Below are 288,358 nucleotides of genomic sequence, written 5' to 3' on the forward strand. Positions count from 1 at the left end.
TTATCACAACATACACAAAAATAAACTCAAAGTAGATTAAAGACTAAAGTTAAGACTAGAAACCATAAAACAATTAAAGAAAACATAGGCAGTACACTCTTTAACATAAGTCTTAACAATACTTTTTAAGATCTATCTCCTCAGGCAAGGGAAAAAAAAGCAAAAATAAAAAATGAGACCTAATCAAACCTAAAAGCTTTTGCACAGTTAAGGAAACCATCAATAAAATGAAAAGGTAACCTACTAAATTGTAGAAGATATTTGCAAATGTCATTTCTGATAAGGGATTGATATCCAAAATATATAAAGAACTCATACTTCAATAGCAATAAAACAACCTGATTAAAAAATGGGCTGAAGACCTGAATAGGCATTTTTCCAAAGAAGACATGCAGATGATTAACAGGCACATTAAAAATGTTCAATATCAATAATCATCAGGGAAATGCAAATGAAAAGCACAATAAAATGTCACCTCACACCTGTCAGAATGGCTTTCATCAAAAAGAACACAAATAACTAATGTTGGCAAGCATGTGAAGAAAAGGGAACCTCATACACTGTTGGTGGGAATGTAAACTGGTGCAGCCAGTTTGAAGGTTCAGAATCTACAGGATTCAACCAACCTCATATTGTGTAATACTATATTATGTATTTATTGAAAATAATCCGTGTATAAAGTGGACCCACAATAGTTCAAACTCAGTGTTGTTCAGTAGTCAACTGTATATGTTATTGGTTCTGTATACCAGTTCACATAGAGATATTACATAATTATGAAGCCTGAAAAGTCCAAGATCTACAGTTAACAAGCTGGAGATCCAGGAGAGCCAATGGTGTGTGTAAGTTCTAGTCAGAGTCCAAGTCCAAAAGTAGGGGAAGACTGATGTGCCAGCTCAAAGACCGGCAGAAAGAATTATTTTTCTTTAGTCAGTTTCTAATTCTATTCAGGAGATTGGATGAGGCCAACCCACACTGGGGAGGGAAATCTACTTTACTCAGTTTACCAGTTCAAATGTTAATCTCTTCCCAAGACACCCTTGCAGACATGCTCAGAAATAACGTTTAAACAAATATCTGAACACTCTATGGCCTAGTCAAGTTGACACACACACAACTAACCACCACAGGGAATTAGAAAATAAACCAAAAAGGAAATGAGTGAATACATTAGTTTCAAATACTAACAATTCTATTTTAAAAAGTAGACAGATAATGTGATAGTGACTAGTTGTGTGAGGGGCAGGAAAGATGTCACTGAGAATGCAGTATTTGAATGAGAAATCCCAATATATTAAACAGTGGTTAAAGAGAGTTTTCACAAGATAGAAGAACACATTTAAGGGCTAGAGACAAAAAAAATTCTTGAAGTATCTAAGGAAAAAGAAAAAAGCTTAAATTTGTGCAGTCTGGTGACCAAAGTAAGAGTCCTATTTGAAGAGGACTGAGAGACAAACAGGGGCCTGATCATCCAGAGCTTTGGAAACTACAATGAGAAGCACGAATTTCATTTTAAGTGCAACGGGAAGCCATTTATGGGGTTTTACGCATTGCAAAGGCAAAGCATGATTGAACAGTAGATCAGCCAGTTTAGGATCTACAGGAAACATCTCTGAAATTTAAGGTAATGGACAAATAGTTGATTACATAGATAAATGATAGAGGATATATATAATTTGCATATAGTAGCATATATATGGAGACATACGTATGCAGTATATAGCGTGTATATATTTGCATGTAGATAAAAGGGCTATTTTGATTTGCTGCTTAGGTGAGAGGTAAAGCACCCATGGGGATATATGAGAAACAATAGATATTAGCTAAACTACATTCTAGTGAGAATGAATCAGTGAACTAAAGACCTTTAGTTTTGTGAGTAGAGTCTGCAAGCGGAGTGAATACACATTCCTCAACCTCCCTGCAAGCTGTGTTCAGCCTCTCCTCTAGGTACCTAAAGAATACCAGTCTTAACAGTGGCAAATTATTGGCTTCTGATATACTTTCAAATCTAGGACCAGTTCCGATGTTGTTGTAACCTTTTCCTTACAAATGTATGATAATAAATTACTAAAATTCAATAATATGTCATTGGTCTTACTACTTTATTCATATCTGAATCCCAGCTTCTCTGATGCCTGGAACACCCACACACTTTTAAAGATAAAGGAAGAGTTTTTCAAGTATTCATTCAGGGCCATTCAACGTACTGCTTGTTTAGAAATAGGAATGCATATATTTATTTTATTCTCTAAGATTTAGGTGGACTTATGTATATGGTTGATAAAAGGGCAATACTAAAATAATGCAGCCTTTGTAACCCTATATTAAGTCAATAACGAAGCAACCCACTTGAAGCAAGACATAGAAAAGCAAGTATAATTATATTATAATACATGAATTGTCAAAATTTTTGTGGGCTCTTCTGAATAGTTCTAGCAATTATGAGATTCTTTTTCACACTGAAAAGAGTAAAACATTACACAAAAACGATGACCTTAGTATTAAAGGAAACACTAAAAGTTTTGAAATAAATATGTTAAATTCTCATCAAAATTAACACACACACACACACATACACACACACACACACACACACAAACGTGTATATCCCCTCAGAGAGGCAATATCGATAGTATCTGGTTCCAACTCCTTCAACTCCTCAAGAGGTCATTTGCTTGTTTTGTGACCTTGGATAAGACATTTAAACTTCTCGGCCCTCCACTGTATTTCTGTAAGATGGGAGTACTAATAGTCCCTACATTGTAGAACTAAAAACAAAAAAAGATAGTAGATGTAAATCACCTAGAACAGTGCCTGTCACATAATAAATACTCCGTGTATGTTCACTATCTTAATGACTTTTTTCCAAATGGGAACTATCAGTAGATCACCCCTTAATTGATTCCTTAGTAAATAAATAATTTACACTAAAACTAAACCTAAATAATATATGTAAAGCAATGGCATTTGTATAATGTTATTTAAATGTCAAAGGACATATAAATATATGGTTTTTTGAAGTATGGAATATTATTAGGTATATTTACCAAGTATAGGTTCCTAAAGAGATTTTTTTTTTTTAATGTAGCTAATTACTGTAGAGCAAATGTGAGGTAAGGAGATAGAAATCTTCTTAGACTTTGTTAGAATTACTCCCACATCTATGTAGGAAGGGATGAATTAAAATAAATTATAATCATTTATAATTTCAAATGAAGTTCATGATGTAGAAAGAAAAAGTGGACAATAATTTACTTATAAGAAAGGGTCAGAAGTATAGATAACTTGTCTACTTTTAAGTATGTTTCTTCAATTTAGAGAAAAGTGAAATTCATTATCTTCTCCTGACAACTTCACAAACTAACCTATCGGGATCAGCGTAACATTCTCCCCTCTAAGTCCACACAGAGATCCACAATCTATCTCCCAAAACCTCTTTCTTTCACCCTCTAGAATTAACAGGATAAGGAATTATGGGAGCCCTAAAGGTGCAAACAGAGGCTGAAACCATCAAAAGAGGATGGAGCTGAATTTTTTAAATGCAGTAGTTAGACAAGTGAGAGAAAGAAACATGAAGCATACTGCAGATGCAAGAGCACAGAGAGAGAGATAAAACTGAAGTGGTGGTTACATGTGTGAGAGAGTCAGGAAATAAAGCTGGGGACTAAATAGTGCCCAGCTCCTAAAACCCCATGCATCCTAAGTTAAGGCACTGATATAGAATGTAAACACTAAGAAGTAGAAAGTCTTAGCTATTTTGTTTAGGAATGTCTTCTAAGGGCTTAGAACAATGCCTAGAACTGAGTAGGTGCTTAAGAGATGTATATATATATATTTTTTTGAATTCTATTTTATTATTTTTTATACAGCAGGTTCTTATTAGTTATCTATTTTATAAATATTAGTGCACATATGTCAATCCCAATCTCCCAATTCATCCCACCACCACCACCCACCCTCCCCACCTCACTTTCCCCCCTTGGTGTCCATACGTTTGTTCTCTACACATGTGTCTCTGTATATTGAGTGAATGAGTACTTTGTAAATCTTTCTGTGACCACTTAGTTGTCATTCGTTCTTCAGTTTCAATCCCAACAGGGTCTAAACAGGGTCTAAAAGTACAGCTAGCCATGGAAAATAAAGGGAGTAGAAAGACAAGTTCCCCAAGTCCCAAGTAAGCAGCTCATCTCTCCTTTCCTCTCACTCAGGATCCAGCACTTTTCTGTTGGTCCAGAAATTCAAAGTTTTGAAAGCATCCAGAGACAACACTCCTCCTGATGCGCAATAGCAGCAATGGGGCATGTGAACAAGTAAAGAGCAGAGAAGGAAGAAAAACAAAGATGGCATGATGACCTTGGCACACAGACTGCTTTGGGGGTCACAAGGAGGTTTTCTTTAGAGACATCTGTGAATAATTGGGGCACACTGGTGGGAAGCTGAAATCCCCCCCCAAATACATGGGGTAGCATGGCTGGGAGCCTCACAAGATAGTAGAATATAAACATGGAAAGAAAAACATCACAAATTCAACTTACATAATGTATGTACATTCCATCTTTTCATATGAAAAGAGAGGAAAAGGCAGCGCTCACTTCAAATGGTGCTTGTGAGAATTAAGTAAGAGTCTTAATAGTGTCTGGCACTTAGAGAATATTCAACATGATTTTTAAACAACCCCGTGTGCTCTTATTAGACCTAAGGATTCTGCTTAGAGAGAGAGAAATTGAGAGGGAAAGAAAGATGGTTTTAGTCTTTATAGTGCATGAAGTCTGGTGAAATAGGCAGACTTGTGAAGCTGAGGATACCGTTGGATTTCATTCAGCTCCTGAAGAGAGAGCTTAAAGCACACCATTGGCAGAAGAAAGAAGCCACACACTTTTTCTCTGCCTTTGAGCTTTAGGGTCTCTACATATTTTCTAGTGTAACTCATAGTTCCAGACCTTTGGCCCCAGTAATCCCTCCTGACTTGTCCTGACTTGTCCTTCCTTACTGATTCTGACAGCCTAGAGTTTCTCTTATCTGGACTATACAGGGAAGCTTGGAGCCACTTTTCCTGTAATGGGGAGATTGCAGTTTCCCAGGGGATGAACAAGTAGCTGGCTGCTGACTTTTATATGATGTTTCTTCATTCTTTGTATCTGTGACCCTGTGACAAGTTTCACCAAATTTCTTATGACCTGCCTTCGGAAGTAACATAATTTTTAGTAATGCTTAGTGGCCTGAAATAATTCACTTATCTGTTCAGTAGTCTATACAACCACCTATGCTAGACACAATTCTGGACACTGTACATGTGAAGTTCTCCTTCCTCTGGAGAAACTCAGAGTCGATGTTAGCTCATCAACAAAGAATCACAATGCAGTGATGTCATATATAATACAGTGTGGCATTCAAGGTTCTTTTGAGCACTCAAGTCAGAGAGACAAGGTCATGGGAGGTCTCATAGAGGAATTTACATAATAACTGACCCTTTAAGGCTAATTCAGAAAAAAAAAGTAAACAGAATAGGTTATTCTATAAGAGCGAATGGCAGTTGCATAGACAATGTCATGGGATTAAAAAAGTATTGAGCAGAATTCCTTTTTCTGTATGGGCTAAAAAATTCAATTAGTACTTTATAAGAGCAAAAGGATAGGACTATGTCTGTATTTTAGACAGGTAATTCTGGGATTTGAATGGAGGATAGAGACAATTAAAAATATTGGAGGCCATTATTTTCAGCTTCCTGAATACAAAAGTTCTGAAGTCTTCAATAATCAGCACAATTCTAGACTTTCTGAAAATATTAATTTATTGCTAATGCTTTTGACAGTTTGAAACAAGTGTTTTGCAAACTTGTACTTGAAGGTAAGAAAAAGTATTACTCACATGAATTTTGGACTTCAAAAATTCAAAGTCTTTCTTTAAGGAAATATTTAGTTTATTTTCAGAAATATTACATGTCTAACATATATATATATATATATATATATATATATATATATATATATATATATATATATATATAAAACTGAAAGCAAGGGTCCATGGAGGTAGTGGAAGAGGTCTAGAATTTATTCCAGGGGTAGAGATATACATCATACCCTTTTAAAGATTAATAACATATTTTAGCAGGATCTACAGCATTTAACAAAATATAATTGACAGACTGAAACACAGTGTTCTTTTATCTCACAAGGTTAAAATCTATAGGAAATATGAATAAAAATATTATGTTCTCTAAGCAAATGAGTGAAGCAAAAGTTTATCAAGTTCATTAAATTTTAAGCCTGCCATTGTCAAGTTGCTTTAAGTAGGAAACTATTAGAGATGTGATGCATTTAGTGAGAGTTTCTAATTTTTTGGCATTAATTATTTTGTTCTATCATTTTTTAATGCAACTAGCTATGAGACATATTATGCATGATATAATGCATGACAAGAGTTTTAAATATCTGAACACGGATTTGAGTAAATATGCTTAATCTAGAGAGTTTAATCAGTTTTATCAACACTATGCATGTCAGAGTTGGTGGGCAGCATGGTAATGTGACCTCATTAAATTAATACTTGTGATGAGGATGAAAATGACCATTGAATATCAGAATAAATAATGCATCATCTTGTGTTCTTTTGCCACTGCTGCTTTAGGCATCTGGGGAAATTAATAAGGGTTATTGTGTCAATCAGGCAAATCAGAAGTAAAAAGAAATCTTCAATTAATCATGGTATTTTACAACAATCCCTTTGGGGAAAAAAAGAGAACCCTATTAATAAAAAAGCATTATGCCTTCTGTTGCAGTTGACAAACAGTGATAAGCTTCTCTGGGGACATCCTGTATGAGAGATTCATAATAAAGTTTCCCTTGTAAATTTCTCTAAAATCATTCCATCTACACAATCTTAGCTGTTCTGAGGCATGAAACCCTTCGGGGCTTCATCTAAAGAGGTTTTCCTTTTGGCCTTCACAGAGTGAGCTGCTGATTACTGCATAGGGCCTTTGTAGCATGCTGCCAAGGACTGACACAGTTAAAAAGCTGAAGCATGCCCCTTGCACCAGCAAGTTTGGTTAATCAGGAAACTTCCTAGGGACCATCCAGGGATTAACCAGTAATTCCCCCACGTATTAGTAGCCTTGAGACCCTCAGTGCGAATAGGTTTCTACAGACTTTGTACAGCTTGTTAGGTGCAACTTCTCAGTCACTACTTTGGGGTTTATTCCTAGAAATTTCAGACGAATTGGTAATCAAGACTGAATTGGAATGAGGGATGGAGTTTCTAGGTGTGAACCTATTCTGACATAGCACATAGAGTGCCATTCCTTTTGGGATGTTAGCCTTAAGTCTTCTCATCATAAAAAGAATAATATTCATTTCTTGTTAGGATGAATTTTCCATGTCTTAGCCATCCCAGGAATTCTATGTTTCCCTATGATTTTTCTTTCATCATTAAGGGAGGAAACAAACTGTTGTTATACACTTTTTGTCCTAAAATTAAACATCAAATAATAGCAGACATTGGACACTGAAATGATCAACTTTAAGACAAAAGACATAAACTAGGAGTGAGCAATACTTACAAACCATTTTGAATATTCTTGGAAAGAATTATTCAGTGTTCATGTATATTTCAATTTAAGTAAATACCGAGACCCGGACATAGTTCCTTTGCCCCATTTTTTATCAGGTTGTGGAAGATAATACTTTTAAATCTCTAGTTTTGAACAGAATGGAGCCTTGACATTGAGAGTAGGACCATGTTTTAAAATATCAAGACATACTAAGAAAACAATCATCAATTATCCCATTTAGTAACCTCCAGAATTGATGCCTGTCATACAAAGAAGGTACATATATTTATTTATGATCTCAAGTGAACAAATTAAATTTAGGTTTCTTATTATAGTATTTTTGTACTTTTCACAATAGCAGCTCTCAGGTAGTCTGTGGGTAATCTTGTATGTGCTATGTATGTGTATATTAGAAAGATGGAAATTTGTATACGGGTAAATAATAGATTTTTATAAAATTTCTTTCTATTAGTGGTGTTTTCAAACTTCTTGAAACAGAAAGATACGTATGTTCAAAAGTTTAATCATTTATCAAGATGCTTGAGCAAAACATCCAGTTGTGAAAAAAGTAATATATATTATTGATGCAAGCATGCTTCTCAACATACATATATGATAATCATAACAGACTTTTGAAAATATGAGACATAAGTTAATATTTTATTGTCACAAAAAGGAATATATTATTACAAAAATAAAATAAGAAGACTGTGCATTATGTATATGTTTTTCATCACCATAAGGTTATGACCTTGGAAACTCATTTAAAGCTTCCTTCTCATAAGTTACAAGATATAATCTTCAACGTAGTGACAAATCATATGACATAGTGTTATTATTTCTTTTATTTATCTATGGTGCTACCTATCTCTTTACTTATCTAAAGCAATTTGGGGCTTATAGTGAGATATAAAGGCAGACTGATTCATTATTAATAGAATTCTTTTGTATAAAACAGCTTTTAAAGATGCCAAGGAGAAAATACAACTGAGATCTGAATATAAGGACAGGAATTAAATGTGGATCTTGACCAAATTGCAAGTTTCCTACAGTGTCAAACAGCAATAATGTTTATAAATCTCTCTACTATGATTTTCCAGTAGTCAATGCACAAGGATATACATAGTAATAGCATTAGTCCTTGTCCTTTGTTAAATGTAATTGTTTCTCTTGAAGAAGTAGGTCTTTTAGAAGAATGGCTCCCCAGAGAGAAAGAGAAAAGTGGATTAAGATAGAGAGTTCAGGTAGGAGCTTCTATAGAAAGTCATGAATAGACCATCACACAGAAAATATTATTTTTCCTCATCAAAAAATGTGGGGTTTTAAAAAAAATCATCTGTATAAAAAAGCAATCTAAATTAACAGGATTGCATATTTAAAACTACTTTTAGTAGTTATGTGACTCCAGGAGTCACAATTTAAATTCAGAATTGAAAGAGAATATAAAAGCCATTTGTTTGTTTTTGCCTATGAAACAATGAATTCATTCATTCATTCATTCTTGTTATGTATTCATGCCATAGATCAGTCAAAAGACATTTATTGAACGCTTTAGTGCACGGCACTACACTGTATTTTGATTTTCATATTGAGTTATATTTAGGTAGATATTTCTGGCTACCAGAAGATCTCAGACTGTTTTAGATTTAGGTTGTGAGGTGAGACATGAATCACTTCTGTCGATTACTTACTATGTGCCCCGCGATATCCCATATAAAACTAAATATTTATTATGTTCCAAAAAATTGCCCCCAGTCCTGCCTTGGCAGCCATCTCCCTGGTTTCTTCATCATTTAACAAAACTAACTGTATCAGACACTGTGCTAGGTCTGAGACTAAAAAGAGGACAGAGGGGAATTGAAGAAGATAAGCCTGCTTATGCATGCTTAAATTCTACTGGGAATAAACATACAAATAATTGTAATATAATAAAACTGTAGATTCACAGGGATGTGCATGGTGTGGAGTGAATGGCGGCCGGGAGGATGGGAGATTTAGTTACCCTGGTGAAGTCAGGGGAGGTTTCTGCAAGGAGACAGGCTTTGAGATGATATACCAGGATTATGCTGAAATATTTCAGAGAGAGAAATGAAAGATAATGAGACTTTAGATGTTAAGGAATTTTCTGGGAACCAGAAACAATTTAAAACTTTGGGATACAAAATATGATCAAGAAAGCTGGAGGGACAGGAAAGATGACAGATGATAAAAGATTTTGAAAGACATTCCTGAAATACTGTATAGCAGTTTCCTGAAAATTGTTTGTTAAGCTAATAAAGTTTTGGTTTCACTCGTAAGAAGATACAGAAGTCCTTTGTCAAAAGAGCCTGGATCCAATTTGTACCTAAGCAATGTCATAAGTCTGTCCTGAGTCTTTTAGCAGTCACCACCATGGGACTGTGATGTTATTTCTTTTACTCAGTTTCTTTTAAGCAATTGATACAGTCACCTAGCTAAATGGAAACAGAATTAGAAGTAGAAGCAAGTTCTATCTGGCTTCTGAGTCCATGAATGTTTTAATGGCTATGCTGCGCTGTTTGACTTGGTTCTTCTGGGGAGAATTCTTTGTCTCCACATTATTACCAGTTTGAGAATTTTGGACTACCATGGACCAGGTGAGATAAATTGATACCACAAAGGAAAGAAAGAAATGAAGATAGACTGAAGTTTAAGGGCTTACATTTTAAGGGGAAAATGACCTTTCCCTTTTACTGTCAGATAATGACATTGAAACATGGAGTAGAGATCAAAAGATCAAACAGAAGACCAAACTGGGAGACCTTTAGTCTGGATTCTGTCCTTTGGACAGCATCACAGGCTTCTTTGTCCAAACTCTGCTGACCTCCGAAAGACCGGTTCCTATCACTTTTTTCTATTTATGACGATTCTTGCATCAATTCTTCAACTAATTCTAGGTCAAAAGAAATCAAACTCTGGAACATTGTGATTTCTGAAGTAAAGGCTTTATGATAAATTGTTGTTTGGGGGGAAATCATTACAAGTTATTTTATTCTGTTAATAAGTGTAATTTAACAAAATTCTAAAATTCTGAAGGTAACATTGAACTAAAGATTTGTCTCGCAATCAACTGTCAACAGTTTTGTTAATTAATTGTATTATTTCTGTTGTGAGTTATGGCTTATCTGACTAAAAAAAGAAGGATTGTTAAAAAATAAAATTAAAATAAGCATACTTAGCTTCTTATCCATAAAACCTGGCTCCAGCCTGGTCAAAAACTATAAACATTTAAGATCTCCACTGCTTATCCTTCTAATGCTATTTTATCTCACTCATTTACAAGGGAATTTTAGTCAGACTCACTGTTTTAAATGTCATCTGGACATTGATGGCTCAAATGTGTATGTCCAGTCTGGACCTTTCTACTGAGCTTCACACACAAATACCAAACTTCCTATTCAATATTTTAAATATAACATCTCCAAAGCTAAACTTTGATTTTACATCCAACCCTATTTCTCTGATAATTTTCTCCACCCAGCAAGTAAGTAAAAACTTTCATTTTCAATATCTCAGGTCAAAAACTTTGGAATTATCATTAATTGATCCCTTTCTTTTATACTCCACTTCTAATTTATGAATAGATATTAATAGATTCTGTGAATTCTAATGTCAAATTACATCTTGAATCTGCCAATTCTTACCACCTGTGCCCTGCCACAGACTGCCTTTAGTTCACATCTAGATTATTGAAATCACTTCCTAATTGATCTTTTTCCTTCTTCTCTTTCCCCAGAGTTTATTTTAAAACCAACAGTTAGAGCTCTTCTCTCAAATCATAAATTAGATCATTTAGTGCCTTGCTCTTGGCCTGTTAATAGTTTTCCAATTTCCTTAGAGGACAAACCAAACTCTTTACAACAGTCTACATGGCTCTACATGTGCTTCTTATACTCTTCACCCTGTGTGATTTTATCGCTTACAGTGCTCACTCTTTGCTTTCTGACCTTGCTGTTCCCTAAAAATCCAAGTAACTTTGACCCAAGGCTCATGTTATTCATTTTGCTTGGACATCCTTCCGCCCAAGGAAAACTCATGACTCAAAACTTTACCTTACCCTGGTTTCTGCTTAAATTTCACATTATCATAGTGTTTCTCCTTTTGATGTTTTTATATAAAATAAGTTGGAAAAAAATGCTCCCACCACCAACACTTCTAGAACATTCCCATCCTTACCAAACTTTATTTTCCCATGAAAATAATCCTTACCTGAAATTACATATATACGTTTTTAATTTATTTTTTGTATCCCATTACCAAATGTAAGTTCCATGTGTCCAAGTATTGAATTACAATCCCATTACACCATATCTAGAGTGTAATATGCATGCATATGTGTATAATTAATTAATTAATGGTATATTGAAAATGACAGTTTAATGCAACTATTCTAAGAGCAACTACACTCAGCTATACAAGACCTTAAAATGGCAAATGGAGAAGAAATGAACAGAGACCTGCTAAACCTTCTACTTAATTTTAGAAAGAGATATTGGAAAGCTATTACCAGATTACTAATTTTCAAAGATGCAAAATATGAAAATTCTATGCCTAGAAAATGGTCATTCTTCTGACATCTGCTATTCATATATCAGTTTGTCTATGTTTCATGAATAGGCATTTCCTTCACCATGATATTTGATATAGTTATTCAAGGGAAAAAATAATGTCTTTATTATTCCTGAACTGTTGCTTTTGCTAAATAAATAAATAGATAATAAATCTATTGATGATAACTGATTTGAAATGGTTCAGAAAGCACTGAGAAACTACATCTGGCTCTAGGCCTCAAAAAACAAGGGCTAATAAAAGTCTTGGTAAGTATGGCATAATGTCTAATTTTAAAAGTGTATTATTTCCATAATGGAGAGTTCCAAACTGTTACTTATTTCAAGTTATAAAAACTTAGCTTATTTAAAAAGTAAGTATATCTCTAGAGACTTTTTAAAAAGGTATCCAAGAGGAATTTTCAAAATGGGCTTAGATTAGTACTTTCTTTTTAATATTGCTCCAAATTATAATACATTTATCTTACCTTTTTCACAACATATATAATACATCATACATTTTTATTTAGCTTATACTTTGCAATTATGTTTGTTATTCAGAACTAGAACACAGTTTTCCATAAATCACATTGTGACATTTCTGAAAATAAATCCTGATTTTTGCTATAAAAAAATACTATTACTGAAAAAAATATTATGTATTACTTTTGTTTTTAATTCCATTTTACTGATTAAAAATTAAGATATCTACTAACATTTAAGTTAAACATTATACTAATATCTACAATCTCTTTCAAAGACTAAAATGGAGAAAATAGTTCCTAGCTCATTCTATGAGGCCAGCATTACCTAACACCAAAACCAGAAAAGACATTATAAGAAGAAAAAGCTATAGACCTATATCTCTCATGAACATAGATGGACAAAATCCTCAACAAAATCTTAGTGTATTGAATCTAGCAATGTATAAGAAGAATCATGCACCACAACCAAGTGGGATTTATCCCAGGTATGCAAGGTTGGTTTAACGTCTAAAACTCAAATAATGTAAGCCATCAAATCAACATTCTTAAGAAGACAATTAATATGATCCTATCAATAGATGAGAAGATTTGACAAAATTTATGGTACAAAATCTCGAAAATAAAATTAGAGTGAAACTTCATTAACTTGAGAAATATCCACCAAAAAACTTCAGCTAACATCATATTAATGGACAGAAACTGAAAGCTTTACCACTGGGATCAGGAATAAGATAAGGATGTCCCCTCTCACTATTCCTTTTCAATATCAAACTGAAAGTCCAAGCTAATGCATTAAGTCAAGAAAAGGTGTATAGATTCGGAAGAAAAAATTAAACTATTTTTTGTTCACAGATAACATGATCATCTACATAGAAAATTCAAAAGATTTAATAAAAGTAAACTCCTGGAACTAATAAACAACTATAACAAAGTTGAAGGATAAAAGGTTCATATACAAAAGTCGATCACTTTCTTATATACCAGCAATGAACAAATGAACACATAGAATTTGAAATTAAAAACACATTTACATTAGCACATTCCCCCAAGAGAAGTACTTGGTATAAATCTAACAAAATATGTCCAAGATACACATGAGGAAAACTACAAAACTTTGGTAAATGAAATCACAAGAGAACTAAATAAAGGGACAGATATTCCATGTTCATGGGTAGGAAGACTCAATATTGTCAAGATGTCAATTCTTCCCAACTTCATTTATAGATTTATACAATCTCAGCTAAAATCCCAGCAAGTTATGTTCTGGATATTGACTAACTGATTCTAAAGTTTATTTGGAGAGTCAGAAGATCCCGAATAGCCAACACAATATTGGATAAGAAGAACAAAGTTGGAAAACTGACACTACGTGAGACTTATAATGGAGCAAAGATACCATTATCAAAAAATAGTGCTAGGACAACTGGACATCTGCATGCAAAACAAAAAAGAAAGAAACAAAAAAAAATCTAGACACAGACCTTACATACTTCACAAAATTAATTCAAAATGTACCATAGACCTAAAAATTACAGAGAAAACTACAAAACTCCTAGAAATAACATAGGAGAAAACCAAGATGACCTTGGGTCTGGTGATGACTTTTTAGACAGAACACCATAGCCATGATCCATGAAAGCAATAATTGATAAGTTGGACTTTATTAAAATGAAAAACTTCTGCTCTGAAAAAACAGTGTGAAGAGAATGAGAAGACAAGCCACAGAAAGACAGTGAATATTTGAGAAATACACATGTGATAAATAACTATTATCCATAATATATAAGGTACTCTTAAAGCTCAACAATAGAAAACAAATAACTTTATTTAAAAATAGGCAAAAGACCTAAACAGACACCTCACCAAAGAAGATATAAAGATGGCAAATAAACATGTGAAAACATGCCAGCATCATCTGTCCTTAGAGAATTGTAAATTAAAACAAAATGAGATCCCACTACGTATCTATTAAAAATCCCAAAATACAAAACACTGATGATACCAAATGCTGACAAGGATGCAGAGCAATAGGGACTCTCATTCACTGCTGGTCGGAATACAAAATGATACAGCCTCTTTGGAAGGTAGATTTGCAGTTTCTTACAATACTAAATGTACTTTTACCATACAATCCAGCAATTTTGTCTCCTTGGTATTTACACAAATGAGGTTAAAAACTTATGTCTACACAAAAACATGCACACAGATGTTTATAGCAGCTTTATTCATAATTACCAAAACTTGGAAGCAATCAAGATGAATGGATAAATAAGCTGCGGTATCCAGACAATGGAATATCATTCAGTGCTAAAATGAAATGAGCTATCGAGCCATGAAGAGACACAGAGAAAACTTACATATGTACTTCTAAATGAAAGAAGCCAATCGGAAAGGCTACATACTGTATGATTCCAATTATATGACATGCTGGAAAAGGTAAAACTATGGAGACAGTAAAAATAAAAAAGCAGTGGTCATCAGGGGTTGGGAGAAGGGGGAGGGATGACTAGGTAGAGCACAGAGAATTTTTAGGGAGTGAAACTATGCTGTCTAATACTTTAATGCTGGATGCATGTCATTATACGTTTGTCTAAACCAATAGAATGTACAACACCAAGAGTAAACCCTAATGTAAACTATGAACTTTGGATGATGATATGTCAATGTAGACTAATGTATTATAAGAAATCTACCTCTCTGATGCAGATACCAATAGATGGGTAGGCTGTGTACATGTGTGGAAGGGCATATATATGGAAACTCTCTGTATCTTCTGCTCAATTTCCTTGTGAACATAAAACTGCTCTTAAAATGTCTACTTTTAAAACTAGGGTAATCAGAAGTTAGGTGCCCCAGAGAAGGTTCCCTGAAGTCTAGTTTGCTTTCTATTCTTCTATGCTAGACAATTTATTATGAGGTTGGAGTTATTATTTCTTTGTTAATTTTGTTTTCATTTATGGATTTGGTCTGTTGTTTCCTGTGACACGATGATGAAAAATGACTGTTTATAATTTGCACATGGAAAGCTGTGTGTGATACCTGAATGCTAGTATTATGAAAATTAGTGTATTAGTTTTCTAGGGCTGCCACGAAAAATTGCCACCAACTTGATAACTTAAAACAACAGAAATTTATTTTCTAACAGTTCTGGAAGCGAAAAATGTGGAAGCAAAGGGTCGACAGGGTTGGTTTCTTCTGGAGATGCTGAAAGAGGGCTTGTTCTTTCCCTCTCTCCCATCTTCTGGTGGCTGTCAGCAATCTTTGTTGTCAGTTGGCATGTGGATTCATTGCTCCAACCTCTGCTTTCAGCTTTTCATGGCCTTCTCTTCTATGTCATTAAGTCTCTCCTCTTACATTTGCCACTGAATTTGGGAGGCACTTGGTTGGTCCAGGATGTTCTCATTTTGAGATGCTTCATTTGATTATATCTGCAAAGATCCTTTTTTCAAATAAGGCTACATTTACAGATATGAGGTTTTAGGACTTGAACATATCTTTTTTAAGAGGTCACCATTCAACCCACTACAATTACTAGTATTAATACATTGTCCCACAGTATGACGTCAATATATTTGTGTCTCTGATCAGCTGGCTTATGGGAGAGGAAAAAGAACGGTCAATTTAAAAAATATTTCCAAGAATTTTTCTTCCTGGATTTAAATTGAAAGAGTGTATACTTTACAATCAGAAATAACTAAAAACATATTAATGTACATGAGATTTTTAAAAAATAGACAAAAATACCTGATCATTCATGTAGAATCTTACATATTTTATTACGTGCTCTTTCCCAATTCTACAATTTAGCAAAGATTGTAGAGCTTTTCAGAACTCTAAATAAACTCAGTATTTTAGGGTTACATAAATAATAAACTTTCAGACTAATCATTCAGGCTAGATAATCTACTTTTATTTGCTTCTCTTTGGTTTATGTTTTCAAAGTTTATACATTTTTTAACAGCAGTGTATTGGGGGTACCCTAATGTCAGTGCTTATATCATACCCTATTATATTACACTAGGCTCCTAGGAGACCCCAAAAGGGATTCCTGTAAAAAAATTATTAACAGGAAAATAAAAGGAACGACTATCAAATATTCTTTGGTTCTAACTGTGCTTTTAAAGGTTACATTGGTAGGAAAATATCCCAGCACAGGCATACAGAAAAGGGTTACAATTTGTTTTTGAGTTTAAAAAATTCATTCCTATTTTTTTCTTTTTCATTTTTTTCCTGCTTCTCCTTTTCAGCACTGTCACCATAATACAGAGCAGGAAAAGTATTAAATTCACTGTAGGAAATGAGCCTTCATTTTGTTCTTTTAAATAATGGGCTTATAACTATGCAGGATAAACCCTCCCTGACATTGACAACTTTGAAGCATCTCTCTCTCCATCTTCAGCTGAAGGAAGTAAAAGCCATTGTTATTGATGTGTGAAATTCTGGGAAAGAAGCAGAGCTGGGGAAAACATCTATTCTCCTTAATCTCAGTTAGGGGACCAATTTGCAGTTTACCAATTTCCATACAGATGGTTGTATTCATTCCTTTGCTTTGATTATTTGCCCAGTTGCAAACCACCTCCCCTCCCCAAACACACACATTGCTTGGATTTAGCTGATGATGAGGTCTGAAGATTGTTGGGATGAAGAATAGAAGGGTGTTTGAATGCCACTATATTTGTCAGTGAGCTATTCAGGAGAACTAAGTTAGCTATGATTCCTCCTCCTTATCATGAATATCTACTCTGAATATGTCACCATGTAGTGGAATTGGGATACAAAATTAGAGCAGAGAATGATATTAGTGACTGAAGAATGATCTACTCCAAAAGAAACAGCAACATGTTTTCATCTGTTTTAAAATACATTCTGATAACACTGCAGTTATTCTTTGTATTTAAGGATTCTGAAAAATTTAGAGGATCCAATGTGGTGCAAGTTAGACTGAGGAAAGCGTCAAATAGCAAATAAGGGTGCAAAGAATGTCTAAATCACAAATTGAATTATCTTAGACTGTCTAAGTTTGAGATGAATCTCTCATAGTCAATGCAGGATTCTACAATTACATTTAATGAGCTTTTCAAAACACATAAGATTCTTGCTCAAATTAAAAATGAATTCCCTGGGACTTTTGTGGAGTGGACCTATGTCTATTTTACTTGACTCAAAATCTAGTCATTATAGAAATGTGAGTATAGGCAACAAGAGGCCCTTGCTTGATAGTGATTGTCTAATATATAAAGCTTATGGGCCAAAAACTACATTTGTTTTGGAATATCAAAACTTTAATGCATAGTCTTCTATATACTAAAAGTTTTGCTTCAGTCCTTATATTATTCAGTCCTCAAGAAAAAAAAAAAAGAAAACATACTTTTTTTTTCCTCTTAAGGAAAAGTTCCCCTGACTTTCTTTTCCACTTCCATTAAATCAAGTCTCTCTTTTTAATTAAATCATCCAGAAGACTATTGCTGACAATTATAATTAAACAACATCGTTCTTTACTTATTATTTCCATTAATGACTATAAGTTGCTTTAGCTTGAAGATAATGACTTAATGCATCAGTCTGAATTCAGCACTGTGCACACTGAACATAATATGCATGTTAAAACTAGATGATAGATAGATAAATAGATAGATAGGTAGATAGATAGATATGGTAGATAGAAGGAGAGAGAGGGAGAGAAAGAAGATTTGAATGCCATTTTTAAAAGAGTAATTGACAAGCTAGAGAACATGCAGAAGAAAAGGATGGAGAGGAGTCTTGAAACTATATTTTATGGTAAAAACTGTGAAAGGATCCTATAGAGTAAAATAATAAATTCACAATTATTTGATGTTTTCAAACAGAAGCTTAATAATTCTTTATCCAAAAAACTAGAGTCTATAATTATCTTGTTTGAGAGGTGAATGGAAGGCGTTCAAGACCCTTCTAACTTTCTGATCTATGGACTCTATTTTCGTGTGTCCATTATTCATTAAAATGTTTGTTCACTAATTCTCACTCCAAAATCTGTCATCCAAAACAATTCACTTTATTTGCGGATTTTAAGTTCTATGTAGTAAAAATTACAAGCCCTCAAAATTTTCAATAGTTATATGTGTCCAAAATATTAAAGGAGGGGATGATAAATTTTGTTTTTATCATCTGTCATTTGAATTATAAAAATTAGGATATCAGAGATGACTTAAATGTGGTGGGGAAATAAAACAAGAGTAGAATTTTAGTGTGAGGCATTGGCATGGAAAAATTGGGATTTAACCTTTAACTATATAAACTGAATAGGAAGAAAATGTTCCTAAGAGTTTTTTGGAGGAAGAAGTGACAAGCAATTCTTTTATGTCGAAACTTTACTCAAGGCTTCTTAAATTCAAATTCTTCCAGAACATAAGTAAGTGGATGTGTCTTTAAGACTCACACATAAGATTTTTTTTCTAATTTCATATGATTTTTTTTTTAATTTCATCATAGGTGATCCAGAATCCAAGGATCCAAGTGACTCAGAATTGTGTGGATTAAAAATATAGTTGCTTTATTTTATTTTCTAGTATTAAAATATTACATGAGATTAATATAAGCCATTTGTGTTCAGTTTTAATGAGAAGCAAACAAGAAGAACGGTACTCTAGAAAACACTTTCCTAAATCCATGAGAGCCTCTGGTTAATTGGTCAACCTCATCTAATTCAGGAAGATAACTAATTTAATGGATCAGTTTTGCAAATTAGCAAATTCATCAACATTTTAGACAAAACTTAAGTTACATGGAATGTCTCTATAAGCTACTTCAAATATTTGGGGGAAAATGACATCAGTCTGATACCCCAAAAAATAAAAATGTGATTTTTTTTTTAAAGGTTTAAATCAGTCTCAATTGTCTGTCCATTTTCCCAAAAGTAACAGGTCTTATGTTTGATAACTTTTTTGGTGGTCAAGACTCATGAATGGCAGCATCCCATAATAAACTTAGTCCTCCAAAGTCTTATGGCCTTCTAGAGTCAGTCTTACGTAGAGAAGGGCATGGAATTGAACAAAAGTTAATATATCATCTCCTGTGCCTTTGAATCTGCATTCTCTCCTAACTAGAGACAGGCCCCAAACAGGGACCCACATCCTTCCCACGTTAGAAGCAAATTGGAACAGTTAGATTCACAAAGTCTTTGCCAAATGGAGTTACTTCTTCAGTGCAGTTAAAAAAAATATTTTCCATGCTTTTAAGTTGAACAACTAATCATCTCTGAAAAGAGTGCATGTACAGATTAATTGATTTAAAAAGTTGATATTCATCTACCTGTGCTACCTCACCAAGGAGGTAAAATCAAATGAATCAGGCAAATGTATAAAGTTTAGACGATAAAAACAATGCTAAGAAATTATTAGGACAAACTTAGTTTTGTCAGAGCTACATTTAATGAGGTAGCATTCATGGTATTATGTTTTTAAGCAAGGGCTAACATGCGATTTTTTGTTTTAAAGTTACCTAGAGACATATTGTTTCTGGACTATTAACTTTTTTTTCTGTATTTAGATCACAACTCCTAAAGGCTTAGCTATATTTTGACAGGTACTGACAAAGAGTGCCATGGAATTGTGATTCGATTGTCACCTTCAGAGTGTTCAAGCTGAAAAAGGATGAGTGCTAGGTACTAATTAGAACTGTTATATTAGGAAAGCAAATACAATGGTGTCTAACATTAAACAAAGCATAGTTCTCATCAAAAATGGTTTCTTTTGTGTGGGGGTTAGTCTATAAAACCATTTTGCATGTTAATGAAGCACAAACAATTATTACCAGAGTAACTAGTTTCATGCAATTACAAAAATCACATAAAAGCCCTATTGTTTGCTGTCTTATGATTTTTTAATGCTAATTTTTCAACTGATAATTTCAGATTTCATTTGTCCCACAGTGCACAATTAGGTTTTTATATCTGTGAAAGTGAAGGCTAGTATTGGGAAAAATAACTCCTCATGAAAAAAGTAAAAGAAATAGTCATTTCCAGAATGAGACTATTAGCCTGAAAAGATGGCGAAAAGTGATGAGGCGAATTTCCATCAAGTGAGAAGGCAACATTTATGTAGCTGAAAGAAGAGTATTTCCTATAGAAATTGGAGAGAGAGAGAGAGAGAGAGAGATTGAGGAGAAAAGTAAAAATAAAAAAAATCCTAGAAACAATGCAACAGTATGAGAAAGAAACTAGAATAAAGATGCAGGTGGGATCATCAGAGAGCTGCCACCTATTACATAGAAAATCATAGTTACAGCTGGTAGACTAGTGTGATAACAGTGGGATGGATTCATAAGTAAAAAAGTAAAAGTGCATGGAGATAATTAGGTGCCAAAACTATTTAAACAAAGAAATGCTACTGTCAAAACAGTCAGTGTGAGCACTAGATGAAATTTTAGGGAAAACTTTGAGTGGTTACTTCATTGATGAAGAACTCTCTGCATTAAGATCAGGTGGAAGTGGGAGATTTGTGTTTTGCTAAACTAGGATGTCATTTTTGTTCACAAAAGTGCAAGGGAACTTACTTCTCACGTTTCACCATTAGATAACAATCTAATCCTTTACTTCAAGAATGCAGATAGTAAAGGATTAAACAGTTTTTTCTCCTGGAAAAAATATGAGAAATATCTGGTACGATATATTAAATTTGTTTACTTTTTAAAATATTTTTTGTAACTACAAACCATCTCGAATGATTTTCATCAGTGTTGACCTCCTGCGAAGTTTGTGAGAACTCTGGATTTTCTGGTTGCTGTTACTTCTTAGACAATGTGACATATATCTGGTACAAGCTTAGATTTACTGCTACCTTAGAAGTTGTTGAATAGAGCACAATGCTTGAAAGGTCAGAATTCATTTTCCTGTTAGGATTCTGTTTCTTGTTTTTATTTACTGCAATCTAAGGCATGTAAAATTTTTGTAGGTCTTTCACAGGATTTAAAATACTGAAAATATACTTAAAATGAATGTGTTTGAACTATTAAAAGAAAAGCTTCAAAACCCCAAACTTTTCCACAAAACTAGCTCAGCTTAGCCCCTTGTTTTTGCACCCTCGTACTCTCACTTTATTTATTTATTTATTTTTTTGTTCTACTATTAAAAGCGTTCCTCAGAGCACTAGAGTTTTCCAGTGGTAAATTTTCCTATCACTAATTTTACAGCTAACTTACATCCTTGTTACTCATTCACTATGATTATTGCCTATGTATAGAAAAGCACATCTTATCGCATGAAAATAGCATTAACATATCCTTGAAGCTATGTAACATTTTAGAAATACTGCAGAGTTTTAGGTAAATAATTGTTTCATGGTTTTCACAATTTGAAGGTGGCAATGTACCCTCCTATCTCTCTAGCCTTTCTTCTCTACTGCTGTGTACTTAACTGAAGGAAGGAAGGAAGGAAGGAAGGAAGGAAGGAAGGAAGGAAGGAAGGAAGGAAGGAAGGATGACGGGAGGGAGGGAGGGAGGGAGGGAGAGGGGAAAAGGAATTCTGGGGCTGTGTCTGAGTTGTTTCTACTACCTAAAGCAAAGAAACACCCCCAGGGTTTTTCTTTTAGATATTGTTAGCACTGTTTCTATGCAAACCTGATAGCACACATTCCTTAATAATGTGGAAATCTGTAACAAATATTTGCTGAATTAATCATGTACATTTTCAGTGTAAAGACTTTTTAAACTCTCTAGACAAATAATTAAATCTGTTTCATGCAAACATGTTTGAGGCAAAAGTAAGAACACATTTTATGTATTTAAATATGTAACAAAAACGCATCCACTTAATGTGAAAAATCATTTTTATATCACCTAAAAATTATTGGTGGATAACTATAGTATAATGGTCTCAGTCTCCGTCCATGGCTTATTTCTTTGGGTGTTTTTGAACCCTCAAATATAGATTTTACTTTTCTTAAATTTTTAAAATTTTTTTAGTTTCTTTTTTTAATTTTCTTTAAATTTTTTTCGGTTTTTTAAATTTTTTTTTTCATGGAAAGTCATTTTATTTTAAATATAGCAGTGTGTTCATGTCAACCCCAAACTCCCAATCTATCCCTCCCTCCTACCCTTCCCCCCATCTATTCATCCTCAAGTGCAAGTCTATATCCCAGGTCTTAGTTCCTAGATGTTAAGAAAACTTAAATAGTATGAAATAATCATTCAGCAATTCAACAGTGTTACTAATGAGTCTAAAATATAACTGAGCATTAAGGGTTAGTGATTTGGAAAACCAATAAACATTTTGGAAAATGTACACCTTAATGGGCGTTACATAAAATAACTGTTCTTAAAAAGGATTAGACATATTGGATATATTAAACATTTCAAAATCATCTTTCTTGTCAATTTAAAGTAGGCAATAACATTTTTCCATAACATTTTCTAACCTTCAGACAAAAAAGAGATGGTTAAACTGAAAGAATTCCTGTTTATTATTCATAAACCATAAAATGATTTCTCTGTCTCAAACTTAACAATTGAAAATATCTCTGAAAGTAGAAATGCCACTTAAGAAAAAGAATGTCAAAGAATCTAAGAAAGAGTGGATATATGTATATGTATAACAGATTCGCTTTGCTGTACACCTGAAACTAACACAACATTGTAAATCAACTATACACCAATAAAAATTAAAAAAGAAAAAGAAAAAGAAAAAGAATGCCCCCTGTTTTCCCTCCAAATTTAGTCTTCTGCTCTAAGCATGGTTGCTTAAGGTAGCCTAAGAAAGCCACTACCAGCCTAGCTAGGGAAATGGGAAGAAGTATGTTTCAGCATCCCGCCGTCTCTGTGGTGAATCCTTCCCTTCCACTACTTCTTAGACTTTCTGAATAGGGAGGGGTTCAGAAAACTTCTTTCAAACAATACTTCAGTTACTAAATTCCAGGGAAGGAAATGACATGTATAAGCTATCACCTCGACTTCCTTCTCTGTTTCTACCCCCCTTCTTCCACTTCCTCCTTTCCAATCTGCAGGCACACACACACCTTAGGGCATCCCCAATCTTTACCAGCCCAGATCCTGGGAAGACAATGCCCTACCCTCACCCATGCCTTTTGACTGCTATCTGATGCATCCATTCCACAGCTGGGATGACTAGCCCTACTGTTTTATTTATGATGCAATCAGCTGCTGTAAGAAGGTGAACAGTAACTGCTATTCCATTGCATAAAAAAGCCTTTTTAGCCTTATGTTATAAACATTTAAAAGTCTCTCTTTTACCCTTTTAGAAAAAGCACAGCAGGAGGTAGATAGAGGTCACTGGGAGTATCTAATTCATCTACATTTATAGTAGGTGTTGCAAGCTCTATTAGCAGAAAATGTATGACAGTCAGACCTAAGTTTAATGTTTTACTTAAAATTATCTGCACCTCCAGCTAATGCCAGAAGCTGTGCCCATGATTGGTGGCATGTAGACACTTACTAACGAAACCTTCCCCTTTGGCAGAAAATATCAGTTGGAAAACTACTGTTACAATAATATATTTGAGTATCAACCCAGAAAATCCTGCTTGAGAGATTTTCTTTTTGGCCCACACAAGCCAGCACTAAAAGTACACAAGCCTCTCTGCCAATATAGACATTGATACACACTAAAATATTGAATGTAACCAGACATGTATGTATATTCTCTTGCAGCTCACCAGTGGAAATTATTTTGAACTGGGAAAGTAACCCTCATCTCCTCGTACCAGCAAAAGTGTCCTAAAAGTAGCTTCAGCAACAATACACCGACTTCGCAGTCTGAAAAAGCTTGTAAAGCGCTGCAAGCTGACTGACTTCATCCTGGAGTCATAATGGCTTCCTTCCTAGGCCCATTTCTTCTCCGGACACAGCCATCTTGTGAGTACTAAATACATCATCAGTGAGTCTCATTCTCATGTATTACACTAATACATCATTGGAATGACAACTGCTTCTGATGATCTATTAATGCAATACATCAGAGTGAGGTGTTTGAATGGGGTATTACTCAGAAACCAGTGCTGTCTACATAAAGCCAGGTCCCAAATCCAATTCCATTTATTTACACAGAATTCTTAGCATGCTTGCAGCAGACTAACACTACCAAAATTCTAGCATCATCAAAGAAATTATTTGCATTCTCATTAAATTATCGACAAAATCTTTCCCTTTCCTGGAAATGGATCTGTCTGGTAAGTCAGTGATTCAGAATCCATGATCTCACCATCCCCTACGACACACAAGAATTATTTTGCAATGGCCCATGAATAAAACAAATACTCTTTTCCCTATCCTTACTACTTCACATTCTATAGTCATTAAAAAGGACATCAGATTTTCTTATCTAAAATACAATTTCTTTGGTAAACATACATACTGCATTGAATGTTCTTTGTTTGTAGTCACTAGACACCTTCTAAACATTTGTACTTCTGTACATATTATACACAGAAAAAAAAAAGAGACCAGAAAAAAGCAGCTGAATTTGCTTCAGAGTAAGTTAGAGTGTACTCTGTGCATGTATCATTTGTCACAAAGCTATCATAAAGCACACCCAATCCCTCTGTTCTTCATTTCTGTATAAGACATCTATGTGTGTTTGTATAGCTTACTGTGAAATTTAAATTGTGTAATCTATTGCTCTTTGGTTGGTGTTACAAATAAGATTTTGAATTGCCTTTAACAATCAAATTTTAAAAATTGTATCCTGGCTTCATTACCATGAAATTTTTCAGAAATTCACTCTTTCACCTGCATTTTGTTGTTGTTGTTCAAGTTGGAATCCCTTGAGTGTTTTCCATGGTGTTTCATAACAATAATCCAATATAATTTAAATGAAACAGGTATCAAAATTTTATAGCATTAACCTCTGAATTTTAGGTTATTTTGCTTCCAATTAAAGTTAAGACCACAATAAAGTAATATGCCAGATTGGTGTACCGGTTTATGAAACAATTGCAATTCAATTGTATAACACCCTCCTACCTTTGTAAGAGATTTTTCAAATAAACTATTTTGTTTAAAAAAACATTTATCTATTGTTAATGTCTTTGGAGAATTCATCTTGGGGTTTAGACTGAAGATAAATGCAAGCATGTGAAGGTTTATGAAAAATGCCTCTGCAAGTGACATGCAGCCTGATATGAGTTACCACAGTCCGTTTCACATGTGGGGCAATCCACTACTTGCCTTGCATTCATTATATTTTCTGGCCATGTATTTTTTCTTCCTGTTATTGAGACCATTTGATATTATATACTCAAATATAAAATGCTGACAGTAAATCTGAAAAGAATGATATATATATATATATATACACACACATATATATCATTACATTTTATATTCTATATATATAATGATATATACATAATGTAAAAAGAGTCACCTCAGTATCAATTGCATACCTCAATACTGATTGCATGCTTCAAATATGCATTTCATTTAAACTCAGGACAAGAATAACAGCAAATAGTCATTAGAAACTATTTCAAATAGAATAGATACTTTACAAGGATTCTACCTACTTTTGGGGTAGGAAGCTGTGTGTGTGTTTGTGTGTGTGTCTGTGTGTGTGTGTGTGTGTGTGTGTGTGTGTGTGAGACAAAAGGAACAAGAACAACATAAATAATGCATATCTTCTAGAAATATGGATTAATCAGTCTAGTTTGAATCTGTGATAAAGCTCCCTGTCACTTAAAAAATGAATATAGTTGTTTTAAACATGTGACTCTTATATTGAGTTTATAATTCCTCAGAACTTACAGTTCTGTTTGCCATTTCTTTGTCTCTCCTTTACTTTTAACTAAAGGTTACCTTAGTCTCAAGATTTCCTTTATGTATATTTCTTATAACAGTACTCAATTAAAGGAGTTTTCAGCTCTTGCTAATTAAAGAATTACCTTGAGATTTGGATACACATTGTATGTGAATAATATGTGGTTATGGAAAAGAAGCATGCTCATGATGTGTTCAGTTATAGTTCTCTTTCTTTTTCTTGAAATGGTCTCCTACATCACATAATAATATTTTGCTGCCCTTGTACTCCTAGGTTGTCTATCTTACACCACTGTTCTGGACCAAGTTAAGCACACATGAAAAGCAATACCCCAGCCTGTTGGCTGCACTGGGTTAATACAGGGAAAGTGCCTTCTGTGCTCTGAAGCAAGGTTGGAAGTGAGTTCATGGTGACAGAGATCCCCCCACCCCCTGAAGTTTCAGGATGTCAGGATGAAGGGGAGAGATGGCTGGACTCCATCACTCTGGATGCACTCAGGGGCTGAATGAATTTGAAATATGACCAAGTCTGAATGGAAGAGTGGTCAGAAAGCCAAAAGCAATTACTTCAGCTTGCAAAATGTTTAAACGATTTACTTCACAGGATAAATGCAGAGTCTTCATGTGCTGGGAAACTCTTAAAACTATATTTGGACATAATTTGGTGAGGCTTTTTTCACAAGCTATTGGAAGAGGGGAAGGGAAATGATTTGAGATGCCAGCAGCATTTAGTCAGGGATTTGTGAAACCCAAACCCCTGTTCTGTCATCTTTGTTTCAGAAAGTCTGATGTGTTCACGTTTTCCATCACCTTGGGAAGAAAGCTGAGGTAAGTAGCTTAATTTATAGATTGATGGGACAAACTTATTTAAAAATTCTCAGTATGGTATCATGAATCATGTAGGCCTATTAAACTAATTGCTAAGTAAATTTAAGCAGTATTACAGTAAAATTCAGTAGAATTTATCATCAATCTGAAGAGATCTTTGGTGGTCTCATGCTGCCCCCCACAGATATGTCTCAGAACATTCATTATGCCATAATTACAAAGTCTCTTTGAAGAGGCTAAAAATCCCTAGACTCCTCTCATCAATTATTTTCACCTGTTAATTCATTTTGTGTGAGGTAATAACCTCAGCATAATAATAAATGTGCAAGTACTCCGATTTTGCAATTAAAAGCAGCAGGGCTTCTATTTTGATCATACAGACTGTGACATCCATCATAGAAAACAATTTGGACCTAGCAGGATGACAGATGCCGTACTGATGGCTCTACTAACTAACTGCCTGTCCTAGGGAAAAAAAAAATGGTCAGGCTTCAACCCGCAGCTGCAAGCTATCTGATAGCTTCTGACCAGTCAGCAGGAGAAAGCCTGCAGTGACTAAATTACGGAAAGGTAATTTTACTTCACAAAATGAGAATTTCTGAGCCATAAATGTATGCATTCCAGTGGCTGCTGTAATTTGGAAACAAATAGCCCTTTTCATTTGAAAATGACTGGAATCACTGCCAGTGTTCAGGACGTTTTGTTTCTTGGGCTTTTACATGAAAAATACAATGTAATACTCATTATTTCTGCCTCCTTTCACATCTTATTAGACACAGAAAGCAAGGTGGTTATCTCTGCTCTCTTAGGCTAAATCTACACAGGGAAAAATTTTCCCCCAACCTCTGGACAGGTGCCTAAATAATAGAAGAGGGCCATTTTTGTCTTTCACTTTGTATGGAGCCCAAGTGAGCTCTGTCTGAACCCCAGCTCATCTGAAAGACACCTAAACCCAACCTGATCCCACTACGAGGACAAAGTTGATTACCTGCACATCCTAAGCTGCAAGAAGTGAATTAGATGCTAATAAATAAAGATGAAGTGTTTCTGCCCTTATTTTTTAAGTTGCAATATTTCAAAAGAGTTCATAAAACACAATGTGCCTTCTCTTTTCACTTCAATAGTAAAGTATTTGGGATCTTACTCTAGTCTTCATGAGAATAACTATTTTCTTTTTTGAAATGTGTGCTATTACACTACTGCCAGTCTTGAAATGAAAATCATACAACTGTGCAAATAAGTTCTTGCTAATTGAAAACATAAATATTTTTCATGATTACCTTCAATAGGAAAAGACCTCAATAGAAATTGAGGAGATTTGTGTATCGTTTCTCTAGCAAAACTAAATTCAGAGAATTGATTGTGGAATATAGGCCACTGAGTACAGTAAAAGCAGATATGAAATGCAAACAAAAACCATATTATTGGAAGTTGTTATGTTTCCAGGATGATGTGTTCAGATTTCTTCCATGTGAATCAGGACAACAAAGGATGAGGGAAAGACAAAAGCTTAAGCACGGTATGAACTTTCTCAGCGGCCATGCACCTTAAGACAAGAAGACCGTCTTATTTATGATATTAACAGACAATATGATATTAACATTTTACACTTCGCTCCCACATTCCTTGCAGACAAACAAAGAAGAGTACTCTGTTTCTTGGGGGAAATCTACTGTCTCTTAGTCTATTGTACCAGACTCATAAACCCTGTCAGCAAGAAGGATGAATAGATGATAGAAGCCGGGATGTGCTGCTGGAGAAACACAGAGCAGGGAGGGAAGTGCTTCTTTTTTCAACGCTCCGATATCGTTCCTAAACGTTTGAAGCAATCCAGGGTTGGACATGGGTCTCCTTTGACTTTTAGTAGGGTGATCCTTCCACGTTCACTGTTAATAAATCCTTTAAACTTGTGCAAAATGCCTCTGCATAAAGGCAAAAGTCTCTGTGAACAGCCTGGGAAGTTGTAATACACAAGTTCTTTTCATCAGGTAGCACAATGAAATATCAAATGAAAGGGACACATTAGAACAACAAAATTGCAATTACCCATCCGAGATCCCCTTTAATGGGATGCCAGGGGGACATGACCTTTATGCACACACTCTGACTGTAACTAATGCTCAGTAGCCATCAACAAATTATGACTCGTGACACTTTTGCTGCCGCAGTATTCAGCCCAAAGTCCAATGGAGAAAATATATGGTTTTTATTACAAAATTGTTCTTGTTTACAATTCTAATATCCTCTTCATTATCTACTTTTCTAGACATTTTAGGCAGTTCTGAAGACCTGGGGCAGCACTAGTCCTGTCACAAAGAGAAATTAATGTTGTTAAAGTTGGCCTAGCTGCCCTCTGGGACAGCTGAAGATGTGGAAATATAAGGCTCTGTTTTTAAAATGAAAATGATTAAAGGCACAGACACCTTGCTCTTGGAGCGACCACTAAAACTTTTAATAAAATACGTGGGCACGTACACACAAAAGCTTCTTTTCTTTTCCTTTCAATAAGTCATCATCTTCTCTCTCTCTCTCTCTCTCTCAAATCCAACTTTGTTCTATAAAGAAACAGCTTGCTTTAAAGACTAATAAGCGTAAAAATGACCTCATTGTTATAAAGAACACATTTATTTCATTCAGCAGCAGCTCATTCAATAACAACCAGGCACAGAGAAACCAGAAGAGCTTTCTCTGGATAGTCAGTAAGCTAATTAGGAGCACTCCCTAATAGATAGCCTTTACAACAACTGACCAGCTTAATTCAGCCTCTGGAAAACACTTAAGAATGGCCTAGCAGTTGCCACTGTTGGAGGTATGTACCCCAGTTTGCATCTTCCAGGATGTTAGAGAGGGGTTTCATCAGGGGGAAGCAAGGAAGAAAGAGCAAGCTAGTGGAGGTTACTAGGAATCCTTTTAGAGAGAGCCTACCAGCAGTATCTTGAACAAAATGGCTCGTATATCCCAAGAAAAGTGACAGGAAATAACTCAAAGGAAAAGAGAATAACCTTTGCCATCCAAGGGCCAAAGAACAGCAGTCAAGATATCACCTCTCTGATCCTCCCAACCTTAGTCATTTCATCAGGTTAAGTGAATGCTCTCCATACAGAGCTTGAGAGTGAAGTAACATCCCCACTCTCCTAATGCTTTAATTTTATTATTTTATTTCAAGAAGCCTTGTGTTTCCACCATTTTTCTTTTCTTTTCTTCCTCTGTATATTTCCTTTCTCCTTTCTTTCTTTCTTTCTTTCTTTCTTTCTTTCTTTCTTTTTCTTTCTTTCTTTCTTTCTTTCTCTTTTTTCTTTCTTTCTCTTTTAGTTTCTTTTTAATTTGTACTTCTTGCCAGCATTCAGCTCAGATACAAATGTGTAATTACAGATATATGGGAGGAATAAAAGTTCTACCATAGCCTTAAATTGTTTTCATTGTCTTGCTGTTTGCTTGGTTGGTTATTCACATGAATTAATGTAGCTTCCTTACAAATCTAAAGCTACTAGAGGATAGTCAAAGGTCACTGAGGTCCATCATCTATCTGCACACTTCTCTCATCCAGATAATTTCATCAAACATCTGCTCTGTAAACAGACTTAGCAGACTTGAGTCCCTCATTCTTATAAGTTTTAGTGAAGCCACATGAAACCACAAATCAAGGTCATTTCAACAGCATTTGAAGAATGTCACAACTTATTCCATTAAGCAGCTTGAGTATCCAAAAGTCAGCCATACTGTCATGTAACTCTCCCCCTCTGTTTTTTCTTCAGTCTGCACCCATTTCCTGCCAGGAGTTTAGGTTTTATTTTCTCTCATAATTCTTAGTTCTGGGCCTCCATTATAGACAGATGAAGAAAACAGTTGCCCACACACAGTAATTCAAGTGGTGCCAGTCTCTGCAAACTGCTAAAATGGTCACCCTTTTTCTCCTGGGCCTGATACAAAGTGTGTGAAATACCACAATTAGATGTCCTATCCTTTGGACTTTGAAGGTTTCCTAACATTCAGGAATCACCTAATTAGATTTTAATACCCTTATGTACAAACACCTTAACTGAAACAGCTAATACCTTGTTGGAGATTAGTTTTCCTAACATTCAGGAGTCACCTAATTAGATTTTAATACCCTTATGTACAAACACCTTAACTGAAACAGCTAATACCTTGTTGGAGATTAGTTGGCAAATGGCTTTAAAGAAATCTAGCTTTGAGATAATCGTAGCAATAACATTATTGAGACCCTGCTCTGTACCAGTCACTGTTCTAACTTCTTTATGTGGTTGAACTCATTTAAGCACCACAGCAGCCCTTTGTAAATGAGAACATCATGGCACAGAGAAGGTAAGTCACACAGCTGCTCAAGACTGAACCACAAATCACACCCACACATTCTGGCCCCAATTATGACATTCTTAGTGAGGCAATTAAACTCCACAATTAAACTAAAATCCACAATTAAAAAGGGAAGACGGATGCCATTTGAAGGAAAGAGCACTTAAAGGCGATGCTCCAAAATCATGCTGCTTTCTTCAATCCCTGCTAAAGGCCTATAGCATGACCTCAACACCTCTTAAACACTGATTGCAGAATAACAAACAATCACTATCTATTTCTGTCACCAGACATTTCTCCAGCAACTCATATAGCATTTTGCTTATTTGACCCTACTTTGTTGTAGCCCTTCCTGAGAAGCTATGCATCTATTCTCGTTAAGATGCCAACACATGTTTGGAAGGGGACTGACCAGGATGAAAAAGGCATCTGCAGCTGAGTCTGTGGTTTCCTCATATGCAATTTTTGTCTCATTCACCCCAACTTATAGTTCAGGTCTAAACTTTCATATACATGTGCTTAATTATGAGGTAAATTACATAAACCAAAAGGTGGAAAGCAGTGCATATCCTTAGTAAATGCAGTGTTCTCATTTTTCACATTGAAAACCAGCATGTGTATATATATATATATATATATATATATATATATATATATATATGTATATAATCATATATATTCACAATATATCTATATTCAGTTGAATATATATTCTTAGTTACAATAAAGAAAGCAATTACTTCTTACTTAATTCAATTGATATAAGTTCATGATTATATGTAATAAAAATCAGTGCCAGATATTGTCAATAAAACCTGTCAGCTTGCTGAATGATTCACTATATATATATATATGTGTATATATACACATATATGTGTAATTTTATTTTTTATCAAGTGAATACATTGCTATGCATCTGAACACTTAACAAATGTTAAGGAAGAACTATAAGTGGAGTGCTGTATTTGGTAAAGCAAGAGCAATGGAGAAAGACATCCTTGGATTAAAAACCTGGCACAGCTTCATGCTAGCTTCCTGACCATGGTAAATGTTCTTTTATCAACCTGCACTTCTATTTTCCTTTTTTCCCCTTTTCAGTATAGTCATCTTGCTGTTTATTGGATTCCCAGAATTTATTAATCTTATAACTGGAAGTTAGTAATTTTCGACCAACATCTCTCCATTTCCCTCACCCCGCCCCCCAGCCCCTGGAAACCACCATTCTACTGTCTGTTTGTATAAGCTGGCTTTTTTAGATTCCACATATATTCATTGATATATTTAGGTGCTCTTTTCATTGAATCTGCCTGGTACAGGTAATCACCTTAAATTTGCAACTTCGTTTATTCTTTATTTCAGATGTTTGTTTTCTATATTTAAGATCAGTGCTTTTTATGTTATTTTATTTTTGGAAAAGCAAATAATTAGGTATACATTTTATACATTTTCCTTTGCTTCCATATCACTAATCTCAACCAGCTTATGAGTTTCTTTTGCTTTCCTCTGTATTAAAAGAGAGCTTTTAAACTTCATCCTTGTCCCACTAGTCAAATTTCTACAAGACTGATAAAGATAAAAAGAAAGAAGATACAAATTAGACAAATGAGGAATGAAAGTGGAGACTGACTTTACAGAAATGAACAGATTATAAGGGAATACTATGATAAATTGTATGCCAACATATTAGATAATTATTCCTTCCAAAAAATAAAGAGGAGGAAACACTTCTCAACTCATTCTATGAAGTCCATATTACCCTGGTAATATTGACAAAGCCATCACAAGAAAAGAAAACTAGAGACTAATATTGCTTAAGGAAAAAATAAAAAACACCAAAATCCTCAACAAAATACTACCAAACTGAATCTAGCAGTATATAAAAAGAATTATGCACCATGACCAAGTGGGATTTATTCTAAGAATGCCAGGTTTATTTAATGTATGAAAATCAATTCATATTCATGTTAATAGACAAAAGAGCAAAACCCAAATAATCGATTCACCTCAATAGATGGAGAAAAAATTTAAACAGAATCTAACACCCTTTCATGAAAAAAAAAAAAAAATCAACAAACTAGACATAGATATGATGTCTTCAACCTGAAAAAAGGCATCTATGAAAACCCCATACTTAACACTGTACTTAATGGTGAAAAGCTGAAAACACTTCCTTTAAGATTAGGAATAAGACATTGATGTCCACTTTCATCGTTTCTATTCAACATTGTACTGGAGGTTCTACCCAGGGCAATTAGGTAAGATAAAGAAGTAAAAAGCACTCAGATTGAAAATGAAGAAGTAAAGCTATCTCTATTTGCAAATAGCATGACCTTGTAATACAGAAAGTCTTAAGTAATCCAAAAAATACTAGTAGAATTAATCAACAAGTTCAGCAAGTTTGTAGGATACCAGATTGATTTAGAATAGAATATATAGTACTATTTCTATATACTAGAAATGAACAATCTATAAATGAAATCAAGGAAACAATTCTATTTAAGAATAGCAACAAAAAATAAAATTCTTACAAATAACTATCAAAATAAATATGACATGCACACTGAGAAGAAGAAAACGTCATGGAAGTAAATTAAAAAGACCTAAGGACATGCAAAAACATTAATAGATTGGAAGACAATCTTGTTAAGATGGCAATACTCCCCACATTGATATACAGATTCAACATAATCCCTATCAAAATTCCAATTGCCTTTTTTTGCAGAAGTTGACAAGTTGGTCCTAAAATTCTTAATGGAAATTTAAGAGCTTCAGAATAGTCAAAACAGCCTTGCAAAAGAGGAAGAAATTTGGAGTACTCTTACTTTCTTATTTTGAATCTTATTAAAAAGCTACAATAAACAATATAGTGTGATACAGGCAACAGTATAGAAATACAGATCAATGGAATAGATTTGAGAGTCCAGATATAAACTCAAATGTCTAAGGGCAATTGATCTTATACAAGGATGCCAAGAAAACATAATGGGGACAGAACAGTATTTTCAACAAATAGTGCTGTGATAACTGAATATCCACATGCAAAAGAATAAGAAAGTAAAGAGTAAGGGCACTTCTTTTCTCTTGCAATGTAGTTTGTATAAGTGGCAAATTCTAAACCTGGTTTTGCTTCCATAAGAAATTATTATCAATCTTCATCTCATAAAGAGAAAATTCACATGCAGAAGTAAAAACCTTTTCATTCTCTCTCCATTCTTCTGCACAATGGTCCCATGGGAGAAGGAGACCTGTAGCGTACATTGTGAAATATATGCTCTGTCATACGGCAGATTTTCAGGGTGGCATTGGTAATGTGACCATCAAACACACACAGTCATCCTAAATATGTTTTTCTTTCTTAGACAGACATGACTACTTTGGTAAAATTATGACTTCACCACCTTTCTTTGTAATTAGCGTAATAACTTTGATTTCCTCAGGCATCCAACAAAAACATATATTGTTCACCTGCTTTGGAGGAAGGCATAGTCATAAGATTCAGTTCTGGCCAGTACGATATAAGTGGAAACCACCTGAGACTTTTGCAACAAATGTGACTCTTTTACCCTTGTTTCTGACTGGAATGCAGAAATGAAGACCAGAGCCTCAACATCCTTCTTGTGACCACAAAGCCACCATAAGGAAAAGGCTAAGGGAATCCTAAATCTTGTCCCTAAGATCCATGAGCCCCTGAACCAAAGTCAATAAGCAAAGTTTTCTGTTATGAGGAAAAAATTAAACCCCAATTTCATTATGCTCTTATATTGGGGTCTCCATTCCATGCAGCTGTACTCCTTAAAATTATACAGTGCTGTATGTCAATTATATCTCAATAAAAGTGGAAGAAAAAATAAAGTATACAAGAAAAAAAAAATCTAACTGGTAAATGTAATTATTTCTGCTTTTCCATTACACGTTATTTTTCCTAGTATTAATTTTCCCACACACAGCATTTTTTAAAATCCTGATATTAAATTTGTTTTCACATTATTACAACTGTAGCAACTTTATTTCTGAAATAAGAGGTAATGGAAAGATGTCATACTGTTTCATAAAAGAGATATAAGTTAATAAAGGGGAATTTCATAGCAATGCTACTGAAATAAATTGTACTTATTGGTTTAGCACACAATCAAATGAAAAGTGAAATAAGCATAGTGACCCAAACTTCTTTGTGGTGGAAGTAATATATACACATAAAAATGCTCAAAGAAAATCAGAATACATAACACCAACATCATAGGACCTTACTGATTTGACAAAAGTGCTATTTTTGTAGGAAGATAATACTGTGGTATAAGCATCAGACTCAGTCCTTATTACCCTAATGTCTAGTTTTCTAAGGGGCTAAAATATTTAAATGGGTGTTGCCTCTACATGTATTACTTTGAAGCACCAACCTATGCATCTATTCATTCAACAAGTATTCATCAGGAACCTACCATACGCTATAGACTCCCTGGCTTGGAGCCAGGTAACAGAGGTAATTAAAACATACTTGCCTCTGCTCTCATCAGGATTACACTGTGGGGTGATATGATTAAAGGAAACAGAAATAAACAATAAAAATTACAAAAAGTGCCATGAAGTAAAAACAAAAAGTGTTTTTGTCGTAGAAAAATATTGGGCGAGGGCCACTTCCTTGTCTATAATGATCAGATAAAGCATCTCTGAGAAGGGCCATTTAAACTGAGACCTGACTGGTTAGAAGGATAAGAAGACAATGGTACAATGAACTTGACAAGAACTGTTTTCCAAGAAGAAGAGAGAGAAAAAAGGCAGTATATCTCAGTATAATGAGGAATGATGGGAAATGCAGTAGTCAGGGTCCTTTCATGGAAGATCTTACATGCCATGTTAATGGTTGTTAGAATTAGGTAGGGAGCTATTTATATCAGTTGAGGATGATTTTGATTAAAAGTAACAGAAAACCAATGGTTTAAGTCATTTTTACCTATGTCAGTAGAAATCTGGAGGTCAGTTGTTCCAGGATTAATTCAGTGACTCAAAGACATCATCAAAGGTCTAGCACTGTCCAACCTTCCATTTGGTATCTTTGGAAAGTTGGTATTTTATCTACACCCTTTTTGTCTCATGGGCACAATAGATAATTTGTTGTCCTCTAACTTGGATCCTATCAGGAAGGAAAGGGTCAGTTCAAAAGGCCTTCTCTCTTATCTTTGTCTTCCGTAAATAACACATTCTTAGTGCCTATGCAAATGTTCCAGTCGTGAAATTTAGATTTAGGTTAGGTTACGGCCAGTGTTGATACAAGAGCCAAGTATATCTGTAGAGATGGTCAAAGTTTTTCACCAAGATTCTTTCTGTGTGAAACACAGAAGATTTTTAAGGATTAGGATAATTTTAGGAAAAAATTACAAGTGAAGCTGCTAAAATCCAGGAGAAAAGATCAAAGATGTGATCACAATAATTCCTCATTCTTTACAAAGATGACTGGAATTTCAGTGATGTCTCCTGGTCTTTTGCTAATGGAAATATAATAGGAATCTGACTGAATTTTTTCTTTGATATTCCTCTCCCATTCTTAATCTCAGTTCTATCCAGCTATCTCACGTGCTATAATGAATCTTTTTACCAGTATTATGCACAGCCCTAGTTATGAATTATATAATTCAGAATACTGTCTGGAGTTTATTAAAATTCTTTATGATTACTGAGGCCAAAATACTGCTCTGAAATCTTTGGCACCTCTAATAATATTTTTGACACTGCATTTTTAACAAAGAGCACGATATTTTTGAAAACCAACAACACATCTTAAGGTGTCAAGATCCTCAAACTCTAATTTCTAAAAAGTTTTGATTAATTTTTAATCTGTGAAAATCTGTGTGCATTAAAGAAACAGGATTTACTTGACTTGATTTTCTTTTCCCATCTAACAAGCATCCTTATTAAAGTAACTTTAAATTATCTACTTTGTCTTCTTTGCTGAATGGAATAGCCCTAGATTTCAAAAATTCAACTGCAGGTACCATCACTTAATGTCAAAATCACTGCTTCAGAATATTCAGTGTTCTCCATGAAGTCTCATAGGTGGATTATAGTTCCCAGGTATATTGAAGTATATCAAAAGAAGGCTTTCTTCTGCATCATTTTTTTCCTTTGGTTTTAGAATATGGAATAATAGTTTGCACCTTATATTCCAGGATTTCCACTGTAAGTTAGAATTGCATCTAGACTGATACTTGGAGTACATGATTCAGGGGCAGGACTTCCCCTCATTATTTAAATCATTGGAAATGGCTCATATGATGTCATCAGCTGTCAAGAGAACTTAGTATAAATAGATCTTCTATCTGCAGACATCTACCTGGTGTCTTCATTTTAATTACAGTGTCAACTCATTTGTAACATATTGCCGAGGGGCAATAGACATTTAAACTTCGATTCTACCATTCTAAAGGGTATGCTCCTGGCCAAGACGCATTGGAAAAGGAAGATGACAAACTTAAAGAATAGATAAATATGAGCTTGAACCATACCTATCGTCCAAAGAGAAACAAGAGTTTGCCATCAGGAATAAAATGTTTCTGCTAAGACATTATAAAGGGTAAGGGCAAAGGAGAGGAAAGTTTTGATCTTCCTGTGGCTTTCGAGAAATGTAATTTCAAGTTAGCCAACCTGGCTAAGGGACTCAGAAGGGTGAATTGTCTCATGACTTTGAAATGCCAATAACTCTTTATAAATAGTGGGGTTTTGCCTATGGCTTAACATCTGTCCAATTCCTCGGCCTGAGAGCTGTTACCACTTCTGAAAGAAAATATAAAACAATGTCCCATCACCCTGAAAAATTAAGGGATACAGAATAAAAATGTTCATTTACCCTTATGCTGACTGGATTTGGAGTTGATTTCCATCAGCCTGGCTCTGATAGAATCCATGTGGATGTGGGGTCTTAATAGATTTTGTTTGGTGATGCTGGTGGTGGAGGTGGTTATTTCTGCAGTTGGTTTCGCCCTGAAGCCGAGTATAAAATCCTTTTAACTAGACTCCCAGCCCCCATTTGTGATAAACATAGTAGCCGGACTCACTAACACTAGCAACACGTAAAGTTCAGTTTCCTTCTGCAGAGAGATAAGAGGATCTTAACGGGTGGCTCTGAGCGGTGCATTTCCTATTTCACGCTCAGTGCATACGACTTAACGTTAACTCTCTTCATATGTCATGGATTCTTTAACAAGCCCACACTGCCCTTCCCAAGACACAACATTTCCCATTTCCCCCAAATGTGCAAAGCTAATTGCCTTAAACCATATTGAATGTTTAAATTCACTAATCAAACTTGTGAATATTTAACTGGTTTTACCTAAATGATTAATGCCTGGTGTCTCTATGTAGATCGTACTATACTCCAGCAGTTTCAGGCAAAGGAATATCTATATTTGCCATTTAATTCTGAAAATCAAGTTACTGTTGTCAGTGTATTACTTAACATGTATTGACGGTCCAGATAGAAACTAGGGTCCTATAATATAAGATGAAATTCCAGGCCCCAGTTTAAATTATGCAAGATAGTCTTCCTGCTAAGGATGCATTTGCCATGCATACCAAAGGCTCCCTGTCTCTTTAAGTCTAACAAGCAAAGGGTATGCCTTTTATTGATCAAAATTATGGAGGAAATATATTCACCCTATGTCACTAGATGTAATAATTGCAAAGTGACATATCTTGCTCCTGAAGTTATCAACTCTGCACTTAATTGTTTATGGACAAGAGCATTTACTTTTTATAAACAGTTGCATTTAATAAGTATGATTAACATATACAATTTTGATTTAAAAATCAAACCATGCAGTTGGATGTACAATATGAAATATAAAATTCTAACTCCTCTTCTTTGACTCTGAGAATCACACTTGGAGATAATACCGTGAACATTTCCTTGTGTATCTCCCAGATATCTTCATGCATTTGTGCACATCCTACACACACATATGTAAAAATAGGATTTTGCACACACAAGCACATGCATGCACACATTCTGCCTTTAATATACAAAAATTTCTGCCATGGGAATTTGTGACTTGTATCTTTGTGCTCACAGATAAATATATCTGTAGCCTAAATTTCTAAAAATTTATTCTAAAAGTTGAAATGATTGATTGGGAATAGAATTATATATGGATGGTTTTAATTTCCTACAGATTATTTCCTTTATATTCTAAATTCATAATATACTGATTGTCTGTCTAAACTTTGGAATTCATTGAGTCAGTTTGAATAAAAGAACAAAAAGAAATAATATTAACTTGAGTAAAAAGACGCAGGAGTACTTTTTATTTTTTTCAATTCCCATATCATCACGATTTAACTTTTCCCACAGGCCACAAGGTTAAAATAAAGCATCATTCATAAATACTTTATACTCTAACATGTTATTTCTCAAATAGCAAGCTTTATTCTTATTTTTAAATTTGGGCTTTTTACTTTCTTGGATATAATGCGGTAATATTTTTTCAAGCCAGAGTTCTTCATATTTCTCTTCCCTGAGTTCTCAACTAATTGAAAACTAAAGCTATATAGTTACAAAGTGTGTTCATTCCCCAACAATATCCACAGAGTAATTTTGTGACTAAATTGCAGCCTTTTCCTTTGTGATTTTCCAGGAAGTGAAAATGAGAACAGGTTAACTATTCCTAGCATATATCAAGCCCTGCATCATTCATACCAGGCCAAAAAGTCTGGTTATGAGCGTAAAAGAAAAAGCTGCACTGGACCAGTTTAACAGTGCAGTAACAGTAACAATAAAAGAAGACTTTATTTAGTCAAGACTATTTTAATAGAGGAGAGAGTTTACTGCAATTGGAGAGAGAGATTGAACTCAACTTTGCTGAAACAGAAGGTGGGAGGACTGTATTTAAACACTGGAGTGAGCTAATAGGAATATGCTGGAGGAATGGAGTGAGCAGGTCTCTCAATATTTGCTAATTGCTGCCCACGGAAATTAGGTTCCTACCTGCCGACAGAGACTAGGAGACAGGGCCCTCCTTCTTGACGATTATATTTCAACAGACTGGTTCCCTGGTCCTTGAGAAAGACAATCTTGCATTGCAGACTTACACCTCCATCAGTGGTAGAAAATACCTACAAGGAACCAGACCTCAACAAATTATATTCTGAATTTTTGCAAACTTCTGTAACTGGAAAAAATAGAGTCCCAGAAGGAAAGCTCTTTGAAGCAACTTAGGTATATCTGTTAACTTATGTCAGTGCAGAAAATATGTTGTGCTTTTCACCAAGATTGCATATTGATAAAATTATTTTCCTATGATTTAACATGAACCCCATAAACAATTCTGTATAGAAAAAATTTTCGGTTTCTTGTAAAACTATACTATTAAAAGATACAATTGTGCCAGATTTCTCCTATGTTTTATATAATTATAACTTTGAAAAATAATAGTGTGGGGTTTGTGAAACCTTGAAATAATTTTTTAAAATCTTGAACAATCTAGTCCATTTCCAGCAAAAATTAAATTTCTAAGGAAAATAAGGGAATATTTAAAGCTTTCATTATGGGAAAAAAATGCACTATGGAAATGTCTGTCTTGCCACAAATAAATGATCTAATGCATCACTCTTTAGGAATGGATGATTGCACTCCTTTGAAACCTTAAAACTCTTCCTGAATCCAGCTGTCCAAACAAGCTTACAAAAATTCATTTTATTAATTAGCTTCTCCTGCCCCTGAAAGCATTGTTTTTTTTGTTTTTTTTTTATGACTTTGGAACTTTTTTTTTTAAATTTTATTTATTTATTTATTTATTTGTTTGTTTGTTTATTTATTTATTTATTTATTTATGGCTGTGTTGGGTCTTCGTTTCTGTGCGAGGGCTTTCTCTAGTTGCGGCAAGCAAGGGCCACTCTTCATCGTGCTGCGCGGGCCTCTCACTATCGCGGCCTCTCTTGTTGCGGAGCACAGGCTCCAGACGCACAGGCTCAGTAGTTGTGGCTCACGGGCCTAGTTGCTCCGCGGCATGTGGGATCTTCCCAGACCAGGGCTCGAACCCGTGTCCCCTGCATTTGCAGGCAGATTCTCAACCACTGCGCCACCAGGGAAGCCCCCTGAAAGCATTGTTATCAGGAAGGTTGGATCATGTAATGTCATAGAAAATAAAAGAATGGATTTACCATGAGTATAAGAAGTATATATACACCTTCTGCCATAGCTCTTAATGCCTATATCACTATTTCTCTTTTGTTTTACCAGGTAATTTTATATTTTATCAAGTAATTCACCCAATTGTGAATCTTGCTACTTGGTTTTGAAATGTCCAGTCTTTCACTGGACTCTGACAATATGAGTTGTAATAGCTGCTTGAAGTGTTTGGGGAAAAGTAAACACAGTACCAGTTGTCTATCAGGATTGTATTGACATTCTGTATAAAGATCCTTGATCATATTCACACTTTTTTTCGCAAGATGAATACATCTATTTGGGAAAACTTATCAGCACAGTTGAACCATTTTGTGTTTTGTTTTTATGTGAAAATATTGTATGCCTTATATGAAGAGGTTATAAATTGTGCATGAAGAGTAAGTCACTTTGTCGAAACATAGGTTAAGTCCACTCAACAATGTCAAAACTTAAAGCAAAAGCCTCTTTTGTAAAGGCTTGGCACATAAATATTTTTTCAATTTGTTTATTCAATATTAGCCTTACTAAAATATTATATCAAGTCATCAAGAACAAATACTAGTCGTGTGAATTGTAAATGGCCACATTAAATAACACATTTTTTCATTGAATAATATATTTACAATGAGACTTCATGGCTTCAACAACTCTTAGTCATATTAATGATAACCCCCTCATTTCCCACATGGGTTTTAGGAAAGGGTGTGTTTTAGCATACACTAAAACTCTGTACTTGTTAATGTTAATTGATCAAAAAACTAACATACACATCATTCTCAAAGGTGACTTGTATGAGATTACTTCATATTTGAATAGCATGAAAAATTCTTTTCACTCTTATTACTGTAATAATTTTCATATTGAGTTTTCTCATCCTAACTACAAGGCACCCAGTTTCCTTTGTGAAAATGCAAGTTCTGATTTTTCAAAACACTGTATTCATACGTGTCTGTAAGCCTCATTGGAAAGCCAGCTAGGTCTTTGAAGGTTTTAAACTACATGGTTTCAAACTCAGGGATGTAATGTTTCGTATCCATTTTCTTTTAAATCTTTACAGGTTTTTGTGGTTTTCTTTTCAATTTCATTTTATCCATAATTTCCATAGTTAATTTTTAGCTCTAAGTCTGAATAAACCCCTAAACTATGAAAAATCTAATTACATTTTCATTACATCTGTTGATAGTATTTATTTGCAATAATAACAATAATAATAATTTTTCTGTGGTCTACATCATGCTGCCTCTTATTTCCATGTGACATTTTTTTTTTTTCCATTTTGGGATTAACAGCATGATTTTCTATCTCTGGTACTTCATAATCACTATATCTAATTAAAATGACCCTTTTAAAATTCAGATTCACACCTAATACTTGTAAAATGACAAATTAGTCATAAAATATGGGATGTTTTGCCCTTCATAATATGACAAATGTTATAGAACTCCCAAATGCTTAGTGTTATAATTTTTAGTTAAATATCAGGCTCCATATATGATTTTTTAAAATTAAAGCTATAGAAAAGGGAATGGAATTGATATTCATTAAAGATCTTTTGAATTCCATTCATTTATTCATGCCACAAATAATTATTAAGTACTTATTATGTGCCACTCACTTAACTAGGAGCTGGACATGGAAATGAATAAGAAATAAATAAATGAACCACTTTAACAATGAGATAAATTATATAGTAGAGGTATGGGCAAAGTCCTGTAAAATCACAGCGTGGAGATCATTGTAAATACTGTACAAATGTCAACTGCCTGCTTTACCATCAGGACTTTTTCTGGTAAAGGACGTTAATTGATCTTATCAGTCCTCAACTAACAAATCTCTGCCTGTGATTTGAGTTCATTACAAGAGACAAATGTATTATTAGATGATACTACTATAAAGGCAAAATTCCATCTTTATTACTGAAAAATGCTAAATTTGAGGACATATCTTAAATGTGTAGAAACAAGTTGTGGTTTTTTGAATCCTGAAACTTAAAATTGGACCAATGTGTTCACTTAGTCCCAGGAAGAGGAAAACGCCCATGTTATGTGATGGTCTCACCTATAAAAACATACAGCGTGAATGAGCTCCCCAGCAAAAGGGGGGACAAAGAACTGAGCTACACATGCTAATTCCTCCCCCCAACTCATCAATCAGATAATTTATTCCACCTCCTTGGAAGGAATAGAAATGCAACCAATGACCAAGAAATATTAGAGAACAGCCTTCTTCATGGAAAATATAGGGGTGGGGAAAACAATGTATCCTATTAAAAATAAGACAACAGGCCCCAAATGGAGTCACTTATGCTAAGTCCCATGTCACCAAACCTAGACTTAATTTTATTAGATTTCAGCTCTCCCAGAAATGTAACTTTATTACATTTCAGCTCTCCCAGAAATGTAGTCTTAAACCAGTCAATCTGGAATCACCTAATCAGCACAAGTTAGGCCATCTGCCTGATCGACCCCTGATATCCCCTGAAGGAAAGTGACTTTGCCATGACCAATCTGCTTTTTTGTCTAGGATAACTTCCTTGTTCCTGCCCACATCTGCCTTTAAAAGTCTTCCATTTTGTACAGCTCCTTGGGACTCCTTTCTATCTGCTGTTTTGGAGGCCACCCAATTCGTGAATTGTTGAATAAAGCCAATACAATCTTTAAAATTTACTCAGTTGAATTTTGTTTTTCAACAACCCCAAATGTGTGTGTTGAAAATCCTAAGGTGTTAGTGTAATTATTTTATATAGAAACCCCAGTATATCCCTACAAGCCTTTAAACATGGCTAGATAGAAACACAGTTCCATTATACTTTTAGTGTCCTTCTGTAGTTCAGCACAGAAGTGTTCTCTTCACTGTGTTACCACTAAATCTGCACTATTAAATGCTTACAAAGCCCTGGGCAACCTTCTGCTGCCATCATTTATAAGTAAAAATTGGAGAAAACATGTTTTCTGCTCAAGTAAATAAAAATTAACCAGTCTTTTCTCAAAAGAGGAGAATTTGAAACTTTTCCTGACAGCTAAAATTTTTTATTCTTGCTGAGCACTGTTTAAAACTCTTCTCCAACAAAAATAACTATCCATGATTTCGTTATCTGTGCTACTGTTTATAAAATAATAAAGTGGGGACTTAAATAAACAAAGATAAATAAAAAGCAGATGTTCGAATAAAGTCTTACATAACTCTGGAGAGCATAGAGATTTTCAGGGGCAAAGGCTGTGGCAACTCAGAAATAAAGATTTTCATTTTGTTCTTTATTAAAAGATAAAGATAGGTTAAAAAAGTAAAGTTAAAAAACAACAACAGGGACTTCCCTGGTGGTGCAGTGGTTAAGAATACGCCTGCCAATGCAGGGGACGTGGGTTCAATTCCTTGTCTGGGAAGATCCCACATGCCGTGGAGCAACTAAGCCCGTGTGCCACAACTACTGAAGCCCGCGTGCCTAGAGCCCGTGCTCTGCAACAAGAGAAGCCACCGCAATGGGAAGCCCGCTCACCACAATGATGAGTAGCCTCTGCTCACCGCAACTAGAGAAAACCCATCCACAGCAACAAAGACCCAACGCAGCCAAAAATAAATAAAATAAATAAATTAAAAAAACAATAAAAACCACCAAGGAAGTGCTATTAAAAAAAAAAACAGCAACAACAACAACAAAAAACCCAGTACACATTTACACCGTAATTGGTGAGCATGACTCTTTGGTAAATTGGATCCTCCTTTAAGTAACATAGGGAGGCATTTAAGCCCTCAAGCTACCCCAAAATCATCACCCCCAATCTTAGATCCAGTTGACTGTCCCTTCCATTCTCCACCACAGCAACTGCAAGAGTTACCCCAAGCTTTCTTCTCATCCTTATGCCCTTTACACTTAGCAGATGACCCATTTCCTGCCACATCAAAAATAAACACAGCTATCAGCATGAGTTTTCTCAAGTCTCCTCCCAATCACTTTCATCTCTTCACCTGGTCTTACATCTTTCTGGTCTCCCTACTTTTTTCCAAAATTAAAAATGTATATCTGGGCTCTCCTCCCACCTCCACACCTTTTCCTGTTTCAATGTTCGATTCATGTATTTTTTCTTATTTCTCTTCCAGTGCCACTTTCTTTTTCTCCAGTAATTGCTGCCATTATGCCCAGGTCTTCTTGAACCTCCAAATATTTGTCATGTAGAAAGTATTTAGAACTTCTGACCATGTCTCCTTTGGGAATCTCCCTCAGCTTCTAAGATGCTATGCTCTTTTGGTTTTCTTAAATGTTCTTTTCCTCTTTCTTTCACTAACTCCTTTTACTCTGAAGCTCCCTTACTTGCAATTTTTCTATTATTAACTCTTTGTAGTTGACCTATAAATGCTATTGAATAACCCTAGATCATCTACAATATGGTCATTACTTAATTACCAAATTGTGGTAAACTTACAAATTAATTCCTAATAAGTTGTTTCAAGTCCTATCACTTTTGAGGTTCAGGTGAGCATTTCTAAGTGACTACTAAACATCGTCACTTCTTCTATAGATACCCAACTGAACAAGCTTTGAGAGGAATAAATATTTAAATAAATAAATAAATATTTACCCACTGTTCCTATTTCCAAATAGAGAAACATCAATTAGAAAAACACATTCCATGGAGAGGATAAACATCTTAATTAATTGGTGATTTTGATATAAATTCTCTGCCTTCGGCTTTTGCTTCTTTGGGAGCTGACTGCCAATAGGGAGCATGTGTTCAGATCTGCTGCTCAATACTGTTAAGTTTTACAAGGGCAGACAATATGCTATGAGAGTTTGGCATAAAGTGTTCTGGGAACACGTATCTAAAATAAATAATCACACCTAGTAGAAAGGGGAGATCAGGGAACACTAAAGGAGGTTTGGGAAGGATGCCTAGAGATTTGAGGATGTAAATGAGGTCAGTCAGAAGACTGAAGGCAGATTATGAAAGTGTTCCTACACCTGGTTAAGGAAATTATATCTTAACTTGTAAGAGCTATGGTGACATAGGAGACATTTAATCCGTTATGTAACAAAACTTATTTTTGAATTTTAAAACAATAACTATTATATCAGTATGGAAGATTGACTGGAAGAATCACTGCTATATATCCAATGTCTGAAGCAGCATTTGGTTCACTGCAGGGCTTGCCAAACACAATTGTTGAGTGAATAAATTGTGTAAATATTTTGACTTTAAATCACACACTTCACTCCAGCGTGACTCCAGCACTGTCAACATAGCTTTGTCCCTTAAAGAAAATACCTACAGTCTCTGAAGGTTGCTAAAATATTCTTAAGAAAGATAGCTCAATGGATTAGCAGTTTGCAGAATGTGTGTTTTCTTACCTGTTTCTTACCATCCAGAAAGTCCTCACCCAAAAAGTCAACACACCCCAGGTAAAAATCGCAATCTCTCCTCACCACCCTTCTCCTTAATACGTTCTGTATTTTCTATCTCATTAATTACAGTGCCACCGCCCTGCCGAAGTCCTACTCCTAAAAGTAATGTTGGTTTCTCTAATTACTCACACTCTCTACATTCAATTAATCACCAAGTTACATCAACTTTTTCCTAAAATTTTTCAATCCACCTTCTCTTTTCCAGCCTTCCATCTACAGCCATGGTTTAGACTTACCACCTGTCACATGTATTACTGTCAGTCCTTACACTCTTGTCTCCAGCCTTGCTTTGCTCCAATACATTTTCTATTCTACTACATATGTATAGAATGTATGGATCTAATTTATTTAAACATTATTTAAATGTTTTTGGAAACATAAACATAATGGAAAATTATGTTGAATTTTTATTGTACAAGTTATTTTCACAGAAAGAAAGTTCCTGCCGATTTCCTTTAGATGCAAGTAAATAGATATAAACAAATGCTAATTAGAATACTTTATTTAAATCTACCAAAGTCCACATACCATTGCATATTGTGTCTTATCATGGTTGAATATCAATTTCTGTTACAATTTTTTTTTATTGTTTTTAGTGTCTCTTATTAACACATTTCTAAAAGTAAAAAATAAAAATCTCCACTCTCCATCAGAATCTGCAACATTTGACCACCATCTCCACTGGAACTGTGCTCAAAACTTTGCCAGTTTTCTTGGATGCTTAAGCAATGCTCTATATCAGATAGAGGAATTTAGGAGGAGGAAGTTAGGGGAAAAGAGAGAGAAAAATGTAATCAGTCTAAATACTCTCTTAAAAATAGCATTTCTGGTCAAATTATTTTGGTCCCAATTCTGCTTTGTCATAAGTTATAATTTTTTCATGAGGACTCAATTCTTGAAGTGGCAGTTATTTATATACCTTATAAATTTAATACGTAAGATTTAAGGTAAATGAAACATTATTTTATTAAAGGCAAGATTTTTAAATGAAAAATTCAAGATACACAATCATTTAAAATTTTAATTTAGTTTTATCAAACCCTAGTATTTTTATCTTATTAAAGTATAACCACATTTTTTTTCTTATAGCATTCAAAATGTAGTTACCAGAAATTTTGACCTCTGTAGTAACTCATTCACAAAATAATCATGGAAATAATTATTAAAAATATTTTATAACTCAAGTTCCATTATTCATGACTGCAACCATAAATGCAATTCCACAAAGTTATTATGCTGAATATATGTTGTCATTTTTTCCAAATATAAAAACAATTATAAACACAGAATTGTTATACTATATATGAATATAGAAATGGTAACACTTGCCTTTTTAAGGCTTCTTCCAACCCCATTATAGGACAGAGTTCTTTAGAGTACTAACATCATTGTCTGTTTCTTTGAATTTCCATAAACTTCATACATTTTTGCCACCCAGGCTCCAAGTCACATTTTCTTCTTGTTTTGAATATCCACAAATCTTTGGGCCACAGTGGTTATATGACATGGTAAGAGAGACAAAAGACTTTCTTTCAAGGATAAATTATACAATACCAATAATGGCAGCTGAGAAAATTTACAAATACTTCAAATAAAGAAAATATATAAAATGGTTATAAAAAGAGCTGCCTTCAGTGACACAATAATATTATGGAAAGCAAAGAGGTTTATTTTATTGGATTTAGTAAGAAGCCCTTGATGTAGAGAACCTCATGGTGCTTATCACCAATAACACATATTTATAGCAGCAGAAAATCATCACAGCAATGCTGGCTAAATTTCAGAAAAATAATAAAATGACTCAGTTGGGATTTCCAGAACATATTCCTTCCTGCATTTTCATACCTCTCATTTCCTTATAAAGATGCTTATGAAAAAGCATTCTTTCTGTAATCTTTTGTTTCTTTATGACAAGGAAATCAAATCTCAGGCTAGAGAGCCAATACTTAACACCTTTAGAAAGAATTTTCTCTTATAGTCAAGCACATTATTAGAAAACTGACTAATGCATTCTGTTTATTTACTAAATATCTCATGAGCTTTGTTCCAAAAGCACAGTGTATATACTGAGAAATTTATTAGACAAAATAGGGCAAATCTGGTCAAATTGTCTAATATTGGTGTTCTTGTGGCAAAACCAAGCCATTTAAATATATTATGGCCTATCAGGACTAATATAAAAATGAGTAAGACCTTGTTACTATAAGCATAGCTCTACTAGCAATTCTACACTGAAATAATTAATACAAACCCATGAAATTTTATTTTCTATTGCATTACTAAGAAACAAAAATGGCATATGTTAAATACAATTTTGAGTGTTATTTAAAGGTTTCATATCAGTGGATGGAGAAAAAGCATATATGGATAAATACTACACATGAGTAAATCTCTGAATGAGTATGAATAAACTCATTTTTATAAACATAAATGTTTGTATAGACATAGTGTGTGACTAAAAGATATGTGAAGATTATAAAAATGTTAAGGAAAAATCCATCAAAAAAGGGTCCTGATTATAATCTTAATTCCGTATAGTGTCTTACTCTTTTGAGATAATTTAACAATTGTATAACTAAGATTTTGTTTTATAACTTTCAAACATTTTCCTATATGTATAAATCTGAATCAAAAACCATAAGTTCATTATTATTCATCCTATCTTAATTTGGAGTTTGTGATTATTAAACTCACTGACAATAATGGGAATCCAAACATAATTCATGTTTGAGTGAAATTCTGAGTTAAAATATTTTATTTTCCCATATTCCCTTTTGGTTGCCAAAAATCTAGACAATGACTTAATTGAAGAATTTTCTATTATTCTAAAATTAAGTATGACTTCATGTACTTTCATTTTCCTTTTAATATTCAGAAAATGCTTTTTATCAAAAGTTTATTTCAATTGACTTCACAGATATTGCCTCCTTTACAGCATCGTGAGAGATATTGGAGATTTATCTCTACCTAGTTAGATATATTGGTTCATGAAGCATTCACTGACATAGTGAAGACTGACTACTTACTGTTATAAAAACCACAAACAAAAATCTTGATTTATTCATAGCAATATAGTATAGATACTTTTGTTTTCAAAAGACTGTAAATATTTTAATTGCACATAATTTTGGACGAGTGGTTTAATGATTGTATGAGGTTTTTTTCTGATAAATCAACTAAGAAATCTAGAAAAGAGAATGAAATTTCAACTGTAATATTAATAAAGAGGAATGTGATACCTTTATATGTTGAGGCTCACATTATATGTTTAGGCTTTTGGTACATTTTTGGCTGTACATGAATTCAAATTGATAAAAAATTCATTCTGATTATGAGTCTTTGGTCACACTATTGACTGGTTCTTTTGACTGGTTCTTACTCAGGTGCCAGTTTCCTCAACAACCATGATGTTCAGTGGACAGAAGACATGTAACCAAATTATTGCTAATAATTGCTAATATCTGCACAGAGCTTTACAGTTTTTAAGATGCTTATGCCTGATCATTTCACTTGTCCCTCACACAAAATAATTTGGAATTTCAAATGAGCTTCAAATTCATGTTGACTCTATCATAAATAGCTCTCAAAAAATTTACTTCAATATATGCATGTGAGTGTATTTCACAAAAAGAAAAAAATGTCTGGAATTCAGTAAATTTGTTCTTTTTTTAATGAAGGAAGAACTCTATATCTTAAGGTTTTATATGTTCAGAGTATTGGTTGAACAGTCTTAATCCATGAATGGCTAAATTTGCAAGTTAATTCAGTTGGAATGATTGGACTAATGTGCAGAGAGACAGTGTCTTCAGATACTATGAGGAGACTTCACATTTTGTCTTTCCAACCTCTCTTCGTCAGCTCAGGCTGCTATAACAAAACGCAATGGATCAGGCAGCTTAAACAATAAACATTTATTTCTCACAGTTCTGAAGGCTGGGAAGTCCAAGATCAAGGCACTGACAAATTTGGTGTCTGGTGAGATCTCTCTTCCTGGTTTGCACATGGCTGTCTTCTTACAGTAGCCTCACATAATGGAGAGAAATATCATCTTTCTTGTATCTCTTTTTAGAAGGTCACTAATCTCATTGATGAGGGTTTCAACCTCATGACCTAATTACCTCCCAAGGATCCCACCTCCAAATAACATTACACTGAGGATTAGGGTTCAACATATGATTATGGGGATAGGGAAGCATTTAGTCCATAGCACAACCTACTCACAAATTTAATTTTTGCCTTCAAAGAGATAAATGATTTTGAATTGTAAAATGTTGCCATCTTTTGGAGAGAACTCCTTTATAAACTTAAAAAAATACAAAATTATCCTTTATCCTTCTCCGATTGAAAATAATAATTCTAATTATCACATTTTTTTCTTAAATTTCTTCTTGTCTAATAGTTCATGCATATCTCAGTAGTAGGCATAAATTTAAGATGGCACTTGTGACCTTTACCCCATGGTATTATTCCTATGATAATGTGGCAGAAGGGAGATTATTCAGCTGAACTTAATCCAAACACATGAGCCCTTTAAAAGCAGAGAGTGTTCTCCAGATCATAGTAGAAAAAGAAGTCAGGGGATTCAAACTGCTAGAAGGACTCAATGCATCTTGCTTTGAAGATGGAGGGACCATGTGAGAAAGAATGTAGGTGGCATTTATGAGCAGAGCGTGCTCCTGTCTGCCATCTAGCAAGGATCAGAAACAAGGACTTATGGCCACAAGAAACTGGATTCTATCCTGAATGGGTGTGGAAGTCAATTCTTCCCCAGAGCATCAAGCTGACACCTTGATTGGAGCCTTGTCAAACTCTAAGCAGAATTCTGTTGAGCTCATGAGGTCTTCTCACCTACAGAACTGTGAGCTAACAAGTGGGTATTATTTGAAGCTAGTAAATTTTTGTTAATTCATTTTTGCAACAACAAAAAACTAATACGCTAAGTCTGTGAATTTTACATCTCATTCAAGCTGCAATCCCAATGTTGCTAAGCCAACTAGGAACCTGGTCTACTAGTCTGAGACATCACAAGGACCAAAGCATTCATTATTTAATATCAAAAACCATTAGTGAGCTCTCACTGTGTGCCAGGCACTAGACTAGACAGAGATATGAAGATGTGCATATAGCCACTACCATGAGGACCTCGTGGCAGACAGAAAAGTAAAAACAGAAATTTCTACGTAGAGTGATGAATGCAAAATGTGAAACACTTCAAAATACAGAGATAGCACCAAGAAGGACATTTGTTTAATGGCTGGAGAGATATGAAGAGATACTTCTGAAATTATTTATTATTGAAATGCTTCCTTTTTTATTATTTGACATATATTACTAAAGCTCTCCATTTCCCTTATTTCTGTCTCTTTAAATTATACATTTTATGATGACTATGTCCCCTATAGTCTTCCAGACAAAGTCAATTTATTATATAACTTATTGACTTTCATTTTCTATCATTTAATCTATATCAGAATAATTCACTCAAAATGTTCGCAATCCAGAGAGGGTTTATGCGTCATTTGGTTTATGGAGTGCAGGAGTACTTAACTGAATTCAGAAAGGTACTCAATAAATTCTGAGACTACAATTTTGAATCGGACCAGAGGTATTTACCCCATGAAATCAAGATCACAAGGAGTTACAACATTTAAACACTGAGAAGAATAATGTATTTAAGAAAAAATAACACTTTAACAAAATATTACTTTTTAAAAGAAGGTGGTTCAAATATTAATATGTAGATATAATGCAACTAATTATATGCCCCAAATAACAGGCATATCACTCACCGTAAATAAAACATGTAGAGTGTTTTCATTCTTTCAAAAAGGATCTTTTTATATAATTGCTTGAGATATCATTAAAACCATTTCTGCGTAATAGAAACAAAAAAGGTTCAGACCATCTGTACTTTAGAGATTTCTCTGTGGTATGTCACAAGTTACTGAAATCGAGACTGCTTGTAAATATTAACCAAAAAGAGATCTTTTGTGAAATTAATAGCCTTTTCTATTCTATACATGTCAACAGAGCCTATTATTTTACTGTCAGTCCACTTGGATATTTAACAATTAGTTTAATACTCAAAGTCCTTAAGGACAAAAGACAGAAGGGCTGTCAATTTCCAGTATGGTGAGAGATCACTCATAGCCCCAGGCTAATGAGTTACAGTTTATTTCTTTGACCTCTTCTTGAAATGACTGTAGGATCCTTTGAAGTGAAGGTTGAGCATTGCCATCTTCCGTTCTGATTTCACATTTCTAATTAAGACACATATTCTAATCAAAATATTATAAAAGAATATTAAAATACCCTAAAATGAGCAGATTCACAATCACTGTATACTAACAACGTGATAGAACTAATGAATTTAAAAAGTGCCTCACTCAAATGACTTAATTTATACAGAAAGAAAACCATAAAGAATAAAAGTAAACAAAGCAAGTTGCCAGTGGCCCTGTGATGGCCAGTTAAAACAAATCAGTAAAATGTTTCTTTCAAATAAAGTTAAAATAATTCAAAGAAAGAGAAAGAAGAGAGAAAAGAAAGGAGGAAGGAAAGTAGGAAAGAAAGAAGATCTTCATACAATAGCAGACATCTCTTATTGTTTAATGAGAAAGTACAAATTTCATCTTTTTAAACTAGAAAATGGTCAAACAGTAAAATCCTATTTATGATTCAATTGGAGGAACTGACATAATATTTCATAGAGATGATTTCTATTGATTTTAAGTCAAATGTATGACATAAAACTAAAAAATAAACATATGTAAAAAATTTAACTTATTAATAAGTAAGATGTTAAAGCAAGAAAAAAATAAAACTGAAGTCACACATACACAATCAGGAAAGCTGAAATTAATTTACAAGTAGATGCACAATTGCTTAATATGCAAAAGGCAATGGAATGTAGTGTTGTAATCATCTCTTGGGATGGAGAAGATGAAATCAAGGCATTTTTGCATTTCTACCTCCCAAAATTTACTTGCATCTTTATGAATAGGAACCATTTGTAGCACCATCAGGCCAACACAAGTTGACTTCTATCTCTAAATTTGCAAAATAAACATAATTAACAGACTCCTATAGAATCAGATAGCCTCAGGGTCTGCTGGACAACATCAAGCATTCCTTATAAAGGCAGACTGTAATCTTTTTACCTGTTTCAAAGATTGCATCTTTTTCCCAACACTATGTCCCTGTCATACCCAGGAATGTATTCTTTCATAAAAGAAAAAAAAAAATTGATTATGTACTTTCGGTTGGTGGTGGTAAAATTATTGAGCATGCAAAGTTGAATAAGATGGATCTATCTATCAAAAATATTTTGGTTAAAGATAAATAGAATCAAGTAAATTATCACATTCAGTCCAGTGAGATAAATAATATAATAATAATATGTATAATTATATTTTGATATGTATAATATCAATCAATAATATGCAAATTAAGCCCAGTGTGAATTAATACCATAGCAAAAAAGATAAACATATAAATAAGGTGGAATGCTAAAAAATGTTCTTAAAAGAAACAATACCCATGCTCAACTCTTAAGAACACAGATGATAGCTAGTCTAATCATGCTTGTGCATCTGTCTCACGATTCTGGAGGCTAGAAGTCTGAGATCAAGGTGTCAGCAAAGTTGATTTCTTTGGAGATCTTCCTCCTTGGCTTGTAAATGGCCATCTTCTCCCCCTGTCTTCACATGATCTTTCTTCTGTACATGTTTCTGTCCTAATCTCCTCTTCTTTTGAGGACACCAGTCACATTGGATTAAGGCCCACCCTAATGACCTTATATTACCTTAATTACTTTTTTAAAGGTCTTTTCTCCAAATACAGTCACATCTTGAGGTACTTAGCTTTAGGACTTCAACATATGAATTTGAGGAGGACACAGCTCAGCCTTTGATAGTGCTCAATCTAAAAATTCATAAATGAAGACATTTATGAAAGATGAGGGGTTAATTAGGAATATTATTACAGAGAAAATGATCCATAGGATGGTCGAATTTGAAGAGGTTACACCATGCAGTGAAAAAATAATTTTAGTGGGATAATGTTTTGAAATATCACCAACTTACTTTACTTTTTATGTTTGCATGCATGTACAAATGTAGGTAGATGTTTACTTCCTCCTTTAATCTTTTTACTATTAAGAGTAAAACCCATGACTAAAACTCATTTTCCCAGGGAAGGTAAGCAGACATGACTTAGAACAATGAAGGTCATTGCTTCATTTCTAAGCTCTGAGTTTCAAAATAAACTTTAAAAACTACACTGTGCATCAATTGTTTCAAAAGCTTGATTTTCCAGACAAGAATGAGAGTGTTTGTGGTCCTTTGAGATGGAGGAGGGAGTAGAAGGAGGGGGTGCACTCTGAAGAGATAGAGGGAGGATTAAGAAATCATATGTGGGTCTGTTGGTGGGGGGGAAGGAATGACAGAAAAGCCTAAATGAGCAAGCTTCGCTTTTTGCTTCTCAGGACAATACAGTGCTCTTGAGATGGCAGAATGAAATTAATTGAGAGAAGGCCTAATCGAATCAAGATGGGTTTGGGAAGCACTCCCAAGTATTCTGCTTATGTATGGTGTTTACAGCAAGGTTGATTCTTTGGTCTCATGACCACTTTATACTTTAAAAAATTATTGAGAACTCTCATAGTCACAGTATTTACTGTATTAGAAATCCAAAATCTAATACTTACTGTATCCAAAAAACAATTTTAATGTTAACATGAAAAAAAACCAATAAATTTTAAAAAAATAGTGATAAGAGGGAGAGGCTTTGATTTACATTTTTCCAAATTTTTTAAATTTGTGGCATGATAGAAGACAGTTGGTTTCCAATATCTGCTTCTTCACTTAATAACATATCTTTTGTGATATGTTGTTGTCATTGAAGAATATCCATCCACACCCTGACATTTGGATAAGAATGACAAGACTATTACTATTGAAATTACTTTTTTTTAGATAATTGTGAATATCTTTCTATGGTACTATGACAAAACTCAACAAGTGGTAGTTTCTTAACCATACACTGTTATGTCAAAATCCACTGGTCTATCTTGTACTTAGATTTGTGATTTTAACCATTCACTCTGTAACTAATCATTTGCAAAAGATTGGTTTGCTGTGGTGAAGACTAAATAAACTACTTTTACAGATTGGTACCACTGCTTTGATTTGTGCAGAGCAATTTTACTCCCTATTGCTTTTTAAAATTTTTTTTTAACATCTTTATTGGAGTATAATTGCTTTACAGTGTTGTGTTAGTTTCTGCTGTATAACAAAGTGAGTCAGCTATATGCATACATATATCCCCACATCCCCTCCCTCTTGCGTCTCCCTCCCACCCTCCTTATCCCACCCCTCTAGGAGGTCGCAAAGCTGTAGAGAATGGACTTGAGGACACGCGGAGGGGGAAGGGTAAGCTGGGACGAAGTGAGAGAGTAGCATTGACATATATACACTACCAAATGTAAAATAGATAACTAGTGGGAAGCAGCTGCATGGCACACGGAGATCCCAATTGCTTTTACACCATCAAAATCACTGATCTAGGTGATCCAAAGAGCCCCATGTGCCCTAGGAGAGTTACAGAAACAGTGAAAAGAAACCTGGATTTTAGAAGTGAAGGTGGGAAAATAGGGTCTCATGACTTGGGACTGTCGACTTCAGCAGTGTGTGCCAGGCTAGTGTCCAAAAGGCTCCATTCATACTTTAGTGGATCACAGTGAAGGAAGTTTAGGAATAAGGCTAGTTAAGAATAACCTCAGAATAAACTAGCATAAGAACCTGACATCTCTTCCTATTGCCAAGATGATATTTAAACTCACTAAAAATTTCAATGGCTGCCAGACAGTTGGACAGAAGATTGAAAATCAGAATTAATAAATAACTAAGCAGAAATTCATAATTGGCTGAAATAATGATACCTGAAAGAGACAGCTTTAAGTCTAGAAGACATAGAGTTACTTTAAATGCACAACTTAGTCTTTAATGTTTTCTGCTTTGTTTGCTGTTTGTATTTTCCTCAGGGTACAAGTGGAGAAAAAAATGTGTTTCTTAAACAAATAATAAATACGTAATTTAGGATTTATAATAAATGTTGTCAATCCCTCTTACAAATATAACATAAGAAAAATGAGAGATAGAAAGAGTATTGTATATCCATGGGTGGCTTGAAAAGAACAAAATTTTGGTGAATAAATATGTATAAACAAGTCATTCTGTCTATATACACTGCTCAAAAAAAGCCAAATCTGCAAAGTGAAATTCTGGTATAAAATATCTGTGTTTTCAGGATACAAATACAATACTTCTTCATTTTTCTATGAAAAAGAAATATTGACCCACTTTTCATAAAATGTGTGTTTGTGACTTTGAGGCTAGGAAACAAAAGTGTGTCAATAAAGAGATTTGTTAATATGATGACATTTTGTCTAATGCAATTTTTAAAAATATAAAGAACTAAGTATTTTATCTTCAAATTCTCTGTAATTTGTTTCTCAGCTGTCTACAACAAAAATAATTTTTATATAAAAATATTTATTTCATAAGAAAATCTGTTCCTTCCATAATCAGATTCCTTTTGATGTGAAAAATTCCATTCTTTGTCAACACTGAAAACTAAGTACCAAAAATGAATGTTTTGTGTATACACCAACCTATAAACACACATATACTTATATTTATATCTATATCCATATCAATATCTTTATCTATCTAAATAGGCTATAAGATCTCAAATTAAAATGATAACAAGCATTAATTTATTTTATTGTGGTTCATTAAAACTCCTTAAAATGCTCCTAATTTATATCTTAGATGTATAAAATAGAATGAGAAGAAGCAGGTCCAGTAAATATATTAATTTATTTTAAAATCATTTTCAGAATATATGTATATGATTATTATCTTTGAACATGTACTTGAAATTAAGGCTTAACATGTAGGAAGTAAATAACCTGGAATTTGATAAACTCTTTGTCCAAAGGGTAACACACATCAGAAATGCTTAAGACAGCCATTCAGAAGCTTCTATGAGAAAATAAGTTACCTTTATAAATACAAATCAAATAAATATACAAAAAGGTGTGTAATCTGCTGAGTATTTTGAAACCATGATAGAATCTTGAAAAATCTCTAACCAGAAAGTAATATTATAAGTGAAAAATCTCTAAGAGGGTCAGAAAATTTGAGACCAGTTTAGGAATAGATGACGTTGGAAGTGAGACAAGCAGGATTTAAATTATGAAGGTCCCAATATCCAATACGAAGAAATAGAATCATTGCAGGGTTTGAAACAGCATTGTAACATAAGCAGTTGGGTTTAGAATTATTACTCAGGCAGCATTGCAGTGAATGGACTGAAGACAATGGAATCTAAAAGAAGGGAGATAAGTTAGGAAGTTATGGATAAAATGCAGATAAGAAGCAAAGAAACTCAGATGAAAGTAGTGGGAACTAAAGGAGGAAGATATATTCAAGAGCTATTTGAAGAAAATATTAATACAACATAGGGATTACCATATTTTGCCAATGTTAATATGCACAATTTTACATTTAAAAAATTTAAATCTTTCAATAAATGTTATTTATAATCACTGAGGCACAGCTGGCGATCATGACTTAATTATGTGAAAGTATAATTTTCAAAAAGGTAATATCATGCCTCACATGCAAGTTTAAAATGAACACGTCTAAGATTAATTAAATTTATTAATTAGAAGAAACCAGTAAGATGCTAAAACCAGTTCAAAGGAGAATTCAAAGAAAAACATATATATGTAAGCAATTTGGAATGTTGAAATGAATTTGCTAATAGAAGAAAAACTGGTTCATATTGTATAAAGAAATAAAATACAATCAGTGGGCTCATCTTTTCAACTAGGTAGAAATTTTATTTCTATCAGACAAAATGCTTTTTTATTTCTATGGATAAGAGTCACTTGCTTTTTATCCTTTTTAAACTACTGAATATCTACCTCAGTAGAGTTGTATAATAGCCTAAGTAACAGAAAGACAAACACATGTGCACACCTCCATAGAAATCAGATAATACACAGTCTACTAGACAATGCCCAGAACTGCACTGGAAAGGATACCCAGCCATCTCCTTTGGTATTTCCTAATCTGGACAATGCTTTATGACCATTGTCATTGCCTGATCATACTCAACTATAAAAATCAGCAACACCAAAACTTGGTGATGAATAGGTTTCAAAGACTTGGAATGGAATCTCAGAGACCAAAGTAGAGTACTCATATAATCACAAGGAATCAAATGGTTGCTGGATCAAGTGTGTTTTGTAGCATTCCTGAACTTCACTTGGTAACTGAAAAGCTAGTTTAAGAACCCAACATCACCATTAATTAAAGATATAATTGACAACAATAGATTACTTCATCCAACAGCAGATAACATAATTTTCTTAATCTCATTTGGAACTTTTACCAGGAAAGACCACATTCTGGGTCATAAAATGCACCTTAACAAGTTTAAAAGAAGAGAAATCATGCAATGTCTGCTCTCATACCACAAAGGAATAAAACTAGAAATCAATAAGAGAAAGATAGCTGGAAAATCTCCCAAATACTTGAAGATACAACAACACACTTCTAAATACCACATGGGTCAAAGAAGAAATCTTAAGAGAAATTAATAAATATTTTGAACTCAATAAAAATGAAAACACAACTTATCAAAATGTGTGGGGTACAACATAGCAATGCTTAAAGAGAAATTCACAGCATTGAATACATATACTAGAAAATAAGAAAGATCTAAAATCAATAATCTAAGGTTCCACCTTAAGAAACTAGAAAATAAAGAGCAAATTAAATGCAAAGTAAGCGGAAGAAAGAAATAATACGATTAGAGCAAAAATCAATAATATCAAAAACAAGAAACCAAAAGAAAAAAATCATTTCAACCAAAAGCTGGCCCTTTGAAAAGATTGCTAAAGTCAATGACCTTCTAGCCAGACTAGGAAAAAATAAGAGAAGAAGCAAATTATCAGGAATGAAAGGAGACATCACTAGAGATCCTATGGACATTAAAAGGAATACTATGAAAAATTCTATGCCCACAAATTTGATAACCTAGGTAAAATGAACCAATTCTTTGGAAAACAAAATCTGCCAAAAGTCACACAAAGAGATAATCTGAATAGGCCTTTATACATATTTTAAAAAATTGAATCAACTATAAAATATCTAGGTAAACTTGAGAATGGCAATGACATTTTAGAAACTGCACCAAAAGCATGATCCATAAAAGAAAGAATTGATAAGTCTGACTTCATTAAAAGTTAAAATATCACCTCTGTAAAAGAAAAAAATGTCAATAGAATAAGAAGACAAGCCACAGACTGGGAGAAAATATTTGTAAAAGACACAACTGATAAAGAACTGTTATCCAAAATGTACAAAGCACTTTTAAAACTAACAATAAGTAAAGGAATAGCCTTGAATTAAAAAATGGGCAAAATATCTAAACAGACACCTCACCAAAAAAGATATAAAGATGACAAACATATGCAAAAATGTTCAGCATTAAATGTCACTAGGGAATTGCAAATTAAAACAGCAATGAAATTCCACTACACTTCTATCAGAATGGCCAAAATCTAAAACACAACACTACCAAATGTTGGCAAGAATGTGGAACAATAAGAATTCTCATTCATTGCTGGTAGAAATGCAAAATGATACAACCACTTTGGATGAAAGCTTAACAGTTATTAAAAAAACTAAACATAATCTTATCATACTATCTAGCAATCACACAGCTTAGTATTTACCCAAATGAGTCAAAAATGTGTGTCCACACAAAATCCTGAGCAGGGATGTATATAGCAGCTTTATTCATAATCGCCAGAACATGGAAGCAACCAAGACGTCCTCCAGTAGGTGAATGAATAGATAAATTGTAGTATGGAATACTATTCAGTGCTAAAAAGAAATGAGCTATCAAGTCATGAAGACACATAATGGAAAGCAAAATGCATATTATTAACTGAAAGAAGCCAATCTGGAAAGGCTATATACTGTATAAGTCCAACTATATGACATTTTAGAAAAGGCAAAACTATGGAGACGGTAAAAAGATCAGTGAATGCCAGGGGTTACAGGATAGAGAAGGATGAATAGGCAGAGCACAGAGGATTTTTAGAACAGGGAAAATACTCTGTATAACACTATAATGATGGATATATGCCAGTACATTTGTTAAAATCCGTAAGATGTACAACACCAAGGTGAACCTCAATGTAAACAATGAACTTTCAGGGATAATGAAGTGTCAATGCAGGTTTATTTTGAACAATTGTGGAGCAGGATGTCTATAGTGGAGGAGGTTGTGCCTGTGTGAGAACACGGAGTAAATGAGAACGTCCTGTACGGTCTGCGCAATTTTTTGTGAACATTAAACTTCTCTTAAAAATACAGTTTATTATTTTTTTTAAAATCTGACTTAAGAGCTCAGCCCCAGTGACTTAATTCTTTCATGGACACTACATCACAATCATTCTTGGACTCATTTGACTGTTACAACACAAACATCAATCATCAACTCCAAAAGTAGTTCAGAAAAGTAGGACTTTGAAGGTTAACTAGTTTTAGAAGCATCTTAAACAAATTATTTTCCTCATATTTGCTTTTAATATAAGTGCAAAAGCAATTAATGATAAAATCAGTGCCTAATTAAGTGTGAAAAAAGTTTAAGTGTAAAATAATATTATAAGTGAGAACAAAGCATTTTCATTAATGCTTAACTGTAGACTTTTGTGCAATTTAAATTAAAACGTTATAATCACTAAGATCTTATAATTAGATGAAATAAAGTAATGGCAGTGTAATGGTAAGGAGAGTACTTTCTGGATAAGGATTTAGCTGTTGATGGTGATATCAATTATTTTTATGACTACAGAAAAAAGAATTTATGGGGAAAGTAAGTGAATTCCATTGGTAAGTAAAATATATAGAGGAAAAAACCGGTCAATCACCAGTTAGAAATATTTCTGTGGATTTGGGAGACATTAGTGTAGGTGTAGATAAAATTGTTTAGAAAAAGAAGGTAATGAAAATGAATAGAACTAAAGGTAAGGTTTTGATGAACTAGGACATAGAAAATTAAGAAGGGAACTATCTAGCATTAATTGAGGAATATCTAGGATTGTCATATAGTATCCAGATCCAAACTAAAACTAGTCTTTGTGAGCAAGTGATAGATCAGTAGGCAATGAAATATTCTAATTGGCTGTGAGAATTGGGTGATTTTTTTTTCAAAACATAATGATATTCCGTTAAACTCACTAAGTCCAATTAATATCCCAGTTAAAAATGAAAATACATGGTAAAATTTGAATCTTTCATAGGTTATTTTCACTAAATACCCAGAATATATATTTTTATACAGTTTTGTATGTATGTGCATAATGCCTTTTAAAAAAATCATTATGGTTGTGCCCCTAACACCAAGTATATAACAACCCTTATCGTGATGAACTCTAATCTCCTGTTTACTTGTCAGTTTTTCCTCATTAAAATTATCTGTTCCCAGTTGTTCTAACAGAAATGTAACACAGTGTCTGACATGTAGTGGGTGCTCAATAAATGTTTTTTTAAAAAAAATAAATCAATGAACAATTTCTTAGGACTTAGGTAGATAAGGGCCATTGCCTGGGTTAGAGGAAAGAGTAGGAACTTTGGCACTACTTACAAGTCATATGACCTATTGAAAGTCACAAATGCTTTCCCAATTTCCCCATCAATAAAATACAGATAATAATATTACTGATATTGCAAGGTTGCTAAAAGGATTAAATTAAGTTTTATATGCAAATAGGTAACATAATCCCTGCACATAGTAGCTACTCAATAGATGGTAACTACTATTGTTATTATTAATATGTCCTTTTTGCGAGGGCCAAATTTTAACCACAGAGCTCCCTGTGGATTCCACTTCCTCTCCTTTGACATTAACTTAAGTAACACTTATAAGGAGTTGACTATATGAAAAATGATGTGATCCCTGTATGCAAAGGTCACCACAGATTAAAAAGTCCTTAATCATTCTCAGCCATGGTCTATCTACTCGCCAATAGTAATAAAGAAGAAATCATTTCATAATAAAAATGTCATCTCATCCAATTCCATATCTCCATTCTTATCCCACATTCTCAACTGATGAGCCCGTTGTTCCCACATAAATCCTAGGCTAAAGATAGAAAAACTTTAATCCAATGTGGATACAGGGCTCTGAATTAAAGAGCTAATAATTCCTCTCTTTCATGAAACACTTCTAGCTGATTGCAGGCCTGATTCCTCAAACTGAGTTACTTTAATCCAATGTGGATACAGGGCTCTGAATTAAAGAGCTAATAATTCCTCTCTTTCATGAAACACTTCTAGCTGATTGCAGGCCTGATTCCTCAAACTGAGTTACAGATAGCTTATCTCTGACCACATTTTTGCTTCTGTCTTGCTTACTGTTTAAGGTTTGAACTCTGCTAATCTTGAGACTTCTGAGTTCAGGTAGTAGCTTGGACAAGAAATCTTCCTTTGGCTGTTTCTAAGTGACCTCTAGGGGGTTCCTAGACATACAGAGATTGTAATGCTCACTCACCTCCTATACTGACAACAGTACCCATGAATTCCATCTGTACAAAGATGGAGGCATGAAGTCAAAATAGGAAGGGAATGAAAGCTCTGTGACTAACAGCGTATGGGTAAAATCCTAAATCCTGAATCATATGGCATAACTAGATCAAGTATCTAAGAAAGCACTGTAAGAGAGAAATAATTCAAGTAGAGCTAGGTGCAGAACTAAAGATAGCCAGTGAATAAGTTAAGATCAAAACCCCAAGAAGAGTTTGGAAAATAATACATGAAATAATACATGATCTTCTTAAGTAATATTGAGGATCTATGAGCTATTTTTATGATTTTTTAAATTCAATAGCATTCAGTCACAATAAAAGAAATAGCATTTATTTCACTTAATGGTGTTAAATTAGTTAATTCTGAAAAAAAAATAATTGAGGAAACTTAACCAAATAAGAACTAAACTATACAAGGTCATTCTCAAGAATAGTATTAAAGAACTTAGACTTAACAATTTTAAACAAAAAGTTTGCCTAGAATGATCTTCCCATACGTTTGGCAATTTATTTGTAGCCATTAGCACTGGACACTGATACTAAGTAGAGTTTTCATCAGAACTTTAATTCTACAGAAAGGACTGCTTTCAAGTTTTTTTTACCTTTTGACAGAATTGAAAAAGTTGGTCTATTCCAGCTGTCTGTAAAGTATTAGAAGCTTGTCCTTGACACTGTCTTTGCTCTGCAACTGGCATTTCTTTCTTTCATTCGTTCAATGACTTCTTGGAGGAAGAGTATCATCTTCTTAGCTTTATTTATCTATGAAGATCTAAAATATATAAGAGCAAAGGTCAAGAAAAAGACCACAGATCAAAAATTCAATAAAAGGCCAAAATTTACTAAACCAAAAAAATTGATGGAACCAAACTCAACTGGAGATCAGAGGTCAGGTGAAAGGCTAAACACAGATGAAAACAAAGAGGTCGACACAGTGAGCTGTGTCCCACCAATTCATTCAATTCCCATCCAAAGGACAAAGGAAGATACTTGTGTCCATTCCTTGAAGTTGAGGCAGCAAGATCTCTAAGAAAAATGCCCTCATTTTAATAAAGCAACATTACTGAAAAATACATTGGTGTCTCTAGCCTGTTGCTAATTCAGAATAGCAAGAATGAATACTAACAAATTCATGGATGTTGCTCCAGCTTTTTAAGCTAAGACTAACTTAGGTCCAAGAACTTTAAAAATTACTGTTGACCTATGCCTTTTCTGCAGTCCTCCAAAAATTCAGTCTCCAAGGCATTCTTAGGAGAAAAGTGTTGGGTATGATACACATTTCTCTCTCCCAAGACATCAAACAAACTCTTTTGCTCGCAGAGCAGCCTTGCTGTTGGGTCTTATCTGTACCCTGGGAATAGTAATGCTTGATATATAGGATTAATTGGTATAATATTCATAAAATATTTTGAGCTTCTCAGATAGAGGACTCTATAAACATGACATATTAACGTTACCATGATAGTAAGTAAAGATACAGTTCCTATACAATTGAAAAATTGGTGATCTTACCAATCCATGGATTATGATTATGGCTATGTTTAACTACTGTAAAATGCATAGAATATATTATTGAAATGAGTCCTAAAAAGACTTTTTTCAGTTTGCGTGCTAGTAGAATTCTTTTGTACCCCAAGCCAAGTACAAATCTTTACAAAGAACACTAAAAATGGGCTAATTTTCAGGGGTTTCTGAGCACATATTAGGCATGTAACCTGAGGGATAAAGTGGTAGAAAGCTAAAACCTCTTATCTCTAAAAACTTCTACTACTTACTTATAAAATATAGCCCAGTGGTTCCCCTGACTTTTTTTTTTCTCAAGGACTCCTGCTTTTTGTCTGTTATGCATATAGCATATGCACTATGAAATTCTTCATCTACTACATGAACATTTGTTACATAATGATATGTGCTAATTGGTTCCTAATGAGTCAGAACTAATCAACATACTTTTAAATGGAATTGTTATATTGATATTACAATAACTACTATAGGAGCATCAATACAAGAAAATTATTTCCTTACCAGTGCATCTCATTGTGAGTAAATATGCTTTTTTCTTGTTCCCACAGAATAAGGTAAATACCTGTATTAGCTAAAATACTCCTAAACTAGATGACCCCCATTTTGAAATCGAGGCTACAATGGCTACATTTGATGTCAGGAAGACAACTCATAAAGAACTCTTTTCTTGAGACACCATTTAGGCAACACAGGGCTTAAGAAGTGGCCAGAACTGTTTTAATTGTACAATGCCCTAATTTTCACAAGAGCCCTGTGAGATAAACTATTATTATTCCCATTTTTACAGATAAGGAAACTGGGACACCCAAGGGTGAACTCATCCAAGTCATAAAATTAATAAGAAAAAGAGTCAAAATTTGTTGTATTCAAGAAGAATCCCAGTAGATAGGATTTACAGCATACACTACTAACTACCATGCACACAGCCCTCATAGAGATGTGCAAAATAGACATAAGATGTAGCTAAATATAAGTTTAATAAGTGGGTGCCTAATAGTTGCAACTCCAATATGCAAGAAATATTCTGAGATAGGTCAGAAACTTGGATTTATATAAAGAAGGGAGAGAATCAAAGAAGGAATAAATAAAGCAGTCTCTGCATGACAATTTAAAAAGAAATTCATATTAAAAAGAAAAAAAAAAAATGAGTAATGACTCCTACAGATATCCAGCTAGTATTCATTAAACATTCAAGTTGGTTGAGCTTCCATTTTCTTTTTGTGTATCTCCCAATGAGGAGGATAATGCATAAATTCTTCTTGAGGAAACTCAATGCCTTCCTTATGCCTCACTCCCAAATCTTTCTCCAATCTATACCCAGTAATTACCAATACAAACTCAACTCCTTTCCTTCATTAGCATTAGCATTAGCAAACTCACCTTGAGAAGATATCAGGATCAGTCGAAAGAAGTCTTTATAATTTTGATCAGGTAAAGACCATCCTTTTAGACACTTAAGTGTGTTGCTATTGGAACACTGTACTCTTGATACATTCATCCAGTTGTAAATTGTCACTATGTGGCAGCCACATTAGAAAGCACTATGAGGGTGATGGGTGGTGGGGAGGAGATAATTAGAACACACTCATGATTTTAAGTATTCATGAACCATAATAAAAAAATTAAAGGAATATGAATGCAATGTTTTTTTTTACTGCAGCGTTTCCTTGGGTCGAGCTTGAGTACAATGGTCCACCCATAACAGCAAAAAAGGGCTCAAAACAGTCACCAATAAAGGCTGGCTGCATTATTTATAACCAACAAATCACAGCTTAAAGCAGCTATTGAAATATATTTTAACAGAAACTTACTTTTCAACTCCAAGTATCAGAACTTTTGAGGAGAGGATATTTGGACAGCTTCATGACTTTCCTTCCTTTCTCTCCTTTTCTCTTTTGCTCTTCTCTCTCCCTCTCTCTTTCCTTTCCTCCATCCCCTCCACTATTTTTTTGAATTTTATTTATTTCTTGGAAAAGATTAGACTCACCACTGGAAATGTCTGAACAGCTACTGTCCTTTTAATAAAATATAATAATAATTCTATATATCACAAATGTCATGGCTTCAATGTTCAAGCAACAGAATTCTTTTGTTGCCTCAGTTTTGTAATATGCTATAAGTACACGCATGAAGAAGTAAAGAAGCATTGGTTATTCTTTAAAATAAAAAGAAAATGTAGATTAAATATGGAAATCTAGAAATATTTTCCTTTTAGTTTTTGAACACCAGATCAAAATCATCAAGAAAAGCAATTCTTTGTCTTTTATAGAAACACCAAAACTCATACTATTCTATCAAAGCATATCTTTACTAATTATTATAAAATATATTTGAGCCCTGGCATTTATTATGTCATATTTTATGTACTGAAATTATTTTAGAAATAAAATGCTACGAGCTTTGGTTAAGTTGGTAGTATATAGATTGCAATGTTAACTGAACAGACAATAGCAGTATGAAAAATAACAATAAACATCTTAGCATGAATTGTATGCAGACCCTAATATACAATAATTATTTGCCAAACTCACCATACTATAAGGCAAGTACCATGACTATCTTTTTGTGACTATCTTTCTGAAATGTGAAAAAGCAAATTATTATTCTCTCCTACATTCCCTGGGTTTTTATAGGCAAGTTCATTTTGTCTCCACTGTGAAATACCTTAAAAGGTAACATGGTATTCTGACTCTAGTAGTAATTTATTATACCCGTTAATCTTGTAAAATTGCCCTCTGGATGTAATAATTTGTTATTCTTTTATTAGACCTTCTTCTGCATACTGTGTTTATCATAAAGATGTCACCATTGTGATGCCTAGCAACCATTACAATGTTCTGGAGGTGTTCGCATATATTTTCCTGGGGGAGAGATCTGCGTGGTCCCTGAATGGGAGAGCTGTCAGTGTATTCTGATGTATGAGGATAAAAGGAGCCCCTGCTGCAGACTCCAATAAGCTCAAGTCACTGCCTGAAAGCAGTGACTTGATCATCACTATACTGTGTTAGAAAATGTGTCAATTATCACATGGACCGCCTAAGGGTATTGCCTGGGTCCAGGTCATAAAACCATCAAGACTGAAGGGGGAAAAATTGATGAAGAAGTAAGTGGAATTAATTGATAACAAGGAAACCTGTATATGGAAGGTTCATTGTAACTCGAGACCCCCAAATTTCTGTCTGAGAAGCTTTCCTGTGGACGATCCCATGTGTAAAACTAAAGGTCTCTTATCTTCTCCGATATAAAGTATGTATAACTGGCATTTCAGACATTTCCTAAAAGCCAGTAGGTAGTTGTCAAACTAGTCAAGAAGCCATAAAAATAAAAATAAAATCATACTAACAACATTATAGTTGTTTTGCTATTATTGTGATTCTTAATATATGATGCTGCTGCTTAAATGTAAATACAGTAGGGACCATTTAAATATGTAGCCTAGGGCCCAAGTCATGAAAGCTGTATGCACCATTTATGCAGCTTTCTGTGCAGTTTACCCAGGGAAAAGGGAAAATACAGATTCTTCATACATTTACAGTAGTTTCTGAGCTGCTTCAATGATCCTCCCTTTTAAACTTGCTTGTGTTCACCTTGAATTACTAAATCATACTTAAGGCATTTGTGTCAGATGAGTTCCTTTAAGAAATCACTATTCACTAGGAATAGGAATAATCATTAAAGAAACCCTCTGTCTACATAAGATGCTGAAACTACCAGCCAATCAAGCAGTTTTGCAGAAAAATTAAATTTTATTAAACAACAACAAAAATAAATCACTATTTGTTTGATAATATTGAGTAGGCTCAAAACATTCAGGCAGCCAGCCACACATAGATCTTGGTGAACCAGGATCACTGACTCAGACTTTTCAAAAGGAGCCATATCATTCTTAAAATATATTGTTAGGATGTAGGCACACAGGCCAGAAAGTTATCTGTCACTTTATTGGAGATAAACGAAAAGTTTCCCCTATACTCAATTTTCAGTTTTATAAAGAACATATAAAAAGGCATGGCCACTCTCACTTAAAATATAACAGGTGATGTATTTTTTATAATGATGGTAATGGTTATGGTGATGACAATTATAAGTGATATTTCCCAGTATAGACGTGTCTTCTGGCATAGGATGATTTCTTTGAATGTAAAACCAAATTTTGCATTAGATGAAGCCATATCAGGGAAAACTAACTTCATTAAAATATTTAACTAATTTAATACCTTTCATCTCTTCAATTTGAAGCATGTTCTCACTACTGGCCAGTATTCCAGTGAAGAAGGCAGAAGTCTTTCTAAGCCTTGTCTCTCATTTATTCTACCTTTGCATTAGTTGGTATTATTTTTTCTGTATGGTAAATTTAGACAGCAATGCAATTTTCAAAAGAGATTTTAAGTTTTTAATTTATACATTATATGATAAGTAGGAAAATGATGGGCTCTGGAATCCAGAAACACCTTTGCCATGTGCAATATGGATACATATATAGATATAAATATAGATATAGAGCTAGAGAGAGAGATATCTAAATTTATAGGAGCCTTAGGTTACATATCTTGAAAAGTGTGTAGTATGATAATACCTGCTTGCTCTGCTTCATAGAACTACTATAAAAACCAAATGGGATAAGTGCTGTTAAAATGTTTTAGAAACTACAGTGTACCACAAAATATTAGTTATAATTAAATTATTTTAGTCTAGCACTATTATCTATTACTATTATTTTCAAAATACATTCAATTATTAATTGCCTAGGACTTTTGAAACAGAATAAATTCTTTCTTTTGATAGCTGTATAAAACAAGAGAAAGGCTTTTCCAGGTAGATATCAGGTAATCAATTTACAAATTTTCTTCCTTCCTTTCTTGATTATGATTATAGGAATTTGTTCTGAAATGGGGTGGATTGCAAAGCTCTTTCCCAAATATATAAAAAATCCACATCTTGGCCTGGAACTATAGAATGTGAGTTTGGAGACAAGCTGGGTTCCATATCTTCAGAGGGATTCCATACAAAGTCAGTAAAGGCAAAGTAGGATAAGAGGGCAGTGATTCTGTAATCTGAAACTCTGTTTCAAAGATAATGTTACAGCAAATTCTATTCAAAAATAACAGCAAGAAATGTCTTTGGCTACTAAAATTGAATCAGACCTGACTTAATATTGTGGGGTATGGAAAATACACTTTAAAACACACCTGTTTGCTGTGGTTTTTAATGAAGAGTTTCCTTTATCTTATTGCAACAAAGTTATCTTCTAGGGATACCACAGGAAAGAAATAGGCAACTCTTCAAACAAGATAAATGGAAACTTTGTAATGAAAACTTCTGTATCTCAGGTTTACAACAATACCCACTCATTTGGACCTGTGACATAATAGATCATGAAGAAGGACTGTCTGTAGAAGAACCATGTTTTCTTAGATAATAAATAAAGAACATGCTGATACTCAAACTGGAGGCAACCTCTTGGCCATAGCAGAATTCCTTCTGAACTAGCTCTCTAATAATTGACAGAATGCAGATAATTCAATTATTAGAAAATACAACATGGTTTATCAGTTGGAATTAGATTCATCTCCAGTGATAGAAATCTGAAATAAAAGTAGGTAAAGTAAAGCCACTTTTTTCACTCTTTCACATAAACAAAATCTGGGAATAAGCAGCTCAGGGCTCTCATGTGTTCCAAGATTAAAAGTAATCTGGGTCCCTTACGTCATTAATATGTAGGTTTTACCTCATCGTCTATGATGGCTGTTCAAGCTCCAACATTCCAAATTCACATTCAAACCTAAAGGAGGGCTGATAAGGAAATGCACATTATTAGGACAAAATGCTAAGTTACCGATGTGATTAAAGAACAAAGAATTTTGTCTTCTTTACATGCGTTATTTGAGGTTGGTTAAGCTGGCTGCTCTTCACTTCATCCACCTTTTCTCTTCACTATTCCTACTCTTAGTTTAAACAGCTGAACTTGGCACAGAGAAATGTCCATCTTGCAGCTCATAGGAGGGGGAAAACATAGAACACATATGCAATGTTTCGAGTCCTGAACCTAAAGGTGACACACATCAATCACTTCTACTCATCTTTTATTTGCAAATAAGTCATGCCATAGCTACATTTAGGAGTGATTGAGGCTGAGTAATGCAATGTCTGCCTGGGCATCTACCTCCTAGCTACAAATGTATTATTATGGAAAAAGAAAAAATAAATTTTAGTTTATATTTATAAGTCTGATCCACAAATGATCTATACATTCCTTCTAAAGTCACATGTGACAGACACACACCACACCTCCATTTACTGGAACATAGGCATATGGCCTCAGCTAGTTACAAGGAACACTGGGAAATACAGCCTTCATTGTGGGCAGCTGTGGGCCCAGCTAGACAAAAAGAAACACATTCTAGTAATAATAAGAAATAAGAAAATTGAGTCTTTTCTAGACCACACAGTCATGGCAAATATACTAAGCAAAGGATATTATAATTTTAATTTAAATCATCATATATAAGGAAAAGCATATTCTTAATGATATCAAAAGTAAAATGACTAAGGAACAGTAGAGCAAGAATATCCTCATGAATAAATAGAGATTTGCAAACCTAAACAGTTTAGATAAATTTTAATAACCAATTCAAATTGCTTTTGTTTAACAGCTAAAATCATTACCCTTTAAATCATATTAATTACTTCATTAATACATTCTTAATATGTCAGTTCATTTGCTTATCCAAATTAGTAGATTCCTCTAGAGAATTTAGCATCCGTACTGTACTTTGGTCCATCTCCATAGAAATAATAACTAATGAGTTTGGGGCAATTCTCAAAACTATTGAACATATTTATTAATTTACTCACCTAATATTAATTGATACTTAATTAGCATCAAACACAAATTTAGGCATTCAAGATTCAATAATATAAAAAAGTAAAAAGCCATAGTCCTATGGAGCTTGTATTACAGGAGGGGAAAGGGATTACAAACAAATACGTAAGTCCCTTACATATGAACCTTCAAGTTGCGAACTTTCAAAGATGTGAACTTGCATTCCATCAACGTCAGGCGTTAGTGAAACTGCAGCTTGCCCTTTGTCTCCTATTGCTGACAATCCTTCATTTCTACCATCTCTCACCTCCTCTCCCTCCTCCAGACAGTAATTCTTGTTGCCTGTTCACTCGATGCCAGCTTCTTTATGCCAGATGTTGTACTGAATTACTGTAATTTTCAAGGTACTGTACTGTAAGATTAAAAAGGTTTTCTTTATTTTTTGTGTTTGTTTGTTTTTATGTATTATTTGTGTGAAAAGTATTATAAACCTATTACAGTGCAGCACTATATAGCCGATAGTGTTAGCTGGATACCTAGGCTAACTTTGTTGGACTTAAGAACGAATTGGATGTACGAACACACTCTCAGAATGGAGCTCGTTCGTATGTAGGTGACATACTGTACCGTACGGCACATTATTTGCAGATTAGGGCTACTTAAAAATAGAAGTACATAGAGTGATGAAGTGAGGTAGGCATTCTTATCATTAGTGCAATGAGGAAAAGCAACTTTGATAAGGATGATATTAGGAAAGAGATCAAAAGGACTGATGTAGAAAAAAGGTGAGTTAAGTGAGTTATAGAAGATCCAGAGATGTGGACTAGCACAAAATCATGACAATGTTTTAGGACATACTAAGGATGCCACATTTTATTCCAAGTAAGATGGGAAACGCTAAGGTGACACTAAGCATAGAAATTACTATTTTTTCTTTTAATGCGATAGGATTACTCTGGCTCAGAGTGACCAGTGAAGAGGATATGGCAATAGTCCAGATGAGAGATGATGGATGATGTTGCCTTTGAGATGTGGTCAGATACTGGACAAAGTTTGCTGATGGTTTAGATGTAGTGTGAAAAACAATAAAAGGAATCTAGTTTGACCCAAATACTCTGAAGCAATTGAAGGAATGAATGGAAGTGCCCTGACCTGGCATGGGAAACTGGCAAAGGATCAGCTGTGGAGGGGAAATTGAGAGTTAGATTTGGGGCATGTTAAGTCTGAGATATATTTCTATCTGTGCAGCCTTGAGCAAGTAAATATATTGGAAGTAACTATAATTTGGGAGTAATAATATAATCAACCTCATGGAGTTTTTATGTGGATTAAATTAGTTATGACATGTAAACCTTTTAGAACAGTGCCTAAAACACAGTAATGGCTCAATAGGGTTAGAATAATAGAAAAATGTAAATGGCCAAAGAGATAATTGGGGAAAGAAGTTGGGCATATGAGTCTAGATTCAGAGGGGAGATCAGGGCCTAGGGGTAGAGTTGGGGGAGATTTAGCATCTGGACAGTAGTTAAAACTGTGTGAGTAGATGAGATGAGCTAGTTATTAAATGTAGATAGAAAAACAAGGATGTTTGGTATCAGATGTTTGATACTTGGACAAATCCCGTGTTTATAGCTGAGGAAAATGAGGAGGACCTAGTAAAGGAAATTGAAAAGGACTAACCACTGAGGAAAGAGGAGATCCTAGTAAACAGGAAGTATGACTTTATGTTCCCAACAAGACATAAAGTACGCCAAAAAGACCAAGATTAAATTAATAAATGAAGCAAAATGGTATTTTCTTTTTTTTATTAAAGTATATTTGATTTACAATATTAGTTTCATTGTATAACCTAGAGATTCAATATTTTTATAGATTATACTCCATTTAAAGTTATTACAATGTAACAGCTATATTTCCCTGTACTGTACAATATAACCTTATTGTTTATTTTATACTAGTAATTTGTATCTCTTAATTCCATACCCCTATCTTAACCCTCTCACCTCCCCTCTCTCCACTGGTAACCGCTACTTTTCTCTCTACATCTGTGATTCTGTTTCTGTTTTGTTATATACATTATTTGTTTTATTTTTTAGATTCCACATGTAAGTGATAACATATAGTATTTGTCTTTCTCTGACTTATTTAACTAAACATAATGATCTCTAGATCCATCCGCAATGTTGCAAATGGCAGAATTTCATTCTTTTTATGGCTGAGTAATATTCCATGGTATATATTTACCACATCTTCTTCATCCTTTCATCTGTTGGTGAACACTTAGGTTGCTTCCATATCTTGGCAATTGTAAATAATGCTGCTATGAACACTGGGATACAGGTAGCTTTTTGAATTTGTGTTTTCATTTTCTTCAGATAAATACCCAGCAGTGGAGTTGCTAGATCATACGGTAATTCTATTTTTAGTTTTTTGAGGAAACTTCATACTGTTTTCCATAGTGGCTACACAAATTTACAACCCCACCAATAGGGTACTATGGTTTTCTTTTCTCTACATACTTGCCAACAGTTGTTACTTGTAGACATTTTGGTGATAGTCAGGGATGATGTGATATCTCACTGTAGCTTTGATTTGCATTTCTCTGATGACTAGTAACGTTGAGAATTATTTCATGTGCCTGTTGGCCATCTGTATATCTTCACTGGGAAAATGTCTATTCAGGTCTTCTGCCCATATTTTAATTGGGTTCTTTGTTTTTTTGATATTGATTTGTATGAGCTCTTTATATATTTTCATTTGTCTCAAGGTATTTTTTGATTTTCTCCTTGATTTCATCATTGACCCATTGGCTTTTTAGAGGCATGTTTTTATTCTCCACGTGTTTGTGCTTTTCCCATTTTCTTCCTGTAATTGATTTCTAGTTCCATACCGTCGTGGTTGGAAAAAAAACTTGATGTAATTTCTATGTTCTTAAATTTGTTGAAACTTGTTTTGTGACCTAGTATGTGATGTATCCTGAAGAATGTTCCATATGCACTTGAAAAGAATGTGTATTCTGCCCTTTTCTGGATGGAATGTCCCATAGATATATTAAACCCGACTGGCCTATTGTGTCACTAAGACCACAGTTGCCTTATTGGTTTTCTGTCTGGATGATCTGTCCATTGATGTAATTGGGGTGTTAAATTCCCTACTACTGTTGTGTTGTTGTCAATTTCTTCCTTTATGTCTGTTAATATTTGATGTACATATTTAGGTCCCCCTGCAATGGGTGCATATATGTTAACGATGTACTATCCACTTGTATTGATCTCTTTATCATTATATAATACCCTTCTTTGTCTTTTGTTATAGAATTTGTTTTAAAACCTTTTTTGTCTGATATGAGTATTGCTATCTCCACTTTCTTGTTGTTTCCATTTGCATGGAATATCTTTTTTCATGCCCTCACTTTCAGTCTGTTTGTCTTTAGTTCTGAAGTGAGTCTCTTGTAAGTGGCATACGGATGGGTCTTTTGCTTTGAGCATTTAGTCCATTAACATTTAAAGTAATTATTGATAGATATGTATTTATTGCAATTTTATTACTTAACTTCCAATTGTTTTTTTTAGTTCTTCCCGTTCTTTTCTTCTTTTAGTTTAGTCCCTTGAAGTTTGATGATTTTATTTAGTGGTATGCTTACGTTCATTTATTTCTTGTTTTTGTGTATCTATTGCAGGTTTTTGACTTGTGGTTACTATGTGGTTCTTATATGTTGATCTATTTGTTTTAAACAGGTAGTTCTTTAAGTTCAAACATATTCTGAAAGATCTGCATTTTTTTACTCCCTTCCCACTTTGTGTTTCTGATGTCATGTTTTACATCTTTATGTTTTATCTCTTTACTAATTACTATAATTATTCCTGATTTTATAATTTTTTGTCTTTTAGTCCTTGTACTAGCTTATATAAGTGGTTGATCCTCAGCCTTTACTAGATATTTGCTTTTACTAGTGTGGTGTCTCCTTTCCTACATATACTTACTTACTTTTCTTTTCCACTTAGAAAAAAGCCTTTAACATTTCTTTTAGGGTCAGTTTAGTATTGATAAACTCTTTTAGCTTGTGCTTGTCTGAGAAGTTCTTTATCTCTCTCAGTTCTAAATGATAATCTTGCTGGGTAGAGTATCCTAAGCCTCAGGTTTTTCTCTTTCAGCTCTTTAAGTATATCTTGCCTCTCCCTTCTGGCCTGCAAGTTTTCTGCTGGAAAATCAGCTTATAGCCTTATGGGGATTCCCTTGTATATGACTCTTTGTTTTTCTCTTGATGCCTTTAGAATTTTCTCTTTAACTTTTGCCATTTTAATTATGATATATCTTGGTGTGGGTCTCTTTGAGTTCATCCTGTTTGGGACCCTCTTTGCTTTCTGTACCTGGATATCTGTTTCCTTCTTCAGGCTTGGGAAGTTTTCAGCCATAACTTCATTAAAAACATTTTTAACCCCCTTCTCTCTCTCTGTTCTTCTTTTGGGACCACTATAATGCAAATGCTGGTACACTTGATGTTATCCCAAAGATTCTTTAAACTGTTTACATTTTTTTAAAATTTGTTTTTCTTTTTGTTGTTTTGATTGGGTGATTTCCATTGTTCTATCTCCCAGATATCTTATGCATTCTTCTGTACCACCTAGTTTTCTATTCCTTCCTTCCAATGTCTTTTTCATTTCATTTATTGTACCCTGCAGTTCTGACTAGTTTTTTATATATATTTTCTAGTTCCTTGTTAAAATTCTTTCTGTTCATCTGTTTTTTCCCTAATTCAGTTAGCATTCTTAATATTAATTTTTTTGAATTCTTTATCTTGTAAATTGTTTATTTCTGTTTTATTATTTGTTTTTTCTGGGCTTTTATCTTGCTGTTTCAGTTGAGACAAATTCCTCTGTTTTCTCATTTTCCTTATCTTTCCCTGTCTCTATAAAATTAGGTGAAACACTTACCTGTGGCAGTCTTTAAAGTGTGTCCTTATGTGGGAGTGTCCTTATACAGTCTGCATGTGCCCAATGTCTTTACTGGCAGAGCTGAATTTGATGTGAACACAAGTCAGGTCTTTCCTCAGGCTGTGCTGGCAGCTATCACCTTGGTAGGATGTAAGGCTGGAGCTGGAGGTGCTAGGGCTGGAGCCAGGTGTGAGGAAGGGCTTCTCCTCTGCTCAGTGGCCATCAAAACACCAGCACCCTCAGCCCCAGAGGGAAGCAGTGCTGGAGTAAGAGGGGTGGTGTGGTTGCTCAGCAGAGCTCAGGGTACAGCTTGTGGTGGTCAGGCTATCATCAGAGACCTGGTCTGTCAATCACCAAGAATGGCTGCCCCCTCCATGCTCAGACTCACTTAGGGTTTGAGCCACCACAGCATCTCTCAGCTGAGTGTTTTCCTCAGTCACAGCAGCCCTCACTCCAGTGTGGAGCTGCAACACAAGCAAACTGTGCTGGAGTGTTTGCTGAGCTCAGGCTGGGCCACACACCAGGGTGATCATGGAAGACCAGTCAGCCAGTTGCGTGGTTCCAATCCAGCCCCTCCTCCCTGCTTCAGGAGCAAGCAAGCATTTGTGCACTCCTCACGAGCAGAGTCCAGACTTCCCACAGTCCTCCTATTAGTCCCACTGGCCCTTCAACCAGCCAAGGGAGCTCTACCTTCCTTTGTCGGACGCCAGGGCTGGAGTGCCCAAAATGTGGCTTGAACCGCTTCCTCCAGGGAAGGTCTCCACCTGTTTAATCTCCCTTTTTCCTCTGGGTCTCCTCCCAGGGGCACAGTCCTGACCTGATCACTTCTCTTTCCTTCCTACCTGATTCTGTGTAGATCTTTCTTACAATCTTGGTTGTACAGAAGTCTTTCTGCTCATCTCCAGTTAGTTTACATGTAGATATAGTTTAGATGTATTCATGGGGAAGGTGAGTTCCATGTCCTCCTACACTGACATCTGGATTCCCTCCTTCCCAAAATGGTATTTTCTTATTGAAGCACTCAAGTTAAAGGGACTGAGATTTCACAGGCATAATTTGTTCTAACTGAATCCACACTGGCAAAATATGACTCCTGCCGCCTATTTTAATTCCATCTTAGAAACATTTGTATTAAAAGAGTGAAGGAAGTCAGAAAGAGAAAAAAAATACCGTATGCTAACGCATATGTATGGGATTTTTTTTGAATTTTTGAATTTTATTTTATTTATTTTTTTATACAGCAGGTTCTTATGAGTTATCCATTTTATACATATTAGTGTATACATGTCAATCCCAATCTCCAAATTCATCCCACCACCACCCCACCCCACCACCACTTTCCCCCCTTGGTGTCCATACGTTTGTTCTCTACATCTGTGTCTCAATTTCTGCCCTGCAAAATGGTTCATCTGTACCATTTTTCTAGGTTCCACATATATGCGTTAATATACGATATTTGTTTTTCTCTTTCTGACTTACTTCACTCTGTATGACAGTCTCTAGATTCATCCATGTCTCTACAAATGACCCAATTTTGTTCCTTTTTATGGCTGAGTAATATTTCATTGTATATATGTACCACATCTTCTTTATCCATTCATTTGTCGATGGGCATTTAGGTTGCTTCCATGACCTGGCTATTGTAAATAGTGCTGCAATGAATATTGGGGTGCATGTGTCTTTTTGAATCATGGTTTTCTCTGGGTATATGTCCAGTTGTGGGATTGCTGGGTCATATGGTAATTCTATTTTTAGTTTTTTAAGGAACCTCCATACTGAATTTAAAAAAGCAGTGCTGATGAACCTAGTGGCAGGGCAGGAATAAAGACGTAGATGTAGAGAACGGACTTGAGGGCATGGGGATGGGGAAGGGGAAGCTGGGATGAAGTGAGAGAGTAGCATTGACATATATACACTACCAAATGTAAAATGGAAGGCTAGTGGGAAGCTGCTGCGTAACACAGGGAGATCAGCTCGGTGCTTTGTGACAACATAGAGGGGTAGGATAGGGAGTGTGGAGGGAAGCTCAAGAGGAAGGGGATATATGTATACATATACATAGAGCTGATTCACTTGGTTGTATAGCAGAGACTAACACAACATTGTAAAGCAATTATACTCCAATAAAGATGTGAAAAATAAATAAATAAATATTTTTTTAAAAATGTACCTTAAAATTTTATCAGAGATCTATATCAAGGCTGCATGTTTAGTCTCCAAAAGTCATCATAACATATGACATACGCCCCTATTTAGTGTTCTAACACCACTACATTCTACAATATACCAAAGATTACCAGAGGTTTTTCTCTGTCTATATTTTGTACTCAACTACATTTAATGATTTTTATTTTGTTGTATCTTACCTTACTATTAGAGAATCATTTCAATAAATTGAGAAGGTAGAAACAAGAAATCATTTATACATAATATAATAGCTATAATACATATTATAGGTATAATAGCAACACATATATATACATAAACAATATATATAAACTATGTATAAAACAAATTTATATTAATGTCTTCTTAAATATGTTTATATATGTCTTGACAAGTTGCCACCACTTACAATCATTCTGGAATTTGGAAGTCCTTGAAAGTTTAGTTTATGGCCAAGAGGAAAGCCATTATTTTTCAAAATCAAAAATAGTTTTGATTTTTATTTGTAGTGAAGTGTGTGCGTTGTTGTATTTTATCAAACTAATTTTCTCAGTATTGGTTGTTGTGCTTTAGAGGTGACAGTTATGAAGTCTAAACAATGTCCCATCTTCCAGACAAAACATCTATGTCAGAGCGTGGTACCTTGGAGGGCTCAAAGTCCAAAATGGAATGGACCAGAAGCAACTAGTGACTTAGGAATGATTGGACAATGTTATGTTCCTTCAGAAGGGCAAGAATTCAGTTTAATTTACCAGGAAAGGTCATTTAGAAATAATACTGCAGTGTCTATGTTCATGTACATGTAAGCAACCAAACACACACAAACACACACACACTCGCACGTATTAATTATATTTCTAAAAGGTAAACTAGGACAAGAATGGATGCTGTCAAATACAGTAAGATCATACATTTAGTATCCAATAGAATAGTGCCAGAGATAGAGCATAAAGGAAAATGCTGAAGTTAAATATAATGTTATAGACTAAGAACTCCTTTGCTCTAATCAACAACGAGTAGTCCAGAGATCTTCCAGTTGCTCAGCCACATGACCTAAGGTGATAGAAGATTCATAGCAAACTAAAACCAGCTGGATGTACATGTAGAGTACCCACTAACTGACTGAATCCTTGAATGGAGGTACAAACACAAATATATGTGTGTGTACACTGCGTGTCTGCTTCCTCTCAACTCCCCTCATTAGGTGGGATAAAGTCTCAGGGACAAGTTTAATGTAGCTGCTAGTAAATATGGTAACTATTTTCCTTTACTAAACTTACAAAAATTCTTTGAATTTTATATCAGGAACTAAATTTGTAATGGAAAATGATGTTTGATGGTGTTTAAATGCAGAGTATGTCACTTTATAAAGCATAGGACTCTTTTAAGTTATTTTTTTTAACTTCTTGACATGTGTCACAATTTGGAATTCTGCTCTCATGGGATAAATGCCAGATTACATGGTGTAGTATTTTTATCCTCTGTACTTTCGCTGTAGAAGCATACAACATCAAAGGAAAGGCAGATCACTCACATCAGCAGAAAATGGAATAGGACTATAATATGCTGGCTTTGATCTTGCCTTCTAGTAATTATCTTGGCTACATGCATGCATTGAGAGTAAGATTTGAATTAATAAGACCAAGAAATCCTAGAAAATGTAAGAGGTATCCCTGAATATAAACTTCGCCTATCTTCAACATGATAGATTGCAATGGAATCTACAGAGTTGTGAGTTGTTTATTTAAAACATTAATCCTGAAATGTTATTCTCTCTTAAACTTGTCACTGCTGTATTTAATACAGCAATCTTGGCAATTAAGACATTATCACTTATAAATCCAACTCACCTCTAGTAAAGGCTATTTAGCTAACATTCATCTGGTTTCATATGTTTTCACATAACAGGACCTAAGGTAAAAATTATTAAATTTATTTTTAAAGTTATTATCATAGCTCCGGCCACTATCACTGAAAAAGTTCAATATTGCCTTAGGAAAGATAGTGCTTTTGATATGGAAAGTAAATCAAGTCATCAACATCTGCATAGGATTTATGCAATAGAGTGAGAGGATATTATATTCTGAGCCAGTCTTTTCATTTCCCATTTGTTTGTTTACCAGTATTTATTGCAACATTGGGTTGAGAGGATTCTATTTTTCCCCTATGTGAGTAAAAATCACCATGTCTACTGGAAGCTAAAAAGGTGGCTATGTTTCAGAAATATCAAGGGCTAACACTCTCTAGAGATTAGAACGCTTTTAGCAGCAAAATGTTTCTGCAATATTTGAGGATTCAGTTCACTTTTTAACTGATTAGCTACCAAGTGTGAGAAGCATAGCGCTCATCTGACACCAAACAGTAGGTGTTTTGCTTGTATAAAACTGTCTCAACAGACACTGTGTATTAACCTAACTGGAGACTGCTTCACCTACGAAAATATCAAGACTGCTATTATAAACTTGATAACTAATCTGTACCTGAAATAAATGGGAACCAGTGTATTTCATTTGTATCTACCAAATGCAAGTTAAATGCACATGAATAGAGCCCTAAGCTAGAATAATAGGGAAGCAAGCCTCTGCCCCCTTCCACATCATACAAAAAGATGTTTTAAATCTTACAAAGCAGGGGTAGAGGCCATTTGTGTAGCAAACTAACAAAGAACAAAATTCTTTGAAGAAACCTTCTCTTGGGATTGAAAATAATTCCTGATTCTCTCTAATGATTCAAACTCATTTTGTAATAAATGAGGGTTGAGAAACAGAGGATTTCCTTCAAAGAAAACAGCAACCACTGTTTTTATGTTTTTTTGTTTTTTTTTTTTTAACTGTTGTGAATTCTATTTTGTGGTACAAGCAATAATAAAAGTATTTACTTCCTAAAAGTGGTGTTTAATTGGATCTAGTGACTTTTCAAGAGGGCTGAGTATAGAAGGTACTCTTTAACTGATGTTTATATATATGTTCTGCCAGTAAAGTTGAAAATAATAAACAGTCCAGAGTTGTGATAGGAAATGATACATCTTCTTCTTCCTTATCACAGACTCATATTCCTGATTTGCTCTAGCACATGTTTGCCTCTGTTTGATTATCTGTAAATTGGGACAGGAGCCAAAGAGGAACCCAAGTCCAGTGAAAAGTGAGGCTTTGTTTGCACCCACCTCCTAAGTGCTGACAAGCAAGAAGATCATTCTTCTAAATACGTGCTAGCTTCCCAAGTTTTATCTTTCACTATGGGTAAAATGAGAGACGTTGGAAGTTTACAGACCAATGGTTAGCTAAACAAAAGGAAGCATCCAATCTTCAGCAATATGAAAGTATCTTAAAGGAAAGATGAATCTTATCACTACTGAAGCTGAGGTGCTTAAAGAACTTGTTAAATTAGGGGAGAAAAAGGCACGTGAGCAGGTGTAAAATCAGGATCAGAAATATTCATTAAAAATAGGGCACATGTATCATTAAGTAGGCTATCTACGCAGAAAGGAGTGAACCTCAGCAATCACAGTTGGCCTCTTACTGCAAAATTCATCTGGTCTCAGTAGCTTGCAGCCCTGCCAACCAAAATTCTGAAAACTGTGTCTTTTTCCCCTCTCCCACGTCGCCAAGTTCCTTGCAGTTTTAAGTGCTGGAGAAAAGGTCACTGGAGTTAAAGCAGTGGCTGGGAGGACTTCCCATGTAAGCAAAGCCCATTCCCAGTGGCTGTTAGATGTTCGTTTTTCCAGCTGAATGAAATCCAGCAGGGACAAACTTGGACTGAGGCTCACATCAACCCAATCCCTTCAGCAGGGCCCAGATATTATTAAAGTCAGGTGATTGAGGGATCAGTGTGTGTCAGCATCCAACAGCCTGGGAAGTGCAACACACCTTTCAGATCTGGCAAGGCACTCAGCTTGGCTGTGTGTTCTTACCACTGCCTAACAGTGTTTGAGCACAAGAGTTCTCTCCTTGTGCACTGAACGATTGTGGTACACTCTTCCAACAGAAGGAAATATAAGACATCCAGAGTGGTTTAGGAACAACAAACATCCTTCTCTGATTTTCACTTGAACATAAAATATATTTAAAATGCCTAAAGTTATTTTGTACCAGAAACGTACTGATTTCAATATCAGCCCCAGAGATAAAAGTAAATGATTTCAATAATAGAACATGGTGGTGCAAAAACCCCTCAACAAACAACAGCTCCTTCGTGATCTCTAAGCCTATCAATTACATTTTATTATTTCTGAGTTGTGGTATTGAAAAAAATTTAGTGTGAGGTTGTCTATTTCTTCAGAATGCCTAAAACAAAGAGAATTTCCTGCAAATGACAGACTGTAATTTCCATATTCCTACAAATCTCTTTCATTTCCTAAATAAACAGTAGAAATTTCTATCTGAGGTCTCTGTGACCTGATGACTCAGCTAGTAATTCAAACTCCTTGTGCCTCGTGTAAGAAACATTTTGGAGACCTGTGTATTTAAGGGTCGTGCTGGGAGAAACAGCCATTCCAGAAGGACAGTGGGTGAGTTTTCATTTCCACTAATCTTGTGCTATATGGGTTGATGGTTGACTCTCTTGCTTTATGTGAATAATCTGGGGAGAAATAGAACTTAGTGGAAGCTTCCATTCCAGCGTTTATTCCTCTGACTTTGCCCACGCATTTATATATTTCCCTTAAAATACAGGCTCCAGGGACATTCTATTCTGGGCTATCTAAGGATAAGGGTGTATGATTGTTTTCTTGTGGCTGCCAACCGCATGGCATCATTTCATAGATATAATTATGACCCTGATTTAGGGCTTTACTACTGAAATGTTGAAGATCCCGTTCCCACACCAGCTGAGATGACTTTTTGGGGGGAGGAAATTTCATCCATAATAGTCATTTAAAAAATTAAGTATAAGATTAAAAGAGATTATAATTTTAAAAATTTTGAATCCTGACCTGAAGTTAAAAAATAATTAATAAATACAAAAAATAGTTACCTCTCCGACCTTCAGGATGGTGTTACTAAAAGATGCATGATAGTAATATTAAAATCTCAAGAGATTTGTGACTCCATAAAAAAATATAACTAGAAAGTTTGAGATCAGGAGTGTATGTACCTGAAAAATTATATACAAGTATCTTACGTTCACTAAAAGAAAACAGGAAAGAGTAAACTAAAGAGAATAGCTATGAGAAGTTATGCATTTTGAAATACTTATAATTAATTTTTATTTGCCAGACACAGGACATTTTTCAGGATTTTCTCCTACAGAATTTAAACAGAAATCCTTGTAAATTTTCTCCTTTTAGTGTGTTTTCTGGTAGATAATGTGCATAATGCCAAAATGCTTTGTTTACTTTATAAACTATAAATCTATAACTAAAATGTTTCACTAACTTTATACCCTAGGATACAGATAGGTTTGTATTCTGCCTCTTTGATCCTACTATAGTTTGGAAAAAGTAACTTGAATATTTGATATGAAATAAAGGCTTTAGATGACCATTAATTAGCCTATATAACTGAATAGTTATTTCACAAATAACCTTGAGATAGCACTAGTTTTATCTGTGATAATTTTTAGCCAAAATAGTCTTGGCCCTGCTGACAGGTTGCTGACCCATTCACTCTCTGAAAGAACCAGTCCAAATTCAAGGTTCTATCTTTGTCTTCTCTCACTCTGACCTTGGGCCTAGTATGATTGGCACTTAATAAATAAAATCTATAATTTAAATTAATACAGGGAGATCACCTCATGTAAACAATGTAAATGTATTAAACAAAAACAGAAGAAATCTTTTTCAACTAGTGTGAGTGCACTGGGTATATTCAATAAAAACAGTCAAGCAATCAAAAATAATAATACACAATTTCCATCTCTCTTGTACCTCAGTGTAGAAAATATGTATAGGGACTTATTTCTGATGGTCAACCATTTTCTGAAATAGTTCCAGTCTGTGCACTGGAATTCTCACACAGCCCATAGGTTCTCCAGATCCTCTGATGCATCTGGTAATCTAAAGAGATTAATGGTATTCTCTGTAGAAAGCCCTCAACTTGGTCTGGAACTTGAGGTCAGGCTATAGTAAGGTTGTGTAAGCAAATGCTGTCTTTTTAATCTGAGTATTCCTTATTTACTCTGGAGTAAACCATTAGGTAATTCCTAAAGAGTTAGGAATTTTGGTAACATTTACCAAAGAACATTTACCTTGATTTTTATGTCCTTTTTTTTTTCTTTTTGCTAAATGACCTTATTTATTTATTTATTTATTTATTTATTTATTAAATAACACATCGATTATGCTTTGTTGTCTTTGCAAAATAGGTCATATCCTCTTGTGAGTCCTTTCAGATTTGAATTGCTGATCTATGTGTGCTCTTAGTTTTATGATCTTGGGTCAATTCTAGTGCTGTTCAGTTCACAAAATATTTATGTGTCGCATCCTAATGCTTGGTTTCTAAGAAAAATCAGTGAAAAAGATGAATGGAGTACTTGACTTTATAGTACTTAGGGTCTAGTGAGAAACAGACAAGGAAACAAAAAATTAAAACACACTGTGATAAAAGCTATGTTGGGGATAACACAGGATTTCATGGGAGCACGTCACCCAGTAGAAATCTGGAGGCTCAGCAATATCTTGTTAGAGAAAATAGAAGTCTAATTTGAAATCTGAAGGATCAAATGAATCCTGAGGTGGGGTGAAAGGGGAGTGACTCATTGGAGGGTAGAGCAGCCGGGTTATACAGTGAAGGGTACAGTAGATGATAGGGTAGTGCTCTAGGCAAAAGATTCAGCAAAAAGCCCTAACACAACAGGAACTAAGTGCAAGAGATGAGACATCTGGAATCAAGTAATTCAGGGTCTTAAAAGCTAAGTTGAAATATTTAGACTTCAGTTAAGAGCAATGGAGAGCTACTGAAGAGTATTTTAGGAGAGTGGTGACGTGATAGGATTTGTGTTTTAGGAAAATCACTTTGACAGGGGTGTGTGTGTAACAGACAGGAGGAAGACAAGACAGAGAGAAGGAAAGCAAAACAACAACAACAAGATGCAATAATAGGGAAGGAAGAAATCTCGGGTTTACACAGGAAGCAGGACATCCTATCATCTGGCCGTGGACGGCAGAGATAAGAATGTACAGAGATACTCAAGTCAATACCTGAGGGCCTCTATCTTCTCAACAAAGAGCTATTATAATACACTAAGAGAGTTAAGTGTTAAATACAGTTAAAAGATCAGGTAGATTAGAAAATGTGGGTTTGTAGCAGTAGCAGTCTTCAAAGCTGTTGTATTTTTTCCAGCAGTTCACTTAGTTGCACAGGTATATAAGATGAAAAGGGTGACTCTGTACTTGATTTAGAATTGTGTTCTACAAGTGGAGGACAGAAGAGATCGAAGACGTAGGGGATTGATAGGTGTATGGTTCTCATGACCACCTGTGCCAGGGACAAACTCAAATACGTGTCGGGGCTGGAGATAAGAGCAAATTAGCAGCGTGAAGGTACATTAAGCTTTCATAGTGATTAAGGATGGCTCTGCCTAGTTGTACTACCATCTGGCACCCTTCACAAAGATGGAGAAATGGGTAGTTTATGGTCCCTGAACTCCTGAGCACTATAATATAAGCTCAGTAGAGATGTGAGAGCAAAAGCGATTGCTGATGAGTGGGGTGAGGTATGTGGAGAAAGTTGTAGGAGGGGTAAGTAGAAAATGGAAATAATTAGATGTACAACTAAGTGAGAGCATGTGAGAGTCAGAATGATTATATAGTTTTGAATAAAGATGAAGGAATTAGAGTCTGATTTTTTTGGATCTGATGGCATTTCTAGATGACAAATCCATGATATTCTCATGGGAATGGAGGGCTGAACTGAGTGTGTAATCTGTGCATCTGTAAGTGCATGAGTGGATGGGTGGGTGGGGTTCTCAGGGAAGATCAAAACCTGAGCATTTGAGATTTTCTGTGTGGGTGTGGATGTGTCTAGATAGTGTTTTATAAAATTTGTACTTTTGCAAATGTAGAGGAATAGGAATCAGATTTTCTAACGACCACCCAGGGAAGACAGGCGTATTTCTCTCTGTGTGTGATATTCCTCCAATGAACTAATAAGATTCTGTGGCCTCCGACTGCAAATCAAATTTTCTATAGGTCCTCCTCTCTGGAATAGCTGTTTGGGCCATTTGCATAAAGAGGTAGGTATCCGTCAGAGAAGAGGACAATTTTGTGTTAATAAAAGATTGTTTCTATCAAGTTAAAAAAAAAAGTTAAGAACCATAAATGTGGACGGTTGGATGGACAGCCTGTATGAGGAGTGATGTCACAGAACATGGTGTCTGGGTATCGCAAAAGGCAACACAAATCCTTAACCAGAGAGCAGTTACCAGGAAAATAGTAGGCGGCAGCTATGAGGGAAAGTAGTGTGGTGTGTGGCGTAGCACATGTGGTCTGAAACCCGTGATTAGGAAGTGAGAGAAAGCCTTTCCTACCTTTGGATCCTGTGATAAATAATTAGTTAAGGATGAGTATAAGAGTGTTTACTATTGCATAAAGTTTCAAAATATTCCTTGGGAAGGACTGAGAGGGAGGAAAGCAGAAGCAGGGAGAGATGAAGCAAAGAAACACGGGAGAATAAACAGGACAGGCAATAACTCCAGAGCCTAGAAGTTTCAATAGTGACCAGGGAGATGTGATGTAATTAGATTAAATGCAATTAGAAAATAGTGTTTGAAGTTAGTCAAACAAAGGAATTAAGGGAGTTTCATCAAAGAGAATGTTTCATTTGGTAACTCGCTGTTCTAGTAACACGTCAACACACCAAAGAAACCTGAAAGACTGTTCTCAAAACACAAAGGAGAGTCTGACATTGCTTTCACATTACTTAGAAAACATAAATTAAATTTAACTGGACCCATTATGAAAACACACTGAATTCCATCATCAATAAGGAAAGACCTATTACTAGTGTAACCAAACAATAATTTTCCTGACTTCCTCATTTTTTCCTGCTTTTTTTGGCCATGGAGAAACTAGAGGAATATTTAAGAATGTTGGGATTTGGGCAAAGTGAGGGAAAACAGCAGTCCTGGTCTCAACACTCCATTTCAGCTTCCCACCATTTGCTCTGTTCTCTCTCTCTCTCTGTAAATAAAGAGTGAAAACGAAGGCAGAATGAAGTGTTTTATTAGGGAAGTTATGTCTTCTTTTCCATCTCTATTCTCCTTATTCAGTAATTCTGAAGAATCAATAGAAGGAATGGAAAATCAGCCTGTGACCTGTTCTTAAAGACCCCTAGAATGTGAAAAACAACCTATTTGAGTGAATTTTAATAATTTTTTGCTAATAAATATTTAACCATAAGCTGGGGATGCTTAAAGGAAAGATAATATGAAAAAATATTCTTACTATTATTATTTTTATTGCCTAGTATGCGTCCCTGGCTCCCAGTTGTCTTAAGGGTGGCAAGGCTGGGAAGCAGACTGCAGCCAGGACCAACTCCAAGAAAACAGTGTGCTAAGCAGAATTTAGTCCGGAGCACACAGCACCACTAGCTGGAAGGATGCTGTAGGGCAATGACAAATCCAGTTTATCTTGATTAACTGTCTTGAGAAGCATAATTTTTGCTAAAATTTGCTTTATTCTGAAATTAAGTTTTGTAGTAAGTGTACATGTATATGGGTATCCTGTGAGTATGGGAACATTGAAGGTAGTTCTACCGTATATCGCAAGTCAAATTTTTATGACATTATCACAAAGCAAGAACACCTTCCCCCCTTCTAATGGTGGCTACGTTTTGCCATTAAATTAAAACGTTGCATTTGATTACCTAGAACAACAATGTCTATCAGTGGCTATTTTTTTTTTTTTTTTCATTAAACACCTTGTGTAAATTGATCTTTTTTTTTTTTTGGCTGCGCTGGGTCTTGGTTGCTGCGCCCGGGCTTTCTCTAGTTGAGATGAGCGGGGGCTGCTCTTCCTTGTGGTGCGCGGGCTTCTCATTGCGGTGGCTTCTCTTGTTGCGGAGCATGGGCTCTAGGCGCGCAGGCTTCAGTAGTTGCAGCACGTGGGCTCAGTAGTTGTGGCGCATGAGCTTAGTTGCCCCGCGGCATATGGGATCTTCCCCGGACCAGGGATCGAACCTGTGTCCCCTGCATTGGCAGGTGGATTCTTAACCACTGGACCACCAGGGAAGTCCTAAATTGATCTTTATACAATGAGAATAGCAATGGCACACAATTCTGCCTTTCAATGCTAGAAGCTTTTGTCCACTGAAGCAATTATAATGAGAGCATTTTAAGAGTTAAAAAGCACTTTGAGCTGTAATAGAGAGTAATATTTAGAGAACTTCTAATGTGTAAGTAGGTGCTGAACTATATATTTGGGTTACAACTTTTTATCTAATGATCTTATATATGTGTATATATATATATATATATATATATATATATATATATATATATAGTTTAATAAACATTTCTTAAGCTCTTCAGTCTAGAAGAGGTCTCCTTTATCTAATTTCCTCTTCTGGGATTCATAAGGAGACTAAACAAGTAATTCTCACAATTACTAACATTCTCAGACTAGGAAATCCAACAAGCTCTCAGGATAGCCTATTTCAGTGTTTAACAGCATGTGTATTGAGTATTTCTGTATTTTCTTTAGTCAGCATGTTTAACTAAATCTGTATCTTGTTGCTTATTTCACTATGGATATTGTGAATAACAAGACAGACAAATAAAAACAACTCCATCTTTCCTTCACACTCTGAACTTCACACTGGCTGTGTCTCATTAAATTCTTTGTAATGATTATTTGTCATTTGAGATTTCCTTCTCTAAACAGGCTCCATTATACCTAAGAAAGATTTAAGTAAAACAAATGGAATGGAATGGTACACATAGATAAGAAGCTCGCGTATAACTAATTTTTCTCTCTTTATCAAATAGTGGATCCTAGTACTTCAAAATAAGATAGAATTGCAAGATGGAGACTCACCATAATATTCATATCCCATCTTGTTTTCTTATATAGACCCAATAAATATCATCTTATGCCTTATCCTGTCATCATAATTTACATATCATGTATGAAATATTTTTCCTAGTGTCTCATGTGTAAAATAATAAACACTTTGAAATTTTGATTGAAAACAACTGAACAAAAAGTTAACAGTTATATTTTTGTTTTTATATGTTTTCAGGAGAAAATTTTAAAGTACTGTATTACAGATTATGAAGTATTTCCGTAAACCATCAGTCTATTACTTGGTACCAGTTGCAGTTTAAAAACACTAAGGCAAGAAACAGCCATTCATAAACTTTACTTATTGTAAGAGTCAAGTGTATACATAATGTTCTAAGCAAATTTGCCATAAGAGTGAGCTTAAACCAGTTCAGATCTACTGGCAGAATAACTAGGTGGTCACTTCAGTCAGTCATATTTATGCCATTTTCCCCACAAACTGGAATAGTACTGGGACCAGAGAACTCCACATACCTGGGGTGGGGAGTGGGAATAGGAGAAAACCAGAAGGAGAAAAAAACTGAAGGACAGTTAACTTTTGTACTCCATCATACTTATCACTACCCTTTCCCTCTCCAGCTTCCACCACCCCACTTTACGAGTCAGCAGACAATAAAATACAGCCAGAAAAATGTTATTTTAATTATTTATCTGATCTATTAAGACCAAAAATGATTTTATTTTTGTATAAATAAATATATATAGCTTGTAATTTCAGAACTAGAAAAATTAATAGAGTGAAATTGTCATAGGGTATTTATTTTTAAATATTTTTCTCAGTGGAAGAGGATATATGAGTAGGAGCAATATATATGTTCAAATATTCAGTTAAATGGATTATAACCTGTCTAATCAATTGGAAAGGATTTCTCCCAGTGACTGACTGTGTGTCCTCAGGCATGTTACATAAAATTTCTGTACCTAAATTTCCTCATCTATAAAATGAAGATATTAATATTTCATAGTTTTTTGAGAAATGTTTTATAGTTTTTGTAAAGTCAATTCACAAATTTAGAATAATGTTTGTTCTGCAATAAGAACTCAGTAGGATTAACTGTTACTATTATATTCTATTCCTTTGAGATTCACAATTCTACAAGTATCCTTAAATTGTCTCATGATACTGTGATGCAATCATTTCAATGGGTTCAGACTTTCTCGGTCAATAAAATATTTCCTCATTTGGAAACCTATCTCACTATTTTAATATCCATTTTAAATTCTTTTTGTATATACAAACTTGTTTTCTGTTCCCAATCTGTGGCATGCTTATCCACACAACTGCCATCTTGGAGTCATAGTGGTTAGGTTGATAGCTAGTGCTATTTTTATGCTCTTTGGACTTTCTATATTTTTGTCCAACCTAAAGGTTTTAAGTTGTTGATAGCAATACAACTACCTATGTCAGCGTCCATATTTTGAATACAACCCACAAATAAACTGATTTGAACTAGAGACCAGCTCACTGGTTTAATGAACTAGATTTTCATTGAAGAAACTGTTACCGACCTCAGATTTGGCTGCTTACCGCTCAAAAGCCAATACTCAAGAGACAGCTGTTGGTTAGAAAAGGAAAGTTTGCTCATTCAGGAGGCCAGCAACCTGGGGAGAAGGTGGACTCATGTCCAAGAACCAGTTCCAGTGATTCTGCTTGGCCATGAAAGTTTTTTAAGGGAAAAGTGGGGAATAATCTCAGTTAATCATTGAGGGAGGGGATCAGATTCTTTGCCATTTTCCCTTGGGTGCAGTTTTGTTGACTTCTTGTGATCTTTCTTTAGATGCTATCTTGTTCACACAGTCTGCCCATGGGATTACTGAAGGGGAAGCTGGGGAAGAGATCTAGTCACCCATTAACTATTTATTCTTCATTCCCACTTCTTCAACCTAAGAAAAGAATCAACAGGTTAGACAAGGCATTGTGTGATCAAAAGATTTGAGAGGTATGCTTAGGTTGGAGATTGGTGAAGCATGGAGGTTACTTGGTGTAAATGTTAAGTTAAAATATAGCTTTGCTAAAGTGACAAAACAAAGGGCCTCCTGCAAAGAGTTGCTTCCTGCAAAGAGCTGCTTACAAAATCTGAGTTCCCAAATATGTCTTGTTTCTTCCAATCAACCTCATTCTCGCTGTCACCTACCCCCACTTTAGTCTTTCACTTCTGCCTCCTTCAAACACATATCAACACCCTCCACACATAGAGTGTGGTGTGGTCAGTGGTTCCCATTCACAATACCAGTCAGGGCATGTTTCAGATTGGTTTATGTGAGAGGAGAAGTTGGCTATTCATCTGCCTATATATTGTCAACCATGTCTGATAAATTCCAGGGACTTCTACCACCAAAGGCAATAAAGAAATAACACATTATATAAATGTATTATATTATCTGTCTCCTGGCAGAAAATCGGATCACGGTAATTTCTTAAGAATCATGAATGGAATGGAGCAGGGACAACCTTCATTGTCTTTTATAGTCATTTAACCACCTCGAAACTTCACTGGAATCTTCCCATGTGCGTGGGTGTCCTGCCTAACAGTCTTCCTCTGTATTTATGAGTTAATTAATTTATTTCTTATATTTTATTTTGGTGCTCCCTTTGAAAATGAAAATGTATAACAACATGATGCATTTGGCCTGCTCTGGTTAAAGTTAAATACTGCCTTTTTAATTTTCACTTCCAGTAGAATATGTGTGACAGATGACATAGTAATTTTTCTATTTCTTCATGTTCATAAAACATTGATAATATGATTTTTACCTTCCCTTTGTTCTCAATTAAATGAAATGCTCCAATACAATTAATGTGCTCTTGCAATTTCGGTTTTCTTTAGAGGTTTCTCTTGTCTCTGATTAACAGCATTTTCCATCCATTCTGAGAACCCCCGACTGCTATTCAGAATGTTCCATTATGCCTGCCAGCTATAAATACAATTGTGAACCAATATCATTTTAATTGTTTCACTAATAACTTGTTTTAAATGATTCAACAGTCATCAGGAAAGATAAGTGCTCTTGTACCCTGCAGGCTTATGGGCCTGATGGTATGAGGCAATGCACAGCGCTGTATCAGAATAATGAAACCATGTGCAGAAGATAATGACAAAGCACTCACATTGCTGTAAAGATAAATGAAAACAGTAGATCTTCTTTCCTCAGTAATATAGCATCCATTTCTAGCTCCCATTTCAATCATTAGACCTTCTAAACAGATTAACTCACAAATACACATATGCAACATGTCCCCTCGTAATAGCCATATGCTCCCCTTTTTCCAGGAGACTGTGAATGATGGAGTTAACGAGCTTTACAAATGCTCTTGTTAATTAACAAAAATTGTTACTTTCTCATTTGAGGGGGGCTTTATAAATTAGACTTAATTACACCAGATAATTGCAACTTCCAGGCTTGGAGCAGCTCCTTCTCATTCTGTTCTTTCAGTGGCAAATCAACAATTGCAACCCTTGCCTATTTGTGTAGATGAATTTAATAAGCAAACAGCCCTTTTATGTTAATGGTTTACCGGCATTCATGGGCCTGGCAGGAGAAATGTGCTGGGGGAGAGTTTGCTAATGGCAGCACATAATCACATTAATTAAAATATAACTGCCATTTAAAGATTTGTAGTGTGGAATTAGAACATGTTGGGAACTGAGAAAATCAAGCTAAAGTGCATATTAGAACCATTACTCTGTGCTCCCTGCACAGCAGTCAGCAACCTCACGTGTCATAAATGTAATTTATGAGTGCTATTTGCTTTGAAATATATGTTTTTAGTTCACTCATTCGAATGTAAAAATTTGCAGTGTCTGCTTCAGGAGGTTCAAAATAAATTCACTAAAAGCTGAGACCTATGATCTGCTTTTAATGTATCCCTCAACCATGATTTTTTTAAATTATGACTTGTATAACGTCTTCGAGTAAAACTGTCTCCTTTTCTGAAGACAAATTTGAGTAGTCTCCACGCTACTATAAACTGTGTACTTTTAGTTCCATTTCTCTAATTCAGTGTAATTTTTATTGGGTCTTTAATAAATATGGTCCTTAATTTTGCTGCTTTGTTCTAGAGAAGGTCAGTGGAAACTGCTAAATGCTTTAAAGTTGGGCACATGCAGAGAAGATAGTTGAGAAAATTTCTTGTAAAGCTTTTCATTAGTCTATCCCTGAGATCCACTCATTAGTTTTAAGACTATCCTTGATCTAAATCAGACCCATTTATACTGCACCTACAAAGAAGCTATGAATGTTCAAACCCTGTATAAATCGCCAAGGGGCCATGGTGATACCTAGGAGAACAATACTTAATTGATTCTTAATAACCTCAAAAGGATTCTAGTTTCAGGAACCAGACAACTGTGACCAAATACCACTTTACCAAAGCCTTAAACCTTCAACAATGTACAAATTGGCAATGAATTTTTATGCCCTTTTGTTCAACCAACCCATAAAGTCCCCAAATTCTAGAATTAAAATTTGAGCCTTCTAAGTAGAGGGAATTGACTGAAATACAGTGTGTATGACTCTGGCAGGCTCTGCATTGCTATTTTCATAAACTGCTTGGACAGCTTTCCAACACCAGTAACCTGAGTATGTTACAGCTACAGAAATGAATGCTGTGCCTGCCCCAGAAAACCGACAGCCCAGCCACACTAATGAGGGATCTTTTCATGTGGAGTCCAGTGCCATAGCTGATATTGTTTCTCAAGCTAAACCTTTGTTTCACTGAGGAAGCAGGGCTTCTTGGAGCCAAGGATGACTGCCCCTGAATCTTCAGCCCTGTAAGCTTCCAATATGTTCGTTAGGTGTAAAGGTAGAAAGCAGGCCAATTCTGGCAGCTTTTCAGGTAGAAGAAGATAAGACATTAAAAGTGCATTAAGGCTATGATACTGTCCCAATGATTAGGGCTTGATTTCTACTTGGGGTGCTGTGTTGCAATTTTCTCTCCACATTTTCTTACTTAGTTCCTTTAAACTATTGGCATGTCATTTCAGGGCTGAGAGTTGGGTTGGGGAAGCAGTTTCTGCCTACAAAACATTTTTTTTTTTTTTTATGTTTCGCTTGTTCTTTATGTGTAGATCTTGTTTTGATTCATATCTGTGACCTCTAGAAGAATTATATCTACTGAAATGTCATTTCTAGTATGCAGGGAAGTTAGAATGGTAACCATAGAATTTACATCTGGAATGATGCCCAAGGGTGAGCCAATGCAACAATTTAACTAATTAGGAAATTGAGATTCACCTCAAATCATGAAGTGGTTGGTCTGAAATTACATACCGAATGAATGTAAAGATGTGGGAAACCTGAGAGAAATACCTGGATCTTTTGATTTTTCACCAAATTTATTTGCCAAAGCAGTTGCTATGTTCTACTAGAAAAATGAGGAATATCTCTTTTGATTTTTTGTTGGTTGGTTGCTTTTGCTGTCAGTTTGACTTAATTCATTTAATAAACATCTATTGTTAGACCCTTGACTAAGCACTGGAAGTTCAAATATGAAAAAGACATGGCCCGTGCACTGAAGTAGTCCAGGTTGATGGGAGAGAAAGAACATAAAAATAGTTATATTTAATCTCACATGGGAAGTGCTAAGATAGACATGTGTGCTGGGTTATTAGAATTGTAGAGGTACTTAAGCATCCAAGGAGAAAGGAAGCACATATTTGATTTAAAAAAAAAAAAAAAAGGATGTATGGAACAGAATGATGTGTGCAGAAAAATATACAAACTTTTGTACCACCAAGGACTCTACTGGGAAGCAAGGGTATGGCAGGAGATGAAGCGTAAGGGGTTACATCCCATGCTTTATGTGGGGCATTGGATCAGATGATGGAAGGCCTTTGACAAGTTCTCCACATAAGGTTGACATGTCAGAATTGGATATTAGATTGATCATCATGTGATAATTCAGGGGATAGATTATTGGGACAAAACCTGAGACAGAGAAACAAGTCAGGAAGCTGGTGTAAGAGCACAAACACTTGCAAAAGATCTACATGTGAGGAATGAGGAGAGAATAATGTACGATGTTTCCTAGACTTCTGATGTAGAAGCTGGCTTTATGGTGTTTCTAACTGATCCTTTCCCTTACTTACTTTGACTTCTGCTTTACTTTGAAGATGCAAGAACTTCAGTTTCGATATAGTACTTTGAAGGCAGTATAGAATAGAAGTTAAAATAAGTGACAGTGGAGTGAAATGAATCTGAATTGAGGTCCTGGATCTATTATTTTACTTGCTAACTGTGATATCACTTTACGATATTACCTCACTTGTTGGTTATGTTACTTTGAGCAAGATATTAACCACTCTCAGACTGTTTCTGAATTTGTAAAATGATGTTTTTATACAAAGATAATAATACAATCAATGAGCTGATTTTAGAAAGTGCTTAGCACAGTGTCTGGAACATAGTAAGTAATCAAAACTGGTGTCTGCTGTTACTGTTGCTTAATAAGAAATGAGGTTAAGGGAAACTTCAGATAAAATTGAACCTTTCAATACAAGCATCTCTACTCTTGGGATCATGAGTGATACTGCTCTTGTCTCCCTTAGCAAAGGGTGTCATGCTGGCATACAACAGGTACTTAGGAAAATTTGTCCAATATGTGCAAAAATGAATGAATGTCCCTATCCATCCTCCTCCAGATAAAGAGGACTCCAACTTGCTGTTAGTCATGCATTTAAACAGAAAGAAAATTCTACCTGCAACATTGCATGCTCCACTAAATGTTAAATGACAAGGCAGAGTTTCCAGTAATGAGATTGGGGAATGCCATCACTCCACAGGCACTGAAGCCAGGTTCATTGCAATTCAGCACTATAGCAAGGGAACTTGAGATGCTTAATTTAGTACTATCATTATTGTTTTTATACGAAAAGAGACTTAGAATTGGAAATAGCCACTCACCAGCTTTCCTGGAGTGCCCTTATTCCCAGAATGGGTAAGTGGTTTCTTTGGGCCCTCATTGACATGTAGGTCTTCACATACCAACTTTCTATGGTACAGATACCTGGCAACTGATTACAGCTATCAGACTGGAAAGGTGAGGATTATTTTCCTAATTCTAAGTATAAAGATGAGGCTGAGTCACTAAAAGCTTGCTTTCCATTTAAAAAAGAAATTTTGGAACCAAAAATAGAGAGCTTCTGGAGAACCAATTTCTGCCTTAGTTCTAACCTTCACACTATTTCCAAGAAATGTTTTCAAATGGTTGGGCAAGTAGGCAATATTTTTTAACTGAATCACTATGCTTTAATTGGGCAGCCCCTTTGTGCATAACATAATAATACAATAGGAAGCACTGCAGCCTATTAGATATTACATCACCTGTGATATAATATTGAAACAACATCAGCAGAACAAAGCAGAACAAAGCATCAACTGAAAAAGGAAAATGATGCAGAAATTTTGCAGAATGCTCAGGGACAATTAAAGTATACGTGACTTATGGTTGTAAGATATCTCGTTCTTTAGAAAATAGACAAAACATCAAGGTCTTCACTTAATATCTTGAATGACCATCTGAAAATATGAGAATGCCATATGGCAGCAGATTTCACTGCCATGGCTAAAGGAGAATCTATAGCACTGACTCTGACAGCTTCAAGTTATGGCTCCTTTCCAAACTTGGCAGTGCTTACAGAATTCTGATTCAACTAGAAATAAAATGACCTGGATGAACACTTGACCCAAGACCAAGTGTCAAGAGGTGAAGAGTAATGTCTGCCTAATATTATACTTCACGCTGCTCACACACAAACACACATATATGTCTTTTGGTTTCCTTATGTTGTGATTCCATATTATTTCATTAATCCTCCTTTATTTAATGATATACACGTTTGTCTGCAACTCTATCTCTGTTCATCTATCATCTATCTATCATCTGTCTATCGATATCCATGATATTTTGTCATTTCCTTGATCATTAGAACATTGGAAGAGTGCCTGGATCGTCACAGAAACTCTATAAAGAATATTGTACGTTTAACAAAGGGGTTTTATCTATACAGTCGACTGTTTTGAGATATGGATGGCAGGAAAAGTAACACGTTCTATGAGCAAAAAAACTACTCAAAAACTTCCATTTTCAGATTGTGGACTGAATCCATGCTTTTAGTTTTCCATTTGTGTTCTAGATCTTTAGAAATGTTTGATATGGTACTTAGTTTATGAATCCTACTGGCCAGAAAAATAAGAAAATTACCTCTTAATTTAATAGAAAATAGTATGAAGATTCCTACTAGGTATGTAGAAGACGAGATCAGATTGAAACTTTTGACAAATGTAATAAAAGTTGCAAACCAGTCTCTGTCTGTTTCAAATAGAGACAAACAAAAGAAAATAATTGTCAAAAAGATTTACAATCTAAAGTGTGATGTTAGATCTTGCATGAAGAACATGCTAAGAAATTATAAAATGTGTTCTGCCATCTGTTGCTTGTCACCGTCCTACAGTGAGAATTGATGTGGAAGAGGCGTCTAGAGGAGAATCCCTTGGAAATACTGGTCAGGGTCCCTATGAGAGAAGCAGGGGTTTTGGAAGGAAGAGCACAGTGCACACCAAAAGCTCTCTCTAAAGCACTCAGAAAGATTGGATTGATGTGCTCTGGAACTTGAGATGTGCAGACAGGTGTTTAACTTCTACAATAGAATTTTCATGACGATTGACTGAGTTGGCAGAGAAAAGAGAAAGAAGGTTAAGAGAAAGCTACTGTCTACAGATGACCTGTTTCCCTGGGAACAAGATGTGGGCTGATGAGGGAGTTTCTTGAGTTGCCCTCAAAGGGAAATTGCCCAAGAAGAACCACTTGAAAAGTGTAAACGATCCCAAACAAAAGGATAGGTTGTCAAAAGCCCAGGGGAGGGGAGAAATTTCAAGAGACCAGCTAAAGGAGATTTCTGCCCCATAGTCCTAGGAACTGCAGCTCGAGGTCTCTAAAGAAGGTGCAAATGCTAGTTAGAAAAGGAAAGGTCATTTTGGGAACTGTATAACAACACCCAGAAGGTGGGACTTCCCACATGCTGCAACTAAGAGCCCGCATGCCACAGCAAAGATCCCACAAGCCACAACTTAGACCCAGAGCAGCCAAAATAAATAAACAAATGAATAAATAAATAAATATTAAAACAAAAATTATCTCCTTTTAAAAAATAAACCATCAGAAGATTTCATTGCTAGAACCTGTATCTGTAGCATCCAGGACAATCTAGGTTAGAGCATAAGAGAAAATTTAATTGGTTTAGAGTTTGATAATGGTCATGTCATTATTAGTTCAGTTTAGGTTTTTTATTACCTGGAAACAAAGAATTATTTTATCATGCAAAAATAACAAAAAAATGCTGTTGAACCTCATTGAGATTTCATATGAGAGGCAGTACTGGGTTGGTCCACTGAGCAGATCTGAAGGGGAAGTTAGTGGGAGAATTCACAAATTCACACACTTGGATTCTGATTGTGACCTTTACCATCCAGTTTATGCCACTGATTGTTCGTAGATTCATAGGAAAACAATGTTGTAAAAAGAGGATGCTTGGGCTTCCCTGGTGGCACAGTGGTTGGGAGTCTGCCTGCCAATGCAGGAGACACGGGTTCGAGCCCTGGTCTGGGACGATCCCACATGCCGCGGAGCGGCTGGACCCGTGAGCCACAACTACTGAGCCTGAGTGTCTGGAGCTTGTGCTCCGCAACAAGAGAGGCCGCGACGATGAAAGGCCCGTGCACCGCGATGAAGAGTGGCCCCCGCTCGCCGCAACTGGAGAAAGCCCTCGCACAAAAACGAAGACCCAACACAGCCAAATATAAATAAACTTCTTTAAAAAAAAAAAAAAAAAAAAGAGGATGCTTGCCTAAAGGTGATGGAGTCTGAACACAAAAAAGGAGTTCAGGGGCAATTAACATGAATATGAGATGCAGTTCTGCAGCAGAGAAAACTCTGTGGGTAGAGTCTTTTGTGTGTATGTGTGCACAGGCACACACGTAGGCACACGTGCGCGCGTAGGCACACACGCACGCACACCAATGACCAGGAAGATCTGACAAGGCAGTGGATATAGGAGACTGTGTGGAACAAGAGACCGTGGCATAGGAAGCTAATGATGTCTAGGAAGAACCCACACCCAGAGGACTAGCCACCCAGGGATTCCCCCGAGAACATGCCTCCCTCCTCCATTCTTCACTCTCACTGTAAACAAGCCAGAATATCATCCGTGACAGAGCACTGTATCTCAACCTCTAAGCAGTCATTCACAGCAGACTCAGGGGAGAGTCTAAGATGGGCCCACTACTGATGATCACGAAATATTTGAGGAAACAGAACATCATTAAAAAGGTGCACCATTAGACAGTATATTTATTATCAGATAGAAAAAAGTCAATAGAATTGTTACAACTGGTTATAAAATGAACATATTTATTTTTCTGAGAGACACCTGAATTCATTCAAAACATATACGTATTATAAAAATTAAATGTTATTTATATTTAATAAAAAAGAAATAGCAGATGAAATAAATAGACTGGTTATAGCTGAAGAGAAAATTACTAAGGAAGAGTTGGGTAGAGAATTTCCAGAATAATAGCATACTTAAAGTAATTAAATACATGCATGAAGAAAATATAAGGGACATATAGGGTTGATCCAGAATTTGGGATATATTTCTATTAGAATCAATATTAGGCTAGAAAAAAATATTCTACAAATCTCAGTGGCTTAGAACATTGAGATTTTACTTCTCAGCCTCACAAATCTGCCGCATGTCCAGGTTATTCTCCAGAGCAATGCTCCATCATGTGCCAGCTTAGTGGTATAAAGGAAGTCATCATCATAATGGCACCAGACACTACCTGATCAATGCTTCCACTGCACAGTTCATTGACCATGGAATGGAAGCCCATTGTCTCCACTGCACAGTTCAAGCAAGGTACATGGCCAAGTCTAGTTTCAGGGAGTGAAACAATGTAATCCTTGCTGTGTCTGAAAGGAGAGGGATCACTACAGTGTTCAGATGGGCAAGAGAGGATGGACAAGAAGTAATATTCAGATAAATAAGGACAGAACATTTCTCAGACATGCATTTGTCTTCACATGGAAAGGATTCACTAAAGGGCATACTATACACCTGCAATTATTTTTTTAGTGAAGTATAGTTGATGTTCAATATTACATAAGTTACAGGTGTACAATGTAGTGATTCACAATTTTTAAAGGTTATACTCCATTTATAGTTATTACAAAACATTGGCCATATTCTCCGTGTTGTACAATATATCCTTGTAGCTTATTTTATACATAATAGTTTCTACCTCTGAATCCCCTACCCCTCTATTGCCCCATCTATCCCTGTTTTGAATACTAGGTGTCAATAGTGTTTCAACAGCCTTGACATCTTGACATTTATGTTCTTATAAAAGAAAACAAATAAAATTGGCAAGCAGTCGAAAAGTTTGACTGGAGAAAAAAAAAAGCATAAATAGCAAATAATTTTAAAATAAAATACAGGTTTATGAAAAACAATTAAAAATTTATAGAGAATATTATACAAAATTGTTTACCAATTTTTGAAAATTATTACTGAAAATTATTGATGAAAAATATAAATTTCCAATCCACTTAAGGAAAAGTATAAAATCTGAATACACTAAAATCAAAACACAAAGTGAAATACAGCCAGAAGGTAGAGATCTACATGACTTTTCTCCATGATTTATCAAACAAAAGAACTTTCCCTATTTTTCTGTATTCTTAAACCGTTCACATATCATTAAATTATTTATGACAATTTTAAGAATTAACTTCAAAACCCTATGGATGAGAAGTTCATGGATGAGAAGTTCTTTTATTTCATACATAGCCTGTTCAGAATTTTTAATATATTCTTGAAATAGTAGTTAATTTTTTTAAAATTCTTTTATTGAATGAAAGATTCTTTAAATTAGACAGTGTTTTACAATTTTCAAAAGTTTCACACAGATGATTTCATATAATCCCAATAACCTTTAGTTTATTTTTATATTCTCCAGGTAATTTTGCATTTAATTGAAATGTTTATATTAAGTTGTATATATAGTCTCTTAAATGAGAAAGATCTGTTTCTCATATAATGTGCTTCATGTCTAGTTTTTATATTTGTGTTTATTCTCTTCTCTTGATTAGCTTTGCTAAGGGCTACATTGGCTATATTTTATTACAGTTTAAATTCTTTCTCTTACTTGTGTCTATTTGTCAACAGTACTCTTCCTACTATTGTTTGTTTCTCCTTTCAGCACAATTATTTATTTTCTTTTGTGTTCTTAGCTTTATTTGTAGATCTTTAACAATTTCTTGAATGAAATAATCATTTTCACTCTATTTTTAAAATAATTCAATTATTTAAAGCTTTCTGTTTCCAAATTAAACCTTTAAACCTATTTTATATTCTATGATTTACAGCATTCTTTTTTCCTTCTTAATATTTCAGTTTTGCTTCTAAATTTCACCCGGCAGTTACAATGGTAACAATTTTTTTTTTTTTAAATTTTGAGGTGATCTAGTTACCATCTTTTAAAAAGATGATCTTTTGATCATTTAGTTTCTTGCATTGTGATCAAATAATGAAAATTATGATAATTTGACTTTTATAACTGAAAAGAAGTTATTCTTAAGGCCTAGAATATAGCAATTTTGTAAAAGATATATGGACAAATAAGTATTCTCAGACTATGAATGCTCGGTTTGAAGTATTATAGACATTATTTTAACCTATATATCTATCTTCTTTTTTTTTTCCTTTATTTTTTAACATCTTTATTGGAGTATAATTGTTTTAAAATGGTGTGCTAGTTTCTGCTGTATAACAAAGTGAATCAGCTATACATACACATATATCCCCATATCACCTCCCTCTTGCATCTCCCTCCCATCCTCTCTATCCAGCCCCTCTAGGTGGTCACAAAGCACTGAGCTGATCTCCCTGTGCTATGCAGCTGCTTCCCACTAGCTATCTATTTTACATTTGGTAGTGTATACATGTCCATGCCACTCTCTCAATTCGTCCCAGCTTACCCTTCCTCCTCCCCATGTCTTCAAGTCCATTCTTTACGTCTGTATCTTTATTCCTCTCCTGCCCCCAGGTTCGTAAGAACCTTTTTTTTTCTTTTTTTACATTCTATATATATGTGTTAGCACATGGTATTTGTTTTTCTCTTTCTGACTTACTTCATTCTATATGACAGTCTCTAGGTCCATCCACCTCACTACAAAAAAACTCAATTTCATTTCTTTTTATGGCTGAGTAATATTCCATTGTATATATGTGCCACATCTTCTTTATTCATTAATCTGTTGATGGACACTTAGGTTGCTTCCATGTCCTGGCTATTGTAAATAGAGCTGCAATGAATATTGGGGTACATGACTCTTTTTGAATTATGGTTTTCTCAGGGTATATGCCCACTAGTGGTATTGCTGGGTCATATGGTAATTCTATTTTTAGTTTTTTAAGGAACCTCCATACAGTTCTCCATAGTGGCTGTATCAATTTGTATTCCAACCAACAGTGCAAGAAGGTTTCCTTTTCTCCACACCCTCTCCATCATTTATTGTTTGTAGATTTTTTGATGATGGCCATTCTGACTGATGTGAGGTGATACCTCATTGTAGTTTTCATTTGCATTTCTCTAATGATTAGTGATGTTGAGCATCCTTTCATTTGTTTGTTAGCAAACCGTATGTCTTCTTTGGAGAAATGTCGATTTAGGTCTTCTGCCCATTTTTGGATTGGGTTGTATGTTTTTTTGATACTGAGCTGCATGAGCTGCTTGTAAATTTTGGAGATTAATCCTTTGTCAGTTGCTTCATTTGCAAATATTTTCTCCCATCTTGTGGGTTGTCTTTTCGTCTTGTTTACAGTTTCCTTTGCTGTGCAAAAGCTTTTAAGTTTCATTAGGTCACATTTGTTTATTTTTGTTTTTATTTCCATTTCTCGAGGAGGTGGGTCAAAAAGGATCTTGCTGTGATTTATGTCATAGAGTGTTCTGCCTATGTTTTCCTCTAAGAGTTTGATAGTGTCTGGTCTTACATTTAGGTCTTTAATCCATTTTGAGTTTATTTTGTGTATGGTGTTAGGGAATGTTCTAATTTCATTCTTTTACATGTAGCTGTCCAGTTTTCCCAGCACCACTTACTGAAGAGGCTGTCTTTTCTCCATTGTATATTCTTGCCTCCTTTATCAAAAATAAGGTGACCATATGTACCTGGGTTTATCTCTGGGCTTTCTATGCTGTTCCATTGATCTATATTTCTGTTTTTCTGCCAGTACCACAGTGTCTTGATTATTGTAGCTTTGTAGTATCGTTTGAAGTCTGGGAGCCTGATTCCTCCAGCTCCATTTTTTTCTCAAGATTGCTTTGGCTATTTGGGGTCTTTTGTGTTTCTACACAAATTGTGAAATTTTTTGTTCTAGTTCAGTTAAAAATGCCCTTGGTAGTTTCATAGGGATTGCATTGAATCTGTAGATTGCTTTGGGTAGTATAGTCATTTTCACAATGTTGATTCTTCCAATCCAAGAACATGGTATATCTCTCCATATGTTTGTATCAACTTTAATCTCTTTCACCAGTGTCTTATAGTTTTCTGCATACAGGTCTTTTGTCTCCTTAGGTAGGTTTATTCCTAGGTATTTTATTGTTTTTGTTGCAATGGTAAATGGGAGTGTTTCCTTAATTTCTCTTTCAGAGTTTTCATCATTAGAGCATAGGAATGCAAGAGATTTCTGTGCGTTAATTTTGTATCCTGCTAATTTACCAAATTCATTGATTAGCTCTAGTAGTTTTCTGGTAGGATCTTTAGGATTCTCTATGTATAGTATCATGTCATCTGCAAACAGTGACAGCTTTACTTCTTCTTTTCCTATTTGGATTCCTTTCATTTTTTTTTTCCTCTCTGATTGCTGTGGCTAACACTTCCAAAACTATGTTGAATAATAGTGGTGAGAGTGGGCAACCTTGTCTTGTGTCTGATCTTAGTGGAAATGGTTTCACTTCTTCACCATTGAGAATGATGTTGCCTGTGGGTTTGTCATATATGGCTTTTATTATGTTGAGGTAAGGTCCCTCTATGCCTACTTTCTGGAGGGGTTTTATCATAAATGAGTGTTGAATTTTGTCAAAAGCTTTTTCTGCATCTATCAGGATGATCATATGGTTTTTCTCCTTCAATTTGTTAATATGGTTTATCACTGATTGATTTGCATATATTGAAGAATCCTTGCATTCCTGGGATAAACCCTACTTGATCATGGTGTATGATCCTTCTGATTTGCTGTTGGATTCTGTTTGCTAGTATTTTGTTATGATTTTTGCATCTATGTTCATCAGTGATATTGACCTGAAGTTTTCTTTCTTTGTGATATCTTTATCTGGTTTTCGTATCAGGGTGATGGTGACCTTCTAGAATGAGTTTGGGAGTGTTCCTCTCTCTGCTATATTTTGGAAGAGTTTGAGAAGGATAGGTGTTATCTCTTCTCTAAATGTTTGATAGAATTTGCCTGTGAAGCCATATGGCCCTGGGCTTTTGTTTGTTGGAAGATTTTTAATCACAGTCTCCAATTCAGTGATTGTGATTGGTTTGTTTATGTTTTCAATTTCTTCATGGTTCAGTCTCGGAAGGTTGTGCTTTTCCAAGAATTTGTCCATTTCTTCCAGGTTATCCAATTTATTGGCATATAGTTGCTTGTAGTAATCTCTCATGATCCTTTGTATTTCTGCAGTGTCAGTTGTTACTTCTCCTTTTTCATTTCTAATTCTACTGATTTGAGTCTTCTTTTTTTTCTTGTTGAATCTGGCTAATGGTTTATCAATTTTGTTTATATTCTCAAAGAAGCAGCTTTTAGTTTTATTGATCTTTGCTATTGTTTCCTTCATTTCTTTAACATTTATTTCTGATCTGATCTTTATGATTTCTTTCTTCCTGCTAACTTTGGAGCCCTTTGTTCCTCTTTTTCTAATTGCTTTAGGTGTAAGGTTAAGTTGTTTATTTGAGATGTTTCTTGTTCCTTGAGGTAGCACTGTATTGCTATAAACTTTCCTCTTAGAACTGCTCTTGCGGCATCCCATAGGATTTGGGTTATCGTGTTTTCATTGTCATTTGTTTCTAGGTATTTTTTTATTTCCTCTCTGGTTTCTTCAGTGATCTCTTGGTTATTAAATAGTGTATTGTTTAGCCTCCATGTGTTTCTATTTTTTACAGATTTTTTTCCTGTAATTGATATCTAGTCTCATAGTGTTGTGGTCGGAAAAGATAGTTGATACAATTTCAATTTTCTTAAATTTATCAAGGCTTGATTTGTGACCCAAGATATGACCTGTCCTGGAGAATGTTCCATGAGGCTTGAGAAGAATGTGTATTGTGTTGTTTTTGGATGGAATGTCCTATAAATATCAATTAAGTCCATCTTGTTTAATGTATCATTTAAAGCTTGTGTTTCCTTATTTTCATTTTGGATGATCTGTCCATTGGTGAAAGTAGGGTGTTAAAGTCCGCTACTATGATTGTGTTACTGTCGATTTCCCCTTTTATGGCTTAGAGTTTGCCTTATGTATTGACGTGCTCCTATGTTGGGTGCATAAATATTTACAATTGTTAAATTTTCTTCTTGGATTGATCCCTTGATCATTATGTAATAACCTTCGTTATCTCTTGTAATCATCTTTATTTTAAAGTCTGTTTTGTCTGTTATGAGAATTGCTACTCCAGCTTTCTTTTGATTTCCATTTGCATGGAGTATCTTTTTCCAACTCCTCACTTTCAGTCTGTATGTGTCCCTAGGCCTGAAGTGGGTCTGTTGTAGACAGCATATATATGGGTCTTGTTTTTGTGTCCATTCAGCCAGTCCATGTCTTTTGGTTGGAGCATTTAATCCATTTACATTTAGGTAATTATAGATATGTATGTTCCTATTACCATTTTCTTAATTGCTTTGGGTTTGTTATTGTAGGTCTTTTCCTTCTCTTGTGTTTCCTGCATAGAGAAGTTCCTTTAGCATTCATTGTAAAGCTGGTTTGGTGGTGCTGAATTCTCTTAGCTTTTGCTTGTCTGTAAAGGTTTTAATTTCTCCGTTGAATCTGAATGAGATCCTTGCTGGGTAGCATAATCTTGGTTGTAGGTTTTTCCCCTTCATCACTTTAAATATGTCCTGCCACTCCCTTCTGGCTTGCAGAGTTTCTGCTGAAAGATCAGCTGTTAACCTTATGGGGATTCCCTTGTATGTTATTTGTTGTTTTTCCCTTGCTGCTTTTAATATTTCTTCTTTGCATTTAATTTTTGATAGTTTGATTAATATGTGTCCTGGCTTGTTTCTCCTTGGATTTATCCTGTATGGGACTCTCTGTGCTTCCTGGACTTGATTGACTATTTCCTTTCCCATATTAGGGAAGTTTTCAACTATAATCTCTTCAAATATTCTCTCAGTCCCTTTCTTTTTCTCTTCTACTGCTGGTACCCCTATAATTCAAATGTTGGTGTGTTTATTATTGTCCCAGGGGTCTCTGAGACGGTCCTCAATTCTTTTCATTCTTTTTTCTTTATTCTGCTCTGCAGTAGTTATTTCCACTCTTTTATCTTCCTGGTCACTTATCCATTCTTCTGCCTCATTTATTTTGCTATTGCTTCCTTCTAGAGAATTTTTAATTTCATTTATTGCATTGTTCATCATCATTTGTTTCCTCTTTAGTTCTTCTAGGTCCTTGTTGAACATTTCTTGTATTTTCTCCATTCTATTTCCAAGATTTTGGATCTCCTTTACTATCACTACTCTGAATTTTTTTCAGGTAGACTGCCTATTTCCTCTTCATCTGTTTGGTTTGATGGGTTTTTACCTTGCTCCTTCATCTGCTGTGTGTTTCTCTGCCTTCTCATTTTGCTTAACTTACTGTGTTTGGGGTCTCTTTTTCGCAGGCTGCAGGTTCATAGTAACCATTGTTTATGGTGTCTGCCCCCAGTGGCTAAGGTTTGTTTAGTGAGTTTTGTAGGCTTCCTGGTGGAGGGGACTGGTGCCTGTGTTCTGTTGGATGAGGCTGGATCTTGTCTTTCTGGTGGGTAGGACTGCATCCGGTGGTGTGTTTTAGGGTGTCTGTGACCTTATTATAATTTTAGGCAGCCTTTCTCTAATGCGTGGGTTTGTGTTCCTCTACTGCTAGTTGTTGGCATAGGGTGTCCAGCACTGTAGCTTTCTGGTCGTTGAGTGGAGCTGGGTCGTAGCATTGAGATGGAGATCTCTGGGAGAGCTTTCGCCATTTGTTATTATGTGGAGCCGGGAGGTCTCTGGTGGCCCAGTGTCCTGAACTTGGCTCTCCCACCTCAGAGGCACAGGCCTGACACCCTGCCAGAGCACAATGACCCTGTCAGCCATACAGCTCAGAAGAAAAGGGAGAAAGAAAGAAAGAAAGAAAGAAATGAAGAAAGAAAGAAAGAAAGAAAGAAAGAAAGAAAGAAAGAAAGAAAGAAAATAAAAAATAAAATAAAATAAAATAATTAAAAATTAAAAAGTAATAAAAATAAAAGAATGAAAGAAAGAAGAGAGCAACCAAACCAAAAAAGAAATCCACCAATGATAAAAAGTGCTAAAAATTAAACTAAAATTAAAAAAAAGGAAAAATAAATGGTCAGACAGAACCCTAGGACAAATCGTGAAAGCAAAGCTATACAGACAAAATCAAAGAAGCATACACATACACACTCACAGACAAAACACACAAAGAAGCACACACATATACACTCACAAAAAGAGATATAGGAAATATATATATATATCTATATATTAAATAAAAGGCAGAGAGCAGCCAAATCAATAATCAAATCTACCTACGATAATAAATTCTAAATCCTAAACTAAGATAAACATAAGACCAGAAACAAATTAGATGCAGAAAACAAACCCCAATTCTGCAGTTGCTCCCAAAGTCCACCAACTCAATTTTGGAATGATTTGTTGTTTACTCATGTATTCCAAAGATGCAGGGTACATCAAGTTGATTGTGGAGATTTAATCTGCTGCTCCTGAGGCTGCTGGGAGAGATTTCCCTTTCTCTTCTTTGTTTGCACAGCTCCTTGTGTTCAGCTTTGTATTTGGCCCTGCCTCTGTGTGTAGGTCGCCTGAGGGCACCTTTTGGGAAGTCTGAGGTCTTCTGCCAGCGTTCAGTAGGTGTTCTATAGGAGCTGTTCCACATGTAGATGTATTTCTGATGTATTTGTAGGGAAGAAGGTGATCTCCACGTCTTACTCCTCTGTCATCTTGAAAGTCCTCTTCTATCTTATTTTTTTGTCTAGTGAATGGTTGCAAGTAAAAAAAGTATTAATTTCTTACAAATGGGTTATTTATATAAATCTGTCTTTTTTTCTAATTGATTCTTTGTGTAAAACATGGAGTCATTATTATTATGTATTCATTAGTACCTACAACTTTTTATTATGAAGTTATTCACTCAATTTTATCTAATAAATTTTGCTTTTCATTTTTACATTTTAGACAACACTCTTGTCACTCATTCCTAATTTTGTAGTTGTTCCTTTTATTTTTCTCAAGAAGAAAAATTCCTAAATTTCTCTCAAACAAAAGATGTATACTAGTCAGTGTTCTCCAGAGAAACAGAACCAATATATGTCACTTCTCTCTATATTAATCTAAAGGTGGAAGATGGAAAAAAACCTTCACAGACACACCCAGAAATAGTATTTAATTAGCTATGTGTGCATCCCTTGGCCCAGACAAGTTGACACAAAATTAACCATCATAGACATATTGTGAGCATATACGTGCATTGAAATCCAAACGGGAAATCCTTTACAGCAGAGGTTCACAGAGGTTTTCTGTAAAAATACAAAACAAAAACAAAAACAATCACTTTTTTTTCTGTTCAGTATTTAAGGTTTTGCAGAAAGAATTTAAAATTGAAGATGATATTTATGTATTTACATAAGAGAGAAAATAAATGTCCTCAAAATTTAATAAAAATTGAATAAAATTTTGTAATACAAGTTTACTAATGAGAAGAGTTCTTTTCTGAGGGGATAGCATTCCTTGAATTTGGACTCAGAGTTAATGATCCCTACCATCAAAATCATTTGCAAATTGCAAAATTTAATGATGATCTTTTTTAAGATTTTACATATTTCATCTTCCGATATATGTGTCCTGTCACACATCATGGCTAAAAATACTGAGTTTTAACTGCATCTCATCAATTTGCAGTGCACCAAGCATCAGTGCAAAGCGATGTAAGCAACACACACACACACACACACACACACACACACACACAAAGAGTCTCTGAGGCAAATATTCAACCAATGTAGCATAGAAACAACCATAGACAATCCATAAACAAATGTGTATGCCTATGTTCTAATAACTTCATTTATGGACACTGAAATAGGAATTTTATATAATTTTAATTCATGACTAAATATTATTCTTATTTTGATTTTTAAATGATTAAAACTGCAAAAAAATTACTTATTTGTGAGTAGTACAAAAATAGGGGGATGGCTGTATGTGGCCAGTGGGCTGTAGATTACTGACCCCTGCTTTAGAAATAGAGGAATTTCTAATGAATGCCTAATTTTTTTAATCTTGATCATTTGCTATTTTTCTCATGATATCTCTGCTTCTCTCTGATTTTCATTTCCTGATTCTGTCTACTTATCCGACTCCTCATCCCTTCCTCAAAATATCTTTTCTCTTTCCTTCCACTTTCTTCTTAATTTCCTGATTTCCAGTCCTTCATGTTACCTATGCAGTGTACGTTTCATTATGACACTGTCCCTACTCTTCTTCATAGAATCTTTTTAGCTTTATTGCCCCATTAACTAATTTTTTTCTAGGTCAATATACCAAGAGAGAGAATTTGATTGATCTCTTTCATGATTTCATCATACTCGTGTCATTCATAAGCCACACATTTGCCTGAGAATTGATTGCCCTTGGATCTAAAATACATCCTCAGTTCAACCAGCCATGGGGAAATGGTGGCAGGGGTCCTGCACCCCTAAATATGTCCATTTCTTTAACATGGGTATGTGCTGGACATGTCTACTTAGAAGGAACCTCATAGTGAGACACACATTTTGAAGCTTGATTTGTCCTAAGAGTCTTTTTGTTTGTTTATACTTGCATGTTAAATCTGAGTATGTACTTTCATTTTAAATGATCTACATCACTTTGATTTTAAGTGGGATTTTTCAAATATTTGATGGCTTAATTCAGTCTTAGTATCTTTGTCTTTTAATGGATTTCCTGACTTGAGTCTTAGGTCTATTATTTACTCTTGCAGATGAATTCTATAATCATCTTGTTAACTCTCATGAAATATCATACTGTGATTTTAATTGTAATTGTTTTTAATGTTTTTAGAGTAATTTAGAGAGAAGTGAAATTTCTTATGAAATTTTATCTTCTCATCCAGAAACATAATAGAACTTTTTATTAAAGGCTTTTTAAATATATTTCACCAAAACTTTGTATTTTTTTATATTGGGTACCATTCTGTGGTTTATTTTGATTGTTATTTCTATTTTAAACATGAGATTTTAACTACAGTTTTCAAAATTACTTACAAATTATATATATGAATTGCCATATACATATATGTATGGATTTATATTTTTTCTAGTCTTAATTTAATAGTCTAAGACCTCCAGAGTAACATGTAATAATAGTAGTGTAACATGCCTCTTATCTTTTTTTCACTTTAATAAGAATGCTTTTTATGTTCATTCTTTTTTTTTTATTATTATTCAACAAAATCTTTTGATGTTTGCTATATACTAGAAAATGTCCTAGATTCTTGGGATATATCAGTGAACAATACAGACAAACAGCTTTGAGCTTTTGATACTACACTCTAGCGAGGGGGACAGTCAACAACAAGCATAATAAATAGGTAAGCAATATAGTATCTTAGACATTGATAAATACTGCTGAAGAAAATTAAAAGTAGGGCAAGGTCTAGGGGTTTGAGAAAGAGGAAATGAGTAGAGGGGCTACAGTTTTAAATAATGGTCAGAGTAGATCTGGTGGAGAAGGAGACATTTTAGTAGAGGCATAAAGTACAATTTCTAACACATTTTCTATAGTCACTGGTCTATTCTGGTTTCTCAATTTGACCTAATTTGATTTCAGCATTTATGTGTGTCTGAAAATTTTTTCATATAATATTATCTTTCAAATTTATTCACATCAGATTATAATTAGTAGCCACATGGTTTCTCAATCTCTTTCATATCTCAAACCTAATAGCCTTTAAAAAAAACCTGGTTTACATAGAATGTATCTTTTGTCTCTTTAAAGCACTGGATTTAGTTTTCTTATTTTGTTTTTATATTTTGTTAATTGTTATCTTTATTATTAATTACTTTAAACATTTTTCATGCCTGTCATTTTTTTTCCAGCTACTTGAATGGTTTACATAATTTATTTTTTTCTAAAATATTTATTTAAATATAGAGTAGAAGCTCTTAATAATCAATATGAGAACAAAACTAATATGATAGCATTGGATTTTACCTTTTAGAATAAAATATATATCCAAGAGTCCATACTTATATAAATTATCAAATAAGAAATTCACTCATATTTTCCAAGAAGTATCATTTGGCCACATCTCTTAGGTTTACATTATAAAGATCTCTTATTGTTCTTTAGTTTTGTTTTTTGCTTTTCTTTTTTTTTTGAAACTGAAACTCTGAAAATATTTCCAGATTTATTTGGCTAAAATGTTTTCTGTAGCTATTTTCATTTGAGTTTAACTGAAAGTTTGTCTTCTTAGAGTTCTCTTCCCTTATAACCAGGCTTTATTTTCAGGCTCTATAATTCTTTGGGAAAAGTCCAGATCTTTTCTGACTCGCTTTATGCAAGGCGTATTCCCCAATTCGTAATCATTTTTTTATGGCCCCAATCCCCTGCTGCAATCAGTGACATAAGTTTAAACTGATATTTCTCTCACATCACTGAAGAACAGAATTGGCTCTAAATGCTGACATATCCTGTATAAGAGAAAAAGAAGTAAGCAAGTAGAATCCCAGAAGTAAGAAATAATTAAAACCCATAGACCTACATAGTAAATTATTTCAGTCACAACAACAATTTACTGTGTTTCTTTCCACTTTTTTGTTCACATGTTTGCATGTGAACAGAGTAAAAGGCCACCCATTTCTGCTGCACCACATTTACTCACAGCTTAACTGAAGACAAGGTTAATTCTGTAGCAAGGTGGTGATCTCACCATTAACAGAAGGTACACAAATACTTTAAATACTATAACAAAAATATCAATAAACACTAGTGTCTGAGGCATGTAGGACTGAACAGATTGGTCAAAAAAACAGAAAAACATGATAAATAATTTTTCTCAATTTTTACAGACTATTTTCATCAACAACTATGAGGCCAAAGTGGCCAGAAAATTGACTAAACTAAACTGAAAATCAACTGGGAATCAAATGTGTTGTTAGAATACGTGTAAACAATAGAAAGATGAGCTAAATGACTCTGTGAGACATTTTGTAAACGTGTGAGACAGTTTGTAAACTTAGTCTTAATATTCACAGGGGTCTTCAATAAACATTTTTTTGTTGTTATTAAATTAGGGCAAATAACCAAGTCATCAAGAAAGTAGAGAAGGCATTATGCTAAGTGAAATAAATCAGAGAAAGACAAACAGTGTATGGCCTCAATTAAAAAGAATCTGAAAAAAAAAAAACTCATAAAAAGGCATCAAATTAGTGGTTGCCACGTGTGGGAGCTGGGGAGTAGGGGAAATAGTTGAAGGTGGTCAAAGGGCACAAACTTATAATTACAAAATAAATAAGTCTTAGGGATGTAATGTACAGCATAATGATTAAAGTTAACAATACTGTTTTGTATATTTGAAAATTGCTAAGAGAGTAAATCTTAAAAGTTCTCATCACAAATTAAAAAAAATGTTGCAGCTATGTGAGGTGACAGATGTTAACTAAATTTATTGCGGTAATCATTTCACATTATATGCATGTATCAAATCATTATGTTGTACTCTTTAAACTTATACAATGTTATAGTCAACTACAACTCAGTAAAATTGGGGAGGGGGGGAGTAGAGAAAATACAGAAGCTATCACACCATACCCCCCAAGAATCAGTGATACAATTAAAGAAAGATTGAGACATTCATTCCCTCTATTCTCTTTTTGGGTGGCTTTTTTTTTTCTTTAACTTATATGCAGGAAATGTAAGAAAACATAAGATATCCACTTAACAGAATTGTATATGAAACAGAAAAAAGATGATCCTTCTCCCATGAATGCACGTTAAATGTGCTTGAGACAAATGCAGATTTTTAGGTCCAAAAAATATCTTATGATCAATTTTCCTTCAGAAATAGTGATATCTAATTTGTCAGAGTTTTACGTTGTTAGGGATAGTAATGATTCTGCATTTGTACAAGCTGGGGGTTAATTCATGCATTTTAATTGTTAGGACAAATAAAATTTTGTATTTATTACACTCATTTCAGAAAACAAATTAACAGTTGAAACAAAATGAAATATTTTAAGCAAAGGATTTACTTACATCAACTAGAGAAACGCAATTATATTTAAACAATAATAGAATTAATGTGAAAATAGTGCTAAAGAAGTATCCTTGCAACTACTCTAGGTAGGTTTGAGTACCGTAATCACTGCAACAGTGTGTCCTTGTGTTTTTGGAGCCCTTCTAGAATGTAGACTTCCACCAGTGCGGGCTTGGTTTCATTCTGACTGGCCCACACGCTTGAGATCTTTCTGCATACACAGGACAGATTCAAAAGAAGTTGTACCAAGAGGAAAACACACTATGGAAAACCTCTACTTGCAATTGTTAATGTACTAAACAAAGTGACAGAAGTACAAAGGAGCAACAGTTCATAGATTGACACGTAATTCAGTAGGAATGGAGAACATGATATGAAAAGAAGTAAGCATCTAATATATGCAAATGGAGCCCTTGAAATATTTCAAGGAGAATGTAGAATACAATGGCACATTTTGAGATGAAAAACAATCTCCGCGTATACCTCCCTGTTTTCAACCTCACTTCTTTGCTCTCTGCTTCATGATCCTCTGTCGGATGCCTTCTCCCCACCATCATGTCTCTTTAAGGGGTTCATCCGCATTCCTGTGATTCTCCCAGGAGCACCCTGACAGCCCAGAGCTGGCAGGTGGCAGGGGACTGAAGTTCTGAAGCCAGAACTGTTCCACATGCAGCTAGCTGGAAAAGGGGTTGCATTCACCTCCTTGTTAAGGGAAACAGAAAGCCAACAGCTAAATACGGTCTGGGTTTGCCTAAGCCTGTGATCACCTGTGGCAAGGAAACAGTCTGACAAGGCAAAAAACAGTGGGGTTCATCACTACTTGGCCTAACAATGTACATATTCATAATAAAATCAACTTAGAACTCAATGCTCCTTGATAAAGCTTCATGCATACTAAAAATTAACCACTGCTGGATAGCACTTTACAGTTTTACAAACACATTCACTTATTTTATGGGTCATCATTATTAATCTACTTAAAGATGTAACTGAAGTTCAACCCCAGGCAGTAAACCACAATGTACTTGAGAAGCAGGCATTCAGCATCCTTGTAACCTCACTTCTCGTGTGATTTGTTACCTGCTTACCATGTGATGGTCCTGTGCCACATGCAAGGAATTCAGGGACAGATAAAACACAGCCCTTTTTCCTTGAAGAGTTTACAGTGCCCCAGGGAAAAGAAGAGACATTGACAGTACTTTAGAATACTGTGTAATATGAAGCTGGCCCTGACAGAGGAAGGAAGCTCAGGCACTATCAGAGGACAGATGTTACTCATAGCAGAGTGCATGTGTCTCCAGGGGCAAGGCTTCCATGAGGAAGTGTTGCTTGACCTGAATCTTAGAAGGTGATTAAGAATTAATAGGTGAATGAGAAGGATTGACAGGACAGGGAGATGATGAACCTATAAACATATGCACTGGTGTGTGCTGTAAGACACCCAATTCCTGGTCACAAGAGCACAAAATCAATCGTAGGTTTGGGATGAAGTTGGAGGGAAGGAACATGTAAGATCAAAGAGGGTCCTATCACAACTAGCAAGGATTTCAGGTTTGAATCAATATGAACAGATTACTTATCATTTTAGAAAGACACCTTACATTTTATTTATTTATTTTTTTAGTGCTCAGTATTTCATTTTTTTATTTTTTAAAATTTTTATTGAAGCCGATTTGCCATGTTGTGTTAGTTTCAGGTATACAGCAAAGTGATTCAGTGATAAATATTTATACATATATTCTTTTCCATTATAAGTTATTACAAGATAATGAGGATGGTTCCCTGTGCTATACAGTAGGTCCTTGTTGTTTATCTATTTTATATACAGTAATGTGTATCTGTTAATCCCAAACTCCTAATTTATTCCAACTCCCCCATTTTCCTTTGGTAACCATAAATCTGTTTTATGTCTGTGAGTCTATTTCTGTTTTGTAAATGAGTTCATTTGTAGCATTTTTTTAGATTCCACATATAAGCTATATCATATAATATTTCTCTTTGTCTGACTTACTTCACTTAGTATGATAATGTCTAGGTCCATCTGTGTTGCTGCAAATGGCATTATTTCACGTTTTTTTATGGTTGAGTAATATTCCACTGTATATATAATTTAAAAGGAGGACGGCTTTTAGTGAGATGAGACTCCTCATTGTCTTACAATGAAAGTTAGCATTAAAAGGACAACAGGGGTTAAAAGAAGACATATCCTTTGGTCCCAAGCAGTTTATATTTGATTTAAAAAGTAATTTATGTATTTGTACATGCAAGCACACAATCTAGAACAAGAGCAAAAGTAGTAATAAATCTATTAAGTGCTATTAAACTTGTCTGAAATCATTTAAAAATGCTTCAGAGAGGAGTTCAGCTATAAATATTGCTAGGATTGTCACTGAAGAGATGAGAGAAAGAATATTTCAGAGGGCAGTATAGAATATAAAAAGCATAGAGTGGAAAATAGAAATTAGATTCTTGTAACAAAAGCCCAGGACCAGATGGCTTCACAGGAGAATTATATCAAACATTTAGAGAAGAGCTAACACCCATCCTTCTCAAAATCTTCCAAAATATAGCAGAAGGAGGACCATTCCCAAACTCATTCTACGAGGCCACCATCACCCTGATACCGAAATCAGACAAAGATGTCACAAAAAAAGAAAACTACAGGCCAATATCACTGATGAACATAGATGCAAAACTCATCAACAAAATATTAGCAAACAGAATCCAACAGCACATTAAAAGGATCATACACCATGATCAAGTAGGGTTTATCCCAGGAATGCAAGGATTCTTCAATATATGCAAATCAATCAATGTGATAAACCATATTAACAAATTGAAGGAGAAAAACCATATGATCATCTCGATAGATGCAGAAAAAGCTTTTGACAAAATTCAACACCCATTTATGATAAAAACCCTCCAGAAAGTAGGCATAGAGGGAAATTACCTCAACACAATAAAGGCCATATATGACAAACCCACAGGCAACATCGTATTCAATGGTGAAAAAGTGAAACCATTTCCACTAAGATCAGACACAAGACAAGGTTGCCCACTCTCACCACTATTATTCAACATAGTTTTGGAAGTGTTAGCCACAGCAATCAGAGAAGAAAAAGAAATAAAAGGAATCCAAATCGGAAAAGAAGAAGTAAAGCTGTCACTGTTTGCAGATGACATGATACTATACATAGAGAATCCTAAAGATCCTACCAGAAAACTACTAGAGCTAATCAATGAATTTGGTAAATTAGCAGGATACAAAATTAACGCACAGAAATCTCTTCCATTCCTATACCCTAATGACGAAAACTCTGAAAGAGAAATTAAGGAAACACTCCCATTTACCATTGCAACAAAAAAGAATAAAATACCTAGGAATAACCCACCTAAGGATACAAAAGACCTGTATGCAGAAAAGTATAAGACACTGATGAAAGAAATTAAAGATGATACATACAGGTGGAGAGATATACCATGTTCTTGGATTGGAAGAATCAACATTGTGAAAATGACTCTACTACCCAAAGCAATCTACAGATTCAGTGAAAACCCAATCAAACTACCAATGGCATTTTTCACAGAATTAGAACAAAAAATTTCACAATTTGTATAGAAACACAAAAAAGCCCGAATAGCCAAAGCAATCTTGAGAAAGAAAAAAGAAGTTGGAGGAATCAGGCTGGCTGACCTCAGACTATAGTACAAAGCTAGAGTAATCAAGGCAGTATGGTACTGGCAGAAAAACAGAAATATAGATCAATGGAACAGCATAGAAAGCTCAGAGATAAACCCACGCATGTATGGTCACCTTATCTTTGATAAAGGAGGTGAGAATATACAATGGAGAAAAGACAGCCTCTTCAATAAGTGGTGCTGGGAAAACTGGACAGCTACATGTAAAAGAATGAAATTAGAACAATCCCTAACACCATGTACCATAATAAACTCAAAATGGATTAAAGACTTAAATGTAAGGCCAGACACTGTACAACTCTTAAAGGAAAACATAGGCAGAACAATTGATGACATAAATCACAGCAAGATCCTTTTTGACCCACCTCCTCGAGAAATGGAAATAAAAACAAAAATAAACAAATGGGACCTAATGAAACTTTAAAGCTTATGCACAGCAAAGGAAACCATAAACAAGATGAAAAGACAACGCTCAGGATGGGAGAAAATATTTGAAAACAAAGCAACTGACAAAGTATTAATCTCCAAAATTTACAAGCAGCTCATGCAGCTCAATATCAAAAAAACAAACAACCCAATCCAAAAATGGGCAGAAGACCTAAATAGACGTTTCTCCAAAGAAGATATACAGATTGCCAACAAGCACATGAAAGGATACTCAACATCACTAATCATTAGAGAAATACAAATCAAAACTACAATGAGGTATCACTTCACACTGGTCAGAATGGCCATCATCAAAAAATCTACAAACAATAAATGATGGAGAGGGTGTGGAGAAAAGGAAACTCTCTTGCACTGTTGGTGGGAATGTAAATTGATACAGCCACTATGGAGAACAGTATGGAGGTTCCTTAAAAAACTAAAAATAGAATTACCATATGACCCAGCAATCCCACTACTGGGCATATACCCTGAGAAAACCATAATTCAAAAAGAGTGGGGCTTCCCTGGTGGCGCAGTGGTTGGGGGTCTGCCTGCCGATGCAGGGCACGTGGGTTCGAGCCCTGGTCTGGGAGGATCCCACATGCTGCGGAGCAACTGGGCCCGTGAGCCACAATTGCTGAGCCTGCGCGTCTGGAGCCTGCGCTCCGCAATGGGAGAGGCCGCGATGGTGGGAGGCCCGCGCACCGCGATGAGAAGTGGCCCCCGCTTGCCGCGGCTGGGGAAAGCCCTCGCGCAGAGGCGAGGACCCAACACAGCCTTAAATAGATAGATAAGTTAATTTAAAACAACAACAACAACAACAACAACAACAAAAAGCCCTATAAAAATTGTGGCACAAGGTAGTCCAATTTCTAAAAAAAAAAGAGTCATGTACCACAATGTTCATTGCAGCTCTATTTACAGTAACCAGGACATGGAAACAACCTAAGTGTCCATTGACAGATGAATGGATATAGAAGATGTGGCACATGTACACAATGGAATATTACTCAGCCATAAAAAGAAATGAAATTGAGTTATTTGTAGTGAGGTGTATGGACCTAGAGACTGTCATACAGAGTGAAGCAAGTCAGAAAGAGAATAACAAATAGCGTATGCTAACACATGTATATGGAATCTAAAAATAAACAAAAATGATTTTGACGAACTTAGGGGCAGGACAGGAATAAAGACGCAGATGTAGAGAATGGACTTGAGGACATGGGGAGGGGGAAGGGTAAGCTGGGACGAATTGAGAGAGTGGCATGGACATGTATACACTACCAAATGTAAAATAGATAGCCAGTGGGAAGCAGCCGCATAGTACAGGGAGATCAGCTCGGTGCTTTGTGTCCATCTAGAGGGGTGGGATAGGGAGTGTGGGAGGGAGATGCAAGAGGGAGAGGATATGGGGATATATGTATATGTATAGTTGATTCACTTTGTTATAAAGCAGAAATAAACACACCATTGTAAAGCAATTATACTCCAATAAAGACGTTAAAAAAAAAAAAGATAATACATTGTTGTGTTTGCAACCATGAGAAAATCATTGTAGCTGGAAAGATAAGCAACAGATAGTTGCAAACCCTGCTTGGTTGTCATAATAGGACCCCAGATTTCTCACCAACTGGAACTGCAATGTTAGCCTGTCTGTGAGAAAGACATGGATTTCTTCAATATTTCATAAAAATATTATCGATATTTTTAGGCATGATCATTACAGTCAAAATTAAATTCAAAGAAAAAGAGAGAAAGATAAGGATAAAGATTAAAAAGTTATGAACCGTTTTTATTTTAGAGTGGACATGACGTACAAAGCAGGTACTATAGCAGTTAACTGATACTTATAACTTGAAGACCGTTCAGGATGTATGGGGAATGATGGCAAATAGGCATAGGCAAATGTTTGGCAAAGATGTTTCTTCAAATTCTCTGCCTCCAAACTGACGATTTCTCCCCTGTGAAGACATTGTTTACATGCAAAGCCAGAGGTCATAACAAAGGTCTACCGTGTGCCGTGCAGTTATTCAGATTTTATATTCTTTCTCTCTCAGTAGCAATACCACTGGCTGGATGTAGGGATAGAAATGTGCCTGAGGTTTTGATTGACAGGTTTGGAGCTTGGTTTCCCTTGAGGAATTCTCTTCCTATAAGTCTTTGTTTTCCTGGCATTTTACACATTATACCATAATGCTCATCAGAAAATTCATATCAGTTCTAAATACTGGCACTTGACTGTAAAGTTTTATATTTAAAAGATGCTGTTTGGCTGTTTACAATATATAAATACAAGTTTATTTCTCTGGGAAGGGTCACGGAGAAAAAACCAGTAATTTTCTTTCACTGACATCAGGGGAAACTGCTTCCTGCTAGATCAATGCATAAAAATTCAGTTTTAATGCCTCTGTAGTACCTTAGCAGTGACATCTGTATGTTTAGAAATGAGTGTGCAAAACCTTCAGCATTTTATAAATGAAAAGAAAAAAATGATTTAATTATGAGTAGTGTATACAATAATATGATTATTATTGCTAGAGATAATAACACCAAGAGATGGTCCAAAGACAAATGAATACATATTTTTCCAATTTTTATGTTAATAAAGTCATTTAAGTAAATTCAAACCTCGTATTCTCTGCAGAGCAGTACATTATTCTCTATACACACAAATAGTTATGAAAGGATTAGTCAGTTGTAGGAATTTATTATGTATAGTATTCTGCCTTGCATTTGTCATTCAATGAAGTATTAAAAGGCAGCTTATGGAGAAAGGAATATTTCAAATTATAGACTTATAAATACTCTGCAAACCATTTCTTTTGATGAACTGATTTCCTGATCAGAGCAACCTTGTATAAATTTTGATCATTTTATATTTTTTCCATCTGTATTTCTTTCAAGTTCAAGTCTGGATAGCTTGAGTTTGTTGCTTGTCCCCCATTAAATTGCCTGAACTCTATCTCAAAGCTCAAACCATGCTTATGTTACATAACACCCAAGGGGAAATGTGTTTCCTGTGGGGACTCAGTTAAAAAGATGCCTTTCCCACATAAAGATCTTTAATATTTCTGAAATCACATTTTCCCTGAACGTTAAAATCTGCTTTCCATTACACTCTAATGGTAAAGGTTTTTGCATGGGCATCTGTGGTCCAAAGGTTGCCTCAGCAGGGTCACATAACAGTCTCTCAAAGTAAACCTGAGGAGGCGCTCACGAGGCCGGCCCACCAAGCCCCCCTCCACGGAGGCAGTAGCAAGCTGGGCTGATCAACCACCAGCACAGATCAAACCACCAGCATAGGAGTTCTCACTGCGCTGCAGCACTTCTTAGCAAATGGTTTGTAATTAAGTCCACATTCCCAAAGACAACACATTGAAAAATGCATATGTTTAGGAGTGAAAGGTGAAGAAAAGAAAGCCAATACATGAGGTACCTAGAGCTGTCAAATTCATAGACCAGAAGGAAGAAGAGTGGTTTACAGAGGTTGGAATCAGGAGGGAAGAAGGGAGAAATATTGTTGACTGGGTACAAGACGGGATGCTGAAAAGAAATCTGGAGATGGATAGTGGTGACTTGCACAGCCATGTGCAAACTTTATGCTATATACATCTTGCCACATTTTTTTTGGAAGACCTTGTTAAAAAAAAAAAAATAAGAAAGCAAATAAGAGCTAGTCACGATGATTGCACTCAATCAACTGCTTCATTTGTATCTTACCCAAATCTAAAATGTTATTCTTTTGTTTTTCATAATTGTTCAAGTTGGTTCCCCTTCTGAGGTGAGAAAAATAGTGAATTTGCTAATGCTTTGTCTCATAGGCATCTATATTTTCTGCTTTTTTGAGAACCTTTTACAAGGAACCTAAGTTGCCTGCACAACCCTCAGACACTGTGATGCTTCAGGCCCTAGAGAAGGATGCTAAGTGTCTGCCATGTTTGCGGTGTCAAGGTACCACTCCTTATAAAAGCTCAGGAAATAGCTAGGTGGCTTGCAGAACTAACCACCATGACGGCTCTCTCTGGTTGAGGGGTTGGCACTTTAATTTCCTATGGTGACAGTTTCCTTTGTTGAGAGCTGCAAGGTGTCAGGACCTATGGTTTCTAAAGCCGGGGTGACTGGGCTATGGCATATGCAGTGGAAATGCTGCTCCACAATCCAGATAAGTAGACCCACTTCTTCCTGAGTGACGTTAGCTGTCTACACCACAAATGGGGTGGAAAAGTTAGATATTATCTGAACTCATTCATATTCTGCTATGAAGTTTGTTACTAGGCAATTATGAGTAAAACAGACAAATCTTCAGTCTCCTGAAAACTATGTTTAATGACACTTGCAAGTAGAAATTTGTTTCTTCTATTTATGGTCAAATATTAAAACCAGACCTTCTTAAAGGAGACAATAACCTCAGTTCAAAGAAAATCAGCCATAATGCAATCACACATATGTAAATATTAAACATGTACATAAACCAGAAAGATAATTCATGTTTGATTGTGGCAGGAATGGATTATGATTCTTTTGTAATCTTTTCTTTGAAAAAATGATTATCCAAAGAATGAATTCACAAGTTCTAATTTTAGTTCCTCTTCATCATCAAGAGAAAAGGTGATTAAATATTTAGCACTCAGAGCTCCCTATGGAGTAGTTATCATGCCCATTACAAAATGAGGAAAAAACGCTCAGAAGGATTAAATAAAATTGCCTAAGGACAGCTAGACAGGGGCACAAACAGGATTCACACTTGTATCCGACTTAAAACATATTCTCTTTTACTTCCTTATGTTTCCTCTCAATAAATAATTATTAAGATTGTATTATATGAAGGACACTGTAAAGGGCCTTCATAGGCTAGAAATAAACATAAGCTCCTGTCTTTCTGTGGATTAACTGATAGAGCAAATGTACTGATATAGTGATGCAGTCTTTATATATGTAGAAGAGGCCTGATCATTAAGACTAGAACGTTCCAGGGAAGTCTTCAAGTGAAACTAGGAAAGGAGCAGGTGAATAACTCCTGACTGGAGAGAGCATGTTCACAGCTGAGCAGGTCAGAGAGCTGCTGCCTTGCATCCCTCAGAATCATCACAGACACAAGAAACACAATCTTACACAGAGTGGATAATAAGTAGATAGTTATTGAATTAATGGACAAGAGGACTAATTAATAAAGTCATTTGGCTGGAGTGAAAGTTTTATGTAGAAAAATAAAAGCAAAGATAAAATTAGGCAGATAAAGAAAGGGAGCAGGTAGAATGGTTTCACGGCAAGAATATGGGCTTTGAACTCTATCCTCTAGAAAATGGGAGAGGTCACATAAATGGGATGATAAAAGACAGAGTGGATATGTTGTCTAGGAAGAATTGGAAGGGGAGAGATTGGTGAGAAATAGACAATAGCCCAGGTGTGAGATAATGAGAACCTGGGCTGGGGAGGGGGGGCAGTGGGGAATGAACAGGATTGACCTTACTTGTGAATAATGGAAACCTATTTCAAGAATAAGTATGGCAAATATATTCCAACAAAATGGATAAATCACTGTTAACAAATTTCTCTTACAATTGAACATAAAAAAAAATACTGGTGTGAATACATTTATTTAAATTTTAAGATGTATATTTTAAAGCAGTTTCATTATTTGATTGATATTTACCATTCAAAAAATTAGCTGTCCATATCATTTTGCATATACAATAACTCATATCCAATCTGCTGACAAAACTTTATGGAGTCTACACTGAAAAACTGCATCAGCTTTTTCAATTAATTTAATAAAGCGCTTGCTCTTCACATTTTAAAGAAAAAAATATAACAAAACCCTAGCCCAAGAAAATAATCTTTTACTTGGGCATTTGTAAAATAAAAATTAAAACAAATAATAATAATGAACATCTTTTGGCTTTCTCCAACTCTTTTTTACTTTGAAAAAGAACAATAAGAAAAGTCCAGAATTGTAAGTTCCTCCATTATTTGGACTGAATATAATTTCATCCTTAAGTGAGTATTTCGTTTTTAATCCTGGCCTCCTGCTATAATCAAAATAAAGAATATTGGTTACCTGCCAGGAGTCAAGTCTGACGCCACAGTGCAAGTGCATTGGATTGTTCTTTGGGGCACCCAGGGTAAACTAACACCCAAAAGTCATCCCGAGTTGCCCTTCAAAATCACTTGCAGCTATTCGTTATTTAATCTCCACAGCAATGCTTTTGTGACATAGGTCAGGATCGCTTTGTAGGCAACCAGGTGGCTGAGGCAAGTGACACAAATGTCAGAGTTTTAGGGCTTCATACAGCTGCTCAATTTTCATCTCTCTGTTTATTAGACCAAAGTAATAAGGCTTAACCCAACTATGTATTCAAAATGCATCATCATAAAAGATAGATGTCTTGGCTGCAATAAAATTTTTTTAAACCAAAAAATAAATAAAACGATGTTTCTTGCAGCTGGGGAGTTTGAGTTTATAGAAAAGTATTTGTTAACACAATAATGATCTTAGCATTAAGAGCTTATATTTCTTAAAAGCTCTTCAGAGCTTAGAATACTCACCAATACACTGGGACGGATGGCGTATAAATGGGCCTACTTCCTACTTTGTTCATCTTTTGTTTTAAATGTTAATCCATGAAAGGAGCCGAGTGAAGTGTTTTCTATGAGAAAAGTATAAAAGCTGAGTTTATGAATATAAAAAATAAAGACTAGTATAACAACCAGCCCTGAAATAATGGCAAATGGATTGCTGTCAAAAGAATAAGAAAAAAGTTAGGAGAAAAGACTGGATTTTTCTACTTTTGATGTGAAAAGGAAAAGGCTGCTTATTTCATCTGTTTACCCCCAGACTCACCTCTCCCCAGATACGTCGATTCTGCGTTTGAATATTAAATGTCTATCAATGTAGTAGAAATAATGAGATCTATTTGTCTATCTATTTATCTGTCTGTACATATACATTTACATTTAAGTTCAAAACATACTATCATTTAATACAATCATTTTTTGAAATGTCAGTGTTTCATTTTATATAAAAAGAGATACAAAAAATTAAGGGAATAAATTAAAAACAAGGGTCAGAAATAATGTGACACAATAATAGTGACACAAAGGACCCCTGGGAGCCATAAAGAACCTTTATCTGTTTCTAAGAAGCCTGCAGCTTGGTTATTTAAGATAAATACTTGTCTCTGCTCTCTTGATCTGCACATTCACAAGGCAATAGACTGGGAAGCAACACACCAACTATCAAGTTCTTTCTTTGCTGCTTAATAACAGTATACCTTTCGCACAGCCATCGAAATTTTCTGTACCTCAGTTTAGTCATAGGGAAAATCATGCTATAAACTTTCATTTGTCTTCTATCTTTAAGAGTAAGGGAGAATAAACTAAAATTAAAGAGATTTTTCTTTTCTTAAGTTGAATTCAGGAATTTTTCTCATAGCTAATAAATATATTTTCAAGCACAAAGGCCAAACTCCAATGGCAAACGCATTATCTAACCTTGTATGCATTGTCAAATACTTCCAAGGAGAAATGCAAGCATGTCTGTCTATTGTGTGTGTGTGTGTGTGTGTGTGTGAGCATGCATCTGTGGTATTTGCCCACACCGACATACACCTGTGAATACAAACTAATATTACAGCATATTGAATACTATAGGAGTAAAAAATCTATACCTCTCATATAAATATTAAGTGTCTTAATTCTATGGGCTATTCTATTGGGCTTATAAAATGTATAAGATGTAAATCACAGAATTTGTCAAAATGCAATAGTTCTAATTTGAAAGTGGTTAAAGTGAAAGCTTTACAAATGGGCCTGGTCTTACTCTACAACAGATGGATTAAGCAAAGACATTTAAGCTCATAGCCTAAGTGTATAATCATCCTCATTGAGAATAGTATCTTTTTAAAGTTGACTGTCCATGACTTGATCTATTTAGCATTGGGAGGAGAGACAAATTAGGAGTTTGGGATTAACATATACACACTACTATATGTAAAATAGATTACCAACAAGGATCTACTGTATAGCACAGGGAACTCTACTCAATATTTTGTAATAACCTATAAGGGAAAAGAATCTGAAAAAAATAGATATATATGTATGTATAACTGAATCACTTTGCTGTACACCTGAAACTAACACAACATTGTAAATCAAATGTACTTCAATAAGAAAAAAAGATATAGAGGTGCCTATCCCATCACCTATTGTGAGTTTTGCAGGGTTACAGAATCTTGGGTGGTGCCAGGGCCTAGCAGACAGAGTCACAATAATTTCAGAATTACTTAGATTTGAAATTCCAGAAATTCTATTAAGTCAGAAGTGAGGAATCTGTGAGTCCTCTTGACCACAAAAGTATTCAATGAAATACATTACAGTATTTAAGAGAGAAGGTCCTAAGCCTGCTTGCCTTAGTTTCAACGCCAACTCTGACACTTTCTAACCAAGTGCCTTGGACAAGTTATTTAATATCTCTGTACCTTGATGTCCTTCCTCACTATTGAAAAGGAGATGTCAGTAGTCTTTACCTCATAAAGTTAGAATCTTCTATGTGTTCAGGGGAAAAAAATCACTACCACAGGGGAAGCGTGTGAAGAATGTCTGATGTCTGTTTTTCCACTGAGTGTCCTTCAACAGCCTCTGGACAGTCCTGAGAACAAATAGCCAAAGCTCTTCTTTTTGATGTTGTGTTTTATGGACACTACTTTCTACCTCTTTAGTCTGTAGTTTTCTGTAACACGTTGAGACTTGATAAGATTTCCAGGGCCTTATTTTTCTCCACTTGTGATGAGGGAATTAACTCATTTGATAAAAGTTTACTGAATAAATACTATGTGCCTGAAACTATGGTAGGTACTGTGGATGTATGAATGCTGTATCAGGTGAAGTTACATGCTACGAAGAAAAATTGCAAGAGTTAGGGAGTGTCAGTTTTCCAATGAGTTAACATTTGAGAAGAGACCTACAGGAAGAGAGTGAATAATCCAGGGGCGTATTTGAGCCCTGAGTGTTTGAAGGAAAAATAACAGTAAGTGCAAATACCCTGTAGCAAAGTCATGCTTGGTGTGTAGGGCATTGCAGAAGCCAGTATGTCTAGAGCAAAATGAGGAAAGAATGATTGTGAAACTCCAAGACATGGGATCATGCAGGTTTTTGTAAGAAATGTGGCTTTTACTCTCAGCGCAACGTGAGAGCATTGAAGCACTGGAGTAGAGAAGTATCATCAAACATGGTTTACAAAAAGTGTCTTTGATGTGTTGCAAATAGATTGAAAGAGGGCAAGAGCCAATGCAATTAGAAGGCTGTTGCAATAATCCAGGCAAGAAATGATAATATCTTGGATGAGGGTAGCAATGATTAATATGGTAAAAGAATTTGTATTCTGAGTATACAGCCCTTAGGGACAGAAACAAGGGTGTTTGTTCATAGACTGGATATGGGTTTGAGAGAAACAGAGAGGTTATGGACAACTGCAGTGTTTTTGGTATGAGTATCAGGGAGGATGGAGTTGACTTTAATGAGCTGGCAAAATTGTGGGATGGGTCGGGTTTGGGGAATCAGAGAGAATCAGAAATCTCGCTGTGAATTTGTTTAAATGTGAGATGACTATTAGATACTTAGTGGGAGTATCAAGGAGGCAGTAAGGTACACTGTCAAGATTTGGTTACTCTGGGAACAAGATCAAAGGGGTAGACTCATCATTGTCATGATGTTTTGGATGTGCCCGTGACTTTCATGCATTGACAACATATTGCTGGTCATTTGTCTCGTACAAGTTAGCATGATGATAAGTGATAGAAATACCTTTATGTCCACCCCACCCAACAAGGTATCAATAGAGCTATAAGAGATCATCTCTGGAAGCATCATGGGCAGCTGCATGGTGTGAGGCAAAGGGACAGCCTTACCAATTCTTGGTACCACTTTCCACCACCTCTCCACATTTAGACATTGTTTGCCTTACATTGTATCTCTGAATCCACAGCTCGTTGAATTTCAATCTCAGACACAATAAGATGTATGGAGTGATTACTGACTCCAAGCAGAAGGAAAAAAAATGAAACAAAACAAATGACAAGTTTTGACTATTCAGTTTAGTTAGAATAGTAATCCCCAAGATGAAGTATTTTAAACTACGTTCATTTTGTCCGTCTAAATGTGTTTCTTCCATTACCAGTTCTTACTTTTTTCCTCTGACCTACCTTTGCTTTTCATGTTTTTCTAGTCTGTTTTAAGTACATTTAACTGTATGGGAATGGAACTGTATTTCCTCCTGAGAATTCTGATGACTCATTAGCTGGGTTGATTTCATACACTGCATAAATGTGATTGTTACTACAAACTATAAGATAAAAGCATGTTTCCTTTTTTATTTAAAAGTTCTTTCTAAATATATACACACATTCATATGCGGCACCTGCAAGCATTAGAATTGCTACACTTCATATTTCATACATTTTCCTTTTTTCTGGTGTACCTGTTCTTTGTCTCATTTCATTCTATACCATTTATTTTTAATTAAGGATGCGTCTTTTTACTCTAGATGGCTGACTCTAAATTCTTCAAATGTTCAAAACCCACTGAACGTTTACTAGTACACTGGGATCCATTCTTTGGAATGTTTCTAAAACAATGCATGTTCTATGCACCAAATCAAAATATGCATGCCACTGTCCCTGTACCTCCAAACCTGTTTCTGATTACTGATCAAAATTCCCCTGTTCTTCATTAAAGGCTGAGATTCTTTTTAAACGCTTATTTACGGCTGCCTGGTCCACAGGGGCAGACTATGGATTTAATCGCCTACAGCACCAAATCTCTTTTAACATTTGGCCAACTGAGCATTAGGTACCTTGTTGGCTGGGGGGCAACATGTTCCTACTCAGTGGGGAAGGTAGCCACAATCCAATACGCTTCATTCATTTCCAAGAATTATTAACGCTAATGAGCATTACATCCACACATCAAGAAAAGATACAAAATAGAGTCACTGCTTCTCAGACTTCATTAAGCTTGGTATTGTTTTATTCAAGGGGCAAGTGTCTAATTTTAGAATGTTCTGTAAAGACAGATGAAAACAAATACACTGTAATTAATAAAAAGTATTGCTTACCTCTTTAGTTGGTAGCCCCTATTCAGATACAGCTGTGAGTTTAAAAAGATGCTTCCTGGGGTTAGAGGAAGAGATAATTAAGTGCACTAAAACAGAAAGCAATTCATTAAATGACAATGAATTTTATTTTCTCCTGATATAAGTAAAACAGGCAGGTGTCCACATTAATTTTGTATCTTCTTTTGTGACTGCAATATACCACAAAAGGTTTTCACTTCAATTTAATTTTTGTTGCATGATTCACATTATATTGCTTGCTGTATGTGTTTAAATGCTTTAAGCTCTGCATCTACAATATAAAATTTAAAAAAAGTTTTTCCTCTTGGAAATGTCAGGGGTTTTTTTTCCCCCTAAATCCAGAGTATGTTTTCAAGGTCTCTTCTAAAATGATAACCTTCATATGAGTCATAGGAAGTTAAGAACATCTCTGGATTAGTCTGGCTTCAGTGAGGTTAAACGCAGCAACAGTATGCCTACAAAGAGATACGAATAAGCAGTTATAATGGGTATCACTCAACACAGCACCAAATATAAATCAAAACTAACAAATGCCCTCCCCCACAAATGCTCTCAAGTTCAGTTCCTTGAATTTAATTATTATAGCAAATGGTAATATAACAAGAGTGTCTACTGTCAGGAAAAAAAAAAAAAATGTTTAAAACAGATGTGAACCATACAAAGCATATGTAAAACACATGTGATCCACAGCGAGGTCACAGGACCCATTGACAGAACACATGTGGAGTATGTGAACCACATATGGACACATGTTGCAAAATCACATGTTTCTGTTCAATGCCAAGACTCGTATCGTATTCTAAAGAAATCAGGGGCTCTTAAATAAACTTTGTACTTCTTAAGGTAAATGGATACCTTTTTGTTTAAAATCCCTTAGTGTAGGCAGACAAGGGTCCTCAAATCTAATACTGGGCTTGAAAGTACTCAAATCCTTGTTTCACTCCTGTTTTCCTATCCCAGGGTGATTCAGTTGATTATTCTCAGGGAATAAAGATTTCTTCCTTGCCCACAGCTAATTCTTTGAGGATGCCATAGCTTATAATGAAACCTAAGCAAACAGAGCCTAAGTGTGTGAATTAGGAGCAACTGTGGTTTGAATGGGCTTTTTCTTTCCTAAAACACTCAAACTAGCAAGACATTGCTGCCTTATCTTATGTATCTGGAATAGAATTAAAATCTTCTATACTTACAAAATATCATCAGCATAAAAATCCCAGAATAACATTTATTTTATCTTATAATTTGGGGGAAAATATTAACTATATAATTTAAAGTGACTATGAAAAGTCTCATATATACATGGAAATAAGCACAAGTATATTACATTATTTTCTAGTGTGAAAACAGTAACAGTGCCTTATGCATAGGCATTAATTTAATTAGATTCAATATATTATTTCATTTGGTCCTCCTCACAGCCCTGAAGAGATTTAGTGCAACTAGAATTCAGTAAGGCAACTACATGGTATTTAAAAAGAACCTAAGAGAGTGGCATGGACATATATACACCACCAAATGTAAAATAAATAGCTAGTGGGAAGCAGCCGCATAGCACAGGGAGATCAGCTCGGTGCTTTGTGACCACCTAGAGGGTGGGATAGGGATGGTGGGAGGGAGATGCAAGATCCCCCATATATGGGGATATATATATATGTATAGCTGATTCACTTTGTTATACAGCAGAAACTAACACACCATTGTAAAGCAATTATACTCCAATAAAGACGTTAAAAAAAAAAAAGAACCTAAGATATAAGAACAAATGAGAGAAGTAAAAGTTCTTCCCCCTGAGCTGTTAAAACTGTGGCTTCCAACAAGTGATACACTTTTTGTGAGGTTCAGTTTTTACATAAAGAAACATGGGTATTATACAATTGCTAACTTAATATGTTTGTTGTAAATTGCCCAACTATTATATGCAAAATCGTATTGTAAATGCAAAGATATTATATGTATAGGTGTTAGCTATTTCCACTGACAATTTACACATGAGAAACACTGAGATTCAGAAAGGTAAGCCGATTGTCACGTGACTAATAATTAGTAGGCCTAAGATGAGAAAATAGATAGTTTTGCTTAAGAGTCCCCCCATTCTCTTCCAAAAGGCAAAGCTAAGCAGAATATATTTCTCATTAACAGGACATTCATTCTGCCTCTACCTCAATAGACAAGCATTGATATCACAGATAATCATTATTATAATAATGCCACATTCACATTTATAGCATTTTACATTTTCAATGTAAAGCATGATCCAGTGAGCTTTTGTCTCTTCCATTTCAGGGAAATTACCTCCTTTCTAAAGATTATTAAATTAAGGTTCTAAGAACACAGTAAATAGGTTGCTTGAATTTGTATGCTTGTTAAGAAACAAAATTAAGAATCTAATTCAAGAGATGAAATTCGAAGTTCAGTAATTATTTTCCATTAAACTAAAATTTTAAATATATAATTGGCAGGCTCTCAATATTGTGTTTTTGTATAATTATATCCAAAACAATGTTTCTAATGATGCTGCTATTAAAAATGAGTGTATGATGGAAGAAAATCACGGCATTAGGGGGAGAAATTTTTCCACTGAATGAAATGAAAGATTTTCCTTTGTTACTGATTTTGGCAAAATGCAGTAGACTATCCAGCATGGCCTGAAAAGACAGAGCTCCAAGCTGCTTACTGACTTCAGATGTATCCGTTACCTATTGTATATCGTTGTTTTTGAAAGTGTCATTCTATTATACCTTAAGATTTTAAAAATATTTTTCTCAGATACATTTTTTAGCTGTAATTTCTTTGTTAGCATGACTTTCTCCTTTAAACCTGGCTCGCTGCCATCCACACTTCAAGACAGAATTCTGATATCACTTCTGTGAACCCTTCCTGGAGGATCCTAGACAGAATTGTTTCCATCTTTCCATTGTACTTGCTGCATTGTGTTACAGTCAATCTATTTGCATGTCTACGTTTTATCTCTGCTAGTCTGAAAATTCCTCAAGAGTGGAGTCATTATTTGTATTAACTTTGTATTTACAGTGCTTTGTAAAGCTATTTAAAATGGCAATTCTGAGGAAGTAGAAAATAAGTGAATGAATGAATGAATGATATGTTGCTGCTTTTCCTTTTTGGAATTAGTTGACTTAGAGGCTTACACACTCAGTTCAGGTGCAATGTCTTGGCCAGCCACATATCGTACTAAACTATTTCCACCCTAAAAGAAAATATTATAATTCAAATAGCCACTGGATTTTTGTTCATTCCTATTGAATTGTCTATTTATGAAACATCCCTTCAAATAATCAGCTAGCGAAGTAGTGTGTCTCTTCTTTTAGATGATTCTATATTACATGTATTATAATTTTTCATGAGACACTCCCCCTGACACCAGAAAGAATCTTTACATCAGACTAACATAGAGAATTGTAGACAATATCACTACACTGGGTCTGGAATTATTTTTCTGGATTTTGACACTAGATTATACACACACTTTTATCATCCGCTGCATCTCCATTGGAAATACAAAAGAAAGGGGTAATCTTTTGTCATTCCAATTTGCCACCAGCCATTGACATTTCTCTATTGAGATGTGGAGCTGAAAATGTGAGTCTCACCCCTTTTTGTCTCATCTTAATGAGCCACGAGGAATGAGAATCACTCAATATTTTGGCTGGACACTCTCTACCATGTGCAAGGCAGACACGGGGTCAGCCAGCCCTCCAAAGGGTATGCAGATCTTGCATGCTTTCACATTTGATCAATACAAATCTGACAGTCTGCTACTTACTTTCTTCCAAGGCTGGGTCTCACACATGAAAACCGGAGTGAGGTTTTCAACTCAATCAAAATTGATTGTTCTATTCCTCTCTTCCCATCTAATCCTCTCCCCATCTACGCACATCCACAAGACACAAATATGACAAATATGTTCTAAAATCCTTTCTTGTATATAAGGTGAGGTCCCAACTACTTTTGTACACAGACATGGTTTGTTCAATCTAGACTCTTACCTATCTCATCATGGTTACCTTTAACCACTTTTTTCCTGCCCCTTCTTATTCACCTTTATTCTCCAGCCACATGAAGTTCTTACAGCTTTTGAAACGTGGTATCTACGTGATTTGCCTGACTTGTCCTATCTCTACCTCTGCTTGTAAAAATCCTTACTGATCCTTCAAAAATCAACTGAAATATCATAGAATATCTTCCTTTTCATGCTTTCAGAGCACCTTTTACTACTTCTCTGAAAGAAATTGTCACTTTGTAATAAAATGATTTGCTTATGCACCCTATTTTGCACAAGATTGGTGAATTTATGAAGGTAATATCATATGCGTATTTCCTATACCTCTGTATTCACCCACTGGTTAAAATAGTATATGGTAAGAGCTTGAAAGATTAAAAGAAGCAATGGAGAGGAGGGAGTAGCTGATCTTATTTCAAAAGGAGCCTTTAATGCACACATCTCAAAATAGGCTTTGAAATCGAATATACAGTTTGTCCTTCTTAATCTTTAGAGATTCTTTTTAGATGAGGATGCACCTGAAGACAAGGAATATACTGTGGATTCTGAATAAGTCTGTTTCCATCTTATAGAGCAGTTGTGTTTATTTGGGGGAGAGGGGTTTTAGGTACCCTGGTTATTGCAACAGTTAATGATTCTTAACTTCTATTTTTATTATGACGTGATCAGCTCCCAATATTAGACCAACTACTAAAGCCAATAATACTTGTATTTGTCTTTTTTCTTTGTGTTCTTTATCATCAAAGCTGATTTATCACTGAATTTTGGTTTCCTTATGCAATCAGGAGGGTGGCCCCCATGAACACATCTTGGGATGATATCAGCCAGATGTAGCATAACATGCAGTCACATCACATATCTAATTAAAAAACAATCAATACTGAGCACGTGAAATATACAAGTTGCCCTGGAAAAGAGTAACTCTCGGAACAACTGTGAGATCTTAATTAGTAAAAGGAAATCTTGAAGAACACTTATGAATAGTTAAAGCTTTATTTGTGTTATGGTTTTCTAATGATGTGAATGCAAAATATAGTGTGAATGTGAAACAGTTTTGATCTCTGAGGATCTCACAAAGATAGGACTATCCTCCTAAAGAGATAGAAGAGTGTGTAGTCTCCATACTGTGTGTTACATCTCAAGACAACTTTCCACTGTGCCCAAAATAACACATGTGCACACACACACACACACACACACACATACACACTCACTTGGACATTCCCTTTATTTCTGAAAGTCACTCTGAGGTTTTAGTTTAAGCCAAATAGGCTAAGTGCATTTCTTAAAATCTCAAAAGCCCAGAGGAGAAGTGACCTTTAGTCTCTGGAAAGATGAATGAATTTATGTTTCAGAGACAATTTTGCTTAGGGAGCAGGGCTGAGAAAGGGCATAACAGGGATAGAGGAAGAGCAGGCAAGTGGCAACTCCGTGTACCTCTATGTAGACCAGGTGGCACGTCACCTTTGTCACAGTTTTGTCGTTGGTAGAAGGAGCACTTTCCTCTGTTTAGAATTATCAACCCTGAGAATAACAGGAGAATAGAAAATATCACAGTCAAAAAGTCTTTTCTCCAAATCTCCCCAGCAAGAAGCTGAGGGATAATGATTTTCATACAAGTCCTATAGGTGTTACAGAATTAAATCTTCTTTCAATGTGTCATTCTTTCTCTTATGGTGACTAACTGCCCTCTTTCTTGACTAAAAACAAATATTATTTATGGCCCTTCCATTACTAACAGAAATATTTTTTAATTACAAATAAAGCTCCTACTAATGTTCTGTTGAAGGCCATACCACGTGCCAATATAATAAAATTTCCATTTTAAGTCAAATAAGACTTGTTAGAATGTGAGGAAGTTGTATTTCTCATGATGGCATACAAAACAATTTATTATTAATCATCAGATGCTACAGAACAAAGATCATGGAAGAAAAATGATTTATTATAGGGGTAATATATTTGGTTTTATTTTTTTCTTCTTGTTAGTTTTTCTGATGGCACCCCTTACCAAGGGGCATCTAAAAATGTCTTTTCACTACTGAGAGTAGTACTATTCTTATTTACTTATTAACAATTTTACAAAGTTAAGTGAACATGGGAAAGTATTGTTTTAAAGCAATCTGTGACAGAAACCTTTGTGCTTACACTATTCAATGAGCTTAATCCATTTTGTTTATCTCTCTCAAAAGAAAATGCATATCTTTGGGTATTTGGAAACTGTGTCCAGAAATTTCCTTGTGTTTAATTTTTTGTATTTTCTTTTAAAACTATCTATAAAACTTATCATGTGATTTAATTTCCCTGGAATTTATTTGTGAAGAAATACCAGACTTCTTAAAACAAACCTGAACTCCCTTTTCTCCAACACACACACACACACACAGAAACACACACAATTGATAATATAAACTATTTGATTTTGAAATCTACTCTGTTATAAATCAAAGTGCACTGAATAGTGCACAGAGTGAAGTAGGTCAGAAAGAGAAAAACAAATACCGTATGCTAACACATATATATGGAATCTAAAAAAAAATGGTTCTGAAAAACCTAGGGGCAGGGCAGGAAGAAGACGTAGACATAGAGAATGAACTTGAGGACGCGGGGAGGGAGAAGGGTAAGCTGGGACGAAGTGAGAGAGTAGCATGGACATATATACACTACCAAATGTAAGATAGATAGCTAGTGGGAAGCAGCTGCATAGCACAGGGAGATCAGCTCAGTGCTTTGTGACCACCTAGAGGGGTGGGATAGGGAGGGTGGGAGGGAGAAGCAAGAGGGAGGGGGTATGGGGATATAAATATACGCATAGCTGATCCACTTTGTTATACAGCAGAAACTAATACAACAATGTAGAGCAATTATACTCCAATAAAGATGTTAAAAAAAAAATTACATGTGCACTTAATTGTGCCTCAAATATGAGACTTGTTCCCCACCTCTCCACCCCCCCACCGAAGCCTGCTGCACTATATTGTGAGATACATAAACAAAAGATTTAAATCACTTAGACTATATCTGGCCTTGTATCTATATTGTTGCAAATATTGTTTCAACACACATTCCTAAAACCAGGAAACACTAGCTTGTGAAAACACCGCTTGTTGTAGTATTGTTGCCTTTTAATAACCTCGGCAGTCTTCAAAGGATTTTCATTGGGTCAAAAATTAAAATTGAGTCACTTGGCTAAAGTCTGTTCTCTTGGAACACACTGGAGTGTTCCTGATGCCTGTGTGTATATCTAAACCTTTACAATGTAAGAGGATGAGCACGTAGCAACAGAAGTTTTAACTTGATATCATTTGATGCTACCATGGCTTGTTCGAAAGCATTCTCATAAAAGAAGTTGCAAGAATTATTTTCAGGACCGTGTATGGAAATGAGGCACATAATTCTGACTACAATAGTGGGAGTGGTGAGTTTAAGTCCACCCACACACCCTTATTAACTGAAAGCATTATTTCCAAGATGCAAGACTTCAAAATCCTGGTTCCAGCAGCTATGCTGTCTGCCAGTATCCCATAAAACTTTATTTCCCTAAGGCTTCCACAATATGACATATTTGGATCATGTTCAGTTCTTACCTTCCCCTGTGTACATTTGTTTCGGGTATTTTTATTGTTCTCTTAATTATCTGCACATAGATATTAATTCCAGAATGTACAAATAGGCACCATTGTGATTTCCCCACCACACTTTATATGATAACATCACTTATGAATGCTATTTACAAGTTTCCAGGCAGACATGCGGTTGATCTAAATTTGTGGGACAACAGCATTCAGATATCTGCTTTCAATTTGTGTGCATGTTTCCCCCTGTTATTTTCCCTTTTTTATGACTGTATTAATTGTTAGCAGAAGTCTCTATGAAATGACTGAGCAATCCAACAATGGAATGTAGCAGATTAGAAATTATTGTTTTGCTTCATCTGAGAAACGTGTCAATACAGCCTAATTCTTATGTCTTGGGGACATTTGTGTAGTGATACGCCACTTGATTCTCAGCATGTGGGCACTAGCTGACCACCGGGACATGAACTGTCCTAACATTGATGCTTTTATCGACCCATTTGACACGATACTTGCAGAAATGATGAATCAAAAACTAACCCATCACTAAGGGAAACGGGACATGTGGGAATTGGTATGTTGCACCTCACTAAGTCTTAAGGCATTAAGGCTAAGGATTAATCCAAAGAGGCTGTGAAGGGCATCAAAGCCATATCCTAGCCTCATGCCTCAGTGAGTTAAACTGCAGAATGGGGAACAAAGGGCCCTGCGGTCTAATCCGGAGCATTGACTTACTATTTGGTCAGGTTTATTTCCATAAATTTCTTTTGACACACAATGCGATACTTCTTTCATTGAAAGAGAGAACTTTAAAAAAGTATAAATAAAATTACTAACCACTTAAGAATATGGTTTCAAAGGATATGAATAAAAACCATAATTTTTAAAGCCTGTAACTATCAGGAATCTAGGCTGAAAGACCCTGACAGAGTTACAGTGAGACCAACACTGAGGCTTTGAATGTAGTCAATTAAAGAAGATGGCATGGGTCTTTAGACTGAGATAAAGTGTAATGTGAACTAGTCGATCAAGAAATAACATGACAAGGAAATGCCTCTGAACCCTTCCTAGTGCAATATAATTGCTACTGTCACCTCTGCAAACAGTTCAGGTGAATATACAACTTTCCACTGATCTAGAAAATGGATGGAATATTCAGTTTCTCTCTCTCTCTCTCCCTCTCTCTCTCTCTGTCTCTTCTACATGTTACCAATTGTTTTCAATCCTGATTGCATTTTAGAAACATCCAAGAAACTTTTCAAAATACTAATGCCTAGACTCATCCAGAGCAATTGAGTCAGAGTCTCTAGAGGTGTGGCTGAGGCATGGGTATTTTTTAAAACTCCCCAAGTGACACAAATGAGTATCCAACCTTGAGAGCATTTTGGAGGTTCTAATCAATAGCTTACTCAGTGTAAACAGCAGCGTGAGATACATGAGTATGTTATGTATCTATGAACAAATTCCCAGAGTAGATTACAAGCTCCCCCAAAATAATTTGTTCCATAGAAATATTAAACAGTCACTGCCAACTGCTTAGTAACTGTTTGGGGTTTTTATTTTGCCTTCTTTCCTTTTCTTTTTCTTCTCAAATCAGAGGGAAAATCCCTTATACTTTCTTAAAAAAAGAAAAAAGCAGCTTGATTGACAATACTACACTTATGTGTACATTTATTTAAAGGGAAATGTTTCTGCATTTCCTAATGATTGTCCTAAGTGACAAATGATTGTCCGCACAGGTCAATCTTTTTTCCTTTATAGAATACAACTCTCAGCATCCATCTATAGCATCAACTGCTATCTTCACTCACTGTTAAAATAAAGAGTCCTTTTTTTTCTTCCCTCTGTCCATACAGGCTAATAGCTGGCTACATTTACTTAGTACAAAAGATGAAAATATAGTAACATAGCAAGAGCAATAAATGATGGCTGCTAGTCTTTGGCCTCATGCACACTCCCACAAATGTTCACTCAGAAAGTGTTTAAGAAATGTTTCCTGAGTGCCGTCAGGTGCATAAGAGAAGATCGTGTTGGATTCCCTGGAGCTGCTCCATAAATTTATACTCTGAGTCATTTTGCATTTGTGGAAAGCAGATGGTAAGAAGGGAGTAGACTCGCAAGAGATCTATTAACGCCTAGGAGCATGAGAAAGTAAGGAGAACCTTCAGAACATGATGCAGATCTGATATCCATGGAAGGACAGAGGAAAGGAAGGTAGAATGAATAGGAAGAGTCTCAGACTACATTGCAGTTCCAGGAAAGGTTTGACAAAGCCAATGGGGCATCCTAGAGCCAAACTCACCTGTTGGGGCAGTCTTGTATTCACAGGAATGGCCCGCTTTCTTGGCCCCAGCAGGCTCTGTCCTGTGCTGGTAACAGTGACTGGAGCCATCAGTCAATCGTGATCTCTGTAATAGGAGATCTGAGTGTCATGTTTTTAAGGTTACCCCCGTCCATCCCTGTGCTACATATATCCACTTCTCCATGATGCTTGGTGGCACAGCTCCACCATGGTTCCTATGGGCTTATCTTCCCAAAGAGAACCTTAAAAGTGGGAGGTTAGTGAGATAAACAACAGCCCCTCTCTTTGCAAGTGGTCTCAGGGTGACAACTGGTACTCATCCTTGCCCTTTCTCCAGTACCAATTCTAAATACCACTGACCTGATAAAATGGACCAGAGATCACCTGAATGTGCGGAAGTTGCACTACAGGAAAGGGACTTTGAAATGATGAGACTTGGAGCTTATGTAGGGTGGCTGGCACTTCTCTGAGAGGTGGAGCAATTGAGAGAGAGAGAGAAAGAGATGAGAGACTTGTACTGTACAGCATAAACAAGTCCCCTTTATGCTGCTTCTAACTGTAATCAAATGGCTCTGCTTTGGGGGAGATAAGAAAGTAGAGTCCAGATTTATTACATTAGAATGCAAGAAAATGGCACTTGAGCAATGCATAATCTGTAATTTCCAAAGCCTGTTTACCATCCAATTATCCTTCCAGTGGTCCCCAACCTTTTTGGCACCAGGGACCGGTTTCGTGGAAGACAATTTTTCCACGGATCAGGGTGGTGGTGGTTCAGGCAGTAATGCGAGTGATGGGGAGCGATGGGGAGATGGGGAGATGGGGAGAGCAGATGAAATTTTGCTCCTGCTGTGCGGCCTGGTTCCTAACAGGCGCGGACCAATACTAGTCCGTGGCCCGGGGGTTGGAACCCCTGCTTTACACAGATTTTTAGTAATCTTTGCTTGGAAAGCTGTGACATTGCAGAAAAATGGAACTATTCATGAAGCCTTGTTTCCCACCATCACTTCATCTCAACAAGGTGACTCAAACTTTCATTGCTGAGGTTCTGAGCTCTTGTCAATTATACAGGTCTTAGGCCAAGTCTTCTGAGTATGTTTGGACACTATTACCATCGGTCCAGGGAGTATCAAGGGGTGTTCAAGTATGTCACCTGGGTTCCATATGGTTTCCTCCTTGACTGCATATTGTAAAAACAGCCCTAATCCCTCTTACTGATCTTACTTGATTGATTACTCCTACCATTATGGTGACTTTTCTGTACACCTACTGGTCATCCCAACTTTCCTGGAACTACTGGGGACATGGTGCCATATAAAGTATACACTCTGATTTAGTGCATACACTACATCTGGAAGGACAGCATTCTGTCCATTCAGAGTTTGCCTCCAAGGTGGTGATTTATCCATGTCTTTAGAGAGCCGTTCTAAAGCCAGAAATTGTGTTTCCAAGCCAATGGGTCATGATTTATCCAGTCTTAAACTCCAAACCCCTTGATCAACCCCATTAAAATCCAATTCCAGGGTTGCTTCCTTGACTCCTGCTCGAACTCACTAGCTATTTTTGAGATTTCTCCAATACGTAATCTCTTTTCTCTTTTATCAGACCTTGTACATCCTTAGCCAAGTTATGCTGAGATTTAAACTAGTCCTCAGCTTGTGGGTCAGCAAAAGTGGTATTGGAAGCTACTGAAAGGTCACAAGTCCCTTATGGTAGACAAGCTTTTGCAACATCTTCCAAAAGGAGAAGTGCTTTGGATGAAAAGAAGTGGCACATCTCTTTAAACTCATAGGGTTCAGGAGTCTGCAGAGTCATATTCTCAGACATTTCTCCAGAAGTTCCATCCCCACTTTCAGGTTCAAAGGTGTTAAGATCTGACTTGGCAGGGTATTCAAATATCTCTCGATCTCCACTCTGACGGATCTTTGGTATACCGCTCAGCCTTTACTGTTGGAGGTAAGGGTTGTTTTATAAGTTACTAAAGAGGTCTCTAACTGCTTGCTAATTGCCCTTTGTTTCTCATTATCCCTCCACAAAGAGTCAATACAGATTAGCAGTAACAAACAACTCTGCTCTATTTATAATCATAGTTCCCACCATATCTTACAAATGCCAGAATCACCTACAACTTCAAGGATATTTCCCTTCACAAGTTTATTTCCCCAGGTCTTAAACAGGGAAATATTTAGTTAGTGGGTAATCATCTTGTGTTCGGAACTGTCTATGACCCCAAACTACTCAGAATGATGTACTTTTCACCAGCACAGTGGATAGTGAATCAATCTCAGATCCTCATTTTACCACCAGTTTTCTTGAACTATTCTATTTACCATTTACATTAGTGTGGGTTCTCCAAGATGCTGAAGTCAAAACGGGATTAGAGATGAAAGTGGGATAGAGGGGCAGCAGAAGAAAGGGGAAAGAATCTTCAGCTTATGATATAAATATCAATCTTGTGTAAGAAAAAGGTGATTGGAATGAAGGTTATTGTAGGACATGTTGCAGATTACAGTACAATTTGAAGAATGCTGGGGTTGGGTAGCTGAGTGCTCTCAAGACAAAGTTGTGCCTTGGAAGAGCCCTGCTTTTCACTGAAATGGGTCCACCTTAGGACTTCCTCTGTGCTCAGTCATTGGCTAGGAACAGGACATAGAATATATGTCCTCAGTGTTAGTGCAGTGGTGAATCCACAGGGGCAGCAACTAGTATCATTGGACAGTTATGTTCCAGCATGAGATCTGACTGGTCTATTTTCATAAACACCTCTACATGTAAGTCTAAGTAAATTGTATTCAGGTAGGTTCCTGTTACCAAAACCAAAGAAGGAAAATCAAAAGGTGCCAAGTAGACACTATTATTGATTTATACAGGGGAACTCCATGGGAAATCAACTTACCTCTTGCACTGAGAAGAATCAACACCATCTCTTGGTGAGACTTCTGGGATCACACTTAAAAAAGAGAGAGAAAGAGAAGAATTTCACTTGACACATATTGGGTTCAAGGTACTGGTGAGAATCTGAAAAATATGGAAAATGTCCAAAAGAGTTGGGAAAGTAGAATGCAAGCTGGATAGACAATTTAGGAAAGGATTTCCAATTTCTATCCTCTAGGTGTTTTAGTGGAATGCATAGTAGATAAAAGGACGCAGAAGAATGATGTAAATATAGTGTGTGTGTGTGTGTGTGTGTGTGTGTGTGTGTGTGTGTAAGGCATGATTTGGCATCACTAATTTAATCTCATGAATGCCAATAAATTAAAAGTTGAGACGCAGAAAGTAGCTTGAAAATACAAAAATAACACTATAGTTTGATTATTTTTTAGTTCCATGAATTGTTTATATGTGGAATCCTAAAATAAACTGTGTTTTCAAGATGCCCTCAGGCTACATCCCTCAATGAACATATTTTCAAAGAGAACAGAGACAGAAGTATCACTTTTAAATTCTGATCTTGACAAAACATTGTGAGTAAACATAGGTAAAACATACCCGGTATTTCTGTTTTAAGACAGCAAATTCTCTTTGTAAGACACAGACACACATATATGCAGATATACATTTATCTAGATGTCTATCTATAAGAAATTATTAAATAAAATTATACATTTGAAATAAGAGCATTAATTCATGAAAATCATGCCAAATACATGAATGCAAAGCTTTTCAAAACTGTTTCAGTCTTAGAGCAAATGTAAAATTCAAAAGTTTCAGGTATGTAAATGAAAACAGCCAAGCTAAAAGGAAAAAAAAAAGAAGCCAGTTAAAAGTATCTTCTCAAACATTCTAGGGTGCCCCAGGATGAACCATTTAGAAAGCCAAGATCAGAGCAGATCTCTGAATGTAGATCAAGTTTTATCAAAGCCATCTACTTGGTCTGCAAGTGGAACAAAAGACATAGTTTAACAAATGCAGAAATAATGAGGGTTTCAGATTTCTAACCGAGGCTCCAAAAGATATACTCCAGTCTAAAATATCAAAGCATGGGAGTTCACAACTGAAACTGTACTATTGCCACATAGAATTTCTGCATACCATAGGCAGAATTTATAAAAGCAAAAATTTCAGTCACTTCCTCTTTGTATTTCTCTAATGAGAAGAAAATATATGCTAGATCTAGCCTACAAGAAATTTGCAAATTTCAGTATTTATGTTGGTTGACCAAAGAAATCTGTTGATTCTATGGAAAATTAAACTCATTACTCTCCCACAGATTCTCAAGATATTAAATTTCAAAATACTGGCACCAGTCACCAAAAGACCATATTTCAAGGTTGCAAATTTGAAGTTGTGTCTTGGGTGATGGTAATATGTTACAATGAAACATAAAAATGCATATAAATAATAAAGATAACTTAATTAATTCTGCAAAATTTTTTTTGAGATCTCAAAATAACTTCAATCACTTTCTTGTCCATCTGGTTCCGAGCATATGAAATGGAATCAGATCTATATCATCATGAATTCGTGTGCTTGATCTTCTATTTGTTATCTAGGTGTTTTAATTCATATAAATCTCAATTTCCACATATTAACATTGAGAATACTATTATTACTCACCTTGTAGTTAAGATGCAATGATAAAACTAAACTACACTGGCTTACTGGATACCTTAAAAATGTAGTCATTACTATATTGTTATTAATACCTTCACATTAAGTATGTAACAATTTGAATGTTCAAATAATTATATAATGACTTCTTTATTAAATAAATATGCATTTGCATTTTCAATAGTATATCCATTATGTTGTCTTTTGATTGCTGAATTTTTTTTTTGTTTTAACGATTAAAGCAATAGTTGCCCAGATTGGTTCCAGATGGTGGAGTAGAAAGACATGCACTCACTCCCTCTTGCAAGAGCACCAAAATCACAACTAAATGCTGAACAGTCAGCAACAGGAAGACACTGGAACTCACCAAAAAAGATACCCCACATCCAAAGACAAAGGAGAAGCTGCAGTGAGACGGTAGGATGGGTGCAATGACAATAAAATCAAATCCCATAACTGCTGGGTGAGTGACTCACAAACTGGAGAGCAATTATACCACAGAAGTCAACCCACTGGAATGAAGGTTCTGAGCCCCACGTGAGGCTTCCCAAACTGGGGGTCTGGCAATGGGAGGAAGAGTTCCCAGAAAATCAGACTTTGAAGTCTAGAGGGATTTGATTGCAGACTTCTACAGGATGGAAAGAAATAGAGACTCCACTCTTGGAGGGCACACACAAAGTAGTGTGTGCATCAGGACCCAGGGGGAAGGAGCAGTGACCCTATAGGAGACTGAACCAGACATACTTGCTAGTGTTGGAGGGTTTCATGCAGAGGCAGGGGTTGGCTGTGGCTCACCACGGGGACAAGGACAAGGACTATAATCTCTTCAAATATTTTCTCGGGTCCTTTCTCTCTCTCTTCTGCTTCTGGGACCCGTATAATGAGAATGTTGGTACGTTTAATGTTGTCCCAGTGGTCTCTTAGGCTGTCTTAATTTCTTTTCATTCTTTTTTCTTTATTCTGTTCTATGGCCGTGAATTCCACCATTCTGTGTTCCAGGTCACTTATCCGTGCGTCTGCCTCAGTTATTCTGCTATTGATTCCTTCTAGTGTATTTTTCATTTCAGTTATTGTATTGTCCATCTCTGTTTTTTGTTCTTTAATTCTTCTAGGTGTTTGTTCTTTAACTTTCTAGGTCTTTTTTCAACATTTCTTGCATCTTCTTGATCTTTGCCTCCATTCTTTTCAAGGTCCTGGATCATCTTCACTATCGTTATTCTGAAATCTTTTTCTGGAAGTTGCCTATCTCCACTTCATTTAGTTGTTTTTCTCGGGTTTCATTTTGTTCCTTCATCTGGTACTTAGTCCTCTGCCTTTTCATTTTGTCTGTCTTTCTGTGAATGTGGTTTTCATTCCACAGGCTGAAGGATTGTAGTTCTTCTTGCTTCTGCTGTCTGCCCTCTGGTGGATAAGGCTATCTGAGGCTTGTGGAAGCTTCCTGTTGTGAGAGGCTGGTGGTGGGTATAGCTGGTTGTTCCTCTGGTGGGCTGGGCTCAGTAAAACTTTAATCTGCTTGTCTGCTGTTGGATGGGGCTGAGTTCCCTCCCTGTTGGGTTTTTGGGCTGGGGTGACCTAGCACTGGAGGATACAGGCTCTTTGGTTGGGCTAATGGTGGACTCCATGAGGGCTCATGCTAAGGAGTACTTCCCAGAAATCATAAATATCAGAGCAGAAATAAACACAATAGAAACAAAGAAAACAATAACAAAGATCAACAAAACAAAAAATTGGTTCTTTGAGAAGACAAACAAAATTGATAAACCTTTAACCAGACTCATCAAGAAAAAGAGGGAGAGGACCCAAATCAATGAAATTAGAAATGAAAAAGGAGAAGTTACAATGGAAACTGCAGAAATACAAAGCATCATAAGAGACTACTACAAGCAATTCTATGCCAAGGACAACCTGGAAGAAATGGACAAATTCTTAGAAAGGTATAACCTTCCAAGACTGAACCAGGAAGAAATAGAAAATATGAACAGACCAAACACAAGTGCTGAAATTGAAACTGTGACTAAAACTCTTCCAACAAACCAAAGTCCAGGACGAGATGGCTTCATGGGTGAATTCTATCAAACATTTAGAGAAGAGCTAACACCTATCTTTCTCAAACTCTTCCAAAAAATTGCAGAGGAAGGAGCACTCCCAAACTCATTCTACGAGGCCACCATCACCCTGATACCAAAACCAGACAAACATACTACAAAAGAAGAAAATTAGAGACCAATATCACTGATGAACATAGATGCAAAAATCCTCAACAATATACTAGCAAACAGAATCACACAACACATTAAAAGGATCGTATAACATGATCAAGTGGGGGTGGGATTTATCCAAGGGATACAAGGATTATTCAATATATGCAAGTCAATCAATGTGATACACCATATTAACAAATTGAAGAATAAAACCATATGATCATCTCAATAGATGCAGAAAAAGCTTTTGACAAAATTCAACACCCATTTATGATGAAAAACTCTCCGGAAAGTGGGCATAGGGGGAACTTACCTCAACATAATAAAGGTCATATATAACAAACCCACAGCAAACATCATTCTCAATGGTGAAAAACTGAAAACATTTCCTCTAAGATCAGGAACAAGACAAGGATGTCCACTCTTGCCACTATCATTCAACATAGTTTTGGAAGTCCTAGCCACAGCTATCAGAGAACAAAAAGGAATAAAAGGAATACAAATTGGACAAGAAGTAAAAGTGTCACTGCTTGCAGGTGACATGATACTATACATAGATAATCCTAAAGATGCCACCAGAAAACTACTAGAGCTAATCAATAAATTTGGTAAAGTAGCAGGATACAAAATTAATGCACAGAAATTTCTTTCATTCCTACACACTAACAATGAAAGAACAAAAAGAGAAATTAAGGAAACAATTCCATTCACTATTGCAACAAAAAGAATAAAATACCTAGGAATAAACCTACCTAAGAAGGTAAAAGACCCATACTCAGAAAACTATAAGAGACTGATGAAAGAAATCAAGGATGACACAAACAGATGGAGAGATATACCATGTTCTTGGATTGGAAGAATCAATATTTTGAAAATGACTATACTACCCAAAGCAATCTACAGATTCAATGCAATCCCTATCAAATTACCAATGGCATTTTTCACAGAACTAGAACAAAAAATCTTAAAATTTGTATGGAGATGCAAAAGACCCCGAATAGCCAAAGCAATCTTGAGGGAAAAAATGGAGCTGGAGGAATCAGACTCCCTGACTTCAGACTATACCACAAAGCTACAGTAATCAAGACAATATGGTACTGGCACAAGAACATAAATATAGATCAGTGGAACAGGATAGAAAGTCCAGAGATAAACCCACGCACCTATGGTCAACTAATCTATGACAAAGGAGGCAAGGATATACAATGGAGAGAAGACAGTCTCTTCAATAAGCGGTGCTGGGATAACTGAACAGCTACATGTAAAAGAATGAAATTAGAACACTCCCTAACACCATACACAAAAATAAACTCAAAATGGTTTAAAGACCTAAATGTAAGACTGGACACTATAAAACTCTTAGAGGAAAGCATAGGCAGAGCACTCTTTGACATAAATCACAGCAAGATCTTTTTTGTCCTACCTTGTAGAGTAATGGAAATTAAAACAAAAATAAACAAATGGGACCTAATGAAACTTCAAAGCTTTTGCACAGCAAAGGAAACTGTAAAGAAGACGAAAAGACAACCCACACAATGGGAGAAAATATTTGCAAATTAATCAATGGACAAAGGATTATTCTCCAAAATATATAAACAGCTCATGCAGCTCAATATTAAAAAAAGAAACAACCCAATCCAAAAATGGGCAGAAGACCTAAATAGACATTTCTGCAAAGAAGACATACTGTTGGCCAAGAGATACATGAAAAGCTGCTCAACATCACTAATTATTAGAGAAATGCAGATCAAGACTACTATGAGGAATCACCTCACACCAGTCAGAATGGCCATCGTAAAAAAATCTACAAACAATAAATGCTGGAGAGGGTGTGGAGAAAAGGGAACCCTTGTACACTTTTAATGGGAATGTAAGTTGATACAGCCACTATGGAGAACAGTATGGAGGTCCCTTAAAAAACTAAAAATAGAACTACCATATGATCCCGCAATCCCACTACTGGGTGTTTACCTAGAGAAAACCATAATTCCAAAGGACACATGCACTCCAATGTTCCTGGCAGCATGGTTTACAATAGCCAGGTCATGGAAGCAACTTAAATGCTCATTGACAGATGAATGGATAAAGAAGACGTGGTACAATGGAATATTACTAGCGATAAAAAGGAATGAAATTGGGTCATTTGTAGGGACGTGGATAGACCTAGAGACTGTCATACAGAGTGAAGTAAACCAGAAAGAGAAAAACAATATTATTAACACATATATGTGGAATCTAGAAAATGGTACAGATGAAACAGTTTGCAAGGCAGAAATAGAGCCACATACGTAGAGAATAAATGTATGGACACCAAGGGGGGTGGGTGGGATGAACTGGGAGACTGGGATTGACATGTATACACTAATATGTGTAAAATAGATAAATAATTAGAACCTGCTGTATAAAAAATAAAATAAAATTCAAATTAAAAAAATGAAGAAATCCTTTTAAATAAATTAATAAATAAATAAAGCAATAGTTGCCCAATATTAATGTGAATAAGAGCTTGTAAAAACATGGATTTTGGGTCTGTGAACCTGAATTTTAAAGAAGCACCACAGATAATTTTATATAGGTTCATTTTGGACAATACTGACATAAAGATTTCTAGTAATAATTTACATGTAGTGCTATAAGTGGTGTTCAATTTCAAATGAAAAGCTTTTTGGATTTTGCAATAAAATAAATCTGTTAAGGACAGAATGTTTGCATCCCCCCCGAATTCATATGTTGAAGCACTAACCTCCAACATGATGGTATTAAATGGTAGGGACTTTGGAAGGTAATTAGCTTTAGATGAAGTCATAAGGAAGGAGCCCCCATGATAGGATTAATGCTCTTCTAAAAAGAGGACAGGAATCAGAGCTTCCACAGTGTGAGGACACACTGTGAGAATTTGGTTATCTGTAAGCCAGGAAGATGGTCATCACCAGAACCCAACCATACTGGCACCGTGATCTCTGACTTTCAGCCTCAAGAAGTGTGAGAAATTAAATTCATGATTTTTAAATCTCCTAGGATGTAGTATTTTGTTATGACAACAAACTGAATAATACAAACCCAAATCATCCAAAGCATTTGTTTGACTTAAAACATGCCCTCACAATGAGATATCACCTCACACTTGTCCCAATGGCTAATCATCAAAATGTCTACAAACAACAAATGTTGGTGAGGATACGGAGAAAAGGGAACCCTCCTACACTGTTGGTGAGAATGTAAACTGGTGCAGCCACTATGGAAAACAGTATGGAGGTCCATAAAAAACTAAAAATGGAAGTACCATATGATCCAGCAATTCCACTGCTGGATATATATCTGAAGAAAACAAAAACACTAATTCAAAAAGATACATGCATCCCAAAGTTCATGGCAGCATTAATTACAATAGGTAAGATATGAAAGCAAAATAAGTGTCCATCAACTGATGAATGGTTAAAGAAGATGTGATATATGTATAAAATGGAATACTACTCAGTCATGAAAAAAGAATGTAATTCTGCCATTTGCAAAAATGTTAATGGACCTAGAGGGTATTATGCTTAGTAAAATAATTCAGACAGAGAAAGACAAATACTGTATGTTGACACTTATATGTGTACTCTAAAAAATAAAACAAATGAATATGTATAAAAGAAAATAGAAACGTATTCACAGATACAGATAAACTAGTAGATACCAGTGGGGAGAAGGAAGGAGGGAGGGGAAAGATAAAGGTATGGATTTAAGAGCTACAAACTACTACATATGAAATAAATATGCAACAAGGATATATTGTACAGAACAGGAAAATATAGCTATTATTTTGTAATAACTTTAAATGGAGTATAATCTATAAAATATTGAATCCCTATGTTGTATACCTGAAATTAATGTAATCATCTATACTTCAATAAAAAATAATAAAAAAGGATGTGACAATATATAAAACGTGAAATATTTATGACAGAATAATTTAAAATGTATACTCATTTCTGACATATTAATTTGGTTTATCTGTCTCCTTCATATCTTTATTGCATGTTTTTTAACCAATACTTTTAAGTAACATTTTTTTGAAGAATTTATTCCCTTTTCTTTGAGCCTCCAAATGTCACACACATGACACAAGGTGCTTAACAATAAATTGTTTACTAGAATTTACTGCTGTTACTCAAATTTATTTTAGCCAAAATAATGGAAACTGTGAACTAATACCTGCACAAACATATTAAGATTAATGAAAAGAAAAAAGTTCTGTTAGAAATGTTTCTGCATTCAAATGGCAAAAACATATCTCACAATAAATTTAATGGTTAAGTAGTAAATATCCCTTATTTTATTTTCTACTTCATTTATACAACAATATTCAATATTCAATATATTCAATATCTATTGTATATTCTTACTACTTTTCTTTATCTAAGGTTGCTTGTGATAGCTGTTTGGGAAGAAATTGATTAGAAAAAAATATATGTATGTATATATAATTTTCTCTTCATCTTTCAGTCTTTGTGTGTGTGTGTGTGTGTGTGTGTGTGTGTGTATGTGTGTGTGTTCATATAACATCCAGGTTTTTTTGTAGTATTTATTGGAAAGAACAGGAACAAGTGTTGGTCTACTCCATCTCATCTTTGAGTGGGAGATTTTGAAAGAAGAAAATGTTCTGCATTGCCAATAAAAATATCCAATACAGTTCTCAGCAAACATATGAACAGCTACCCAGTGCTGTGTATGTCAACATTGAATAACCTGCTCTCTGGGATAAAAATTATTGAGTCTGAGGAACAGAAAGAGAAAAGGTTGAAGACAAGTTAACAGAGTCTAAGGGGCCTCTGGAACGCCATCAACGGACCAACATACACATTGTGGGAGTCACAGAAGGAGAAGAAAAAAAGAGGAGGAGACAATATTTGAAAAAAATGGCTTAAAATTTCCCAAATTTGATGAAATATATAAATGTAAACATCTAAGAAACTCTACGTATTCCAAGTATGGTGAACTCAGAGATGTGCACCAAGACACATAATCAAACACTCAAAAGACAAAGACAAAGAGAGTATCCTGAGAGCAGCAAGATGGAGGTGACTCATCACATACAAAGAATGCTCAATAAAATTATTAACAGATTTCTTATCACAACGTTTGGAGGCCAGAAGTCAGGAGGCCTATATATTTAAAGTGATAAAAGAGAAAAACTGTTAACCAAGAATCTTATACTCAGCAAAAATGTCCTTCAAAGGTGAGGGAGAAATTAACACATTCTCAGACAACAAAAACTGAAGAAGTTTGTTACCACTAGACCTGCCCTTGAGCAAGAAATGCTCAATGGAGTGCTGCAGGGGTGAAATGAAAGGACACAAGGCAGCAACACAAAGACACATGAAGAAATAAAAAACTCACTAAATGTAAACATGTGGACAACTATAAAAACCAACATTATTGTAGTAATGGTTTGTAAGTCCATTTATAGTTTTCTACAGGACTCAAGAGATAAAAACATTTTTAAAAATTATTGCTCTAAAAGCTAGTACTATTGTAACTGTGGTTTATAAATAATGCTTTGTCTGAAACATAATTTAAGACTCTAATGCATTTAAAAGAATTATTAGTTAGTGTTTTAGGGTATGCCATGCATAAAAATGTAATTTTGTGACCTCAACAACCAAAAGGGGTGAGGACAGTGCAGTAAATGGGCAGAATTTTTGCATGTTACTGTAATTAAGCTGGTGAAAATTCAAATCAGGACCATGTGTTGGTGCCATGCAGCTTTGGTGGGGACAAAGCTAGAGTGGCTTCAGTAGGCCAGTTTGGTTGGGCAGCAGGAGTTTCTGCCTTTGGTATGGGGAATAGCACATCATCATCTTTGGGGAACTCAGCAACTGCTCCTATGAATCAGATCCAAGAAACAACTTCTGATAACTGGGTGATGATTGCCTCAAAAACATCCTGTTCTTACAGTACAATTGTAAACATACTTTTCCATGACATGAATGTTAACTATAAAGTGGTGGAATTGGACATGTTTGAATATAGAAGCCAGTTGGAAGATATTCTTTACAAAATAGACCAGTGAAAGAAGTGTGCCAAGAATATTTGTCAATGGAACTTTTATTGGAGGTGCAACTGACACTCATAGGCTTCCCAAAGAAGGTAAATTGCTTCCACTATTACATCACTGTATTTTTTTAAAAGTATGAGGAAAGAATTTTAGTGATATGTGCTCATAACTTTGATAGTAAAATGTCAGCTATATAAAGTTATAATGCCTGATAGTGTATTTTAAATATTTGAAAGTTTTAAATTGGAAAATTATCTCTATGAAAAAGTCATAATGAACTTTAAGTAATGAACAATAAATCACTGTGAAAAACTAAGAAATTCAAATTAGTGTTATAATTTTAAGATTATAAATGTAATCCTCATGGTGACCATAAAGAAACAGATAAATAACATACACAAAAAGAAAAGAGAAGAGAATTAAAATATTCCGCTACAAATAATGAACAAAACTCAAAGGAAAAGAGCAATGCAGGGAATGAGGGGCAATAAAGCTGTAAAGCATGTAGAAAACAAATAGCAAAATAGAAGTTCCTGCTTATCAGCAATTACTTTAAATGTAAATGGAAGAAATATTCCAATCAAAAGACAGAGGTTGGCAGAATAGCTAAACACACATGATCCAAGTACATGCTGTCTACAAGAGATTCACTTCAGATCCAAAGAAAGACAAATAGACCAAAAGTGACAGAATAGAAAAAGATATCCCATGCAAATAGTAACCTAAAGAGAACATGGTAGCTATACTAGCATTAGAGAAAGTAGACTTTAAATCAAAAGAGTTTACAAGAGACAAAGAGTGACATTATATATTATTAAAAGATTTAATACAGCAGAAACAACAATTATAAATATTTATTTACAGACAATGAGAAACCATCAAAATATAGGAAGTAAAAATTGACAGAATTGAAGAAGAAGTAGTTCTATAATAATAGTTGAAGACATTAATAATTCACTATCAATAATGGGTAGATAAACCAGATAGAATAAAGTAAGAAAATAGAGGACTTTAACAACACAATAAATTAACTATATCTAACAGACACATATAGAACACTCTACTTAATAACAACAGCATACGCATTCTTCTCAGGTGCACATGGGATATTTTCCAGGAAAGAACATATATTAGGTCATAAAGTGAGTCTTAAGAGATTTTAAAAGTTAGCTTTCATACAAAATATATTCTCCAATCCAATGGGATAAAGTTAGGAATCAATAACAGAAGGAAAACTGGAAATTTAACAAAATATGAAAATTAAACAATACTTTCTTAACAAATGGATTAAAGAAAAAATCATCAGGGAAATTAGAAAATACTTAGAGATGAATGAAAATTAAAACACAACATAACAAAACTTACAAGATGCAGTGAAAGTAGTGCTAAGGGGAAATGTATGGCTATACAAGCTTACATTAGAAGAAGCAAGAAAGATCTCAAATCAAAAAGCTAATTTTAAAACTTAAGGAATTAGAAAAAAAAGAGCAAACTAAACCCAAAGCTAGTAGAAGGAAAGAAATAATAAAGATTAGAGCAGAGATAAGTGAAATAAAGAATACAATAAAATAGAACATAATCAATGAAACCAAAGCTAGTTCTTCAAAAAGATCAACAAAATTGACAAACGTTTAGCAAGATCAAATACGAAAAAAGAAAGAGAAGATTCAAATTACTAAAATCAGAAATGAAAGTGGAGCAAGTCCCGGCAGTCCACCTGCCGACCCTGACAAATCTTCCTCCGGCCACACGGGTCATGGGCCTGAGCCCCGCCCCTGTCAAAGCCTCCTCTGGCCGCGTGGGTCAGTGGACCCAAGCGCCACCCACCTCCAAAGCTTCTTCTGGCTGTGCTGGACTCTGCAGCCATGCCCGTGGAAGCCCACACCCCAGCTGGCCTGCGCAGGTACCTGTGTTCTGGGCCAGCTTCAGGAGCAGACACTGGTGAGAGGAACATATGCAGGGGTGGGGCTGACACAGTGGTTCAGAGACCTACCTAGAGGTTTTGGAGGGTATCCTGGGGAGGTGGAGATTGGCTGTAGCTCACTATGGGGGCAAGGATACTGATAGTGGAGGCACCAGGGAATTTTTAAATTAAATTTAATTAATTAATTAAATTTTTTAAAAAAATTTTTTACATTGTTGTTCTGTTTTGTAGTTTCATTTTCCTTTTTATTTTTTCCAACATATTTTTTATTTTACTAATTTTATTTTATCTCATTTTTTATTCTTTGTTATTGTTCTGCTCCTTTTTGCTTGTTGTCTTTATTGTTTTTTTTTTTGTTGTTGGTTTGTTTTTTCAATATTTTTGTTTTGTTTTCTTCTTTTTTATTATTTTTTTTATTTATTCATTTATTTTTGTTTTTCTTTTTGTCATTTTTGAGTGTCTTCAGTTCATTTAGCTTTTCTTTTAGTTTGTTTTTGGTTTTGTTTTGTTTTGTTTTCTGTTTAGGTTAGTTTTGTTTTTATTATTGGTTTCAGTTTTTGGGCTCTCTTGTTTGGGTGTCTTCTTGTTTTTGGCTTTCCTTGTTGTGCTTTGTTGTTGTTGTTGTTTGCTCGTTGGTTTGTTTTTTGTTTGCTTGTATTTGTTTTTGTTATTTGCCTTGGGTTTTATTTGTCTATTTGTTTTCTTTTCTTTTTGTGTGTGTGTTTGTTTTTGTTCGGTTTTGTTTTTATTATCTGCCTTGGGCTTCCTTTGTCTTTTTTTTTTTTTTTTTTTTCTGAACCATGCTGTTTGCAGGGTCTTGGTTCACAGGCTGGGGGTCAGGCCTGAGTCCCTGTTATGGGAGCACCAAATCCAAGCCACTGGACTACCAGAGAACTTCAGGTCCCAGGAAATATTAATCGGTGTGAGGTCTCATGGAAGTCCTCAGCTCCAACAAGACCCAGCTCCAGCCAACTGCCTGCAAGCTCCAGTTCTGGACTCCTCAGGCCAAAGAACCAGCAAGACAGGAACACATCTGCACCCATCAACAAAAATAAGAAGACAAAGATATATGTTACAGATGAAGGAGCAAGGTAAAAACCTATAAGACCAAATAAATGAAGAGGAAATAGGCAATCTACCTGAAAAAGAATTTGGAGTAATGATAGTACACATGATCCAAATTTTCAGAAATAGAATGGAGGCATGGATTAAGAAAATACAAGAAATTTTTCTCAAGGACCTAGAAGAACTAAATAACAAACAAACAGTGGTGAACAACACAATAACTGAAATGAAAAATACACTAGAAGGAATCAATAGCAAAATAACTGAGGCAGAAGAACGAATAAGTGAGCTGGAAGATAGAATGGTAGAAATAACTGCCAAGGAGCAGAATAAAGATAAAAGAATGAAAAGAAATGAGGACAGCGTCAGAGACCCCTGGGACAACATTAAATGGCTTAATGTTCTAATTATAGGGCTCTCAGAAGAAGAAGAGAAAGAGAAGGTGTCTGCAAAAATATTTGAAGAGATTATAGTCGAAAACTTCCCTAACACAGGAAAGTAAATAACCACCCAAGTGCAGGAAGTACAGAGACTCCCATACAGGATTAACCCAAGGAGAAACATGTGAAGACCCATATTAATCAAGCTAACAAAAATTAAATTCAAAGAAAAAATATTAAAAGCAGCGAGGGAAAAACAACAAATAACATACAAGGGAATCCCCATAAGGTTATCAGCTGATTTTTCAGCAGAAACTCTGCAGGCCAGAAGGGAGTGGCAGGATAGATTTAAAGTGATGAAAAGGAAAAACCTACAGCCAAGATTACTCTACCCAGAAAGGATATCATTCAGATTCAATGGAGAAATCAAAAGCTTTACAAACAAGCAAAAGCTAAAAGAAATCAGCACCAACAAACCAGCCCTACAACAAATGCTAAAAGAACTTCTCTAGGTGGGAAACACAATAGAAGAAAAAGCTCTACAAAATAAACCCAAAACAATTAAGAAAATGGTAATAGGAACATACATATCTATAATTACCTTAAACGTAAATGGATTAAATGCTCCAACAAAAAGACACAGACTGGCTGAATGGATATTAAAAAAAGACACATATATACGGTGTCTACAAGAGATCAACTTCAGACCTAAGAACACATACAGACTGAAAGTGAGGGGGTGGAAAAGATATTCCATGCAAATGGAAATCAGAAGAAACCTGGAGTAGCAATACTCATGTCAGACAAAATGGACTTCAAAATAAAGACTGTTATAGGAGACAAGGAAGGATGCTACATAATGATCAAGGGATCAATCCAAGAAGAAGATATAACAATTGTAAATATTTATGCACCCACCATAGGAGCACCTCAATACATAAGGCAAATGCTAACAGCCAAAAAAGGGGAAATCAACAGTAACACAAAAATAGTGGGGGACTTTAGCACTTCTTTTACACCAAAGGAAAGATCATCCAGACAGAAAATTAATAAAGAAACACAAGCTTTAAATGATACAATAGGCCAGATAGATTTAATTGATATTTATAGGACATTCCTTCCACAAACAGCAGATTACACTTTCTTCTCAAGTTCACATGGAACATTCTCCAAGATAGATCACATCTTCGGTCACAAATCAAGCATCAGTAAATTTAAGAAAATTGCAATCATATCAAGCATCTTTTCTAACCACAACACTCTGAGATTAGAAATAAATTACAGGGGAAAAAAACGTAAAAAGCACAAACACATGGAGGCTAAACAATATGTTACTAAATAAACAAGAGATCACTGAAAAAATCAAAGAGGAAATCAAAAAATACCTAGAGACAAATCACAATGAAAACATGATGATCCAAAACCTATGAGATGCAGCAAAAGCAGTTCTAAGAGGGAAGTTTGTAGCAATACAATCCTACCTCAAGAAACAAGAAAAATCTCAAATAAACAACCTAACCTTACATCAAAAGGAACTAGAGGAAGAAGAACAAATAAAACCCAAAGTTAGTAGAAGGAAAGAAATCATAAACATCAGAGCAGAAATAAATGCAATAGAAACAAAGAAAACAGTAGCAAAGATCAATAAAACTAAAAGCTGGTTCTTTGAGAAGACAAACAAAACTGATAAAGCTTTAGCCAGACTCATCAAGAAAAAGAGGGAGAGGATTCAAATCAATAAAAACGGAAATGGAAAAGAAGTTACAACAGACACCGCAGAAATACAACGCATCATAAGAGACTACTACAAGCAACTCTATGCGAAGGACAACCTGGAAGAAATAGACAAATTCTTAGAAAGGTATAACCTTCCAAGACTTAACCAGGAAGAAATAGAAAATATGAACAGACCAATCACAAGTGCTGAAATTGAAACTGTGATTAAAAATCTTCCAACAAACCAAAGTCCAGGACCAGATGGCTTCACAGGTGAATTCTATCAAACATTAAGAGACGAGCTAACACCCATCCTTCTCAAACTCTTCCCAAAAAATTACAGGGGGAGGATGATGCCAAGCTCATACTATGAGCCTACTATCACCCTGATACCAAAACCAGACAAAGATACTATAAAAAAAGAAAATTACAGACCAATATCACTCATGAACATAGATGCAAAAATCCTCAACAAAATACTAGTAAACAGAATCCAACAACACATTAAAAGGATCATACACCATGATCAAGTGGGATTTATCCCAGGATGCAAGGATTCTTCAATATACGAAAATCAATCAATGTGATACACTATATTAACAAATTGAAGAATAAAAACCATACGATCATCTCAATAGATGCAGAAAAAGCTTTTTACAAAATCAACATCAATTTATGTTTCAAACTCCCCAGAAAGTGAGCATACAGGGAACCTACCTCAACATAATAAAGGCCATATACGACAAACCCACAGCAAACATCATTCTCAATGGTGAAAAACTGAAACCATTCCTCTACGATCAGGAACAAGACAAGGATGTACACTCTTGTCACTATTATTCAACATAGATTTGTAAGTCCTAACCATGGCAATCAGAGAAGAAAAAGAAATAAAAGGAATAAAAATCGGAAAAGAAGTAAAACTGTCACTGTTTGCAGATGACATGATACTATACATAGATAATCCTAAAGATGCCACCAGAAAGCTACTGGAGCTAATCAATGAATTTGGTAAAGTTGCAGGATACAAAATCAATACAAAGAACTCTCTTGCATTCCTAAACACTGAAAATGAAAGATCAGACAGAGAATTTAAGGAAACAATCCCATTCACCATGGCAACAAAAAGAATAAAATACCTAGGAATAAACCTACATAAGGAGGCAAAAGACCTGTACTCAGAGAACTATAAGACACTGATGAAAGAAATCAAAGATGACACAAGCTGATGGAGAGATATACAATGTTCTTGGATTGGAAGAATTAATATTGTAAAAATGGCTATACTACCAAAAGCAATCTACAGATTCAATTCAATCTCTATCAAATTACCAATGACATTTTTCACAGAATTAGAACAAAAAAATTTACAATTTGTATGAAAACACAAAAGACCTCGAATACCCAAAGCAATTTTGAGAAAGAAAAACTGAGCTGGAGGAATCAGGCTCCCTGACTTCAGACTATACTACAAAGCTACAGTAATCAAGACATTACGGTACTGGCACAAAAACAGAAATATAGTTCCATGGAACAGGATAGAAAGCCCAGAGATAAACGCACCCACCTATGGTCACCTAATCTATGACAAAGGAGGCAAGAATATACAATGGAGAAAGACAGTCTCTTCAATAAATTGTGCTGGGAAAACTGGACAGCTATATGTAGAAGAATGAAATTAGAACACTTCCTAACACCATGCACAAAAATCAAATCAAAGTGGATTAAAGATCTAAATGTAAGGCTGGACACTATAAAATTCTTAGAGGAAAACATAAGCAGAACACTATCTGACATAAATTGCAGCAAGATCTTTTTTACCCACCTCCCACCTCCTAGAGTAATGAAAATAAAAATAAACAAATGAGACTTAAAAGCTTTTGCATACCAAAGGAAACCATACACAAGAAGAAAAGACAAACCTCATAATAGGAGAAAATATTTGCAAAAGAAGCAATCTACAAGGTATTAATCTCCATAATATACAAACAGCTCATGCAGCTCAATATCAAAAAATCAAACAACGCAATTGAAAAATGGGCCGAAAACCTAAAGAGATATTTCTCCAAAGAAGACATACAGAAGGTCAAGAGGCACATGAAAAGATTCTCAACCTCAGAAATTATTAGAGAAATGCAAAGTAAATGAGGTATCACCTCACACCAGTCAGAATGGCCAGCATCAAAAAATCTACAAACAATAATTGATGGAGAGGGTGTGGAGAAAAGGGAACCATCTTACACTGTTGGTGGGAATGTATATTGATACAGCCACTATGGAGAACAGTATGGAGGTTCCTTGAAAAACTAAAAATAGAACTACCACATGTCCCAGCAACCCAACTCCTGGACATATACCTGGAGAAAACCATAATTCAAAAAGATACATGCATCCCAATGTTCACTGCAGCTCTATTTACCATAGCCAGAACATGGAAACAATCTAAATGTCCATAAACTGAGGAATGGATAAAGAAGAGGTAGTACATATACACAATGGAATGTTACTCAGCTATTAAAAGGAACGAAATTGTGTCATTTTCAGAGACGTGGATGGACCTAGAGACTGTCATACAGAGTGAAGTAAGTCAGAAAGAGAAAAACTAATATTGTATATTAATGCATATATGTGGAATCTAGAAAAGTGGTACAGATGAACCTATTTGCAAAGCAGAAATAGAGACACATACGTAAACAACAAATGTATGGACACCAAGGGGCGGGGGGGAGGTAGGATGAATCAGGAGATTGGGATTGACATATTTACAGTACTATTTATAAAATATATGACTAATGTGAACCTACTGTATAGCACAGGGAACTCTACTCAGTGCTCTGTGGTGACCTAAATGGGAAGGAAATCCAAAAATGCGAGGATATATGTATACGTACAGCTGATTCATTTTGCTGTACAGCAGAAACTAACACCATATTGTAAAACAAGTGTATTCCAATGAAAAAAAAAAAAAAAGAAATGAAAGTGGATACATTACTACCAATCCTACAGAAATAAAAAGTATTATAATAGAGTACTATGAACAATTGCATGCTAACAAAATTGGATAAACTATATGAAGTGGACAGATTCATAGAAACAAAACCTTCCAATACTAAATCATGAAGAAATAGGAAATCTGAATAGACCGATATATAGTAAGGGGACTGAATCAGTAATTGCATATCACTCAACAAAGAAAAATCTCTGGATCTGACGGCTTCCCTGGTGACTTCTGCCAAACATTTAAAGTGGGACTAATACCAATCCTTCTCAAATTTTTCCAAAATATTCAAGAGGAGAGATCACTTCCTAACTCATCCTATGAGATCAGAATTACCCTGGCACCAAAGAAAAATTCAATACATAAAAGAGACAATTACAGATCAATATCCCTTATGAACACTGACATAAAAATCCTCAATAAAATACTACCAGATTGAATTCAACATCATATTAAAATGATTATATACCATGACCAAGTGGGAAATTCCTGGAATGCAAGGATGGTTCAACATAAGAAAATTGATCAATGTAATATAGTACACTAACAGAATAAAGGGAAAACTCACATGATTATCTCCATTTGACAAAATTCAACACTCCTTCATGATAAAAACACTCAGTGAAATAGAAATAGAAGGAAGTTACTTCAACATAATAAAAGCCACTAATGAGAACACACAGCAAACATTATACTCAACAGTGAAAGACTGAAAGTGTTTCTTTTAAGATCAAAAAAAAAGCAAGGATGCCCACTCTTAACACTTCTACTTAATGAATTCTCGAAGTTCTAGCCAGAGCAATTAGGCAAGAAAAAGAAATAGAAGACATCGAAATTGGAAAAGAAGTAAAATTATTTTTGTTTCCAGATGATATGATCTTATATGTAAAAAACACTAAAGATTATACACACAAAAATACTGTTAGAACTAATAAATGAATTCAGCAAAGTAGCAGGACATAAAGTCAACATACAAAATCAGTTGTATTTGTATACACTACAATAAATAACCTGAAAGAAAATTTTGAACATAATTTCATTAACAATAGCATTAAAAAGAATAAAATGTTTAAGAATTCCCTTAACCTAAAAGTGAAAGACTTGTAAAATAAAAACTACAAACATTGCTGAAAGAAATTTTAAAAGGCATAAATAAATGGAAATATATCCCTTTGTTCATGGATGCGGAGACTTAATATTGTTAAGATATCAATACTACCTAAAGGAATCTACAGATTCAATTCAGTTTCTATCAAATTCCCAAAGATGTGTTCTGCAGAAATAGAAAAACCCATTCTGAAATTCACATGGCATGTAATAACCATGACAATCTCAAAAAGGAAGAACAACACTGGAGGACTCTCTCCTAATTTCAAAACTTACTACAGTAATCAAAACAGTGTGGTATTGGCATAAAACAGACATATAGGCCAGTGGAACAGAACTAACAGCCCAGAAATAAATTTCCACATATATGGGTAAATGATTTTTGACAAGGGTTCTAAGACCATTCAAAGGGGGAAGAATAGTCTTTTCAACAAATAGTGCAGGGAAAACTCTACACCAGACCAATATTTTATTGTTTTTAGTTATTCTAATCAGGTAATTACTCTGTAGGTGACGATTTATTTCTGTCCTAGGAACAATGAGATAAATTAGCAATTTCCAAAGTTTTCCTCCAGTCAATCCATTTTAATGTCTGCTCTGGTACTGTTTACCACTTTTGTAACATGCCTCCCTGTGTCTGATGGCCAAGAGTTCCAGAAGGACAGCCACTAGGGAACTTTCCATGAATGCTGAGATCCCCTGATCAATGTATGAAGGGAGTGTATCCTGGAACCTGGAGGGAGGGAGTAGGGAGTTATGAATGGCTCTTACGATATGAATCCATTCAAGCGTTCTTATATTCCTAAACCTTTGGATTCATTGCTCTACGTTGTACCAGAAAATTCTTTATCCTCAGTTGCATTTAGTGTAGGTTATATTTTGTCCAAGTGCCATTCGAACAACAGAGTAAGAGTTAAACCCACCGCCCCCTCTCTCAAATCAAGAATCTCTTATAATTGTATACATATCAGTATATCCAACCTAATCAAATCATGTTATTTTCTTCCTGGTATAGCACTTAAGGAATCAATTCCCACATATATTTCTCAGGTTTCTGTTGAATTATATGTTATGCATTTTTTCAATGGATAAGCTATATTGTATTTATATCTTTGGGGCATGCTAGATGTGCCTCTAATTAAGAGTCTGGAGTCCATGACTGGGTAGAGAAAGTGAGTCTTAAAAGGGACTTGGAATAATTAAGACAGCGTAGGCAGGTTTCTTCAGACAAGATAAAAGAAGCTGATTTTCCTGACAAGAGATGTTCATTAGGATATCAAGGGGAAGGGATCAAGATAATCAGATTTTTAAAATCCACCCAAAAGTTTTCATTACAAAACTGAAGATGTTGATCTTTCCCAATCCCTGTCCAAACTGCATTATAATTTAGAAACATACCTGAACAGACTTTGGGTCTATATTTTGAATATTTTATCCCTTTGGCTAGAAAAGTTAAAAAATTCTTTTGGAGCCAAATGGAGAAGTTCTCCACTTCTTTGAGCATGCCTGAGAGATTATAGGTTTGAATTTGCCATTTTCTTTCTATAAACTCTTCAGAACAGCCAGAAGCAGCTACCCTACACCACAGTTCTTATTTCCACTCCAATGTTCTATTGCTTCTGCCACTTGGGCTACCAAACCGTGCATATAACAGGCACTTCACTACACAACAAATGTAGCAGATAATTTAAGTAACTGTATTTCCACTGAAACACACTATCAGTATCGTATTTTCCACTGGCAATAATGGCATCCCTGTTTTTAAATATAAACACATCAAATAATAAAACCCAGAATCCCATCTTTAAAATTGGTTTCATGGAACCACTTATGATAATAAAATTCTCAGTTTGTGTTTGGTGAGAATGATGGTAACCATTCTAGAAAGTTCAAGTGGAAAAGATTTAATACAGTAAAATAGATATGTTTACAAAAGTGATGAAAAGGCTAGATGTTTCAAGATTCAGGAAAACTGCTGTGGTTCTCAGATTTGCCATTAACAGTTAGGGAGTCATGAGGTTGCATGAACCATAGGAAACTTTTGGTCACAAACACCCCTGGCTCCAGATATGAGGCAGAAGGTTTTCGTGAAAACTTCTGGAAATTGTGGCAACAATTTCATGTTTGATAGAGCTCATATTTTTGCTTGCTTCTCCTGGAGGAATTATGATAAATTTTCCTTCTTCCAATTTTTACATTATTGTCTCTTATTTTCAGACTCTAAACCTGATCCTCTTGGTGGAGACTACAGGGAAAAAAGTTCATGGGCTTCCAGCTGGGAGAGCATAGAAAGGGAGAAAGTAGTGCTGAGAAGGTATAGTGTCTCTAATTTCTGCTGTACTGTAGTTATTCATGGGGCAGATTAAGACTTGCTTATGACAGATTCTGTATACCATCTTGAAAAACTAGGATCTTCTCCCAGCCTTAGGTTTCAAGTAACACCTAATGTTTCTAAAATAAGGAAAAGAAAGGTTAGATTTTTAAGGAAGATATCTTGAATTACAGAATGAAAATAGACTGGAAAGATGAAATACTGGAAGCAAACAGATTGCTGAAGAGACTATTGCAATATTCCAGGGAAATGAGATGATGAAGGCTAAAGTAAATGACGTAACTACAGGGTTTAAAAGAAGGGATGATTATAAGGTATTTCAACACAAAATTAACTTAAATTAGTAATTGAATAAGGGAGCTCTTGGTTTCCCCCCTTTTCTTGTACCACCTTCTGCTTTTCCAAACCTACTTCCCATTCAGTCAATTACTGTTATGACACTTTTTCTTCCTATTTCTTAAATATATTCCCTCTGTGTATATCTATGACCACTGTCAGTATAGAATCTCTCATCATCTCTCACCAGGATGACTGAGTCAGGTCCTAAAAAAACAAACAAATGAATTACTCCACTGAACAAAACCCTTCAACAGTTTCACATGGTCTAAAGGAAAAAAATCCAAACTCCTTAGTAGAATCAGATGCACATTTGGTATCTTTATCAGAACAGCATCCTGACCTCCTCTATTTGTAGGTATCATCTTTTCCATCCGTCAGAGGAAACTTATCCTCCTGAATTCCATATGATCTTGATAAATGTCATCAATTACTTTATGGTCATACTTTAGAGGTTTGCTATATAAGAAAAATGGAGCCAATCATACTGTGCCCCTGTTTGGCCTCAGAGATATATCCAGATATTGGCATATGGCTCAAGTAGATCTAATCAATGCCCTTACCTAAATTTTTTCTAGCTGGAGCTTCTGTGGAACACTCTCCTACTCTTGGGTTACAGAGATGGAATAAAGTGAATACCTGTAGCCTTGATCTTGACTATCTGATAAAGCCATTCTGCATTTTGAGAAAATGAAACAAAAATACAAGAAACAGTAGACAAGAAAGAAGAAATTTCTGTCCTTGGTTTGAGCCATACTTTTGTCTTTGTATTTTTCAAGGTTTGGATGAGAGCAAAGAGTCTATTTTTTATTTATGACTTTGAATTAAAATTCTGTATCACACTATGGAAGAAAGAGAGAGAGAAAGAGTGAGAAAGGGAGAGAGAGAAAGGGAGAGAAGAGAAAAACAACACTGATTAATCCTATGCAAAAATGGCTTAGTGATCTGGATGTTTCATGTTTCCTGACTTTATGTATTTTGCCCCATTTCTGGACTGTTCTTTCTGTTCCTTATCTGGATTCCCTCTATATTTCTTTCAATCATGTCCTCAAGACCTTCCACTAATCCTTCTTGGACCTTTCTTTCCAGGCACATTTCTGTGTGTATTTCTGTCACAATCCTTACCATATTATAATTTATCCACATTTATATATGAAACTTCCATTTGACTGGGAGTCCTTTGAATGGAAGGACCATCTCCTACTTATTTATTTTGTACTTTCTAGGAGACTATTTCACACAAAGTTTTGCTCCATACAAGCTTGTTGAATAAATAAAGTGGGGTAATCCATGTCCATGGGAAAATATTATTTTTCTCCTTATTGTGTCCAAGACAAAATTTTATTATTTTCATTTATAGTAGATATCTATAAATTCTTGTCATTTGTCTACACATTAAATATGGAATCAAAAAAGAAATGAATTATCATGAATATCTGCCTCAGTGGATTAACCCAGGTATATGGCCCACACTTGTTTTCAATTTTGCCTCAACTGTTTATTTGCATATTGATATTTACCGAAAAAAGCCCTATAAGAGCCTGACAACATGATATATTTACCAATGTGAGGTCATAGCAAAATGAAAGACCAAAAGCTAACTCATAGTTCCAATTAATATTATTTAATTCAATTTCATTCAGTTCGGTTAAATGTTGTTTGGTTCACATCACCTTAACAGCATGCGTTGGACATCTGCTATAAGAAATGAAGTTTTTTAGGCACTATAGCAGACACAAATATAAGACATTATCTACAAAAAAATGTTAATTTTAGTGAAACATAGAGGAAAAGAGTGTGCACTTTGGGACCTACATCTCAAAGTTCAGTTTTGAAACACCTGAATCTCCTAGATTAACGTGATGTTATAACAGATTATTAATAAACTCAACCAACAGCTGGTCAGGTCTTTATGAGCTTTGAAATCATGCCTTCAATACTGCAATGCAGCATATAAACAATTAAGAAGTTTATACATATAAACAGAGTGTTGCAATTAATCTACAAATTCATTTTATATCAGATTTGTGACTTTTACACCAATGTGTACTCATTTTGTGGCTGCCTCCCACTGTTTTGGCAAGGCTTTCAAATGTTTTCTTCCTCCCTCATCTTCCAGCAGGAAAGCCAACAGCTGTGGCCAAGGCAACAATTTTGGCAGTGGTAATGCCCAGATGACAACCTCTGGAGTATCTCTCTCCAGCAGTAGCAGTGACATCTGGACCACTTTCCACACTTGAGAGCATCTTGGCTCATCTCCACACATACAGCTGCAGAGCCATCACAAGAGATATCTTCAAGTAGGGACACGGCATTGTGAGAGACAAGTGTTCTCTGATTAAGAGACAATTCACATTGTGTATATGTAAATGCATAATTACTGTGTGTGTGTGTGTGTGTGTGTGTATTTTGTGAATAGGTTTAAGACTATAGTTTGTTTTAAAAAAGAGAATTAAATACACACTCCATGTCTTCAATTCACTGTAGTTATGTCTATATATTCAGGTTTACATATATGCGTGTACATCTACACACACGTCATCATCAGAGTCAACCATTCAGACAATTTAGCATTTGAGAGCTTTTGATTATTATGGGATGAGACAACTTCCTTTATGAGTTCCTTTGGTACATAGATACTGTATATTTACTGCCAAACCATACATGATTTGAGGAAGTAACATGTAAAGATGTAAATTACTTAAACATAGCATTACTACTGTTGAGGCAATTATAATCCTGCCACTGGGGAAAAACATAAGAAATTCAAAAGAACTGACAAACAAAACAGCATCCCAACATATCTATTACTTGAGAGCCTTGAGGTACATCATTTATCCTTAATTATAAAGTCAATTACTATTTATCTATCGAGTTGTGCAACTAACTATACATGCATTAACACACTTAATTCTTATAAACCTGTGAAGTAGATATTATTCCCATTGCATGGATAAGATAAATAAGGCCCAGATAAATAAAAGGTCACATAACTCATAAGTGGTGGAGCTATATTTCTAAGGTCACTATTTTTACCACTGTTCCTCCCCTACAGTATTTAGTTTGCCAATCATTACATTTTCTGAAATGCATTTTATTATAAACAGTCAATTGTGTATAAAGACAAAAGCACGAGTTATAGGAGAAAGACTTCCAACTGGAGTAGGGTAAACTGTTAAGACATAACAGAAAAAATGGGGACAAGATATTTGCCGTTGATAGTTTGCCATTAACAGATGAATAAGTGGAAGTTGACAAGGCAGATTAGCAAGCTGATGGGCTTGTCTGCAATCACAGGGCCAAAGTGGATATTTTGATATTGCTTTGTAGTGGTATCAAATGTAGTTCAGTGACACCCTCTGGATTACCCTTTTCTGGTAGCAATATTTTATTTTAAAGTTTGCAATTCCTGACAAGTATTGTTTTTAATTCTAGTGTTCATTTTTTCTTTCTTTAGTTCCATCAAAATGTGAGTATTTTACTTCACAAGCTCCAATAGTCATATGTGAAGTTGTTTCTCCCTCTACTTTTGTCAAGTCACTTTTTAATTTATTCTCAGTTTCTGTAATTATTTCTTATAGAAATAAGTTATTATTTGTTCAACTTAGTCACTTAGAAACCTGACGGGAAAATTAATGACACAGATTATTGGATAGTTTTGACAACCTCACCAATAGAAAATATTCCTTGAAAAGTTACTTATTTTAAATAAAATTATTAGATGACCTAGATTTTTAAGTTGATATAGGATGATGTAGTTAAGCCAATATCCAAGTCAAAATGGAAAGTAGTACATGAAATTAATAAAGATTAGACAAAAATCCTATCTCAGTGTTTTATTCAAAGTTCAGGCAATTTAGAAGCATGTGCCCTTTTATTTTTTTTGAACTGTCTGTGTTTTCAGGGTCTCACATTCAACCAAGTACAATTAGCTCACTCAGTACAATTAGTACTTAATGTACATGCAAACTTGTGTATGCTACAACCTTCTAGCTCAGGGTTTTATCAAGGCTTTCTTTGCCTGTCTTGGTCCTCAGCTCTCCCTGTTAAATTTCTGGCTGGTCTGCTGGTCTATTGCTCACCCCAACTAGTGTCAAAATCACAAGCTAGCTGGGCTGTTGGCCTTCCCTAATTTTCTGCCACTGAAATCTCTAAGTGTTTGACAACTCTGCAGGTCCCAGCATTTCCAGCATTCTTCTCCAAATGAAATCAGCCCCCTCCCATGATCTTTGTATCACTTTTCTGCCATGGAGCTGAAGTGAGAGGGTAGGAGCCACATCTGACTAAAAAGTCACAGGCTCCCCTGTTTCTACTGAGATTCAATAGATTTTCTTGAATATACACTTCATATTTTGCTATATGACTTCTGTTGATTTCAGACTCTTTAAATGGCTATTTTTTAAAATAATTTCATCTGATTTATCATTGCATTTTGGAAAGAGGATTTGGAGAAAGGATTAACCTTATTCAGCCATTCTGAAAGTTCCATCCTCTCTGTTTCCTCTGTTTTCCATTAGCTTATTCCTTCCTGCCTTCTTTTGGGTTATTTGAACCTCTTCAGTGTACTTAATGTTTTCTTGAATATATCTTTGCGTATTTGTTCCAACATCTGTTCTTGGGATTGCAATGCAATATTTAACTTTTCAGTCTATTTGAAATCAACTTTTTTAGTACCTCAAGTGAAATATATAAGATTTACCACCATATAGATTTCTTTATTCTGCCCTTATATTTTACTTATATTATATGGGACATATATAAGCATTGCATTCCATCAGACAATTTTATGGTTTTTGTTCTCAAATATAACACATATAATAAAGAACTATAAAAGGAAAGAATAGTTCATTATATTTTCTGTACATTTATTATTTCAGTTGTTATTTTTTCATTTCTGATATTCCAAGGTGACTTTAGTAGCATTTCCTTTCTGTCTGAATTACTTAAGCAATTATTTGAGAGCATGTCTGCTGACCAAAAAATTCTCTAAGATTTTCTTCATTTGAGAATATCTTTATGTTGTTTTGCTCCTGAAAGATATTTCACTGGATATGGAATTCTGGGCTTTCAAGATACTTTTCTTGTCTTCAGTTTTCAGCATTTTGACTATGATATAACTGGGAATGGATGTCTTTTTCTTTTTTAGGTTCACTGAGCTTCTTGAATCTGTAGATTTACATTTTTCACCAAATTTTGGAAATTTTCAGCCTCTTGTTTATTTTTATTATTTTTTTTTACTGCACCTTTCTTTTTTTCTGAGATTGTGATGACATGAATGTCAAAACTTTTGGTATTATCCCAAAGGTCTCTGAAGCCCTTCTCATTTTTTTCAATCTTTTTTTCTATTTTATTCAAATTAGATAATTTCTATTAATACATCTTCAAGTTCACTGACTCTTTCCTTGGTCATTTCCTTTTGGTTATTGAGCCCAACCAGTGACTTTATTCCAGTTACTACATATTAAATTTAAATATTTCCATTGGCTTCCTATACCTCGAATTTCTTCAATGATATTTCTGCCTTTCCACTCATTCCAAGAGATTCACCTTATTTATTGGAATATTTTTGTAATAGCTGCTTTTTAACATCTATGCAATTTAATTCCAACATATTTGTCATCTCAGCTTTGAAATCTGTTGAATGTCTTTTCCCAAGTGAGTTGAGATTTTCCATATACACACACACACACACACACACACACACACACACACACATATTTGCTGATTAAATTCAATTTTATCCCAAGGCATTTTGAAAGCATGTTATGAGACACTAGGCCTTATTTAAATCTTATAGAGAGTATTGATCATTTTGTTTTAGCAGGCAATCAGCCCAGTTGGGTTCAGACCACAATTTTAATTCCTTTTTGAGGGGTGAAGTATCAGCGTCCACAATGCTTTTCAGATCAGTCACACATATGCATTACCCAGTGTACAGTCTCTGACCTAGGCAGCGTCTTTCTTTAAGTTTAGTTCTCAACATCTATGATATGCTGCTTAGGGTCAGATCCATGAATATATAAAACAGGAGTAAGTACAGAAGTTCATAAACAAAACAAGGGGGTCACTTTCCCAAACTACTCTCTCTCCACAGTTTCTCTGGTATTTTCTGGGACCCTGGGCTCTTCTTTTTGGTTCTCTGGTCAGAAAGCATTTTTTTCTTTTTTTAACACCATTCTCCTGTGTACTTCCCAAAACTGTGGGACAAACATTGAGAAGTCAGAGAGAGAAAGAAAAACAGCATGGATATGCACTAATACTCTTGGGACCACAGCTTCTTAAATTAGAAGGAAGTTTTCTCTCTTTCACAGTAGTAGGCTCTTAAAGATCCCCAGGACAAAAACGCCATGGGAATCCTTGATGGCTGAGACAAAAATGAATTTAAAAAAAGAAAAAGAAAAACAACGAGGCATTCCCAGCACTCTCTCCAAAAATTAAGAGAACCCATTCTAACTACCCACAGAAGAACTACAGGAGATCTGTTGGAGCATTCTCTTGTAGTGTCATTGCCCATTTCTGGCTTTCCAGCCATGTTAAATCCAGTCCTGAGAGTACTGGAAAGAAAAAATAGTAAACCCACTGCCAGCTTGATGTCTTTCAATTCTATTCTTCTCCAATCTGCTGGCTATTATTTGCTTTTCAGAGTCCTCAAACAGTTTCTCTAAACATTCTGTCCAGGTTTTATAGCTTCATTGAGTGAGAGAGGCAGAATATTCTTACTTTATTTCATCCAATATATTTTGCTACTGTACCCATGTCTTCACCCATAACTCTAGTTGAGAATCATATATGATGTTTTCACTACAGGTGTTCAAACTCTAGTCACACACACATACACGCACGCACACACCATCCCCAGAAATACATCTATATTGTTTAACAAGGCTTCACACAGGTCTCCCTTACTCTCTTTTTGCTAGAGTTTAATCTGAGGACAGTTCTGTTAATCCATAAGGAAAAAATTTGAATATAAGTAAACCCCTTGAGTATATGAGTCTGGCAGAAGGAGTGATTTTTTCACTCTTTTTCTTCACCATGCATGCCAATTTTTTCTTGTATTTGGTACCAATTTACTCATGAAAGAATAACTGTATGAATCCTTCCTCCTCTTTCCCTGTAGTGGAATGCATTGCCTCTAAGTTACAACATTCCTGTCAGAAAATGTACTTTTCTGAACTATGATTGTTTGTAAAATACGTGATTGTAACCTGCAACTTGAAGACCTCCATGTCACTTCCTTCTGTCTAGGTATTTGCAAAATTAATTTTTGTGGGTATTTTGAATGAGTAGCAGGAATTCTGAGTCTTCTGTGGGTCAGAGGCAATTCAGAAGACCTTAGACTTTTTTCAGCAATAAAGATCCTTGAAATAAATGATCTCATTATTTAAAGAGATTTACAGGGCAGTGACATTATCAGCAAGTAAATACTTTTAAAAATGATCTCTTAAGAAACTAGAAAAAATAACAAATGAAGCCCAAAGTTAGTGGAAGGAAGGAAATGATAAACATCAGATGTGAAATATATGAAATAGATACTAAAAAGATAATAGAAGAGCTCAATGAAACTAAGAGCTGGGTCTCTGAACAAAACTGACAAAACTTTAGGTAGACTCACCAAAAAAAATGTATACGAGACAGGGCTCAAATAAATAAAATCAGAAATGAAAGAGGAGATGTTACAACTGATATCTCAGAAATGCAAAATATCATGAGACTACTATGAACAATTATACATCATCAAATTGGACAACCTAGAAGAAATGGATAAATTCCTAGAAACATACAGTCATCCAAGGCTGTATCTTTTCAAGAAGATATAGAAAATTTGAAGAAACCAATTTAAGGAGATTGAATCAGTAATCAAAAACCTCCTAACAAACAAAAATCCAGGACCAAATAATTATAAACTGGAAAAAAAATCTGGTTTCCTTTGAATCCAAAATATTTATTTTTAACCATTTACTTTTAAAGAACATGACACATGCAAAATTTCTTTCTTATTGGTGTCTTCAAATTTCATCACCAAGTTACAGTACTTGCAGTACATTTGGAGATGTTCATAAACAGAATTCTTTGTGTCTCTAAATGAACACAAAAGTAATAGCCAAAACAAAAACATACTTGTTGGCAAAAAGAAAAGTCATGTTTCATGTAGCTTCTCCTTCCTTTATTAGAAGAGAAAAATATAGAAATTTCAGGGTGGTTTGCCTCCATCTTCAAAAAAGGTATTGAATGAATAAAAGTGGGAAAGCAAGTTTATCTATAGCTCTCGTGATATTTAACCTTTCTTGCATATATACACATGTTCATGATCACGGACTACTGACAGTTTGCCAATAGTAGGGGATGTTGATTTTATTTACTTATCCTAAGAACCAGAGAAAGTACAATCTTTGGAGAGACTCAGACTATGACATGTTTTAGGATAACAAATAATAAATATTTTGGATTTATAGTTTAATTTGTGGCTTTTCATTTAAACTTAAAATTTACCTATAATCCATTTTTTACTTCTTGAGATATTCATATGTTTTAAGGCCTATGCTGAATCTTATCAGAGAAATTGACACCTGAGGCTGAGATTGCTAGTTGCTTACCTAATAATCACTCTTATGTTGTTCCTTTTATAATGGATTCCTGAAATTTTAATTTAATTTAATTTAATTTAGTTTTGTGGCCGTGCCACGCGGCTGGCAAGATCTTAATTCCTCGACCAGGAATCGAACCTGGGCCGGGCAGTGAAAGTGCGGGGTTCTAACTGCTGGACTACCAGGGAATTCCCTCTTCAAATTTTTAGAAGATGTCAATGGGTTCAGCAAAAAATTGCTGGCATTGAGTATGGCTTCTGTGAATGCTTCTAAATGTGTCTCTAATCGCAAGTCCTGTCTTTTACTCTTGCTAATGGCTCCCTTCATCATTTATAAATTGTATACATGACTATTAGAGCTCCAGCAATCATCTTGTGAGCACAAAGAGAGCTCGTAGATGGAAACCACAGGATAAGGACACAGAAGAGAAAGATGTGAGGAGCCTAGGTCAGTGAGGTCACTGTGAAATGACAGTATGATGCTAGGGTATAATTTTGTTATAAAGGAGAGGGAAAAAGTCCTATTTTATTGAAGTTATTGTTATTTTGTGTCTTTGTTATTAACAGCCAAAGAAATTTCCTAGCAGATACAAGATATATAGTGCATACCAGTGGTTGTCTTTCTATAACACTTTTCTTTTTGTGAAAATGTTTTCTTCCGCTATTTCAACTGTATAATTTTAATGAGAATTGTCATCCTTCTATAAATGTCTAGCTTTTTTCCCCATTTTTGATTGGTTCAGAGTTGGCACCTGAACTAAGCTGTGCAAAATATCTAATTCCTACCTCAACTGTTGATTGGTCTTGAAATAAGCATGTGTCCTAAGTTGCACCCATTGAAGTGTTAAAGGATCTTTGAATTTAGCATGGGAGAAAGACAAAACAAAACAAAAACAACAACAACAAAAATAGCTTCTAACACCTCCCTGGTGGTGATATAATCAAAGGTAAACCTGGGCTCTATTTGCAGCCCTATTTCCTACCCAACAGAGGAGTTGGCCAGAGAAAATGAAGACAACCTGCAAAGGGATCAGTTTTAAGAGAATGGAAAAGAGAGGAGAGTTCTGGTCATTTTCAAGTCCTTGGTTTCAAGTTGTCCTTGGAGCTGGGCTACCCTTTTCTTTATCCCTGCGATATATGTTACAGTTCATTCTACCTTTTACCTAAACTTCTTGAAATGGAAGTGCTTGTAATCTTCAACCAAAAAGTAATGATCAATCAGATTAATTTGGGTCATTCTATTGTTTACATGGAATACAAACACATACTTATCTGTTTCTCTGCATAACTTGAATTATGTCAGTAAATCAGGTTGAGCAAAAAGTGATGCATTCAAATTAGCTGTTGCCAGAGAGCCTTATTCTTGAAGAAGTTTAAGATGTTATTTATTCCCACTCACATTCTGAAGTCAATATTTCAGCCCAAGTCTTATAGTATGTCTTGAATTTTTCATTCTTTTTGAAGCCCTAAGTTTTGTTGTTTACCTTTTTTATTCCTTCACTTTTGTTTGCTGCCTGGTAACTGTATCTGCTTGATTCAGCTTAAAGGAGGGAAATGGCTAGTCATCATTCTATATCTGTTTATCTAATTAACAAGTTTTAGGCATCAACAAAGGAAGCCACACTAGGCAAGGGATAACAAATGTGATCAAGATATAGTAACATAGTAGCTCCTTTCAATGAACTTAAAGACTAATAGTTACGTAAAGATAAATGCAAAGAAATCATGATGATAGGAAATATTTACAATGAACAGTGGGTAGTCACTACACTACAGACAAGAGTGTAGTCAAATTTACTTTAGAACTGGGAATTTTCAGTAAAGGCTTCAAATAAGAGTCAAAATAGAATGAAGTCTTAAAAGATGAGCATAGATAAGAAGTTGAAGAAAATTATTGTCTTTCTAAATAGTTTTTTTTTTTTTTTGGTCTGTAGGTTAGGAAAATGTTTGGCAAGTTAAGAAATAGCATTGGGTAACTAGGCAGAAGCAAGATCATGGAAGAAGTGGTATGATTTGCCAACAGTTTTGTATTTCTCCATTAGTAACAAATAACTGTTGAATGGTTTCAGCAAGGTCACTCTGATTACAATGTAGCTTCATTAAGTGTATATCATGAAAACCTGAGTAAGGATGCAGCAGTGGAGATAAATGGAGCAAATAAATTTGAGAGACCATAAAGATATAGAATTTCTAATACTAAATAGGCAGACATGTATAGTTGATTAAAATGGCCACAAACTCCACTTGGAGTTTCCTCTTCTTGAATCTAGACTGGTTTGCGTGAGTAGTTTGACTGAAAAAAGGTAGCAGAAGTGACACTGTACCTTTTTCATACACAGGCCTCAAGAGATGGGTATCTACCACTGCCCCACCCCTGGAACACCCTCTTGGAAACACTAAGCCATCATTTAAGAAGTCCTAATACTCTAAGATCACCACATGTAAATGTTCCAATACACAATTCCACCTAAGCCCAGCTTTGCAGTCATCCACTCTGGGGTACCAGCCAGGTGAACGAAGCCATCCCATACCCTCTAAACAGCCCACTTCACAACTGAATAATACCTTTGTCTATGCTACATGAACATATGTCTTAGTCCATTGGGCTGCTATAATAATAATACCACAAACTAGGTGCATTATAAACAACAAACATTTATTTCTCACGGTTCTGGAGGCTAGAAGTCCAAGATTAAGGCACCAGTATATTTGTGTCTGCTGAGAGATCACTTCCTAGCCAGTCATCTTTCTGCTATAACCTCACATGATGGAAGGTGAAGGGGGTCCCCAGGACCCTCTAATTCCATTCAAGAGGGCTCTGACTTCATGAACCACCTCTCAAAGACCCCACCTCCTAATGCCATCACATTGGGCATTAAGTTTTAGCATATGAATTTGGGGGGGGGCACAAACTTAGCCTATAGCAGCAGAAAAAAAAATTTATATTCCTGAATCATCACACATACAGCTGAGATATACAATAGAATATTTATTGTTTTAAACTGCCAACATTTGGGGTGGTGTGTTATTCAATAATAGGTAACCAAAACAAGATGTGAGATAAAATAGAAAGAGGAGTTAAGAAAATTTCCAGATTTCTGACTTAGGTGTGTTGGAAAGTTTTAATATCTTATTTTTAGGTGTAAAATGGTTGGTGTTATCAAAAAAAGTATTGAAAGTATAGGAGAGACAAAGACAGTATGCCAGGGAATAACACGTAAACATGAACAGATTTTTAAGATCAAGTGCAGAAGAATGATAAGGATTGGTGAGACCAAATAAAGGAGAGAGTGTTTTTAAAGAAGTTAATGACAGGAATGGGAGATTAGGTGGGGTGGTGGTGGAAGGTTTTCCTTGAAGTAGGGAGTGTTCAGTAGTGAGAATTGCTAAAGTTAAGTCAACTGAGACGTAGACTACAAAGAATTTATTACATTTGTCAGCATTTTACATGACCAAAGCCATTGCATGTTTTGTCTGTTTCCTCTCCCTACACCCACTCAGTCTATGTTTCACTCCTTTGTACTGCTCAATCCTACTTGAATTCAATTTTTATTTCATGTATCCATGGCCCACTCTGCCAATTGTGAAAGAACTGGAATACCCCATGAAGGTCTTTCTTGAATTCCTGACAGCACAGAATTCAGCAACATTTCCTAGACTAAAGTGCAGAATCTCAAAGCAGCACCACTGAAAGGCCAAAGTTGCATCACAGATACTCCTGATTTGGTTACAACCGTATACATGACAAATGAAAGAAACACCATTTCAGGAGGTCCAGGTATACAGCTTCCTTGGGTATCGTCTTTCCCAGAATGCCAGGCTTAGGTGCCATTTCTCCTCATATCATATCCTGCTAATTCTGCTTTCCTTTCTCCCTCTTCCCCTCTAGCCTGTAGGTGTTCTGGCCTTGTGAATAAGATTTAGGCTTTTGAAATATATGAGGCATAGCCACCTCCCACAATAGTATATGTATGTATATATCTATTAGGTATGTATATGTATATATTACATATTTATAATAATACTATTATTTTCATAATATTTTTTTCAGAATTGTCTAAGAGTAAGTTGCTTATATAATGATACCTTACCTCTAAAAACTTCAGTTTGTATTTCCTAGGATTAGCACTCTTTAAATAACTTATGTAACAGCTTTTGTAAGTCTCCAGACCATGATACCACCAAATACAACACATTTTAATGAAGCAACAATACCACACACAAAAATAATATACCAAATATTTTTGTGAAAAATAGGTTTTACTGACTGAAACAAACACTTATATCTCTATACCATACCGTATAAACCAAAATAATTGCTCTGTTGTTCAAAATAGATTAATAAAAAATATTTGATCTAAAAAAGCTTCCTCCTTCAATTTTAACACCGGCAGAACATTGAATAGTCACAATAAGAAGCTACAAATTCAAAACGAAATTGTGAGAAAGGTGTTTAATAGAATGAAACAATTTTGTACAGCATTGCAAGCAACATTTATTAATGAAACATATTAGAATATTTGCAGTGCAATTTATAAATGTAAATGTGCAGCATACGCTAGTCAAAAATGTGTAACAGCTGTGGCTTTGTGAAATGAGTTGGCACCTTCCATAGTATAAAATATAGAAAAATACAGATGACTGATTTGAATCAACGTGGTTTCCCATGGCATGTCACTGTGGGAATCGTAATGATCTTCTACCCGGATTGTTTGTCTGACTCCCATTTTCTGTTCTGTGATGTGTGGATGTGAACTATGCTGAAGATAATTTGAGACTAATTACTAGCCATGTCAATGGCAATTCACCTTCAATGATCAACCATATTTTTTCTTTTAAGAAACCTTTTCTTGGCTAATGACAATGAAAGTAAGCTTTCAGACTGTTTTCTGGTTTCTGTGTTCCCAAGAGTGTTTTTCTTCCCCTTGAAACACCAAGAATCATTTAATTATAAACAAAAATTTAGATTTTATTTGTATTTAGAATAGATGCTGAGGATGAAAGCAGAAGGTTACTGTGGCAAAGGTGTACAAGGCAAGAACTCAGCCCTAACCATTATTTATTTTATTAGATGAACTTAAAGCAGTGCAGAGGCAAGTGTAGTGAGTGCTAGATAAATATTCACTATTGTGTCATCTTGCTTTTTCTTATATCGTATTTCAGCCATCTTGAAGAGCAACATGCATGATAACCTCATAAGTGCAAACTGTATAATGTATTCTAACTTCAACCTTCAAGTTAACACTGAAGTCTTAGGCAACAAAAATGAATAAATTATGGTCTTATAAACAATTATTTAAAAGTTTTGAGGCCATATATAATCAGGTGATCACAAAATAAATGGAGAATTGACATTTGTATTGTTTACCTGTTTTGTAAGAAAACTCTATTGTATTAATTTGGGCACACCATCAAAAATAGACATCACTCTTTATTAAAAATATCGTTTCTGATTTTGATGATCTGTATTTAAGGATGGTAAGTATCATTAGTTTTCACAAAATTCCCAAGGGAATTGAGGAATGCTTGAATTGTGATTTTTTTTTTTTTACTTTGTCTTTTATCATTTAATAATTTGTCTTCTATATGAGGTAATTAGACTGCAGAATAATGTAAGGGAAAGAGCCTTGATTTTAGAATTAAGAATAACTACATTGTAATCCCTGACAACTAAACTGCTTCCTAGCTGTGTGTTCTCTGGAAATTTATATACCATTTGTTTTACCCTCAGGGAATATTACGTATTTAATACCAGGCAAAATAAAAATGGCTCCCATTCAAAAAAAAAAAATAAGTGTAAACTTTAAACTTTGTAACTTATGTGAGAGAGATTTCTGAAGTCGCTACGGTGGAAATACAGAGAAAAAAAACTGGAATTGATTAATTTACAGCAGATGCAAGATTTTGACATGATTTTGATAATTCTCATTATGAGATAATTGATATCTATACTGTATACACACTTTGTAGGTTTAACAATGTTCTCATTTAAAATAATCTCCTTAAATTTTAATGTTCATTTGATTATTGATTCCCAAGACACAATATAGTACTAAACATGTATAACAATTAAAACGGGACTAAACTTCCTTCAGGAGAGCAACTTTCTTTTGGTATATTTTGAATATCTGATTAGATTACCTGGAGATAAACTGTGGTTCAGATAAATATATTTATTTTAATAAAATAGGGACCCTATGTATACCACAAAATATGGTATGTTAGAATCTTTTATGAAATAGCATTAGGCTCATGGAAAGCCACTGGTACCTAAAAACTTGGGTTTAATAACTAGAAAAATCAACCTCTTTTATGACGGATGTTCACTAAACTTTTTGTGGTAATCATCTCATGTTATATGTAAGTCAGATCATTATGCTGTACACCTTAAACTTATACAGAGCTGTATTTCAATTATATCTCAATAAAAATGAAAGGAAAAATTATATATAAAGAAAAATAAAAACTTAAACTCAAATATTTTAAAAGAAAAAAAAATTAGCAACTTAGTCTATAGTCATTGACTGTTGCCATGAGTTTAGTGAAGAAAAAATACAGATAGAATAATTGAAGTATATGTACAATGAAACTTGACCTTTATGGAATACAAATATTTGATATATAGCTCATCAGTAAAACATGAGAATATTCTTGGATAGAAAAATTATAGGCTGGAACCCAAAGGCCAGAGTCCCATGTAAACTGATAAATTAAAGATGCTACATAATTTTTTGTTTTTGTCTTTTTATCAAATACAATACTTAAATATGCTTTCCCTGTGGCATGCTAAAGTGTAAGAAAAAAAACCAGCAATTATTCTATACACCTATTTTTTCAAAGGTGCAGCTTTCTATTATTTTTGCTACAAAGCATGGAATCTATCTAAAACGACCATGGTCTTGTCAAAAATATTTAAGAATCAAATTTGAACGGGTTGTCAATGTACAAAGTTGGAATATTTTTAAAATTCTTAAAAATAAATGCAGTGTATTGAAACATATCAAATACTTTTAAATCCATGAGCTTATTATTGATATTAAAAAACAACAACAACAAAAACCTGATTGATCACCTTTGGAAGAAAATATATAACAAACTCATTACTTTGAAAATTACTACCAAAAAAAAAAAAGGAGAAAGAGGAAAGTGGGGCGCAGGGGGAGGAGAACAGACATTTTCTAGATTTTTGTACAAGAACTGTTCTTTAAATTAGCTTAAAAAAATTGACAATAAAAGTGATGAATATACCACCTATGAATTAGTTTTTCTACCAACCAAATGGATGAAATCTGATCAGGCCTCTAGACCTAACTATTAATTTACAAGAAATAAAGAAGCAGAAAAATGTTTTAAATGACATCATGGGGATACAACTGGCAAAATCTAGAGTATGGGAAACAGGGCAAATATTCTGGGTTTTTTTTAAGCACAATAATAACAGCTTTTAAAAGCAAGGGGCAAAGAGAGATGAGTAAGATTTAAAGGGAGATACCAACAAATAAGCAAATCACAAAATATAAAAGTTATTTGTGTCCTGAATAAAACCCTATTTAAGAATTATAAGACAATTGATACAATGTGAATACTACATAGATATTTGAGGATATTAAAGAATGATTACAAATTTTTAGGGGTAAAATGATATTTGAATACGTTTTCAAAAAACTTTAAAGTTGTTATCCTTTAGTTATATAATGAAATGTTTACAGATAAAATGATAGGTTATCTGCAATTTAATTCAACATTATTTTGTAGAAGTCAGTGGGGTGATAGATCAAAATGAAGTTGGTTGGGAAATTGATCATTGTTGTACCTTGATGATGGGTACATGCAGATTCATCATATTATAATAATTTTTCTCATTATTCTTGTATAGCTTGGAAATTGTCTATAATAAAATTCTAAGAAATAAGGAGAACACTTGGATCCTTAGATAGAGAGGAGTCTGAGGAAATGTGATCTGTGGAGAATTAAACTACTTCTGCCATGTGAGCATTTGTAGACTCAGGATGCTGGAGCCTCTGATCAGGCCAGGAGACCAGGCCTCAGGTTACATGAGTGAAGAACTGGAAATGAGAACCCCACATAAACTGTAACCCTCAATAACAAGATGAACTGGAAAAAGTGTACATCTACTAGAAAAAGAAATGGCAACAAGGAAATTAAATTCCTCTGTTTTGCTCTAAGTGGGGATAGATGGACAATCTAAAAGACACCAAAAGTAAAGCTAACAGACAAACCCAGATGGTATCATATTCTACAGGATAACATTCACTAGGCAGTGGATTAAAAAAAAATCTACTGGGATAACTATTACATATTAAACTTTAAGAGGGAAGACAAATCGTTAGGTTTGTCAGAACTGTTAGGTTGGGTTTGTACAAATCAAACATAAAAATAAATTATTAAAATAATTGGGGAAATATGATTATAGGTTGTGAATTAGATGACACTAGGAATTATTTTTAATTTTTAAGTACGCTAATAGCACTTGTCTTTGTAAGAAAATGTTCGTACTTTTAGAGATGCATATTGAAGTAGGTAGTGCTGAAACATTATAACATTTGAAGTATGCTTTACAGATGTGTTACTTAAAGTGTGGTCCCTAGACCAGCAGCATTAGACTCACCTGAGACTTATGAGAAATGTCGAATCTCAGTCACCACCACAGACCTATTGAATCAGAATTCACATTCTAAGAAGATTCCCAAGCGATTTTTATAGACATTAAAATTTTATAAACTTTGATCATGAAAACTGCAACAAAGAAAAAAAAGAGGAAGATAAATGAAGACAAGGTGGCAGAATTTTCGTTGTGTTAAATTTGTCAAGGACACACAAGATTAATCGTACCATTATTCTTACTCTTGTATGCTTTGGATATTTTCATTATTAAATCTAAAAATATAAAAAGAGCACAAAATTCAAAGTCCAACAGACTAATTTGCATAATTTCTTCTATAACTATTCCTGCTCTGTCTCTAAAACTGTATAATTTTAAAACTCAGTTCTACTATGTTGATGTTAAATAGAGATGTTGCTACTACGTAAACTACAGGGTGTACTGGAAGGCACAAAATTCTGATAAATAAGGTTAATTTTCCCTGAAACTCATGATAAACTAGAAAATTCTGTCATGAAATTACTAAAATGTTCAGCATTAAATTATGAACACAAGTTCTGGTTTATGATAATGTAATTATATTAAAGCATAACTATAAAAATGGACTATTTTTATTATACATCTTGGCAAGAATCAATATTAAATTATACTGTATTTGGTGATTATAGGATCAAAGTTGTAGTAATCAGAAAACAGGAAGAGCTAACATTAAATTATATGATTCTTAAAATGGTCAGAAAGTAACAATCAAATTGTATTTTTGTGTATAGAGATAACTGTGAGGGAAATTATTTTCTGTATTATACCAGAGTAGAAAAAAACATTGCACATGTAAGTTTGAAAAGTTGTAGAGATGTAACACAAAGTTAAATTGAAAGCCAAGAAAATGACAATTTCCATGCGTATAGCATATAAAAATTACATTTTGAAGCAACAGGGCTATAAAATAACTACAGCACCTTCAGCCAATTCATGTGCAAACTAGTATGACCAACATCATTCTTATGCCTATTCAAATCCACAACAAAATTAGAGAAAAAAACAGAAGACAAAATCATTTTGCATTGTACATCTGTAAATGCACTTTCTGGGTAATATTCTAAACTTATTTTCATGTTTCTTTGTGTTTGAAAGTACTATTTTGTTCAGTAATTTTTTTTTAAATTATAAAGGTAAAGTCAATATTTCCCCAGGAAGATTTCTACCTTTCTTTCCAAGGAACATAATGGACATATTTACAGAAAGCTATCACTAAACTCTATATGCATGGAATTAATAGATCAAATCAGACCCAAGAGTATTAATCAAACTTAGATCGGTGTTTGTTTTTATTTTTTGCTGTAAGGACACCTCACACTTTATTAAAACTCAAGGAGCTTTAGTTTGTGTGGGTTATATTTATCAGTATTTTGTATATTGTAAGTTAAAAGAGTAACTTTTAAAAATTGATTTTAAAATAACAATAAGAAGCCCATTACATATGAGTCTAAACATATTTTTAAGAATAATAGCTGTATTTTCAAGAAGAAAAATATCAAGGAGAAAAGTGGCATTATTTTACATTTCTATAAATATCTTTAATATCTGGCTCAGTAGAAGATAGCTGAATTCTCATATCTATTTCTATATCCAATCCATGTGATATTACAAGACCTTCTCCAAAGTGGTTATGCCAATTGTTCTGCATCTTCAGCACTGCATAATTTCCATATTTTTCTGGTTACTGGTTCTAGGTGATTTGCAGTGGTAATTCATTATAATTTAAATTGGCATTTCTATAATGAGTAATGGATTGAGCACCCATTTTGTATGTTTAAATAAGCATTTGTGTATCCACTTTGGGAAATGTCTGTTGAAGTCTTTGCCGATTTTTCTGTTAGGCTGTCTATCTTTTCCTTACAAGTTTGCAGGAGTACTTTGCATATTTCTTTATCAGATACATGTTGTTGGAATAACTTCTACCACTCTGTTCATTCTCATTTAATGGACATTAGATGAATAACAGTTAATTCTAATGTAGATCAATTTATTGATTTTTTTAATATTTAGCACATATGTCTATTTTTAGACATTTTTGCCTCCTTGAAAGTCATGAAGATGTCTCCGGTGGTCTACTAAGAGCCTCATTGCTTAAATTCTTATTTAAATATGTGATCTATATAGAATTTGCTTTTGTGTGTGGAGTGAGAAAGGGATTTGATACATCTGTTTTCCATGTGGAAAACCACTGACACAGCCCCATTTATTGAAATAACCATTCTTTTCCCACCATATTTTAATGTTACTTTTTTCATAAAATATGTTCATATATGTGTTAGGTCCATTTCTGGACTCTATTTTCTCTTCCATTGGTTGTTGTATCTCTTTGCACCAGTATCAGACTCCATTAATTACTGTAGCTATATAATGAAACTTGATATCAGGTAGTGTAAGTCTCCAACTTTTTTCTTCTTTTTCCAGATTGTCTTAGCTATTCTTGCCCATTTGCATTTCTGTATATTTTTTTAAACATTTATTGTGGTAAAATACACATAACAAAATTTATCATCTTAACCATTTTTAAGTTTACAGCTTAGTGTTATTAAGCACATTCGTATTGATTCAATCATCACTGCCAACCATCTCCAGAACTCCTTTCGTCTAACAAAACTGAAACTCTATACTCAGAAACAATAACTCTTTATTCTCTCCTCCTCCAAGACCTTGGCAAAAACTATTCCACTTTCTGTGTTATGATTTTGACTACTCTAAGTAATTCATATAAGTGGAATCCTACAGTATTTTTCTTTTTGTGACAGGCTTATTTCACTTAGCATAAAGTTCTCAAGGTTCATCCATGTTTTACCACATGTCAGAATGTCCTTCCTTTTTAAGCCTGATTAATATTCCATTGTATGTACATGCCACATTTTGCTCACCATTTATCTGTCAGTGGACACTTGGGTTGCTTCAACATTTTAGCTATTGTGAATAACGTTGCTATGAACATGGATGTACAGATATCTCTTTGAGAACCTGCTTTCAATTCTTTGGCTTATACACCCAGGAGTATAATTGCTGGATTATACGATACTTCTGGATTTGATTTTTTTTTTTTTTGAGGAATCACCATACTGTTTGCCACTAAGCTGTATATTTTATATTTCCACCAACAGTATGCAAGGATTTCAATTTCTCCATATCCTCACTAACCCTTGTTATTTTCTGTTTAGTTGTTGTTAATAGTAGTCATCCTAATGACTATTAGTTGGTGCTGGGTACATTTGCTTTGCATTCCCAAACGTTTAGAGATGTTGAGCATCTTTTCATGTGCTCTTGACCCTTCATATATCGTCTTTGGAGAAATGTCTATTTAAGACACGTCATCCTCCTTTTTTTGAATTGGGTCATTTGTTTTGTTGTTGGCTCCCCCAAACTGCATGTAAGTTGCTCCTGGAATACATACACAGATGCTTGCCACAGGGCTCAGAGATGGGAGACGGGTACTCATTGCTGAGCAAAGAGCTTAAATTGACCAAAATTAACTGTAATTTACCATCCAAGGTAAATTCTTTCCCCTGGAATTCGCCAGCCTTCAGTCTATTCTAGAGTTCCAAAATAGTTACATTAGATGGATTCTGCCACTGAATCTGCTACCTATGTGGGGGAGATAGACTCCTGGTGCCTCGCAAGTGTAAGTTTGTTTGCAAATACTGTTTCTATCTTTTGTAGATGATCAATGCTATTCTTTCTTTAAAGGTTTTATATTATTGATGAGTCTGTAATTTCCCTTTCTTTTATTCTTGTCAGGCTTTAGAATCAATAATTTTCTTGCCGCTTATAAAGACTTTGGAACTGTTCCTAATTTTTCCATCCTTTGGAACTGTTTGTAAAATATTTGTAAATATTTAGAATAATTCACAAGTAAAGCCACCCAGGCTTGGGATATTCATTGTGAGAACAGTTTTACTAATGAGTTCAATGACTTTAGTAAATTTCTGCTTATCCGATTTTCTATTTCACCCTGAGTCAGCTTTCTTAAGTTGTGTCTTTTTTTTGACAATTTTGTCCATTTCATTCAAGATGTCAAAATTAATGCCTCAAAAATTGTTCATAATAACTTCTTGTTATGTTTTGATATTCATAATATCTGTATTGATGTTCTCTTTTTTATTCCCTATATTGGTAACAAATTTATGTTCTCTCCCTTCCCTTCCCTTCCCTTCTCTTTCTCTCCCACTCCTCCAGCTATTTCAGACTGAAACTAACTTACATTCAGTCTTCAGCAGCTCTTGCTTTTGTCTTAACCACTTCAGTTGCAGCTGGCAGGATCCTCTTCCCCCCATACTTTCTCAAAAGTAAACCAGCCCTATCTCATTTTTCCTTGCAGATTCTTGTCCCTCCTTGATACCTATATATGGTTGCCTTGAAGTTTCAACTCTCTGAAGGGTTAAAGAAGAGTTGCTATTTTGTATTTTATCTGACTTTTTCTCATTGTCATTCCGGGACAACATTTTTGAAATTTTCTATTTCCTAACTAAGCAGAAAGACAACTCTAATAGTGTATATTATTAATTTTTACTTTTTGAAAATTATTTTGAGAAAAATTGAAGACCCCATTGGGAAAGATTAAATGGAATTTGAGACTCATCAATCTAGGAAAATACAGCTGTAAAAATTTTATGTACTCATATAACTTTTCTCCCTTACTTCTAAATATTTTCAATCCAAAAGGCATACTAAAAATATGTTTTTCTATAAAGTTATTTCATTGCCTTTCTACATATTTCTAGTTAAATAATATATGTCACAAATAATATATGTGACAAAGAGTCAGATGATTTACTAACCAATAGATCAATCATGTTTCAACAGTACATTAATTTATTCAAGAAAAAATAATTTATGCCTGTTTTTTTTTATGTGTGGCAATGTTCTAGACCCTAGAGACAGACAAGGTGCCTATTTTTACAGAGTATCTATTCTTGCTTTGGGAGTTAGAAAGCAAAAAAATATACAAATGGAAGAGCAAGATAATTTCAAGCAAAAGTAAGCACTATCCAAAACAAACAAACAAACAAAAAACACTACTCAGTGACATAATGAAGATGAATGGAGTAAGGACGTTCTAATTTAGATGTAGTAAGTGGTAACAGAGTATCTTATTAAAAGTTTCTTTTTTAGCAGAAACTTGAATGATCTGAAGGAACCATCTGAAATATGGAAAAAAAAAATCTGTGGAAGAGCTGAGAAACACAGAAAGGCAGTCAGATTGGCTGGAAAGTGATGATTTTGATACTATCTTTGGTCCATATTAGAAACTGTTATTCAAGTGGGCTATTATAGCAGATTACTTTCCTATTGTAAAACTTTACCAAGCGGCAGCCTTATATGAGTGGAAAAAAAGGATTATATAGGAAGAGGAAACCTTGTGCTCAGTAACATTACAGTTGAGGGCATTCACATCAGTTGGAATATCTGGATCTCATCACTGTTTTTTAGGATGCAATTTCTTTGTAGTAAGACAGTGGTGACAATGTAATCAAAGGATGAACAATGTCTGGGCTCATGCATACCTGTCCAATGTCCCCACTTGTCTTAAATTTTAAAAGCTTAATTTGATGTTGGTTTCCAGGTGATCACAATGTTAGACAGAACATGCACAACTTACACCCTCTTCAAGAGTTTAATGAAAACCAGTACAATTCTTCCCTGAATCTTCTTTAAAAGACTGAAAGACTTAGCACTTCAACAGCCCAGTTAGAGAACTATACCAGGTGGAATCCACCTTCATATTTTCTTTGCAAGAATATAGGAAGTGATGGTGGAAATGCCATTTTCTTCCTTTGGGGGAAAAATATCAATAATAATTACTTAAAATTTTACATTTCAATGACTTTTTAAATGAATATGCAATTAATCATAAACTATTTCTATAGCATTTATTTATAAAACCCTAAATAATAACTTATTTTAATAATGTACATATTTGTCTGATTGTTCACTAGTGATATACTGCTCAGTGTAAGGTGAGAACCACAGGTACTATCTTCTGGAACAAACCCTTTAAGCCCTAACAGATTCAGTTTAATATTTCCTCTCTAATAAATGAGGAATAAAATAATTTACAATAAATTAATTATTTCCTCTTCTGAAGGTACTAATACCACAAATTCAGTCAGAAGATGGATCAAGTTTTTAGTACATTTCTCTCATTTCACATTTTTTAAATAAATGAGACTATATTTTGTCTAATGACTACCAGAACAACTATCTGGAAACTGTGACTTCATTATATGTAAGACAGTATTTTAGGAGATATAGATGTATATTTAGATGGAGATATAAATACATAGCATATATACACAATATTTAATAAGGCACAGGAAATGTGGGATAGCTCCAGAGTGGTACACCCTATGTTCTGAGCTGCTCTGAAATGCAGTTACTTAATGGGAGTTCTCTCGGCACAAAGGGCATTATTTTCTGTAATGAGATTAGAAGAAAGGATTTGCTAATAATTGCTTCTATAGCAACTAAAAATCTTGGAATCCCACCTTTCAGCTTTTTGAAAATCTTAAAGGGGATGTTGTCGGTAACAAAAAAATTGAAGACTGATAATGTATTTAAATTAATCATTCTTTAAATTCATCTGCCCATTTGCCTTTTAAATTGATTCATGCTTCTCAGAAAATAAAATATGCTAATCCGTATATCATTTTTTTCTACTGCGTAGAACAACTATATCTAAAAACAAAAATAATATAATTTTACTTTCCTTTACTATATTCCTCCACAACTTGTGTTGTACTTTCATATTTTCTTTTCATTCTGCCAGTGAGATATATATACATATATGTATATATACACATATTTAGATTTTAGATATTTGCATTATGCAGGACAATCCATAAAATGGATAGATGCTTAATTTTAATACCATTGAATACAATTTTCATAATTTTATACTTTAATTATTTTTGGAAGCACAAACCAGAAAGGGTAAAGCAAATTTGAAATGAAAAAAGATGACCAAGCTGGCATTTTTCATTTCAGACTTTATATTTGGACTACTCAATGGGACAGATTATATTATAATAACAAAATTTTGCTTTTGCATGGAGGCCAATCTTTGCTTCTGCATTGCCTCCTCTCTTTTAATCTCATCCAGTTTATTTTTCATCTCAGAAACTATATTTTTCATCTCTAGGAACTCAATTTGGGTTATTTTTATATCCTCTATATGTCTATTTAAGATGATGCTTTCCTTTAACATTTTTGAACCTATGAAAATTAGTTATAATAACTGTTTGAATGTCTTTGTTTACTGATTGTACCATTTTTCAGTCTGTTTTCATTAATTAATTTTTCTCCTTGTTATGGGTTATATTTTCCTTCATCTTTGCATCCCTGGTAATTGTAGATTGCATGTCAGATATTGTGAATTTTACTTTACTGGTTGCAGGGCGTTTTTGTATTTTTTTTAATATTTGTAACTTTGCTCTAAGAGGTAGTTAAGAAATAGTTTGATCATTTTGAGGCTTCCTTGTAAGCCTTATTAGGCTGCAACTGAAACAATTTAGTCTAGGGCTAATTTGGTCCCACTACTAAGTCTATACCCATTGAATACTCTGTGTATTGAATACTCTAGTTGATGCTGCATGTATTAAATTATATCAAAACATATTTTTATAATCTTAAAGCAATAAATGCAACACATAAAAATATAAAATAATTTTTAAAATTAACTTTTATTAAATAAAACAAAAATGTTTTCTTCTAGTAATTGTAGTATTTTAACGTATTTAAATAGTGCATCCCTGTGAAATTCATTTTGTTAATAAATATGAAAAGAGAATCCACCTTTATTTTTTACAGGTGACCAGGGACTTGTTCAAACACCAACATTTAACTGTATTACACGAAACATTATGCCACTGGTTTTTATTGGTTGTCATTATAATTAACACCTTTATACAACCATTGTGCTGTTTGTTGTTCAATGTCTAAAATTATTGTTTAATATATATATTTTTTTACTTTTAGCAGTTTAAGCCAGGAGAGTAAATCCAGTTCCTATTACTCTATCCTGTCCAGAAGCACAGGTCTTAAGTGAAATTTAATACCAAAGAAACAGTTCCAAATTTTACAATGGATCTATCACTGGTTGTTAGCATATCTTCCCACACCCAAGACACCAAGATAACTTCTACTCACTGTTAAAGCTTTATGATGAGCAAAACTTCCACCACTGTGCTTCCTTAGCATGTGAGTATATTTTTAATTTACTGGTTATATATATTCTCTAATTATCCATTATTTTGTCCTTCTTTTTGATTAGATATTGATATCCACTTTTTTTTTTCTAATAGTTCACAGAAATTTCTCTCATTAACAACACCAATAGAAATAATAAAAATCGCCTTGGGGGACCAAATTTATATCACATTACCAAATTTTTATTTTGCTCCCATAAAACTTCTGCAAAATACAACCACTATCTATCATCAGTATCATTAGAACAAAAACAAGGCATTCTAATCTCAAAAGCAAAATATTTTATTTAACTTAATAAATTTCACGTTATAAAAATTTTCTCATAGCATCATCCTTAATTTCCTCAGTATTCACTAATATTGGGGGATTTTTCGTTCAGTTATTTGAGACTAGGGATGATTTTATTCATCTCTACAGCCTGGTACATATATGTACAATGTTTGTCAAAAGGTGGATATTCAAAAAAATTCTTGACTAAATTATGGTAATTCATGTGATCAGTTCTGCAGTTCTTAAAACTTTAAATTACTTGTTAATTCTAAGAGAAAGTCAGATAATTTTTAAAAGGATTTCCAAACCATGCTAAAGTGTCAGCCTTCACTTCCTTGTCTGAGGGAAACAGGATAGAAATAGATGGTTTTAAAGTTCTCCAAGCTTCTGTGTCCTTTATACATCCACAATTTTAATCCTTATCATTTTCAAGATTTGCTAAATTATTTGAGGTGATCCATTCTCTTATTAAAGTTACATATTTTAAGTCACATACTGAGCATATTAACAAATAACTTACTGATAAATGACAATGCCCATAACATCAGGTGAATCTGATTTCCATGAAATGAGCTATAACTTCAAGAATATTAATTCATCTAATAAGGGTGATGATTTACATAATGTTGCCTAAAATATTTCTCTTGATTATTTAAGAGAGTTTTCCTAGGGGAAAATAGCTGGGAAGTCAATACAAAAAAAAAAATACACCGTGATTAATTTAATTCCAGTCTAAAGGACTCCATATATAATGTATTTGAGAAAACCAAGTCACTATTATAGACTCAGATAAATGGCTGTATATATGAGATATTTTTAATGTAACCCAAATTATAAGAAATAGTTTTTTGGTATAGAAGCAACCATTCTTTTACCTAAAGGAAAATATAAATCTGAGTTCATTGAAAATTTGCCTCATTGCCCTCTGTTAGTTTGTGCCTGCCCCATCCACAGGGGCCCAGTTAAGAACTATTCTATCATCCATACATCAGAAGAGAATACCTGTGTTCTATGTTGATAGTCAGTCTAAACAAATATTTATACAGTTGAGATCAGAGATATAAAATGTCAGTTCCAAATCCACCCATGATGGCACATATACCAGACAGATGACAAAGGTTATAAAGGCCTGTGAAATACCTGAATCATATTTTGCAACCCTTGAAAGAATTCAAGTTGGAGATTAGCAGAAACCAGGCTCAGTTCTGTCCATAATCCCCTTTATGTGTCTTCTAGCCAACAAAATGAAAACCTGAAGCCAAACTGACAAATAGAGTGTGAAGGGCCTTCTACTGCATTTAAGAAAAAACTGAGACTTGTTATAGGTAGAAATTATCTTTTCTATTACTATTATTGTTGTTGTTGTTGTTATTCATAGAAATAATGAAAAAAAAAACCCTAAATAACATTATTCTGCTGGATTCTTTACTATATGTAACACAATAAATTAACTCGCTTCATATTACACTGGGCATATAACATGAAAACATGTGCAGAGAATAGAAATGAGTATCTGTAAAGACAAATGCCCCTTTGATACAGAAATTTATTATTTTAAGTCCAGACAATTAGATCTATTAAGGTGTAAGAGTGTTTCAGTACAGTCCTGCTAAAAGTAAAGCTTAAAAGTAAATCGAAAAAAAAAAGGAAAACTGATGCCAGTTAGATACAAAATATAAGATTATTCTATGTATATGGGACAGGATAGAACTCTGAATGAGGTCACATGTAGGAAAAGCAATATTAGTGACAAATCAAATAATGTCCTTATTGAGCATAGACATTCCAAGAAGGGTGAAGAGTACTGTATATTAGATGTAAGACTCATAATATTCAAGTTAGTTGTAAAAGAAACAAGGTAAATGCTTTCAGTCAATAGGATAGGCTGAACTGATATTGAGAATCCTTTCTTCCAATCTGAACACACAGTTTGTTATACTTGTGTTTTCTTTTATATGTTGCTTTTACATGTAGCAACACATAAAAAGCAAATGAACAAGCAATAAATGAACAAGCTTACAAAAAAGGGGGTGATCCTCAGTTCCAGGATTTAAGGGGAAAAAACAAATTCAACATTAGAGTAGTGAGGAGGAGTTGAAACCAAGAAATTCAAGGGGGCCCTGGAAACAGTAAGCCTTGTTTTTGAGGGCTGGCTTTAAATATCTGTTGTCTTATCAGAAAACAAGTAGATGTTGGAAAACAATAGAATAATATCTTCAAAGTACTGAGGACATATAGCTACCCAAATTAAAATTCTATACCTCATTTAAAAAAACTACTCAAGAACAAGAAGTAAAGAAAGACATTTTCATTCATAGACAAAGAAGAATTACCACACACAAACTGTAACAACAACAAAAAATGACTAAAGCAGTAGCAGCAGCTATTGGAATTGTCTGAAGAGCATTAAAAAATATTCTGATGCCTGAAGCCAATACTTGGAGATTTTTTTTTTTTTTAACCAAAGTGATCTAGGCGGTGTTTCAATAATGGGAGCTTTAAAAACTTCTCACATAATTCTCATGTGTTTTAGGCAAGATTGGAGACCATTGCACAAAGAATGTTCTTCAGTAAGAAAGAAAATAAGCATAAAAAGAAGTAGGAGGGTGCACTGAACAGTGACCAGCAAAGAAATTTGTAATGTTGGAATGAATTTGAATAACGGTTGAGTGTAAAAAATAATAGCAAATGGGGGTATGTACAAAGTAAAACTAAAACACTAGATAATATACTGAAATACTGGAGATCAGATTTAAAATTTGAGGGGTCCATGAACTGCTTAGGAGGAAGATGAGATAATTAGTTTTAGACTTTTTAAAGTTAGAAATATATGTCGAATTTTTTCAGAAACCACTAAAAATGAATACTTCATATATGATTCATAAAAAGGTAGACCATAAAAAGAGAATGAAAAATGTGTTTAAACGAGGTTAGTACAGGAAGGGATAAAACATGGAAAAATAAAGGAGAAATAGATCAATAATCACAATACATTTGATCACAGAGACAATAAAAATAAATTTTAAAATTCCAGTTTGTGCTGCTTACAAAAGACATATATAAACTATTTTTAAGATGCAGTGCCATACTTCACTCGAAATAATTAATTATATACGTGATAAATGATTTTCAAGATTACATATTTGGCATGATGACATGTATACAAATTTTTAAAACTCAAAGCAATCATGTATTTTTCATGGATTCATTTGAATATAGTAAAAAATTCAAGCATGGATTCAAAGTATTTATATTAAATTCATGATACCAGTTATCTAAGAAAAGGAAAAATGGGACTGAAATGAGAATAGAGAGGAGAAAAAAGAAGTGTGTGTGTATCTGTGTGTTTGTGTGTGTGTGTGTGTGTGAACACATGTACAACAGTCAAATATGTGCTTCTTTCACAGCATGATTCACTGTATTCCATCACAATATTAATAAGATTTCATACAATATGAGCATCTCTGCAGAAATTAAAATTGTCACATGCTTATGTGTATTGGGCAATGAGCTCACCTTACTATTTCCATCCGTTCTTCAATTAAAATCTAGAAATGTGAATAGGCTGTTAGAATTTAGTTAATGAGCCAATTATCTTTACAGAACATGCTAGTTATGCACAGCTTTTCCTTGGCTTAATTATGTTTTAAAATAGCAGGCATTCATTTTACGTCTTTAATTGATGGCTATCACACACAATTAGTTTGAAAATTCTTATCAATATGCTTGAAATATATTTGGTTAAATCATTGGAGTAATCTTTTTTGAACTTACCCAAAAGTATGTGTTTAGCCTTCCTAAACACAATGGCACATTTCCAAATAAAAGTAGTTGCATTAGAATTATTCCTAATATGAAGACATTCAATATTTGTGGAAACAAATTTTCTCTTGAAAACTTAGCTTCCAGATGGAAGAACAATAAGGGTAGAAATGTATTTAAAGGCAAATTTGAAGATGAGAAATCAAAATTCAAATTCCATAGTGAAAGAAAAAGGGTTAGTAATTACAGAGAGAAAGGCAAATACAATGCAAAAATTATTGGAACATATTTTGCTCAATTACAAACAAACTTACATGGTAAGTTGTAGCATCCATTATTGCACCAATTTTTAGCATATTTTAATATTTTCATTTTGAAATGAAAATTTTAAAAAGTCATCTATTGTTTTTTTAGAAAGTATCTAGAGTGGTTGAAGTGAAATAACTTTCAGAAAATGTGTTAAAATGGGGCTACAAAAGACTTAGGAGGACATAAGCTTAGTTCTTATTATTGACAGTTTGCAAATCAGCCATGGGAATACACATTATTTCCAATTAAAAATGAATGATGATTCTATATACATATATATGCATCTTATCATATTGATTATAAACCAAGTAAAATCTCATGAAATCTAAGTATGGTTGAAAAACTTAAATAAACATATTTTTATGTTTTTCCAAACACTAGAAAATGAAAGCAATTTCTGTTGTTTGTCATTTTCTTTTGGACTCTCTTGGCTTCCTGAAAATGATTATGTCAAGATATTGGAGAAATATTCATAGGAAGCAACAGAGGCCATGAGAATAGAGACCTACACTGCTTCCTCATTAGAAAAAATAAAATAAAAATTCCTGTCTATCCATTTCAAATTACACTCAGGGATGCTTATAATATAGAATTTGAAAATTGAATACATATTAGTTGTCAAGTAGTCAGCCCCTTTGATTACTCATGCATTCCATCCTAAGTATGTTGTTCTTAGAATTCAGAGGGGTCCTTTAATCACACCCCCCATCTTGACCACTCACATCTCCAGATTTTCCTACTTCATGGCATATTGGTGTTTAACTTATTAAACAAATATTTGTTGAACAATTACTATGCATGCTAAGCAATGGGGATCAAAGATGAATGAATATTCATTTGTCTTTAAGGAGACACAGTCTACTGGAGAGAGGCAGAACTGTGAACAGATGACTGCATAAAGAGGCAAAGTCAAGTCTTATTTATTCAGAGGAAGAAGTCCCCGTGATCAAGCAACAAGTAAAATCATTTCATTGTGCAAGACATGGATTTGTGATTGAAAATGCACAAGCATATTTATCTTATTATCCATCATAGATGATCACCTATTATAATCAGAGAGATTTCTTACTGGCACATCATCTAGAGAAGGACGTCATGCATGAACCTGTCATATTCAGAAAGTAAGGAAGTGGCACAGTGGGAACAATTCAGGAAAGTAAATAAACATGACAGTAGATTTAAAATCTACTTTAATTGTTCTTACTATTATTAATCTATTTGGGCAAGTAGTAGTTTTCATTGATGTTAGCATTTTTTCATCCACGACTTGAAATCAGACATTAAATATTAATATTATAAAAAATATTACTAATTGAATTCATTCACAAATTTATAAAAATAGATCAGCACCAGAGACCTATTTATTGGACACAAAGTAGGTAGAACAATTAAACTCATTTATAGTTCCTTCTCAACCAAAGTGGACAGAAGTTTTATATGTAGAGGTCAATCCTGGGCCAGAGGCTATTTAATATTTTCATCAAGACTAGGATGATAGAAAAGCATGTGGATTTAGTAATTTACAGTTCTCTTTAGTTGATAAGACTGATTAATACTTTGTCAAGATCAAAATTCAACATGACCATAATATGACCTTGACAAATGGGAGAAGTGGTTTAAAACAATGCAATTTAATAAGTCTAAGGGTCAGATATGGGCTTTAAAGGGATTGGGACGGAAATGGAAATTATAATAATGTAGGTGATACCATGCTAGTGAGAATGCATTTGTGTGTGTAATATAATACGTAACAAATAATATTGAGTATGACCTGAGTCAAGAATATAGCAATAGCTTTTATTTTTTTCTCTCTCTCACCATGGCATAGTGTTTACTCATTCACAAATATTTCTAATACATTTCATCAAAATTAAGTCATTAAATCCTGTATCCCTGCTGATAAAATTAAAAGTAATTCTAAGATATATAAATGAAGAGAAGGGTATAAACGTACAAATAAGTGGGTGAATATTAATGAAATTACTTTGTATTGTGCTTTACAAATAAGATTTATGCATTTATATTGTTACTAACACATTAATTCATTCATTCATTCATCAATCATTACATATTTATAGAACTTCTACTATGTCGCAGGCACTGCATTAGGTGCTGGTAATACGAGGTGGGGAAAAGCAAGCATTGTCCATATTTCTTAGAGCCTGCAGTCTAAAGAATAATTACTAATTGTAGTAAATATAGACAGGGTACTATGAGCCATGGAACAGGGAGCCTATCTCATCTGGAAGGATGAGGAAAGGCATCCCTTGTGAAATGTCTTCTTAACTGATATATGAGGTAGGTAGCCTAAGGGGACAAGGGAGTAAAGGAGTAAGTATTTCTTGCAAAGGGGAAAGCAAATATTAAGAATACGAGCTTCAAAAAAGGAATGTTTCATGTTGATATTACAGTCTCAACAAATACAATTAAATTTCTGGTTGTTAATACATTGCATAAAAGTGGAGGAGTGGATTTCTGCCAAAATTAGGGCATATAGTTAGGATTAGAAATGTGCTCTGTGATATCAGTGACTTTAACATTGCAGTGAGACTGGGAGAAAAAACGTACAAAGAGGTTATCCTCTGGACCCAATGGCACTGATGTACATCAAGGCTTTTGCTGAAGTAGAAAACCTGCTATTGATATTGAGAAGTTCTTGAATGAAACAATGACTTCAAACAAGAGTTCCAAACTGAAACTCAGAAAGACCACCAATCTGACATGACTTAAATTTGAACTGCTTCTCAGATAGGTAATTTATACTTTGGGGTAAATGGAAACTGGGCTTGGTTTCACTAATGATATCAATGACATTTTGCTATTAAATTTGGTTTAATATTTTCATTTTACAAATCCCTAAGTTCAAAAACTCTCTAAGGGAAAGTAAGGGGAAAAGGATAGGACTAACTTGTTTAGTTACATTACCTTGAATTTTAAATTTAAATTGAGCTGCGCTATCTCCACCAATGCTTGACTAGAAGCCTGCACAGTGAGTAGTTGTAATGGAGGAGATTGGCTCATTTTAATGGCCACATCTGATGGATCTCAAAGAAATTCAGGTAAAACAACTCTTTGCATAGTTCATAGTCAATTATTTATACTCACAGAAAAATGCCAAAGCCTAGAAAACTTTAAATGGTGGATAATCAGCAATATTCACATTTTTCCTTGAGGTTTTCCAGGATTGTACAAACACATTTAGGCTTTGAAAGACATGTTTTGGATTTTTACTGGAGGTATTCTAAGAAATACCTTCATGTTAAAACAATCTCCAAATATTTTAGGAATAACTAGAATCTCTCCGTAAATAATTCATGCCTTAATTAATTATTATAATTGTTAGAAATTAATACTGAAGTATTTCAGAAAAAGATGACATATTAAGAATGTGACACTGCTTCCATGTCATATAAGAGCATGAGGATATCTCTATTATGAAACTTACTGCATTTTGCTACAACATTTTTGTCTACCTTCTCTTCCAGATTACAAGCTTCTTAAAAAATAGACTGTGCACAGATCTAACTTTCTGGCCTACATTTGCAGCACTGGAGACTACTATTGAAATACTAATTAAAAGGATATTTTAGAAAACATTATAGACAGAAGTCTACCATAAAAGAGCATATATAAATATAGCATATTTTCTGATGTTATTGAATCATCTTAAATATTGGTTAATGCAAATTTCAATCTCTAAGGCACTTCTACAACATACCTGAAAAATGATCGTCATCTTGTACTTGAATGTCCTCACTGAGAAAGAAATTGCCAACTCAAAATAAGTTTATTTCATTTTTAGGAAGCTCTAATTGTTAGAAAACTCACTCTTAAAATAAGTTAAAATCTCTGTTCCTCAACTTGTATGCATTTTCTTGGTTTTTAAATTAGGGGCAACTTGGTCTTTTTTTGATTTTACAGCTTTTACATAGCTAAAGTTGGCTTTCAGGTCCTTTGCCCCCTTACCTACTCTTCATAATTATTTTTATTAAAAGAAATATATTGTGGTATAATATAAAAATATACTAATTTGAATGTACACTTCAATGAATTTTGACAAATGTAAATATTTTGTAACTTCTGTTTCCATCAAGGTAGACAATTTTCCTATTACCCCCCTTTGCAGTTCTCCCTTTCCTCTTTGCAGTCACTCTCTACTCCATATTTGATACAGGCAACTGCTGATATGCTTTCTGTCACCATAGATTCATTTTTCCTTTTCTAGAAAGTCATATAAACAGAAACATAAAGTACATACTCTTGTGTGTCTAGCTTTTTTCTCAGCATAATGTTTCTGAGATTCATCCTTGTTGCATTCATCATAATTCTATCCTTCTACTGCTGTATGAAATGACATTGTATGGATATACCACAACTGGTTCACCCATATAAATATTGTTGGATATTTGGGTCATATCCAGTTTTACCTATTATGAATAATGGTGTTACAAATATTTGTGAACAAATTTGTGTGACATAAGACTTCATATCTCTTGGATAAGTATGAACTCTTAGGTAATTGCTTGGTCATATGTAAATGTATATTTAACTTTAAAGCTTTCATGCTACAAGCCCATTAACAATGTATTCATGTTTCTCTAGGTCCACACCAAAACTTGATATTAACAGTTTTTTAAATTTTAGACATTATAGTGGTATGTAGTGGTATCTCATTATAATTGTAATTTGTACATCTTTGATGGAGCAATCTCTAAATATATATAAATTATATATACTTAATATATATGTTATATACAATATATGTAAATATTTTAATTAATTTTTTTATTGGAGTATAGTTGATTTACAATGTTGTGTTAGTTTCTGCTGTACAGCAAAGTGAGTCTGTTATACACATACATATATCCACTCTTTTTTAGATTCTATTCCCATATAGGTCATTACAGAGTATTGAATAGAGTTCCCTGTGCTATACAGTAGGTTCTTATTAGTTATCTATTTTATATGTAATAGTGTGTATATACATAAAAAATATAATTAGGCACTTAAAAATAAAAGGAAGATATGCAAATAGCCAATAAGCATATATTCATAGATACATATACTTTCAATTTATCTATATAACATATCCATAAATATATTTTTGCCATTTTCTCCCATTAGGTTGTCTTTTTATTTTTGAAGTGTAAAAATTCTTTAATCTGTATATAAGTTCTTTGCCAGATATTGATATTGCAAACACTTTCCAAGTTTGATCTTTCCTGTTGATTTTCTTAATTTTGATTTTTATACAGCAGAAATTTTTTAAAATTTTGATACATACTAAATTGTCAATAATTTATTTTATATTTCATAATTTTTTGTATTATCTAAAAATTGTTTTCTTGTCTTTAGACCATGTGTTTCCCTTTGTTTTCTTCTAGACATGTTATAATTTGGGTATTATGCTTAGATCTATGATTTCATTAGAGTTATTTTTATGATTATTTCATATAAAGGTCATGGTTATTTTTGTCTGTATAGATATCCAATTGTTCTGTTATTCCTCAAAAGCAGTGCTATCCAACAGAAATATAATATGAAGCACATATAATTTTTTTATCTCATAGTAGCCACATTGAAACTGTAAGAATAAAGACAAAAATAATTTTACCATATAATTTATATAACCTCATATATACAAAATAGTATTATTTCAATACATAATCAGTATAAAAATATTAGTGAAATGAAGAATAAAGTTCAATGAAAAACAAAGTACAGTGGCTATAAAAGGTATACCACAAAGTAAAAGTGTAAATTGTCTGTTAAATCTGAGGGTGAGCAACTGAGAAGCAAAAAGGCAAAGTTACGTATGAGATGTGGGATCTAAACCACTGGAGGATAACAATGGTTTTAGAAAAAAAAAAAGAAAATAGTATAAAATACAGTGATAGGCTTCCCTGGTGGCTCAGTGGTTGAGAGTCCGCCTGCCAATGCGGGGGACGCGGGTTCGAGCCCTGGTCTGGGAAGATCCCACATGCCGCGGAGCAGCTGGGCCCGTGAGCCACAGTTACTAAGCTTGTGCATCTGGAGCCTGTGCTCCGCAACAAGAGAGGCCGCGATAGTGAGAGGCCCGCGCACCGCAATGAAGAGTGGCCCCCGCTCGCCGCAACTGGAGAAAGCCCTCGCACAGAAACGAAGACCCAACACAGCCAAAAATAAATAAATTAATTAATTAAAAAAAAAAATACAGTGATAAACTTTATGAATAGGAGCATATCGACCAGAACAAGGGAGGTGGCGATCTACACAGGATTAGACAGCACCTAGAATGATGTCTTTGCTGTCGGGCTTGATACGTTGCAAAGATGTGTGCAAATTCTGCTTCCCTTCTCTTGGGGATCACAGTCCTTAGATGACTGTTGTTAATTTCTACAGACATATGATTAATGTATTTTTCAGTTTTCTAGTTGCTAAAGAAGGGCAGAAGTCTCTTATCCTTAATGGACAGGATCAGATTGTGGCATCCAAGGTTGGGAGTTTCTTTCTGGTACTTTAAAAATGCCATTTTATATTATTTTGGCTTACAATTCTTCTGACAAGTCTGCATAACTCATACCTGTATTTTCACACACATAACGTGTCATTTTTTCTCTGGTTGCTCCTAAGATTTTCTCTTTATGGCTGTTTTCAACAATTTAATTATGATGGTAGTGGTGTTTCATGAGATTCATTGGCATTTATCTATTGTTAAATAGTTTTCATCAAATTTGCCCTTTTTTCTCACCACAGAAGATCTACAGATGACAAGTTAGCATATGAAAAGATATTCAACATTATATGTCATTAAGGAATTGCAAATTAAAATTAAAATGAGATACCAGTACACATCTATCAGAATGACCAGAATCTAGAACACTTACAACACCAGATGCTGATGAGAATGTGAAGCAACAGGAACTTTTTTTTACTGAAGTATAATTGATGTACAATATAGTAATTCACAATTTTAAAAGGTTATACTCCATTTATAGTTATAAAATATTGTCTCTATTCCCTGTGCAGTACAATATATCACTGTAGCTTATTTTATACATAATACTTTGTATCTCTTAATCCCCTACTATACTGCCTCCACTTTTCCCTCCCCCCACGGACAATCACTAGTTTGTTCTCTATATCTGTGAGTCTGCTTCATTTTTGTTATATTCTCTAGTGTGTTGTATTTTTTAGATTCCACATATGAGGGAATTCTTATTCCTTGCTAGTGGGGATACAGAATGGTACGTCACTTTGGAAGACAGTTTGACAGTTTCTTACAAAACTAAACATGCTATTTCCAAATGATCCAGCAATCATGTCTTTGGTGTTTACTCAAATGAATTGAGAACATATGTCCACACAAAAACCTGCACACTGTTTACAACAGCTTTATTGATAATTAGCAAAACTTGGAAACAATCAAGATGCCCTTTGGTAGGTGAGTGGATAAATAAACTGTGATACATCCAGACTGTGGAATATTATTCAATGCTAATAAGAAATGAACTATCAAGCTATGAAGACACATGGACAAACTTTACGTGCATCTTACTAAGAGAAAGAAACCAATCTAAAAGGCTACAAACTGTATGATTCCAACTAAATGACATTCTGGAAAAAGCAGAACTGTGGAGATAGTAAAAAAGATTAGTGGTTGCCAAGGGGGAGAAAGAAATGGATGAGTAGGCAGAGCACAGAGGATTTTAGGACAGTAAAACTATTCTGTAAGATACTACAATGGAGGATACATATCATTATACATTTGTCAAAATCCATAGAATGTACAACAGCAAGCATGAATGTAAACTATGAACTTTGGGTGATGATGATGTATCAGTGTAGGTTCATGGATTGTAACAAATGTACCATCTAGTCTGGGATATTAATAGTGGAGGAGGCTGTGGAAACTGGGAGTATACAGGAACTCTCATTCTTTTCACTCAATTTTGCCATGAATATAAAACTTCTCTAAAAAAATAAAGTTTATTATTTTAAAAGTTTGACTTTTTTTTCAAATACCTGCATGATTTACCTCTTGATATTATCCCATAAGTAAGTGAATCTCAGTTTACTGTGGTCAGACTTTGTTTTCTCTTTACTTCAAAGATTTGGTATAAAAAAAGAAATGTAAAAATGTAAAATATTTTATTAATAATTTTTAGGAATCAATAATTGCAATGATTCTTACAGTAGAGTGGTTTATACACCTTTGTATAGTTGCATTTTGAATAGTAACTGTAAAGAAGGAAAATATTTTGTATATGCTTCTTACTCAGTCTTGCTCATTATGAAAACCAGAATGTTGACTAGAATTGTCAGATGGAAATCCTTATATTTGAAAGGAATTTTTAAAACACAGGACTTGATGGAAAATATAAAAATATCCGTTAAGAAAAACTTAATGAATATGATAAAAAATAACACTATATTCTATATTATAATAACAGCTTTTTCTATGTGACAGGCTATAAACGATATATGTAACATTTGATAATAATTACTAATAATTCAGGTAGAAGAACTAGAGCTGCATCCTTGCCATATTCATCATCTCTCTAATAGTCAACTTTTGAATTTTCTCTTCTTTATTCTCTTCCCAGATCCTTTTTTTAGGTTTATTGTTTGTTTCAATGGAAAAGAGAGATGTTTCTACTTTATATGTTAAAAAAAAGTTAAGATCAGAAATGAGAGTTCCCATAAACTGATTTCTAGAGAGTTGGTATTTTCTCCAATAACTTCACAATGTCTACTAATATTTCCCCATTTACCTAGGTTTTTTTTTTTTTTAACTTAACCTTTTTCTACCTCATTGAAATCTTGCTAACCACTGTTTATTAATATTCTTTCCAGGTGCTTATATTTTCACTATGATCATCCCTGAGCTCTTCTGGGAAAATAGAATTTTGATGGCCCACACATTTTTTCAGAAAAAGCAACTTTTAGATTGTTTGCAAGCTGTAAATGGAAATATGAATACCACTCTTCTTATGTGAGAGCTTTAACATTTAAATCATTGTGTGTAATATTTGTGGAGACTGTAATAGTGTAAGGTTATTCTTCCTCCAAATGCTGCCTGATAGATTCTTGAAAAAGCATTGCTGTTAATAAATAAATTCTTATCTTGATATAACTTCAACATTTCTGTTCCCAAATGTGGGAATAATATATAGAAATACTTAAGTTACAGCAAGATAAAATGCCAGATATATATATATATATATATATATATATATATATATATATATATATATATGCCTGATATTATCATTGTACTATTATATGTATCAATATATCAATATTACATATACCTTACATTATCATTGCATTATTATATGTATCAATATATATCAACATATGTATTATTATATTATCATATATATACTTTATATGATCATATACATACCTTACAATGATAATTCAGTATTATTTAAATAAATTCTTGCCTGTTGAAAGATTTAATCCCATATCCTGTATGTGTGTGTGTTTGTGTATGGGTGTGTATTGACCAAGAAGGCCTCAATATTCCCCTCAGCTTGATTAAATTTAGACAGGTTTCTTCCTGACTGTATACCCCCTAACCTCCCTTTTCTTAGAACATTTCCTTTAGAAAACTTGCAATTGTTAATTCTTTGTCCCTTTCAGATGTAAATTTTATCCCAGCCTCTGGCCGGTTTTATTCCAGGACTATATTTCTCAAGGACCTGGGCAACAGGGACTCATCAGGAAAGAGAGAGCCCCTGTCTCCTACTTTCGGTGGGAGGGTAGGAGCCTAACTTAGATGGGAGACATGAGCAAACCCTAATCACATTGACCAATCTCTCCTCTAACGTTCTCTGCTACTTTTCCAGTAGCTCATCCCAGTGCTTAAAAATTCTCCCACCTTATGCTTCAGAGGAGTTGAGTTTTCTCTTTCTCTTGTATTGCAATCATCTTGACCTCTATTACAAAACTTTTGAATAAAGTCTTCCTCATCTACTTAACTCCATCCTGTGCAATTTATCTTTGACAGTATGTGTGCGTGTGTGTACATGTATGTGTTCATACATTTATGCATATATGTATATACACACGCACACATTTATATATACCTACCATACATACCAGAGTCACTGTAGTACAATTTTGATTTATTTGTATCCTTTGGTTGTCTAAAAATTGTTGTACTTATTTTTTCTGGAGAATATTAAAAGTGTTGCAGGAGGAATTTTTCAGTAACACAAAATCAGGAAGAAAACTTTTTTTCACTAATGGTTTAAAAACACAGTTATCAAAGATCTAAGCAAGTATATGACATCTAAGATTGCCAGTCTCTAACCTTTGATTACATTTGGCCAGACAGAAAGTAGAGTCTTCATTTAGTACCCCAATCTCTGAAGCAACAGAGAAAAAATGAAAAAGCTACTTATATTTAAAATGTATGCTGATGAATTTCTGTGACCTTCAAATGTTTTTACAGTGAAATATATTTTACATAATGATCTAATACACACACACATCCACATATAAACTGACATATGTACATACAATTGAAAAAAAAGTTTCACAATAGGGAGCTTAATTTTACTTTGAGCAATGAATGCTAATATTTTTCAATTTGATGCTTACTGTGACCAACTTACAATGCTTACCTATATTATATACAATGCACACTGATATTGTTTTCTCAATGGTCACCACTACCAACTATTAATAAACTGATATCCTAACCCATTAAATAGTGGCTTACCTATAATTCTGAAAATCGCAGACTTAGTGGAATTTAGAACTCATTTTTCGTATGGCTATAAAATACTGATAACTATATATATATATATATATATATTTATATATATATGCATAAAGCAAGCATTAAAAGATTGCTTTTCCCAGAGGACTGGTTTCATAGTGATTTCCTGGGGCTTTTGCCAGTGAGGGTGGTTCTTTAAAAATCCTGCAGATCAGGTGCAGAGTGTACCCTTAAATTAAATAAGAGTAGCATGACTTTTAATTTGCTAAAACACTTAAAGTAGATTCTTGCAGGCAAAAGATTCATTTACAAAATGGCAGTTGATGAACTCAGAGGGAAACTATGTTGGCTTAAAAACAAAAACCACATATGCCTGAGGAATTACTGTTTTCACTAAGTTCTCTCTTCATGTGTTAATTGGAGGGTAGGAAGTGATTCATATATCTTTTATACTTTTTCTTGCCAAATTCCCTTAAGGTGGTTACAGAAATAGGAGAAATGTTTATAGGGGAAGATATGGAAAGTGAAAGCAAAACAGGCTTTGTATAACATAATGCTAAATGCAAAAAAAAGGTTAAAAAATCTTTGTAAACTTAAAGTCATAGGATAATGATAAATAGTGATATCAATGAGACTGATAAGAGGATCTTGATAATGCTTTTTTTTTTTTTCAATAGTGATAACCAAAGAAAAAGGAGAAAAAGGAGAAATCACACTGGGGATACAAATGGACAATTTGACATAACTACATTCATATTTCAGGAAATAAAGTTATGTTAATATTGATAACTGATTTATATCTGTATGCATTATAGGTAAGGAAAATAATATCAAAAGGCAAAAATATCCATTGTGTGGGCAAGAAAATCTTCCATAAAGAATTTTATCATTGAACCGGTTTGCAAGGCAGAAATAGAGACACAGATGTACAGAACAAACGTATGGACATGAAGGGGGAAAGCGCGGTGGGGGGGGGGTGTGTGGGATGAATTGGGAGATTGGGATTGACGTACATACACTAATATGTATAAAATAGATAACTAATAAGAAACTGCTGTATAAAAAATAAATAAAATTCAAAAATTAAAAAAAAAAAGAATTATAAGCAAAAGGTCTCTATTATAGAAATATTTGAAAATTCGAAAGGGTTACTAACACCAATAATGAATTTATTGCTTTTCCTGTGACTATATGTTATTTACCATATTTTTAAGGGAAAAAATAGTTCCACCACTTCCATTATAGACACATCATGATAAAAAAAAAATAATGTTATCATTATCATTATGGAAGATCATTTTTAGAGAAGGTCACTCTCTTTTCTCAGCAGCATATTAATGAACTCTTTAGGAAATTGTTAGTAGAGAAGGACTGTGCAATTATTTTGTTAAACCACCCCCACACACACTTTAATCCAGATTTTTTTCTCTCTCTCTTTGGGGAATTGAGGTGCAAGGAGAGGTATATTCTCTCCAGTGACTCTCTGGTTATGAATAATGTTTGCAAATAAAATTAAATTGAGCAAAAAAGGAGAGTCTGCTTAGTTTCTCAAGTAGATTGAGTTTCTGCTTACAGCACAGAGGAATGTAGCAGAAAAAGCAGGGGTTGCAGTAACAGAAAGACCTGACCTCAAATTATACTGTTGCCCGTTACTAGCTGCTTGATTGTAATCAGAGTTACTTGTTTCCCAGCCTGTTTAATCAAATGCAAGACAAAGATGAATAATACCTTCCTTAGTGGCTTCAGGTGAGGATTAAGGGAGATTACATGCAAATACTTGGGATAGATATTATTCTCAATAAGTGTAATTCCTTTCTCTGTAAAGGAACTAATTCATTATTACTTAATTATCTTACTTTTCACACATCTACAATGTGAAGGTCACCAAGACAGTGGGCATGCTCAGACTTTTCTTTATAACTGCTATTATTACTTAAATTTAACACAGGGATTTAGAGGGGTTGCAAAACAAACAATGGAAAAGGTCTAAAGCAATGCTATTGCTGAACAAATTACAAGTTATGTTCACTGTGTGGGAAGAGACAGAGAGAGAAGATAAATCAAATTATAGGTTTGAAAGAGAGAGACCAGGAACCGTATCTGTCCACCAGCTGCCACTGTCTGAGGTCAACTGTCTGCATCTTCACCCCCACTCCTTGTACAAAATTGCCCCTTAGCCAAAGCTCATCAGATCGGGGTGTGTACTGGGTACTCGATTTGTATGCAACCAATTTCTAGACTGATAAGCCTGGCCAAAGAAGAAGATCTGGGCAATCTTACTTTCTTGGGTCTCTAGAATTGGGCCTCCGAGACCTGAGAGATTATTTGTTACCTACAGATAACATAGGATCCCCCTACCACTAGTTGAGTGGCAGTCCCAGACAAAAGAAGAATGTTAAGGTTGGGAGGCTAGTGACAGAGGGAAGGCAGTGGCAGAATCAATCTACTCTTTTTATTGATTGGTTTAAGCTGAAACTTGAACGTGAATTTGTTAAAAAAAAAAAAAGAAGAAGAAGAAAGAAAGAAAAAGAAAAGAAAGTAAAGAAAAAGAATGAAAAAAAAAATTGGTCCTCAGTAAATAAATAAATTAATAGTTCATGTGGGTAGAACACTATTTTTCTCAATGTGTGATTCATAAAGGAAAATATTCTGAATTATGCACACAGTAAAATGTGGTGAGGGTTTTAGAAAAGCCCATACTTTGTGTGGAAATTAAATATAGGCACTGGGAAAGCCCTGACTGTGTACACAAAGACTGCCTGCGTAAGGAACATATGGAACTTATTCCATCTTCTGTAAACTACACAGGACTTTCTTTCTGCTACATCCCTCATGCGGGCCGTCAGTGCAAGAGATGTATGACCGTAACCCTGACTTTCAGCATCTCTCCCAGTGTTACGCTGAAAATTGACAAAGGCGCACAACATATCCATGGGCATGATGCAACTAAATGAACTCCAGGAAATCCAGAGAGAACAGTTTACTAGAAAAGGGCTGTTTAGGCAATGACCACTGATCGAACCCAGTTGAAGTTCTCCATCAGTTCCACCATCAAGAGCCTCCAACATGGGGAACATCACACAGCCTCCACTTCTCATCTGTAGCCTGGGGAGAAGGTTCTCCATGATAGTCACTTCAATAGAATGCTAGTAAAAATGTATGAGGTTTCTGTTTGAAATATTCTTGGCACCTTATATGCAAAAAAGTGACTGCAAATAAAGCTACGTGATCTCGTTAAATAATTCTACTTAGAATTCTTAGTGAAAGAATAAACAAATATTCCTGAAAAAATTACCATTAAAAACAAAATTAAGATAAATTTTGAAAAGAATATTGTTGCCCACAGAGTTAACTGCTTCACAAATATTACCTTTTATTTTCTTTTTAAAGAAAGGAACATAAGTAACTTGGAAGGAATAATGATACAAGATGCAACTTTGATTCCTCAAATTAACATGAAACCAGTAATTACTAAAATGTGGTAGGCGCTCCACTGAGTTCAACCCCACTTCCCACCCACAGATCAGTTCCCTTTTTGATTGACTCAGTAGAAGGGCCAAGAATTGCATAGATAAAATCCCTTTGGGGCAGTGTTAAGGTACATCATTTCAAAAGAACAGCATGTACTTATGCAACCTAAATCCATTCTTATAATAACATTCTGACCACAAAAACATTTTAGTCCACAGACATGTCAATTCAGCACTCTTTACCAAATTCACACAAGCAGTAAAACAAGAAAGGGTACCTAAGTCTGAGTTTATCAAAGACTTAGCCAAGTGTTAATAATACTTAAGTAAGTGTAGAAGTAGGAACATAACATTGAGATCAAAAACTCTGCAGTCACAATGGGCTAAATTCAGTTTCTGGCCTTCAGATGGATGTGCAACTTTAAACATCTTAATTAACTTCTCTGGGTTTCCTTTCCCTTATCTGTCAATGGCATCAATAATCAGACCATTGTGAGAATTGCACGAGATACGACATGCAGCAGTCACCTGTGCTAGAAATAGTGTTGGGCTACAGCGTAGACACCAGCCACTCACAGCTATTGCTGGCTATGAAAGTGAACTGAGATATTTGGTGATAAATACACAAGAGATTTTAAAGGTGTAATACAAAAAGCAGGATGTCAAATGTTTCATTACTGTTTTATAGTGATTACATGTTTAAATGCTAAAATTTTGGATATACTGAATTAAAATGTTATTAAAATTACTTTTATGATTTTTTTAACATGGATACTGCACACTGAAAAATTACATAGCTCTTCCTCATTAGAATTCTATTCGACAGTGCCAGCAGAGAACAGAGTAAGTGCTCAGTAAAGGGTAAATAAATTAAAACATTATTATTATAAATTTTGACTCGTATTATGTTTTCAAAAGTAAGGCAAAATTAAGTTCTATGGAATAGGAAGGAAAGGCTCATTTGTACTTTTTGTCTTAAAGATTTAACACATAAACAGGCAAAGAAGTATGAAAATATTAGTTTAAAAGCTGTCTTCAGCTTGTACAAGTTCACATAAGAGAAAAGCCACAATCCATTTCGAGACAGAACTTTTTTACCTTTTAGGCAAAAGCTGAAAGCAAAAACATTAATTGGCTCACATGGTTTTGAAAAGCAAATGTTTTCTGTGTAGAGTCTAGTTAAATAGGTTCTGACAAAAGAGTTCATTCACTTTGCAGAGCAGTTTCACAAGTACAGCGCTTCTTCCCCAGGAGGGTCAGGAGAAGAAGACTGGCAGAGGAGTCAGAGCTGAAGGAAAAGAATCTCTGTGGAGAGAACGATGGGAGAAGACAGCAGCGGGCGCTTAAAGAAGACGGGAACAGCAAAAAATCCATCAGGGTAAAGAAGGGTTAACGACTGTTCTTTTTTTAAGAATAGTAATGATCGATATTCAATTGTAAAGTTTCTACCTAATGTGTGTTCTAAAATTCCACTCCAAATCATCATCAGAAATCTGTTTAACAGAAGAGCCTTGCGCTACTGTTGCTTTATGAGATGAAGCAAGGTGTGGGGTCCTGGAGGGTAAAGATGTTTACACGATGCATAGAGATATAGGAAACTAGCCAACGTCAAAGACTGTGAATTCGTCAGAAGCAGGAAATCAGAGTGAGACATGCCAAGAATAAATATAATCTCTTGGAGAATATGGGGTACTAAGTGGTCCACATCATACTAGGAATTAACTCTCAATCTGTTTAATGAGATACTAAAAGAAAATTGACCTGGATTAGCGAAAGAGATGGGGCTTCCAGAGAACTAGCAATTAAATTATATTTACTGATGCATTTAGACAAGGAATTTCAGGAATAGAATTAGCTGACATTTGTATATTGAATGCAGATTACAAAACTCTTTCAAAAAGAGTGTCCGGTTTGATCCTTAGAATAGCTAGAGGTGGAAATTATTATTTTCCCCATTTTAAAGATAATGAAACAAACTTAAAGAGACTAAATTACAGAGCCAAGATCACTTATCCATTAAGTAGCAGAAATAGGCATCCTGATCTTCAGAAGGTAAATCTCATGTTCTTTCACCTCAGTATATAATATATGTATGATTCTCTTTTATTAGTCCTTGTAATTAAGATCCACTCTTTTCCTCTTGCAGTGCTCTTTTTACCCCTCAGTGTGAATCAGTAGTACTCACCTTATTAGATGGTGGTGGTGATGATGAAATTGTTGATGATGATCATCATTTTCATCAACATCATCATAATCACCATCATTATCCAAAAAGTTATCAAAAAGCCTGTTTTAAATAGCCAGCAATTTTGAGGTTCTAATGCCCCTGTTAAAATAGGTATTGATATTCCCAGTAACAGAAATATTAAATGTAGGTAGACAATGAGAAACTAATGCAGATTCAAATATTATCATTACATTGTTGAATTTAAAGACATTCAAGCAACAGCTTTGCGCAAATTCTAAGCATTACGAATTCTTTGTGCTAGGAGAAGTGTTATGTGCCTATCAGAGAGGACAAATAGGAATCTGAAAAAAGCCTCAAGATACAATCTAGTTGGAGGAAGAGATATGAAAAGTAATTAACATGCAACTGAGCAAACACATACAAATACAAAAAAGTTGCTAGGAAAGCATAGAGGATCATGGTCATTACTGTCAAGAGGATGAATAAAGGTTATTCTGGGTCATTAGCCCTTATCAATATTTATCTGTGGAATAATGTCTTCTTTCACAAGAGGGAAGATGTAGCCCCTTCGGTATATTTAAGTTAATAGGCAAATGTTGTCCAAGTGTGTAGGTGCTGGCATCTTCCTTCCTTCCTTTCTTTCTTCCTTCCTTCCTTTCTTACTTTTTTTCTTTGTTTTTCTTCCTCTCCTTGAAATAGACAATCATCAACTAATCAAACGTCAAGCTGGTCAATTCTGTGTTTACATTTGACATTTTGGGTGGTGATGGCATAGCTAATTTTGTTTTATTTTTTGCAGGCTCCATTTATTATTTTATTTTTTGGCATTATCTAAGTGAAAAAATTCATTAAGTTACTTGTAAAGATAAGGAGTAACAAGGAGTTCCCAAATGGAAAACATAAATATATTGGAGTAATTGCTGTTAGGGAGATTGTAGAGCAAAGTAAGCAGAGGATTTGGAATCAGAGCTAAATTAAAATTCTTACCCTGCTACTAGGCACACAAATTTTGTCAAATTACTAAACTTCCAGGGGCTCAGTTTCCTTCTCAGCAAAAGAGAAGAAAATAGTAATTTTTCAACATGCTATTTGAGACCTAAATAAGACCATGTTTATAAATACCACTTAACATGAACTACAGATCATCTAGTAGATGACATAAAATAACAATATAACATGAACATTATTCTTATTTATCACAGAACAGGTCATCCAGGCTGATATTCTCCCTGAAGCTACTAAGGATATCAAAACAACATTAAATGTACTTAAGCTCATTTAAAATATAGAAATATTCTAATACTTGGAATAAGCACTCTAGAAAAGTATTTCTTTGTTCCTTCTTAATTCCATCATTTTTCTTTATTTGACAGGGAGACATCATCCTATTTCATTGGGGTTTTTACTCAATCAAGTACTGTGTGTGTCTTTTCTCCATGTATGGATAAAAACAGCCCTTCTGCAACATGTGTAATTTGTAAGAATGCAATAAATGCCTCCAAAAAACACAATCTGGACCATCACCACAAAATAAAAGCACTGTAGCTAACTATGCACAGAACCCACTAAACTAAAAGCAGCCCTTGCAAAACAAACCATTCTTTTCTTAAGCAATCAGTGCAAATTGCAAAAGCAACAAACATTTTAGCCACAGATGAAGAAGCCACAGACAGTCCGCAAAAGCCTCATATGAAATTGCCACATATTATAGAACTAGAAAAAACCATTTGGTGGTGGTAAGTGGTGACTGCACCAGGATAGTCTAAGAGATACTTAGAACTCTCAAATGCATGAACACCTATCTGAGTTAACATTTTACTAACACAATAATGCATTCCCATAGGGTGGGGTGTGGAAGCATCCTTATTTAATGTTGAAGTATAACATTGAGAAGTTGTGAATTTTAATAAAATAAGGGAAGGCATATTATAAAATAAATGTAAAAGATATTGCCAAGAAATTGACTACAATTATGTATTTAAAATATAGTTGAAAAATATCTGCTCCAGAATCTGATGTGACAATAAATCCAGGGGACTCTAAGCAATGATATTATCAATCTTTTACAATAATACTAGGTGTTAGGGGAATCGAATCCAAATTTTCAGGGAATCATGTAAATATTTCAGACATCCATGCTGAAAAAACATTTGAAGAAATGTGGCTAAAGCCATGAAAAACTGATATTTGAATTTAAAGTAATTTTCTTTTTAAAGGTAACAAAATATTATAAGACAGAAATCAATGAGAATGCTCAAATTAGTATAATTTGGTAAATAATACCATATTCATGTAGTGTTAACTTTTTGAAAAATAGCACAAGGTTAAAATCTGAATTCTATGCTCAGTTTTTCGATCTTTATTATAAATGGGGTTTTATTGGAATATGAAACACATAGTCTAGTTTTCTTTGGTTCCCATACATTGTCTCCACAGAATTGAGAACTCCTCTTAGAGTCATGTAGTCTCTGTCAAACTCTCACCCTGGCTTCCTGGGGATGTTAGACATGTCAAACCAAGTGCCCTTCTTTCCTTTTCAAAGATGAAAAGGGAGAAAGAGACTGAGAGACTTACCTAAGGGTTACCTGAAATTTAGAGACAACAAATAAGGGGTTCAGAGAAAGATATAGACCAAAAATACTACTGACAAACATATTGACAGTGAGATGAATAAAACCACCCATTCAGTATATTCTACTCTTATGCTGAAAACAGAACTTAACTGATCAAGTACTATATTCCAGGTTAAGAGGGTTAAGAGAGACATGGTGTGTGTGCAGGTGCACACACACACACACACCTTTCTTATAGCACACTGGTCTTAAGGTGTCAGGATGATTAGTATTGTCATGCATTTTTCTTCCTCAGATGTGCCCTTTAAAAAGTATTCTCAACTATGGTTGCTGTGGTTTGTGGTGAAATGTTTTCCTTTTTAGGGTAATAAACTACAAACATCTCATAATATCTTCATAGCATTAAAGGGCATGGCACTTTCTACGTGGTGAATATGTTTTGTTAATATATATCTTATATTTTAGGTAATATTAAGTTGCTTAATAAAAGAATCTAGACATCAGGATGATGATGACTCATACTTACTCGAATTTTCAGAAAGGCTTGACGAATTCCTATTTAAGGATAACCTTTACCTGGACTAACCAAGATACACTAGACATTAAGTAATGAGAGTTCCAAGAAGTGTTTAATTTTTACCCAGCAGTAGTTTTACAAAGTCGCCATAGTATTTAGTACTAGTAAACTTGGAGACAAGTGGAGGTATTTCTTGTGCACTTGTGTATTATGTGATAGATAAGAGATGAGTAAGTAAAGACAGAAAAGGGATTCCCAACTCTAAACTGGTAACCAGAAGAATCCCAGGCTAGCTTCCTGTATGCCCACATCTCAATCACCTAGTATGATGACTCTTTCCAACAACCGACTCCCTCATAAATGTCTTACTGCCCAGGAGAGAAGTATTTACTCTTATGAACACACACACACACACCCCCACACATACAACACACGCCTTACTATCGAATTACAGAGAAGGCAATTGCCATGCATGAAGCCTCAACTTTCCCATTTTCTGAGTTTTTTAGAAGGACAAAGAAAAAGAAGAAGAAGATTTTGTTAGAGGAGACAAAATTCCATAGCCCTCTTGTAAGGTGCTTGCTGTGTTTGGATAAGCAATAAAATGACCAGAAAAGAGCTGGGATTAGCAGAGTATTTTATTATACCTAAGAACACAGGCCCAACTTCATCCCAGTTTCTCTAAAAGTTTCCAAATGGACAAAATAACAAGGCGTGACAATGAACAATAAACATGCTAACATTTTACTACAACCATACCTTCATAACCTGAATATTACCCTGGCACAGCTATCAGTATTGAAATAGCTCAAGAATGAGGAGGAGGAGGAGGAAAAGAAGAAGGTGTGGCAGCCGCTGTGAAAGTAAGGATGTCCCAAACTGCATGAACTAAGAAGACTCACAAGGATACACCTTGTCACTGTAATTTTCAGAACATACTTAACAAATTAAGGAACAAAGCGCCCTAATCACAAACACCCTTTTCAGGCAGAGCACATTCTTACCTGCAGAAGGCAATCTACTTGGGTTTGATGGATTAATTTGAATTCCGTGAAAAATCCCCAATTTGAAAATGTCATTAGAAAATACTCATTGTTGGACCTGAGAGTTTTATGATAAATGTTTTCTTCTACATAATGCTTAGTGATTACTGACTTACTTTACTTTTAATAGATTTCCTTTGGCGTGTTGTATGTTTATAAGTGAGTAGGTTGATGTTATTCGTTTGTCATTTGGGCTGTTCCTTATAGAGACTTCAAAGCTATTCTTAATCTCCACAATGTGCAGCACACCATTCTAAAACAGTTGCATCAATTTAACAAGTTTTGGTCAATGTTCTATGAGTGATTTGGCTTTGAAGTCTATCATGTATTAATTGTCTGTTTCGGTATTTCTGATTCTCTGTTTCTTTCTTCCTTTTTCTCTTTCTCTCTCTCTCCCATGAGGCATGTAAGTGTGAGGGACACATTTCTGGAGTAATTCAACTATTAGATTCAGAAATATCAGTTTGAAAGGGATTGTCAATAACTTCCTTTATAAATGACAATATTCCACAAAAAGAATCCTAAACCAATTAAAAAGACAACAAAAATGTGAAAGAGAACTTGCAACACAAACCAAAAATAAACTTTAAATAATCATGTAATAGAACGCAATAAGAAAGGACCAAAAATACAGTAAATTGGACTCAAGAGATAGGTATTTAGAGAAAACGCATAAAAATGATAATAAATGTGTGAACCTGGTTCAGTTTTGCTAGGGATCAAAAAAAGAAAATCAGAAACTAAAGCCTAAAGATGCCTTTACTTGATTTAGAATGATGGTGATCTCACACATTATATTGATAGAGATATAAATGAGTACAATATTTTGGAAGGAAAATTATTATGACTATTTGACACAACAATTTTAGTTTAGGAATTTATCATGCAGGAATACCTCCATGATGTAAAGAGAGAGATTTTTGAGATGTGTTGCTGCTACAACATTGTTTGTAATAGAAATACATTGGGTAATATAAATGCCCATTAGCAGAGGACTGAGTAGCTAAATTATGGCATGTCTACATAGTTCAGGATTAGAAAAAATGAGGTTTATACATATTTTATTATAAGCATAAGCATAAAAATGTCTATTTTCACTTAAGTGAAAACGAGATGCAAAATATTTTTTAGGGAACAGGCCAACTTTTTTATTATAATACTGAAAGCACACATTAAAATATATGCATATACAATTAGAAAGTAATATCTTCATTAAAATATTTAAATGATTTAATTATTACTAAGCCAAGTTCTTAGTGGTGTCATCTCTGGAGAGAGGAATATATATATATTCACAATATATACACGTATATGCTCATAAATCATTAACTATTGCTTTTTTGATTCAGGGCTGTACAAAGAAATATTTAATTACGAACCTTGCTTATACAGTGTTTTGTACTTTGATGCTCTGGAGAATATAAAAAGAATTTTAAAAAGATGAAAGAGCACCTTTTATCCAAGGTCCTCTTTTTAATTAATTTTTCCTTTAAATAGGAACAGGAATAAAGAAAGTAATTCAAGAAAAAATTAAAACAAAACAAAAACTCATTGAAAGAAGAAATTGTTTCAAGACTTCTAGTTACTTGTGGCCAGATATGGATTCAAATAAGAAGAATTCAAATGAGAAAAGATGATAAAGTAGAAGATGACAAGAACATAAAATGATGTTACATGGAAAAAATAAGACATGGAAGAACAGGAAAAAAGGTAAGTTTAGAAAAATGTTAAACGAAGACATATTTAAATTTGGCATGCTGTACATTTTGTTAAAATTACAGATACAGAGATTATAAACTCTGATGTGACCTGTTGAAGAGATGGAGAATCTATGAACAAAAAACCTGAACAAAAGAAAATGTGTTAACATGCAGATCAGAAATTAAATCAAGTAAAAGAAAGAGAAGAAATTTGGGAAAAGATGTGGAAACAGTGCAAAAAAAGCTTAATTATGGAAGGGAAGAAAACACTGGAAATTTCTAATTGGTAATGCAAAATGAACCCAGTTAAAATTTCCCTTCTGGATTGTTTATAATATTGGCAAATGTTTCACACATACACATAAGCACACGCAAACGCATATTGGAAATGGCTCCATCAGTAGATAAAAATTAGGTTCATTAAGCTTTTCAAAATAATTTATGTCTCTGATTATCTGCCACCCTTTGCTTTCCTTGAAATGTTCCCTCAGGGGAGTAGGGACAGGTCCTTCTGGATCACAGACACTGTAAAAGTAGGGGAGGAAGAAGAAGGTGTGGGAAAAGAGACATATACTGCTTAACCTGTTGTTATAGGGCTGTTTAGATCTGAACCTATTGTCCTATAAGCGTATATATCATCCCTGTCCATTTTCAGATTAAAATATCCAAGCCAACTATAAAATTACATATTTTTCAAAACATCATTCTATGATTTGCATAACGTAGAATTGCAGCTTGGGAAAATTAAAAGGAACAGGGTGGTCACTCAGGAAAACCTAATTATCATGAAGTGGTTATTCAAGTATTTCAATCTGTTTATGGAACTGTATCATTTAAAAATAGACAGTGGTTAAGGTTTTTGATCGTTAAGTATGAAAGAATAATGAAAACGGGGGATATTTAATAGAATTAGTAACACTTGTAGCCTATCAGACTGCTCTCCTAAAGAAATGCAATTTAACAAAATGAGTGTGGTTGGAAACTCGGGCCAGAATAACAACTACTTTCTTCAGATCCACCCAAGGCTTATACAGTGGCCATTCCAATTAGCATAATGGTTCAATGTTCCTTGGGAAGTGAGGTCTTTTGTTTGGGATATTCCCTAATTAAAGAAGCCTGTTTGAAGTGGGATCTAATTTTAACTTTGTAATGCCAAAATATGACTTGAGTCTGTTTTTATTTCAAGATATATTGGCTTTGCATTTACAAGTTGAGATAGCTGTCATTAAATGTCCACAAAACTCATATTTAAGAGAAGAAAATGGAATGTCAGGGTATGAAGTAACTGGCTTAAAATGTCAGTTCTCTGTTCGGGCGAATGTTATTGAGTTGATCATTTGTTCTATCTGCACTCTTCATGTTTATAAATGAAATGCAGGTACTAATAGGAATCCCCAAAGTCACCTTAAAATTACATGAAAGTCAAGTAAGGGGAATCAAGAACTTTCTGCCAGTAAATTTTTATTACAAAACTTAACACATATCTGGGAACTTCAAGTGTGACAGTGGCTTTTGTTGTTTAAAAATTACTGGTATTAAGACCACTTAGATGATTCCAAAGCACTCTGTAAAGTGCTCTTTATAAAAATGTTACTCATAGTCCAACTATTTGTAATCTAAAATTGTTGCCCTGTTTTTTTGCATGAGAAAGAGACAGCTATTTAGCAACTTTGTGAGAGTCAACAGTAAGTACATGAGGCATCCCGGATAAAAATAAACAAGTTCTCTCATTTCCAGTCCACATTATGAATCACAATGCTCTAGACAATCGTTAAAATACTACGATTTTGACTAAATGTATACAAATGAGGGAGGTTCAGGAAATTATTATAATAGACATCATAGAAAATATTTCTTTAAAATATTTATAAAGAAACAGCATTGTATTTAACATGTTTCTATAAATGCAGCCTGGTAAACAAAGTGCGTCTCAATCACAACTGGTTTGTTAGGCAGCCTCTTAGATGACCCCCGTGAGCCCTGCCTTCTGGTATTCATGCCCTTCTATTATCACCTCACCTTGAGTGAAAGTTGGACTTTATGACTTGCTACTAGAGAACAGGAGATGGCAGAGGTGATGGAATGTCATTTCTGCCATCTTGTTCATTGCTCTATGGAGACACACTTGTGACAAGAGGGAGGCCTTCAGGCAACGTTCAGAAAGCCTCTGAGACCCTCAGTGTAACAACCCTGGAGGACCTGAATCCAGACAACTATGCTAGACAGTTTGGAAGTGGACTTCCCTCAGGAATGCCTTTGGATGAAACCTCAGCTTTGACTGACAATCTGATTACAACCTCCTAAGAGACCTTTAGCCAGAGGCGCCCAGCTAAGTAAGTCATGCCCAGATACCTGACCTGGAGAAACTGTGAGATAAAAAATATTTGCTGTGTCAAGCTGCTAAATTTACGGTAGTTTGTAGCACAGCAATTGGTAACTGACACAATGGGTCTCCTTTAGGTCCTTCTCCAGCCTCACTTGACGAGTAAAAATTAAAGACTGGAGGATGGAGAAATGAGACGTCTTGGTTCAGGGTTATTGTAAAACACACTGAGATGAAACACAATGTTTTCAGGGGAGTTCATAGCACGTGTAAATTAAGGCACAATGAAATCAGATGGACAAGGTCAGATGGTGCAAACCTAGCATGAACAAATGGGGACAGAAACACATTTTACTCCTTCTTCGGACAGAAAGTCCTATATTATACTGCTCTGGAAGGAAGGGTCCCATGACTATATTATGACATCATTCTGTCCCTCAAAATATTTCATTCTATTTATAAACCAAAGTGATTTAAATGAGAAAAAGTAATAATCAGAAAGATGTTAAATAGAAAAACGTTTGATTTTTAATACCAGTTACATACAATACTATGCTCTTTTCTTTGTAACAGTGAATCCAAAATTATGTTGTAATAATATCTTAATACAATAATAATTAGCATTCATTAATCACGTGATAAATACCTTTTAGCTATTAAGTGAGCCATTAGTATGTCCAGTAATTCTGGGAGAAAAGAATTCTTAACCATGCTAAATTTAAAGAAGAGGGTATTAAAGTTCAAGGATATTAAGTGATATGCCAAAGTCAACAGCTGGAATCTTGTGGTCCTGGGATCTGAACACAAATTTGTTGTTAGAGGGCCACTCCCTAACCACAACCCTACAGTTTCTCTCTGTAGAGTAGAAACATAATTAGTACCACTTACACGTCAGCCTTAGTTTTTTACAGATGAACTGCGTGTCACTGTTAAAACTGGCGTAAGTTATAACTGCTACTCTAGATACTCTAGTGAATGCAAGAGTAATATAAAAATGTCTTTAAAAGTCTTCAGTCAACTTTGGGAGGTACAGAATCAGTAAGGGAAATCAAGCCCATGTATTAGCAGTTGGTAAGTCATCATGATTTAATTGACTACCAGAATCTCAAAACTGAAGGCAATCGTGAAGAAAATGATCTAGTGAGATGAGGTCTCTGGTATAACTGTGGAATTTAAGCTAGCATTTAATAATGGTTATGAGTCTGTTACGATTCAGAAAAGGAAATAAACATCAATATCATTTTCAGGTTCATAGCAGTAGTCATAAGAATATAACTTCTATCTCTCTAATGAAGTAAATCAGGCAGATTTTCCATAAGTGACCTAATCAGATATTGAGCTATAATTTATGGAAGATATTAGAAACTCCAGGATCAATCTTGGGGTTGCTGTTATTCTGGAACAAACAGAAAACAAAATTTATGATAACACTTGAAGAAGAATTTTTTATTAATTAGATCCCCCCCTAGAAACTCTGAAAAGCTATCTGAAGAACAATGTTCTTTGGTAAGAATTACTCTCTGAGGGTTTCTAGTAAAGTCCTCTGAGTTTGAAGATTGCAGTCCAAATCTAGAAGAGATCCCTTGGAATGACTGAATATCTGAGGGCAGAAAATAAACCAAATTGATCTTGTATGTCAGGACCCTTGAGTTTGGAGTAATATACTTAATTGTTCATGATTTGAGAAACAGCTAAAGTCAAACACAGGCACCTTTGCCATCACTGAAGATACTAGCATGCCTATCTTAGATTGGGTTCTCGGAAACAGACTCAGACAGAGAGGTATATTTGGAAGGTTTGTTGGGAAGTGCTATTGGCAGCTACACTGTTAGGAAATGAGGAAGGGAGGAAGAAGTTGGCCCTCAGTATGGTACAATGGAGGACTTTGCCAATCATATGGAGAACTGGATGGCTGTTCAGAATTATCCCAACTTAAGGCAATGGGGCTCTGTGTTCCATCATCAGCCAGACAAAGGGCCTAGCCTTGGGCAATACAGTTCTCTGCTTCCCAGGGCAGTGCCCAGTGAAGAATGCAGCCATGACATCAGCAATCAACTTACCCAGCATCTGGTGAAACGCTGTCACTCCTTGAAGAGGGAATCTGGGCAAAGCCCTACGGGACCTTCTACACACCCTCTGAGGACGGATGGTAAATTCCAGTGAAGGAGATTTTAAAAGGTGGTAAAAGAAGGATCAAAATGGAGGAAAGCTAAGGTGAGAGAGAACTCTGTCTCAGTAGCCCAGCTCCTTAGTTCTGCAGCTTCCCACACAGCATTGTGTAGCCGGGGGCTACAGAAACATTATCACCTACTGCACCTTTTATTCTTCTGTAATTTTGTTCCCACCAGCAGTAGTAATGACAGAAATAATAGCTTCTCATTCTTTTTCTCCTCCTTCTCTGGCCCACTCTAAGAAGTAAGTCTTCGTCGAAACTGACTCTGATCTCAGGAGACGTGAAAACTCCTTTTTTTTGTGCAGTGGGGATCCACCTTAGACAATGCATAGAGCCCACTTTTACTCACCACAATTCTGACCCTGGTTTTATCTGTCCTAGTCCACTTCAAGTCAGGCAAAACCAGACTCTAGACTACAAGCGCAGGAGTTGCTAAGAGTTTTAAACTGTGGATCTGCCCTGTTCCTATAATGTACTACGTTACCTTAAAGATGAAGGAAATAGAACAAAGAAAATAAAGAAGAGCTGTACACATATCTGTCTCTGTACTTATCTAGGGCTATCATTTGTGGATTGTTTTCACATTTCTCTTACACCAGTATGATTGAGTAGATAAGCACATGTGTCTTTGGTAAGTGGCAAGAAGAAGCCCATGAGTTCTGATGACATAGATATACAAAATAATGGAAATAATTCTAGATAGGATTTTTTTTTTCTTTACAGGAAAACTCCAGATAAATTTTCTTAGATTGATTTTTCTAGTAACCGTGGTAACAGCAAAAGTAAACTGCATTCATTTTAAGGTATATTATGTAATTTGAGCTTCAAAACAATCCTGTGAAGCACTCCTAACTCCATTTTGTCAAACTGAGGTTTAGGAAAATACATTATTTTTATAAGGTGATACAACTAGATAATGTAGACCATGGGTTTAATTCCACGTCTTCCCTTTCATAGAAACCATACTACCTTGCAAATTTCTTCCTTTGTTTATATTGAGAGTCACAGACACTTTATGAATGTTGTGAAAGAAATTTAAAAAGTAAATATTAGGGAGTACAATAAGTACTAGTTACAAACAAAATTCACTTTACTTAATTTTAGAATAGTATTGCATTTATAAAAAACCATGGAATGTAAAAAAGGTCCACAGTGTAAATTTTACTCTCACTCCATCCTCCTCTTCTGTCCCCATTGCCTCCAAAATTATCATTTTTGTTAGACTTTTAGTGTGTCCTTCCAATGTAAATACATACAAATATTCTCTACATTTGACACCAAGTCCCACTCTTCTATGACTTCTCTTTTTTACATAATATTTTATGGAGAATTCTTCATATCGGTACATAAGAAGTTTTTCCATCCTTTATTTTTTTTTCTATTGTAGCACAGTACTCCATTGAATGAGTAAATTATAATCTACTCAACCACCCTCACTGATGGACTTTTTTTTTTTTCCCAACCTTTTCCAATTACAAATCATGCTTATGTGTAAATCATGCTACCCTGATACAAGAAAATTGGATCATAAATTAACAAACTGATGCATTAATGTGTAAATCACTAAGATCAATACACATTAAATGAATATAAAAGTAAGTATGATCTATGAAAGAAATTTTTCAGTTTACCTTTGTTTTAGACTCTTTTGGTTGAATTATGAGGAGAAGAATTCTGAGACTTTCCAGAATTATCCAACTGTAAGTGGATCAGAAGATAGTTTCTTATGTTTCAACCATACTTCCTTATAGATCTATGCAACTGGAATAATTCATGAATGCCAATGAAAGTGTTGACAGTCAAAAAGAATACCTATGACTAACAATTGTGTCTATTTCCAAGCAGAAGTTCACTTTCCTGTTAAGAAAAAAACAAAAACAAACAAACAAAAAAAACCCAAACAATGAAAAAGTTTGTTACAGTTGTATTTAGTATTGGTATTTGGTCAGGGCACAGAACCATACAGATTCTGCCCTGAAACTGGATCTCCATCCTTAGGACTAAATGCACAGGCAGTTGAACAATGTAAAATGACACTTCATTGCCACCTGAGCCATTGCACATCAGATCCTAAAGCATTCTTTGGATAGATTAAATTAAACCTCACAGGAGATTATTTTTCTATACTAGTGCAAATCAAAAGTCTAGAACAAAGGGGGACTTCCCTGGTGGCGCAGTGGTTAAGAATCCGCCTACCTGTACAGGGGACACGGTTCGATCCCTGGTCCAGGAAGATCCCACATGCCGCAGAGCAACTAAGCCCCTGCGCCACAACTACTGAGCCTGCGCTCTAGAGCCTGCGAGCCACAACTACTGAAGCCCGTGCTCCGCAACAAGAGAAGCCACCGCAATGAGAAGCCTGCGCACCGCAACAAAGAGTAGCCCCCGCTCGCCGCAGCTAGAGAAAGCCCACCGGCAGCAACAGTGACCCAATGTAGCCAAAAATAAATAAATTAAATCAATAAATTTATTTTTTTAAAAAAAGTGCCGCTCTGCATTTTATTTTGTAGTTATTTAGGTAACTAGACCAGGGCAGAGTAAGAACTTTGTCACTCAGGAATCCCTAAATCCATTCCCCTCTCAGACACATTGAGAGACAGAGTCAAGTTCAATATGCCATTTTTCAGGAGATAAAATATTGCTTAGCTTCCCTGAAATAAGCATTGAAATGTATACATTTAGAAAGTTATTGCCCAATCTATCCAATTAATAAGGACTTTCAGCAAGCCATGTGAAAATAGGTAATCAGAAAGTAACACTTCCAAATATTAAATAGATATTATTTACTTTATCCCTGCTGTATTTTTCAAAGGAAAATATGACAGTTTAATATTTATGTTTACACGATTCATAAATGACAGAGTAGAGTCAAGCATAAAACCAAGGTTTTCCCCTTTGGGACCAGTGCTATGAGTGAATTGCCAACTTTCAGCATGATGGAAGAGTGTTGATCGACCTAGGGATAAGATCCAATCAAAAGGAATTCTGTCTTATCTGGTTTCAATTTTAGAAAACTTTTGGCGATTTCCCCACAGTAAGTCAGCCAGCCAAATAAACAGATCCACTGAAAAGAACTTGTAGAATACTTCTTGAAGTGGAGCGAATGATCTGCACGTCATCTACGTGGATAGAGCTGAGTAGAATGTGTCTTCCAGAGCTGTGTGCGTGTTAATGTATAAATCTCTACAGCACTTGGATCTAACCCTGAAGGCACCTTATTATGCAAGGGCCAATAATCTGTTTGATGAGTCCTGACTGAAGAAACCTGGAATTAAATGAGAAACAAAAGCAACAGACAGTGCCAGATAGACCTTTGTAGGACTGAAATGCATTTTAATAAATTTCCTCTTGGAAGGCAAGAGCCACCCAGCCAAAAGGCCTAAGCGCAGCAGCTCTAAAAAGAGCCTGAGAGTGTCAGCGAGACCGTCAGACTGGCTCTAACGTTAAGAAGTGCAATTTATGTGCTACGAAAGGACAAAAATCCTGACTGAAATTCATTCTAGATCTGATGACAGTTAAGATATTCCTAGAGCTGATCGGCAGCGACTTTCTTCCACTGCTCTTAGTTAAATTAAGAAAAAAATAAGGTGATATAAGTTCGTCATATTGTCCTTTGTGAGCAGGATTTTTTTTTTTTTTTTAAGAAAAGAGTTACAATTGCAGATTTTAAACATGATGGCAATTTACCAGAAGTCAGAGATTAACTAGGAGGGTTAAACTGAACCAAGAAAACTGAGAACAGCCTTTCACCAGTGAGGAAGGCCAAGGATTAGGGACTGTAAGTGGTTGGCTAAAGCTTCAGGATAATATCATTTAAATCCTCAACAGAAAGCAAATTAAACTGAGAGAAATCCTGATTGCCAGATTTATATGGACTAAAGGATACAAAGTAAATTCAAAACTACTAAGAATTCCTATGTGTTGAGAATCACAAAACGTCATCAGAGTAAATATTGAAATCTCTTCGAATAAGCAATTTCAGAGAATTTAGGGTGACAGATCCAAAACTAATTGAAAGAATTCCAGAAAAGAGGATCAGACGATCTTAAGAGCCAGGGAGACAAGCAAAATGCAAAGGATAGAACATTTAAAGGGACAACATCACATTTAGCTTAATAATATGTATTTTTTCCTTACAATTTATAGTGAACTTTGTATTCAGATGAAAATGATTCTCAATCTGCTCTATCCTTTTGCAGCTGGAAGAAAATAGCTTAATCTACCGTTCTATATTTTTCACCTACACTTTTTAAGAGAAAACACAATAGCTTTGTTTACCTTTCATTTGTTCTTCTTGCCATAGAGGATCTCAGCATTACATATCCCTACCATCCAAACTTTTTTCATAGCTCAGTCCAAGCAGCCTATAAAATATTTTAAGTATTGCAAATAATGATCATTATTTTAAAGGCATGGAAATTACTAGTGACAGAAAACTGGATTTTTTTTTTCAAATGATGTCTAGTATAGAGGATCTAATCATCACCATCTGACATTTGTAGGTAGGATATACTTGGTGACCAAAATACTTGACAGATTTTCTTTTAAGTGTAAAATAAAAGCCTGGTGTTCAAAAGAGCCATGAGGACTAATGGAAATCTGACTGATTTTTTTTAGACTGGAACAAAAGAGATCTGTGAGGCTGTCACCTTTACCAGCACTTCAAGGGACACAGAAAAAGCCAGAACACTCTTAGGACAAGCTTCAGGACAAGCTAAACATATCACCCCAGGTTATCTGAACTTCAGTCAATGCTAAAAGTCAGTCCTTTAAGTTAGAATGGACGACAGTATTGCCATCCTAAGCAGGATCCAGAGAGCCTTAGCGATCAGGGCAGTGTACACCTGGCTCTCATTAATTAGGCCACAGTCATCAAGATAGGCACATCCATTACGGATCAATTAGAGAAAAGATGAGGAAATGGAGATTCAGACAGGTTTGAAGTTACTCATGCCTTGATCCCACTTGATTTCGTCAAAAAGAAGACATTTGAGGGGGCCTGCAGAATGCATGGAAGGAAAGGGTATGGTGTTGTCCAGAGGAAGGCAAAATAACCACAATAAACTCTTCTAATCTGAGATCTTCTCTGAAACTATGCAATTTAACCCCGGGTGAACTGATATAGAACCACGAGCGCACGTGTGAACCTGTTCGAGGTTCTTGGCTGAGAAAAAAGGTGCTTTTTTGTGGCACTTAAATTTCAAGCTGAAGCTGCTCACCAGAGGCTGACTTATACATGGTCTGCAAAATTCGCCAGATGGAACAAAATGTCAGAATATGGGCATGCACACACACACACACACACATACACACTCTCTCTCTCTCTCTCATCATAATGCTCAGACATGTGCATTTGAGATGGGCAAAAGAAAAAAGAATATTTTAAAAACCACCACTTGCTTTCACCCCTGTGGAAAAGAACAAGAAGGAGAAGTAAGAGAGACTGTCCTGCAACGGGCATCCCCCATCCAATGAGACTCACAGCTCTGAAATAGTAGCAATGAGAACCATACACAACTCCTCCCATGAAATCCCTTTCATCTGCAGTTTAAACCCAGATTACAGAGTGAGGCAAAGCCCAAGCAAGGGTTAAATAGCAATCCCAGCTACTCGTCAAAGGAGCACTGGGCCCAAGGAATCCAGGAGGGGACAGAAAGAAGGGGGCAGCAGGTCCTAATAGCTTCTGCTCTAAAGCCACACTATACAGAACCTCATTAGACATTCCTGTCATAATGGCAAGGACGAATCAGATCAAATTAAAACCCAAATCATCTGGAGCTTTTGTTGTTTCAGACAGAATTTACCACTGATATGCTCTCCTTTTTCCTTTCATTGTGTCCTTTAGGGCTCTATCATCCCAATAATAGCTCTCCTTACCCCTGGGGTATTTCTGTTGCTTGCAGTGCCATCTACTGGTAGAAACAGAGACCTTCCCAAGCAGGCTTCTTTGGCAAGTCTCAAACAGAACAAATTTGATGTGGACTTAAGGAAGGATTCCCTCTCATCCCAACCCATCCTGGACCCTGCCCCCCTCCCCTGCCTTTTTTACTTTTTAGCTAATATAATACAAAGGCTAACATTAGAGAGAATCATAAGATTTCTTTATAAAGATCCAAGAATTTGTTAATTTTGCACCATCTCTCCTTGTCATAATCTTTGCCACAAGAATGGCTACATTCTGAGAAATGTTCTGTCCTCAGCCCAGCCATTGTCATATGAATGAGCTATCATTCAATCCTAATGCGTGAGATGTTTTATTCTTACTTCCATGACATTTGTATTGTAGTGACAAAGGCTACAGCTAGAAAAGGAAATGATACAAATTCCATTCAGGCTTTATCATTTTAAATTCTCATTTTGTGCTTCTTTCATGTCTAGCTACTAAAAACTAGTTTTCCTCTTAAAAAAATAAAGAAAGAGGGAGGGAGTTGGAAAAGAAAAGGAAAAATAACGAGTTTGTGAAACTAAACCTCTGGTGTGCCCTCTTTTAATGGTTTACCTTCACGTTTAACACACCAGGATAAGTTGCTACTGGAGACATCAAAGCCAAGAAAGTGAGTCAGTGTCATTTCCCCTCACAAATCTGTGGAGGGAACAATGCTTTGTTAAAGTTACATTGTAGTGTAGGACTTAAGTGGCACCCCAGTGCAAAATGTATTACTAAATATAGCATATCTTGTATCAAACACAACCTGAGAGCCACGAGTGACTCCTATTTTAACCATCTTCGACCCACCCCATTTCTGCTTCCTCAGTATTCTTCAACAAGTAAGACAATATTTCAAATCATTGAAAATTCCAGATGTTCAATTATATTGCCTTTTTTTCCTCTCTTCTCAAAAGCATTTTTGGAGTTCTAGTAGGTTGGGGATGGGGAGAGGGTAAAATAGCAACGCTTTAAATTACAGCTTTTTAAAGATAAAACATGCTTTAAGAGAATACCTTTTAAATAAAAATAAAGCTAAGTGATAAAAAATGGTTTCATATGTATCACACCCATTTTCCAATATAGGTTTGTTATAAATAGGTACTTCTTCTTAAAAAATGAAATATTTCTATAAAAATTCATAAATGTTTCATGTTTAGGAATATATTCTCATAGGTACTTCCATTATCATCATGTGGCTATGGTTTGGAATACAATATTTTAGTTTCTGTAAATTTTTCTAATTTTTTCTTTGAATACAGAGAAACACTCATTGAATTAATATGTAATACAAGTGAAATATTTCTATTTAAAAATAGAAAATCTAACCATAGTGCTGTTATTTAAGAAAACTAATATCTAAAGTAAGAGATAGGTGAGAATTAATTTACAAAGAAGAAATAGAGGCACAAAGGATTCATTTCCTAATCATTAAACCTCATACTCAGTATTTCTCTTACTAATAAGTATTCCATGTGCAGAAGAAGCCATATTTCCTAAAGTCATATTTAAGAATTAAAATTTCTATTGTACAACATTTCAGAAAAAGGAGGCTCTACATTTTTAGTCACATGATTAATACTATTTATAGCTGAAAGATTTTCCAGCTTCAGTAATAACATGACCAGTGAAAGAGAATTTAATTGTTAAAGTTAGTTTGTTTTCTCAAAACAATGATCTTAGAAATTGAACCATGATATTGAAGTGTGAAACTAGGTTGAATGCAATAACTTTAACTAAGATGCCAACAGAGCAGGATAGAATATCTAAGTCAAAATTTTAAAAAACAAAATGAAATAGATATATCTTACTGTATCTTTAGTGTTAGCACACAGTGAGGGATTTTATCCTGCAATGAATTGTTGCCCGTACATCTCTATAACGTTGTATATCTCCATCTCAATTCAGTTTGAGCTTAACTTGCAGTTTCTTTTGGTTCTGGAAAACATAACAGTTAGTAGCAATTTTGTGGGTTTTTGCAGTACACACATGAAGGGGTAAATTATCATAGCATCCCAAATAAAACATTCCTATTTTCAATATTGTATTTTGATGACTTTTCATTGCTTTTTCTTCCAAAATTATGGTTATAAAATAATCGCTCTTCAATAAGCAATTACTCTACTCAATACCTGTCAAATGTTATTTAGCTAGCCAAATGTAAAGCAAGTGTTTAACGAATAACATTAAGAAATTTGGGTATATTTAGAGAGATGAAAAATTTTAAGTAAATGTCTTACTCTGTTTTTACAACAAAGAAACTTCTTTCATTTTGTTTTTGTATCATCTGTGAAGAGAGTTGTATTATTATCTTTTTTTCTGTGTGAATGGGCAAGCACTGTGTATGACTACAGATTTCACTTCTAAAACTAAAAGGTCTCATTTTTTTTTTATTTTCAGAAGTTATAAAGTTTTAATATCAACATGCAGTTTCTGAAAGTAATATTCATTTATCTAGTCTATTTTATTTGGTAGAACAAGGAGTATTTTTTTTTTAATTTTTAAAACTCTATGTTATTCAGGATGCATGTTTTCCTTTAAGCATTACTCAATGTCCTTCAATCCATAGTCTTCTGTGTGTGTGTGTGTGTGTGTGTGTGTGTGTGTATTTCCTAATGTCAAAACATACTGCTCTCTGTTTCACAAAATACATAGACAGGTAAATAGATATAGATATAGACGCAGATAGATATAAGCTTTTATAAACATCTATGTATTTTAAATTCTCACTAAAAATGTCCTAATAGTTGATTTCAATTTTTCACAATTAAAAACAAAAAATGTTGTATAGAAAATGAAACTAATATATATTTTTTATTTACCCTTTTTCACCTACACATTTTTCCATTTTTTGAGGCAAGAAGAGGAAAAACAAAAAAATGTTCTACAGAAAATGAAACTAATATGAATTTTTTATTTACCCCTCTTCACCTACACATTTTTCCATTTTTTGAGGCAGGAAGGGTAAATCCTTTCTATTTTTGTATGCCAGCATTTACCTACTTATTTATCTATCTATCTATCTATTTATCTATCTATCATCTATCTATCTACTCATTTATTTTGATAACTTACTTTAACATAAAAGCAAGGTAAAGCAAGACCAGTGATCATTACAGCAATATTCAAGGACGGTGCTTTGTGATGCAGCACAGCATAAGAAAATGGAAAATCTGCCTCCCTAAAGCACTAACAACCATCTGCAAGACTAGAAGTCAGTATTTCTGTCACAAGACTGCAAAAGCAATACCCACACTTCCCAAACCATTGTATGGCATGTCAGACATATAGTATTTTTAATCTTGGTGGGCACGAACACACGCTAGTTCATCAGAGAAGCTGTATTAAACATACTGCTATGTATTTGGAACATTGTGCAATACCAAATGCCTGACTTGTTAATGAAGGCAGGATTAATGGAGTGCTCTAATTTACAGGAGCAAAAAGACAATAATGTTGCTGCTTTTTCGTAAGTAATAGTTTCCTAGGTAATATTTCTCTGACAGGCGTAAAGTAGCATTACATGCTGGAATAAGCTTAATAAATGTTCTATCATGACGGGGATCAACATCATCTTTCCCCTCACCGGGTCTGAGAAATTCAGAGCACCTACCAATAAGGCGTGAGTGGCTTGGTGCATGCACAAAACATGTGGTTTGGGTTAAGATTTCCCTGAATCACACAGACAAAAGAAAAAAAAGAAAGAAAGAAAGAAAAGGGAAGAAAAAACTATAAATCAATTCCATCAAAGAGCAGTCTGAATTCAGTTTCTGAACTTTGTCACTAATATCATGTCTGTCTTCTAAGTAAAGAGTTAAGTTCCTCAAGGTAGTTAGAGAAAGATGAACAGGATATACAGCACATATTATAATTTTAAAACAATTGAACAAATTGTGCATTTTTTAAAAAGGCGAGAAAGAATACTTCGAATGCATCTATTGAAGTTCATCAGATAAAAACAATATAATGAAAAATGAATACTCTCATGCTATTCTCAGTGAAATGATACTTGAAATTATTTTATTATTGCATTGTTGCTCTGACTTACTAACTGGATGATAAGATATAAAGGAGAAAAATGCGAAAAAAAATTGAAGAATCAGAGTGGCAAATGTGGAACACATCAGTGGAATCAGAGAGGGAATTAAAAAGTTAAAATAGGGGAAAGCTGAGAAAGAACCAAATAGGAAGTCAGGGAAAAAAATATATCCATAAGGGAAAACACACATAAGAAGAATCCATAGAAAAGGAGACAGAGAAGCAACAGAGGAATAAGAAGAGAAATAAAAATTTAAATTCAAGTTAGAAAGACCCGAGTGAAGAAAGATAAGAACTGAGAAGCAAATATTAAAAACAAAAGAAAATAGGCATATTAACAGACTGCTAGGGGAACAAAGAGACTTGGAAGAGTCCATAGTGGCATGGGCCTGGAGGATGCCCTGAGAAAAAAAGAAAGAAGAAAGTATAATAATAGGGAGAAAATATGGAGAGAGACACAAAGAAAAGACAGACGAAGAACAGAAGACAGAGAGATGGTTAAGAATAAATAAGAGGCAGAAACAAAACAAAGGTTAAGAAGAAAAAAAAATCCATCAACTCTATTTATATAATCTTGTTATAAGAAAGAACTCATTTGCATGTTCATGATATTTTTTGTGACATACCAGCAAAAGTCTGATTTCTGTAAAACTTTTTGGAAGTCTGTTCTGAGTTCAGATTTGGAATATAAAAGTATAAACCTTCTAAGGTTTTACTACATTGGCTTTATATAGTTCAATTGAAAAGATTCATTCTTTTTGAAACAAAAAGCTTTGTATTGCCATTTAAAATTGCCAAATGCCATGAAACAATTTTTGAAACATAACTTGGAGTGAATGTAGGTGATATTTGGGTTGTGGTTTTATTTGATACTATTGTCTATAAGGAATTGGTCCTTTCACAGGCTAAAATAAATTCAGAACTATGAATTTTAATGAAATATCAATAAGTGAGCAAGTCTCGTAATTTGGTTTTGACAAAACTCTCCAAAGATTAAACAAACCAAAAGTATACTGTAGGAAATAATATTCCTTTTAAAGTTTAAGTAAAAGTTGAATCATTTCAATATGTGTGGAAGATATATAATGCATGTGTATATATAATGTATATGTATGTGTACGTGTACACACATACAGACATATTGTAAACAATTTTTCATTTTATGTTTAAAGGTTACTTGTTGGTATAATCATTCCAACCTACTTTTTCCAATGGAAATTAAAGTTACCTTTTATGAAATTATAAAGAAATAAATACTTGAACTAGGAACAATTGTACAACTGTATTACCTCTTTATAAATAAAATGGAGAAATATGAGCAAAATGATAATTTGGGTGGATTTTTAGCTATATCAAAAAAAAGATACTGATAAATAGTCAGCCTAGAATGATATTTCTGCTTCCAGCTGGGAGGTGTTAGAGGGGAATAAATAATTGAAATATCTTCATCAATTTCATATGTTTAACATGAAGAAAAGGTGTAATTAAATACAACCAATACCTTACTTCAGGCCTTCATCATGTCTTATCCAAATTATAAAATGGTTTCTCAATCATTAGTTTTCCCCCCTAAACACACACTTCATTCGGTACTCTAATCTGTATAAAACATCCTGAAAGCCTAAGTAATGTCTCCATAACCTAAAATTCTTTTTAGCTTACTATCTTCTACAGGTAAATATAAACTATTTCTTTACTTATTTATTTAGTCACTGAAGCCCCTTCCCCCTCTGGACTCATCTGTCCTGAAACCTCATTCCCTCTAGATCAATAGCCATGGACCCTAAGCCACACTCCTTTTAAACTTCCCTTTCTACCTTTGTTCACACTCCATTCTCTGACTAGCTGCTCCTTCACTCACCATGCTTTTTGGCTGACCACCTTATACATTTTACTCTGGGCTCAGTCCAAACCTTCTCAAGCACTCAAAGGCAGGTCAGGCTTTGTTGCAGCCTTTGAGATATAAAGTGAACATCTGACTTTAGCTCTTTACATGGATATGCATGTGAGTTCCACTGGGCATGACTCTGTCTTAATTTTCTTTGCAACTTCTATATCTAGAGAATTACCTGGAATATATTAGCTGACACATAGTAGATGTTCAATAAATATATACATATTGAGTTGATTAATAAAGAACTGAAATAGAGTATGTGTAAAACAGTCTTTATTTTACTAGCTAATTGTACGTGTAAAGGATGGGAAAGAACAGTCTTCAGAGAAACTTACATAAAAAAGAACTTAGGATCATTAGTTGACCATAAGTTCAAAAGGTGTCAACGACTTATTTAGCTTATTTAAAAAGTGACTATTCTAGGGTGACCCGCATAGACATCCAATGGTCAGAGTATGATAAGTGATAACTTTGTTTCACATTGTACAAGTCAGATCACTTCTAGAATATTTTATTCAAGTGATTGACACCACATTGACATGGACAAACTAAAGTCTCATCAGATGCATGTTATCTGTGACTGGTGAGGAAATGCTTTATTACAGAGTTTAAGGAATGTTGGAAGGATTTAGGGAAGTTTAGTTGGAAGAAAAGACTCTTAAAATGTGTGAATAATTTATATATGGATAAAATAATGTCTTTTCTCTCTATGACTCTAGGGAGCTGAATTAGGACAAATGACTAGTTGCTATAGCTAAAACCTTCCAAGTAAATTAAAGAGAGAAAAATAACTTTCATTCAGTGATATGCCAGGAATTTTCACCTACTTGATGAGATTATCTTAAAAGGGAGTATTCATTTGGTTGTTTTATCTGTTAGAGAGAATTTCAAATTGAAAGAGATGGAGAACCTATGATGGGAGAGTGAAAGGCTTTTCTATAGCAAATAGAAAAGGAAAAACATCTGCTCCTTGTAAAAAATTGTTAATGTAAGTAAGATTATTCAACAGCTATGGCTGTGTCATGTTTGATATTTATCAAATAAAAATTTAAAAATAGACAACACAAATATCCAAATAACTAAAACTAAAACTAGAAATTCAAATGTTGCAAGCTAGAATTTAAGGAAGAGAGAGAGAAGGAGAGATAAACTCTAGGACAGTAGAGAGCTGATCTGTGTACCCAGAACCTATGAGGGTTCTCACACATTTAGAAGTGTAATCAGATTTGTCAAATGGATATTGAAAAAAAAAAAAAAAAAAGACCAGATAATTACTTGTTAAAGGAATAATAAAGAAATATCAATCATTATTTGGAGCATTGGAAAAACTGAAAATGTCACTTAAGGTCCTAAAATTCTTTAGATATCCAGCCCTTTCATTTGAAAAACAGAATTTATTAACTACGGTAAGTGATTAAACTATTAAACTATTAGAACAAATAGTTGCAAAATTAGAGTGTGTGTATATATATACCCACACACACATTTATATATATGTATATGTATATGTGTGTATATATATATATATTTCAAACTGGCTATAAGAGAATCTATTAAAACAAAGCTGAAGAAAAAATAATGAAAAACATTTCCAAAGGACACCATCTTTTCTGAGACTATTTCAGAAACACACTGCAGGGGGGGAGCAAAGGTATCAATTTTAGATATTATATGTGAATTTAAATGTTTGGTTCCTGAGCCAAGCCATTGTAGCATGTATCAGTATTTTCTATTTTACTGTCAACAGCCCTCAAAACATAGAATAAAAGGAAGACAAAAGATAGTGTAAGCATTTTGAGATTTGTGAAGTTTGTTGAATAATTTGGCACTCTCAAAACATTAAAGAAAATGGCTTCAATGAAATATATATGGATATACACAAAACTACTTCTTGTAAACTCATACTTTTCCATCAAATGAATACCATTCCATAGAAACAGTGATTGTAATCATAATCATAAAACCATGATCATTTCTGGTATCAAAACATTGATATTATAGCTTCTTAATATATAAAAAAATAAGTTTGAAAGACTCTTTACAGAAACACTCAATTTTAAATAATGTCCATAATAAAATTCTAATTTACTGAATATGACACAGCATTGACCAGTACTCCCCTCTCCCTTCCCCCTGCTTAATTTCAGGTTATAGATCTTAAAGAAAGATAAAGGAGGAAAGAAAGAATCAGAAGAAACTCATAGCGCTGACAGTTTGTTGGTAACATTTTAGGTTATTTATACAATAGCTTATATGCAATATTTTAACGGTACAGGGTATAAAGGCTTTCCAATTAAAGCGTCATATATAGGAATGCAAATGGAGGTTACATGAGTTTACAGTGCAGAAAGTCATCATCAGTCATCAGCTTCTGATTCCTTGTACTGTGTAAAAATGTATTCTTTCTCATTTCTGCAGTATAAGCAAATTAAAATTAACTTTCAAATGCATTCAAGTACAGAAAGTCTCCTGTTAGTGATGTATGGGTGGCACATACCTCCTGTAAACAAAGATGAAGAAACATTCTACAAGGATAACATAATTCAAGATTCTTTTTGGAACTAAATGAGTTTGCCACAATTTGAATCACAGCCTGGGTAATTTCTACTGTCAGATTAGAAGAATTGAAACACACTGATCATTTACATCATCACGGAGTTCTTACAAAAGAACAGATATGGTCCATTGGAGGGAACAATAGTTACTTGAACATTATAATTGGGCAGGAAGCAGCTTTGATTTCTGAAACTATAGTCACTGTCTACTAAAACTTTCACTGCAGTTACATTTGAGCACTAACAAGAAAAATCTTGAAGAACAGAACATAAAACTTTAATCTGTAGACTTTCACATCAAGTTTATGAAAACTGTCTGTATCTGTAATGAATAGAATACTAGAAAAACAGGTTCCTGTTAATTTCTAACTGTGTTTGAGCTACTGTGGGTCTCCTGTGGGTAAGGAAAATTAATTTCATGTGAAATTATTTTGACCTAAATTTTTAAAGCAGAAACAGACCTGAAATGCTTTAAAGTAAGTGGAAAGGAATTCAAAATGGCACCTCGAAGATAAGTATTGAAATTTCATGTGTCCTCTAAAATAGTTAGCCCCTGCAGGCTATATCTGCATTACATTAAAATCTAATAAGCCTTTAGTTTTCATACTTCTTTGTCTGAATCAACTTATTTTTTTATTTATTAAAAAAGTGTAAGACTAGTTGGAAGCGAGCCCTTTTGCCCATTTACTAATAAGGTACACTTACTGTGAAGTATCCTAATTAATTATCTGTCCTATTCAAACACAAATGTGTCTGCTATAGGAGAAATCCAATATTATACAAGGCCAAGAAGTCAGAAAATTTTCAAATGTTCATGGAAGATAAAAACTATAGGACTCTCTTCAAAGGGCTCTGAAAAATAGGCCCCAACCTTAGTACAAATGGAAAATAAGGAATCATTTCTAAGACTAATTATAGAGTACCCCTATTGAGCAGTTATCCTTTTTCAAGTTCTGTGACAAGTAAATCCACAGTGCAACTCTGCCCTCTGGTAACCAAAATATTCCCATGCAGTTTTCATTGTGAAGCTCAGATCCATAGATAAGGAACTGGAGTTTCCATGGAGTTGAATTATTAAACTTTCTATATACGAAAATATCCTGAACAGTTGTCCTGTTTAGGAAAGGCTCATTTTTATATCCTAAAAAAATAGCTTAGAATATTACACTGGTTGAAATAATTAAATTCTAAGGTTAGAAGAGATTTTTGACACTTTGGAATCCTGCTTTTCCAGTTCAACTGCACAAAGGCCAACAAAGAAGGGATATTTTATATTTTAGTGACTATCAGTGGTGTCTGCCCCAAAATAATTCAGTGTGTGATTATTTATTATAATCCAAAGATTTCATAAGCATAATCTATGTTTAGAAGTAGTTTGAGATATGGGCAAAGATCCCTCTATTTTCATGATTCTAACATTTGACGTATCAGAAAACCAAAGAAATCATAAATGCAGCTCTCTCTTCTCTGACCTATTTTACCCAAGTCTCAGTGTTTTCCCCTGGCTAAAAAGTGAATCGTGTTAAGCCCTGTTAAACACAAAGATTGACCTACCACTATTCATCATTAACTGTCCCCTAGTCAACATTCTTTTACTGGAAGCCATCCCAAATTCCCATATTTCAATATTCTTGTGTGGAGGAATTTATTGATCCTCCTCCAATTGATTGATTTTATACTGCCACATGTCCAACTTCTTTACATGTAGCTTTTATTTATTCATTCAACATATGTTTATTGTTTGCTGCACAAGGTGCCAAAGATCGAAAAACTTATAAACCATAGTCCCAGCCCAGGAGAGCTCAGTCTAGGGCTGCACAACAGTAGCCACTAGCCTCATGGAGCTATTTCAATTTCAATTATTTAAAATTAAACAACATGAAAAATTCAGTTCCTTAATCATACTAGTCACATTTCAAGTGCTCAGTGGTCACAAGTGGCTTGTTGTTACCATGCTAGTGCAGATTGTAGGGCTTTTTCAGCATTGTAGAAGGTTTTATTGGACAGCTCTGGTCTAAAGGAGGAAAGTAATTAATAAATGTGCACTCTGATAAACACTGTCTTAAAGATGTGCTCAAAGTGTTAGGAGAGATAATGCAGTGACCAAACATTTCACTGCACGGCCTCTGACTAAAATTGTCTGGACAGTGCTGAATGTGAGAATGCCTTTATCCTAATACCATCTTATCATTTTCAGTTTGGAGAATGAGTCCTAGCTATCTTATAGAACCTTTTGGTAATGCCAGACATTAAGAGAGGTGAGAATGATCTCCATAATGTTTAGCCTGCTTCATCAAGATGTGTATAAGGTACATGGAAACAAGATCTTGAAATCTTGAAATCATGATTTTAAAATCCAACTCATTTGTCTACTCAAAAGTTCTATATGATGCGGGAATATGGTGAATGAATGAGTGACTGGATGAGAATTTAGAAAAGGTGGTGCTCTGGTAGGTAGAGTTTGGGCATTGGAACTAGAAAGGACTGAATTTCAATGTAAGTTTGGCTATTTATTGCCTGTTATCTTTCATTTCTTGTATATTACAAGCCTAGAAAATCCATCTTTTTCCTCTTGAATTGATCACATCGGTTCTAAGTTAGCTGTCATAACCCAAATACATACACGAGTCAAGAAGATGACAAAAGAATGAAGTGAAACCAGAAAGCAGAAGTGCAGATATGATGATAATACGCAGCAACTGACACTAGAGTATAATGTGGGGGGCACTGGGCCTGCGAGCTGTGACAACCTGCAGGGGGCATGCTGTTTGTAGAGAGCATCATCTTTTACTTCTAGCTGATTGTTGCTTTGTAGGGAAGTGGGTTCTGTGTTGTGAGAGCGTCTATTTAAAGAAGCTGAAAATCTGATTTTTTATGTAAACCTTCTAATTTTATATGTGGGCGACTATTTCAGTATTTTAAATAACCTGCCGGGGACAACAATGTGAAGACCAACAAAAACGTGCTTCTTGGCAAGGCTGAGGCCTCAACCTTTCAATTCGCAAGCTTGTGTCTAGAGCTTGAGTTTATTCCTTATGAAGGCAGCCCCTTCCGCGTTGGAACTAATTTTTGCTAAAAATAAAACAACAAAAAAGGTAATTTAAATATCAAGATCCTCTTCTGGAACCTACCCAAATTTTAATTCTAGAAAAATGTTGAATTTCACTGAAAGTAGGGCCGGTGATGTTAGGGGACGTGTCCTGTGCAAAATCTGCCTGAGCTTTCTCTTGGAAAAGGAAGAAATGAGGAGAAAACCATGACGGAAGGCTGTCGGAGGGAGTATCCAATATGGCAGTGCTTTCCCATGCAGACTGTAGGGTGGCTACAGGGCCCTTCCTGGTCCCTGGTTTGGTTTCCTGTCCATCATTAGGGGCACATTATGCTTTCATGCTAACACTGTTTCTTCTGCTGTAAGTAATGGTATATAATAAACTATATTATGTACAAATATCCTTGATGTAGACAGATTTAATTCATTCTTCTTTAAAAGATATTTGAGTTTTACATTAATTTAGGATGTTCAATAACTATTTGAATTTACTAACTTGTCATTTAACAAATATGTCCAACATTTTCAAGAAATGTAGAGGACCTCAGTTAAAACATTTGATTGAAAATGTGTCACCAAATTATGCTTTAAATTTCAAAATTGCACTAAGTAAAATCATGGTATTATCCATATTGCTTATTATCTGGAAGATTGTAGCACTTGAACTTACAAACAATTAGCATGATACTTTTTAAATGCTATTTAACATTTTAGCCATGATTTGTTCCTGGCTATGAGGTATGACCAATACAGCGTTTCATACTTAAAAATTCTATTTTTATTTTTTGTTGCCATTACTTGTCTCATTATTAACATTTATCATTTTTATAGTTGTTATTTCCTTAATGAAAAGGACCATATTTAGTTGATGCCACAGCTATTTCCCCCATCGGGAAACACAGAACAGAGAGCTTAAAATGATTTAATTTTCTCAGAATCCCAAGAAAGGTAACCTTATATGTTTTCATGTTGATAGCGGAAAGGTGTTACAGAGAAAAAGATAACTGAAATTTTTTGAAATTTTTTGCATCATATACACAAGACTTTATACACAAATTCTCACCCCTGGAATTCTAATGAGAAACCTCAGTCACATCCTATAGACTTGTTAGTGTAGAAGTGGGCCTGAAATGGGCTGGCCTAATGATATGTGGTAGAGTCACAGGTTAAATTGGTTCCCAGTCTAACAAGGAAAATGAGGGAAGAACAGTGTGTGCGAAGAGAGAGAAAGAAAAATAAAAGCAGGTTCCCTGAGCTAGTTTTCTAGCCATCAGTCAGCCTATTGTTCCTACTAAAAGAGATTGAAAGAGAGAGATTGAGAGTTATTATAATAAATATAAAGTAGCTTTAGCTACAGGAAATTACACTTGGAAGGTCAAGGGGGAGAATCAGAGAGAGGAATGATGAAGGAGAGAATGTGAGCAGAAAGAGGCAGGGTCAGGATTTTGAAGGAAGAAGGAACATCACCCGCGTCAATAACTGCTATCAGTGTGTTACACGGTACATTAAAATAGGCAGGTTCCTAAAGGAAAATTTGATCTCTATTTTATTTTTGATTTCACATTCCAAGTACATATGTATTTTAAGTTTGTATGTGTGTTTGTTTGTGTATATGCCCAGATTTAGTGTCAATAGATTAACAGTAGCTATGTGCTTTACGAGGAAACTTTTCTTTTTTAAAAAACATTTTCTTTGGATGTGTACTAAATTGATATGGAATAACAGAGAGTCAGTATTATTAGACTAATTTACTATGTATCTTTATCTGCCACAATTCCATGCCGTGTCTATCAGGCAAGTACGTACAAGTGGATTGTAATTTGCCAGTCATTGTTTTTTTACTCTATATTGATTGTCTATAGAGCATGTAACATCTTTGAAAAGAAGGACTCTTCTGTTGATGTACTTATCTTGTTCATCAAATGTTTAAGGTCTCAGCAACAAGAATACCCTGGCAGATTCTGCCATTAAGTTAGCAAATCAAAAATCAAACAAAATGTTTGTTGGATAGGTTGGGGCTTAGCGATGTTGATTGGGGAAGATGGAATATTGTAGAAATTCAGAAAGAACACCTGCCTCTACACAAAGATAAAATGTGGGGGGAAAAGGGCCCTACACAGAGAAAAAAAACTGAAAAAAAATAGACTTATTTAAAGCCTAGGTCAACTTCCCTGACCATTTCTTTCTCCTTTGTCATCTTTTTAAATTTCTAGAGCTCTAAAACTTCCCCAAGCGTGGGGGAGCATCAAGATTTAACCAAACTTTCGTATTTAGTTTAAAAACAATCTTTTTATGAATTTTTCATTGTGCAATTGCAAAGGCAATCAAATCAATAACAGTAGTGCAATGCACCGGGTGGAATCATTAACCAACTTTAAAACAAGAAGAAAACAGTAAGAATTTCACATTTCTATAAATTATGTATCTTGGGTACGCCCACTCTGCTTTTAGATCAGCTGGAACAGTTGACTCCCCTCTCCCTTGAATAGAGTGTGGTCCTTACTATGAGTTCTTTTCCCACTTTATATTGGAGAAAAATAGGTACGATTTTGTCATGCTAAAAAAATGAACACATTTCAGAAATCTGTACTGACTCTAACAGATTTATATTTTGTATTTGCCATATACCTACATGTGCATTTATAAATGTAATTGGCATTCAGGTCATACACCAGCTTATGAGACTGATGCAGAAATCATACCAGTATGTTCAGATTTTGCCTTCTTCTTTCTATCTAAATGCCCAGATATAATATTTCTGCCTCTTTTATACAGCTAGTATTTATATCCATCTGTGCATTTAGTAGATGTTTAAATTAAATCTCTATTTTAGATTCCAGAAAAATTAGCAGTTCTTCTATTTTAAAATAAAATAAAATTCACAAATTTGTTCACACAGGTATCAGTTCTGGACATCATACACATATTTCTGCAAATATGTTTTTAATGAAAATTTGACTCAGTTGAGAGAACATGGATCAAATTAGTAACACAAAACAATCAGTACCTGAGATATAGGGGGAAATATATATAATGGTCAGGAAACATTTATTTCCTGTTGCCATATTTGGAGTCATTTGACAATTTTAAGGTAATGGGTAGGTCTGTGAGAAATCCAAATTAATTTCAATCACACAAGTGTTTAGTGAGCATAAATTATGTTTCAGGCACTGTAATAAGTACTAATGATAGAATGGTGATTAATAGCATTCTGTCTTACAAAAGGATGACCCTGTATAATCAGATATGGTCCTAAAATGTATTAGTAACAAATCATGGCGACCCAGGAAGCATTCTATGCTTTTAAAAAAAACTATAGAACTAGTTGGCCTTACTCCCCATCTTGAAACTCAGGAATCCATCCCATACAACAGTGAATATTTCTAAAAGCACCCCTTAAACTTTCCTTCCTAGGAATCTCCCATATGACATAATTACTGATTGGATAAATTTCAACTTTTCATCCTAGCATTTCATCAAAAACCTCAACAGACAAAACTTAACTATTTTTTAAATGTCTCAGGTGAGAATCACCACTTCCTTAGGATCTGTGTCTCAGTTTAATGCTTCCCTTTTTCATTCTCTTTGACCCCACTCCAGAATCCTTTATGCTTTGTATCCAAACTTAAAGCCTTTTACTTTAATACCTTACCAGTACTTGGCAGATGGATTCTAGATACTTGCTGAATGAATGGTTTGTATCCTGAAATCATTGTTAATAAATTGTTGTCCAACAGTGATTGTCTCTTCTCTGAATGTCAACAGAACTTGAGCATGCACCATATGATATAATATCTAATTCTTATTGCTTTCAGATCCTCTGTTTTGTCTTTCTCCCCAACTCCATCAAATATGTCTCAAGGTTAGCAAATTTGCTTTCTATCAATAGTTTTTGTAATCTCATTAGAGCTGGATATAAAGTTAGTGCTCTATAAATATATGTTTATTGGTTTATTAAGATTGTATTCCTGGAAAAGTTTAAATGAAAATATTATTTTGCCAAAATGGTAAAAGCAGACACAATAGATTTGAGTTCAAATTCTAATTTTATTTTTCATTAACTTGGAACATGTCTTAACCACTGTATGCCTCACTTTTGTATATGTAACAATGGGGATAATACCCCCTTCATTCCATTGATGATATGAATCATATGATATAATGAACATAAAATCCTCACCAGAGCGACTAACACATAGAAAGGGCTCAATAAATAGTAGTTACCTAGTAAATATGGGTATTTTTCCATTAAATATTTATTGATTGCCAACCATATTTCAGATACCATGCTGGTATTTTTCAAACATATTTTGTGGAACACCAGCACCTTCAAAGAGAGGGTACAGAAACTGGCATATCGAAAAGAAAAAAATTAAAAAGAAATATAAACAAATTTTAGATACATGGAGAATATTAACTCCCATTTCTCTGAATCACAGTTGTAAAGGAAGCAGACCAACTATAGTATGTAGACCATAGTTTGGCTATTGAAGGGATATGCTGACAGTGAAATAAAACTGCAAAGTTTCATTTCCTGGAAGTTGTTAAGTACTGAACACAATCTATGTGTCTGCAACAGATAAAGGTGAAGCCTCAACTGAAGGTAGTAGCCTAGGGAAAGTAGCCTCTTAGACAACATTTCAAACATGCAAATCCCGAAAGGCCTTTATTCCAACAAATGAGATGCGTGATTTTTCATAAACTTAATTCCTTCTATAAACTTTGTGCCATCTATGAGTTAAAAAACATGTAATATATACTTGCATAATTCATGAGATTTGTTTTTCTCCTCTTTGGATCAAATGTTTATCAGATCTTCAATGTCACATTCATAATACAGTAAGAAATTAATTAGATAGGCTAAAAGTTGTTAGTGAAATATTCAAAACCTTGAAGTAGGGCTATTTCCAAATGTGACACTTATATCAACCTAGCTGAAATAACCAGTTCCAGACTCAGGTCTTTTTGATGACCTATTCCCCCTAAAAGTTTTGTGGTGGTAGTAGCCAATAGCTCTGTTCTTCATTATGATTGTCTCAGCTTACTGCCCTGAAGAGATGAGGAATACAAGAGGTGTTAATCCATGAAGCAAAAATTCCCAGTGATTTATACCAGAACTAAAGGAATAGATTCTCCCCTACCCCACTAGATTCTCTGTAAGTAGTTTCCTTGGTAAAGTACAGCCCATATGTAGACAGGGAAATATGCTAGTAGATACAAGGGCAATCCTACAAATGTTCTCTTAGTATGGTTTGGATAGTACCAACTAGGGTAAAGGAACTCTGCTTTCGTTTGTGTGTGTGTTTGTTCATTCATGTAAGAGATCAATATTTTGGATGGTGCCATGGGGGGCAAACGAGTAAGTGATACAGCCGTAATTACTCAGACATAATCATTAACCACCACATTGTGACACCAATAGGAAAGCCTATAGTTTACCTTCAGAATTTTACATTTAAACAATGCCTGGTTGCAGAGAAAAAGTTATGAGAAATAGTTTTGCCACTTCCTAGAAGGGTCTACAACTACTGAATTATCTAATAGGTCTTTATATCTTAATTTGAAAAGTGTTGACCAACATTCTTTCTCATCCACCCTAACCGCCACCTACACCTTTCCCTCACTACCAAAAATTAAAATGTGGTATCTTTTGTCTACCTTCAAGGAAACTCCATACAAAATCCAGGACAGTGGCCCTGGCTTTGAGGAAAAAGAAAACATGTTCAAATACCGGTCTTTCTGTCCTGATCTTCTCTCTTTCTGTAGTTAGTGAAAACAGTATAACGGTATTTACGAGGTTCCTCACAGCATGCTGCTTTTCTGCAGCAGGGCACACAAACATTTTGTTTTTCTGTGCAACAGTGCAACCTAGTGGATGACGAAAAGAGCCCCATCCTTCAGAACCAGCTAAGATGGGCACTGAGAGCTCTTCAACAGATTTTGTTATCTGAAAGTCCCTTCCAAACTCCCCTGATGCATTTCACTTTTTATAGTGATAAAAAGAGATAAATCCCATATGTTGGGGATTAAGATGGAAATATAACTGATCCCATGATCTATTTAGAAAAAAAAATCTATTAAGTTTAACTGAATACTAAAGTGATGTTTTGGAGATGTGGTGTCTTTTCTAAGATCTTAATTTTAAAATACTGAATATACTATTCACAATAAAAAATAAGCACAATTGCTGTATCATTGACTTAACTACCTTTATATTAACCCCTGCCTGCCTGTTCTAGTCTAGTAGTAACTATGTGAGTGTGTGTGTGTGGGTGTGTATGTGTGTACAATATAATCTACGTCCCAAAACACAGTGTGAGACCATATATATATATATATAGAGAGAGAGAGAGAGAAATTGACATTACATACATGTAGGCATATATATTACACACACTCACAAACATAATATAATTTGTTCATTAAGTGGCAATTTAGAACAGAAAGCTTATTTTAGTGCCTACATAAATTAAAATCAATGTCCCTGAATAAGAAGATGAGGTCTTCATGTAGCTTACTTATTTGTTTAAACCACTCAGTATTCCATTTCAGGATCATTTCTAAAAGCTAAATACTTAATAGTTTTTCTTTCGTGTTGATTTGCTTGCATTATTGCTTCTGTTAAACCATTAAACAAGCTCATTTTATCACTAAGTTTCTTTTTAATCCACTAAATTTTAAGTGGGTTTTCAAATACATATTTAAAATTAAAACATGTAAATGTGGAAGATGCAGCTGTACAGAGAAAGGGAAAATGACCTTCTGAGAAGCCGTGCATAAAAATTTAACAATTTTCCTTTCGAAGAACATGGTGGAGGATACATTATTCACTTTTTTTGTTTATAGGATGTGCTAGGTTAAGAATTAAATGTAATTTAGTGAGACAATAAAATCTTCTCAACTACTATGCTGTTGTGTTAGGGATGGATTTGGGGATGATTAAATGAGTAAATCACACAGATCTGAAACATTTTTTCTCCTTTCTTTCTTCCCTTTTTTTTTTTTTTAACACCTCCTTAGATGGCATCTTGATCGTGCTTGCACTGTGAACACAAAAGGCCTACAGGTCAGACCTGAAATTATAGCTAAACTTCAACTCCTGAGGTACACAGGCTGTTTATATCGATGAAAATTTATGATCTCTATACCCTAAATCCCTGGCCTCTCTTTTACATTGACTTCTTTACTATTTGCTGCTTTATTTTATGGTGATCCCTTGCCCTCTATAAATATATCACGGTTACTTAACCCCAGATCCCACCCCCAGCCTTCAGGACTTCAGAAAGGATCTATTTGTTACTTATTCTGCTACTGGGTGTTTCATAATCCTCCACATTAGCAGCTATTATTTTATAGCAGTTAACATTTTCCAAATTTTCATCATCTCTTGACTGTTAGCCCTCTAACTGCTTAATAACTCCAGTCTCAGAACTGCTGTTTAGAGATTATGCTGAAGTAGAATTTTTTTTTCCTTAAGCTCGTACAATGATTGAAGTATTTTCTATTAAATATTTATCTGTGGAAAAATGAATAAATTCAACTGTAAAAATTACATTTAGGCAAGCTTAATTGCCTTGTGTTACTTTATGTAAAATTTATAAAAACCTGACCTAATCTTAAAAACATGCCACTGAGTAATTAAAGTTTTCTATGGGTTAGATTCTAATAATTATCTTGTTTTGACTGAACTCCTTATTAGAATCCAAAAAATAAAGCTGGAAAATAATAAGGGATTATAGATTTGTAAAAGCTATTGTCTGATGTTAAAATTGTTAGAAAATATGAGTCAGTATTATGCAAATTCTGACCTAATCCCAGCAGCATTCTGGTAGGTAATTGTATTTTTTCTTTAAAGGAGGACAGACCCTACAATAATTATGCCTTGTTAGTGTCCACATTGCTACATTTTTGATTTATGTATTTTTCTGGGAGTTGACAGATAAGCAAGAAAAATTGACATATAAACTAATAAAAATAAATAATATCAGAATCTTCCTAGCAGCAGTCTACATTGGGAAGTTAAATCAATGCATTAATCACACAAATTTTTTGAGCAAAACATAGTTTGTACAAAATTTTTTTAATGACATAGATCAAATATAACTAAGTATTCAAATTGCTCTGTGTGTCTGTGCATGTATGTGTGATCTAAGGTAAATCATACACAGTATATCAAAGCCATTTTTGTTTTATTTCCTTCTCCGATAGTCTTAGGAAGTCAAGACAATAGTGATCTTTGCCTACAGATTCCTATATGTAATATTCCTGTGTGATTTAGTATTTCCAGGTTTTCTCCAAAGAACATTCCTTAATTGAAATTTGGTTAGTCCACCCTTTTTAGTGTTTCATTAAAATTATTATTACTTAGAAATCTGCTGTTTGAAAGCTTTATATTATTTTCTATTAAATACCAGAAAAAATAAAATTTTCAAGCTATGACAAAAGCTAGCACTAAGAGTCATACTCTAAGATAGGCTGGATGAATTGACAAAAGAAATATGGCTTCCATGGAGCCTAAGGTTTGGTAAAACTAGCAATCAACACTGTATATAGCATAGATGACAAAAACTAATGAGTTGTAAATGCCATTCTTTCCTTCCAAGTTTGTGTACTTTACAAGCTCATGTTTTGTTGGTATATGCTTAGTTTCCTTTAAATATAACCTGCAACATTGTAAAGCAATTATACTCCAGTAAAGACGTTGAAAAATATATATATAACCTGCATTTGCAAACAAATGCTTCAGGAGCAATCTAATACCATTGATTGATTGATGGATTATTACTATTTTTCTGTTATTCAAATAAAACTAAGTATTTATTTTATATTAGAATTTCAATACTTTTCTACTGTTGGATTCAGCTAGATTTCATAATCAAGGTGGATAATCAGTTTTTAGAAATATAATGAAAGACAGATAATTTTTCCCACTATTTAGATATGACTAACATAATCCCAGAAAACATTGCATCCTTCAGCAGGGGATGGAAAAAGTCCATGTGATATTCCCCAGTACTGTGCTTATCAACCTGGAAAATGAATCTTCTCAGACATGTATAAACCCTAAAATTTAACAAGCCCAACCTGTGGTTAACAGATTCTCTAAACAACGAAGCCTAGCTGTTGATGGCCTACAGATTCTTTTCCTCTTAATAAACAATTCTACACAGTCATGCTCAAGGCAACAGCTCAGTAGCTAGGAAGTTATATTAGACCACAATAAAGGTATTCTAAAAATACCTCTAATTAGACAGGGTGCATCCATATAATCAAAGTCCTCAAAAAATTTCCTTTTTATACATTGCTCTTTTATAAGTGTAACATCTTCTATAAAATCTTTTCGGAAATATGTAGCTAAGAGACAGTCTACAAATCAGCCAAGACAGGTAGACCGTTAAAGCATTAATTTTTATAAAAATCATCATATACTAATTAGTACCAGGGTTATAGAAATCAGATCCAAATAATTTAACTGGAACCTCAGGAGAAGACTACTATTCATCTCCTATCTCAAGAAAACAGCTCCCAGTGACTATACTAAACCAGGTAAGAGATATAACCAAGAAATCTCCTAAGAACATTTACAGCCTGAAACATGTGCCATTGTTGCAACACCCAGCTCCAGAAAATTCTGAATTGGACAGAACTATGGAAAAATCACAATGTTTATTATACACACATACATATATTAGGTTATATACACATATAATATATATGGTAGATTTGTACACATATATGGTATGTTATGCATATATGTGTGTATGTGTGTGATAAGTCTGAATATAAATATATATTTAAGGACCTGTGATAGGTTTGAATATAGGAAAAATACTACAAAATATATATAGTAAGTTTCTAGTAAGTTTCATTTTAAAATTTTTATTTAATTAAATACAATTATTTAAATAAATATTTAATTAAATATTTAATTCACATTAAATATTTAATTCTTAATTTTTAAATCTACCATACGGCCTTAAATACTGATTTTACTATCAAAGGTTAGCTCTGGCTGAATGATTGTTTTGTGTGTTCATGTGCACATTTACCACTAGGTAATTTCTAAACACAAGCATATGTTTCTAGCATTCATAGAAGTGGTACGTTTTTCCTAAGCTTGGAACACTCTTTCCTCAGCAATGGAGAGAAAGAATTGTGTGTGATTATAGGTTTGAGAGTATAGGTGTTTGTGTGTTCATGTATTTAATGATGAATACACACAAAGAAACTTATCATTGGGTAATAATTTGTATATGTATACTTAGCTGTATTTCTGAGCACCTGCTCTGAATCAAGCACTTTATATCATTTTTTCATTTGATAGCCCCAAATAATATTCAAATAGGTGTTAATATCCCCATTTTACAGAAGATGAGGCTGATTATCAAGAAACTGAATAACTTCCTCAGGACTCAAAGCAAGAATTTCAACCCATTTCTGTTATACTTAAATAGCATATCAATTAGAGTTCTTTGGATTGAAAGCACTAGATATTGTCTCTGCCGAAATTAAGCAAACGGTGATTTTAAAAAGGAAGTCAAGTTCTCACATAATTGACTAAAACTTGGAACATAGGGGTAAAAAGACTTAGAAGCAAGAACTTACACAGTGGTCTCATGGATAAAACAGAAATTATTGCTACTGCTTGGAAAGAGTCAAACTCCAAACATCTTCAGCCTCTCATTCTCTCTGATCAAATTTTAAGTTCCGAGAAGGGAGCCTCCAATTTACCTACTTTGTCTTTCATGTCCTCTCCTTGCTGATGCCCCTAATTACAGACTGACTACAAGATACTGAAATGAGAAAAGGTAGTTCTAGTAATAGGAAATTAGATTGACAAAGGAATGAAAATGAAGGATGGGCAGCCAAAAAGAAAAAGGAAAACACTAACCAAAGCACACAAAGACAAAGATAATAAATACCTATAGTCTTTGAGATCAGACTTTTGTGCAGGAAGATGGCTCTACTTTGTGCAATCCAGCCATTGTGAGTGCTGGTTGTAAGTGACTTCCTAACTGCAGAAAGAATTTCATTCAAAATAAAACAAATATATTAGAATCTCCACCATTATTTTTGTTGTTTGTTTTAAATATTTATTGAATGACTCATGCGTAGAAACAATAACAATAATAACCAAAAAGCGGTTATGAAAAAGATTGTGTAATAGAGCTGAAATATAGGAAGACATGTCTCTGGATTATAATCAACAAATAATAAAACATACATATAACACTTTAAAGATTTGACCTCCCCTACCTGAGGACAGCTGAATTAGGAAGACTTGGTCATTTAAATATTTGGCAAATGTTATATATTTAAATAAATGTGTCTCAACTTGTTATCTGTGCAGGATATCTCCTATTTTCCCCTCCAGGTTTGCTCTGCACCATCTCCAATGTTCTCCCTGGTTCCCAAATTCATCTCATCAGAATTGCGTCTTATTTACATTCTTAAGACACTTGATTTAAATTTTACAACTTTTGTCTTCTATCGGGATTTATTTTCCCTGATGAATCCGTTGTATTTGTCATCCACATTCTGTACTAATCTCTTAGAAAACAGAAAATGTATTCTTTTCCTCTGAACATATTCTTGTGTCTGGTACAAGTTTAGTAGAGGATAAACCTTTTAGAAAAGTTCAAACTTTTTGCTTCACTGGAATTTCATAGGAGAGTCTACAATGTCACAAAAACTGCCTGGGGTTAGACACTCATGTTCACAATGAAATCCTCTTAATATACCTGCCCAAGTCTCCCATGCTTAATGCTAGCCCATTTTCTCTTACTAGAGTGTCAATATGGAGTGAAAACAAATTTTCACCATATTTCATAATCAGCTTTTGAGTCTCTTCACTTAAAGAGGAGACGAGCCTCATAAACAAGAAATTTCAAACAACCACCAAAATATTGGAAACAACTAAATCAGTCAGAGCCTTAGTGAACAAAGAAGTTTCACGTTGTAATTTGAAAAAAATCACAAATATTAGAAAAAAAGACTGTGACAGTAAATAGGCCTGTATCTTTAATAAAGCCCAGGGAAAGATTACAAAGTCAAAGGAGTAGTTTCAATGATATGCTATTTGTGCTTTGAAATGGAACAAATCAGAAGTCAATAAAGGCTATGAAATAGGGAGATGTTTTCAGTTTTGTCTGCCTTAGAAAGGTATTTTGTGCGTGCAACTTTAAGAAGTCCTTTATTTTTTAGAAAAATTCTAGGAAGAGCGTAGTTTAAGAACTATTTACTGGAAGTCCAAATCCCAAAATACCTAGCTTCATTTAAGAAATCTCTATAATAAATCTATGGAAAGGAATGTAATACAATGGGATTCAAGTTTCATTCCCATCACTTATTGGCTGTGTGAAGTCACTTACATTTTCTGAATTTCAGTCTGCTCATCCACAAAACGGGATTAATAATAGTGACCTTACAGGATGACTGTGAAAGTTAAAATACATAAAATGACTGAAAATACTGGGCCAGCACTGTTTGGTAGGGTAACCAACAACTAGCCACATGAGACTATTGAGCATTTGAAATGTAACTAGTCAGAATTGAGTTGTGCTGTAAGTGTGAAATATACATCAGATTTCAAAAACTTAGTATGAAAAAATGTAAACTATGTCACTAATAAATAAACTTTGAAATGATAATATATTAAAAATATATTATTAAAATTAATTTTGCCTTTTTCATTTTCACTTTTTAAAATGGAACTAACAGAAAATTTTAAAGTATCTACATGGATTACCTTATAGTTCTAAAGGATAGCACCAATCTAAATGGATGCCTGGTATATAATAAGTGCTTAGAAATAGTTTAATTAATATCAATAATGTTGGCGGTTGCACCAGATTTTCATTAATTCCATGTTTTCTTTAATATCACGTCCTTATTCTAAGTTCTGTGAATTCTTCTGAAGACCAATGAAGATGTACTATGGAGAAATTTTGTTCTGTTGAAAAAGTTTAGAAACAAAGGAGCTTTGATTGGCAGAGCCATGTGCATCTCAGCAAAAGAAGTCTATTTTGATACTTTTAGGGAATAAGGGGAGAAAATTAAAAAAGATAAAATAAAGACATAAGGGTATCTACTAAAAGTTAAAATCAATAACTTATTTGAAGATTTTGTGCCATATTTATTTTGTAGACTTATTACAATAATCAATTAGAAAACCCTGATAATCACTGAAATATTTGAAGTAAGCAACACTTATGAGTATATTCTTGCATGTTCTGAAAAAACAAAAACCAAAAAACTTCTTGAACATTAAAAAAAAAAAAAGGTGTGTAATGTTAGATAAGAACATTCTATACTGAAGGCATAATTATTTATGGAATACAAATCAAACCTAAAAGCTGTTTATCTGTCTGTATTGTAGATATGCCACATTGTTCTTTTTATTTACTATTTTCTACAAGACTGCTGAAACAGTTTATCCATATGCCTTTTACATCCCTTACTGTTTTTAGCCTGGTGTTTTAGTAAGCTATATCATGTTATAGCTTCCCTCTTGACTCTAAGCTCTCAGGTAAGGATAGGTATTCATTGCATCTTGTAGCTGCTACTGAACTTAATACCGAACCATAAGAATTAGAGGTATTCACAAAAAATGTATTATATGAGTACATGAATTATTTTGTTCTAACCTAAAATAATCTCTATCTCATTAAATCTTCAAATTTATTAATAATCCTGAATGTGCTAACTGGGCCTGAAATCTTACAAATACAATATAATTCTAAATCACTGATGATATATCAATATCAACCAAATATAAAATTCCCAAAAGCTCTAGTTCACTTGATACCAGAATCAAGAGCTGGAAGTGTAATTACCATTCAGGGTTAAGCTATGTTTTGTTACATTGTTTTCCTTTTCTACTCCCTCACTTCCCAAAGAAGTTGACTTATGCATTATTTAGGGTTGTAAGGTTTTTCCTATTTTAACTCAACTGGGTTTTTCCATTTCCAGGATATCCTTATATATTACCTAATCTTCAGAAGAGATTTCATTACGTTATATTTTTGATGTGCATTGTGCAAGTGCAGTATTTGTACTGTAGTATTCATTCTAAAATACATATTCACGTGACAGCCCATAATATCCTTGAAACAGCCATTACAGTCTGTCAAATAAATAATGCGCATTTTAAAGATGGTCTTTATGTGGGATGACTCTCCTGCATTTTCATGAGGCAGATTTTTCTTTTATTCTTTAAGAAAGAAAAGCACACAAAGGAAAATGAACATGCAGAAAAATATGTTAAGGTAAAAGTGACACAAACCAGAAAATTCAAGCGTCCTTTAGTTTCTTGTTCTTTCTACTGCTCCACCATTTTCCCCATAACATTTTATGAGGAAAAAAAGACTTACAGAGCTTACAGCACTTTCTGTAATCTTCTATATGTGGATATTTGGAAATAAAAATAAGTCATTTTGTGTATTTTGTAATGTTAATCATAGTTTGCATTTAAAAGGTGACTTTTCCCTTCAAAATCATAGTTTACTTGGCATATGTACCTATTAAAAGAACTGACATCACGGCAGAGTTAGTAAGTTGTATTCTTGTTATTATAAAATGGCAGATTCTTCTCTCTCTTGTCTATGTCAAGTATACATCTGTGCACACTGATTTTCCAAGAAAGTTACCTCAACTCATAGGGGAAAAATGTTTAACACTCTTTCATGCTTTGATCTCTTATTGGTGGCTATAATGGCTTCTGGGAAAATAAGAAAAATGAAAAACAACATTTATTGCATGCCTGCTTTGTGCCATGCACCATGCTATATGCTTTTTGTATATTTTCAAATGTGACCCTCAAGACAGCTCTACAAGGTGGTTATAATTGTTATCAATATATGGGGAATTAAATAAATAATTTGTAGAAAGTGCTGATAGACAGTGTCTAACTTCATAGCTTAAACTCAAATGAAAGAAAATAAGAATATAATGTTTACCTCAGCCCTATTGATGTTGTATTATTACAATTTTTACATATGAGATGGAGGATTACTTTCATACACATATTTGATAGCACGGTCGAATGACATATTATTTTTCTCATAAAATGCCTTTATTGTATTACAATTATCCTTTGCTATTCAAAATTTTTCAGAGACTTGGATAATAGTTCTTATCAGAGAAAACCACTGATGAAACTAGGAAAGATTTACTTAGGCTTCTATATGACAATTATAGTCCTTTTACATTTATAAACTAGCTTTCTTCCTACAATCTAACATATTCTCCCAAATCAACACAAAAGAAATAGTAAGAATTATCCAGTAAATGGCTGAGGTTTCACATTACTTTTTAAAAAGTAATTTATTGGATATCAAGTCTAACCTTTATGAGAAATATGCAACAGTGGAATGTTATGTAGAACCCAAGTATACTGTGGACCTCAACAGCATAAAAAGCTAAAAGATTTAGATGAAAATCAAGATTGTTCATACCCAGAACATTGTGGCAACTGAAAGCTTTGTTAACTGCTTAATCTGTTAAAAATCATTATCCATCACAGTCAGTATGGCAACAGCCAAAGTGGTAACCACTGGCCACATACCACCATTTATATTTAAATTAAAGTTAGTAAAAATTAAATAAAATGTAAAACTCAGTTCCTCAGTCACATCAGCCACATTTCAAGTACTCAAGAGCTACCTATAGCTAGTGGCTACCATACTGGACAGCACAGATTATTGAACATTTCCATCATCACAGAAAGTTCTACTGGGCGATGTTGCTATTGTTAATTAACAAGGCCAGTGATAATTCCCTTAGACATCTATAAGTGAGTCCACTAGTTTTAAGACACTATTGCATTTTCTTCAAAAGCATATATTAAATTTATACTATGTGAAAGGGACTGAACTATACACTCAAAATTAGTGTACAAATACAAATGTTGGATGCATAAGGCAATTGCACCAATAGAAACACTCTAATTTCTTTAACTGCTTTGATATTCGTGATCAACAATGTTAAATAGAAATTTGTAAATGACTTTATCAATTCCAAATTAGCTTCATTCTTTGTCAATTGCTTACCTTCCCCATGCAACCATCTGAATTGTTGCATATTCATATACAAAAGCTGAAGAGAAAAGAATTAAAGAATATCAATGAATAAAAATTCAATAAACTTCCTTTCCTGCCTACATTTTTTTTTCTTTTAAGTATGTATTGCTGTTTGGAAGATGGAAAACTCTGATGTTCATTTAAAGCAGATAATGTTTTTGTCTTTATCCCAGTTTCAGTGGAACAATTGGAGCTAGTAATCATTATCAGGAGATTGAGATGGTAGCTTTAATAAATAAATGTGATAATCACAATATATTTAGATAATAGTAATTGACAGGCTCATTAGACAGTGAGTTACTTGAGGCAAGATACCATGTATTAATTCATTGATTGATACATTCATCCATCCATTTACTTATTAAGTCAAATATGTTTTGAATATCAAAAATGTACCAGCCACAGATACTCTATACAATACAAGTAGAGCAGTAAACAAGAAGCACATCTTTATCCCAAAGATCTCACATTCTGTGGAAAAGAAGCATAATAAACAAATAAATAAAAATAATGTCAGATATTGAGAAGTGTCACAAAGATAGAGTGGGTGGGGAAGGAAACATTAGAGAAAATAATCAGACAATCCCTTACTGAGGAGGAGAAATTTGAACAAAAACCAGTTGATGAGGAAGGGTCAATGGAAAACAAGTGTTATAGTGCAAATCAAGGAACTGAACAACCAAAGAGTGCACATATAATGTTATGTTAAAATATAAAAAATATCTATGACTTCTTTTAAAATGTAAAACTTTTTTTCCTAAAAATAAAATGTGTAATTTAAAAATTATATTAAAATGATAAAGATCTTAAAACCTTTTATAGTATAAAGAGACTATGACAAGCTAAAGAGGAGGAAATGAGCATTCCCAATATATTTAAAATAATTTTTGAAGTTTAAGAACTAAAACAGTAATATAACTAATATAAAGTACAGGAAAATCTCCCAGATTCTGAGTATCTATTGCTTCCTCCCAGTAACTCCCATTCTCTCTCTACATCAGATTAGGAGGTGCTGATTAGGAGATATCGAAAGATATTAGTCTTGTAAACAATAGGTTCAAAAACGCCAAACACAGGGTAAAATAGCATTCTTGTCCTTTGCCTCCCTTCTAAACGGGATGTAAACATCAGCAGCACGACACTGATGATGGAGGAAATGAATGTTCCCATAAAACCAGAGCATGAATCCTGTTTTATTATGTGCTTGAGTACATTATCTAGGATCATTATTTTAATGACAGAAGTAGAATAAAACTAATACATATTCCAAAAACACATTTTGCAAAGACTGAAATACTGTCATTAATGGGTTTTCTATATTAATGTTTCTTGTCCTCATGACAAGGTAGAAATATTAGAATTGACTTGCTGGAACATATAAAGATCCTAGCTAAGTCTACTTAAGACCCATTGTGGTCTTGTACAAGCTACTGGTTCATAATCCACTTCTAATATCAAAGTCATAAACAATATGCACAATCACCCCATCTCTATTCTGGTTCAGTGGTCAAATATCAAGTATCAATACTAGTGCTATGTGTAGATGGGCAGATATCATAAGCAATATTAAGATACACACAGGTTTAGCCCTTATCCGTTTTATATTTTATTTTTTAAAATTCTTATAAAGTTAATATAAATTCTGTGTGATAAAAGCTTAGGATTAGAAAGGATGTAAAGTTTGTTTACATTAATGTGAAAACTATGACTTTATAGTTAAGCTAGATAGAAAGTTTTCAGGTGTTGGGGAAATCATATACACCAGTTTCTAGAAAATGTGACCTAAAACTGTTTCCTTATACAATTTTGAAATGTGCAAAACCAAAAGGTAGTCAAATTAATAAAATGTTTTGAGAAATTCTAAATAGTGCTTATTCTCTCTAGACATCTGACCATTTAAACAGCTATACCAAAATTTAGAATCCATAGCTTCAGCTTGAGAAGATATGGTGATATATCTACTTTAAGTGCTTTTGCTTAAAATTTGTTATAATGTAATTATATTAAATTATTTCAGAAAAGAAAGCATCATGACTTTAAGTATATAAGAAACCAGAAGTTGAGATCCATGTTTAAGAATGCACCTTCATATAACATTGAAATGCTGGGTATCTGCTTATGTCATGTAAATATATTTTGCAGTTCATTTTCTGGCTCCTGTTATGTTTACAGCAGCCTGAGAAGAGTTAACCAATAAATTAATATAATAGAATTATGTCTAGTCAGAGGTTTGTTCTGCATGTGTGTGACTGGCATCATTTTTCTCAGAATAGATTTTAATTCTAAAAAGTGATGCATTGTTTTGGTCCTAAGACTTTATTTTCTAGACAGGAAAAAAGGACAGTGGTTCTTTATTCAACTACTATAATTGATTTTAAATTAATAGTGACCGTTTCTCAAGGATCTCCAAGAGATAAACATGGTAAGCTATCAAGTTATAATCAATTTGGTAATAAATAAAAAGTCTTTGGTATTAAATTAACCTATAACAGCATTTAAATGATATAATAAAACAAGCCCTTCAAATTAGTTTATCTATCATACATGACTAATATGTTTCCAATTCTGTAACTAATTATTTACATGTATAATGTATAACATGAGATTTTAAGGACCAAATATCATATTGTATTAGGATGAATAGTATTTACTGATGAGTAGACAAACAGTATTATATTTTAGTGGGTTAAACATTTGCACTTCAACAAATATAATCACTGGATTTGGATTTAGGGAGATATTTAGTTGTAAAATATACCTTCAAGAAATGTTTATCTTTGGAAAGAATATTGAACTAAGATCACGATGCTTGGGTTTTAATTTTTTGGCTCTGTCGCTAGTAACTCTGTGAGCTTGAGGAATTAAGTTCAATTCAATTCATCATCACTTCATTAAATATTTATGGAGCTACCTCTTTTGTGTAAGGATGGGGAGACCAAAACATATCTGAATGCAGAGGGGAGGAATCCAGTAGAGAACAAAAGGCTAAAGATGCTAGTAAGGGGAATAACTGATGTAATAAGAGTCTGAGACAGGGACCATAAGATAAAGAGCACGAATCTAGGGGTTAGTCTCAGTAAAGAAAAGGAGCGGAACTTCCTAAGAGATATGAGCTCAAAAGGAAATGTAAAGTAAAGATAAAAGAGAGATTTTGAGGTAGAGAGAAGCCTGAATGGGGACTCTCACATCAGATTGATTTTTGTCTCAGTACAGAAGGTGTTGAAGTCATCTGTTGAGGTCAAGTGCCACTTGGGATATCGAAGTAGTGAAGAAGTTTGAGATGGTTACAGTAGAGAATGCAATAAAGAGGGAAATGAAGTGTTAAAAATTGCCAAGAAGCACTAAGGGCTGGGCATCAAACATGATTTGGTGTTAGTTGCAATCAACAGAGTCTCACGGCCCTCTCTCTAAAAGCTAAAGTCAAAAGCAATGTATAAAGCATGGGACCGTCAGAAATTCCCAGTTCTAGATATTGAAAACACGAAATGAGGGAAGGCCAAAAGAATGGATGGCAATTTGCAGTTTGTTTGTGATTTGTAAGTATTTAGTTTAGTAGTGGAATTATTGAAATGACAAATTACAATGTCAAAGCTAAAGAGAAAAATAAAATTTGAACTAGGAAATTGGCCTGAGAATATTAAAAGTGTTTATGGAAATATGCTTCATGGTAAAAAAGAAAAAATAGTGGATGAGGTTCAATTCATAGGAAAGTTAAATACCCAGTGTTTGGTCACAGTGAAATTTCAAAATTAAAAGAAGCTTTATGAACAGAAGTACTTGGTTTAGAGCAGCATTTCTCAACTTAACATCCAAAGCAGCTCTCCAGCTCCATAACAACATTGGTTCCCAGAGCCTGCCACAGACCTAGTGAGTCAGAATTACAGCGGTGGGAACAGAACATTTTTATGGTTAAAAAGAAGATACAAGAAATTCTGATGCATAATCAAGTTGGGTATTGCTGGTCTAACTTTCTTCAAACTTGCAATTAAAAAAAAAGTAAGAAGGGCTTCCCTGGTGGTGCAGTGGTTGAGAATCTGCCTGCCAATGCAGGGGATACGGGTTCGAGCCCTGGTCTGGGAAGATCCCACATGCCGCGGAGCAACTGGGCCCGTGAGCCACAATTACTGAGCCTGCGCGTCTGGAGCCTGTGCTCCGCAACAGGAGAGGCCGCGACAGTGAGAGGCCCACGCACCGCGATGAAGAGTGGCCCCCACTCGCCACGACTAGAGAAAGCCCTCGCACAGAAACGAAGACCCAAGACAGCCAAAAATAAATAAATTAATTAAAAAAAAAAAAAGTCTTGAATGTATTTAAAAAAAAAAAAAAAGTAAGACTAAGAATCCCACTTACACAGTATGTATTGTAGTCAATTGGAAAAAAAACTGGTAAAACAAACAAAAACAAAACATTTTGAAGGACTCTCTCAAGTTGAACTAGGCAGGATTGGAAAGTCAGGAAGTTTGCACTGATGGTACAGTTTCGCTTTTCCATATGGCTTCCCTTTAATCATGCCACCACCCTTTATTTATTTATTTATCCAATTTATCTTCAGGGCTTTTTACTTGTTGTTGCAATTGACAAAAGCCACCTGTACTTACATTAAGCAAAGGGGAAGGTTGTATTAATAGGTTTGCCTAACTGAAGTCTGAACAAAATGTAGTTTGACCTTTGCAAGTTGGTGGAATCAGTAGGCCAACAGTATACTCCAATTCTCAGGAGAGCTCCACCTCCTGTGCCTGCTTTGTTCTTTTGTCTCTTTTTGTAGATCAACTTCATCTGCCACCCAATCAGTGTGAGGAAGCATGGTTGCTTACAGCTCCTGGGTTTATATATTATGCACCCAGCTATTTGGAGAGAAGAACCAATTTTTAAAAATCGACTTCATTTTTTAGAGCAGTTTCAGGTTCACAGCAAAATTGAAAGGAAGGTATAGAGATTTCCCACATACCACCTGAATAACCAATTTTTATGCTTCCTAATTATAGATGTCTTCCCAAGTTTAGCCGTTTGTGCTTTTTTGGGGTCATGGGAATGGTAACATAAAAAATGATGGCTAGATACCCCATTCTGAATGAGGGGAGCAGTTGTGGGAGGCTAACATGCACCCAGTAGCAACCTGGAAAGGCCTCTGTCAAAAGCTAACACATACAGCTCTAGAATATGATAAAAGAAGAATATAATTACAGTTCAGTTGAATAACTACTCTATGATGTTTATACTGTCTAGCATATTGTTTATTCCTGTGCAATTACATGATGTGCTGTTAGTTATAGCAAAGGAGTTAATATATGTATTTGAATTTATAGTTCTATTTTATTTAGCATTCACTATTTTTTGTTGTTGTTTTTTCTCTTTCTCTTTATTTTTCTCTCCCCTTTCTCCAACTAAATAATTTTGAGAAGCAAAGATTTACCGCTGTCTAGTGAATACAACCATTCAGAGGAAAAAAACATATGAGAGGGCAAAACGTTTATACACTACATTGTATATTAAAATAAAATGACCTCAAGACTTATTTACTTCTAATTTATTTCTCTTTTATACACAAATTTAATAGATCTTTCCAAACTCAGGGCAGAATTGGTGGTTAGGTTTGGTTATTGCCGCCACAGTCAGGACCATGGCAATAATAAGACACAAGAGAGCCTGACGAAAAAGAGACAGAAGCAAATAGAATGTGGACAAAAGTCTCCCAAATCTCAATAAGATCCCAGTGCATTACTGTGCTATAACACAATACAATTATTATTAATCATCATTTATTTTGTCCCTTAAGTATTCTAACACACTTTAAATGTATTATCCCATAATATCTTACTTTATGTTGTAGGGCACTATCATTAGATCTACTTTACAGTAAATGAAAACACAGAGTTTAAGTAACCTAAAAAGGTCACACTAAGTAAGTGGGTACCTGCAAGATTTGAACCCAGAAAGACTGACTCTAAATACTTTTTTTTTTTTTAATTTTTATTGGGGTATAATTGCTTTACAATGGTGTGTTAGTCTCTGCTTTATAACAAAGTGAATCAGCTATACTAAACACTATTTTTAACAACTACACCAAGGGCATTCACTTTGATGATCTAAATTGGTCAAAAAAATATAATATTAAAACCATAGACCTAAATGTAAAACAAAAACTATAAAACTTCTAGAAAATCTTGGGTTTGGCAATGACATTTTATATATAACACCAAAAGCACAATGTAAGAAAGAATGAATTGATAAGGTTGACTTCATTAAAATTAAATGTTCCTGCTCTGCAAAAGACGCTCTTCAAAGAATGGAAACACAAGCAACAGACTGGGAGAAAATCTTAGCAAAACTCATTTCTGATAAAGCATCATATATAAAATTGTTCAAATTCAACAATAAGAAAACAAAGAACCCAATTCAAAAGTGGTCAAAAGATCCAAACAAAGACCTCAGTATCTAAAACACTGGCAACACTGGGGACTTCCCTGGTGGTCCAGTGGTTAAGACTCCGAGCTTCCACCACAGCAGGAACAGGTTTGATCCCTGGTTGGGGTATAAGATCCCACATGCCGTGCAGCACAGCCTAAGTAAATAAATAAAACACTGACAACACCAAATGCTGACAAGGATGTGGAGCAACAGGAACTCTCATTCACTGCTGGTGAAAATGCAAAATGGCACAGCCACATTGGAAACAGTTTGGTAATTTTTTACAAAGCTAAACATACGCTTTCCATGCAATCTAGCAATTGTACATCTTGGTATTTACTCACATGAGTATGACCACACAAAAACCTGCATAAGGATATTGATAGCAGCTTTATTCATAATTGCCAAAACATGGAAGTAACCATGAAATATTTCAGTAACAGGTGAATGGATAAACAAAATGTAGTGCATCAATACAATAGAATATTATACAGTACTAAAAGATATAAGCTAACAAGCCATGAAATGTCAGGAAGCACCTTTAATGCATATTTCTAAGTGAAAGAAGACAATTGGAAATGCTACATACCGAGCTTCAAGATGGCGGAAGAGTAAGACGTGGAGATCACCTTCCTCCCCACAAATATATCAGAAATACATCTATGTGTGGAACAACTCCTACAGAACACCTACTGAACGCTGGCAGAAGACCTCAGACCTCCCAAAAGGCAAGAAACTCCCCACGTACCTCGTAGGGCAAAAGAAAAAGGAAAATAACAGAGACAAAAGAATAGGGATGGGACCTGCACCAGTGGGAGGGAGCTGTGAAGGAGGAAAGGTTTCCACACACTAAGAAACCCCTTCGCGGGCGGAGACTGAGGGTGGCGGAGGGCGGGAAGCTTCGGAGCCACGGAGGAGAGCACAGCCACAGGGGTGCGGAGGGCAAAGCGGAGAGATTCCCGCACAGAGGCTCGGTGCCAACCAGCACTCACCAGCCTGAGAGGCTTGTCTGCTCACCCGCCGGGGCGGGCGGGGGCTGGGAGCTGAGGCTCAGGATTCAGAGGTCGGATCGCAGGGAGAGGACTGGGGTTGGCGGCGTGAACACAACCTGAAGGGCTTAGTGCGCCACAGCTAGCCGGGAGGGAGTCCGGGAAAAGGTCTGGAGCTGCTGAAGAGGCAAGAGACTTTTTCTTACCTCTTTGTTTCGTGGTGCGCGAGGAGAGGGGATTAAGAGCGCTGCTTAAAGGAGCTCCAGAGATGGGCACGAGCCGTGGCTATCAGCGCGGACCCCAGAGACGGGCATGAGACACTAAGAAGCCAAGAAGCCTGTGTGCGAGCACAGGTCACTATCCACGCCTCCCCTCCCGGGAGCCTGTGCAGCCCGCCATGGCCAGGCTCCCGTGATCCAGGGACAACTTCCCCGGGAGAACGCACGGCGCGCCTCGGGCTGGTGCAACGTCACACCGGCCTCTGCCGCCGCAGGCTCGCCCCGCATCCGTACCCCTCCCTCCCCTCGGCCTGAGTGAGTCAGAGCCCCCGAATCAGCTGCTCCTTTAACCCTGTCCTGTCTGAGCGAATAACAGACGCCCTCAGGCGACCTACACACAGAGGCGGGTCCAAATCCAAAGCTGAACCCCAAGAGCTGTGTGAACAAAGAAGAGAAAGGGAAATCTCTCCCAGCAGCCTCAGGAGCAGCGGATTAAATCTCCACAATCAACTTGATGTACCTGCATCTGTGGAATACCTGAATAGACAACGAATCATACCAAATGGAAGAGGTGGACTTTGGGAGCAACGATATATATATATTTTTTCCCCCTTTTTCTCTTTTTGTGAGCATGTATGTGTATGATTCTGTGTGTGAATTTGTCTGTATAGCTTTGCTTTTACCATTTGTCCTAAGGTTCTGTCTGTCCTTTTTTTTTTACTATAGTTTTTAGCACTTGTTATCATTGGTGGATTTGTTTTTTGGTTTGGTTGCTCTCTTCTTGCTTTATTTCATTCTTTTTTTTTTTTTAATTACTTAAAAATTTTTTTAATAATTATTTTTTATTTTAATAATTTATTTTACCTTATTTTATTTTATTTTATCATCTTCTTTCTTTCTTTTTTTTCTCTCTTTTATTCTGAGCCCTGGGGATGACAGGCTCTTGGTTCTCCAGCCAGGCGTCAGGGCTGTGCCTCTGAGGTGGCAGAGCCAAGTTCAGGACACTGGTCCACAAGAGACCTCCCAGCTCCACGTAATATCAAATGGCAAAAATCTCACAGAGATCTACATGTCAAAGCCAAGACCCAGCTCCATTAAACGACCAGCAAGCTACAGTGCTGGACACACTATGCCAAACAACTAGCAAGACAGGAACACAACCCCATCCATTAGCAGAGAGGCTGCCTAAAATCATAAAAAGGCCACAGACACCCCAAAACACACCACATGACGTGGAACTGCCCACCAGAAAGACAAGATCCAGCCTCATCCACCAGAACAAAGGCACTACTACCCTCCACCAGGAAACCTGCACAACCCACTGAACCAACCTTAGCCACTATGGACAGACACCAAAAACAATGGGAAATACAAACCTGCAGCCCGCGAAAAGAAGACCCCAAACACAGTAAGTTAAGCAAAATGAGAAGACAGAGAAACACACAGCAGATGAAGGAACAAGGAAAAAACCCACCAGACCTAACAAATGAAGAGGAAATAAGCAGTCTACCTGAAAAAGAATTCAGAATAATGATAGTAAAGATGATCCAAAATCTTAGAAATAGAATGGAGAAAATACAAGAAACATTTAACAAGGACCTAGAAGAACAAAAGAGCAAACAAACAGTGATGAACAACACAATAAATGAAATTAAAAATTCTCTAGAAGGGATCAATAGCAGAATAACTGAGGCAGAAGAACGGATAAGTGACCAGGAAGATAAAAGAGTGGAAATAACTACCACAGAGCAGAATAAAGAAAAAAGAATGAAAAGAACTGAGAACAGTCTCACAGACCTCTGGGACAACATTAAATGTACCAACATTCGAATTATAGGAGTCCCAGAAGAAGAAGAGAAAAAGAAAGGGACTGAGAAAATACTTGAAGAGATTATAGTTGAAAACTTACCTAATATGGGAAAGGAAATAGTTAATCAAGTTTAGGAAGCACAGAGAATCCCATACGGGATAAATCCAAGGAAAAACACGCCAAGACACATATTAATCAAACTATCAAAAATTAAATACAAAGAAAAAATATTAAAAGCAGCAAGGGAAAAACAACAAATAACACACAAGGGAATCCCCATAAGGTTAACAGCTGATCTTTGAGCAGAAACTCTGCAAGCCAGAAGGGAGTGGCAGGACATATTTAAAGTGATGAAGGAGAAAAACCTACAACCAAGATTACTCTACCCAGCAAGGATCTCATTCAGATTTGACAGAGAAATTAAAAACTTTACAGACAAGCAAAAGCTAAGAGAATTCAGCACCACCAAACCAGCTCTACAACAAATGCTAAAGGAACTTCTCTAGGCAGGAAACACAAGAGAAGGAAAAGACCTACAATAACAAACCCAAAACAATTAAGAAAATGGTAATATGAACATACATATTGATAATTACCTTAAATGTAAATGGATTAAATGCTCCAACCAAAAGACATAGACTGGCTGAATGGATACAAAAACAAGACCCATATATATGCTGTCTACAAGAGACCCACTTCAGACCTAGGGACACATACAGACTGAAAGTGAGGGGTTGGAAAAAGGTATTCCATGCAAATGGAAATCAAAAGAAAGCTGGAGTAGCAATTCTCATATCAGACAAAATAGACTTTAACACAAAGATTATTACAAGAGACAAAGAAGGACACTACATAATGATCAAGGGATCAGTCCAAGAAGAAGATATAACAATTGTAAATATTTATGCACCCGACATAGGAGCACCTCAATACATAAGGCAAATACTAACTGCCATAAAAGGGGAAATCAACAGTAACACAATCATAGTGGGGGACTTTAACACCCCACTTTCACCAATGGACAGATCATCTAAAATGAAAATAAATAAGGAAACACTGGCTTTAAATGATACATTAAACAAGATGGACTTAATTGATATTTATAGGACATTCCATCCAAAAACAACACAATACACATTCTTCTCAAGTGCTCATGGAACATTCTCCAGGATAGATCATGTCTTGGGTCACAAATCAAGCCTTGATAAATTTAAGAAAATTTAAATCATATCAAGTATCTTTTCTGACCACAATGTTATGAGACTAGATATCAATTACAGGAAAAAATCTGTGAAAAATACAAACACAGGGAGGCTAAACAATACACTACTTAATAACCAAGAGATCACTGAAGAAACCAAAGAGGAAATTAAAAAATACCTAGAAACAAATGACAATGAAAACACGAAGACCCAAAACCTGTGGGATGCAGCAAAAGCAGTTCTAAAAGGGAAGTTTATAGCAATACAATCCTACCTTAAGAAACAAGAAATATCTCAAATAAACTACCTAACCTTACACCTAAAGCAATTAGAGAAAGAAGAACAAAAAAACCCCAAAGTTAGCAGAAGGAGAGAAATTATAAAGGTCAGATCAGAAATAAATGAAAAATAATTCAAGGAAATGATAGCAAAGATCAACAAAACTAAAAGCTGGTTCTTTGAGAAGATAAACAAAATTGATAAACCATTAGCTAGACTCAACAAGAAAAAAAAAGGAGAAGACTCAAATCAATAAATTTAGAAATGAAAAAGGAGAAGTAACAACTGACACTGCAGAAATACAAAGGATCATGAGAGATTACTGCAAGCAACTCTATGCCAATAAAATGGACAACCTGGAAGAAATGGACAAATTCTTAGAAATGCACAACCTTCCGAGACTGAACCAAGAAGAAAGAGAAAATATAAACAGACCAATCACAAGCACTGAAATTGAAACTGTGATTAAAAATCTTCAAACAAAAGCCCAGGACCAGATGGCTTCACAGGCGAATTCTATCAAGCATTTAGAGAAGAGCTAACACCTATCCTTCTCAAACTCTTCCAAAATATAGCAGAGGGAGAAACACTCCCAAACTCATTGTACGAGGCTACCATTACCCTGATACCAAAACCAGACAAAGATGTCACAAAGAAAGAAAACTACAGGCCAATATCACTGATGAACATAGATGCAAAAATCCTCAACAAAATACTAGCAAACAGAGTCCAACAGCACATTAAAAGGATCATACACCATGATCAAGTGGGGTTTTTCCCAGGAATGCAAGGATTCTTCAATATACTCAAATCAATCAATGTGATACACCATATAAACAATGGAAGGAGAAAAACCATATGATCATCTCAATAGATGCAGAGAAAGCTTTCGACAAAATTCAACACCCATTTATGATAAAAGCCCTGCAGAAAGTAGGCATAGAGGGAACTTTCCTCAACATAATAAAGGCCATATATGACAAACCCACAGCCAACATTGTCCTCAATGGTGAAAAACTGAAACCATTTCCACTAAGATCAGGAACAAGACAAGGTTGCCCACTCTCACCACTATTATTCAACATAGTTTTGGAAGTGTTAGCCACAGCAATCAGAGAAGAAAAAGAAATAAAAGGAATCCAAATCGGAAAAGAAGAAGTAAAGCTGTCACTGTTTGCAGATGACATGATACTATACATAGAGAATCCTAAAGATGCTACCAGAAAACTACTAGAGCTAATCAATGAATTTGGTAAAGTAGCAGGATACAAAATTAATGCACAGAAATCTCTTGCATTCCTATACACTAATGACAAAAAATCTGAAAGTGAAATTAAGAAAACACTCCCATTTACCATTGCAACAAAAAGAATATAATATCTAGGAATAAACCTACCTAAGGAGACAAAAGACCTGTATGCAGAAAATTATAAGACACTGATGAAAGAAATTAAAGATGATACAAATAGATGGAGAGATATACCATGTTCTTGGATTGGAAGAATCAACATTGTGAAAATGACTCTACTACCCAAAGCAATCTACAGATTCAATGCAATCCCTGTCAAACTACCACTGTTATTTTTCACAGAACTAGAACAAAAAATTTCACAATTTGTATGGAAACGCAAAAGACCCCAAATAGCCAAAGCATCTTGAGAAAGAAAAACGGAGCTGGAGGAATCAGGCTCCCTGACTTCAGACTATACTACAAAGATACAGTCATCAAGACAGTACGGTACTGGCACAAAAACAGAAATATAGATCAATGGAACAGAATAGAAAGCCCAGAGATAAACCCACACACATATGGTCACCTTATCTTTGATAAAGGAGGCAAGAATATACAGTGAAGAAAAGACAGCCTCTTCAATAAGTGGTGCTGGGAAAACTGGACAGCTACATGTAAAAGAATGAAATTAGAACACTCCCTAACACCATACACAAAAATAAACTCAAAATGGATTAAAGACCTAAATGTAAGGCCAGACGCTATCAAACTCTTAGAGGAAAACATAGGCAGAACACTCTATGACATAAATCACAACAAGATCCTTTTTGACCCACCTCCTAGAGAAATGGAAATAAAAACAAAAATAAACAAATGGGACCTAATGAAACTTAAAAGCTTTTGCACAGCAAAGGAAACCATAAACAAGATGAAAGGACAACCCTCAGAATGGGAGAAAATATTTGCAAATGAAGCAACTGGCAAAGGATTAATCTCCAAAATTTACAAGCAGCTCATGCAGCTCAATATCAAAGAAACAAACAACCCAATCCAAAAATGGGCAGAAGACCTAAATAGACATTTCTCCAAAGAAGATATACAGATTGCCAACAAACACATGAAACAATGCTCAACATCATTAATCATTAGAGAAATGCAAATCAAAACTACAATGAGATATCATCTCACACTGGTCAGAATGGCAATCATCAAAAAATCTACAAACAATAAATGCTGGAGAGGGCATGGAGAAGACGGAACCCTCTTGCACTGTTGGTGCGAATGTAGATTGATAAAGCCACTGTGGAAAACCGTATTTAGGTTCCTTAAGAAACTAAAAATAGAACTACCATATGACCCAGCAATCCCACTACTGGGCATATACCCTGAGAAAACCATAATTCAAAAAGAGTCATGTACCAAAATATTTATTGTATCTCTATTTACAATAGCCAGGACATGGAAGAAACCTAAGTGTCCATCATCGGATGAATGGATAAAGAAGATGTGGCACATATATACAATGGAATATTACTCAGCCATAAAAAGAAGCGAAATTGAGTTTTTTGTAGTGAGGTGGATGGACCTAGAGTCTGTCATACAGAGTGACCTAAGTCAGAAAGAGAAAAACAAATACCTTATGCTAACACATGTATATGGAATCTAAAAAATAAATAAATAAATAAAAAGGTCACGAAGAACCTAGTGGCAAGATGGGAATAAAGACACAGACCTATTAGAGAATGGACTTGAGGATATGGGGAGGGGGAAGGGTAAGGAGGGACAAAGTGAGAGAGTGGCATGGACATATATACACTACCAAACGTAAAATAGATAGCTAGTGAGAAGCAGCCACATAGCACAGGGAGATCAGCTCGGTGCTTTGTGACCACCTAGAGGGGTGGGATAGGGAGGGTGGGAGGGAGAGAGATGCAAGAGGGAAGAGATATGGGGACATATGTATATATGTATAACTGATACACTTTGTTATAAAGCAGAAACTAACACACCATTGTAAAGCAATTATACTCCAATAAAGATGTTAAAAAAAAAGATATAAAATTTTAAAGAAAAGAAATGCTACATACCATATGATTCCAACTATATGACATTCTGGAAAAGGCAACCTTGAAGACAATAAAAAGATCAGTGTTTGCCAGGGCTTTGGGGGAAGGAGTGGGGAGAGATGAATAAGTAGAACACAGGGGATTTTTAGGGAAATGAAACTATTCTGTTTGGCAGTGGAATGTTAGGTACATGACATTTACATTTGGCAAATCCTGTACAACTGTGTGACACAAAGAGTGAACCCTAATGTAAACTGTAGACTTTAGTTAATAATAACAATATATCAATATTTGTTCATCAGTTATAACATACACACTAATGCAAGATGTTAATAATAGAGGAAACTTGGGAGAAGAGGGATAATATAGAAACCCCCTGTACTTTCTGCTCAGTTTTCTTGTAAACCTAAAACTGCTCTAAAAACTAAAGTCTACTATTAAAAAAAAACAAAAACCAAAAAAACCCTAATTTGTCACTCTCATTTGTTAAACTGCTAATTGTGCTGTGGGCTTGGAAATCAATATAGCATTGTATAAAGGCACTAAATTCTAAAAACAAGTCTACAAAATTACAACAAGTTAACTTTATAGAAAGTTATATTTAAATGATTTGATATTCAAGTTTATAGCTATGAAATGAAAATAACTCATACCTAATTCAATGGTTTTTGTGAGAATCAAATATACATCTATGAGAACCAACTTTGAAAACTAATTTATAATAGATGTATATCATTATTTTAAAGTATAAATGTTTAGATGTATTATTTATGTTCATGTATAATTTTTTTTTATTGTTTACATAATTTAACTATTGTTAAAACTACAAAAGCGGCAGGATCATTGGCTTTAAACTCAACCTCAATTATATGGTGGGAGTAGAGGAGTGGATTTTTGTTAGAAATTTAGTAACATTCTTTAGTTTAAAAGCTTGTCCAGAAAAAAAGCAGTTCAAAAGCTGAGCATTTTTCAGCTAAAAATAGGCATTCACAGACAAAATTAGAAAACCAAAAGAAAAAAACCACTTGCTTTTTCATGCCATGTGGACGGTGTACATTTTGAACAGCTGTCACTATCAGACTGGATAGTCTGGATGTCCTTACTAAATTTGATGAACTTTGTGTTACATATTCTTCTGCCATAGCAGGTGGGATTGTTAACAGGACTCTGTATTTAAGCTATCAAGATGGAGCAGAGGGCAGGGCAAGAAGTATAGCTACACTAATCACGGCCAAGTGCACGGTGTTGATCTTGAGGGTCTCTGAAGAACAGAGTAGGAAGATAGTCAGAAATGACAGATAAGGTGGGTTTGGACAAACCACCACATTGGCACATTGATGTCCCTGAGGGGACGTGGTTGAACATTTTCATCATTAACTTTTGGCCTCAGACTAAATTCTTCCCCAGGAACAGTCTCAGATTCCCTCTAGCAACTTCATCTCCTGATAATAACATGCATTTAAGAGGTTAGGACCTAAAAGCAGCCCCTTTCTCTCTTTCTTTCCTTCTTTCTTTCTTTCCTTCTTTCCTTCCTTCCTTCTTTCCTTCTTTCTTTTCTTTCTTTCTTTCTTTCTTTCTTTCTTTCTTTCTTTCTTTCTTTCTTTCTTTCTTTCTTTCTTTCTTTCTTTCTTTCTTTCTTTCTTTCTTTCTTTCTTTCTTTCTTTCTTTCTTTCTCCCTTTCTCCCTTTCCCTCCTTCCTTCCTTCTCTCTCTCTCTTTCTCTTTCTCTCTTTCTTATTCTTTCTCCCATTTTTGCTTTTCTTCTTTTGAAGTCATTTATTGAGTGTCTTCTTTGTGACAGCCCTGCTAACTGCTGAATTTTAAACTGTTAGAGACACAAGGAAATACTGATTGGCAAGTGATAAAACTCTACAGAGAGGCAGAGAGATTATGGGAGCACATGAGAGGAACTAGATCCAGGAAGTAACTGAGTCTTGAAGGACAGAATGAGTTATGGACTTTGAGGGGTGAGGAGAGGGGAGAAAAGGGGAAGAAAAAGACTTCAAGTAGGGAAATAAATTGTGCAAAAAATTGAAATAAGCTTTAGTACATGTCACGCATTTCCAGTACGGCTAGAGAAAGTGTATAAAGCAGTGGAAAGTCAGAGAAACAGGTCAGTATTAAACACTAAAGTGCCCTGTAACAAGAGAAAGAAGGATGTCAAATCCAATTACAATTATCATAGGAGGATTGTAGGGAGAGCCAAAGCCCTGTGGGAGTTCAAAAGGGATGATAATAATGGTGATAAGTCAATTCAGGACTTACTCTGTGCAAGACACTATACCTCGAATAAAATACATAATATCTAATTTAGTCTTTTTAATAACACCATAAATAATAATAACCTCATTATTATCGCTTTTAAAGAACATAAGAAGTTTAGAGATCAGATTTCTTAATTTTCCCACAGTTATAGTGTTAGAGGATTCAAACTCAAGTCTTCCTAACTTCTGAGCTATAGTCGCTAACTACTATATGAACAAGCTTGGAAAATTTATAGCTGTATTCATTTTCACTTGAATACAGATAAACATATTTGTATTCATTTCTAAGTGATTGATAAATGTGTAAATATCCAACAATTGAAAATTTAATAAAAGATTAAAGACTAAAATATTTATAAAGCATAGGTACATTGGGATTACAAATCAGCACAACTGATTTAAAAATGATTTAAACATTTATAAAGCATAGATATGAATTACCTAACGGTAACAATTGTTAGTTTTCCACATTTTGGATCATAAGTATTTCTTGTGAGTTTTCACTGTTTTCTGGATACTTTGACTATATTATTGATCCTCTATCTGTATTTTCTGTAAATCATTTTATGTATTAGAAATAAATTTATCATTTTCTAAATCATCATAGGCAATATTTCTTCACAGTTTTTACACCTCTGGACCCTACCTCTTTGCACCTTCATCCCCACTGAAATTTTTCTAAAGTCCACTGAAGCTGCTCCTATTCTTGCTCCCATCATTAGTCAGGGATCCATGAGTCGATGAGGCAGCCAAAACCACACATATTGTGAAAAGAGCATATGTTTTTCTCCTTTGGGCCTTACTTGCTCTTGCTTTGATATCCACCTATAGAACAGCAATTTTTGTGTTTGTTAATTCTCAAAACACAAGTTATTTTAAAAATTATAAAACTAACATTATATCACACAAAAATGCCATGTATTATCCTAAAGTATTGATATATGGACTATACCCCAATAGTCACTCCTAACCCTCTTTACAATGTTAATAGACACTACGTTCATATACAAACACATACATACAAACACATATTTAGAACATTTTTATTATAATATTTTATTGTGTAGATATTCCACTAAGTTATTTAAGAGGTTCTTTATTAGAGGATATTTAGATTCAATCCAAGTTTTCTCTGCTGCAAACGATACTGTAATGAGCATAAAGTGTAGATATGCTTTTGTGGACTTGCATGATTGTCTTGGTCAGTTTGGGTTGCTATAACAAAGTACCATAGACTGGGTGGTTATAAACAACAAAAATTTATTTCTCACAGTTCTAGAAGCTGGAAGTCCAGATTAGTGTGCCAGAATGGTCAGGTTCTGGTGAGGTTTCTCTTCAAGGTTGTAGACTGCTGATAGCTCATTGTACCCTCACATGGCAGAGAGAGGATGAGGGAGCTCTCTGGGGTCTCTTTATAAGGACACATGCCATTCATGAGGGCTCTGACCTCATGACCTAATCAACTCTTAAATGCCCCACCTCCTATTACCATCATTTGGGAGTTAGGATTTCAACAAATGGATTTAGGGGGCACACAAACATCCAGTCTATCGCAATGATCATTTTGTTATATTTTTATAAGTTGAATTTTTAATATCAAAGTGTATGTACATTTTACATTTTGATGCAACCTTTTACCTTTTAGAGTTTTATGGAGTCCTTGATGAATATGAGTCATCAAGTGACTATGGCACTGGAAATACTTATCCTGAACTGGGTACATTGCAGAGTTTTACAAGCACAAATTTCCAAGGGCTTACTGAGTGGCAGATTTATCTACTTGATATTCAGTAAAACATTGCATCAGAAATAATAGATACATTTTATGGCAAAGAGGTGAGTCAATGGGCACAGAACCATAGTATTTGCTAAATCCACTCCTCTTAGCATATACAGCATCCTGAAAGCAGTCGATCTACTAGAACATGTGAGTGGCTTTTTAAAGCCTCTACTTAGGCACCAACTCAGGGACAGTGCTCTATGAGGTTGAGGTGTTCTACTGAAGGGTGAGGTGTTGAACCAGTGGCTGCTATGATGGTACTATGGGCTGAATTGTGTCCCCAAAATTCATATGTTGACACCCTAACTCCTACTCTGATTATATTTGGAGGTAGGGGCTTTTAGGACATAATTAAGGTTAAATGAGGTCATAAGACTGTGGTTCTAATCCCATAGGATTGATGGTCTTATAAGAAGACGAAGAGAGAGACATCTCTCTCTTTTCACACACGCACACATACACACACACACTGAGGAAACGTTTGTGAGGACACAGCCAGAAGGTGGCTGTTTGTAAGCTAGGAACAGAATTTTGATCAGGAACTGAATTGGCCTGCACCTTGATCTTGGACTTCCCAGCCTCCAGAACTATGAGAAGACAAATTTCTTTTGTTCAAGTCACCTAGTTTATGGTATTTTGTTATGGCAGCCCCAGCTGACTATGATGAAAGGATTAAAATTTCTAGGTAAGGTAATAATAGTGAATGGATAATTGCAGCAATCATGTCCCAAAAAGGGGAAGGCAATCAAGGGCTCACTGTTTTAAGAAAGAAGGTCTAATTCGCTCCATTAGGAAAACTATCTAACACTACAAGAAGTGCAGGCTGGAGATGAGATAAAATTGGAATGGGTGGTAGAGAAAGTTAATGATGATTATTACATGTAATTTATGGATCAGTTACAGCAGTAAGGAATATCACTTGTGAAATAACTCAAGTCTCATGTATTTTTAACCATTACCACTGGCTATCATTTTGAAGGATTAGTAAGAGAATGTAACTAGTAAGTGCAATACAAGTGAATCTGAGCAATAGTTGAAGTGGACTGGTGCAGATGCTTCTGATGTTCCATGCTACATCACCTGGGCTCAGCTCCAACTTCACTGGCACTTCCAACGTACCCTGACAAAATCCCACCTTGAGTGCCTGTCACTTCTCTCTACTTTTTGCTTCAAGGTTATCTCTGAAGCCACAGATGCTCACTCAGCCTTAACAAGGAGCTGGTCGTTAGACAGAAGAGTTAACACCCTTGAAGGCAAATCTCAACCAAAGGATAAACACTCTGGTCTCTCACTCTTTTTGAAGCAGCAGTTCTGTGGTATGTTCTATTGGGTCCTCAGTATCCCCAGTGAGATAGATACACGGTGGCACACAGTGATGACCAGCATAATAAGGCTCCCTTTGATGGCTTTTCTCCTTCCTTATTTTACAACCCTCTCTCCTTCATACCACCTTCTCAACTAAACTACCTGAATCTAAGTCTTTGTCTCAAGCTCTAGTTTTGGAAGAACCCATACTAAGACCTCTGGATTATTAAAACTTTCAAGCATGTAAATGTAAATTTAAGTGGCTTCCTCATCCTTTTGTAAAACAAAATAAAAACAAGATGGTGTTTAGGCTTCAGAATTTCATCATTTGCTGTAAATTTCAACTCTTCAAATATTGGGGACAAGTTTATATTACTTCATATTTGCAAAACTGGACTTAAGACTTCTTTTTTAAAAAATTTTTAAACATCTTTATTGGTGTATAATTGCTTTACGGTGTTGTGTTAGTTTCTGCTGTATGACAATATGAATCAGCTATACGTATACGTATATCCCCATATCCCCTCCCTCTTGTGTCTCCTCCCACCCTCCCTATCCCAACCCTCTAGGTGGTCACAAAGCACCGAGCTGATCTCCCCGTGCAATGCAGCTGCTTCCCACTAGCTATCTATTCTACATTTGGTAGTGTATATATGTCAATGTAACTCTCTCATTTCATCCCAGCTTACCCTTCCCCCTCCCCATGTCCTCAAGTCCATTCTCTACGTCTGTGTCTTTATTCCTGTCCTGCCCCTAGGTTCATCAGAACTTTTTTTTTTTTTAGATTCCATATATATGTGTTAGCATACAGTATTTGTTTTTCTCTTTCTGACTTACCTCACTCTGTATGACAGACTCTAGGTCCATCCACCTCACTACAAATAACTCAATTTTGTTTCTTTCTATGGCTGAGTAATATTCCATTGTCTGTATATGCCACATCTTCTTTATCCATTCATCTGTCGATGGACACTTAGTTTGCTTCCATGTCCTGGCTATTGTAAATAGTGCTGCAATGAACATTGTGGTTCATGACTCTTTTTGAATTATGGTTTTCTCAGGGTATATACCCAGTAGTGGGATTGTTGGGTCATATGGTAGTTCTATTTTTAGTTTTTTAAGGAACCTCAAAGGAAACAAACAAGATGAAAAGACAACCCTCAGAATGGGAGAAAATATTTGCAAATGAAGCAACTGACAAAGGTTTAATCTCCAAAATATACAAGCAGCTCATACAGCTCAATGTCAAAAAAACAAACAACCCAATCCAAAAATGGGCAGAAGACCTAAATAGACATTTCTCCCAAGAAGATATACAGATTGCCAACAAACACATGAAAGGATGCTCAACATCACTAATCATTAGAGAAATGCAAATCAAAACTACAATGAGGTATCGCCTCACACCGGTCAGAATGGCCATCACCAAAAAACCTACAAACAACAAATGCTGGAGAGGGTGTGGAGAAAGGGGAACCCTCATACACTGTTGGTGGGAAGACTTCTTTTAGAATGTTGGAAGATCCCCGAAGGGGTTCTGTCATCTACAAATATTAGATGTGCATTCTTTCTCTATGAGTAGAGTTATACCATTCCACTGTACTTTAATGCAGTGCATAGATAAGCCCTTGGCTCTAAAAATATTGACATTATTACATTTTATCTTCATCCTGGTTGAACTACCTACCTTAGTTCAAAAACCACCTCTGAAAACTACCACTGTTCAACGCTCAGTCTTAAAATAGCTAGTCTCTGGTAGACCACATAGAGTTTCACCCTGCATTTGTACAGTTCAGCCCTCTGCCAAAGACCTATGGGAATCATGTATAAATTTCTGCGCTCTTTTCCTGCATACCTTTCTCCTCCCTAGTTCCTGCCCTAAAAATTCAGCTACTTTGTCAGCTCCAAAATCTAATCTCTGCCTCTTCAGCTCAGTTTTATTGTCTTGATCTGATTGGACCCCCTACTAGTTGCATTGTAATCAGGAAACTACCCCAGGAAGAAAGCTCAGGCAAATGTGGGGCTTACTTTATTTTTCTTCTTTCAAGAATAAAACTTTTGTGTGACCTGTTTTCCAGTGGAGGTTAAAATAGTTGCCTTGTGCATTTTGTCTTTTTTATGGTTGGTTGCAGCATGAGGGCAAGTTCAGTATCAGTTACCCAGTCATGGAGAGTAGTGGAAATTACAGTTATGACATATTACAATGTAAAATGTTATCAAAACCCTATTTGCCTTTTTATATATTTGTAATACCCTCTATGTGGTGACAGTCATCTCACAATACTTTTTAAGAAACAAATAGATCTCTAGACTTAATTTTTTGCATTCAGAATTGTTTGTAGTTCTGTTGACAAGTCATCCCCTGATCTTATTTTCCTGAGCTCAGTCAAAGATGGCTGATTTGACCTTGCTACAAGGTCAAGATTTAATTATCCTTTGTTGCTTTGTTTTATATTTTTACTATCATTCATTTATTTTTTTTCCCATTTGCATATGAGAAATAGTTGCATCTTCCGATCTTGAATGTTTCAGAATTTCTGGGTGGTCTACATTCTCTTTTATCTCCTTGCAACTTTCCTACTCCCCCCACCCCAGTTCTTTTCTCAGATCATCTCCTTCACTTACAATCTCATCAAATGCAGTCAATAATAACTAGGCATGCTAATAGCATCTGTTCCCCAACCTCTTCATGTTGAAATATAAACTGACTTTTGGTATTTTTTTGTCAGTTGGCACTTATACTAAATATTTCACTATTGCATACCACGTGCTGTTATTTTCCAACCTCTAATTGTAGTTTTCTCACCATGTTCCATCTGTCTTAAAATCAAAGTCACATCATTTATTTTTTTTTAATTGTTCTTATAGCAGCATCCCACTTCTAGTACTAATTTCTGTGTCAAGTTTTCTATATGTAATGTTTCTTTAAACACACAATCTTAAAATCTCAGTGGATTTTTTTACAGTAGAGTTTTCCCTTATCCAATATGTACAAGCTGCGTGTCAGCTGTAGTTCTCGATGTTCTCTTTAGGAACCAGGATGAAAAGCCAGTACTTATCTGTGACAATGCCATTATGATGTAGCAATGAGATAAAAATATGATGAAATGATGCAGTGGTTCTTTAAATTTCCACTCAGAAGTAACAAAGTCATTTACACGTACATTTCATTTTCCAATCCATTAATCTAACCAAGCCCAACATAAATGAAATGAAAACTATAATCCTTACATAGCTGGGATTCTGTGGTGAAGGACCTTGCATGAAGGGGCCCGGACAGAAAGACATTGTATATTTTGAATGGTAACTCAATGTATCACGTCAGATTTATGTTTCAAAAGGATCTCTTTGGTTGATGTGTTGAAAACAAAGTTTAAGAAGGCAAGGTAGAAGCAAGGAAATCTGTAATCCAGGTAAGAGAGAATGAAGGCCTAAAAAGAGTTGTGGCAAGAGCTGAAGAAGAGGTTGTTTTCTGGGTATGTTTTTAAGGAAGAGTCGGTGGGATTTATTGATTTATTACTTATTAAGCATGTGTGAAAAATAGGACACAAGATGACATCAAGGTTTGGGCCTAGGCTTAAATTTCTTAGTACCCAGAATTAGTCAAACTGCAAGGTCTAAGAACCCAGTCCTCAAGACCATCCTTGACTTCTGACATCAACTACAAGTCTGTACAGTTCCAAAAACCAACTTCAGATTTGATAAACTGCTAGGAGTCACAGAACTCACTGGAAAGCTATGTTACTCACAACATTAGTATATTATAGGGAAAGGGAGCAAATTAAATTCAGCCAAATGAAGAGCATTAGGTAGAGTCTGGCAGGGTTCCATATGCAAAGCTTTCACTGTCCTTTCTTATGGAGTCAGAATGCATTACACTCGTGGCTTCAATGTATGACAATACACACAGGGTCCTGCCAATGGGGAAGCTTACCTGACCTTTGGTGTTGAGTTTTTAACTGGGGCTCCTTTATTTGGTCATGATAGATTGATTGCCCATGTGGTTGATTTTAGTCTAGAGGTCAACTGACAACACGTGAACTAAAAGCCCCTACCCTAAATCACATGGCTTGTCTTACTGGTATAGTCATTCTCCACTCTACCAGCTGATATATTCAGTCCTTTGCCCAAATAAAGATAGTCCTATAAGGTATTAGAAGCCAAGGGCAAAGGGAAGACCTTTCTTTGGGCAAGTCCAAGTTCTTTTCTACACACATGCTTATTTTCAAACTAATTATTCTGTCCAGAGAGACTGGATTGCCCTGTGTTTTCAGAACAATCATACCTCTCACCCCAGACGAGTCAGAGTGCCATCAGCTTTATGAACTACATTTCTGCAACACAAGACAACAGTAGAATAAATCTTGTTGAGACAACCATAATATTGAGAACAAGTGTTATAAAAGAAATCAAAAAGATAATTTAATAGAAAGCAACTGCTGATTAGGTGATTCATAATTTAGTAGACTTAAGCTAAATGGCTTTGTGAGGAGGGGGCATTTAATCTGAGTCTTGAAGAATAAGAACTGAAAATCGAAGAGAAGAAAAAATTTCAATATGAGTAAAGAAAAAAATTAGAATAAAAAATAAAGCAAGTATGGCTGGAGCACAGTAAACTAGGATTGAGAAGTATGAGATTAGAGTGGAAATGGAAATAGAAATCAGGTTATGCAGGGCTGTAACAGACACCGTGAGTACCCATACATCTTGAACCCTACCATTTCTGTGTGTTCAGACTTCTAGAGGCTATATCTACATTTCTGTGCCTGGGAGATTTTTGTGCCAGCTAGAGGTATGTAGAATACTACCCACACTCCATCACTCTTCAAACAGTGACTAAGAAAATATGCATCCATTTTACCTCCCTTCTGAAGGTTGGGAGAGCTGGTAATCCTGTGATGTATTGCTTATACTACTTCCTAAAGTGAACCCAGTGAGCGAAGTTCCGGTCTTCCTTCTTTTCTCTGGATTTTCACGCACACTTTCTTGGCTCCTTTCCTTTCTGGTACTGTGTCCCTACTCATCTACAAGCATTTCTAGTACTTCCGAAAAAAAATTACAAAGCAAACAATTCTTACTTGCACTTGAATTCTGGTCCCTGAGTTTGCTACAGAGGGAATCCAAAGTAACACAAAGACAGTAAAAAAAGGAAAATGATGGAAGGATTTTAAACAATGGAATAACAATATCTAATAAATATTTCAAAAAATTACTCTGACCTCTGTGTGGAAAAGGCATTAATGGAGACGAGACAAAAGTAGAAGCAGAGACACTTGAGAGTTGTTGCAATACCTGGATAAATGATAATAGAGATTTGGAAGTGTGTAAGGACAGAGGATATAAATGGAATCAGGAAACTCAAAATATATTTTGGAGGTAGAATTGACAAGACTGCTTGTTGGGTTGGATATGCTGGGTTTAGACAATGGAAGAATCAGTATTGATTCTCGCATTGTTTGGTGATATTACTTTATGAGATGACAAACTCAAGGTGGAGGAAATTAATAAATTACTTAATTTGGTGGGAGTGATCAAGAGCTTCATTTTGGGCATATTTAGTTTGCCTAATAAGACACTTAATTGGAGGTGTCAAGAAGGCATCTGAACATATGTTTAGTACTAGGAGGAAAGAGCTAGGCTAGAGATTTAAATTAGGGATCCATCATCTTATAGATGCTATTCAAAGTCATTGGACTGGATGAGATCATCTACAAAATAATCTAGATAGAGAAGAGGGAAAGAAGTAAATTAATGCATTATTCTATAAATAGTTTTAGATAAGTAGCTTTCTTGGCATTCTGTAAATTAACAGTTTAAATATGAATAAATTAAATCAAAGAGAATTAGAAGAAAATATGCATAATATCATATACATTGGAAGTGAAGGTCTTTATAGACAATACCGTAATCAGAAAGCATAAAGAGTTTGGACCATAAAAGTAAAAAATATAAAAAAGTGTACATCAGAAAAAGACCTCAAAGTAATATCATTAAAAGGAAGATATCACAATAAGAAAATGGTTTTATTACATTTCTCTCTGTATATAGTTATTTATTTATACAAGTGATTCTTATGAATATACAAGAAGTCAAACATTAGATAGAAAGAAAGACATACAATATGAACAAACACTAATGAAAAGAAGAAATTGAAATCTCTGACAACCATATTCAAAACATAAATAAATAAAAAGCTGCATTATACTGGTAAAAGAAGACATAGAAATTAATCAATTAGTCAATACTTTCCTTTACCTATCAAAATGTAAAAGTTTTAAAATGGTAATATCATATGTTGGCAAGTTTACAGAATAATATACTCCCTGATTCTTCAATCATGAAGATGTAACTGGTCCAATTTTCTGGATGACAATTTTAGAATGGTCTAATCAAAAGTCTCATTGCTCTGATACTGATTTTGCTCTTCTAGTAATTTATCCCCCCAAATAATTTAAAATACTTATATTTTAAAAATTTACCTAGTGACGATAAAGCAAGAGAGGTACTGTGGTAAACTTGGGATTTATATATTTTCTTTGAGGGATATGAAGATAAGATTCCTAGTTATCATTTTGATATCAATAACGGTGGTCAAATCCCTCACACTTCCAGGGTTAAACCTCACAGAGATTGTGACGGAGTTGTACTCAGAAATATTCAACTTAAAAGTACCTGGAAGAAGAAACAACTTGAAGAAACAAGGATGCTGTGAGAGATTCTGAAAAGGGAAGCTTCTCGGAATGATGTTGATGGTTTCCCTTTGGGATACAATTTTAGGCATTTTGATTTCTAGTTACAATAAAAGGTTAATGAGGTCAGGAGAATTTAAACAATGAATGGCTAATGCCAATAGATTTAACTTTCTAGAGCTTTGCAAGGTTTGATTAGTTCTTAATGCAATAAATACTTCTTCTAGGAATTAATATTCTATTGAACGTGTGAGGAAGAATAAGCAAATTTGAGTTTTTCTAATTCATACTCAATTTCATAAAATCACCACATAGCTAACATCTAAAAACCCACAAACTCAGAATAGAGTTTGTGCTAGGTTTTAATTATTTTATCTCAAATTAATTCCATGCCTAAGCAAATATAAAAGCTTTTAATGCACAAGCGTTTGCCAAACTGTTAAACTCTTCGATATTCTTTGTCTCATTCAACACATAATAAATATTTATTGTGTGTTGTGTACACTTCTGTGAACAACTTGCAATTAAATTATTGCTAGACTAAACAAATTATTTTGACTCACAGTTCATCCTTAAATTATTAAATACTTTGTTTCTAAACTGTATATATAATTTATACTTGTAATTAAATGTATTGGAACAAATCAAAAGCATGGCAAACAGAATACTGTTAATATTTCTAATAGGTACTTTTCTTTCCTACACATATTCTTTGAAGATAAATGTCTCCAGAATAATTTGCTTTCTCTGCTTTAACAATTGAGAATCTCATTTAAATAAACCAAAGTCTTATAGGTAAATGCTACTCAAATATTAATTAATGATTGAGGGAAAAATTTTAAGTGATTTTTAAAAAAATTACTGTAGATCTCTGAATCTGCATAAAATACTCCACATAAAATATTCTTTTTATGCAGAGCTAACATGTATGGCATATGGTTTACGAACTGCACAAAGGGACAAGACAAATAAGGCTCATAGAAGCTGAAATCCACCAAAACCTCTGCTAGGCTAGTCCATATGGGAGACAATACATCTACCGTGGGGTGAAAGTTCATGAAATGAGCCACGTATGCTAGAGTTGGTCTTGATTTGATACATTTTTGTGCTTTGCAGAATAATTACAAGTTGAGTACATAGAATTTTTTCCCCAAACCATTTTGAGATTAAGTTGCCAGCTGGATATGCTATCATTTCCTAATATTTTAGTGTCTCTTTCCTACAAACAGGGACATTCTCCTACATAACCACTGTACTAGCAGGAAATTAACATTGATACTTCACTACCAACTAATCCTCAGATGACTCAAGTTGCACTAAATGTCCCCAGAATGTTCAGAATTGCACATTGTCTTTAGTTGGCAAGTCCTTTTTGTCTCCTTCACTCTGAGACATTTCCTCAGTCTTTCCTGGACTGCAGTGACCTTAACAGTTTTAAATATCCAACAATTAAATTGTGTAGGGTATCTCCTAATTTTGGCTTGTCTGATGTTCGTCATGTTTAGAGTCAGGTTATATATTCAGGTATACATATATATTCCCATATATATTAGGTGCATTACAGAATTGAGGAGATGCTTGTTCCTCTTGTTGCATCCTCTTAGGTGACATACAGTTTAACTTTTCTCATTGCTGATGATTTCGTTTTTTGATTAAGGTGGTGTCTTGTGAGGCTTCTCAATTGTAAAGCTACTTTTGTCTTCCATTTGTATTTAATACGTATGTTCTTTTTCTCCACATCCTCTCCAGCATTTATTATTTGAACACTCCTACACTGTGAGAATGTAAATTGGTGCAGCCACTATGGAGAACAGTATGGAGGTACCTTAAAAAACTAAAAAGAGAGCTACCATATGATCCAGTGATCCCACTCCAGGGCATATATCTAGAGAAAACTATAATTTGAAAAGTTACATGCACCCCACTCTTCATAGTAGCACTAATTACAATAGCCAAGACATGGAAGCAACCTAAGTGTCCACCGACAGATGAAGGATAAAGAAGATGTGAGATATATATATATATATATATATATATCTCACATCTTCTTTGTATAGTTTGTATGTATGTGTATATATACATACAAACCATACAAACAAATAGTGGAATATTACTCAGCCATAAAAGAAGAAAAAAGTAATGCCATTTTCAGCTACATGGATGGACCTACAGATTATCATACTAAGTGAAGTAAGTCAGAGAAAGGACAACATCATATGATATCGCTTATATGTGGAATCTAAAAAATACTATACCAGTGAACTTATTTACAAAACAGAAATTGATTCACAGACATAGAAAATAAACTTATGGTTAACGAAGAGGGGATGGGGGAGTTTGGGATTAAAATATACACACTACTATATATAAAATAGATAACCAACAAGGACCTACTATATAGCACAGAGAACTATAGTTAATATCTTGTAATAGCCTATAATGAAAAAGAATCTAAAAAAGAATATATATGTATATAAAACAATCACTTTGCTGTATACCTGAAACTAACACAACATTGGATATCAATGATATTTCAATAAAATTTATTAAAAATTAAAAAAATAATCATATGTATGTTCTGAGGAAGTTGAAGTTATGTAAATATCCATTCTTCATCAAACTTTTGTTTTATTTATTTATTAATTTGCATTAATATAGACTCAAGGTCCATATCTTATTTTATTTAAGGGGTTATAATTCACTACTATATTTTGGTATTCATACTGACCCAGTTTTGACCAGTTGGAACCTCTGCATACTGGCTCCTGTGTACTTTATTATATCCCATTATTCTTTGAGCACTTTCATGCTTTGGGACACAATAGAATGGTCCAGATCAATCTTATGATTTTCCTGCCTCAACCCCTATTTAAAAGATTTTGGTGCTTGATGTACTTAGAGCTGTGGAAGTGTCACTACCAGGCTTTCTCAATGGAGAAAGTTAGGGGATAGTTTTATATCTATTTATAAACGTTGAAATATTTGTACCACTACCTTCATGCCCAATCCAAAGTTACAAAGCTAATTCAAGTTTATTTTCTGTCAATTATCTTTAATACATATATATTAATTAACAAGCAGTATTTAACCAATCTCCCATTTCTACCACTATCCCCTCCGCTAGGAATAGCCCCCTTCACCACACTGGTGTTTTGACAATTTCTGCTAGGCCACCACTCTCATGGGACATACCTGCTCATTTTGCTCTAGCGCTGACAACCCACACCAGGACAACCATCTACATGAACACCACGCTGACACAGCTCAGACTCTGAAAGCCTTGGCCAGGCCAGCTCTCCCATGTGACATCTGCCTCACACCTCTCAGCCCTGAGAGGCCATGCTAGGGTGTCCCCTGTAGAGATACGCTCCCCAGCGTAATTGAGCTCTGATACCCCAGGCCGGTTTGGTCCTTTCCATGAAGGTCCTGCTTGCACTTCTCAAATGTTAAGACCCCACCGTCCTCCTGCACCACCTCCAACCTCACGCACCCACCCACCCACATACACCCACACACACTGCACAGCTAGCCTCCCTTCTCTGCTCAAGCACTGACGGCCTGTGCTAGGTAAGCACCTACATGGACACGCTTCTTGCCCCACCACAGCTCCTTCCCACTGTTTCAGCCATGGATGCTCACCTTGTGCAAACAGTTTTAGGGCCGAATTATTCAGAAGGAGAAGGGAAGAATAAAGAGAGACAGATGAAATTTTCTGTTTGTTTAAGTTAGGTGCAGAATGCTACATTAATTATACTCTTCACTTTATGATATATCATCATCCATGGTAGAAGCTAAGCCCACATTTTGTTTTACTTATTTTTAATATATTTCATGATTCACTTTGTATGTTAATCTGCTTATATTTTATTTTATTGAATGTTATATTTAAATTTTATTCCAAATTATGCATTTTCTCCATCTCTTTCTGTTTTTTATTTGTCCCACTAGTTCTTGTGGCTTTTTTAAATGTTGCATTCTATATTTTAATTAACTGATAATTAAAATTTAAAACCTGTTTTTAATACTCAAATTTTTCCTCTGTTGGCTTGGAAGTTTACTCATTTATTCTTTTCTCATAGTGATTATAAAATTGTACAATATTTGTGTATCAAAGTATAAGGTTACATTTTAACCTTCCTTCCACACAATACCTTAAAATACTTGGTTCCTCCTTCCAAACTCATTTGTTATTATTTTTCTTTATGTTAATTCTATTTATGTAACCTCTTTAAATACCAGTTATTATTATATTATTATAATTATATAATTATATATATATTATTATTGTATAATAATTATAATAATATTATTATTATTATATTGCCCTTATATTAAAAATTTTATTTAGAATGACCTTTATTTTTTAATAAATTTTTGTGCTACGTTGCTTCTTGCCTTTCAGATTTGTCTTTGGGATCATTTTCCTTTGTCTAAAGTCTAAATGTGTGCCAATATGCCTAGATGTAGGTTTAATTTTATTTTAGTTTTTCAGCTTGGTATAAAATGTTGAGAGAATGATTTGAATATTTCACAGTCATTTGTGTTTAAAAAAATTTTGAAAGAGGAGTAAAATGAAATTTCTTTACTTGATAAGAAAATCTACTTATCCCTTACACAAAATTTTTTAAAACCACAGGAAGCATCATATTAATGATGAATGTTAGAAGCATTCTTTATTTAGGTCAGCCAAAAGACAAGGACATCTGCTGTCACCATATCTAATTCACATTATTTTGCAATTCCTGCACCATGCAATAAATCAAGAGAAGAAAAAAAAGTGTTAAAATCAGAAAGGTAGGAAAATTGCCGTATTTTCTAGCAACACAATTGTTCATGCTGAAAATCAGTCTATTGGAATTAAAAAGTGGTCAGTAATTTCATGGATCCATGACTAATATACAAAATAATAGGTTTCTTACACAAGAGTAAAAGCCATCAGACAAAATATAATAATAAAATTTATACAATTCACAACTTCAACAAGAACAAAAGTAGGACACAGAAATAAGTAAATAATAAAATCATGTGAAGCACTTGGGGAAATGTGAAATTTTATTTTTAAAATTCTTATGTGAGATTAAGAGGCTAAAAATTTTTTCTTAGACAATTCTTATGAAGAAAAAATAGAGAGAAAATTTGCCTTTTCAAATATCAGGAAAAATTCTAACCAGTAATAATTAAAGTGGTTTGATCTCCTTACAGAGATACACAAAGTTAGCACTGGACTAGATTATAGAACCCAGAAATAGCCTATCAGTCACTATTAAATTTTCTGTTCATATGGAAAAGTAATTAGATCCTTGTTTCTGGCCATTTAAAAATAAATTATCATTAAATTAAAGATATAAAAACATGAAAAGCAAGACAAAAACTCTGAAGAAAATGTAAGAGAATATTTTTATGTGTTTGTATAGGAAAGAATAAGGAAGGGTTTTACTCATATGTATAGGAAGTATAGGGCAATATTTCCTGGACAAGACACTAAAAAAGGCAATGTGACAATTTTTATTTTAAAAAGACAGTCTTCTGCATAATAAAAGTCACTAAAACAAATTTAAAAGATGATTCTCTTTGGGGGGAAAATATATTTTAAAGATAATACATGACAAAGGGTTAATCTCAATAAGAAGAGCCTCTTATCAGTAAATGAGAGAATGACAAATATACCAGTATAATAAAAGAGTAAAAGATGAATTGGCAGGTCACACAAGAGCACACTTGAAGCTCAATAAGCATAAAGCTGCTTTAACTTCACTAGTAAGCAGGTGAGCAAGGATCCTGGGTTCCGCAACTAGGCTTCCGAAATTCCAAAGCTGCTCAACCACTTCCTGGGTATATAACTCTGGGCAAGTTATTTGTGTTTTTCAGTGCCCTCTTCGCCCAAAACGAGAATGATAATACCTCCTAACTTCACGTATTTATAGTGAGAACTAAATGATGAGGACATGTAAAAGACTAGAGCAGCACTTGGAGCCAAGTGACAGCTCAATAAATGGTGCCTGTTAGTCTCGCTGTCAGGGAGGTCCTTAGGTAGAAGGAACAGGAATGTAGTCTTGTGAGTATGAAGTATGCAGTGAAGCCAAAGTATCTTGAGTAGAAAACACCACTTTGGAGAGAATGAAAAACTAGTTTAAAGGAACAATATTCCAGGAAAATATATGATCAAAACAATACAGAAAATAAAGCATTCATTTTAAAATTTAAAATATATACATCTCTATGTTGTGTTGGATTATAAACATATACTAAATACATTAAAACATGATGGGGGAGGATACATACCAAATTCAGGCTAGCAGTTAGCTCTGAGCCGGACTGCAGGGGACTGGGTTAAGGAAAGAACTTCGGTGGTGTAGGTAGCATTGTATTTCATCAATCAATCAATCAATAAATAATAAATAAATGGGCCTGTGGTAAATAAGTCAAAATGCCAACAATTGTTAAATCCAAATGATGGAAACACAAATGTCTATTATTTATTGAAATTTTTTCTGTATGTTTAAATATTTCATAATTTCAAATTTTTTTAAATGGGTTGAATGCAGAGCACTATATTTACATGCCTGGTAGAAATATTCTCCCTTTATTTTATAAATAATTATTCCTGTACATATTTTGACTCTGCTGCTAAATATAATTTCTTGACAACACAAGCAATTTTTTTTTCTAAATTTTATCCCTTAGCTCTGAACACAGTGTTTGATACAGAACAAGGATGCAATAAAAGTTTGATGAATGAATGAGTGAATGTTTTACTGGGAACTTTGGCATTTAAAATTTTCAGTACGGACATCTGTAAATAACTCACAGAAACACCTACAAAGGAACTTATTTATTTGTTATAAATATAGGAAACAACCAAAGAAATATTTTTAAATGTTAAATTTCTACTTAAAATATTAGAAGGGAAATAATTGTCTTCCAAACAGAATTCCTATGCTTTCTCTTCACTGCCTTTTTATTTTTTTAAAAAAGGGGTTTTTTTTTTTTCACTCATTTTTAAACTCTGTATTATACTTTGTTACATTCTGACTCTCACAAAATTATTCTAGTATTATAGATAAATGCTCAGGAGTTCTGCAACCTTAACTGAATATCTAGGAGTAATCAGAGGGAAATAAATTAGAGGCTGCCAACAATGAAAGGGTTTTTAATTCTTTGGTGAGTAATTTATGTTTTCCTCTCAAAAAAAGCAAAGAATGTAGTATTTTTCCCTCAGGACCAGGTAGTTAATTATTTTTGGCTCAAAAATACTTGTTCATTTTTTTTTACTATAAGTTTATTTGTGCATTTTATGTTATTTTATTGTCTCTCACTATAGAATCATGAAAAACTAATTAAAAAGAGGAAAACCTCCCAAAATGGAACAGAGCAGGAGCAAGAACTACTTTTGGAAAAGAAAAGAGATGTTTCAGGTTGGTTACACACACACACACACACACACACACACGCACGCAAGCTTAGTTTAATGAGAGGCACAAAACAATCCGATGGGACCTGAAGATTTGTTTCAGGAATAAGGATCTACGATAATTTCTTACTATTTTG

The sequence above is a fragment of the Eubalaena glacialis genome, chromosome 17 (genome assembly GCF_028564815.1).
Source record: "Eubalaena glacialis isolate mEubGla1 chromosome 17, mEubGla1.1.hap2.+ XY, whole genome shotgun sequence".
Classification (NCBI taxonomy): domain Eukaryota; kingdom Metazoa; phylum Chordata; class Mammalia; order Artiodactyla; family Balaenidae; genus Eubalaena; species Eubalaena glacialis.